Raw genomic sequence first — 288,358 nt, 5'->3', positions numbered from 1 at the left:
GGTGACTAACTCCAGAAGAGCAGGCCACCTGGGCACAGACAATTCTGTTAAGTCAGCAGCTCCTGGTACATGTTTAGATGCCTTCAGACTGTGAGGGCAGACTTCATGTCTCTAGAAAAGGCAAGTGTCCTCCAGAGCTGTTTGTGAGGCTCCAGAAGGTTACTTAGTTCTCCTGTCTTAGGATGAAGGCATGAACCTCTTCCCCTGCTGAATTTTGATGTATGTTTGAAACTGAAACAGTCCTTATTAGGGAAAGAAAGTTTCAAATAAATCCCATCCACGGTGCCATGCCTCAGAAATTAAAAAAAAAAAAAAAAAACAACCATATCAGCTGCTGTTGTCTGGTTGGGTTGATTCCTGTAACTGCTTGTCTCTGCCAAGCCAGGCTTTTGACAGAAGGTGAGGATGTTACACCAATTGCTGATAAATCGAGAAAGTATCTTGAAGTTGTGGACAAAAACCAGGGAGGTCAAAGAATTAAAAGTGATGGAGAAACTATAGTACTCCTGGAATTATAAAATAACTTTTTTTTTTTTTTCCTCACTGCGTGACAAGTTCTCAAAGCTTTTCTTCTAAATGTGTACTTAATGAGAGCTGTGTCTGTAATTCTTATGTGACGACTGCATTGAAAATCTACCTAGGAATACAAGCTACTTAGCTAGGGACAATAAGAAACAGTGATTATTACATTGTTTTACAGGCAGTTTCTGGATTTCAATTTGATATGAAAGAATATTAAAGTGATGCCTGCTACATCATTAGAGTTATGGTTCTGTAACCATTTCCACTAAAAAGCTTATTTTCAGGAAATTAGCTCAGACATAAATATTTATACTGGGCAAATTCTTGGCAGAAGGAATCCTGAAGGATGAGGAACAGGAATGGAAATAAAGTTATTCTTATGCAGGCGTACTGATGAGTTACAGCCTTTGTCTGACTATCTAAAGGATTAATAGTGCTTCAGTTCTGTCACACTGTATGAACTCATATAGACAATGTTCACCGTAGGACTGCTGAATTAATTGTGCTGACCTGGTTAGAAAATAAAGGGATTTTGGGGGGGCACCTAGAACTGGTGTGCTGATGTACTGGTGTTCTGGTGACCAGAATCACAGCTCAACATAAGGCCAATCAGACAAATCAATGGGGGCTGGAGAGGGACAGAGCACAGTGTCCATAATCCAGCAGTAATGCCACTAATGGTATTACCATGGCTCAGTCTAGTTTGGACCATATTGAACAGGAAGCTGCGTGACTGTAACTAATAAATTCTGTCCCTTCCCAAATTATGTGTCAGTGCCATCCTCCTGAGTCACAAGTCTTCTACCATTAAATCTGGAGCACTAAAGGCAGGCTTGCTCCCCAGAAAAGCAGGTGAATGATATTTGCAATACCTTTTCCAGCACAAATTACTGGCCATTTTTTTGCATTCAAGTTAAAAACACATTCATCTTCATTCCCCAGGCAGTTACTACTCAGGGCCATTTACTGAACTCAAGCAACAAGTGAACTGTTAATAGCATCCTTAAGGTAGTAGATCTTTTTCTAGCCTATGTACACCAGGTGGGCACATGGTGACAAAGAGTGGCTCACATGCCTTTGTCTCCAGAGATGCAGTAGGTTGAGGCCTGTCCAGCTCTAGAATTGTAGGCAGTGCATTGCTCCTGCCAGGACTCAAGCACTGCACCATATGGGCATATGAGCCTGTAGTTCAGCTCCAGTCAGAGCTACAGGCGTTGCTTTCTATTGCATAGCATTGGAATACCATAACTAACCATTTCTAAGGAGGCAACAGGTAGTCAGAACCTATGCTGATGTGTATGAGTAATTGAACATGTGTTATCAGCCTGTTGCCAGCATCACAAATCAATTAGACAGATGCTACCATATTGCAATGTCCACATGCACTTTCACAGTGTGGTGTGGGCCACAGTCAATCATCTGAGCTGCCAGACATATTCAAAGTAAATTCAGCAATGGGATATAGAAATAAGCTACGTCTCCAAGTCATCTGAATAAGATGAGCAACAGAGGAATCCAGCATTGTAAGTTTGACAGCTTTTCAGACTGCTGTGATCCATCGAAAAGCATCTTTTTGCCTGAGATGTTCACAAGTGATTCTCATTGAAGAAGAAAAAATAAACAAAATCTGTCTTCTTTCCGAGGGCAAAACTCAGCCCATGCACCCTTCTATTCTTCTCTGAGAAACAATGATTTTTCTCTGTGTTATGCCCTATGCCTCCAGACCAAGCCAACCAGCAATCATAATTGGTATCAGAACTGTCCATAAGGCACAGTGAAGGAGTATCTTGAAGGCACTACTCTAGGTAATGGGAATTTACTCTCTCTCCGGTGGGTTTATATTGGCAGGCAATATCCTTTCTTTTCATTTCTGGGTAGCCTTCCATCTCTAGGTAGCTACCAGGAACCTGCTCTTCTTCTTTTAATAATGGATTTTTTTTTTCTGTGTCAGGAGAAAAGGAGCCTTGGAATTTAGCAAAAGTGGTCACTCTCCTGGAAAAATGGAATCTGCATCCTCTTGACAGGTTAGAAAATGTCAATGTCTCTGAGCTAATTATTCACAAAAATGATGAGCTATAAGTGCTTTATTTCTGAATTGATCTCTCTGTATTTTGGCAATGGGTATTTTTTTCCTTGCATCTTAAACAGTAATTGTCCTATGAAGGATAATTATGCCATAAAAATCATATTCTGTTTTCTTCTTGTATCTCAAATCAAGTTCTTTATGTCCACCTCGATGCAATTAACCTTGAGTGGATATGTTCCTACTAGTGGGATGCTTGAACTGAAGTCAGTGCAATGTTTCCACTGACTTCAGCAGTGCTTGCACCAGGCCTTTATATTTGGGACTTAGTTTCTACAGATACCCCTTTGGCAAGCTTTTCAGTTCTGTCACTCAAGACTATTTCTTCTCATCCTCTCTCTCTCAAGAACAATTTTTTTACCATTCGTCTTGGGAGGAAGCTTGGATGTGAAGGGGGCAGAGCAAAAATGGCACCCTAAATGTTTTAAATCTTTAAAATCATTATCCTTGATTTTGGTTTTGACTGAACACATCAACTCTTAGCAAGGCCCTCTTGGTAAGCAATAGAAACCACTGCTCTCAGACTGCCACACAAAAGATGCCCAGCTGTGCCTCTAGTATTTGAATTTTATTGACTACCTAACCCCACCTAGGGATCTGGGAGGCACAAAAGGTGTGTATGTGTGTGCATATATGAGATGAATCTTGTGCTGGCTGTAAATAAATTTATGAAAATACAGATGCTTTTCTGCTGGTAGGAGAACTTTTTGTTAGATGTTTCTTTATCTATGACATTAAATCCACGGTACTGTTTGTACAGATCCTAGCATAACAAGGGACATGATACCGCTTTCTGTTGTTACCATACCAGATCAAACAAGTTGGACTGTATTTGTCTCTTTGTTCACTTTCTCTGACACAGCATTAATGTCAGCCACGGTAACTCAGACCATAAGCACAAGTTTATTGTCCCTGAGTTTACATTTGTGTTTATCTTTCCAGTATTCCCTGATGTTTTCTAGGCCTTTCAAATGCCTCTGAAATCAGGTGCATCGGATACGACTGGCCGTATGCTAAAAAAAGACAATAATTAGGTGAAATGTTTCATGTCAACTTTTTCCTGCACTCTCCTCTCCCAGCGGGTTGTGAAAAATGCTCTTTTCTCCTCTGAGAAATTGCTTCATCAGCATGTTTACCTTTTCTTCCCACTTTTATTGAAAATTAAAAAAAAATACATGTATAATATATGGATTTATTTTCTTGAATAAGTCTTCCAATCCTGACTGGGATTCTCTCAAGAAAGGAGAGGGTTATGAATTCATAAAGATTTAATTATAACTATCAGCATTTATTTAAAATCTAAACCTTCTCTAAGTTGCATGTGACAGGAGGAAATAACTCTTGCAGCTACAAGTGCAGTCTTAGACTCTTAAGTGGCCTAGTGCACATCTTTTATCAATGTTCAGTGATCAAATTTCACAGGACACTGGTAGATTTTAATTTGTTGCCTTTAATTATTTGTTCATTATCAGCTCTTCTGCTGCTGGCTCCAAATCCATATGAATGTGGAAAAGGCTAAATGTGAGAAAGCACTACCAGTTTTGTGGGTCTGCCAGGCTTGGGGGAGAGAAGGTAAAGACGGCTTTAATTCCAGGTCTGAAATCCCAAGACAGAGCCCAAATTTTGGCTCCTCTTCTCTTTCCAGAAAGGTTGCTAACATGAGTCTGATCTGAGGATCCCAGAGGAACATCTGTGATATAGTGCAGGCCCAGCATATTTGAAGTTTTCATGGCACATCACACTTCCTTGAGATGTGTCTTAATTCAATTTGTGCACGAGGACAGCAACTGCACAACACATGGGCCGTTCAACTGATACTCCCTAAAATCATGCAAGCTAGTAGCTGGGAAACATGAATGCTTGCTGGAGTTGTGATTCCTGGCACTAATTAGAGCAAAACCAGGTGGAAATCCTGCTAGGACTTCAGAAGTCAGTTACTCATTAACAGAGAGGGAAAGTAGCATTCAGTGGGCAGGTGCTGCCTGTTTCTGAGGTAGCTTGTCAGGCTTACTCAGAGTGCCTTAAAACAAAAGAAAAGCCCTGCCCTCAGGGGAATTCCTAGCATCCTGGTTTTGGGCAAACAATGTCTGTGACTCCTGTACTATTTTCTCCTCTTGAATGGCTTCCAGAGTAGTGTCTCCTTCAAGACTCTTTACAAGAAATGTATCCAGGATTAATTCCAGGTCAAGAAGGACGAAAGAAGGGTATCATTTGCAATCTTCTGCCAAAAGAACAGGTTGTGCACAGAAATGGGGTTGCTTGAGTGCATAGAATTAAGGCCTGGGTTGGGTGGGGAAGCCAGCCTTTCTGAATGCTGATTTGCTGACTAGAACAATTACTTTTTCTCCCAAGAAGCAGTTATGTTGCTAGTTCAGTCTTTGGATCTGTTACTGTGATGGGGAGTGTTTCTAGAGGATCAAGTAACTGCCACTGAGGCAAGACGCAGACACCTCTGGAAGGTAGATAAGAAGCAATGGTCACCTCAACCCAATGCAACAGTCAGCACAAACAGATGATCTGCTTAGCACTAGGTAGGACAGAAGAAATTATCTGTCTTTGAAATAGGTGCCATTTGTCTGAGAAAGATTGCTGGATGACAGGACATAGATGTACATATTTACTAGCTAAAGTGCTCTGCTTCTAGGCTTTGAGACCCTGTGTGTGTCCTGAGGGAACAGAACTTCATAGAAACAGAAGACTTTTACAGGCTTCATCAGATCTTGGTCTTTCCAGCTCGGGACCCCAACACAGCACTCCATTGTCCACGCTAGGGACTTCAGCTAAAACAGAAGAAGTTCAAGAGCCAGTCGTTATGGAAAGGTCTGTCAAATATTGAGTTTCAATGAAAGTGGGTAATGAATAAAAAGACTGTGACATGACACCTGTACCACTATGGAGCCTGCATAATTTTCTGGCCAGTTAACTTTGGGGGTTTTGCTACCAGGCTTGTATTTTGAAGGGCTTGTGTGAGATGAAATCCAGGGACACTTGTGCAGAAAGTTTCCACTTCTCATCTAGGAGTTTATCTTGTGGCACTGCTTCCAACTTCACTGATTCTGCTTCAGACCTGAGGAAGGGTATACATAACCGAAATCTGTCTGACTCCCACTCCTCCTCCAAAGCATATAATACAAACTGAACACAATTCTCCTCCTCCTTTTTTTTCAGCAGTGGCCATTTTTCTGAGAATGATCCAAGGTTTAGGGGAGTCTTCCACCACTGGAGAAGTAGGAAGGCTTTTCCATGATGGCTCAGGTACAAATTCTGATTGCTGATGGAATTGTCACCTTGGTAACTACACTGGTGTAATTTATCAATAGCCAAGTTCTTTTTCTCAAGCAGAGATCTTGGTTATCGGTGTGATCTCTAATACACCATTAATTTTGTTGTGTTGAGGCACTAAGAATAAAATTAATTTTCTATTTTTGCTGAAATTGGTTTGTGCCTGTGGCTGTGACTCTCTCTACATGAACTGTCTCCGCTGAACTCTGCAAAAATACTAATAAATAGCACTAATAGCAAAAGATACCTTTGTAGAGAGATAATTATATCACAGAAGAGATGCAAGGAACAGACGAAAACCTTCTCATCATCCAAAGGTTATGCCCATCTCTTGATAATCACATATGCTCTGAGGCTGGCTAATTGATATTACTGAAACCACAGCCTGCAGGACAAATTGTATTTATGATGTGTTAAATGAAAATGAAATTAGAAACTTAAAATGTTGAAAACCTGTTTCAGATCACGCACAATTTACTCTCACTCCTGTTTCAGCATATTCAGTAGCTAATCATAACATTCTCTTCCCTTCATCTAGACAGTTGGATAAGGTCAATGAATGCACATGGAAAGTCCTCATATTTAGCAAAGAAAGGCCTAGTCTTGGACAAGCAGGCAGCTGTCAACTGGAGTTTTCTTTTTTTTCCCTTAAAACTCAGCTTTGATTGTGATTAGTTCTTTTTACTTCTGAGATGAATAAAATAAGGCAGCAATATTGTGTAACAAATGGTACCCACATCTTTCATCAGTTGTATTTATTGCATTTCCATGTGAGACTTCTGCTTAAACACTTTATCACTTATCTGTTTTTTGAGGTCATAGTTCTTTCACTTGCTTTGTGTTTGATTTAGGGAGGGTTTTACCTGATCTATTCCACCACGTTTTCTTCCTCACACTAATGAATTTAGTCCTCCCCAAAAGATGAAGTGCTATTAAGCCCATCTGCAGGTGAGAACCACAGCTCAGAAAGATGAAGACCATCTTCTTCAACGCATTTAGAGGAAAGATATCCAAGTGGTCAGGTCCTGGCACCCAGAATTGCTTGAAGATTGCTTGAATGATGTGCAGACACATTGTGTACTCCAGAGAGCACGGTACACATGACAGCTGGCTTCCTGATTTGGAAGACACTGCGTAAGACATGTAGATCTTATAAGCTGTCCCCCAAAGTAGAGAAAGGGTCAGGTCTGTAATCTAGCAGCAATGAAAAGCTGGAAGCTGTTGATCCCCTCTCTTGCTGTAGGAGAAGAGAAAGCCCATATACTTATGATAAACACATTTAATATTGTAGATTTTGCAACTGAAATTGAAGGCACATTTCATTTAGTGCTTTTTTTCCCTTTCCCTTTTCTCCCTCATAGTGTCACTATAAGGCAGAGTTAAGGCTCTTTGAGTGCTTTAACTGCATTTACATATATTAAGATTTCATTTTAAGTGCAACACTAACTTCCCTGTGTTTCTGATGCTTATTTCTGGGGAATTACACCATCTGTGCAATTTAATTTACCAATATGTACTCTGCCCTTTAACTCCATCTTAATGCCACTCATGTGGGAATCCATAATGTACTCTAACACTACAAACCACCTGATGGCTTAAAGTTGAATTTTTTTTCTTCTGCTGCTTTCTAAATGAGCAATTAAGTTACTTAACAAATGTTCCCGGAGCTGACTTCCCTCCAAGTTTGCCTGCAAGGAGAATTTATTTGCTCTTAATTTCCGGAATAGTCCTTTCCTATGACTGCTTCTGGTCAGATTACCAATGCTCTGGAATAAGTTGGCAATGCTTTTAAACTGTCCTGGTACTACACTGTTAAATGTAGGCTGCCCTGACCTCGCTAACATCTGTGCACTCACCCACAACCTAAATGGGCTGCAAGGTTTTCTCTTAGGGTAGAATTTGACCTCTGGCATGGATAAACAAGTGCTTCCAGTAATGAAGGCAGTCTTAGGATGTTCTGACAAGAAAATATCAAGGACAAGAGAATATTTAATACTGTAGTAGCAGCTGGAGATATCAGTGAGCAGTATGTTCCTGTATTAATCCCTCTCTACTAATAGCATTAACTTGTGAATTCTTTCTCTATTGGTCTGAGATTTTAACAAGCTTGACTTCTGCTCATACAGACATAGCAACGTATATATTTATACATATTTTAAAAGACTGTGAGGAAAGTAAAATAAATAAATTTTTTCCTTGTTTATAATAAACAAAATTTATGTTTTAAAATTATTTGCACACTAGGAGGAAGACCTCTAACCTTTGTTGTTTGACACTTCTTAGAAAAGAAATACAGCTTTCTTGCTGGGGCAATCTTTTAACTATATAGTGGATTCTGATTCAAGATTTGAGAATGCCCTGGCTACCCCATGTTTTAGTAATCCCAGACAAAGGAGCCAGTAGAAAGTAAGCGTATGCAATCCTTAAAAATACTTCCTTGAATCTCTCTTTGCTCCATTCTCCTCAGCTAGCTATATTCTTTGAGATGTTCTTAACTGCAGCTTCCTTGGAACTTGGGCCGTTGAGATGATTTAGAGACGAAGGCCTCTCACTTTTCTCATCTCTAGACAAAATGCTTTAGAAAAAACATAGCTGTCTCTGTGTCTGTCTAGTTCTTTTCATGTTTCCCTGGCATTCCTCCCTTGACTGACTATGCAGAAGAGAGTCAGCAGAGTCATCTACAAACACTCTCTCCTGCCTTGCCTTGCCAGTCTGGAAGTGACAGATTGTGAAATTCTAGGACATGCTCTTCTGCTGCCAAGAATTTGCTCTCCCATGTTCCCACTGTGAGCTCATCTGCTCTCCTGCAGATGGACAGATGCATACACATGCAGCATCCACAGTTTTCCCCGCTCTAAGCCACCTGTTCCAAGAACAGATTCACCATATCAGGTGTTCCATAGTTTGAAAGCTGTTACTTGTAGGAAAATCTAAAGAAGTAGCACTTAGCAGTTTTAAACAACTCTGCCATCTTATTTGGACACCTCTCCATTGTCCAAATGGAGATCAGTAACAAGTGGTGTCCCTCAGGGGACTGTATTGGGGCTGGTACAGTTCAATATCTTTATTAATGACATAGACAATGGGACTGAGCGTATCTTCAGCAAGTTTGCAGATGACACCAAGCTGAGTGGTGCCACTGATTGACAGGCTTGCGGGAAGGGATGCCATCCAGAGGGACCTTGACAGGCTTGCAAAGTGGGCCCTTTTGAACCTCCTGAAGTTCAACAAGGCCAAGTGCAAGGTCCTGCACATGGGTTGGGGCAATCCCACATATCAATACAGACCGGAGGATGAATGGATTGAGAGCAGAAATTGAATTAGGGTTAAAAAAACAGAAGGATCATTCAAGAAGACATTAAGAGAAACTTTCTGATGGCAAATATACTCCAGTTCCATTAATGCAACTTGTTTTTAGAATTCTCCAGACAGTGCTCCCTCCCCCAAACTAAACTTGAGCAAACTCCTCATTTTCTGGATCCTGAATGAGGGCAGCATCTCCTTTCATCCTGATCTTCCAGACGAGCACTCAAACAATTGCATAAACCGAACAGTGTGATAGCAATCAGCTGTAAAAGAGGATAGAAAGCTATATTTATTCACTCCATGCTGTGCCTCAGCTTTGTGGGCTAATCAGGAGAATATTAAGAGTATATATTTCATGTTAATTATGATAGGGCAAGAGGACCATTTGATTACTGTTAGCAGCTTAGTCTTACCAAGTGATCTATTTATTTAGAAAATAAATTACCAGAACCTAATAGCCTTGGGGCAGCTTTAATTCACTCATGTAGAAAAATGGTTTAATCCTCCTTACGGGTAGTCAAAACAATAATCAGGTTACATACAATTCACAAATGTGCTGTCAAAGCAAACGTGATTGCAATTAAAGACTATCCTTTCAGGGAATTTTATTTTATGGCATCCCATGATAAACATAATTAAACTTCTTGGGAAGTTGGATAGTTAAGATGAGTTAGAATTAGCCTGTGAGACATCAAAAATGCTGCTGCTGAGGTATAAAAATGAACTTAGGATCTGTGATAACTGGAAACATGTGAGACTTCTATAAGCAACTCCTTTTCCCTGGCTGTCTTCCCATTCCCTCTTGCCAGACCAGAGCACAAAATATTCATTCTTCTGGGTGTTTTCCCATCAAGGGAACTATCTACAGTGGGGCAAAATCCAAGCACTGAGAGTTCGTGCTGGCTTACTACCAAAAAATTTGAGCTTCAACCAATTCACATCTTTACTGGAAAGGTTTTTCAACTGAAAATCTTTTTTGGCCTCATCTCTGTAAGACTTCCAGGTGTTGGAAAATGGACCTAAAAGGGACCATAAGAGATGGTGTGCATTTCTCAGCCTGAAGGAGAATCATATTGTCATTCCCTTGCCTCTTCTGAGAAGAAAACACAGCCAATATTTCAGAGTGACTACATTTCTCCTCTCTGCTGTCACAAAAGCTGGATAAATATTTCTTACTACAATACAGAAAAGGTTACCAGCCAGTTTCTGGTCCTTGCTGAACTGATACCAGAAATAAGCTGCTAGCTGCAAGTCCAGCTAAGACTAGCCTACCATCCCAAGAATGAAAGTGTTGTCAGAAAAAGCAAAAGAATGAATGGCTTCTCTGATGAGCAAGTATGAGCCACAGAAAAACAACAGCACTAGGTAAGTTTTTTTAAAGGCTTTAAAAGCCTGAATTTCAAGGTAGTTTTCTTTGTTTAGTTTCTTTTAATAAGCAGGATTGAGAAAATAATTCTTTAGAAGAAAAGAGCATTGCCTCTGCAGGAGAACAAGCCAATCCCCAAGGAGAGGCTTGCTGTCAGAGTTGTCTTGCTGTCTTAATAGTCACAACCCAGACCTATGGAAAGCTGGCTTTCCATTACAAACTGTCATACACATCTGCCACTCTCTCAAAGAACTGCCAGAGGTCCCCAAGCCAGTGTGCTTCCTGGGTTTCTCTTCTCAACCTTGCACAGACCATGAGCAAAAGTGAGTGATGGGAAAACTGAAGATAACCCTGTCCAAACCAGAACTTCTTTGGCTTGCCATTCCTCTGCAGTGGCTGACCAAGGCTGAAAATCCACAGCTCTCGTATTACAGACCTTTTGGGAGGTTGTGCTCTTGTTGCTCATATGCTGCTTTTCCAGCTCAAACCTAAATCAACTTCTCTTCATCTAGAAGAACTTGGAAAGTCATTGCTTGTGACTGAATATATATCTGAACCATGGTATTTAAGAGTGTCTGGTTTTTGTTGTGTTTCAATGGTGAGGGAACTTGGTGTCACACAGAGGAAGTGGTGGAAAAAATACATAGTTAGTATAAATTTCTGCTTTTGCTCTACAACAGTGTCTAATTATGCTGTAACCTGGTTTTCAATAGTCACAGTTACTAGTGGTTTCACACAACCAGAAGATCAACCACGTAATGTAGATCTATTTCTATGTCAATACAATATGGCTAATGGTCCTTACAAAAATATAGGCTAAGATTTACCTCTCCAGGCTCTTAAATGAAAACATTTTAAGCTCCAGTGAAAGTCCTAGTCACATGTATTGAGTATGAAAGCAAAGGGGCACTAGTCTTGCAAAGGTAATTAATATTCTGGTTTCAATTAATTAGTTGTACATTATCAAAAGAGCATATTCAGTGTAATGACACCGTAATTGGAGTTTGACTCCTTTGTAATCACATACTGCCATCCAATGCACAGTGCTGACTGGTCTTCAAGGCCCTTTTCAAATACATACCCTACAATAGACCTGGTGTGACTAGACGCCTGGCCCTCCCTCCCCTGTGTTTGTGTAGCAAAGCTACTGTCTGCTTTGCATTCTGTCTACCCTAGAAATCTCCAATACATAAAATGATTAGATGAAATTACCATGCTGGTTTGCCAGAGCCTCAGCCCAAATGAGGATCAGCTGTTGAAAGCTGTAGTCCCCTGGTGTAAGAGCTTTGGCACTGAGAGGGGATGAAGAAGGACACCTCTCTATTGGCACAGTCTTTACATGAACACTCATGGTGCAGATGGGGAGGAAAGCAAGCTGGGGTGAGCTCCTTCTCATACTAGCTCTGAGGAGAAATGACTTGCAGAGATCCTGGGAATGAGCAACCCAGATAGGACAACTGCTCTGTGCAGGAAAGGCTGAGGCCCATTGCTCCCAGATGGGAACCTACTTCTCCAAAAGGGCAACAAAGCAGTGGTCTGTGCAGTGCAGGGCTGTTTTTGAACAGGCTGCTGGCCTTCTCTTTAAAAGGAAATGGGAGTGCTACTAGTGGGAGACAAAGTGCCTGTGCCAGTTCCAGCTGCTCCTGCCAAGACCTGTTGAGCAGAGTGTCTGGTAATGAGACCAGGATTCAGTTTTTGTCATGGCTTCTGGGTAGTTTGGAAGAGCTGTAATTCTCAACAGTTCCCTTATTCACGACCCTGTAGAATGTGAATATACTGATATCGGGTTTGACTTTCTAAAGAAACTATTCAAAGGACCAGACTAATCACTTGAATCCACTCTTAAAACCACTTTCTAAGTCAGAGCATGTAAGTAGGAAAGGAAATCTTTTGAACATAGTTTTGTATTTCACATTTGAACCAAGTCCAGGCAGAATAGCGTACACAAATCAGGCAAGGGAGCCCTTGTAAAATGGGAGTTGGTTTTGGTGTTTGTTTCACACACTTAGTATCTTGGTCTTCTGCAAGCCATTCTCCAACCTGGAACATGCCCTGAAGTGTGGGTCTGTCTGCTTACAGTCCATCTCCCACACAGATTAACTTCTTTGGAGAGCCATTGAACATCTCTTGTCTATGGGAAACAATGCGATTGTTGGCTGGTGAATGATGCTACTTAAAACACTGTCTGTTCGTTCTGTGAGGGATGCTGGCCCACAGCCTCCATGCTGCAAATGCCTTCCAATCTATCCCATCTTCTTTAGACCTGAGTGGTTTTTTCCTATCATTGCCTAGCCTTCCTTCAGTTGTCATGGCTGTGTCCCGGGTAAGGATATGGTATCGTTGGTTACTGGTTTCAACAGCTGGAACATCTGACCAAAGCCCTGTGTGGGCTGGAGCACCTTAGCAACAGCAGGCCATTAAATATGCTGCTGCTACAGCTGGTTCTTGCTCACATCTCCAACTTAACACCTCTGTAATCCGCTTGACTGTCTCACCCCTGTTCACCATGAAGCATCTTCAGTATCCTTCAGAATCTATATTGCTTTCCTCTACTAAACTAGCCTTCTGACTCTGCCCTTTCTTCTGCTAATAGTATCATCTCTGGTTGCTGAATTATCTGTTTCTTCCATTCCCACATAACTTTCTTCTCTCATCTGTGAAAAGGAGGTTGTCAAGGTCTCCCAGCTGAAATGCACAAATCTTCTACCTTCTCCTCTTTATTGTTAACCTGTTGTCGTGGTTTAACCCCAGCCAGCAACTAAGCACCATGCAGCCGCTCGCTCACTCCCCACCAGTGGGATGGGGGAGAGAATCAGAAAGGCAAAAGGGAGAAAACTCGTGGGTTGAGATAAGAACAGTTTAATAACTGAAGTAAAATAAATTAGAACAGTTAAATAAGCAAAGCAAAAACCGTGCACGCAAGCAAAGCAAAGCAAGGAATTCATTCACTACTTCCCATCATCAGGCAGGTGTTCAGCCATCCCCAGGAAAGCAGGGTTCCATCAAGCATAATGGTTACTTGGGAAGACAAACGCCATCATGCCCAATGTCCCCCCCCCTTCCTTCTTCTTCCCCCGGCTTATATACTGAGCATGACGTCATATGGTATGGAATACCCCTTTGGCCAGTCTGGGTCAGCACTCCCCCCGGCTGTGCCCCCTCCCAGCTTCTTGTGCACCCCGCAGAGCAGGGGAAGCTGAAAAGTCCTTGACCAGTGTGAGCGCCACTTAGCACCTATTCAGCAACAGCTTAGCACTACTGAGCAAGAACCAAAGCATCAGTGTATCATCGACATTGTTCTCATCCTAAACCCAAAACACAGCCCCATACCGGCTACTAAGATGAAAATTAACTCTATCCCAGCTGAAACCAGGACACCCATACACCATGAGAGCAATTCTTTCTTAAAGTGCTTATGCAAGTTATGAGTTGTGATTACTGCTGACTGTTAGCTGAGAAATGAGTCTGACAGCCAACATGTGCCCAAACATCTAAGTGATGGTTAATCTCCTTCTGTGTGCTCACCTCAGCTCTCTGAATGAAGGTTGCTCTTACTGCCTTTGTCATGCTGTATTTGTCATGGATTGAATTCTCTGGTTCATCTGCAAGGGACCTATCAATATTAGGCTTCAACCACCAAGCTATTCAGGAGCTTCCCAGCATAGCCATATATCTTGAAAAATGTTGACTCATCAAAACTGGAACTCTTTCTGCAGATTTCTCCCATGCCCAACTACATTTTCTGGGTTCTCAGTTCTTAAAGGAATCCAGTTTTGAAACCAGGAGCATGGATGTGATAATCAGGAAATGACTAACAGCTCATGGGCCAGGTGGTAGGCAGTGACTGCTAGCTCTTTGGTTCACTAATGCTAGGAGTAAAACTTTGTCTTCAGCAGTGTCCTAGTAAGCAGACTATATATACCATGGGGTGAGTCTTGCTTTTTTCTGTAGCTCTTTCACCTGGTATTACTAGACTGTCCAAAAGAAGCCAATGTGAACACTGATGCTGTAACCTATTGCACTCACTGAAGATTGGGCAGAATGAAAGGTGAAGTCCCACCTGGACAGTCCACAAAGTGCACTGTAATTGTTCATGAAGAGGGGAAAAGGAGTGCTCCTTATTTAAGAGAGAATGTTTTGAGTATTATGTTTTGTCTTTGTGTGACAGGACAAAGACTGAAGTAGCAAACACTGCCGTGTCCAGCCCTGTCTATCCAATAACACAATAGAGGCATACACACAGACAAAACTGTCAGTGACAAAACATGGCTTTTAGGAGTATAGGGTTTCTGCAGAGTGTTGCATACTAAGAGGTGGTCTGTGGCAGGTTCCTTCTGATTGCAGTGGTGTTTACGGCACTGTAAATTGGTTTGCTGTGATTAACAGACGCCTACGTGGTAGGTGCTAAACTTGAAAGCTCCACTTGAACATGATTAGAGCCTCCTACAGTGCTTGGTGAGCTGGAGAGGAGTGGGGAAGCAGAATATTTTGTCATTGTCAGGAGAAGGGGACAAGGGCTGCAGGCTCTCTCCTTGCAGCTAGCTGTATAATGCAAGGTATCGGAGAGCATAAGAAGGGGAACTGGGGGAGTAGTGTGGATAATGGGAATGGATTAGGGAGCAAGTGGATCTCTTGACTTCCTTTCACACCTCTTAGGAGTGCAGATAATCCTCCACAGCTGCCTACTGTGTTCTACTCTCCATGGGACAGTGTCAGTAGCTGTTCCAGTGCAGTCCAGCTGTCTTCCTAGGTGTTCACTATGGCATGCCAGTCAGCAGTGAAAATTGACAAAGTCCATTTCTGTCCCAGAAACAAGCTGTTCCATTTCCTGATAAAACTCTGTGTTGTGGGTTAACCCTGGTGGGCAGCTATGCTCCACACAGCTGCTTGCTCACTCACTCTCCACACAGTAGGATGGGGAAGAGAGTCAGAAGGGTAAAAATGATAAAACTCATGGGCTGAGATAAAGACATTTTAATAGGCAAAGCACAAGCTGCATGAACAAACAAAGCAAAATAAGAAATTGTCCTGGTTTCAGCTGGGATAGAGTTAATTTTCTTCTTGGTAGCTGGTATGGGGCTGTGTTTTGGGTTTAGGATGAGAACAATGTCGAGGATACACTGACATTTTGCTCTTGCTAAGTAGTTGCTAAGTGGCGCTCACAGTGGTAAAGGACTTTTCAACTGCCCATGCTCTGCCGGGTGCACAAGAAGCTGGGAGGGGGCACAGCCAGGACAGCTGACCCAGACTGGCCAAGGGGCTATTCCATACCATGTGACGTCATGCTCAGTATATATAAACCGGGGGGCAACGATCGCTGCTTGGGGGACGGGCTGGCCATCGGTCAGAGGGTGGTGAGCAATTGTAGAGTGTATCGTTTGCTTTGTATTACTATTGTACTATTATTACTTGTTGTTATTATTATTATTATTATTATTATTACTACTGTTCTATTTTTATTTTACTTTAGTTATTAAACTGTTCTTATCTCAACCCACGAGTTTTCTGCCTTTTACCCTTCTGATTCTCTCCCCCATCCCACTGGTGGGGAGTGAGCGAGCGGCTGCGTGGTGCTTAGTTGCTGGCTGGGGTTAAACCACGACAGGAATTCATTCACTACTTCCCATCAGCAGGCATTCAACCATTTCCAGGAAAGCAGGTCTTCGTCATTCATAATGGTTAACTGGGAAGATGAACACTGTAACTCTGAATGCACCCCCTTCCTCCTTCTTTCCCTTAGGTGTTTTTTTTTTTTTTTTGCTGTGCATGACATCGTATGGTATGGGATATCCTTTTGGTCAGTTGGGGGTCAGCTGTCCCAGCTGTGTCCCCTCCCAACTTCTTGTGCACCCCCAGCCTGCTCACTGGTGGGCAGTGTGAGAAACAGAAAAGGCCTTGACACTGTGCAAGCACTGTTCAGCAATAATTAAACCACCCCTCTATTATCAACACTTTTCTGGTCACAAATCCAAAACATATGGGCTGCGAAGAATATTAACTCCATCCCAGCCAAATCCAGCACTCCCTACTTCCTTCCTTGCCCATCTCAGACGAGGCTACAGCTGGGTAGTACCACAACTCACAACAGTGAGAGTGGCTGTGACAAATGAAGGGGTTCAGTGATTGGGCTGCCTAGAAAGGAAGCTTGACTTTGTGTTTTCCTAATTAGCACTGATGGTAAATCTAACAAAGACAGAGTTTGCCAGGTCTGGTTTCATTTGGAAAACACTGTCAATACATACTTTCTTTTCCTGTGCTAACTTTTAGCTGGTTTTTTATGCTTTCAGACACGGATGTAAAAGTATATTCTGTCCTCTTTCTTGAAGATTGGTTTGTGGAACTGTTTATCCTGCTATATATGTTGCCAGGCCTTAAAAATAATGAAATTTGAAATTTTACTTGAAAACTAGTTATATGTGTGTGTGAGTTTCTGTGTGTATGTCTGTGTGCATAAGAGCACTTCCTTGTCCCTCAGTGATGTCTGCAGACTGTTCAGTTTCTTTGGCCTGTCATCCCTGTCCTGATGCAACATCTCTGGCACCATTCTCAAGGTCACATTTTCTGACTGTCTTGGGACTGTTTTCAGAGTACCTAGTTGATTCCTAATGGGTATGAAGCCGCCCCACATACACTCATCTCTTCCAGCATTTTACAGGGCATCCTCTGAAGCCACTGGAAGATTCACCCATGGGAATGCGACCCATTTCCAGCATTAAAATTGGAAGACAGTAATTCCCTGCCTGTGCAAAGATGAAATATGAGACAAACTCAGACAAAGTGCATGCTCGTGTAGAGAGTTTCTTTTGTTGAGTAGCTGGGGCTTTTACGAATACAACAAGCTTAGGATAAGAAGAAGTGGAACTCGTGGCCTGGCTCATAGAATCATAGAATCATAGAAATCTCAAATCAGAAGAGACCCATAAGGATCATCGAGTCCAACTCCCTGCTCCTGCTTGACTACCTCAAACTAAACGATGTGACTAAGAGCATTGTCCAGACACTCCTTGAACTCTGACAGACTTGGTGCTATGACGGCTTCCCTGGGGAGCCTATTCCAGTGACCGACCACCCTCTCAGTGAAGAACTCTTTCAGCAAGCTGCTTAGGTATTGCAGCCTTAAAAAGCTGTAGAGAGAACTCCCTTTTTGAATGTGAAGGGTAGAACCTGGTCCCATCCACCCAAAGGAACAAGTCTCTCCCACTACAAGCTCCATGGAGAGAGACAGAAGCTGTTAAAAGCCTTGCCTATGGCTTGTTTTATACTGACTGGCATAAACTGCGTTGTCTGAGCCACATTTCCACAGCCTCAAATGTTACTCCATCCACTTTGCCATTTAACTGAAGCAGAAACTGTACATGGTGGTGTCAGTATCCTTGAACAAGCCATCAGCTGCATTGTAATTATTAGCATTTGTTTATGAAATAGATGTGGACATGAATGGACAGTGTCTTGATTTATTCTGTTAACTCATGCACTCCTATGCTTTGAAAAGGCTGGCTCATTAGTAGGAGAGAACACAATTTGGCATAAGACTGTTTGCCCCAATGGATTTCAAGGCAGTGTTACAGAAAGGTAGGAATGATAATGCCCCACAATGCTAATTTGGCAGATTTGATGCTCCCAGGCAAGATGCAGGGTACTTACAGTATGATCATACTTCTAGGAATAGCAAAGGACTTTAACTTGTGTTCCTGAGACACAAATCTGACTCATTTATATGTCTTCACTTGCCATTCCATCTTTTTGGATATAGTATATTAAGTTACAGTTATGCTACATCTCCCCACCCTGTCCAGCCAGCAAACTGGAGCAGAATAGGTTGATGGCCTTGTATGCTATATTGAGATCCTTCATTAATATGCAGTTCTGACTCATTCTCTGCTCGTTACAAAAAGACAATGGTTTCCACAGGATTAATAATATCCAAGTTTTTTTTTTTTTTTTTTTTTTTTTTTTTGTGAAACATATCTATGAAGATATATTTTACTAACTTTTTTTTAGGAGAGCACACTTTTTTGAAGACCTCTGAAAGAAGGTGAGCTTCCTTCTGACTTTTGCTCTTTCTGAGACAAATAAATAACTTCTCCCAGGAAGGCAAATCAGACTGGAACCCCTATTTTATAAATATTTCTTGACATTGTTAAGAAGTGAGATAGGAAAAGAAGAAATTTCTTCAGAGATTTTTCTCCCTAAGAGGAAATAATTTCATCTTTAGTCCCCTCCCATTCTAACACTGCTATTTTCCACAAGGCAAGGGACTGAAGAAAAGAGAGTAAGTTCTGACTTTTCCTATGCTAGCTTGTTGTGAGAGGAAGAAAGTGTCAGAAATGTGTGTTGGGTTTACATGTCCAGCTTTTGGTAGGAAGGGGATGGGAGGGGCTGCAGGGGTGGCACCTCTGAGGAGAGGCTGAGGCTGCCCTGTGCTGGACTCATTGCAGAATAGAGCTGAGGCCCACAGCTGAGCCCCTTGCCAAGTCAGTGACACCTCTGGGACTGCAGTTAAGAAAGGGCAAAAAACGCTGCACAGCAGCTGTGAGAGTGAAAAATGAGAGAAACAGCTCTGTAGACACTAAAGTGAGAGAACGAAGAGGAATAGGAGGTGCTCCAGGCGCTGGAGCAGAGATTCCCCTGTAGCTGTGGAGGACCACAGATACCCACACTGCAGCCCATGGAGAACCCCACACTGCAGTAGGTAGAGATGCCCTGAAGGAAGCTGCAGCCTGTGAAGAGCCCACGCTGGAGCAGACTCTTGGCAGGAGCTGCAGCCCATGGAGAGGGGCCCACACAGGAACTATTCATAAAGGACTGTATTTTGTGGGGAGGCACCCCATACTGAAGCAGGGGAAAAGTTTAAGTGGGAAGGAGCAACAGAGAGGAACCGTTATGGACCGACCATAACCCCTGCCCGCCCTGTGCCATTTGCAAGGGAAGGAGGTTGAAGAGTTGAGAGTGAAGGAAAGAAGTTGAACATGAGAAGAAGGGGTGGGATAGGGGGACAGTGTTTTAGTTTTGTCTTTTTTTCTCACCATCCTACTCTATTTTTAATCAGCAATAAATTAAACTGAATTCTCCAAGTCGAGTCTGTTTTGCCCAGGATGGTAATTGGTAAGCGATCTCCCTGTCTTTATTTCAACGCAGGAGCTTTTTCATCTTATTTTCTTCCCCTGTCCTGTTAAGGAGGCAGAGTGAGAGAGTGGCTGGGTGGGGGTCTGGCAGCCAGCCAAGGCTACCCACCACAAAAGGGAATAAAAATTCTTGCTTTCCAGTATTTCTTTCTGTAGAGAACCGGTACCAAATGCGGTTTTGTCTCGACATTGCCGCTGTAGCGCCATCCAGCGTAGCGCTTCGAGAAGACCATCTTCTCCACAGCTTTGAGAAAAAGCAACCTCGTGCGCCTGCGCAGGGACTAAAGGCGCGAAAAGAGCTGAGGCAGGGACAAAAAGGCGCGAAAAGAGCAGAGGCGGGGGCAGCACGGCCGTGGCGAACTGCACGTACACATTTGTGATCTGCGCATGAGTGGGAGCCCCTATATAAGGAGCGCACGTGCCCCTCGGCAGCGGCGCGCGCGAGATTCCTCGTTCCGTTCCTGCACCCTCAAGGCTCACCCCCCACCCGCTTCGATCCCCGCCGGAACCTGAGGCCACCGAAGACCCTGCGGAAGATCACTGGACTCGAAGTGGTGGTGACAAACTCCTCCTTCTCCTTCTCTTTCTCTCTCTCTCTCCCCTATTCTTTTCCTCTCCTCCCTTGCCCTCCCTCCTCCCTCCGTTCTCTTCTCCCCTCCAATAAAAGTAAAAGGTTGTACGGCATTTGACCTCGTTTGCGTCTTAATCTCGTCCTTGGGATCGTATCGAAACCTCTCCCGACATTGGATCGGGACTTTTTAATTGGCGTCACGGACAGGATCCCTTGAGACGAGAGTGTCATACAACCTTACGGTGTGCTGAGCGAGTGTGTGTGAACGAGACGTACGAGCAAGTACGAAGCGAGTGCGGAGTTCCGATCCGCGGTTCTGCTCTCCCGCGAGGGAAGCAGCCGGAGACGAAGGAAGCGCAAGGACGGAGTGGATGTTCAGAGCTTTGTACTGAAACGCGCGTAGCAGTTTGTGATTTGAGCTCCTGAGGGCGTATAGGGGAGACTTGAATTTTGTAGCGTGACCCCCTCAGGAGGATATCCCCTTTGTAGGCTCTGCTCTGTCTTACAGTAGTTTATGGTCTGGCCTCCTGGGGGAGTATAGGGGAAGTTTGGATTGTACGGTGTGACCCCCTCAGGACGATATCCCCTTTGTAGGCTCGTATTTGTCTTGTAGTAGTGTGCGGATTGGCCTCCTGGGAGCGTATAGGGGAAACTTGGTTTTTTTTTAAGGTTTGACCCTCCCGGGACGAACTCCCCTTTGTAGGATATGGCCGCCCAAAAGGCAGGCGACTTTTGTGAAGAGACAGAGAAATTATATGAGTTTTTAGAAACGTACCGCTCTCGCCCCTCGCCCCCGGGACGAGATTGGGCACGGGACCACTGGTTCCAACTGCAAAGTGTTATGGACCGAATAGCGGTTTTGCATAAAGAAGCTAGAGCGAAGAAGGGAAAAGGGAAGGCTGTTGTTTGTGCTGTGTTAGGAGCGTGTCTGGCAGCGGCGGTGGAGGACAAGAAACGAGCGCCCTGCCAATCGGAGGCTGTGGCCGCTGCGTTGCAAGCGGCGATAGCGCCGCTGCGCGAGCAACTACTAGAGACCAAACGGGCGCTAGAGGAGGAGAAGCGCCAAAATATGATTTTGAAGGAGGAGCTGAGGGTTCAGCTCCTGAGGGAGGCAGACACCCTCGCTGAGGCGGAGGTAGTGTTGGAGGAGAAAGGCGTACGCCAAATCTACCCCCAGAAAGACCTAAAGCAATTAAGGGAGACGGTGGATAACCCCCCCCATATGTGCCCGCTGGTAAAAACGGAATATATATATGAGGACGATAGCGACAACCGTCCCCAAGTTGTAACTAAAGAAATCCCTTTTACTGCCACCGAACTGGCTAAACTCCGAAAGGATTTTGCTAGGACGGCAAGGGAGTCCGAAACCGAATATGTGTGGAGGATATCCCTGTCGGGGGGGGACGGGATCATGCTATCGGAAAAAGAAGCAGAGGGGTATTGGGGCCCCGGCGTCTTCCTCACCACGGGCGATCGCCGGGCCCCATGGTCTCTGACCCAGAGGGCAGCATATTGGGCGGGGGGGCTGAACCCCTTAGAAAGGGGGGATCCCCTAGCTGTAACTGGTTCGGTTGAGCAACTACTAGAAAACGTACAAAAGGCAGCATGCCTGCAAATGATGTATGACCGGGAACTTAAACCAAATTTAAGCTCTCCGATGTTGTTACCGGTAGACGCCGAGCGGCTGACACCGCTAATAAGAGGACTCCCCGACTCGTTAAAACCTATCGGGATCCAATTACAGGGGAGAATCCAAAATGTGCCTCACGAAGAGCGAATTGCATCTGCCCTGGAGGGAACAGTAACACCGCAACAGCGACAGCGGGGGAGGAAGGTGTGGACTTGGGGGGAGATAGCTCAGGAACTGATAAACTATGGAAGGAAATACGGGCCAGTAGGCAGAACTTACCACAAGGTGGAAACTAGGGCCGTGCGGGCAGTGGAGCCGGCAAATAAACCGCTGGCTTTTTCGGGGACAAGCCCCGGCCCAACAAAAAGGGAAAAACCCCTGCTCCGACAAGAATTGTGGCAGAAGGGACTGCAAAAGGGTGTGCCCCGAGACCTAATGGATGGGCTCCCCACCAAAAAATTAGAGCTCCTTGTGCGGAGGTGGTCCGGGCAAGGACCCTCTCCCAAACCAAACGCGCCCTCCGTGCCGGCACTAGATAAGAAGGAGGGGTTCAAGGGGGATGAAAGGGTGGCGGAAAACTAAGACCTCCGCCCCCTCAGGGTGAGGGGGGAGGCGGAGGGTGGATGTTTATTAGACAACTCACCTGCAACAATAAAGGGGACCTCCTCATTACCGTCGCAGTAGGGCCGAGAAAGAGGCCCATGACCTTTTTAATTGATACGGGGGCCCAAATCACAGCAATAAAACAAAGCGAGGCAGAACGGTGCGGCGTCTCAACTCCTTCTAAGCGCCTGATAGTATTAAACGCCCTAGGGAAAACCCAATCTGTGCCCATGACCCCGGTAACCTTACGGCTACCAGGAGATGAGAGTCCTGTGAACACCATGGCAGCCATAGGACCCTTTCAAATGAATCTCTTGGGCATAGACGTTTTAAAGGGCAGACAGTGGCGCGACACCCAGGGAAATTCGTGGTCTTTCGGCGTCCCGCAGATCAGGCGGCTGGCCGAAGCCCCCGGCGTGGGGGTGCGCCTGTTGCAAGCGGCGCCTGCCCTCCCCCCTTCCAAACTGACAAACGTGAAACCCTACCCGCTACCGATAGGAGCAAGAGATGGAATCGTGCCAGTGCTGGAGGACTTAAAGGGGAGGGGGATTATAGTTCCCACCCACTCCCCCTTTAACTCCCCGGTATGGCCTGTCCGAAAACCAAACGGCAAGTGGAGGTTGACAGTAGATTACCGGAGGCTGAATGCCAACACAGGCCCATTAACAGCTGCTGTACCGAACATTGCCGAGCTTATAGCCGCCATTCAAGAGCAATCACACCCTATTATGGCGACTATTGACGTTAAAGACACGTTCTTTATGGTCCCCCTGCAGCCGCAGGACCAGGACCGCTTTGCTTTTACCTGGGAGGGGCAACAGTACACCTTTACACGGCTCCCTCAGGGATACAAGCACTCCCCCACCTTAGCCCACCATGCTCTAGCACAGGAGCTGGAAGCAATTCCCATAAGGGCGGGGGTGAAAGTTTACCAATATATAGACGATGTACTCATAGGGGGAAATCAGGTGGAAGAGGTTGGGGAAGTCCAGAAGGACATCATCACCCATCTAGAGAGCATAGGATTGACAATCCCACCTGAGAAAATTCAGACCCCTTCAAGTGAGGTGAAATTTTTAGGAATTTGGTGGAAGGGAGGGATGACATGTATCCCACTAGACACCCTTTCCTCCCTCGACCAAATTAAGATACCAGAATCGAAAAAAGACTTACAGCATGCGTTAGGGCTGCTTGTGTTCTGGAGAAAGCATATCCCTGATTTCTCAATTATCGCGAGACCCCTATATGATTTACTACGGAAAAGGGCGCAATGGGAGTGGACCCCGGTCCACGATGAGGCGCTACGGCTGTTGGTGTTCGAGGCAAATGCATACCAAGCCCTGGGGCCTATCCACCCAACAGACCCGGTGCAGATCGAATGGGGGTTTGCCGCAACCGGGCTATCGATTCATTTGTGGCAACGGGGGCCGGCAGGGCCCATCCGGCCCATTGGCTTTTATTCTCGGAGTTTCAAGGATGCAGAAAAACGGTACACTACGTGGGAAAAGGGGCTGTTTGTAGTCAGCCTGGCTTTACGAGAAGCAGAGCGCACCATTCGCCAGCAACCAATAGTGCTCAGAGGTCCTTTCAAAGTGATTAAGCCAGTTTTAACTGGGACACCTCCCCCTGACGGGGTGGCACAAAGGGCTTCAGTGCGGAAATGGTACGCGCAAATAGAACATTATTGTGGTATTTTTGAAGTTTCTGAGGGCGCTGCCAAAAATTTAGTTATCCAAGAGGGAGTGGCCCCAGACCGGGAAGATGACGTGCCCCCTTCTGCTGTACAGGTAGCCCCCCCATTTTCAGAACAATTACAGAACGCTTGGTTCACTGATGCCTCTGCTAAACGAGAGGGCAGAACTTGGAAATACCGTGCAGTCGCCCTACGGATAAGGACCGACCAAAAAATAATTACCGAAGGAGAAGGCAGCGCTCAAGTAGGGGAATTAGTGGCCGTATGGAGTGTCTTTCAACATGAAGCCCAATCTGCCTCTCCAATCTATATCTACACTGACTCCTTTGCTGTCTTTAAGGGGTGTACAGAGTGGCTCCCCTTTTGGGAACAAAATGGGTGGGAGGTTAACAGAATACCTGTATGGCAAAAGGAAAAGTGGCAAGATATTTTAACCATTGCCAGACAGGGGAACTTTGCGGTAGGATGGGTAGCCTCCCCTCAGACGGGAGAAGATCCGTCCGGTCATTGGAACAATAGGGTTGATGAGCTGGCCCGCCTCGCCCCCTTGCAAAGTGATCCAGTAGCGGAGGATTGGGAGCGACTCCTGGAATGGTTGCACCTTAAGAGAGGGCACACTGGAGCCCAAGACCTCTACCGAGAGGCTCAGGCCAGAGGCTGGCCGGTTACCCGAGAAAATTGCAAAACTTGCATTTCGGCCTGTGAGCAATGTCGTATCCGCTTAGACAGGCACCCCCTGGAAGACAGTCCCCTACATTTGAGAGAGGGAAAAGGTTTGTGGGAGGCCTGGCAGGTTGATTACATTGGTCCGTTCCGTAAATCAGAAGGGAAGTGCTATGTATTAGTGGGTGTTGAAATAGTATCTGGCCTAGCACAGGCTAAAGCCTGCGCTAAGGCAACAGGGGAGAATACGGTGAAGGCCCTGAAAGAATGGTTTGGGACCTTCCCTAAACCGCAGTTGATACAATCTGACAATGGCACACACTTCACAGCCAAGGTGGTCCAGGAATGGGCGGCTCGGGAGGGGATTTCATGGGTATTCCGTACTACCCCCAAGCAAATGGGATTGTGGAGAGAACAAACGGCTTGCTGAAGCGCTTCCTGAAACCACATGAACCGGGGTGGGCTGAGCAGGTAGGAGAGGCGGTGACCAACGTCAATAATCGCTGGGGTGCAAACGGGTACCCGAAAATTGCAGCATTTTGTCCACAAGCCCCAACCATGGTACCCGTCTCTTGAAACCCCAACTCCCCCAGGACACCATGTTATTCTCCTGGTCAACAGGTTCTGGTTGAGCTTCCCACTGTGGGAGCTGTGCCTCTTGTACTAGATACCCCCCTAAATAAACACATGTGGAAAGCGAAAGATACTAGTGGGAGAACCCACAAAATACACACCAAATGGATTATTCCCTCCTTCTAACCCAAGGAGTGAGTTTTGTTCCTGTTTCTGTTTTTAAGGGCAGCGATATGACCACGACGCACCTGCTACTTTGGATCATTTTAACTCAGAGACACTAATCCATTAGAATATTCCACTGTGTATATCGGTTTTTATAATTGGTGGTACACATGTGTGCATACATGTTTGTACTTCATTGCAGCTCTATGAATAATTCGAGATTTAATATCTATGTCAAACAGGCTAAATGTTAGATGTTTCAGTGCACTACAGTCTTTAGGCAATAGTACAAAGACACCTAATTGTCTGGTGCATGTTTAAGCATATATATGTGTGTGTGTTTATTTAAGAAAAAATACCCAATAACTTTCCAATGATACCTATTTATGTTGGACATCTCAAGGATTTCAACCTATGATTTACCGTATATATAATTCTTTCTTTTTTTTGATCTTCCTCTATTTTCATCATTAAATAGTCCTGTATATGGGAAAACTTAATAGTCAAGTAACATGAAATGTTGTACTTGCTTAGAAAATGTAATTGTCTAGTTTTCTTTGCAAAAAGTAAATATTGAATGTTCAGTACTTATGGGGCTTGGTATTGTACCGGCTGAATAAGGGATGGGGCAACGACCTTTTTCAGCCCTCTGGGTGACAAAGACACAACTTATTTTCAATTTCCACCAGGGAAAGATGGGCCATTTTCTCAAGGAAATAAAGCCATAAAAGGGCATTATTGGATTTGTGGAAACACGGCATACAAATTCTTACCCGCGGGGTGGTCGGGAGTTTGTTATATAGGGATCGTAAGACCCCTATTCTTCCTCCTGCCAGAAACTGGTGGACCCCAATTAGGCGTAAAAGTGTATGATAACCTCGGAGATAGAAGTATTGCCTGTAAGATGCGATCTACCAAGGTAAATTTAGGTGGGACACAAAAATGGGGGAATGACGAATGGCCCCCTGAGCGAATAATTGAACATTATGGACCAGCAACCTGGAATCCGAACGAGCCCATTGCAGGGCCAAGAGAACCAATCTATAATCTAAACCGAATAATCAGACTACAAGCGGCCCTAGAAATTATCACCAACAAAACCGCTGACACCATAGACCTATTAACTCGGCAGTCTCAACAAATGCGCACGGCAATCCTTCAACACCGCATGGTTCTAGATTATTTACTGGCTGAGGAGGGAGGGGTGTGTGGAAAATTAAATATCTCTAACTGCTGCCTAGAAATAGATGATGTGGGAGAAGTGGTTCTCCAACTGACCCAAGATATCAGGAAAATAGCCCATGTCCCTGTTCAAACCTGGAGTGGTTAGAATGGCGATTTGTGGTCCTAGTTACCAGGGGCACCGTGGGTCAAACAATTAATATTGTATTTGCTATGTGCAACTGCCACCTTACTGTTCCTACCCTGTATAATTCCATGTTTTATTCAATTAATTCGACACGTTGTGTCAAAGATGCAATTTGTTCCTAACACCTCACCTGATGGTGTAACGAAAATCTGTACCATCCATCAGCCACAACCAACCTCAGTACCCATCATTTAAACCCATCCCCAATTACTTCTAAAGGAAGAAACCGCGTATTGCCAGTTATTGTCAACCCTATTTCTAATGTTTACCCTTCAAAGTTGAAGAATTGTTAAAGTCATTCAAGAATAAGCTTGCATTGAGCAATACCTCAGTTAATCTGTGTTAAGACATTCCTTCACCTGAAACAATGTTATTCCCGTTTCCCTTCCCACAACTTTCCTCCACCCTTATCTCCAACCCTTTCAACTCTGCATTTTCTTTCTTTCTCCTTTGTTTTCTCTTTCTCTCTCTGTCTTATACCACCAAGCTGCAATGTCGAGCCACGGGGTGGTGTAGAGAACCGGTACCAAATGCGGTTTTGTCTCGACATTGCCGCTGTAGCGCCATCCAGCGTAGCGCTTCGAGAAGACCATCTTCTCCACAGCTTTGAGAAAAAGCAACCTCGTGTGCCTGCGCAGGGACTAAAGGCGCGAAAAGAGCAGAGCCGGGGGCAGCACGGCCGTGGCGAACTGCACGTACACATTTGTGATCTGCGCATGCGTGGGAGCCCCTATATAAGGAGCGCACGTGCCCCTCGGCAGGGGCGGCAGCGGCGCGCGCGAGACTCCTCCTTCCGTTCCTGCACCCTCAAGGCTCACCCCCCACCCGCTTCGATCCCCGCCGGAACCTGAGGCCACCGAAGACCCTGCGGAAGATCACTGGACTCGAAGTGGTGGTGACAAACTCCTCCTTCTCCTTCTCTCTCTCCTATTCTTGTCCTCTCCTCCCTTGCCCTCCCTCCTCCCTCTGTTCTCTTCTCCCCTCCAATAAAAGTAAAAGGTTGTACGGCATTTGACCTCGTTTGCGTCTTAATCTCGTCCTTGGGATCGTATCGAAACCTCTCCCGACATTGGATCGGGACACTTTCCTTGATAAAAACCTCTTCCAAAGGTTTTTGGAATGCCTGTACTTCCTGATTATTATCAGCATGTGTTCATAAAATTCTCTATTGGTACTTCCAGTCAGATTTAGAAAAATCTGCAGCTGCCAGATGGAAAGCAGAGGAGGTAGCTTGACTTTCTGAAGAACTGCAGTTCTTACTATGGGATACTTTTGTCATTCTGATGCATATCTATGTCCACCTTGTAGACATCGTGACTTTCTGCCAGCTTGGACTCCCCATCTGTTTTGCAGTTCTCTGTCTCATGGAAGAGCAGGCCATAAAGACATGTGCTCGGTCTTCCTGTTGACTAGTTCAGCAGGAGCAACAGGAAGGTAGAGGAAAATTATGAAGAAACTAGGTAGTGAAAGGGCTTGTGAGTGAAAACAACTCAAAGACATCTCATGGAGTTGTGCAGTAACTGCAGCTTAGGAATGGACCTCCATAGAGTCACAACTGACTACTGTGAGCTGGCACAAAAGGAAAGGTGAATGGAGGACTGAACAGGGACATGGTGGGAGGGATTTTTCTCACACAGAAACACCTTTGTTTCAAACTTGGGCAGTAAATGTGTCTCTGTGAAGAGCCCTCCATAATGTATGTGAGAGATAGTAAGTTTGGCTTAGGAGGATTCTTGGGAAATATTTCTTTAGTATCCAGCAAACTGTGTTGGAAGTGGATATGGGACTTTGGGGCTTTCAGTCATTTACAGAATACAGATAATTCATTTTTTCTTTTTTGTATCTGTAGACAAAATGGTCTCTAAGTTTTAAGCAAGAGTAGACAATATTGCTAAGTTAAAATGACTCAATACCACACACTTTGGTCAGTATTTGAAATTAAATTCAAAATGTAGAGAAGCTCTCATTTATTTCCATATTTCACTTGGGATGAGCTCACCACCAAATCTTTAATAAATAAACATTTCTGGATAAAATATACTTGGATATTCCAAGTGGCTTGTCAACCAAAGGACAGAAACTTTACAAACAACGTATCATTAGCATTTGAGTTCATATGGTCACCACTCATGGCTCATCTAGGCTCATGATTTCTCCCTCATGTTCCAATAACTGCTGACAAGAATTGGCTCTGAGCAGGAGGAATGAGCTTTTGAGGAGTTTGTGAATTATTTGAATTCATGACAGATTTTAGACATATAGAAGCTGTGAGCTGTTTTTTGAGAAGGGACCAGAGCACCTCTGAATGGATATCTGGGATCTGTATTTTGTGCCCACCTTGATCTGGCTTTTCCTTGTGGAAGAATTTTGGAAGCTGAATAGTCATAAAATTAAAAATGTGGACATATGGGTCTGATTCTGTTCACACTTGCTCCCCTGGAGGCATTAAGCCTGTCAAAAACTGCATGATCTTGGCAGAAAGAGCAATACCTCAAGACCCCAGATCCCAGAAACAGCCCACGCTAAATTATTTTTTCCTTTCAATTCCCTCCAACACCAGAGGAACAACAGTGTTCCTCTGCTTTTGCAGAAAAAAGGAAAATATACCCTGTAAAGGTCGTGGAAAATATGGACTGTAAAAGTCATAGAAAATAAGTGCAATAAACTAGGGCCTTTGCAGGACTGCATCTAATGCAGTCACTGGCTGTATCGTAGGTGATGTGGGTGATGTTTTGCAGTGGTTGCCATCAAGAAATACTCGGGCACTAACAGCGAATGAAGACTTTTTTGCAACAGGTAAAGCTGTATCTCCTCCTGTCTCTGAAATGGAGCAGGGATGTAATTTATTGCTGCAGTACCTATCCCTGCTGTTCTAATTAAGACTTTGTCGGCTTTCCTATTATAAAGCCCATTTTTCAGATATTTAGCAAGAGCTGAACTCCAGTAAATACTTGATCCAGCAAATACTGTCTCAAGCCTCAGGAGGTACAGACTAGGCACAACTAGTTTCCCATGCATATGTGCTCATGACTGCCACAGATTTTATGATGCCCGCACATCTGGAATCCTCACACCCCACTTGGTTACCTCTCCTAATGCTTCCCAAGCTGAAAATGATGACTTCAGCTGCAGTTGAAGGCACTGGATTTCCAAAAAGTGTGTGTTGTCACCATTTAGCTGGAGAGCCATTTGACTTACAACGCAAAAGTATGTAGGTAAGTGTGGCTTAGAAGTGATGTTCTCACCTGCATTAAGCAAAATTGACTTGGCAAGCTTTTTGCACTTGCTGAGCCTTAGCTTGAAATTGTTCAAGTCTCCTTTCTCTCTGTTTCTTCTTCACACACAACCTATTCTCTGGAATTAAACTTTTTTTTTTTCAAAATTAAGATTAAAAAAGCGCATTTGGTTGCTTAGAATCTCCACATTTACAGCCATCCTGGAGACACTATTTTTAAGCCAGCTTTGCCAAAAGATCTGTTATCTTTGAAAATATGGAAAATTTTTATGATCCTGTTACTGCTTTGAAAGTGTAGTAGCTAATCTTTTGGCACAGTCAACGACTGTGGGCATTTAGGTATGGTGTAACCAATGTCTGATTCTTTTATGTTTTTTCCTCTCTCTTTTGTCCAAGCTTGGTTTGGCACAAATAACACTTCTGGTTCACTTGAATGCCTGATTACAGGGCAACTGAGTATGGAATTTGTCATTAAATTAGTCAAAATATTTTGACTGAATTTTTAAAGAAAAAGATAGGTTTGGATTTTGTTTCTCCTTTATCTGAACTTTTTATTGACCCTAATTTGAGTAGGAAAAATGAAAAACATCCGTCTTAGAAATGGTTAAAATGAAACTGTACTTCATTAGGTTTGCCTAAGGCTAAGGCTGTGTGATATTCTGTGGCATACAGATGTCTCCAGAGAACTAATATTATTTATGTGTGCTTTTTCTTCCTTTAATTTATGCTCCTGTATGATGAAGGAAAGAGAAATGAGATTGCTTGCTCTGGCTAGAATCTGAACCTACTTGTTCTTGAGTGTGTCATAGTCAATATTTAAGTTTGTCTTTTTCTTTCTTGTTCAATTTAAATTAATTTAGGCTGTCACCAATACTGATTTAAAGAAAGTAGATAGTACATATTTCATCTAAATATTTTAGGGATTTTCATTCTTTAATATCCTTAATAGGTGGGCAAGTACCTGCAAATCAACTTTCTTCCCAGCAGGCTGGCAGCTAGTTTATATGTGAAAATGGAAATCTTCAAAGACAAACTGATCATAAAGGCTTTTAAAGTGATCTGGCTGTACTGAGCAAGTCTTGCTCAAGTGTGAAAAATATAGATAGCATGTATGTGTACAAAAGGTGCAGTATTCTTTTATTCCTTATAGGATATGACACGTATATTTTGTACAGTATATTGTACTCTGTATATATATAAAATAGCTTTTTCTATATTATATACATAAAAATATACACATACAATATATAATACTTAATACAGATAGCATAAAATAACATATAGTATGAGGGCCATGAACCAGTCAGTGCTAACTGGTGTGCAAACACAAGATGTGTAATAGTTCTTCTGTGTCTGAGGTTATGTGCACTTTGCCTCAACCCATCAGGCTGTCCAAGAGCTCAGTACCGCCAGGGTTTCCAGCAACCTGAACAGTCTCCACCCAATATTTGGGGAGGATACTGAAGCCCAGTTTTCTGCCAAGAGTCATGACAATGTTTTTTTTTTTTTAAGATTTCAACACCTTTCTTTCTTTAAAAGAATATTTGGTAAAGGATATTTATGGACATTAGAATAACATTTTTTCTTCCATCAGCAGTTACTGCATTTGTCCAATCAAAAATGAAATTTGTGAAGATGAGGAAGGACTGTGTTTATTCTTGCTGATGTTCTTCTAGCAGGACTGCTGGGATTATTGCATCTTCTTTGGCTAGCTGGAACTAGTATCAGATTGCAAATGTGAGTTTTCAAAAATCCTTACAAAAAAGGTTCCAAACTCCCATCTGTAAAAAACTCCCATCTCCCATCCAGATTTAGCAATCTTAGGTAGTAAAACAGATAAAGCATTAACGAACAGCTGAGCTTTAAGAGTTTCTTCAGACTTGTAGAAAAGTCCACTGTTTAAAGAGGAATAATCTTTTCTGAGGTTTCTAGTGAAGTTTCTCCAGATTAAAATGTTTGGTTTTAAATATTTTATCTGATGTTTTTAAATGTCTTATTGGACGAAAATTATTTCATCAGATGAAAATATTTATTTTCATCAGGCACCCTGTAAGAATTTTTAAGAAACATAGCAAATTTCAGAGATGGTTCTCATCAGGTGTTTGTTATGCAACATTGGTGAAAATGGAAAAAAACCCCAAACCATTAAATTTGAGACCCGATGAAGGAGAGTTTCCTGAGGTGTTGCACATTGCAGTCCACAGAAAATCTGGAGTCCTTCCAGTGCTTGTATGGTCTCTGCTTCCAGCCACTGTGCAGTCCTTGCTCTCATCAGAGAATCACAGAAGCATTTAGGTTGGAAGGGATCGCTTGAAATCATCTGGATCCTCCTTCTTTCCCTTCTTGAAGGTGGGAGTGGCATTTGCTTTCTTCCAGTCCTCCCTTTCTCCATGACCTTTCCATGATTATCAAGAGTGGCCTTGCAGTGGCATCAGTTCAGCTCCCCCAGCACTTGTGGGTGCATCCTGTCAGGCCTCATGGACTTGCATATCCAGTTTAACTGCTCACTAATCTGGTTCTCCTCCACTGAGAGTAAGTCTTCCTTGCTCCAGACTTTCATTCTTGTCTCAAGGGCCTGGGGTTCCTGAATGCTGGTGTTATAAGTAACGACTAAGGCAAAGAAGGCATTGAATACCTCAGCTTTTTCCATATACTTTGGCACCATGGTCCCTGCTCCATTTAGTGGAGGAGCCACATTTTTCCTAGTCTTTCTTTTTCTGTTGATGTACTGGTAGAAGGCCTTCCTGTTGCCCTTCACATCACTTACAAGATTCAGTTCTATGTGGGTTTTGGCTTTCCTAGCCCCATCCCTACACAATCAGACAGCATCTCCATACTCCTCCCGGGTCACCCGCACCCACTTCCACCTCTTCTAGACTTCCTTTACTTTATGTCTGAGTTTAGTCATGGACTTCTTACTTATCCATGCAGGCCTCCTGCTGCTTTTGCTTGGTTTCCTACTTTTCAGGAGGGCTCTTAGAGTTTCAGGGTGGATCCTTGAATATCAACCAGCTGTCATGGGCCCGTCTTCTCTCCAGGGCTGTATCCTTTGAGATTCATCCAAGCAGATATCTGAAGAGGTTAAAGTCTGCCCTCCTCAAGTCCATGGCTGTGGGCCTACTTTTTGCCTTGCTCCCTCCTCTTAGAATCCTGAATTCCACCATCTCATGGTCACTCCAGCCAGGATTAACCCCAACTTCCACATCCACAACCAGCTCTTCCTTGTTTATAAGCACCATAAGCAACAACCACCTTTCTTGCTCGTTCCTCAAACACCTGTATTAGGAAGTTGTCATCAATGCACTGTAGCAATCTCCTAGGTTTGTGCTCTGCTGTGTCTCTTTCCAGCACATATTGGAGTGGTTACATTTTTCCCCATGAGGACCAGGGCCTGTGAATGAGAAGCTTCTTCCAGTTGTTTGCAGAAAGCTTTATTTACTTCTTCTTGATTAGGAGGTCTACAGCAGACATGCACTACAAATTCACCCATGTTATCCTGCTCACTAATCTAGAGCCATTAGCTCTTGACCTGACCCTGACCCATCCTCAGGCAGGACTCCATGCATTCTGGCTACTGTCTCACATAGAGGGCAACTTGTCCTCCTTGCTTTCCTGGCCTGTCCTTGGTGAACAGCCTGTATCCATCCATCACAGCACTCCAGTCATGTGAGTTATCACACAATATCCCCATAATCTCAATGAGGTCATAGCCCTGTAACTGCACACAGAATTCTAATTCCTCCTGTTTTTTCCCCGTGCTGCATGCATTAGTGTAGAGACATTTCAGAGAGACACCGAATCATGCTGATTCCCCAGAACATGCGTGAGAGCTTTCCCCATAAAGCTGTTCTGCAGGCATTTCCTTCTTCACATGCCTATGCTTGAAGTGCTTGCATTTCACCTCTATTTTGTTGATTACTATCTCCCTTCTGTTCCAGTCACCCTGAGCCCTTGGCTTTCCTACCTCATCCACAACTTTTTCACTTCTTATTTGAGGAATGTCTCTATGACACCATCATTCCTAGTTTAAACCTCTCCTTATCAGATTGGCAAGCATGTCAGCGAAGATCCTTTTGCCCCACCTTGTCAGGTGGATCCTGCCTCTTCCAAACAGCTGTTGACCTTCAAAGAGGGTCCCAAGGTCATAGACATTGAAATCCTGCTGCCAACACCACCTGAGCTATAAAGTGTTGATCTGTAGGATACATCCAGTCCTCCTCAGGCCCTTGTTCCTCACCAGCAGAATTGAGGAGAGCACCACCTGTTCCCCATTCCCTTGATCACTGTCCCTGGAGCCCTGTAGTCACTTCCCAGGTCACCCCGAGCAGTGCCTATGTAGAAGAGGAGCTGCAGGTAATAGCTGGAGAAGCTTTAGTAGCTTCCACACACAATTCTGAATTTGAGCCTCCAGCAAGCAGCAAGCCTCCCTTGATGGCAAATCAGGGTGGGGGCCTTCATCACCTGCAGTAGAGCCTCCTACCACTACCAGTCACCGCGTCCTTCTAGTAGTCCTGAGCATCTGAGACTCAGCTGCAAGAAAAGATCCACTTGGAAGCACTCCCAGCTCCTCATCAGCAATGAGGACAGTGAATGTATTCTGTAGCTGCAAGTCTTCCGGTGGGTCAGGACCTTCCTCCTAATGTGAGTAGTCACCAGCTTCCAGCCTTCGTCATGACAGGAGTTTTCACTTTTACTTCATAGGCACAATCTCTTCCTGTCCCTCTGCTACAGATGGAGGTTCAAGCTCTTGAACCTGCAATGTCTTAGACGTGATCCAGCTCATCTCTGTCTCATCCTTTCTGATGCTGTGCAGTACGGTGACCTTCTCCCACAGCTCTTTCACTAAGTTAGAGTTGAGCACTCAGATGTTTTTGTGTAGCTAAATGGAGTCCCATTGCCGCAAAGAAAGGAACACTGCAGATGCCAACATATGCACTCCCTTTTCTGGGAATAAGACTAGTGGGAAGTGTTTATTTTTTAATGATAAAATGCATTAACATCTTCATGGTGACACTTGGAAGGCTGGTTAACCAAGGTACTGAGCTGCAGTTGTAACTATTCTTACACATATGAAAATTATTTCTTCTCTTGTTGCTGTTACTATGTTTGTGTCCTTCAGGCTGTTGGATTTTTCAAAGTTAGTGATTATTTGTCTGTAAAGCTATGTCTGTCTGTTTGTGGGTAGTGTTGCAGGAAAGATATGGAACAGGGCTCAGTTGGGCAGTTCTCAGAAAGACAAGATTGCAAAACATGTCTGTGCTTTACCTGACTGGATTGATCTAACAAGGCCAGATGAAGCCCTGGAGCAATGCCAAAATTACAGGAGATAGTGCCTGCTCGCCTGAAAACATACAAAAAATCAATCCAAGGAAAGAGACTGCAGAATACATGGGAGCTATTGCAGTGCACATCTGCCATTAATGACATAATGGGAGTGGGGAGTGTCCAGTGAGGGTTCTGATGTGCAATTTTCAAACCCAGATGGGATTCTTTTAAGCACTGGCTGAAGATTAAGCCCATGCTGTCGTAAACAGAGCTAACTGCTTAATTTTCTCTAAGCATTTTGAAATATCTGTCATTTTTATTTAGATTTTTTGGGGGAGTTTAGGTTACAAACGAGACCATGGTCTTGTAACAAAAGCCAGCTAGACCTGGCTACATCCTTCAAGATAAATGAATTACTGCTTTCTTTTGTCCTCTGAATCACTTGCAAACAAATGCAATTTGTGTGCTAGTTTCCTTTCTCAGTGTATGGCATTTTTATCAGTTTTTTTCCTGGGTCTTGACTGAACCCATAGACCTGGTGTTAACTAATTCACATTGCTCATGCAACGGTGAATTAAAAATATCATGGAAATGTGAGTGCATTTCTGATGTGCATCACTCAAATTAAAATGCTCGTAGCTTGGGGAGATTCAGAGCTGTTTTCACTAATAAATGAACGAGTATCTCACTACTGGTGGGCAACAAGAAACACAACAAGGCTTAGAGAAGAAAATAACTTTCTGTACTGCTACAGTCAACACCAGAGTTAAACAACAGGGAACCAAGAAAAAAAGTCCTTCCTGTAGAACTCATCCTCTCTCTTCTCTTCCAAATGACTCCTGTTACTTCATGCAAGTGAATCTACTCTAGAACACTTCATTTTTATCCTCCTGATAGAGCTGGAGATATTCTTTAATGTTATTATCTTGTTAGTGGATAAGCGCAGTGTTTTTCCCAAGCTCACACAAATTTTGGCAAAGCAGGGCATGGAGCCCACGTTTGCAGAAGTATGAAAAAGACATAGTATGCTCAGAGGACTCTTTCCACACACCTTGATACAACAACCACCATATTTAGGAAACCAGAACATGAAATAGGAAAGAGACCAAGAGGATAGGCTGACATTCTGCTTTCCTGAAATCCATGAGTGAATTTTCACTATACTCTAAAGAGGACAGGTTCTTATTGACACTGGTGGCATACTGAATCTATTATCACTTTAATGGCTTGCTCCAACATCCAGTGGAGTCAATGGAAAAGCTTTCAGTGAGTCCTTCTGTTGGCCAAAGTAAGCATTCTGACCTAGGAGTATTAGTTCCTCTTCCTCTCTTGTACAGGGAAGGTGTCTGAGATGGGATTTCCCTGGCTGCCCAAGGGTAATTGAAATCTCTTAGCCTTCTATTTGCAAATCTCAGTCTCATTGTTATGGGGAATCATGTCTAAACAAATAATTGCAGTGATCCACTATATAAGAATCCTTTGCATTTCCATGAATTTCAGATAAAACTGTAGGTGAAGAGGGCTCCAGTATAGAGTTTGACACATTGCAACCAGGCAAGACAAAGAGGAACTAAAACTCACAAGTTAAAAGCAGGTGTGGTCATGGTCAGATTTACATTGAACACCCTGCAAGAACGGAATTCCGTGTTCGTAGAACACATCATTTATGCCACTGCAATACTCACAGCAGTTAATGCAGCAAGACAGAAATGCCTCTTCTTACATTGTCCTTTGAGAGGTGAAATTAGACATTTCAATTAGGTATTTCAACTGCTCACATTTGTGGTGAATGTCAATTTACATTAAATCATTCTGGTTTTTTAGCTGGAATGATCTGAATGTTGGTTGATATCTTTGGCCTCTTTTAGGATGTTTTCTGAGCTTGTCTCTTCCTTTTCAGGAAGTGGAAAATATTTGTGGAAAAAATATAAATATATAAGTGTATAAATATATAATGAATTATGAATACAAATATAAATATTAGTACACATGTATGGGGGATATTCATATAGACCTCTACAGGAGTTTTTGTGTAATTTGATTTTTAAGATTTCTACCCCAACTACTTATCCATTTTGTTGACTTCTAGAATTGGAAAATTTCCAACCTCTTATCTTGCTCCTGTCAGTCTCAGAAGAGAAACATCATTATTCTAGATTAATGTCAATTCCCCACACAAATGAGAACTGACTAATTGCAGCCCCTTTGGTGCGCAGCCTATATCTGATCATATCTGTTTTCATCACCAGCTGGAGGAAGAGATGAAGGTCAGCAAGTTCTGCAGCAGAATTGCTGTGCTTAGTCTGTCTCCTGCAACCTCATTTAGCACTGCCCAGAAAGCTTTCTTAATAAGGAGATTTCTGAGCTGGTAGCTAAACAACAATTAATTGAGCTTGTCTGCACTTTGCTGTCTCAGCACTACCCTTGGAAGAACTTCTGGAAGAAGCGGGGTTAGCAACATGCTGCTGGGTCAGAAAACTGCTGGTGACCAAGGATGGGCATGCTCCAGAGATTAATATTCTGACCAACAGGTAAATACAAAGGTAAATGCACCACAGCACCCAGTTTTTGCTGTATGGTGAACCCAGCTGTTCATTTTTTGGTTTGATAAAAATTAGGCTGATCTTTAAGTTCCCAAATGATTGTGATAGAGGCAGCTTCAAAAATGCAAGAAAGTGTTCAGAGCCCTTGCCAGCCTTGTCTCCAAGGTGTGAAGAGTCTCCTCTCCTTTGATGCCAAGCTTTATCTGACAATGTTAAATACATCAGCACATTTTAAGTCTGCAAAGCCTGGCTAAGCCTGTGTGACGCAACAAGATGTAAGCACATCCCCCTTCTAGTTTGGCTGGGTAAGTTGAAGAGTGTAGCTGACTGAGTCCAAGGTGAGCTCCTTCACCGATAAGAGCTCTTGTGAGGAAAACTAGAAGCAAGGGCCTGCCCCTCTTTTCCCTGGGGAACTACTTTTAAGCTGAAGCTTTACTGCAGTCCCCTGCCTGCCCTCTACATCACAACTGTGCAGCAGCCACATCTGTGTCTGGTCTCATACTTCCTCAGTCCTGAGCCTGACACAGACCCAACAGCTTGGCTTCCTGGTCTGAGCTCAGACCTGCCTCATCACTACAGAAGTGCTGGTTGATCAGTGGACTGTATCTGACCTTCACCAATGTCTCTGACCCTGATCCTGACCTGGACTTGCTGCTCTGCATTGTGGCTCCTGTTGGTGAGGCACCTGCTCATGCTTGCCTTGTTATTGTGCTCTGCTCTCAGCTTACTTTCCTTTGAAGAGCAGCCTCCTTGTTGCTTCCTGACAATGTTATATGTTTTCTTTTCTAGTGTTAAGGGATGTTAAGGATGATCCCTTTGACTACTCCAGATACTGAGGGATGGTATGAGTGGCTGCCTCTTCCAGCTGCTCTGGCCCAGGACCCTCCTGCTTGAAGCCTTGCTGGAGCCCAGCCTGATGCCAGGGGAACTGGGGTCTCTGCCCAGGTTGAGAGACATGGCTGCTGCTTACCTGTGTGCAGATTCAACCAGTAGTGAAGTTGAGCACATATACTACACATACAGACACACACACACACGTCCACACAGACACAGAGATGCACAGAGGACACTGACATGGCTGGTCACACACACTGTCACAGACAAGGCACTGGCTTTAACAACATCCACATACAGGACACACACAAACACAAAGACAGACAGCCAAGTCTTCTCCTCGTGGCCTGGCAGAGACAGAAGGTCACTAGTGCAGCACACACAACACTCTCTGGGTTCACAAGCACACCCACCTTTGTGGCTATCCTAAGTACCATCATGGCCCCTCTGCTCACCCAGTATCTCTGCCCCAATCCTGGACCCCTTTGCCTGTCCCACGGGTTCCCGACTTGCCAGCTGGTCCAGCTTGGTGCTCACTGCAGACACACAGCACTCACACGCTCAACCCACAGGCACCCCATGCTTGCAAGTCCTCCCAAATACCAGCAGGGACGCTCCACCCACCTGATACCCTAGCCCGGGCCTGAGGCTCCCTTGCTTGCCAGCTGGTCCAGCTTGAAGATTGCCAGCAAATACACACACCCTCCCCATGCACAGCACGTTTGGGGAAGATACAGATACTCGCCCCCTCCACAGCAGCCAGCTCCAGGCACGCAGGCTATGACCTACAGTGCCACTCCAGCCACTAATTCTGAGCCTCTCGCTCACTTAGATCCCCCCAGCAGCTGGTTTTCAGGATACAAACTGTTCCCACCCCAGTGGCTGGAGGTTAAAGACTCCCCTCGCTCCAGTCGCTGGCACTGAGACCCCCCACTCGCTCCAGTAGCCAACACCACAGCCCAGAGGTGCCCACACCCCCACTCTGACTCCAGCAGCTGGCACTCAATCCTCTTATGCTGGTCCCCCAGCAGCTGGCACTGAGTCCCCTGCAGCATTCACACACACATGGGACAGAGAGTGAGATTACACAGAGAGGCAGTTAAGAACAGACAGGACAGACTGCTGTGATCAGGTGCAAGCGCTCAGCCAGACAAGTGTACTGACCGGCCTCAGTTTACAGGCAACAGGCCCCTTTTGTACCTTTTGTCTGTCTACCCCACTTCTTTCCTCCCTGCCCTCCTGCCTCCTCGGTTGGCATAGCCCCACTGACCCCCTCCAACACCCTGGACCCTCAGGTTTGCATCCTTAGCCATTGCAAAGTTCCAAGTTTGCCTGCAGTTTCTTGACAGCCCATCAGCTGGTGTGACTGACCAGCTTTGTTTCTGGTTATTGTCTTCAGTAACACTAATTGCTCACATTTTATGACTCTGATTGTCTCTCTCCCCTTCCTTGTTTTCACAGCTGCAAAAATAAACATTCTCACACTCTACATATCCTTACTAATTAGTGTGACTGACCAGGTTTGGTCTTATCATGACATCCCTTATAATTTTTCAGTCAGGTTTCTGTCTCTGTATGTTCTTATTTATGGCTCTTTTGACAGATACCTTTAAAGGAGCAGACACTCTCCTTCCACATACCCTTATGGTATGTAGTTGAATGTCATGGGAATTTCCCCAGGGAGGTTTATTGAGATAAACTTGCAGAGAATACTGTTAACAACTAGCCTTAAAAAAAAAAAAAAAAAAAAAAAAGGTAAAAAGACTGTAAAGCAATTAGAGATGAGTCATGGGACAGCTCATTTCTACTGTGTTAAAACCTTACTTGTCATTTTTTTTGGCCAAGTGAGATGTCTTCACTTCTACAAGTAATTTAATTTTAATTAGCTTTTAAGTTCAAAGCTACCAAGACTTTAATATAGACTTTGGGAAACTCAAGTTGAGGGGAAAGGTCAGCTTTACAAAACCCTGAGTAATTTGGCAGTGATCAAAGCTTCATATATTCTTTGCTTGTTCCAGTTTTATAATAAATGGTTCTTTTTAGATTTAAAAAGCTTTTAAAGAGTGGAAAAATTCTCAAGAATTTTTTATTTTGTACAAGGTGAGACTTTCATTAAAAAAATCCTCTTTAACTGTAGTTAATTGGATACTAAAGTTTCCCAGTGGAATAACTCATACAGAAGTTCCTTGAAAGTGCAGTATTGAAAAATTAACAGGAACTGGCCTTTTGCTTTGCCTGTCCTCCAGATCCAATAAATACAAAATGAACTGACCAGAATATGCTCTCCTAGACATGGTCTTAGCTGACCCCATCTGGACAGCTGGGTAATGATCTTTGATATTTGTTTATCTGCATGAAGCTGGAAGAAAATATCTTTGTACAGTCCTTGAACGGGAAAATGTGTAATCTCAGTATTCTACCTGGTTCAAATTGTTTATCAGAAGGGAGTTGATGGGATCTATGAATGCAGAAGAGACAGTGTTGCAAGAAAGGGCAAATCAAATGGGATCTACTGAAGTTTTGAAAGGGTTAGAAACAAAGGGACTTTCAGCTCTGCTCCCATCACAAGTCTTTGCCCTAGTCAGGAACATTTTGTAAGCATACAGCCTCATTTCTCTTCAGCCTTGGTAAATCAAGGATGGGTCTCATGCTTCCCACTGCCATGTTAAGAGTAAAAGTGTGTAGAGACATCCCACCTCTCAGTCTTCTCAGTCACATTATGCCAGGAAGAGAGGCTTTGTGAAAGAAAGAGTAAGTTGGCAACACTGTCTCTTCCCCCAAAAACTCTTTTCAGAAATTTTGTCTAAACACAAGTGGTTGAAGTTTTGTGTGTCTGGAGGAGGGGCTACTATCAAAGATCTTAAATGAGTCAGTGTTTTTGGTTACTCCATGTTCTCTTGGTGTGTCAGAGTAACTGGCAATGTCTGACATGACTTTTGCATGGACGAGTACAGAAGCAATTAAACAGCAGCAGGAGATCTATGTTATCATGGCACATGGGGAGAAGCTTTTTTCAATGTAGTCATTAATCAGGACTTACTTGAGCACCTCTGCAAAACTAGCCCATTGTCCTGAACAGAGGATTCAACAGGAAAGACAAGAGGTACCAGCACAAGTTTAGTAACATCTCTGAGAGTTGTGTGCATAGCAAATGTCATCAGCCTGCATGTCTGTATCTCTGCATCTCAGCAAGGTCCTAGGTGGGTGTGTGCAAGGATGGGAATGTCCTGGCTTAGGACAACTCAGTTGTCCTGGTGACTGTGAAAAGGTTTCACTCCAAGTGTTCGCAAATATGTTACTGAGGCTGATACTATAACATCTTCAATACTGACGGGGACTAATGGGCTAAGTGAATCCTCAGCAAGTTTTCAGACAATACAAAACTGGGATGAGCGGCTGATACACCAGATGATTGTGCTGCTATTCAGAGGGATTTTGACTTCCATGGGTACTAACACAAGGGTGGCTTGTGCAGGCCCTGTGTGAGCAAAAGCAACTCTTCTAAGCAGCAAGCTGGCTGTTTTTATATAAAGGCAGAGGGGCAGAGCCTCATGCTGACATTGCTTGTTTTCATCAGTGTTGAAAAACTCAGAAGTGGATGGAGATCAACTCAGCAAGAGTGAGAAGACATTGCAGTATACGAGCTGCTATGAGGAAAATTTACTCCATCCTAACCAAAACCAGTACACCAGTACTGGCAGCTTGGAACTCACTCCAGGTATCAAGAGTCCAAGAACAGAGTTTTCTTGAAAGTACAGACAGGCTTTCGCCCTTTTAACATCACCCTCAGCATGTGTTTCCTTTTTTTCCTTTAACTGTGAAAATTTTAGCAGGTTTCTGCACATGCTTTAATGTATGCCTTGCAGCAATGTCTCCCAAGTTCAACAGGGAGCGTTTCCCCTGTGACAGATAAATGCACTGCTATTTCTTCCCTCTGGGTGCCTGGTGTGCTCTCGCCACAGAGTCAGGACTAACAGTCTAGCTGGAAAACCTACTAGTATATAGCTTTATCTGACAAATATTCAGAGTTGTGCCTGTGCCAGAAATAACCCCTCCTGAGAACATGCTGCCCACCACTTTTTGGATGGATGGCAGATTGAAAGGGGGTTCATTAAACAAGGCTCTTCTTGTAGCACGTATTGTTTGAATCTCTATTACCCTGTCTACTGGCATCATTTTTTTGGTGTTGTTCCTCCCTGACTGCTGCAGTTGTGAATCCTGGTTGAAATGCTGCTTGGCAAGGCAGATGGAGCAGTCCTGGATGTGGGAGACAGACAGTTTCCTGAGAATTACTACTACAGGTAACTTAATGTATTTCCAGTGCAGTAACATCAAAGGATTCAGCAATTCATTTCCTCCTTTCCCTGCTGGGGTTTCCTTTCCTGATAAGGGTCAGGATCTGGTCTTAAGATTGGATTCAACCAATGTGACAATGCAGAAATCTGTCCACCACAGCTAAAGTGTGCAATATCATATTTGGCCTTAATCATAACTTCCTCTTTAGTTTTCTTAGGCCAAATTCTTTCAAAACTATGTTCCAGCCTCCCTTCAAAGCCCCCAGAAGACAGACTCATCTCTACCTTTGAGAAATTGGGTACTTTTGCTTGGAAAAGGGGAAGAAAAAAAAAAAAAAAAAGATGCAATTTCTCATGGTAAATGTTCGGGGCTGAAGAACTGACTTACCTCTACCAACCTCTCCTGATATGAAACATTCATCTTTCTTGGATTCTTTTTTTCCTAAAAAAAAAAAAAAAAGGACAAAAGATACTAGCTCCTGAGGTATTGAAAACATTTTTTCAAGGGAAGAAGAAAAGTAGAATGGATCTTACAGGAAGTTGAGTGTCCATATGGGGATAACAATCTTTCACCAAAAAAGTCCCTGGAATTTCCTCATTTTAAATTAAAAAAATAGCACATTTTCAGTGGAGATTGTGATAAGGGAATCCTGTGTTTGGAGGTTTTGTGATAATTCATCTTTTATGCATTATTTCTTCCTATCTGGGTGCAGAAATGCACATGTGAAAATATCACTGCAAATTCCTGAGAGGAGGGGTGGTAATATGACAATCTGTAAGTGCTGTCATCCACTACCCATTCCTGACACACTGACAAGAATGTCAGATCTGTCTGATTTCAGCTGACAGCTGAGAGACATTATCTTTCACCTATGCTGCTTTATGCACCATAAAAGATCAGCTCAGAGAATCAATCCAGAGCAAATAATCAATGTGCTATTTCATACTTATCTTTCCTAAGAAGCATAAGGCTTAAAAATGAAAAGGGTAAAGAAAAAATCCACAACAACCAAAACCCACATGGGAAGACAGTTTGCTCACTGCAAGAGTTCAGTCCTCCAAGCTTCTGGTAGTGATTTTGTTTGAGCATAATGGCTTTGTGAACCAGGCAATCACATGGTGCAATAATCAAAACAGTAAATCAGTTCAAGTAGTGATGTACCTTATAATTAAGCAATGCAAGTAATCAGCCTAAAATGGGGCCCACATGAAACTGTAGTGTCATCAAGCAATAACTCAATCACAGCTCTGAGTACAATTTGGTAACTATGTGGAAAAGGTTGTTTAGTTATTAAGCCCCTCAATTTTGGTATTTTTAGTAAGACACAAGTAATGTCCTGTCAGAAGACAGAACTACTCTTCAGGTAAATCTCAGGCCCCCTCTTACTATTGAACTGGTAGAATACATTTTTGTCTCCCCTGAAGTCTGATGAGAATTAGGTTTCTGACAGGGTCCATGTCTTCACTCTGGAAGCCTTTATTTTAATAGGAAGAACACTGCGTTCCTACCCTTTTTTCATCTCTAAAAGCTAAACTAGTCTCAGAAGTTTACAAAAGGATCCTACCATTGTATTTTAGCAATCTTTCCTAGGAAAAAAATATCAAACTCTTACCTTTTGCTTCATGGAATCCCTTTATAAAACCAAAGGCGTTTTTGAATTCTTTGTGATCAAAGTAAACCCTTGCAAGAGTAAGAGACATATTTTTTGAAGAAAACTTTCTTTTGTGGTTTTTTTTTCTGCTAGAAACTGGAAGCAGACATAAGTAATAACTTTTTAAAACATTAGGTTTTGTTTATAACATTTTCTGCCAAAGTCTTTAGTTTTCAGGTGGTTTGATAGAAATGCATGAGGTTGAATTTTTTTTTTAATACAAAAAACATTTTTCAGAAATTAAATTATCACTATTTTTAATCAAAAACTTGTTTTGAAATACAGAAGTTGTGTTTGGGTTTTTTGCAATTTTTTTTTTAGTTTAACATTTCTTGAACTCTTTGAAAACATGAGCAAAAATAATTTGACTGAAAACTTGACAAAAAACAAAGGAAAAAAGCATGACCAAACTAAAGCAAGAAAGTCTTTGTGCAGAAACTCTCATGAAAAATACTATCATCCTGTGTGTTTTATTTCAATCCTGTTTTCTAGGGCTGAGGGTTAACACTTGTTCTCACAAGTTGCATTTGTTTTGTTTGGAGTTAAGTTCTCATTAGTGTTTGCTTGGTAAATGCTGCTTTATTGATTTCAGTTTCTACCCCCTGTGATATTTTAAGCTGCAGCCTCCATGAAGTCAGAAGAGCTCTTATCTCAGCTGCATCACAGGAGTGCCCTTTTAGCCAGCTAAATATATCACCATGACTTGAATTTTCATCTGGGATTTCTGAATTGAATGGATATGTTTCTCCATCCCCTCTGGACTGATGTACAACTGAGAAAGCTTGACCTTTACCTGCTGAATACTCATTTCTTTCTAGCCTGTAAGTAATTCGGTCCCAGAACTGTAACGCAGTTTCCCAAACTTGTTTGTCTGCTAACTACAAAGTTCTATCCTATGCAGGGAGCCAAGGGGGGAGCTCGTTGCCAATTAACCATGACATTTCTGCTGTTTTCCTGTCACAAAGTGACTTGATGTGTCACACTAATCTTCTCCTTGGGTCTTCAGGAAGTCTACACCATATTAGTCTGTACTTTTCCACTAATATGTACTGTAGGAGACAAATGTAACAAAAGTAAGTGCAAGACCTTGTGGAAGGGGGAGGGACTTTTATTTAAATAATCTCTGAATAGGTTAAAGTTATGCATTACACTTTCACATCCAGTCACCACCACCAAGATGAGTGCACCCGGCTGCTCTGACTAAGATCAGTTATGTGTGACACAGAGGACAATGGATGATCACTGCTGAGTTGTTGGTGCATCTCTTGGGTTTGTCTTGATAGGTTCTTGGACAGATTGGATTTTGGATAGGCCTTTAATACCTTTCAGGATTCATCAGCTGTTTTGCATTGAGACTTGCTTACTCCATCCTCCATGAATATTAAACAAGACAAGCCTGTTGCCCTTGTTTCCAGATTTCTAGATCATTTTAAGACTACAGTCTGTCTTCCTGTTGAGATAGGAGGAAGAGTACCAGCATATAGGATGTATTATAACTATAATCATGTTGTTGTCTTCCTGTTAAGAAAGGTGTCAGTGACAAGTTGTGGGCACTCACTTTACAAGGGCACTCACCTTCTAGGGTCAATGCAAAAAAACCCAGTTTGCCAGTGTTTAGCAGTTCGATTGTTGTCCCTTATGTCCTTGGTTACCAATACAGTCTGTTGTGGTAAAACTTACTCTGCTATTTCTTCTGGTGCTCTTAGGTGCATGCATACATGCACGCACATACACACAAATACACACCTTTTCATTAATTTGTCTTTCAGACCAATTGCTCTCTTTCTGTTAAAAATCTTTACAGAACAATCTCAAAACCTGATCATCCAGCAACAGCTGTACAGCTCAAGGCTGTGGTAGGTCACACTCTTATTTTGTTATTTCTGAGTACATTGATCCTGGACCCTCACTGCGAGCACCTCTGAGGGATGGAGAGTAATGGTTGTCTGATGCTGATATGTTATCTGATCAAGTGAACTCTGTTTATATGTCATACTATGTTTTTGCTGCTGCTGCAGGAGGCTGAAAAAGCAAGCTTCCTGCTCTGATTTTTACTTCCTTTTCTATCATCACTCATGTTGCCAGGAGCACCCTGGTTGGGTCACAGTAATCAGAAGATAAAAGCTCTTCATACTACAGCAAGAATCAGAGTTGCTAGGGGTCACACTGTGGTAATGGCCACCACACCAGGTGGTCACACACTCTGGGGAAGATGTGGCCCAGAAAGGGGAGAAAAAAGGCTTAAACTCTGTGTCCCATGCAGTGAGGGAAGGGGTGCCTTCATGCCTTCCTGTTGACCCCTTTGAGAAACAAGTCTCTCGAAAAATGTTCTGATTAATCTCTCCTAATGCTTTGGAAAATATTAGCTTACATCAGGACTTTTGAATGAGTGTTTTCTCCTTGTCTGAGCCACTGAGTAGTGTCACTTCTCCAGGGTTGCTGTCAGAGGTCATGGGCTGCTTTGGCAATTTTCAAAGGCCAGTATTAAAATAAAGAAAATTGAGAGTAATTAGAAGATGTTACATGAATCTGCTGATGAACTTCATGATGCTGAGACCATGCTAGAAATTTAATGCAATTTCTAACAAAAAAAAAATCTAAATCACTACAACGTGTCAGCTTTTCAGGCAAAATCTATACCGGAAATGCAGTGTTATGAAGTAACTGCTAACTCTGAAATCTTCCTCACTCATAAACAATAGCTATGGTGTCAGAGTGATGACTGTATAATGTCCTAGAATACTCAGAACAGCTAGATGCAGAAAAGCAGCATAGTGGTTGAAAAACAACTCAGCTGACATCGTCTCAAAAATTGTTCCAGCACGCCTGTGTAAAGGGCTTTGAGTGGAGCACATTCAGCTCAGATGCAGACCTGTCAGGTTGGGTGATGGTTGTGAACATGGTAACAAAAAAAGTGGTGGTGTAGTATTTTTTTCCACTTGAGGAAGAGCTGCTGAACAACAATGGGGTTGAGCAGTCATGCTAAAAATTATGTGTCTGGAAACGATCCATTTCAAATGCCCAACGGACAGTAAAGGATGGAATAGTGTCCATATGGAGAGAAGAAGGTCTTTCAGGATTTGTTTGGCAGAGCTAGGCAAGGAACCCAGACAGTCTCTGCTAGTCAATGATGCCATCTGCTCTTCATGCAGACTGGAAACCAGATACCTTGGTGTCTACAAAGCAAGACTGAAAGCAAAGGTTCTTTAGAGATTAAGGAATGATGGTGTCTTGACTTCTGAGCATGCTGGAAGGCTATGACTGTTTGATGTGATGGGAAGATGGTTTTGGGGGAAAGAGAAGAGGAATAAATCACCCTTATTCCTCTCGTTGAATCTACAATGATGGAGCATGGTCATTAATGTTGCAGTGAATCTCAAAGTGCCCCACAGACTGAAGCAGAGTCAGTTGGACTTCTGACTGACACACATGAAACATTTGACATTGATGCTCTAGAAAAAGTAAAGCTTCTTAAAGACACCGAACTTTTAAAGACTAGCCAAACAAAGCAACATATTTAATTGCATGGACTAGTGAGGAAATGGTGATGCACCTAAGAGCAAAGATTGGGGATTGTGGAAGAACAGCAGGTGTAGGTGCTGCACTGCGGTCATTGGTGTTAGGTTCTTCACAACAGACTGACTCAGTCCCTGTGGGCAAGATGTGCTCAAATGAAAAAAAGGTTATTCTGTTTCCCCAGGCTCCTTGGTTCTGTTGGTCAAATCACATATTTCTCTAGTACCCAAACTGTGGCCCAGCCCAGTGGCAGTTTAGCCACACGCATATTTTCACATGCAACAGTGGATGCAGTGGGCACCTCGGATTACTCTTTCTTCATTGATTGCACTCTGGGTGCCAACGTGACAGTGCAAGACTGCTACCTCCCCTTTGTTTTGCACCATTGGACTTTTCTTCCTCTGGTGCATAACTTACTCTGTTCAAAAATGGCTCCACTGGATCTACGTTCCCGTCAGAAAATCCTCTGGCAGCTCTCTGAGCAGGGCTTAAATGCAAAATGACAACAGTCAGCACATGCTGGCTCCAGGGATCCTGCAGAAAATATAGTCTTAAAGGTAGACTCTGCCATTTGGAGATGTGCCATTTGGAGATGAATAAGGGGCTAGTCACGGATGTGAAGGTCAGGGGCAGCCTTGGCTGCAGTGACCATGAGATGGTGAAAGATCCTTCAAAGAAGGAACAGGGTAAAAACCAGGACCACACACCTGGACTTCAGGAGATCACACTTTAATGTCTTCAAAGATCTGCTTGGAAGAATCCCAAAAGATACAGCCCTAGAGAAGAGGAGCCCATAACAGCTGGTTGATGACCTCAGCAGTCTGCAGAAGTGGGCAGAGAGAAACCTCATGAAGTTCAACAAAGAGAACCAGCTGGACCACAGCTCAGCAAAGAAGGATCCTGGTGTCTTGGTGGACCACAAGCTAACCATGAGCCAGCAATCTGCCCTTGCAGCAAAGAAGGTCAACAGCATCCTGAACCGTATTAGAAAGAGTGCTGCCAGCCTCTTGAAGAGGGTGATCCTTCCGCTCTGCTCAGTGCTGGTGAGACCGCATCTGGAGTGCTGGGTCCAGTGCTGGGCTCCCCCATACAAGAAAGTACATGGTCTTACTAGAGGAAACTCAGCAAAGGGCCATACAGATGACTAAAGGACTGGAGCATATGCAGAGCAGCTGAGAGAGCAGGGACTGTTTAGCCTCTTCAGAGAAAGCTCAGAGGGATCTTATCATTTTGTATAAATACCTGATGAGAGGGAACAAAGAAGAGGGAGCCAGATGGTTCTAGCGGTACCCAGTGACAGGACAAGAGGCAGTAGTCACAAATTATGTGATCATCATGAAATTCCATCTCAACACAAGAAAATACTTTTTTACCATGGGGATGGTTGAACAGTGGAACCAGTTGCCCAGAGAGTTTGTGGCGTCTCCATCTGTGCAGGTATTTAAAATCTCACTGCACATAGTCCTGGGTAACCTAGTCTATGTGATCCAGCTTGAGCAGGTGGCTTGGACTAGATGATGTCAAGAGGTCCCTTCCAATGTAAATGCTTCTGTGATTCTCTGATGAAAGCAAGGACTTCAGAGTGACTGAAGGAATGACCTTACAAGCACCAGAAGGAGTCAAAACTTTCTGTGGGCTGCACCGTGTAACACCTCAGGAAACCTTCCTTCATCAGCTCTCAAATTTAAAGGTTTTTTTTTTTTTTCATTTCCACCCTAGCGCCAATTATTTTTTATCCCTGACTCTGCTTTTCTTGTTCTGTTGGATGTGGAAGGGGTGTAGACCATCCATGTTCAAAGGGAACAACTATCAGTCATAATGAATGCACTGCCTGCTTGTCACAGAGCAAGGATGTGCTGCTGGGATTCCTGGTTGTAGCTGAGTTTTGTATCCCCTCCATCCTGGCACTGTTCCTACTGGAAAGTTTTTTTCTCCCTGGCACAAAAAAGCCTGCATCCATAACACCTCAGCTTGTGTTTCACAGAACATTCAATGGGCTCCCAATGATGTGCACGTGCACACACACATTAAACCACTCTGCTGCACAACAAGTCCCTGCTGAATACAGACTCACAAAAAGATTCCCGGAATTAGTAGAAAGCAACTTTTCCTAGTCAAGGAATTTTCTGAGAGTGAGAGCAGCTGCTTCTTTTCTGGCACTCAGACCAAGGCATTTTCACCAGGCCCATCAGACTCAGAGTCTCCCTCCTTTAGACCTTATGCAGATAACTTTCTCCCAAATCAGCATGCAAAGCAAATTAAGCCAGAAGACGAGCATGAAGGAACTAGCTATGTTTTTTCAGTATGGCTTCAGCTTCTCCAGTGGGAAGACCTTCTACAGAGAAGGGGGTCAGTTTCTGAGGAAATATGGACTCCCCCTGGATCAGTGCATAGTAGGGCGTGCAAACTGATCATAAAAACAGACCTAGCAAGACTGGAAATAGTCCTGTAGGGTAGTATTCCCTCTAAATATTTAGCTTTGTACCTGTTTGTTCCTTTTCCTCCCTTACTAGGCCTGCAGAGAGCTGCTAAAAGTAAGGTAGGGAAGTGACAGTAAAATCAGGCATTGGAGAGCACAGAATAGTTGGTCTGTGGTGGCACAATGCTGAGCATAAAGAGCACTGCACTTTTCAATACAGTTGACTGATCCCCACACCACTCCATTATAATGTCTCTGAGATCTCATTTGGGTCCACTGGCGTCAACTGACTTTGCACAGTGATTTCCAGTACTCCACCATTGAAGCCAGAATTTTTTTTCAGAAACTCAACCTTTTTCACCTCCACAAATAGAGGATGTTGGTAGAATCTCAGGAACAGAGGCCTGCACTCTTCAGGATGTGCTATGAGGTCAGATGTCAGGAGCTAGGCTACCTGATGTGGTATAATTTGACAGACAAGGATCAAAAGAATGTGGCAAGATTTACCCTGTATACCTGTATACCCTATATACAATCACTCATCATCATAGAAGAGTCATTTTCCATGAAAGCTCCCAAAACCTTTCTTCCCCTGAAGACTGTCTTACTGTCATTGGGATGCCTGTACACTTATAGCTTGATCTGTGGCCAAGGGAAGGAAGTAAATACCCAGCTGGGTAAAGAGAACATACCTACCTACCTACCTGTGGATTTTCCAACCTCCTCACTTTATAAGACATTGATAGCACAGAAAATAATTCTTTTTATTCTTTTAACTAGAAAAATTCTGAGCTTCTGTGAAGATGAATCTACCTGAGAAGGAACTAGTTCTTATCTGCAAATTAATCCCACCCCACCACTATTCACCTTAGCAAATATTGGCTCCCTCAGCATCCTGCTTTGCATGGTCCCAGGAAGTGTGATTATCTCCTTAGGGACCAGGGGTCTTCCCTGGGTACCCACACACTTTTGAGTTGACCACAAGACACATCTAGCCACATCATTGTGCTAGCCAATGAATGAATATGATTTAATCTAGACAAAGGTTCCCTTGGGACACAGGCCAAAATGCAGTGGCTGGTTCTGGTCTGGCCTTATACGGGCAGTAGAAACCCACTTGTTCCTTGATGTCTCTGTTCATGAAGAAGAATCCATCTATGCATGATTAGTAGTTTGGTATCTGCTCTGTATGAACAAACTCCTAAGCGGATCCTATGGGACTGCCACCTTGTCTACAGCTAGGATATTGAAAATCACACTCACTGTTTGGAATTGAAAGGGCACTTCCAGAGAAACCTGGTCTTGTGCTTGGAGGCCTGCCTTTGCTAGTGTTCCTGCCACTATCACTAAGGTGGTCTGAGATAGATTTTCCTCTGGATATGCTACCGTGGTTCTCATGGGTCAAACTTCCTTTCATGGCCTCCTTTAGCAACTATCACAACACTTCTTTCATTTGACTTTGCTGATGAACTTCAGGTATCCATATTTGTGGGATTGTGCAATGTTAATACTAGAGCTGTTGAGTCATATTAGGAGTAAAAGTTCATGCTACCTTCATTCCTGGAAACTTGTGTTCAAATTCTGCTCCTGCAGAAAGGTGATGCCTTTCTTGCTTTCCTTACCTTTTCTCTCCATGTAGCAAGGATAGCTTCATGGGCCACATATTTCTTTCACCCCTTATCAGCAGTGAAAGAAATACATGTTCAATGAATGTTCAATAAATGAGTGGGGCAATTTGAAATCCATGCAGATAACAGGCAGCAGACTTCTAGAGCCTCTCAAAGTGCAATTTCTAGTTTTTATTTAATTTTCTAGTGTCAGTGCAGTGTCATATGGAGTAGAGCAGAAGGCAAATCTCAGATCACACAAGTGTGCAGACATTCATTTAAAGTTAGCTTATAAAGTCATTTTGTGACAGAGGTAGCTCCAAGTAAAAAGTGGAGTGCAGCAAAGATGGATTCAGTTGAGTCCCTCACCATTTCAAATTGAAGGGGAAAACAAAACGAACACACCTCCAAACTAATATAATGTAAGTTCCTTGAATATTCTCCTGAGTAGATTCTATTGCCTAGTAGGAATTCTTACTACACTTTTGTCTTCATGAAAACTTAATGAATTTAACTCTCTCTTCTCTACCAAGCCAACAATTTCCATGAAATTAATGAAAACCCATAATCTGAAACATTTACTCCTGTGTTATGTGAGGTTGAAACTTGCTGATGGATTCAAAAATTATGGAGCAGATAGACAATACCAAATGAATGAACAGCTGGGTTGTATAAGTCCTATCTCCACCTTAAAAAACTTTGATTCCTTCTGACTCCTTTGGGGTCTGAACAAAGCCACAGCTGTTTTTCAGGCAGGTTGCTTAAGTGTGTGCTTAACCACTGAGCCCTAACCCACTATTTGGATGTTTATCACTATTCCACCATGATGCTGAAGCAGAAAACTCTCCAAAGTGAGGGAGTGGTTTAGTCCGAAGTGTAATTGTAGTACACACTGAGTGGGAGTGAAACAAACAAAAATTTGTAGAGGAAGCCCCAGCAGGGAATTTGCCACCATTCCCAGGGCAACTTGGAAACACGGATGAGAAATAACACAAATGGAATAGGAAAACAAAATTTTCTGCTTTGAACACACGTCTCTCAGCCCTGTATAGGCCAAGCATGAATGCAACAACAGGCCTCTTCAACTCAGCTCGCCCTGCCACTGCATGCTAGTTAGTTTCAGAAAGTGGGTAAATGACCTCACTCTGTTAAACTGTAACTGGCACAGCAAGGGGAAGCTTGCAGAGAAGCATTAATTTTTATCTGCAAGAATAATTATCTGCTTTGCTTGATATGCATCAGCTGGCTTTGTGTGTTTGATAAATGTTATCATTTGAAGATTAAATTTTACAAAAGGGGATTAGATGAGAAGCAGCACATAACTAATTAGTGGCAAGCAATGTGGAATTAAAAGGCAGACAAGCGTATGGAACAATGCTTGTATTTCACAGAGATTCAGGCATATTAATGATTAAGCATTTGAGTTATTGAATACTGAAATGCTTTGATTCCAAACACAGGACATTTTCCTCTTTATATCTGCATCTCTTGAAGATTCACTAAACATAGTGAATTTTCTCATTTACTCTGTAACTAATTTTAGCAAAGACTGATTATACCGGAAAGCCCTGTGCAAGAATTAAATTGACAGATCATGTTTCCAAATGACATCATTTGTATTCAGGGAAACTCATTGTTTGAAATGTTCAAGCCTAGAGGAGCCAATTTGGATTCAGCAGAGCACCTACACACATGGACTAATGGAAGTATCTGCTTAAGTCCAATTATTTCAGTGTAGCTTAAAGAGGTATTTTAAGTTAAACTCCTTCTCTAGTGCTTTATCTTAAATTGGAATTTGTGTTTTGGCCATTCTTGTCTAATACACATCTCATTTAGATTTAAGAACATTTTAATGGCTACTGAAGTCTCATTTCTGCTGGCCAGTAGTCAGCCATCCATTTTGTGACTGTTTAATACGGTCACAGCTGAAAGCCCACAGACACTAACACTGTATAGCATAGCTAACTTTTTCCTTTTGCATGCACTGGGCATGGGGAGGATGTGGAAATGGAAAGAATAGAAAGTTTAGATCTTTGTTAGATCAGTTTTAGCTATAAAAGTTTTTACAGGATCAGAATAAATCCCTGGGGTCTGAATTACTAGTTGCTATAAAACAAGAAGCCTTCGGCTGGGGCTGCACGGCTAGAAGGCGCGTCCCCTGGGTGGTGGATAGGGGATCCCTCTCTGGAGGGTGCACCGGATAAAATTGAAGAAGGTGCCGTGAACCAACGCAGCCTAAGGGAAGGCCACCCTGACAGAAAAACCACTGGCCCTCCAAGTCATGGGGGTTGGGCAGGAGGCCAACTACCTCCTCCCGGAAAAAAAAAAAAAAAAAAAGTTGCAGAAATGACGAGCATCAACTTTCAAAAAAAACCCAAAATGGCGGAGATGGAGAAAATCAGGAATGAAGTGAGGAGGAGGAGATGGAACTGGATCGGTCATGTCTTGAGGAAAAAAACAACAGAAGACTGCGCTGTGGCCCTTGGGACTCCAGAGCACGCGGCCGCAGACCGATCGAAGTGGAAGAATGATGTTCGCACCTTGTGTGCCTCCTGGCACTGAGAGAATTCAGATCAGATAAAACAAGAAGACAGTGAGATAATATTATAGGCCTAATAGAAGTGGTGTAAAAAACATGCTAGTAAGAGAAGAATCAAGAATAGATGCAACATTTTAGCTCCACTTGCATTGATATGCACATATGTGGATGCCTTCAGAGCAGGAGAGAAGAAATGCAAATTTACAGTATTATTAGGAGAGTATGGCATTTATTGAAGAGAAGAAGTCTTAAAAAATATCACAAGGAAAAAAAAACATTATAGGGACTATGACATATATGATCAACTGGCAAGGCAAGGATGAAGCAGGAAGAGGGATGGTAGTGGATATCTCAGTTCCACTGAGGGGAAAAAATGCTCATTCTAAGGTGAAATGTATGTCTATATTTTGTGGATTACATAGACTTGTTATTTCCAGGCACTGCTATTATTTCCCTCGTCCTGATTCAGCAAGTAGTCTCTACCTAGAAAATTACTTCATCACATGCTTAGGTTCCTTATCAAAGTGAGACGGTGTAGAGAAAGTTCAAGACTAAAATAGGAAGGTATGAGGATTCCTGAGCTGTTGGATTACATCTAACTATTATGGCCTCTTTGGAGACATCTGAGTGTAAACAGCATAATATTGTAACAGCTTAATTTGCTAGCATCACACATCACACACACTCTTACCTAAGAGTAATTGCTCTAGAAGTATCTGAAGTATCTAAAGAGATATGCACACATTCACTTCATGCCTAATGAAAAGCTAAAAATAATAAACAATTAAGCTGGTTGTTATGGCTGGGAAATTACGCCTACTGAGGTGAATAACTCCCTTCTAAGTTGAGTTCAGAACTTGGGACTACGCTTTTTAGGCATGAAAAGAACTACAGGCCACAGCACCTATTACCAAGTTAACATGTCAGCTGAGTATGCTGTTTCCCTCTGTTCCTTTTCTTTGCCAAGAAGTAGAGTAATAAAAGAAGGTGGGATACAGAACTAGCTGGGAAAATGGAAATTCTCTTTTAAAGTATATTTGACATTTTGAATCTTGCTTCCACTCTAAATTGCAACGGAGAGGAAAAATGAGACTTCTCCCCCTTCCCCCCATGACATGGAAAATCTGAAAAAATAGGTACTCTGATATGATTATGTGTTTAGTTTTGATACAGACGTATTGCTAGAGGAGTCAAGGGAAAATTATTTAGTTATTGCCAAAGTGCAGCATTTTTGCCACATTAAAGCAGAATGTCTCAACAGCATCAAATACAAGAAAGTAAAAATATTTTCTTTAGCTTGTTTGCTTTTAAACTTCCATATAAACTGACACATTTCCATAGAATGCACCCATTTGGATGAGTCTTATTTACTGATGGAAAAATTCCTGTCAAAAATAGTTGAAATAGCAATCTCACAACAAAAGCTTGATCTGATTTGGATAGAGACATCATGATTTGATCACCCAAGGGACAAAGATGTATTCTCAGCTTTGTGGACAACTTCTGTCTGCCAAAGAAGCCTTATAATGTAGTACAGTAAATCCTGGAGATAAGAGCTACAGGATCTTTACCCCATCATGCCTATCTGCAGGAATCAGAGCCCTGCTGAGATAGGACTCTTAATCTGTCTGGCAATGCAAGAGCTTGAAAGAAACAGAGAAAGGGATGGAGCTACAGGGACAAGGGGAGTAGAAAAGGGAGAGTACAAACAAGAAACCACCATCTTAGGAGGTAGAAGCTGTAAATGGCAGTGTACCAAGGGGTTTGTTCATAAACCAGGCTTGGACACCTGTGCTCACAACAAAGAAAATAGAATATGCATGCTTTTGTCTGCATGTCATGGAGACAGGGCAACAAATACATGTTTCTTTCAGGTTTTATAAGTGCAGGCAGCTAAAATTTGGTCTTGTGATAGCTGCAGCAAATGCTCACCTAGAAAGGTCATCCTCAAGAAATCTGAAGTGACTTTCTACAGAGCTAGCAGAAATGGTTGAAAAGTCCTTTCACAATTTTGACTTAAAGGAAACACCCACTTCTTTGAAACAATATGGGTTTTTTTTTCCAATTTGGCTGGAAAATAAAGACCTTACTCAAAGCCTGCTATAAGTTGAGTGGAACAACAATAAACAGGGCAGTACTTTTGAAGGGACAAAATTGCTTGAATTTTGAAATGTTTTGACAGCGAGAATTGACAGCTGAAGAGCAAGCAGAAACATGCAGTAGGTTTGTGTTTGGTGAACTAAACCGCAGGAGGGCCTGCAACTGCTGTCCACAAACTATGCTTAGCAAGTGTCAGACTCCTCTGTCTCAGTAGCTGTATTGATTAAAAGCTAATCATCTTGCTGCTGTCCAGGTCCTGCCTGCAGTACACTGAACAGTGCTGCAGTTACATCCATGTGAGGTTATCATAAGGTGGCAAAAAAAAAGGGTGGTGGGAGAAACAGAGCAGGATCATTTTGGGCAGCTGCTTAAGTATTTTCTGTAACCTTCATACTTGGTTTGTGAGCTTTCTTATTAGTATCTTTTTGACATGGCATTGATTTCAGTTTGGCAGTCAAACACCGTATGGAATTGAATAATCAAACATTGCATTTAAAGATATTGGAATGAAACATCTTGACTCTTTTTTTTTTTTTTTTTTTTTTTTTTTTTCCTGGAAACAAACCCTTTTCAGTCTTTTTGGAGACCCGAATATTCATTTTTCTATGGAAAATGTGACAAAAACTGATTAATGGCATATTCCACCTTCTTACACAGACATCAGTAAATGTACAGATTCCCAGCTGGTGGCCAAGGAGTCTGAGTTCCATGGACAAAGCTCCACGGAGGAGATCTTTGCTCTGAGTTTTCTGTACTCTTCATCTGCACCAAGCAAGGTCACAGAGTGGATACCTATTTTTCTGGTTCTGTAATGGAAGAACAAGCTTGTTCCCACAATCAGGAGCAGGTATATCTCAGTCACACAGTGCAAACCAGACCAAGAACTGGCTTTTGGTATTTTCGGAAGTTTTGGAGGTGTCAGCAGTAGCCTCGGGGTGTGTGGCAGTTCTCCTCTGTCCATGGTGCTGGGACAGATCCCACGTACAGATACCAATCTTTATCCCTTGCCCTGACCAGAAAACATTATTTCTCAGATTTGTTGCTGCCCAATAAATACACTATTAAAATGCATTACTGCCAGATTCATATTCATAAAGTATTCTGGACATAATCTATTGTTATATGTCATCAGAACAAAGATCCATGGGGCATTGCTCATGTCATTGCCATGGGTGGGCAAGCTGTTATTTCTCTTGTAGTCATGTATGTCAGGTAAATCACATAACAGATCCCCATGAGTCATCCATCCAGTTGGGTTTCTCTGCAAATTGAGGAAAGGTTGTGTCAGAACCTCTCTGTTCAATTTCTGAGGTAAAAGCCTTCTCCAGAAGCCTTTCTGAGACCAGAGACTTGCAGAGGCAATGAGCTCTGGCGCAAGCGTGTTCCACAGCGGAGTCGGGGATTGCAGCATACAGGGGAGTTCCCTGGGCCAGAAAAACCCCAGGGGCATGCAGAGACCCTCCAGGAGCTGACAGCTCTCACAAGAGCTGCTGACGAGGCATGGGCAGGGCCAGGAGTAATGGCAGCCACCCCTTGCTCCCACAAAAGGCAGCCGCAGGCAGCGCTGTGACGAGGAGTGCTGTGACCAGGGCGGGCAAACAGGACATGGTGTGTCAGCCAGGGTGTGGCGTGGCAGTTTGCATGGGAGGGTACACAGGGAGAGTGCCTTTTCAAAGGAGGGGCATTCCACTGGCCGAGTGGGAAACTTGAAGTACATATAACCCAGGAACCAGGCACTGTTCTGTGACTACCTGCACAGGTCAAGGGCACTCATCCTACCTGACCCTCAAGGCAGAAGGGTGGGCACTTGTCTGAGAGCAAAGGCTGCAGCTCCAGCTGGGGGGTCTGCACTAGCTACCCCAGCAGTGGGTGATGCCTCCACCCAGACAGAGCTGCTAAAGGGAGAGGCTGCAGTGCAGACCTCAGACTGCAGGAGGTGCCTAGACCTTTCTCCTAGGGCAGGGACAGGTGGCAGACCTGACTGCAAAAGGTGTGCCCAGTTGGAGGACCTCCTGCAGCAGGTAGCTGAACCGCAGAAGGTGGTGAGAAAGCTGCAGAACATCATGGAGGCTGAGAAGGAGTTAGATAGCTGTTTCCAAGCACAGTCTGCAGTGGACCTACAGCTCACGGCCAAACAGCCAAAAACTCCCCCACCAGCATGCACAGAAGGGAGAAGGACCAATAATGCAGAAGAATAGATGGTTGCGATGGCAAGGTCCAGCAGGAGGAAGAGGCTTCCCCCAGAGCCTGAGGTGCCCTTGCAGAACCACATCACTGCTTTGCAGACTGGAGAGGAAAGACCCATCACACCAGCAGAGATGCCGGAGCTGAGTAAGGCAGCCCTATCTGCTGCCCATATAACAACCAGTGCAACTAAGAAAAGGCGACAGGTGATAGTAGTAGGCAGCTCTCTTCTGAGAGGTATGGAGGCACCCATTTGTGGACCTGACGCACTCTCTAGAGAGGTGTGCTGCTTACCCAGGGCTCGTATCAGGGATGTCACCAAGAGACTACCAAGCCTCATACAGTCCACTGACTATTACCTACCGCTATTGTTTCATATGGGCACCAGTGATACAGCTAGGAGCAGTCTGAGGAGTATCAAGAAGGATTACAGAGCCCTGGGAGTGGCGGTAACAGACTCTGGAGTGCAGGTAGTTTTTTCATCAATCCTCCCAGTCAAAGGGAAGGGGTTTGAAAGGGCCACTCAAATCTGGCCAATCAACAAATGGTTACAGGACTGGTGCCACAGCCAGGGGTTCAGCTACTTAGACCAGGAACTCACTTTGAGAAACCTGATCTATTAGGGGCTGATGGGGTCCATCTGTCAGAGAAGAGGAAGAGCATCTTCAGTCTTAGGCTTGCCAAGCTGGTGAAGAGGGGTTTAAACTAAAGGGTCTTTTCCAACCTTAATGATTCTATGATTCTATGATCTACCTGGACTTGTACAAAGCATTTGACACCGTCCTGTAATGGAGAGACATGGATTCAATGGATGGACCACTCAGTGGACAAGGAACTGGCTGGATGGTTGCACTCAAAGATTTGCGGTCAGCAGCTCGTCCAAGTGGAGACGAGTGATGAGTGGCGTTCCTCAGGCGTCAGTATTGGCACTGGCGCTGTTTAACATTTTTGTTGGGGACATGGGCAGTGGGATTGAGGGCACCCTCAGCAAGATTGCCAACAACACCAAGCTGTGTGGTGCGGTTGACATACTGGAGGGAAGGGATGCCATCCAGAGGGACCTTGACAGGCTGGAGAGGTGGGCCCGTGCGAGCCTCATGAAGTTTAACAAGGCCAAGTGCAAGGTCCTGCACATGGGTCAGGGCAATCCCAAGCACAAATACAGGCTGGGTCGAGAACGGATTGAGAGCAGGCCTGAGGAGATGGACTTAAGGGTGTTGGTTGATGAGAATCTCAACATGGCCCGGCAATGTGCGCTTGCAGCCCAGAAAGCCAACTGTATCCTGGGCTGCATCAAAAGAAGTGTGACCAGCAGGTCAAGGGAGGTGATTCTGCCCCTCTACTCTGCTCTTGTGAGACCCCACCTGGAGTACTGTGCCCAGCTGCGTCCCCCAGTACAAGAAAGACATGGACTTGTTGGAGTGAGTCCAGAGGAGGGCCATGAAGATGATTAGAGGAATGGAGAACCCACCTCTGCTATGAGGACAGGCTGAGAGAGCTGGGGTTGTTCAGCCTGGAGAAGAGAAGGCTCCGGGGAGACCTTATAGCAGCATTGCAGTACCTGAAGGGCGTCTACAAGAAAGCTGGAGATGGACTTTTTACAAGGGCACATAGTGATAGGACAAGGGGTAACGGCTATAAACTGAAAGAGGGTAGATTTAGATTAGACATAAGGAAGAAGTTCTTCACTATGAGTGTGGTAAGGCACTGGAACAGGTTGCCCAGAGAAGTTGTGGATGCGCCATCCCTGAAAGTGTTCAAGGCCAGTTTGGATGGGGCTTTGAGCAACCTGATCTAGTGAAAGGTGTCCCTGCCCACGGTAGGCGTGTGGGAACTAGGTGATCCACCATCATTCTATGGTTCTATGATTCTATGATTATTAGACACAGATCTACAGACTACATCACCTCTTTTTGACCATGTCCTTTCTTGCCTCTGTGCTTGAACTCTGTATGGTGATATGGTGAGGAGCGTACTGGTGGGATCTTTCCTGACTGATAGGTCAGGGTACCACCTCAATAGGAGGTACCCAAGTCAGGCTTACTAGGTACATCCTGTGGGAGTTGCTTGGAAGCTGGCACTTCGGGTAGGGAAGAGGGGCTGAAGCTGGGACTAGGAGTATCTCAGCGGGGTTTGTGGTTTGGTGATTCTGTGCCTTGTTCTCCTGAAGAAGAGGGAGCTGTGAAGTAGTGGGTGTTGGGGTCATGTTTCACTCTCATGTGTCTTGATTTTCTGTGGCAGCCGTATAATCTGGAAAAAGTGGGAGCTGTTTGAGGACAGAACCATGGGTACATGACCTTTGGAGATTCAGCTGGTTCTGGGGACAGACCAGCAGCTCTAAATGGGCCAACAAGAAGCTCAAGGACCACTCAGGGTCTTCTCCTGGATGTGCCTATTGTTTTGTCTGGCTTGTGAAAGCCCCTGTGGATGACGTCACTTTATTTTCTGTACACAAGGGAGGACATTTACCATTGCAAAGCTTGTAAGGAGCCTACAGACAGGAAAGATGACATTTCTCAGCTACGCCACTTGGCTGTGCTAACCCTTGGCTGCTACAGGAGTTCCTTGATGTGGCATGCTCCAGGATCCCCAAAGCAAGGAGGAGAGACCTGGTTTTAGGCAATTAGATGTTTTAAATATTAGCCCACATTTCTCTGATCCTTGTGTTTGAGGGCGTTTGAATTGTTCTTTCCCAGGCTCCAGGATATAAGACCAAGGTGTGCACCTGGAGGTTTAGTAGTGTCAGGCAGACACACTGTCCTCCTCTCCAAGAGCACTCACATGATGAAGGAAAAATGTGAGGTGTTGTATGACAGCCCCAAATTTTAAGCCCTGCTCAAAGGCAGTGCTCATGGGCACTTGGGAAGGCAACACAGACCTGGAAATACTGTGTTAATTGCACAGGAAACCCGTGCACAAGTCCAACAGGCTCCCGGGTTCATTTCTCAGGCACAGCCATCCCCGCTGAGCCACTGCTATGGTATGTACGGAAAAGAGAGCATCAAAAAGGTACCAGTATGCCCTTTGGATTGGAAGTGCTTGGGGTGAGTTAAAGTGCATCAAAACAAGAGGGTTCCCCACCCCCTCTTGGTATTAATTTTTCCTTTCTGAAGTTTGTTAGTAAAAGTGCAGCACATCATACCTATCCAGGTGAGCTTCTTAGGCTGATACTTGTGTCTATTGGAAAACTGGCTTTCTGGGAGCTCTTTGAATAGAATAGAACAGAACAGAGTAGTTCAGTGGAAGGGAGCTACAATGATGATCTAGTCCAACTGCCTGACCAGTTCAGGCTGATCAAAAGTTAAAGCATGTTATTAAGGGCATTGCCCAATTGCCTCTTAAACATTGACAGGCAAGGGGCACTGAGGCAGACCCAGGTGGGTGGACACTGTCCTGAGCATAGAAGCATGCCCTCCTGCAACTGCAGCTGGCACCCGAGAGCTTTGTAGGCTGCAGAGCCCCGGTGGCCGGCATCGTTGCCCTGAGAGGGACTGGTTTGCCTGACGTGCTTGCATGCCTTTCCCCGCGGTGCCAGGTGCGGCCCCGGAGCCCTCCCTGACCTTCAGACGAGGTCGCCCAACAGGCCGGGCCAGCCTCTGCCTAGGATGCCGGCCCCGCTGCTCCCCCACCCCGAGGCTCCCACTTCTGCCAGCACCATTCCGTGCTCCCCCCGCCCCTCCTTCCCCCCCCCCCCTCCGCCTTTTAGCCCCATATCGGTTGATTTGGGGGCTGCTGTCCCACTTCTCCTGCTGGCGACATGAGGGCGGATTAGCAACCCCTCCCCACCCAGCCCCAAGACGGCCGCTGGCATCCCTAAAGGTGGGTGCCGGTGCCGTGAGGGGTATTGCTCTGCTTTGTCACGTAGCGTTCGCACCACACGCATCTCCTTCCTCCTCACCTTCAGATGCCGTCCCGAACCCAGGCTAGACAACGGATGGCTGCACTCGAGCCCTTCAGCCGGCAACCGCAGGGAGGGGACTGCCTCCCCGCCCCCGCCTCCTCCTGGGCTGCAGACACCGCTGGATAGCGAGAGAACGGAGCCGAGCAGCCGGCGATCCTTCTCCGGCCGCAGTAAAATCCGAGGCGAAGGAGGAGGGAGGAGAAAGCTCTGCTCACTCTCTATCTTCTTCCTTGCCCTTCCAACTCCTTCCAGGACCTATGGGATGAGAGAGGATCTCCGGAAAGGACCCAGATCTATGCGGATCGCCCTCCCACCCTCCCCCTTTTTCAGGAAGCCGTATTTGCAGAGATTTCCCCTGGCACACACACACTGACTCCCGAGGAGAGGCAAGGAGGCAATTGCAAAATGCAACAGCGGGCTCACAACCTTCCGCCCCGGCAAAGCGCAAGGACACCTGGCTGCTGCAGACAGCCGGGGATGGGGTGGGGGACAAGCATGCAAATACACGCACCCCTCCAAGGGGTTGGGGAGCGCTGGGGGCCTCCTCCCCAGCGAGCACCGAGGGGCGAGGGAGGTGCAGGGAAGGGGCGGGGGAGCCGGAGGCAGGGGGAGGGAGAGAGCCCAGCTCCCGCAACGAGGGGAGGAGGAAGGAGGGACCGTGTCGGTGGGATGGTCCGGAAATCCTGTGATAAAAAGAGGGGCACGGGGGGAAAAGTAGGGAGAAGCTCTGGGCTCATTCTTTCTCTCTCTCACACCCCGAGCCTGCAACTTCCCCGGCAGCCTTCAGGCACATGGGGGCTGGCCGGAGCCTCTAGGAGCCGAGCCGAGCCGAGCCGAGCCGAGCCGCCGCACCCACCTGCCACCAGCACCTCAGCTCAGCTCAGCACCGCGCCCGCCGCCGAGCGAGGTATCGGCGCCGGGGCGGGCGGACCGTGCCGTGCCGGCCAGCGTGCAGAAGGGCAGCAAGGAGAGGCGGGGTATGGGCACGCAGGAATGGGGGAAGCCCTGGTCCTCCCGGGTGCTGGCGGGCCGCGCAGCCCCATGGCACGGCTGTGATCCGGTACCGGAGCCGGTGCCAGGCGGGGGGCGGCAGCCTGGCCCGGAGTCGAGCCCGCCGCTCCCCGCGGCCGGGGCCAGGAGATGGAGGCAGCAGCCGGCGCGGCGGTGCTGCTGTTTTGCACCTGGGGCCGGCCGGTCTCAACCTTGAACTGTCCTGGCTCTTCCCTAGGAGGTGCAGCCCTTGCTGGCATTGCGCTGGGGGCTTTCTGGGTGAGGTTTCTGAGGGGTTAGGGTGGGGGAGCCTGCCCCGCTCTCCATCCCGCCGCCCGGGCTGCATCCGCACCCGAGTCGCCCAGCTTCCCCCGCTTGTCCTCCCAGGCACTTGCAGAGCGCTTCACCTTCAAATGCCCCCTCGGCTGTCCCCGGCGGAGCTGCCACTGCGGAGCTAGCCCTCCAAAAACCGAGAAGGCGAGAGGCAGGCGGAGAAACGAGAAAGTTCAAAGGTTTAACGCCTTCCTGCCCGTCTGCAGGAGACAAGCCGGGAGGAGAACCGCACTGCTTCTCCGGGCTCACTCCCGGCCACCTGCCCTGCATGGGGGAACCACCGTGTCCCCTTACGTCCTCCTCCTTGCCCCCGTTTGCCATCTGCCAGCATGCAGCTCTGCTCCCTAGGTGCCAGGGGCTGCCTTGTCCTGCAAAGCCAGGGTCTGCAGGGATTGGGGGTTGGAAACTTGCCTGCACTTAGACAAGGGGAGGAAAGCTGTGGGGAGAGACCTGAGAAAGACCAGGCATCAGCCTTTTCTCCTCCTAGAGACACCATTCCTCTTTTGATTGTGCCTCTTTGCAGGCTGCCCTCGAAGGATTCCTGGTCTCTGTGCATGTGAGGTGTGAAGGTGGGCAGCACCCCTAAGCCATCGCCATGGATTTTGTTATGAAACAAGCTCTAGGAGGTAAGTGCGGTTGGCACATGAGAGGCCTTGCATCCTTCCCCCTGCCCTCCCCTTTGCACCTGGTAAGAGAAAGGATGGACTGCTGTGATCCTCTGGTAAGGGTCTGCAGCTGGAAGAACTGTTTGAGGACCTGGAAGAGCATGCCTGTTGCTGATGCACGATCAGAGCCAAGTGTTTGAAGAATTCGAGCAGGAGGGGGCAGCAACAAGCAGACACAGAAGCCCCATGTTAGGGGAGGGACCTCCCACACAAGGTGTGCAGGCCTTGCTTGGGTCACGCCTAATCTGGCACCCTACCAGCTGGCTGCATATCCTGCTGTACAGTGCGCAGGTCTTGTTTTGCAGGTATTACAAAGGCTGCAGACAGGTTTAGCTAGAGTAAACCCAAAGAAAGAGTAGCATTTTGTCAATGTCTGTGCGACCCTTTTTCATCCTCCCTCCCAAACGCTGGCCAGACCATGACCAAAAAATGGCCAGTGCAGAAATTTTTGTACCTGGTATTTGGAGAGTTATTTTTAATAAGAATACTGCCACAATAAGCGGGGAAACAGTAATAAAGTATCTCCCCAACACCTGGATTTGAGGCCAACCTTTTATATGGTTTCAGTGTATTTCCTTCCATGTGTGATGAATTGTTTTAAGCTAATGGTGGAAAATAGAAAAGGCAGTGGTGCGGGGGACAGAAATTGAAAACAACACAGAAGTATTTGGCAATGAGATTCCTTTGTTCTGCCACAGTTATGCTGCCTTTCTGGGCTGCTTGTCCTGAACATTCAATCAAAACAAGGCTGTCGCTGAGATGGTGCTGAACGCTGGCTGCTGTTGGCAGCTGGAATAGTTGGCCTCAGAGGAAGTCGATGAGGTGGTTCTGATCATTCTCTTTTGTACTCTATCTCATGTGTGGATTTTCCATCCATTTTCCTTTGGAGAAACTGTAGAGTGGGAATGTCTCATGCACGGTGTTATTGATGTCATATGCAGTATCAACATTTACTGCAGGAGTCTCTCCCATGGCATAGAAACATGATTTTCATCTTTGAAAGCAAAGGAACTGGTTTGGTGGGTTTTGGGGTTTTTTTTGTTTGTTTTTTTTTTTTTTTTTTTCACCAAGGGAGCAAAATTCTCAGTTAAGAATAGAGCAAGCAACCCAAGTTTTAGTTGGGGTGTTTTGAATGGGAAGATCAAACTGGAGAAGAAAGGGTCTAATTTGATTGTACAAAATAGTAAGATATGAAGATATCTGTGAGAAGATAACAGTTTGTATGGTAGCAGTGTTACATTTCATTACTCTTCAGTGCCTGTTTTGAAGGAGAAATAGTTTTGAGAAGAGCATATTTTGCACTGTTTGCTACAGTGTGAATAAGGTTGCTTGCACAGAAATGAACAAGTGTACCTGCGAACTGGAGATTTAGCCACTGCAGCTGGAGATCTGTGAATCCACTAAAGGGAAATAACTGCTTAGAGACTGCAGTTAAAGTCAGGGGGAGGAGGGTTGCAGCAAAGGAGTAACAGCTGAGATGCATGCCTCTTCTTGCAGCTGAATGACTAACCTGAGTTGGAAGCAATGTCTGCCTATGCTTATCAGCATTTACTCTGGGCATTTACTCTTATTCATTCTAACATAATGTTGCATGCCAGGGTCAGGATTTGCGTTATAATAGGAGTTTCTGAGAAGGCAAATTCAAAAAACATCTTTTGGTGAAGCCTGAGTTTCTGATGTCTGTCAAGATGCTGCCCAGGGCACCAGCTCTTCTGCCAGATGACTTAATGTATTAGCAAAATGTGTCTGGAACTTGCCCACTTACTCAATAAAGGAGAAGTCTCTGCAGAGTGGTAAAATCCAGGAAATGTTAATTCATTAAGCAGAGACCTATTTGTGAATTGGAAATAGTTTCAAAGAGGAAAAACAAGATCTCTCTCCCAGGGCAAATATAACATGGAAGGTAAAGGTCGTTTTGGACACTTGTTTCTCCCTGGAGTTAAAGCCCAAGCTGAAGCAATCATGCAATCTGGCTGCACTGGCACAGCAAACCAAGGACTAAAGGTTACAGTTTGTTTCCTTAATTATGGGGCCAGAACCCTTTTTATCTTCCAGTTCTGACATCCAGAGGGAGGCGTCCAAACTGAGCAAAGCACCAAACATCTTGTGGGTGACAGGCTTGCTTTGGCTAGGATACATGGTGTGATCTGCTAGTGAGCTTTTTTATTATCCCCAGTTTCAGGGAGGTCTTCCTGTAGATTTCATGGCTCTTTGATTTTAGTTTAATGTGGGTTTTCCCAGAATACCTCTGAACTCTTTTTGCTGTCTGCTTGGGATCTTTTAATTGGTGCAAAAGTTCTTATCCCATCCTCAGAATCTCTTCTGGCACTCCTGGAAGAAAGAAAAAAAAAAATGCTATTTTGTCAGTAAGGTCCCCTCCAATTTACAGAGAATCAGACTTCCTATAAATATTTCTTACAGACCACCTACAGCTATGATAGCTTAACCCTTTCACTATCTCCGCCGAGGACAGTTCACAAAGGCCAGGAGCCAACTGGGTTTCCTTGTCTGAGCATTATGGGCATGGTATTTTCTTTTCCCAGCATCCAGCACCAAAATGGGGCTTAGACCAGAGCTTACAGTAGCTAAGAGCCTGGATCTGAGAACTGTTTGCAGGTGAGGTGCTTTTGCCCTTTTCCTGCTGGACAGGGCTGTGCAGGGCACATGAGGACTTTGGGACCAGGTTTCATCATACTGGAGTGTTCAGAGGAGGTACTCGAAGGAAAACATCATTGCTGTCCCACCTCCTCACTGACCTTCTTGAGGAAGAGGAGATCTCACACTCTGATTAATTAACTGTAAACAGTAGCCTTAGCAGAACACTCCTGTGGGGTTTTCCCATTGCTTTTGAAGCAATCTGTGAAGACATTTCCTTTGTCTCTAATGGCACAAGACAATCAATTAATCAGATTTGTTTTGCCTTGGAGTTTTGCCAGTCAGAGGGGAAGAAGGCAGGAAGGTGTTTTGAAAGGTAGGTAAGCTAAGTTAGCAAGCAAGGAAAGGCAGTTGTGCTGTAGAGTTGCTTTGTTTGGAAGTCTGTGTGATTATGGGATTTAGGTTTTGTGAAATCAGTTTGGCAAGTTATTGTATTGCTGAAGTAGAACGTGTTCTTTCCCTGACTTCTTGTTAAATGGGGTCTGCAGAAGCCTGCTGTTTCTGTGCAGTGGAAGGCCATCCTCTGCTGTGCTGCCAGCACTGGGATTTTGCTGCTAGTGTTGGCAGCAGAGTCTTTGCGTGGCAGTTGACAAGCTTGAAATGTGTCTTTGCAAATCCCTGGCCTCTTCAAGGTAAAATCCTTGACCCTTTCATTAGCAGTGGGGACTGTGGTCCAGGAAAAGCAGTACAAAATGTTAGCTTATTTGACCAATTTTCTTCTGTGGCTTTTTTTGTGCTCCTCAGACCTTTCAGCACCCTGTGTGAAAGTCACTCCATTTATTGTTTGACAGTGACAGATGCCATAGATGTGAAACGCAGTCATGGTGCTGATCAGCTGTGTAGGACAAGAAGAAGAAAATACCAAGAGGAAACCTAAAGGCTTAAAATTGCTGCTTCTTCTTCCACAGAAATAACAGAGACAGCAAAGGGATATTTTGTACCTCTGACTCTGCCACACCAGCAGACATTGACATTGGTGTGTAGCCAGGGTGATTGGTCACTTTGCTGTTCCTGTGACAGTTCACTAAATGAAGAAAACCAAAGTGATTACATGATTGCATTTTACATCAGGAGTGCTGTTTACCAGGCCAGGTCAGAGCTCTGGAGCACTGTCGTCATGACCAAGGTGTATGACTTCCCAGGAAAAAGCTGGAAATAGAGGACCTGAAATGGTCCCTGGAGGAATTTAGCCACAGTGGTTTTTCATTGGGCATCGTTTATTTCTTCATAGGTTTGTGTGAAAGCAAGAGATGCATTAACACCTGACTCCTATGTCATACTACACTCATTTCCTCTGTCTGACGGCTTGGATAAATAGGGAAACAGGACTGAAGTAGAAGAGACACTAAACTTCAGGAAGCTCTGATGGCTGTCATCCTGTTACTGGGAGACTTCAGGCCAAGGGCATTTTCATATGGAAAAAGAGAAGGGGAAAGGGGAAGGTGAGGAGGACTTGTCTGAGGTGGGATCATGATGTGGTTGAAGAGAGAGATTTCTTACAGCAGAAACTAGCATTATGCAGACCAGAAGGCTGTGAACATATGGATATACAGAACAGCCATGATAGCTCTAACTGTATTACATGGTATTGCATGGGGCCCTTTTAATGCGCTCCTTTTATTGCCACAGATAGGAGAAATATGTAGCTGGGATGCCTGCCTTAAACAGTGACTTTTCCTAATGTCAGCCTGTGGATTAATCATGTAACTCACTTCATATATAATGATGCATGTGAACGGTACTGTCTCAATTTCTTCATGCTGCCAGTACTGCTTGAATTCATTGTGCAATGCAAGCCCCGTCGGGAGGAAGGATACATTTGAGTTTCTGGATAGATATTCACTGGGCTATATTGCAAGCATGATTGCTGTTTTATTGGCAGCAGCTTAGAGAGCGGACTGCTGCTTGGTATTCACTTCTTTATCTGTCAAGATTCAGCAGACACTTGTTTTGGTTCATAACAATACTTAAAATACTGTAGGCAGAAGACAAATGCAACCAGATTGCCATCTGAAATACGTCAGCAGGGGGGAACTACCTACTTCATGTGTCTTACTGGCAGCTTTGGTTCAGCTAGGTATACCGCAGAACTCAGTCCAAAGGGAATCCCCTTGTTTTTGAAGGTAGGCAGAGATTTAAACCCCCCTGAATATAATGGGATTCAAGTCACTGTCCATAAGCTCTGAAAAAGCAGCCCCTGTGCTAAGCTTGCATTAGTGAAGATGTGTGTGTTTGAATGCTTGATTACCCTGAATGGAAACCGTACTAGGGTTTAACATCTTAGCAGCAGCCTTCTGTGTGGCTTATGAACTGCATATTTTGCTGCTGCATTTGTGTCACTTTACTTGCTTGTGGTTAGGGGATTAAGTTCTTGATTTTCCCTGGAGAAGTCAGTGAGATTGAGTGCGGTTAGAGGCAACACAGACCTGTCCAGGGTGGAACAGACAGTGAAATAAACATAGTGGTTTCTGCCTTTTCCTCCTCCAACTCAGCCTCTTGTTTCTCACGTTTGCAGTTCTCTGCTGAGCCTCTCTCCTGCTCTGGGACCTCAAGCATCAGCTAGACTGTGTGCCACTGCTTATGTTAATGTATAAAATCCTGGAGTAGGACAGAAACTGTAATGAAAAACTGCAAGTTGTAATGCCAACAAGTAGTGCTGGTATTTACTTCCGGGATCTCTTTTGCCCGTAATCCTTGAAACCTGTGACACATGAGGTCTTTCATTTTGCAGTCAGGTGCTTCCAAATCACAAAGTCTGGAGAATCTGAGATGAGGCAGGAGGTGTTCAGCCCATGGTAGCATGTGGTAGATGTTGGGGGCCCATCTACCTTTGTCTACTTCTGCCTATATTGTGTGTAATTCTGAGCCCCACAATTTAAAAAGTATGTTAAGGTACTTGAATGCGTCCAGAGGAGGGCAACAAAGCTGGTGAAAGGGCTGGTAGGCATGTCCTATGAGGAGCAGCTGAGGACTCTGGGTTTGTCTAGTTTGGAGAAAGGGAGACTGAGCGGCAACCTCATTGCTCTCTACAGCTGTCTGAGGAGGGGAAGTGGAGAGGGAGGTGCATCTCCCTGGTATCCAGTGACAAGATGCATGGGAATGGTTCAAAGCTGCGTCAGAGGAGGTTTAGACTTGATATTAGGAAACACTTCTTTATTGGGAATGTGGTCAAACACTGGAACAGGCTTCCTAGAGAGGTGGTTGATGCCCCAAGCCTGTCAGTGCTTAGAGGCATTTGGAAGATGCTCTTAATGACATGCTTTAACTTTTGGTCATCCTGGAGGTGGTCAAGCAGTTGGACTAGATGGTCGTTGTATGTCCCTTCCACTGAACTATACTATTCTATACTATAAATTCTTAAGTGAGTAAGAGTATAAGATGAATTCTGTAGCCTCGGTGTGTAGTATGGTTGTGGTGTTGATCTCTTACCTTCTGGATCCTTTTTTCTTTGCTGATGCTTTGACTATATGCATTTTAAAGACATTTTGAAGATGTAGTGTTGATATCTGACGGATACATTTTTCACAAGGAACGGTTTTATAGGACTCTTTTTTTTTTTTTTCTAATACGCACTGCTGGCGAAGAGATTTTCTTCAAGAAATTGGATTGAGTGCAATCATGATGTCTGTGCTGAGACGAGGATAGAAGAGAAAATCCCATGTAGGTGTCTCAGTGCTTCCAGAAAAACAAAACAAGCATAAGTTCTATAGCTGTTCAAGGCTGATTAATCCATACCAGCCTTGGATCTTCCTTGTTCATTTATTTTATGCCAGCTCCTCCAATAGTAACCTGTAGGGCTTAGTTTGTTCTTCAGGAATTCCTGCTTAAGCCAAGGAGCAAGATGTCTTCCAAGGAAGCAGGTCATTGACTGTGGAGATAATACCAGTGATGATACCAACTACAATGAGGGTCAGCTGATTTATTCCACCCATGATCCAAACCAGGAGGAGTAAAACTGGCCAGGTCCTTTCTTCCCATGCCTTTCTTGAGAAACCTTCCTCTTATATTTGCTTGCCTCTGTTGGGCCTGTTGCTGTTAGAATCGTACAAATGCTCTCACTTGTGTCTGCTGGGATCTTACAGAGCAGAGTGTGCTTATTTAGTACCCATAGAGGAAATGAGCAACCTTCAGCCTGCTGATTGTAGAGGTATGCCACAATGAGCTTAACTAATATTTCTCCTGCTGAGCATCTGCTTGCCAAGAGCCTGCTTGGAGTGGAGTGACATGGAGAAGCAGGAAGTTTTTTCTCTCAGAGGGGAGAGAGGGATGAATAAGGAAATTTCACATGTGTTAAGGAGTTTGTCTAGGATTCCTTCATGGCAGAACAGCAGATGCTTCTCTTTGATTCTCTGTCCACTTTGAAGGAAGTTCTGCATACTGTTTGTTTTAACATCTGTTGGTGTGCACCTGAATCTTTCTGGTTTTTCTTGTTTTGTATCTTTCATAATTGAAGTTAGTTCTTATGGGGAGAAAAGTGGTGATTTCTTGCCAGCTGCATACTTTTGGCACAAATAGTTTCAGTGCTGAATTTTTGGCCTGTGTTGCATAGGAAACACTATCTGCAGCACTGGATTTGGAGCTGGGCAGGAGTCTAGTGCATGATGCATTACAGTTATTCAGACCTTCCTGGTGAAATGGGACTCTGAAAATATAAGCTACTGATTTGCCTTTGTGTTGGTCTTTGGGGAGAGAAGTTCAGACTGTAGTTCAGCTGTTAGCTGTGGAGACCTATTCACTTGCTCATGTGCTGGCAAAAGGACAGCAATTAGAGAAGGCTGGTGTACATGAATGCTGATGTACATGAAGGCTTTGTGCTTTGATTAGAAGTGAAGGTAAAACTATGAAATCAAATCCATGAGGGCTACGTGGGTTTAGAAATCTTGCTGAGTTGAGAGTGTATGGACTGTTTGTGTTTGTTAGCGCTGCAGTAATGTACAGGGCTCCAAAAGGCCTAAGTAATCTCTGCACAGGCTCTCCATTCTTAAGAGAAGACAGGCACCTTGCCCTTCTGGAGAACAGGAATGTCTCTTTCATTCTGGAGCACCCCCAACGCCAACAGCACAAAATCCCATTCTAGCAGCAAGATGTTGTTGTGGGAAATTGCAGTATGAAATCTGTGGCAGCTGCATGGAGATGAGAAGTTCTCCAGCAGTTTTTGAAGGCCACCAAATTGTTGAGGAGGCCTGGAAAAGGAATGGCAGTAAGCAGGAAAGGCTGGCAGAAAGAGAGGGTCAGATCTCTGGTGTGTTGCCACTGGCTTGTCTCATGTCAGAAGGCTACATGCAAATGCATGCTCTTCTGTTTGAACATCATGGTCCCACTTTCAAACATTCCGTGATAGTGCTCAAGAGAGGAAACAGAGGCAATAGAGGCTGGTGCTGAGACTCCGATACAGATACCAGTTCTAGTGTTCTCTAGGATGGGAATCCACAGTTTTTCAGGCCCTTGGAGAGGGGATATGGTTCATAAAGTGGTGACTATGGGGCATTAGTCCCTCAAAGCTGTGGAATTTCTACTGCCAGTTTCAACAGCTACAGACACAGCATGCTGAGGCTATTCCAAGTTCTCCGACTCTCCTTTTTCAGTGGTGGGGCAGAGAGCATTCTGCCTTACCCTTGGATCCTCTGTGAGGCTGCAACTCTGCGCTGCCTTTGTATACTCATTCCATGTGCAAGCACAAATCAAGTGCTTGCGCAAAGCTACACAGAACCTTAAACACTTGTTAAGGTGTGGCTTTGAGAACTATGTTGGTTGCTGTCTTATTTTCTCACCTACAGCTTGATTGTGAGAGCTAGGATATAGTCAGTTCTGTTTCATGCAGGTTGTCTTTAGTGGCTGGATTACATGTCTCAAAGGATGTAGAGCCTTGCTGAGAAGGTTGAGAATTTCCAGAGGTTGCTGAACAGACGCTCATGTGGTTTGCTAAAGGGTAACAGCTGCAATTACAGACATGGCAAAGGTTACTAGTGATCTTCCTATCTCTGGTACAAATCATAGTGCATGTTAGAAACAAAATACTTTAAACAAATCGTGTTTCTATACTAGGCACAAATCAATGATCACACTGCACAATTTGAGAATTGATTGATCCCTGCAATTTTAAATGAGCTGACTTCAAATTGGGTGGATGCTTTCACTGCAGAAATGCATTAATACAAAAAATAAATTTAATGTGCTGACTTTGATGTGCATCTTTTTACAATTTGAATTTGTCATTACCTACAAGAATGAAGCTGCTTAGCAGCTGCTTATGGTTTTGCAGCACGATTTGTCTTGTGGCTTACTTGCAGTGATACTGACCTTGAAGGAATGTCAGACATGCAACATCAACAGAAATTTGGGATTCAAATGGCTATGAATTTTCTTTTGTGGAAAATAAGGAAAGAAACAAAGAAACCCAAGTGTGGAATGATGGAGCTGTTTTGATAACTCTTGTCTCCTGAGAGAATGGTAACAATGAAGGGGAAAGCAGACAACCATTAAAGGAAAAGGGATGGCAAAGAAATGTGTGTCAATGCTTACGTTGGCAGATAGCTGAACTGCCATGTCTCTGTGTCCCTGGATCCACCTCTTCTTTTTTGCTGGCTAGCACAGGCAAGGTTGACCAGCAGAAAAGAAGTTTGAACCTTGTGTTTAAGGTAAATGAGTGGGAGATGGTTTTCTCAACTGCTGGCCTCCTCTGTGGGAGAACCCTGGGTGTGCTTAGGAAGGTCATTTGCTCATTTGTTAGGTGGTGTCTCTTCCAGTTCCCTTGCATTGGAAGCAGTATGTGGCTTCATTACCCCAAGAGCAGGACAGAGTCAGGTGTGACTCACGGGCACCTGAACTCTGCCCTTCTCTTCATGGAAAGGCTTTTTTCCTTCTGTCACTCCTTCTTTTGCTTCTTGGTGCTTGGCAGAGCTGAACTTGCATACTTAATGCACTTGAAAGTTTGTCCTTGACTTGATATTGGCTGGGAAGCTTTCTTGTTCGTTCTGCCTCCCTCCCACCAAGTTATTGCATGTAGTGTGAGAATTTCTGCATGGCCCCCAAAGGGGCAGAAACTGTGTGGGACTGCTTGGTCTCTGTTCCAGTGCCTGTCCTAAGTGTACAGGTCCATTAAATTCCTTAAAAATGCATGTGTCAATTAAAATTTTCAATTTGCAAGGGAACTTTGGAAAGGTTCTACTAAAACATGTTTTTTTCATTAAAAGCTTTTAAATACACAGTTTGTATTTTCTCAGCAATCAAGAAAGGAAAGACTCATCACAAAACCTGAAAGACTGCATGAGAAAAAGACATCATATCCAAACAGATGTATTTTTAATCTGTGACAGCCATTTATTTTACGCTGGAGTTAAGTGTATGCATGCCACTCTTCCCTGAATCAATGTGTGGCTTTACTGAGTGAAATGTTTTGTTCTTCGTGAATGAAGCAATTTCTCTTTGTAGTTTCCATCAGATTTATTTTTTTTCCTTAAATAAAAAATTTTATCTTAAAAACCCAAACAAATAAAATACAAACAAACAAAAAAATTGAGGAGAAGGAGAAACTATTCAGAGGTTTTGGTAACTGCCAGCAAGTCAACATAGCCCAGTTCTAGCTGGGAATAAAACTGCTTGTGAGTGTGTTTAGAAAAATCCTAGTCTCCATTAGAACTAGACAAGTATTTTTAAATTTTTTTTTTTTGCATTCTGTATATTTAAAACACTTGTGACAATTGCAGCTTTCTCCTCTGTATTTTTCTTACTGCGCAGTTTAAATATCAGCAGTTCCTGTTCCATGTCAGCCAAGCTGCACAGTGACAGATTAAAAGGAGCACGAAAGAGGAAATTTATAATTACATGGAGATGCATTAAAATACCTAGGATAAAGGTTAAGAAGGGACACAAGAGCTCTCTCTAAATACATGAGAGAGGTAAACACTGCAGTGAAGGAAGATATACTTAAAGTGAAAGACAACATTGGTAAAAGAATAATGCGAATAAATTGGCCATGAATGTACTTGAGTCAGGAATTAGAGTGTTTCTGACTAGCAGAAGAGGAGAGAGGTGCTGGGGGAGTCTGCTGCTGGCGAAGTGGGGAGAAATGGAAGCTGGGTCTCAGGTGGGTTTCAAATAATGTATCAGTGTAGTTGTGCGTGAACAGAGAGATAGGGCCAGTGAGGCAGGAAATAATTTTCTATCCTGAGTACCTGTACAGAAAGCAGACAACATCTTTGACTCTTCACTTGTAAGACTGTCCATAATAACAAAATCATCTTTAGTTTAGTTTTTACACTAAATTTTGATGTTGTTACAATATGTGGCAGTCTCTGATGGGGTTCAGGAGTCTGGCCCAGCTCAGTGGGAATCAGCAGTGTGCCCCTCTGAGTGAGGTTGTCACAGAGCTGTGGTTAATTTTCTGTTTTCTGAAAACTTTTTAACCCTATTGTGTCCATATGAGAGGAGGAGAGGTCTCCCAGCTATATTATCTGACTGATCCAAGGATGATCTGAAATCAACTATCAGATTCAGATTGGAAGTGATTCTATTTCAAAGGACTTGGTGGATTTGCAAAGTCATTTCTAGAACACCTGGTCAGGTTGCTTTTGAGTAAAGCAAGCTCACAGCTACACTGGATATTTTTCCAACCTGGTGTTTCAGCCCAGGTGGAGATTTTTAATTTCATGTAACAAGCATAGCGTGAAATTCCCTCCATGGTAACTTCTACCTGCAGTTCACATGGAAGCAGCTGTTTTCAATACATTTGTTAATTTGTTTGTTTTATGCTACAGTTGAGAAATAAGTAATTTCAGAACTAGGTGTTTCCCTGGAATCTCCTCCCAGTTTTGAACAGTTGTCTGAGAACAAGCTATTCTGTCTTCCTCAGTACCAATATTTACTATTTTACTTGTGGTGGCAGATTGTTAGACTCAGTTTATGCTCCTCACTCTATGGTCCTGCTCTCTACCCTGGCAATATCCTAGACTCAGGCTTGCAGTCCGATATGACTTAATCTCTACCTAGGTAGGTGCTTTAGGAGGGTGCCTTATGCTGGCTTAGCACCCAGGAGAAGAGGCATGTTTTATATGCAGGACTGAATCCCTTGGGCTCAAATGTCTCCTGTAGCATCGTGAGGCTCTGCCCCATGGCTGATAACTTTCCACCCAACTCTCCTTAAAACTGCCTGATTACTTCAGGAGTGCCTACCCAAAGGAAACCTTCAGCAAGGGCACACAGGCAGATGGTAGGACACCAGATCACTGCCGTAGCAAGATGTTGGCTTCTGGAAGAGAAGAGAAATGTGCCATCCCTTTCTGCTGACTGTGCTGTATAGCCAGCAAGCGCTCTGCCAGGCAGAGATCCCAGTGCAATTCACATCTCTCTGAACACCATGTCAAGGTGCTCCCTTTTCTGGTTGTGTAGCTTGAGTTCTCCTGTCATGGGGACAATGACTTGCCTCCTGACTAAGGAGCTTGATTGAGATTTCTGGTTTTGCTTTTTAACTGTCATCTGGTAAAACTTTTAAGGTGGTACTACTTCCGCCTGGACCTCAGTTCCTCTCCTCCAAGACAGTATACATGGGTTCCTGCTATGCTGGCAGCTGTGCTAACAGTTGCTTAAAATAGATGGATGAAACACATCCTTTCAATCACCACCACAGACAAGAGTGTTCTGCTTCCACACTTTAAAGTGAAGACAAAGCTGCTGTGGTTTTAACTGTGCTTCACATCTTGAATTCTTTCCCCAGGTTAAATGTCAGCTTCAATGCTGTTTTAACTCCAGCCAACTATTGTGAATTGGTCCCCCTTAGTTAAGAACACCTATTATGTTTTCTCTCAGTTGTAGAGACGCTGTCTTCTTGCTGGTTCTTGCATAGTTATTTGTCTGATATTTATTTAGGGCTCACTTTAGTATGTATTTTGCTTTGTACTGCAGAAGGTCCTTTTTATGTGCTTAAAAAATTAGTCCTAATTAAAAAAACAGCTAATCTAGCCCAACAGAGAAAAGCTCTGGATGACTTGTGAAACTTAGGGCTTGATTCTGCACAGCAGGGCCCTGAGCCCTCATAGGCACTGCTCTGATACAGCATAATGTAATTTACAAATTTCAGCTGTTTTAAACATGTCTTTTTTGACAGAGATCTATCAGTCTGCAGCAGCTGAAGACCAGCATTTCTAGTAATTTCTTGCAGATGCAAGTGAAATAATCACAGGCTTTTTCTTCCCCTTCTCCCTAAAAACTCACAAAAATCCCCTTAGAATGTCATGGGTTGGAGTATGTCATGTTTCCACACAGTTTGAAAAGGATGAGTCAGATCTACCATTTCCACTGCTGGATGTGCATGGAAGAGGCATTTGTGGGACATGATTAGGGAGGGGTTGGCTAACTCAGAGATGGTGTTAGTTACATAAGATCTCAAACATACCCCAAGTGCAGCATGGATGCTTTGGAGTGAAGCAATTATCTATTTTGTTGTCTTAAGGACAGAGCGACCTAGATTCTCTCTTTCTTTTTCTCTTTTTATTTTTTTTTTTTTTTTTTTTGCCTTTTTTCTCACGGGGTGGCCCACTTAGTTGATTAAACTGCAACTCAATTATAACTGGTTGTGTTACACTTGGGAATAGAGCGGATGTAAAGAGGCTGGAGTTGATAAAGTAATTGATTTTTTTTTTTGCCTTGTTGGTTAGCTGGAAATTATGGTTGGGATTAAGTGACATGCATTAGTTTTAGTAGCTTTTGGGTGACAGACATCTCACAATAGCCTTGGCTGGCAGTAGGGAATGCAAGAGTGATTCAATGAAAAGTTCAATGGTAAGAAAAAAAAAGATAATGGTCTAATTTAGAAAAAATTCAAATAAGCTTCAAATCCAAAATAAGCCCAAAGTCAGCAAATGCAGTGACAGCGTGGTTCATATTTTGTTTGAAGTGAATACACAAAACACATTGACACTTGTGCATTATTTATAATTTTAAGGCACCTGCAAATTCTCTAGTAAAGCATCAGAGGCATCAGGAGGGCAAATAAGTCATCCAGGTAGAGTTTGCAAAGGAGGCGACTAAACTCCAGCTGAAAACAACCGATCCTACACACTCCTTGGTAACAGAATTATCCTTTAGGTTAAGGACATGACAGCCAGGTAACAGGTGGTCCATGCTAAAAAATACTGTATTTAATGGAAACTGACATTGGCTCAATGTTGTATTTGTTTCCTCATCTATTTTCTCCTCTTACTTAAAGCTCAGGGAACAGAAAAGAAGGAAATCTGTTCAGTGCAGGACAACCTGGAAGGTAAAATTCCTCTTCCTGTGAAGTTCAAGGAGGGAAAGGGTCCAACGAGAATTCTTAATCCCTGAAGACATGTAGAGTCAAATTGCACTCCTAGTTAGATATCTCTAGGAAGATATCTCTAGGTAGATATCTGCAGCAGGGACAAAGCTGTGGATGGAACCCACCACCAGATTTATGCATGGACTCCAAGTGGTGGGAGGAGTACCTTCTGTCTCTTTGGGCTAGATGTTTAGCGTGGCTTTGTGCTGTGTTATTGCATCACCTGCAGCTGAGCAGTGTGCCTTCATGCTGTTACAATGTGCACATTCAAGCATGACAACTTTGCCAGGTGAAGAAGCAGCTGGTATTCTGCTCTTATTTCTGTCTCTGACAGTGTGGAAAGCTGGTGCTGTAAATACATTTCCTGACGGCAGAACAAAGGAAGCCTACCCATTCCTCCTCTGAAAAGTCCCATTACCCAAGTTCAGCTGTAGTGTGCTGTCTTGCTGCTCACTTACTATTTCAGTCTCTGAAAGTGGTCTCAGAGCTGCAAAGTTGGTTCTATACACTGTGACATGGATGCTTTCCTTACCTACCTGGATTCCTATTTGGCTTCAGCAACACATGAAAGTATACACCTCTGCCAAAATCTGCTTTTGATACTTTGGGGCTTAAAGTTGTTCCTCAGGGATCAGAGAGCTCAAGGTAGAAGGGCCTGGAAAAACCCTCCTTCCTGTATTTGTGCTGAACTTCACAGTACCAGGGAGGAGTGGGCTGGTAAGGAAGCAGTATGCAAATAGTCTGGGAGACACTATACCAGGCTGATGGCTGAGTTCATTGGTTATGACAAGAGCCAGATCTGCTCCAAGTGCAGCTCACTTAGAGCAAAAGAGAAAGATCATGCTCTTCTATCTTCAAACAGTTTGTAAGAATGCTGTTCATCTTTATAGGCAAATTTTCCTCCACTGGGAAGGATTAATCAGAGATACCACAGAAGATAAAAGTCAGTCATGTAATTTGAGGGCCTTGAAGGCCTCAGAAGTCCTTGACTTAAAAGATGACTGACATCAAGGGGAAGGCCACACTTGATTTCAAATGGTCTGAGTGCCTTTTGAAATTTGAAAGCATCTGAGACGTACTTGCACATGATTTCAGATGCTTTTCTGCATCTCCTCCATGTTGTGCTTTTATATTGACTTTCATGGTTAATTTTCTGTCCTCTCTTAATAGCTATTGCACATGGACATGGACACTGGCCTATCTTACAATCTTCTCTTTTTCTTCATTTCATGAATGCTGCTGTCAGGATGTTATCTCTCTCTCTTTTGCTTTGGTGCTAAGATAGCACTAAATCCACTTAACAGGAGAGCTTAAGAACTGTTTCTTTAGATGTATCCACCAGGATCAGAATATCTGTGTGGTATTCCTTGTCTAATATGTGGTGCCTAGCAGAAGGATCTCATTGCCATCACTTGTCTCAGCTACTTCAGGACTGCTGCTATGCCCTGAAGAGGCACGGAGAGGATCTGTTTGTTTACTCACTCCCACAGGATCAGGAATGCTTTACATAGTCCTTCATGTGAGAAAGACAGGCAGGACTTAGCTCTGATAATGCTTTCTTGCGTGCCCTCCTTGTCACGCAAGCTCCTGTCTAGCTGCTTTCTGAAGGCACCTTGTGATTCATGGCCATGTTATCACCCTGCACAGAGCAGTAAATCACCCTTGTCTGCCTATGTGGCACTGTTGGGGGATCCCTTTCTCATGTAGTCCTTAGGCACAGACATTTTTTAATGGTGCAGCTGGTAGGGGGTAACAGTATGAATCTACTGACATTTTGCTAATGCTATTTAGTACTGTCTGAGCTGCAGTCTGTGTTTCATAGAAATGCTCAGGTGTGTTCTTCCTGGTGACCTCTTATCAGGATAATGATGGAGAGGAGGAAGTGAAACAACAAATTGTTCAAGGGCTCAGCCCTCCAGTTATCCACCAATAAACCTGTTGCCCTTATTTGGACTGCTGCAACTTCTTCTCTGCAACCATGTGCCTACATTCTGGTACTTGCTGTTATCTAGAGCCAGGTGCTTCTTGGGCCCAGCAGTGAGAATGAACACAAATAATACCCTGTGAATATACACAGCTCAGCAGTCCGGATTATAGGGCTAATATTCACATAGTGCTGCTGAAAGAGCTGGTGTGAACTGCTAGTGGAACATACATGTAGGGGTTAATGCTGTCAGAGACTTTCATCCAATGAGCTTTTGTTCTGTCTCTGCTCATGATGACATGGTAATTTTGTGATGAACTGGACTCACAGTGGAATTGTAGCAAATTACACAGGGGCAACATATGTGCAGCTCTCCCTGAGAATGACCTGTCCGTGGCTTTAATGAGAAAGCATGGTGACCTATGGCAGAAATGTGCATCCTGACGTAGGATGGGGAGAGAATGGGCTCCTTTATGCATGGGGCATGCTTCAGAGCTTCCAGCAGTAAGCCCAGGACCTTTTTCGTATGGTGGCAGGGTACCCTGTACTGCTGCTGGCTGTACTGCACCATGGACCACAGCTGATGGAGCCTGCTCACAACCTGAATTCCAGCAGATCTCTCCTCCCAGCAAGCCCATGGCACCCTTTGAAGAGCCATTCTGTGCTGAGAGGGCATTTCCGCTCCCTCCCCATCTGTTCGATGTGTTCATTGCCACACAAAAAAACCACCAGGCTGGCTTTGCTAAGCTGCTAGCCTTGCTGAGAAGGTGACCTCTCTGTGCTTCCCACTAGTGTGTGCACACGGTAACTGCACAGTACTGTTGTACAGGGCATTGAATATGAGCAAGAAGGAACAATTCGTTGACTGTATTGATTATATGGGAAGAGTAGGCTCAGAGGTAGGAGAGCAATCCCTGTTGTCCACCATTGCCCATGATTTTCATTCCATGTGCAAGTTTGTACCAGGGAATCAAAGAGACTTGCCATGATTATATCACTGACAGTCGCTGAGTAGTTAAATTCAGTTCAGGGCTCAGGCAGAGAGACCTGAGGTTCCTTATGTTCTGGCAAATGCTCACTGTTCATGTTTGTTAACCTTTTAATTAGAGAGCCAAATAGAGAAAGTGATAAGAGGTAACTGGCTTGAAATGTGGAACACTCAATAGAGCTTTCATTTTAACAAGGTCGCTATTCCCATTCTCTTTAACTACAAAGCCTTGATAAGGGAGCCAACTGATGAGTTGATCTTTATTAAGACATGTATTAAAACTGGCAATAACTGCTCTTTAAAAAATAAGAAATTAGTTGTGTTGGGCAGAGCAGGGTTTGTCTTTTTTTTTTTCCTCTTATTCGAATCCACTCCCATGCCCTCAAAAACAAACCAAGAAACACACACTGGGACAGTGAGAGGAGAGAGAAGCACTGGCATAATTTGTTGTCTCCTTGGAGAAGCTGGCCTACACTTGCAGCCTTTGTTGCTCAAGGACAGAGAGCACAACACATGTAATCAGCAACTCAGAGACCTGGCTGAATTCTGGCTTTCTGGTCATGAGCACATGCCAGTTCCGTAGATGAGGCAGAATTGCCTATCCAGGGAATTTTCTCCCTTTCTGGCCTGTTGGATTATGTAATTTTTCACAGGCAATATGGGAAGTCCTGTCTGTTTCACAGCAGATTCTGTGTTTCTGAGGGATATTGGGGAATAGAAGCTGTGAGCAGAGAGCTTTCTTCTCCCTGTCCACCGCCACCTTAGCCTGCTATCAGAAGCAGAGCTACTTCTCCTTTAGCTCTCATTCCTGGCATATCATTGACTTCTGGTCCAAAATGGCAGTTAATTGTTAGACATTTTCTCAACACTGTCCGTGTACTGTCAACAGGCATCTGGGTTTTAACAAGCTCAATCTGGCTTATACCTACACTGACCTTTATGTGTATCAATATGGTTATATTTAGTCATTTGATGAGTGCAGATTGTAGGCCTGAACCCAACATGCCTTTCTTCCAAGATTGTGGCTGTAGCCCCAAATGTGTGAGAGGAAGCCAATGGGACAGGCAGTGGCGCTGTTACTGCTTTTTAGGGCATGGCCTTTAGTTTTCCAGTGTGATGTCACGGCAGAAGTAGGTTGGACTTCAGCTGTGATGGTCTATCTGAAAAAACAATGGTGCTGCGGTTTCACTGCTGAGGGATCTATGTCAGACAGATAAGCACAAGCACAGACACATGGCTGTGTGTTACAAACCAGTCAGCCACCATGACATTGAAGGATGCAGAGAGTTGAACTGGTTTTGGTGGAAGAATATATTTGTAATAAAAAGCTGTTCATTGTTATCTAAACTTCAACTTAATTAACTTGTAACAGACTTGTCTGTGTAACTTTCCAGCTGAAGCATTGAAGTTTCTGATCAAGCTCATTACAGCACTCAGATGGATAGACCAGCTTGACAATGGAAAGTAACACAAATCATTTTAACTAGAGACTGTTTCATTATGTAACATTTTAAAAATGTGCTTTCCTCAAGCAGATCTCAGCACCTCTGGGGAACATTTACAACTTCTTCCTATGAGTAAGCATGTGTTCCTTCTCTGGCCCAAAAGGCGATAATGAAGTCTTTAACAGGATCTGTGGTAGTTCTTTCCTAGAGAAGGATGAAATACAGCATTGGCATATATTCTAGCCACCAATAAAAGGAACAGGGTGAAGATCATTTAAACATTTTCAGCAGAACACAATCACTCAGAACATCAGCGTGATTTGCTGCCCGATACACTCACACTATGTCAGGATGAGGGAGACCTGTGTTTAGTAGCTCTTCTCTTTAATCTGCAATGTGAGCTGTTTCCTGGTGCATTGCATTGATTTCCATCTCATCGTGATCTCGTAATAACTGTAGAGGCAGGACAAAACCTAACCTAGTCTCAGTTTTCTAATGTCTTCTATGCCTTAGCTGTGACAGTAGTTTAGATTTCTGTCGTCTCCTTTTCAGCAGAACTGCCAGTGAGTCCCCACTCCCTTGCAGGGAGGGTACTTGTACTTGTACACTTGAATATTCTTATTTAGGTAGACAACTTTGGTTTTGCACCCCATCTGTTTCATGCCATTATTTGAGAGCACTTGTAATGCTAATTTTGCCCTGTTGGCAGCCCCTTTTAGCTTGCCATCATCCAGATAAAGAACTGCAGAAAGGCTGGTGTGCTTGAAAGCTGCTCTATTTTCTCCCTGGTAATGTAAAGTATTTTGTCTCCTAACAAGCCATGTGTCTCTTCCTTCCTTACATTATCCGGTTTACACTTACACTACTGCAACAATGGGATAAGTGTCCATGTTGTCATTCAAGTGATTAATTAAAATGAGGGGTAGACCTTGCAGAACACTTTGCCTGCAGCACATCCTTCCAATCTGATAGCAAATCAATTGTGCATCAGCTTCCAGACTTAACAAAGCAATACAAGTGGTCTCCAGGAGCCTTTTTATTGTTGCTTCTGCAAACATACTGATGGATACAACTAACGCAGCTAACTGGCAGATTCTGAGGTCTCCTCAAAGAAGCAACATTAACTGATCTTCTAAGGGACCTCCCAGAGGCACTGGCTTCCCTTCAGGAGAATGGAGAGAGCACAGGCAATGTTCCTTTACTATACATGCTCGATGCCCATATTAGCTGAGGTGGATCCCACTAGGATTGTCTTCCTGGGAGAAGGCCCTAAATGGTCACAGCTACAGACCCAGTTTAGGTTGGCTTGAAATGTTTGCAAAAAGAAGGTCTGTTATTGCTTTCATGTCTGCTAACCAGCAGTCAGCTTTATAGCTTCGTTGCAACAGTTCACCCTTTTATTCCTTTGCTTGCCACTGTTAAAGCTTGGTGGATAAATAGAACAAGGAGGGGTGCTGTGAGACTAGAGAAGGTTTTGAGAGGAACAAGGAGGTATGCTGCCAGCAGAATTTGGAATCTGACTAGTCTTGTATTATTAGGTGCCTTGGAGCTGTGGGTATCCTGGAACTGAGACATGCTCCTACTGTTCTAAAATGTAGATAACGATGGTGGCAAAGCATCCATAAGGTTTGTGATTGGTGTTACACTCAAGCCAATAAACCAAGTTGTTATCTGTGTTATGTCTTCTAATGTATTACATCCTTTATACATGCAAGGAACAGGTTATTGCATGTTAGCACTGTTGCTATTACCTCTCTCTCTGTGTGCTCTTCAGTCTGGTTTGATAGATGTTGGTCCTCTTTTCTTGAGCAAACTAAAGCCTTCTATCAGTATGGAAGTCTTCTCAAAGAAGTAGTGTGTTCATAAAGTGTAGCATTTAAAGTAGGAGGCATCTGAGCCTTAATTCAGTATGCAAGAGGAAGCATGGATGTGGTCTCACATACTTCAGGGACATTGCTTTGTATTTTGATAGAAAGGAAGACATAACCAGCATGAGCCATTGCTATGTGCTGTGGCTCCCTTTAACTTTTTCAGTGCTGCATATGTATACCAGTCACCTGGAGAAATTACAGCAATAAGCACGAAAGGTCTTTTTCTGAAACAGTACAGGGAGTGTTTCTGTACTGGAGACATCTTAAGTTGAGGTACGTGAAGTGGGAGGAAAAGACCTCTCACATAGTTTTCAATTGCAAAGCTGGAAGGAAGTCTTCAGAATGTCAGCCAGATACCAGATAAATTCCCTCCAGACTCTCTTGTGGGAATTGTCTTCCACAGCCACACCTTTTGGGCTCATCAGTGATGAGCTGAAAGCACAGAGATGCAGCAGACTTTCTTCTCCATCGTGTGTCCAAGGGGCCCACACCGAAGTCAGAATTGGAGCTGTTAAACTGAAAGCAGTTCAAGGATATGTTTCCCACGAGTCTATTTATGTTTTCATTATCTCCACTGCCCTTTCTGGGTACTTACACCTTCCCATTGAGAGTGTGGCCACACAAGCAGACAGTGAAGCACAACTAGAAACTCCCCCCAGGGCAGGAATGAAAATGCGATGTTGTATGGTGGACTTCTTTTGGTTCTCTCAGCTGTGTGAATGCAAAGGCAAGTTATCTGACAAGGCAAGCAGAGGATGGACGTTCCTGTAGCTGGTTTGTGGAAGCAACCATGGTGATAGTCCTGTTTTTGCTTTGTCCTTCCCAACTGGATCATCAGTTGTGCTTCTGAGACAAATTCAGAACCCTTGTCAGAATCAACAAGGGGCTGATCTTATACAGGGGCAACATAATGAAGATGAGAGGTGAGGATATGGGGGAAAGTAGCTGAGATGCCATGTTCACAAGAAGAGAAGTATGGTTTACAGGAGCTGAAAAAAGAGTACAGTGGCTTGCACTGGGAGTAGGTCCCTTGAACAGTTGCCTGAAGCTGCTGTGAATAAGATATGCTGCCCCTCTTTTTGACTGTCCATCATAGTTGCACTTTCCATGAGCAGGGGTAACTGGCATAAACTTATGACTCATTCATTTTCGTTATGCCCACTAGTCTAACAGCACTTCAAGTTTCCAGCTGAAGGAGGCAGGCAGCTCTTCCTAATTTTGTATTCCATTCTGCAAAAGCATCTAAACCCATGGCAGTCTTCAGGTGTGTACTGACTTGGGACCACATTTGAGCTTTCTTCTAGCAGCTTTGGCATTTAATCTCTTTTTTTTTTCATGCCAGCTCTTAGGAAGAGATGTGATTTCCCAGAAGTTGTGGCCAATGTAGTGTCCCCGTGTGTGTAGGTTGCCTACATGGTGATGGGAGAAGAGTTCTTTCTGTACTAGAGAACAGTGCACTGAGTTCACAAAACAAGTAAACTTGTTCTTTTCTTTTAAAATTGGATAACCCGAAATTTGTTGTTGGTGTTCGCAAAGGAAAAAACGGAATGGAAGTGACTTAAGGATTAATCAGATTGTCATATTTGCAGTGGTAGTCATAATTGAAGCATGGCACTCAACAAAGTTTTACCTCAAGAGCATTCTAATTGTTTTCTATTACTGGTCTTCTCTCTTTTTTCATTGTGTTTGAAGCTGAGGCTTTGTTTCTGGCTCTAAGCAAAAATGACACTTCAAAGACCTATTCTGGTGCTTCTACCTGTTCCCCAGCTCCCCCCCATCTCTCCGTCTGTCTCTAAGTCACTGCCTGTCAGCCTTGCCACAGACTTAAAAGGGAGGAAAAAAGAATCAGCTGTTAGCAGTTGTGTTGGTTCTTGCCTTAACAGTGTAAGTTTTAACTCAATATTAACGCATTACTTTCTCTGCAAGCTGAATATTTGGGATGTTTAGCATAAGAGGATGAAGATCAATGGGATTCCTGTGATCCCAGCCGATGATTTGTGGCTTTAATCTGGAGATACTTTGAATTATGGTCCATCGGGATATTTCTAAGTCCCTAGCTGAAAGAAGCATTTCAAAAGTTCACCCTTGGCATCAGTAAGGTAAAAAGCGTGGGCTAAAATTTAAGCATATGTGTAGCTCCTTTGCTAGGTTGGGGGTCTATCATTTTCTGTACACAATGAGAAAGTTAAACTTGTTCAGCCTTTATAGCCACTCTTTCCTTGTTGCCTTGGCCTAGACTGAGATCTGTGCATGACAGAAATCCGAACATGAGTACAGAGCTATTGACATCTGGCAAGAACATCAGTGAGATCCATGATGTGTTGAGACTTGTGAGGAGACCCAGGCTACAGTTATCAGTTGCTACCTCCCTTTATAAGACAGTCTTTAAGCCTTGTTTCTTGCAGCCAGTGGCATTTATTCTTGGCAGCAGAAAGCCCTGTGCACCCCTCATTTTAAACATTTGGTGTTTGGCCCATTTGAAGAGTGTGCAGTCACAAATTTTTCCGCCCACTCTTCTAGGTCATGTCCTGTCTTTATTTGTGTCAGTTCTCAGTCTCCAATATTGCTTCAGATGCAGCTGTGGTTCTAGGTTCTTTTGCATAGCAGATTTAAAATTGTGATAAGCAGCTGCTAATTGGAATTTAGGCTTAGGGGCTCATTAGCTCACAGAGACACTTATATTTTTATTTGTATTTTAGGGGAGCTTATGATACCCTGTAATTACAATGTCTGAAGGCTCCCCATCCTCCTGGGGCTGAGTAGCCACTGTTTTTCTGCTTGTTTGATAAGTAGCAGCAAAATTAACCATTTGTTTAGAAAGCAGCTAGATTTCTTGTACCATTTACAGCTATAGACGTCGTACCCTCCCCATCCCTCCTGCATGCGCTGGGACACCTCTTCAATAATAACAATGGATCCTACTTCTTTAGAACTCACTAGACCACAAGGTATTTTCCAAAGGATGGGTAGGTCTTCACTGCTTTTCACAGAAGAGAGAGCTAAGGCTCAGAGGTAAAGCCCACTCACTGGGGTGTAAATAGGGTAAACTTGCCATCCTGACTAAGAACCAGCTGTGTCCCCAAAGCTCATCTGTCCTGTTGTATGTGTGGAGTGATAGAGGGCTGGCACAGGCTTGGAAGATGGTTTTCTTCAGCTTCTATCTTCAGCCCCAGGTATTAGCCTTTGAAATGGCAGTTAGTAGGCTGGCTGGCTTTGAAATGAACTCAGTCACCAAGGCACCTGGGATAGCATCCCTATGATACAAGAGGAGAGTCTGCAGCGAGCGAAAGGAGGGGGAAGGAAAAGGGAACATCATGTGAGGGAAGAAGACAAGAATGGAGATATTCTGAAGTTTCTCTGGCTAAAAACTAAAATTAAGCAAATATGCTGTAAGAGGATGCAGGTCTGAATTCAGACCTGCTTTTATCAGAGGTTGGACTAGAGAGCTCTCAAGGTCCCTTCCCACCCAAGTGCTTCTGTGATCCTGTGGTGCGTGAAGTCTGCTCAGTGGTGGTTCATGTCAGTCCTCCTGGAAAGAGCACTCAGTGAAGACAAACTAGAGACAAGAACTTGTCTCTTGTCTGACGTGCTGTTTTACAGTCTGAGTAGAAATCCAGCATGCCCTTCTGTTAATCTCAAAATCTTGTTACAGGCACAAAGGAAACCTTTGTTACATATGTAAAGCCAAGAATGTATTATTAGTATAATTGAAAACTGAACTGTCTAATCAAAGATGTATTATTAGTTCAGATTTAGTTCTTACGCAAAAAGAAAACCAGAAATGAATACTGCTATACAGAAAAATTATCAGTTGTAATAACAATAATACAGTTAAAATTGTCATACACACATTCTAGTATCTATCTTCCTAGCCCGTATTGTGATGGTATGCTTGCTGTTTCACTAGTCCTTGAGGTCCTAGGAGGATACCTTCAATCTGGTTGAGGGTGGGGTTGAGCCGTCAGTATTGGGAATCCTTCACAAGGAGAAACATGATGGTGATGTTAATGATTTCTTCTTCCTCACTCAAGGATCCACCTGGGGTCATTTTTATATGTTTTGTAGCACACTTTTACACCTTGTTCTTTCTTTTAGTCTATATTCAGATAAACTATGTATGATGCCATACATGCAACTGGTTTTGTCCATCTGCAGGTCTGCATTTCTTTAACTGACTGTCAGTGAGTTGCAGGATCTCCAGTCCTAACCTGTGCCATATCTTGTATCCCATGCTCCTGTAGCAGTCACAGACATGACCTACAAGGGTTTACCTGCCCTGCGGGTATGTAAGATTGTGACTGTGGGGTTCTCGGGATTCTGTAACACACAAGGACATGGAGGTCTGGGTTTCTGTGAATTTCTTTATTATAGATTACTACTAGTAAAGCAAGTATATATTACAGGTTACTACAAAAAGACCACTAGCAAAAATATATATATAAAAAATCAAGTTATTGGAATCATAGAATGTTTTGTATTTGAAGGGCACTTCAAAGATTATCTATTTCCAACCCCTCTGCCTTCTACTAGATCAGGTTGCTCAAAACCCCATCCAGCCTGACTTTGAACACTTCCAGTGATGGGGCATCCACAATTTCTGTGGGCAACCTGTTGTTATTACAGAATTAACCAAAAGAAAGTATATACTTACCATCATTCACCTTTATGCTCACCTATATATATTATGAGAGGTCTTACCAGTATAGCACTTACCAAATCGTTCCCAGGAATGTGACTAATCAATGATGCAAAAGTGTCTCTTCATAGGTAACCCACATCATAGAATTTGGAGTCAGCCAGGCATCCCCAGTGAGGGTCCAGTCTGGGAGATGTCATGCAGAGAAGTTTTCTCAGAGAAGTTCATGCAAAGAAGCTCCCACAGAGAAGCTCGTCTTGGGTGGATATCCAGTTAATTTTTATATGGTTTTGGTGTAGACACATAAGTGGTCATAGGACGTAGTTCCCAGCTTTTTTCATCATCGTGGTTTCTTTGTTCTGCCAGCTGTACCTTATCAAGTATGTTTCAGCTTCTGGAGAGCTTAGCAGGGATATACTGGGCTCTCACTGAGCTCATTGGGGATATCTTGGACACCTGCTGAGTTCACCAGAGCACTCAGCTCATCTGGAAGGCCTTGGGGTGGGGTAGGGGGGCCCTGGCTAATTAGATATCTGTCAGTATGTTTACTTGGTCACCTTTGTGGCTGCTCACATCAGCTCTTCTTTACAACATCCAGTGCCTCCACTTCTCAAGGCGCCTGCTATCTGTTTTCTCCTAAACTATGGCAAATTATACTAGAGTCATAGATACAACTAGACAGGATAACTGCCTGCTTCTATTGCCTTTTTTAAAATTATGATTTTACTGTAGAAAGAGAAGCAAAAGTAAGACAAATTAGCTATAGCCACCTAGTCATTAAAAAAACTGCTGTTAGAGCTAAACCAAGCATAACTGTAACTCCAAGAGGGTCAAAACCAGTTCACACAAAGAAGACCTGGCAAGCCTCAACGCTGAGGCCATGCAAACTCACTACACAGTTTGTGCTCTGGTACTCACACTGGCAGTATTGCAAACTGCCTCCGTCAGCCACAAGTCTTTAGCCAGGGTGAACTGGAACTCATGGTCTCTGGCTGTTGTGGCTGCCTACATGACTCTCACTTTCCACCTAGATGGCTTGGGCCTGTTTGTTTTCTCAGGTTTACTCTCTCTAACTGCACTTCGTACAGCATAATATACAATGCAGACATCCTGCTCTTGCAGTGACATTAACAGCTCTTTTTTCAGCTCTCTTGAGCGAAATTTTAGCTCTACCACAAATTTAATTTCATTTGCATTTTAGTGACTTGACCTCTCCATGCTGCCCTATCATTCACGCAGATGAGGGTTACACCCATATACCTGTGACCTAGGGCTCAGATTTTTTTTCTTTTTCTTGGACATGTTTTTTAATGCTTAGCAAAGCCACACTGGAAATGTTCCGTGACTGTCATAATGAACAGCAACTTGAATCTGCCAGTATTTGTTACCAAGATCTTGCTATGGAGACTTTCCAGGGGCAAGCACAATGCATTATATGGTGTAGTAAACACTTCACTGAGTTCTGTAGCATTTGCAGGATCCTGTGTTTGCCATATTAATCAAAATGTGTCCGTTGCATTCTTACTTTGCAATTTGTTTTCTTGTGAGATGCAGCAGAACCTCATGTCAGATGACCCATGGTAGGGACTCCTGCAACAGCTTGCTATGGATTTGAGAGGGGGGCCCAGCTCTCGTCTCACTTAGAGCACTGAAGAAGAAAACTTATGTATGCATGAGCAGGCAGCATCCAAAATCTAGTTGGAAAGGATTAAAAAGAAGAAAAAAAGTGGAGGGTAATAAAAAGGATACAAATATCTTTACTGATAATGAATGGCCAGCAAAGCTATTCCAGGAAGGATATACATATTCTCTTGATCAAACACTCATTATGTTACTAGTCAGCCAGAACCAGTCCAAAGTTTTATGCAACAAGGACACATGTCTGAAGACAAAGTTTCTTTCTGAGGATGAGCTACAGTTTTGACTTTCGTTGTACATGGAGGTTACCGATCCTGCACTTCATCTGACATGTACCAAAATAGATTGCAGGTCTCTAATCAGCAGGGCATATTCTCTGTTGATGTTGACTTCGTAGAATTGCAGGCTAGTTCACAGAATATAAGAGCTCCGCTTTTACCTGTAGCTCTCAGAAGCAGCAACTTCTGTGTCCCCCTTACACAAACTTACTGGTGATGCAAGCTGACTAATGTATCCGGGAGAAGATTAGTGCCGGACACACGTGATATCTGAAAATGATGAAAGGCTGCAAATTGTTTGAATCTGCTCTGTACTCTTGGTTAGAAATATAAAGACAATAAATTACACAGGGATGGAATTTCTGCCTTGCAGTGAGTGGGAGCAATTTTTGGTATTTGGCATAGCAGGCCTACAGGAAAGCATTTGTTATAAATAAACCCAGGATGAACACAGAGGGATTCTGATAGGAACTGAAAAAGTGCTGAGCAAGAAAGATACTGCCTTGTGGCTCTCAATGCTGCTCAGTATGCAGTGGGATTGGCCTGGATCATTGAAATGAACACAGTTGCAGTCATGTAAGCTGAAAATCCTCACTACAGATCCAGCTGGAATAAGCACTGGTCAGAAAAATCTTAATACAGCAAAGACTGTTTCTGTGCCGTAGTTCCTGTTAGTTCCTAGCAGCCGCTTTGTGCCTACCATCGCTGAAATTCCCTCAAGATTCAATTCCTATTGTACTTCCTCCTACTGTAAATTTAATCCTTCCTTTTGAACAGTGGACACACCAGAAATATGTGGAATCAGTTTCACTATTGTTTATACTCAGTTCAAAAGGATATTAGATGGCAGGACTCCAGCTGATCAAATGAAAGGACCATCTAGCCCAGTGTTGCCTCCAACAGTGGATGTTTTGGGAAGACAGCAACTGGGTAGGTATAGTGGGAATCTGCCCTGGAACACTGTCCAGCCTCCAGTAGCTGTGGCTTTCAGATCCAGACATGTTGCCCCTGTATGTATTTGATAAACATGAGGATTCTTTATTTGGGTGCAAGGGAGTGTTTATGTAAAAAATTAATTTGATATGGGATTTGAATAGAGGCCAAAATTCGTTATTCATATCTGCATTTTGTATTGAACTGGATTTGTCATTCAAAACAAACAAAGCTCTGCCCTTTTATAGGTTGTCCAAAGCAATAGGAGAGTTTAAAAGGCTGTGAAAGTCATTGTGGGGAGCACTCTGTCCCTTTTGCTTCTGTAGGTCCCAATCAAAGACTCAAAGCCATTGAATGGAAGGCCTGGGTGATGTATGATTTGAGGTGAATAAAGAATTATGACATATACTCTGTCTTGTTGTGATAATGATGGGTGAGGGCTATCAGCATGAAATTGCTATAAATCATGCTCATTGTAAAGATAAGGGGCCTGATTGCAGTCAGCACTGAAATCTCTAGCATATTTCCTGGAAATCACTCACTTCAAAGGTGGAATTAAAAGGTCTTGTGCTAGGCAGACTCTACTGGGGAATTTGCAACTCATTGGCTGTCCATTTGTGTAACTAGGATACCTAATATTTAGAAAATCTCACCAAAAAGCTGTTGCCTGCTGTCATTTAGATGCTAGCTTTGGCTGTCCTTTTCTGCAAAGAGGTAGGCAGATTGAGCCTACGTCCTGCACCACTGAAGTTAATGTGGTTTTTTTTTAAGTTCTGAAAAGGCTGAGCAAAAAAACACAGACCTTTCTGATCCTATGTGTGATGTGGGCAGCTCACACTGTTTCACCAGTGTCTCACATCATCTGCTCACAGTAGGGCCTTTTTACTGTTCTGGGATCCAATATGCCAGAAACGTGTAGGAGGACAGGTCTACACTGGATCAAATCAATGGTCTGCCTCTTTCAGTATCCTGTCTCCAGTACTGGCCAAAGGTAGATACTTTATGAAAGTGTAAGTACAGGGCAAAACAATAACTTCCCCTAATATTCTCTCATCAGTCTCGTTCCCTGTTTTTAGTCCAAGGGCTTCCTGGGCTATAACTAGTTTCTTTGTATTTAATGATCCTCAGTGGAATTATCCACCATGAACTTGTCCAGCCTATCCTTGAACCTGTGGCACCTTCTAGTGTCCACAGCATTTCATGCAGGTGTTCCACCAGCCTGCTACCTGTTGCATGAAGATCCAGTTCTTTCTGATGGCTTTGAATCTTGCTCCTCATACCTTCATTTCCTCTCTCAGCTGATTTTCTGGAACTTAAGTCTATGGGACAGGGGAAATGCATTGTGCTTTCCTGCAGTGAGGACGTCTGTTGTTTCCCATGACCGCACACCTAAAGAAATTCTCCTGAGATGCATGATTCCCAGTGCACATCTCAAGCATTGAAGAACTTGTTGCTGAAGACGGTTGCATAATCAAAAGTGGAAATCACATCCTCACTGACAAAATCCACATTGTCTTCTAGCAGTCTGATAAGACTTGTGAAAGGAACAGAGTAATCTTAGGAGGGATAGCACTGTTGTGCCATTGGAACAGAGTTGCAAAGACTCCTGAAAGTCTCTTGTAGTAAAGGGACTCTTGAAAACGTTAACTCTGATCCTGAGCAGTAAGTGAATTTGATCAATCAAGAGCACAACCTTTGTACAATTTTCTTGCTATACAAGAGCAAGCTCAGCCTTCATAAACAAATGGAATTGATATTTGTCTACCTGCCAGAAACCTTTCTATTTCTGCAAAGGTGTTTCTAAATATTCAATAGGTCAGTTAAGGAGTGATAGAAAATGCTGTGTGACCTAAGCACATAGTGACCTTTCAGACATGAGAAAGAAGCAGTAGCATAACTATGAATGAACAGTTCAGAAAGCTCCATCACTTGTCAATTCTCTGTCCGTGATCTGCTGGCAATGTGAAGAATTAACAGCAGCACCCCCAGAAACTAGAAAGAAGATTGAGTGATACTGCTAAGCTTGCAGCAAAATGGATGTATTGGGAATAACTAGATTAAGGCTCACTTGTTTATTCTTTCCCTGCCTTGCTCAGGTAGAATGACCTGATTTCATATAAGTCTAAGCCTGGCTTGAGAGAGGAACCCAGGTCACAGCCCCATCTGTGTGGTTAGAAAGAAGGTGCTTGAAGAAAAAGAAAAAAGAAGGTACATTAGCTACCTCTGTCTTTTTTGCCTTTGGATGAAAGGGACAGTTCCCGCTTGCTCATTTTAAGCTATTATTGCTGATGTTATTATTATTATTGTTGTTATTGTTACTTGCAGTTTTTAAGTTAGTCTGGGGAAATTAGCATCAATGAAAAAATGGAGAAAGAGGATCATCTCTTGTGCTGACAGCAGATGGGTAAATTAAATGATTGAGGCTGAGGAGGGAAAGTGTTTACAAAAGATCAGAAAATGGGCAGTTGCATCTTTCCTCTGCAGTGCTTTTGTATGAGAGCCACCTGGATGGTGCAAATTTCTTCTGTATGAAGGGGGCTTGTGCTTCACAGGGGTAGCATGGGTTGACTGAAATTCCTTTTGCTTTCCGATGCTATGCCCCAGTGCAGAGAAACTGTGTGTTAACATGCCTGAGAGCTTAAATTCTGGGCCGTTCATAGTTTTGCAGCTAAATGACTGTAATGCTAAAGGTAGTAGCTGAGAAATATCTGGACCTCTTGCTCTCAGAAAAAGGGGATGGTGTAACACAACCCCCCACCTTTGCCAGCACAGATTTATTCATAACCCCTTGCCTCAGTTGGTAAAACCAGACCCATGACAATGCACAAATATCAATATGGAATGTGGGTGGCTGTGACACCTAGCGAAGTTCCAAGAGACTCTCCAGTTGGTGAAATCGTAGCTTAAGCTACTGAACACTTCCATGGGCTGGGAATTCAGACGACTTCTCTTCTCCAACTCAATATAACAATTTTAGTGCAGGATATTTGTAAAGCATTCAATATGAGGATGGGGTTTGGGACATGCCAAGTCTTGGCTTTTTGCCTGAGCTAGCTGTAAGAATATTTCTGACATTAAAAATGGAAACTCTGTAAGTATAATGCACATGTGCTTTTTTTTTTTTTCTTTCTTTTTTTCCAGGAGTCTGTATTTTGTGCAGGTTATAGAACTGGCTTCTCTTGCCTTTCTCTAGCCAAGGTATATTAGAAAGGGTTTCCCAGGATGGTAGTACATCGTGCTATTTGGAACAGAAATATTTCAGTGTAAATGAATTTCATAGAGTTAAATTTGCCAGATGTGAGACGTGTTCCATGGAGATGTTGCAAGGTGAAATTTAGTTCATTAGAGGTGCTAGCATGCTTCTTTGGGGTAAGCACAGATGATGTTTGCCTATAAAACAGCCACAGTCTGTCACCCACACTTGTCCTTGTCAAACTGTTGGAGAGTCTCAGGGGGCACTGTGTTGGCTGTGTTTTTTGAATTGGTATTCTCCCCCTGAGAATGAGAAAATCCCACTAGTGACACACTATTCTGCAGGCCACAGTGTCCTGACTAAAGGCTTATTTTTGTGAGTATGCATGCCACAGCCAAAAGGTAATTTCTGTGGGGAATAATACTGATGTAGCTTCTGGTTCTTTTGAAGCAGAGAGGTTCCAGGTTTTGCCTTAGTATCTTGCCCATGCATATGAGTTCTGGCAGGTGATACTATTGGCAGTGCTCTTTTACCTATTTCCTTCATCTGAGTAGTTTTGGTGGAGAACTGAGTTTCTCTCTCCTGGCATGGTGCTATAGCACATTTGATAGGATGCCTTGATTGGATACAAAAATGTCAGTTTACAGTTCAATTACCAGGGTGCAAGGGAAAGAAAACGCAAGTTAGATTTGATGTTCAGCAGGAATGAGTGGGATCATGAAGAGGATAAGAGATTTGAAGAAACATAAGTATCCAACTTTTCATGTCTTCCTAGTACACTAAAAGTTATCCTGACCTGCAGCTTTTCATGTGTCATCCCTGAGGAAATTTTGTACATGCAGAAAATTAAAATCCCTTTCTCATATTTAGACAGTAAACCTGCTCATAATTCACTGTGGTGAGGGAAAAATTTCTTACAGGAAGGCAAGGGATAAATTAGTAATAGAAAAGAGAAATATTGCTTTTCCTCTGTTTTTTACTTTTTCTTGGTAATTAATCTGTCCTAAAGTGCTCCTGAAATCAGGAAAACAACTTGGAGAACAGATAGCTTGGAGGCTTTAGTTATTGCAGGCACACAGCAAACTGGCATTTATGAGACAACCAACAGTCCACAATTTCCTTAGCACTCAGGAAAAGGCTTTGTGAATCTTTTCTTGTTCTTCTGTGGCTCTTGTCTTGTCAGCTCTGAGCATAGTTGTCATCTGGGTCATGCGCTATGTTCATTTTGTGAGGTGGGGTGTCATAGCAATGACAGCACAGTCCCTTGCTGCACAAAGTGGACAGGTTGCCTTTTAGAGCTCAGTTTTTGCTCACATACCATCGCAATATCTTGTACTGAAGCAGATTCCAGGATGAGGTGTCTATGCATACATAGAGGCAGATCTGTCTGACAGAATTTATCATGAGCATCAGAGAATGAGAAGTAATGAAGTCTTCAGTTGCCTCTTTCCATCCCAGAAAAACACAATGCTATGTTTTGGATCAAACCTTTACCTGAAGGATAGTGCCTGCTGGTTTGGATCTTAATTCCTACACTTAGCGTGAGTGTTCTCAGAAGCACAGAACAGCTGAAATTGAAAGGGACCTCTTGAAATCTTCTACTCCAAATCCCCTGCTCAAGCAGGGTCAGCTTGAACTGCTTAGGACTGTACACAGTCACGTTTGTAATATCTCCGTATATACACTTGGAGGAAGAGAGAAACTGTTCTCCATGCATGTTGTGATGACAAAGTACTGGTTTATACTGACTTGAGGGCGAGGGGGAAAGTGGCCAGGGTCCAGACATCTGACAGAGAAAATCTAAATTCCTTCCTGGGGGTGGGTTGGGGTCAAGTTTCTTCCTCTGAAGGATTAGCAACAGGTGAGAAAACAATCTATGAGATAAAGTGATGCAGAAACAGCTTCCTAGTCATGATAGGAGGATGGAGTGTGTGATTTCTTTGGGATCTTTCCAGCCCTATTTCTGATGGTTGTTTTTCCCTGATGCAATTATACTGAATTATTGGTTTAATGAGGAGCAAAGATTTCTTATTTTAGGTTGTGATAAATTATTACAGGATTAATTAGAACTTGCATAGCCGATTTCATTTTTCAGAGGTTTTAAAAAATGTTAATTACTTTATTAGTAATAATTAACATGTTCTTTGGGAATTATAGTACTTCTTTTTTCCAGTTGTTTGTTTGCCAATTATTTTGTTCCTTCAGATGTGTTTCTTGTTCTCACTGTGCACTTTGGATGATGCATTTTCACCTGGTATGTTCAAGTTACATAGAATCATAGAATCATAGAATCGTTTAGGTGGGAAAAGACCCTTAAGATCATTGAGTCCAACTGTTAACCTGGCACTGCCAAGGCCACTACTAAACTGTGTGCCTAAGCACCACATCTACCAGTCTTTTAAATACCTCCAGGGATGGGGACTCAACCGCTTCCCTGGGCAGCCTGTTCTAATGCTTGACAACCCTTTTGGTGAAGAAATTTTTCCTAATATCCAATGTAAACCTTCCTTGGTGCCACTTGAGGCCATTTCTTCTTGTCCTATCACTTGCTACTTGGGAGAAGAGACCAACCCCCACTTTGCTAAAACCTCCTTTCAGGTAGTTGTAGAGAGCCATAAGGTCTCCCCTCAGCCTCCTCTTCTCCAGACTAAACAACCCCAGTTCCCTCAGCTGCTCCTCATAAGACTTGTTCTCTAGACCCTTCACCAGCCTCGTTGCCCTTCTTTGGACATGCTCCAGCCCCTCAATGTCTTTCTTGTAGTGAGGGGCCCAAAACTGAACACAGTACTCAAGGTGCGGCCTCACCAGTGCCGAGTACAGAGGAACAATCCCTTCCCTGGTCCTGCTGTTCACACTATTTCTGATACAAGCCAGGATGCCATTGGCCCTCTTGGCCACCTGGGAACACTGCCAACTCATATACTGTTGGCTGTCAACCAACATCCCCAGATCCCTTTCTGCCAGGCAGCTCTCCAGCCACTCTTCCCCAAGCCCCACAACAACATGGGGTTGTTGTGACCCAAGTGCAGGACCCAGCACTTAGCCTTGTTGAATCTCATGGAATTTGCCTCGACCCATCTATCCAGCCTGTCCAGATCCCTCTGCAGAGCCTTCCTACCCTCCAGCAGATCAACACTCCCGCCCAACTTGGCATCATCTGCAAACTGACTGAGGGTGCACTTGATCCCCTCATCCAGGTTGTTGATAAAGATATTAAACAGAACTGGCCCCAATACTGAGCCCTGGGGAACACCACTTGTGACTGGCCGCCAACTGGATTTAACTCCATTCACCACAACTCTATGGGCCCGGCTACCCAGCCAGTTTTTCACCTAGCAAAGAGTACACCCCTCCAAGCCACAAGCAGCCAGTTTCTCCACGAGAATGCTGTGGGAAATGGTGTCAAAGGCTTTGCTAAAGTCTAGGTAGACAACATCCACAACTTTTCCCTCATCCACTAAGCAGGTCACCTTGTCATAGAAGGAGATCAGGTTAGTCAAGCAGGATGTGCCTTTCATAAACCCATGCCGACTGGGCCTGATCACCTGGTTGTCCTGTACATGCCGCATGATGGTACTCAAGATGATCTGCTCCATAACCTTCCCCGGCACCACGGTCAGATTGACAGGCCTGTAGTTCCCTGGATCCTCCTTATGGCCCTTCCTGTAGATGGACATCACATTTGCTAACCTTCAGTCAACTGGGACCTCTCTGGTTAGCAGGCCTGCTGATAAATGATTGAAAGTGCCTTGGTGAGCACCTCCACCAGCTCCCTCAGTACCCTTAAGTGGATCCCATCCGGCCCCATAGACTTGTGTGTGTCTATGTAGTGTAGCACATTGCTAACCATTCCCCCTTGGATTATGGGGACTTCATTCTGCTCCCTGTCCCTGTCTTCCAGCTCAGGGGGCTGGGTACCCCAAGAACAACTGGTCTTGTCATTAAAGACTGAGGCAAAGAAGGCATTAAGTACCTCAGCCTTTTCCTCATCCTTTGTCACTATGTGTCCCCCCCCGCATCCAATAAAGGATGGAGAGTCTCCTTACCTCTCCTTCTGTTGCTAATGTGTTTGTAGAAACATTTTTTGTTACCTTTTACAGCATTAGCCAGATTAAGTTCTAGTTGGGCTTTTGCCCTTCTAATCCTCTCCCTGCATAACCTCACAACATCCTTGTAGTCCTCCTGAGTTGCCTGCCCCTTCTTCCAAAGGTCATAAATTCTCCTTTGTTTTCGTGAGTTCCAGCCAAAGCTCTCTGTTCAGCCAGGCCAGTCTTTTTCCCTGCTGGCTCATCTTTTGGCACATGGGGATGACCTGCTCCTGCGACTTGAAGATTTCCTTCTTGAAGAATGTCCAGCCTTTCTGGACTCCTTTGCCCTTCAGGACTGCCTCCCAAGGGACTCTGTCAACCAGGCTTCTGAACAGGCCAAAGTCTGCCCTCCAGAAGTCCGAGGTAGCAGTTCTGCTGACCCCCCTCCTTACTTCTCCAAGAATCAAACACTCTGTCATTTTGGGATGACTATGCCCAAGATGGCCTCCAACCGTCACTTCACCCACAAGTCCTTCTCTGTTCACAAACAACAGGTCCAGTGGGGCACCTTCCCTAGTTGGCTCACTCACCAGCTATGTGAGAAATACTCAGTTTCTTCCCCCTAGCCCTTTTGTTTCTGATAAGATGGGTCATGGGTACAAGAAGGAATCATAGAATCATAGAATCGTTTAGGTGGGAAAAGACCCTTAAGATCATTGAGTCCAACTGTTAACCTGGCACTGCCAAGGCCACTACTAAACTGTGTGCCTAAGCACCACATCTACCAGTCTTTTAAATACCTCCAGGGATGGGGACTCAACCGCTTCCCTGGGCAGCCTGTTCTAATGCTTGACAACCCTTTTGGTGAAGAAATTTTTCCTAATATCCAATGTAAACCTTCCTTGGTGCCACTTGAGGCCATTTCTTCTTGTCCTATCACTTGCTACTTGGGAGAAGAGACCAACCCCCACTTTGCTAAAACCTCCTTTCAGGTAGTTGTAGAGAGCCATAAGGTCTCCCCTCAGCCTCCTCTTCTCCAGACTAAACAACCCCAGTTCCCTCAGCTGCTCCTCATAAGACTTGTTCTCTAGACCCTTCACCAACTTCTTTACCTTTCTTTGGACATGCTCCAGCCCCTCAATGTCCTTATTGTCGTGAGGGGCCCAAAATTGAACACAGTACTCGAGGTGCAGCCTCACCAGTGACGAGTACAGGGGCACTATCACCTCCCTGGTCCTGCTGGCCACACTGTTCTTGATACAGGCCAGGATGCCATTGGCCCTCTTGGCCACCTGAGCACACTGCTGGCTCATGTTCAGGTGGCTGTCAACCAACACCCCCAGGTCCTTTTCCGCCAGGCAGCTCTCCAGCCACTCCTCCCCAAGCCTGTAGCGTTGCATGGGGTTGTTGTGACCCAAGTGCAGGACCCGGCACTTAGCCTTGTTGAATCTCATGCAGTTGGCCCCGGCCCATCGGTCCAGCCTGTCCAGGTCCCTCTGTAGGGCCTTCCTACCCTCCAGCAGATCGACACTTCCACCCAGCTTGGTGTCATCTGCAAACATACTGAGGGTGCACTCGATCCCCTCATCCAGATCATCAATGAAGATGTTGAACAGGACCGGCCCCGGTACTGAGCCCTGAGGAAAACCACTCGTGACCAGCCGCCAACTGGATTTGACTCCATTCACCACCACTCTCTGGGCTCGGCCATCCAGCCAGTTTTTAACCCAGTGTAGAGTGCACCCATCCAAGCCGTGTGCAGCCAGCTTCTCCAGGAGAATGCTGTGGGAGACAGTGTCAAAGGCCTTACTAAAGTCCAAGTAGACAACATCCACATCCTTCCCCTCATCCACTAAGCAAGTCACCTTGTCATAGAAGGAGACCAGGTTAGTGAAACAGGATCTCCCTTTCATAAACCCATGCTGGCTGGGCCTGATCCCTTGGTTGTCCCGCACTTGCTGCATAATGACACTCAAGATGATCTGCTCCATGACCTTCCCCGGCACAGAGGTCAGGCTGACAGGCCTGTAGTTCCCCGGATCCTACTTCCAACCCTTCTTGTAGAGGGGCGTCAGGAAGGAGTATGGATCTATGATGGACTGACTGTAAAAATGAGGAATGACTTTCAAATATTATTTTAAGAGCCCTGTGAATGGGAGACCTCTCACCCTGAGTGTAGAGTTAGCCTGAGTCCTGCCATATAATGCGCCTTGTGTCACATGTTTTTTGTTTCCTTTAAACATGTTTAAGCAGTGTTTTAGGGTTTTTGGGGTGGTGGTGGTATTTTTTCCCAGGTAGACTGCTATTCTGCTGGAATGGTTGCAGTGTTCTGTGAATTGATTTGGCGTGTCATCTCCGAGGCTCTTGAGTTCCCAGTATATAGATGCACGGCCAAGGTTATTCACAAGTTTGGTAAGTTGTCATGATGTGAAATTAGGAGTCCAGCTTGGCTTCTACCATAGTTGTTTCTGTGGCAGTGAGTGAAGTCAGCACCAGGTGCATAGCTCGGCTGGTTATGAGAAGAGTGGAAATATTTCCTGCTTCCATTACTGGATAGATTTCACATTGCCTTATTCCCAGACGGGAAGGTAATACCTAACACATAATTCCTTGACATTCTTAGGAAGTACTTGCTGATGAAGTAAAATTCTTCAAAACAAGGCCTCCACGTGTTATAGTAATACTGCTCAATTATGTCATTGTTGAATTTAAAAGATGTAATATGAGTTACCCCTCAGATCTTTGCTGTCTGAACCAATTGCAAGGGAGCACAAGCCAACAGTGAGCACTGGAGAAAACAATGGGTATGTAACTGTTTGCATCTTCAAGAATATTTCAGGTCCCTGCAGAGGCTTGTGAGGGAGTGAGTTGGGCTGCAAATGCTTTCTACTGGAAGCAGATTGTGGAGGGGTGTTGACTGGTAAATGACTCAGGGATTGTTCCTTCTTTTGAAAATATTGCTAGGGATGCACACTCTGAACTTCCCTTCTGCTGTAAATCTTTCCCTTGCACTTACAACTGTGGGTAGCAGGTCTGTGGCTTTCTATAGGAAGGTGAAGCTATAGTCAGGCCACAAAGACTGCCTGAGCCAGACTGCGTCCTGGCATTGGGCATAGTCTGACTTGCCTGGAACAACTTTCCTATCTGCTTTGGCTTCTTTTCAGGTTTATGTTATGCCCCAGCTCCTTGCTATAACAGGGGCTAAAAGATAACCAAAGTGGAGCTTACAGAGACAAGGGAATCTTGGTCACTTGTATTACCTCTTTGAAAAAAAAAGCTGAGCATGTAATCTATTTCAATAATCAAGCAATTTGCTTGCTGGAGTGAAAAAATAGCCCCAGTTAAGTCTGACATAAAGATGACTGAGGGAGAATAATCGACTTCAATTCATTTTCAGTGATTTTCATTTCCTTTCTTGCACTACAAGACGCTGAAGACTGGATATTGAAAAGACTTTACACTGGTGGACTGAGTCACGCCTATGCCAACAAGTTCTGCAAATGCTAGAAATTCCTTGTAGGTTTGTGGGGGCCTCTGACCACTTCAGGAAAACCAGTGGCACTCCCAAGACCTGTTGGTCATTCTGAAGGGATACAAAACTAATTAAACAATATGCAAAGTCCAGTGCCTTTTGAGTGCATGTGGTCATCAAAATAGCTTGGGTATCAGCAGAATAAAGCCTCACCTCCTGTGAACTCGTGTTTTTGTCTCTCATTTCATAGCTAACCTGTCTCTGCTTCCTTGCAATCCCCTCAGTTCACCACCTTGGGCACTAGCTTTCTAACAGTACTCCAGTTACCTCTCATATCCTCTTTGCTCCCACTCCACAGTTTTCTTTGCTCTTTCCTATACTGCCCATCTGTATGGCCAGTGTGCGGCTAAAGAAATGCTGACTGATCTGATCACTGCCTCTTGGGATAGGGAAGGCCATAATCTCTATCCCTCTGGGTGCTAATTTCAGTTCATCATTCTTTCCCTATCTTCTTTTTACGTAACATGTCTAGAGCTTTCAAGCTGGCATGTTTCATCTAATCTGTTTGCAACTGGAAAACAGGGCTGAAACTCTGCATGTCCCCCTGTCAGTGGGAGAGCAAAGAGAAGATTGGTGTGGCATATTTATATATCACTGTGTGGTGGCATATAAATAATCTTCCAAGGAAGCAAGCTTAAAAATCAGGAAAAAAACCCAAACCAAAAGATGCAGTAGGTAATATAATTGGTATTTTTCCGAGGAGATGAAGATGTCCTATCCAGCCCTGCCAAGGGAGGTCTTTCAGAGAAGTTTGACAATGTTCCAACTATTCCAGAGATTTTTACTGAATATATACTGGATTTTGAGTGCTTCTCAGGATTCCCCAAGAAAGTAATGCTGTTGTAGCAAGTAATCACTTGAAGATGTAGGAAAAAGCCTTTAGATGAATTAACCATCTGATTTGTGAATATCTTGTTAAGGAACACTGATTTAAATATTATTATTTTTTGCAGGGGGTTGCTGTATTTTGGTAACCATGGCCCTTGCCACAGTTCTTTGAACATCTGGATATACAGAAATATTTTATGATTAGATTGAAAAGTTTTCTTTATTAGTCTTGCTGCTCTCTTTCCAACTTTTTCTCATTTAAAGCAGGGAAAGGGAAATTGTCTCCGATAGTTTGAATGAAGTTCAGGTTTTTTCTGACCTGCTCAGATCTGATTTCCATAGTGAGACAGACTGAAATCAAAGTGGGAAGATAATCAGAAAAAGACTTCAGAGGCTCAGGGCCTAACCAGGAAATCAACTGAGCTTGCTCAAAACTTCAAGCTTGGTCAGTAGGTTCACTGAATGGCCTTCCTGCCATGGAGAAATTTAAGGACTCTGCCAGACTATAATTTCTTTCTTTCCAAAGTTCAAAGAGAGACTATGTTTCATGCAAAGCCCAGGTTCGCAGCCTGCATGATGAGGGAAATAAAGAATAATTTTAATTTCATAAAACTTGCAGAGTTCATCTTCTCAGTGGTTTGTTTTTTTGTCGCGAAAGTTAAGAGACAAATGACTGCTTAGGCAGGGCCCTCTCCACTGTGTGAACCCTGAGGGCTTCAAGACTTGCTTTTGCTGCTTTATTGCTGGTGGCCAAATTCAAGAGGCCAGAGTGCTGCATTGGCCATGTCCCTTGTCAGTATATCTTCTGTACTGCCAGATCTGAGATGCACCTTTGCATGGGTTATCCCTGGCTGCAAAGCAGTCTGTGCAGAAGACTTAATGCTGTAAGGATGGGAGGCGTGGTTAACGTGATGAACCCTTGCCCTCAAATTTTCTGGACAGCTCCTCATATGGAGCAGAAATCCTTATATTAAATGTGACTCTAGCTGTGTTGGAAATGGTTTGCTGACCTCCACGTTAGCTGGGCCTGGTCTGCAGCAGGAAGGAGACACGTGACAGGTGGAAGGCAGCAATTCTGCCTGCTACTGCTTCCCCAGCACTTTAAAAGCTTAGTCCTCTCCTAGATTCCTGAAGCTATAGAATAAGCTGTAACAGCAGCAGGGCAGGTGGTTCCTGACCTCTGGGACCAAGTCACTTCAGCAGGCAGTTTAGGATTGCAGAGGGCTGAGTCATATGGCTCAGCCTGTTGTGAGGGGAGTGTAGAAGTCATACTAAGGTCATTTTTGATTCACTGTGCTTACCAGTTACTGAGCCATTAAAGAGCTACTTGGAAGATCTTTTTCCCAGTACACAACTGAAAAAAAAAGTTCCATCTCCCATCACGTGACTGCAGAAATGCTTTAGAAATAGCATCAATATGATGGAAGACCTGCAGTGAGCTTGTAAGAGCTTCCCTCTTTATGACCAGTATGACGCAGTGTGGGGTTAACTGCTCGTTCAGACATTCTTTCTTGGAAACCATACAAGAAAACATAGTATATCCACCCACCAAGTCCCAGGGAAGGAGACTTTAGTGGTACATAGAATCACTCCTGTGTGGACCATGAAATAATGAGAGCTTTTGGAAGCTTGCCGAAGCACAGGACACATTTTCACCAAGTAAAACTTCAGCGAATTTCAGACAGAGCGACAAGAGTCTAACAGATTTCTGGGTTTTTAAGGGTTAGTTCTTCAGTGCCAGGTACAATTTTTGTTTCTAGAGCTCATGCCTGTATGCTATGACAGAAAAAAAACCCCAAACAACCTTGCTAGTTGCTGAGAAATTCTGTTTATTCAAACAGAATCAAGTCAAATAATCTTACTTTGTCCTTCCAGGGTACACTGGATCTTAAAATGGGAAGCAAATCTGACTGTTCTGTTAAACATGAAATTGGAGGTCATGTAGACTTTATGTTAGTGGACTAGCAGTACTTATGCAAGGATGAAAGGAAAAGCCTGCGAAGAAGACAGGATCCTGGAGAAGAAGTGGGAAGCTCTCTTGCAGGGCAGAGACTTTTTGTCAGTTCCCAAACAAATATTGCCCATGAGGCATTAAGTAGTTAAGTGACTCAGTGAGCTGAGTGCTGCTGGTGGTGTGCTGTTATTTGTTATGTTTCGGGGATGGCAGAATGCATATGCCAGCATCAAACCAGGTCTGACAGGAACAGGGGGGAAAGTTGAAAAGAAAGACCCCCATCCCTTTACTAGCTCTTCTCTTTGAAGTCCTTAATTTATGTACAAAGCATAAAGAAAAAAACCCAACAGCATCACAGGCAGGGTTGGGGTGCACATTGATAGTAGTTTCTTAAGTATAGTAGACAGCTGTATAGTGTAAAAGCAAGCTGGAGACAAGTAATTTCACCAAATTATGGGAGAGAGCACCAGCACAGTGCTCCATAGAAGGGTGAAGACCTGGAAATAAACCAAGATTAAGAGTCAGCCAGTCTATCATAAGTTCAAAACAGAGCTTCACACTGCTTCCCCAAAGGGAGTCAAAGATGTGCAAGGTTCCAGGGGATGTAATACAAAGCTGGCAGATCTGAGCATCTCAAAACATTATTGAGGATCTTGCCATGACTCTGTGTTTTGGTCATGGAAGTTAGGGCCCTTGATGCTGGAGAATACCAGACATCTGGATGAGGAAAAGGCCTTGCCCTCCAGTTATTTTGGGTGGATAAGCACCTGCTGAAATCTTTTACGATTCTTGCGCTTCTTCAGTTAGAAAATCACTCTAAATGTAGAGGTTGTGGTATCCCTCTGCTTGGAGATTTCCAAAATGTGAATGGAGAAGCTCCGAGCAGCCTGATTTAACTTTGTAATTAGCCTTGCTTAGAGAAAACAGCTTTGCTGAAGACCTCCAGAGATCCCTTCCAGCTTAAAGTGTTCTGTGATTTAGCCAGTTACGAGGGGTGTTGGTCAGAGCCATTGGAAGGTATTCTGGACTTTTTCCTGTCTCTTACTCCTAGATGCCATGTTTGGAAGCCCCTGGCTTTCTCATGGATATCTTTCTCAGTTTTTGACAAAGAATGAACCACTGGACTGCGCAGGAATGGGTTGTGAAGCTACCAAAGTGCAATAGGGGAATACTGAAGGGCAGTTCCTCTCACACCACAACTGAGCTGAAATATTCAACAAAGAGAAAAGAGGTGGGTTGTAGGGCACTGGGGTTCATTGTACAAACTATACCTTTATCTTCGGTGGAAAGCTGATGCTCTCAGGGTATGGGGTAGCAAGGTCCATGTTCAGAGATAATTACAAGACTAACACAGACTAGATTGTTAAGCACAGCAGTGATTTACTTGTGCTAAAAGACGGTTGTCAGAGAAACTTTGTGTTGAATCATTGCTTCTAATGATTTTAAATTACAGTGTTATCTCCTGCTTAATGAACTGGGCATAGAGGCTTCTAAAATGTAAAGCATTTTGGAGAGGGCAAAAGCTATCTATATTGTAAGGTGTGAATATTGCTCTATAGTTGAAAACATGAATGAGGAACATTTTTATTTTTAGTTTTAGTCTTAGGGTTTTTTATTTTTTTATTTTTATTTTTATGGAGACCTGATTTTGTTGGTCATTTAATCTTCTGACTGTAAACACTGGATAGATGCTACTTTATTCTGGTGGGTACACAGCCTTGAATTCAGCAGGAGCTGAGATCACTTTCAGGTGGTTTATTAGCCCCAAAAGCAAGAAACTGAGGCTTAAATTCTCCTTTGGAGGATATTTTTCAGCCCTGGAGTGTTGGCATGGTGACTTTGAATGCAGGATGGAGAGCACGTCTGTTTTTTTTATTTCATTTCAGATGTGGACCACAAGACTTAAAAATAGATGGCTTCCTTCTCTTGAATGAACAACTTTTAAAATGAACAACTTTTAAAAACACTACTTAAAATGTAATAAAAAACATTACAAATACCTTTCCCCTGCCTCTGTCCTTACGAGATGTGTCGTCTCTCAAGCCTGGGTTTCAGTCTAACTCAATTCTCTGCTGTATGTCTGAAAGTATAAACACTTTCCCCTCCTCCTTGGGAAAATCAGTTTCTATCACTGCAGAGCTTGGTTGCATGTGGTTGCATTTCCTCCTGCCTATATCATCCTACAAACTAGACACTACCTTCCTTTATTAGATGATCCTGAGGAGGATCCCAGGCACATGGTCTTGTGGATCCAGTGTGCAGAGCTAGGATGAGGCATGCAGGCACTTTCCTCCATGCTACCCAGAAATTCAAGATTATATGGATTGCCTAGAGTGCCTAGGCTACCCCAGACCAAACAAGTAAAACTGGATTGTCTGAGAAGAGAGGTCTACATTTAGTGAGCTGTCATCAACGTGTTACCAGGTAAGGAAGGCAGAGACATAGAACATGGATTTGGGTTTATGTTTTGAGGAAGATTCACTTCTCAAAAGGCATCGGAAAGTCAAGGGACTGCAGAGGTTTGTCAGTACCAAACTGAAAAACCTCGATGGTCTGATCTGTCAGAGGCTGGATGCTTGGACTTACAAACTGGAGGTATCAGTCTTTAATTGAGTTTCCAAAAGCCTCAATGCTGTTAAAAGGTTCTGGGACATGATGAGATTTTCTGCTAATGTCTTCTGTATTACCTTTTGCTGAGTACTGACTGTGAAATCAGCCTCTGTCTCTTCTTGAGATGTGTAAAAAAACACATCTCTGGTTGAGTTGGGATATAGATGAGAAATAGTGCAGTTAAAAGCAGTTCTGGGAGCCCATCTTTGCAGCCTGTGTGACTCTAGCCATGCATGCAGCATAATCCCCTCTAGAGCTCACAAATGTTCAGCACAACAGTCTGTACCTACACCCAAAAGATGCTAGACTAATGCCTTAGGTGCTTCAGACTTAATTCCCTGAGCTAGTGATCCAGACCTGAGCTTTACCAGCCCACCGTGTGCCCTGTGAGTATAACACAAAGGTAGGACAGATCAGAAATGAATCCTGAGCAGGCAGTGTCCATGGGAAAGGTGGTTCTGGAATTACTACCAAAGCCTTTGTCACCAAAATCCTACTTCAGTGCCAGATGTTTTCCAGTAGCCTGCTGCCCTTTTCCTCCTTGTCTGTCTATAGGGGAAAAGGAATGAAAGAGAAGGAAGATGAAAGGTGATAGACAAAATCATCTTCAAACAACAAGGTCTGGCACTGATTCAATCCACACTTTACATCCATCCCACAGGCTTCATTTCCATCTGTCCTTGCCATCCCTCCTCGCCCAGTCCCAAGTTTTGTTCTTCTGTTGGTCAGAGTATTGTGATGACCTTTGTCTGTGTCGTGGTTTAACCCCAGCCAGCAACTAAGCACCACGCAGCCGCTCGCTCACTCCCCCCCAGTGGGATGGGGGAGAGAATCAGAAGGGCAAAAGGGAGAAAACTCGTGGGTTGAGATAAGAACAGTTTAATAATTGAAGTAAAATAAATTAGAACACTTAAATAGGCAAAGCAAAAACCGTGCACGCAAACAAAACAGAACAAGGAATTCATTCACTACTTCCCATCGGCAGGCAGGTGTTCAGCCATCCCCAGGAAAGCAGGGCTCCATCACGCGTAATGGTTACTTGGGAAGACAAACGCCATCATGCCCGATGTCCCCCCTTCCTTCTTCTTCCCCCAGCTTATATATACTGAGCATGATGTCATATGGTATGGAATAGCCCTTGGGCCAGTCTGGGCCAGCACTCCCCCCGGCTGTGCCCCCTCCCAGCTTCTTGTGCACCCGGCAGAGCATGGGCAGTTGAAAAGTCCTTTACCACTGTGAGCGCCACTTAGCAACTACTTAGCAAGAACAAAACGTCAGTGTATCCTCGACATTGTTCTCATCCTAAACCCAAAACACAGCCCCATACCGGCTACCAAGAAGAAAATTAACTCTATCCCAGCTGAAACCAGGACAGTCTGCTTCTAAAAGATCACCCAGAAGACTTTCTGTTAATTTATTGTCAAGGGTGTCACAATAGGAGCAGGGACTGTAAAGGCCCCAGGATTTAATCTTTTGGGGGCAAGCTTTTAATTCTTGATTCAAATGTTCAGGTGGACATATGCCATCAACCTGTGATGAAGCATTTCTCTAGAATAGATTTGGCATAGCCTTGTATTTCCAGGTGATCATAGGCTTGCGTTTATAAGACTGGAAACCTACAAGTCCTTTTACCTTCCAGCTCCTGACATTGTTTAGAATTGTTGTGCTTTCACTTCTGGACATTTAGACCTGGGATTTGCAGCTCCATTGATATTTGCAGTAGGTGTTAGCATTCAGGTGACTCTGTCTTAAAGCAAGCTATACAAATTATCAAAAAGAAATACAATCAAAGGCATCTTCTCTTAAGATTTATCTGCATGTTCCTTTTTCGAGAACAGCTCATCTGGGAATATCTGCATGTCTGGACATGCCTGTTCCAGAATCATTTTGAATCCAGAGTAGCTTAATTCCCTTTTAAAGAGGTTGCACTTGAAATTTTCCATTTCTCTTAACCTTAAGGAAGTTGTGGGTGAAATATCCCACACAGCGAGTTACATTTTGTAGGACTGTTGACCATACTAGCACACATTTCTTACCAGCGGTTAAAGGAAGAACTGTTCCTGGCTGTCATCAGAATCAGCTGTTGAAAATGAAGGTAATAGATTTTGCCACTGTGGGTTTTTGGTTTTTCATTTTAATAGAACCTGTTAGTGATGGAAGTGTGATAATGCATGTGCATTTTAAAGTGGTCCCTGTGCAAAGAACTATCTAAATATTGATAAAACTGTAAAAACAGCCATGCAAAGCAGTTCAGCAAATATTTTGTCTTGGGAAACAAGTACTCCTCTTATTGTCAACTACACATTTCTAGCCTGATTACCATTCACCCTTAGTTTAAAAAATGGTATGTGTGTGCTTTAAGTATCCTTGAGCAAAAAGTTCCAATGAAGCAATATTTGTCTGGCAATAAATTAGGGTGAATTGTGTGGATGTAGGAGCAAAATGGAGCAAGCTGGCATGGAAAGGGAAACTGAACTCAGATGCCAAGGAAGGCATGAAGAATTAGCAAGTGGCCAAAGGCTTAGAGCTAGTTTCTTTAATGACAGCTGAGCTTTCAGTGTTCTGCACAAGAAGGGATGCATTCAATAAGTATTTCTACTGGGACAAATGGTATAGCCTCGATGTATAAAACTGGTGAAATCTTTCCATCCCAAGAGGATGAGAGCTTTTGTAAAATTTTAAAATTGCTGCCCAGGCAACTCTCTGAAAAAGTAAGATTGTGTTTTCCCAGTAAATTGTTTGAATACTACAGGAAGTCCAGAAAAAAACCTGATGTTACTTCAGCAGTTAAATGTTGAAAGGGAAAGGGGATGACCCGACTTCATCTGTATGTTGAAAAAAACAAGAAAATGTCTGACACAAGGAAGGTAAGTGCATACTTCAGTGTGCGTGATTTAATTGATGCCAGTCAATATACATTTTCTTAAAAGTGTATCATGTCACACTAAGCCAATTCTTTCTGGAAATGAAATGACATGCCAGACTGAGTTGCAGTATAGCTGATGTAATACCTTGGGTTCTGGACGACATGAAGGTAGGCACTGCATGCTGTCACTGAATACATTAGGATACCTACGTCAGGGTCAGTATGTCCTTTTAAACAGAAATCATGGGCTTACAGTGTGTGCTTACATAGCTGGCAAGGCAAGGGTTGGTGAGCCTATGCTGAACTGATGGGAAGTAGGTGCTGTGGTCCAGATCACCATGCTGCTAGGTGTCCAGGTGGCCCCATGACCCAGCAAAGTGCCACAGAGAACACAAGGAAATCTGCATTATTCTGATAGCACCTTGATGCCAGGTACTGAGTAACAGCTTTCAGAGCGAATTAAGGCTGCTTGTAGGTGGATTTGCCAAGCCCCTGCCCACGTTATGGACAATATCCTTTCCACATGCATGATGCCCAATTGCTTTTTAACCAGTGTTTTCAATGAGTGATTTAGCCAGGAAAGTTTGTGCAGATTTGCTGTTGTTTGTTTCTGTTGGAGGTGCAAAGGCTCACAACTTGGGAGTGGTGCATAGTGGAGTCCGTAACAGAAGGCTCAGATTCTGTGTCCATTTCCATGTGTTCATCTTGCTGTTGGTGGAGTGGACTGTTTGCCCAGCCTGGGAAAGAAAGGGGGACCTATACTGTACCTCCAAATGGCTGCTTTGAGATTTGGGAGAGGCAGCAAAATGATCACTCTCAGGAGTTCGGGATGGACTATGTACTTGATAATGACAGCTTAAACAGGCCTAGCATTCTTCCCAAGGGTAGAACTGTAGTCAAGGGGCTACCTGTGCTTTGTGGTGGAAACAACCGAATTCTGTACTCAGATTTAAGCCAAGAATTTCATGAACCTTCTCATTTAGAGTTAGACTGTACTGTCAGCATGTTCAGGATAGGATAGCAGATAAGCATTCCCCATCTTCTCTACCTCCTTGCTCTACCTCCTAATGTGCAACATTAGGATGAAACTATGTTCTTGACCAGTATCACAGTAAATATTAGCAGCTTCCTATGCTTTGGGCTAGCAGTAAGATGGGAGAGCCGATGCAAGTGTGTTCCTTGCTTATTGTGGATACTACATCACAGTCAATATTAAACTCGGACCAGCATTGTTAGCTGATATTTTTCAAGGTACTGGAAGGAGTATACAAGAAAGGCTAGAAATATTGGTGGAAGCTAGGGACTCTGTGAAAAAAAGTTGGGCCTTGGCACATTGTGAGCTGGTGCTAGATCAGGCTGCACCAGGCCACTGTAGTTCATTGATTGATGCCTTGAATGCAGCCTAAAACCCAGCAAGAGGATTATGTTTAGAACTATTGACAGTTAATTTTTAGTAATGAATGTTGACAAGTTCATTGCATGGATTTTTAAGCATAATATGTATCACAGCTTTAAAAGCTTCTGTACCAATAAATTAGTTATTAGCAACATCAGATTAATAGTCAGAGTAGATTTCTCTGATGACTGCATACAAGTCTTACCTACACTGTAAATAAAGCTACTGTCAAGTCACTTGTGCATGTTTTATATTATGCACAAGAAATATTCGAAGTCGTATGACAGAGGGAGAAAAACAAAGCTGACAATGCAGGGAGATCAGCAGAAAGCTAAATTAAATGATCCAGAAATTATCTTTATTTAGTAAAAAAAAGAGTTGGGGCATATCAGGGGCAATCCCTTCATTACACAGTTTGGGCAAGAACAAAGGTTGTGATTTTTGCTAATTTGGTAAGAACAAATAAATTTTGAGATGTGTCAAGGAATGACAAAAAGAGGCTGTATTTCAAGCCCAGAATATGTTCAAGGCTTTGTGTATTTTGGAAGCAGCAAACGGGATGAAACAGAAGAAAAGCAAAAGCCAGAACAGTACAAGGCATGCATGCCATGGTAACCTAGAAGCCAGTCCAAAGAAACTCTTTCTCCAAGTAAACCTCTGCATTACACATCTGTTTGAAGATTGTCTTGCCCTCTGGTGCGTAATTAGAGGTCTGGGAGACCTATCAAGGGACAGTATTCCCTAGACAGGAGACACTGAGGTGTCCAGAGGGTTAGAGGAAAAGTTCAATAGTGGCAGCTTCTGGACTGGAAAAATGATGTAGTCAAACCCAGAAATGCTGTCAGGAGAAGACATCAAATTAAAGTGCAGTGATCTAAATGGAGCAGAGGTATCAACAGGTGTTACTTCAGACTGCAGAGCCACCGGGGGTTGTGGCTGCACTTTTGTTTCCCCCCCAAGAATTCCTTTCTGTTAAGACATCAAAAGCGTCAGGGTTCCTGTGATTAGGAAGTCCATGCTTTTAATAGTGCTCACAGATGAAACCTGCTCCACTATGCACTGAAGTCAGTGAGTGTCTCTTTACTGTTTTCAGTACAATTTTTGTTTCAGCATGATTCAGAGTTTCACTAGCCTGAATTCCCACTCTGGCCTGCACAGGTTAACGAACTGCGTTGCTTCTTCTGAAGATTGTCCCAGTACATCACTAAAATCCTTGTCCTTCTGATGTCAGTTCCCCCAGTTTCCTTAAACAAAGGTCCTCTGTGCGAGACTATCTGTACAAACCCTACCATCATACTGACAGGTTTAAACATTGTGCTGTTAATATTTCCATGTTGGAGCAGATTACGTGTTTTCTCCTTGGTTGGCCTGGCAGGGATAAGGACACAGCTAGTTGTGAAAAATCTTTGCTTGATAGTCCTTAATGACCTAGGTGGAGCTGGGAAGAATATACTGCCAGTAATGGTCTGTGGTGGTACTGGCAACAGGACTGGATGCTCCATTGTGTATTACTGGAGCAGTCTTCTGGAATAATTTGGCATCCTTTTATGGCTGTTAATGCTGTTTGTGGTGCCTGGGGCAGCAGGAGGTGACTTTATCTAGTGACAGTAACCATTCTTGAGAATAGTCACCTAATACTAGGCTAGAGTCTCTTATTATTGTAGCCTGGGCTGTACAATAAAGGTAACTCAAAGTCTATTATTAGGCAACTGTATTTTGTGTAGTCCTAGTACTCTTGGCAGTGTGGTATCAAATAAAAATTGGTTGAGGGGTATGAGAGGATTCCAGTATAACTACCTAATTATATGTTTGCACAATTATGCTGGTATTCTCACTACACTGAAAGACACAATCAGTCTTTTCATAAAAGTGCTCTTTTAACCTGGCCTTTCCTGGCCTGGGAGTGAGTGACAGTGGATTGGAAACACCTTTATACTACTGTCTGTTTCATGGTGAGATTCCTGGGCAGCTGAATATATTGAAGGCTCAGAAAAGTGTTGTTCGGGCTGCTTCATTGACACTTGAGGCCTCCCAGACCAATCAAATTGGCCAGTTTGGTTTCACAAATTCACCTTGGATCATAGGACACGGCTGGAATTGAAGAGTTTAGGAAGGTAATTTCTGGTAGGAAAAAGAAGGGACAGGAATGAATGGCTGAATGTAGTGAGTCCTAGCATTGTGCATGTTGTCTGTACCCAGTGAAGGGGCTTGCTTTTTGAAAAGATACCAAGGGCTAATTGGCTGTGGGATTCTTGAGGCTTTTGAAAAATGGTCTGGTTTTATATTCAGCCTCACATGTTGTGAAGCAAATAGTGCAAGCTGTGGTTCCAGGAATGCTAGATGGTGGCAGTCCTGAACATAGCAATTCCTTCTGTCATAGGTTCCCATCCATTTTCAGAGAAGCCCTGCAAAGATTTCCACAGGGACATTTGGGGTTACAGTGTGAGGACGGAGTAAGAGCGATGAAGTGGGAGGGTGGAAACACTTAATCCAACTCTGTGAAAATGGATAGAACATGGGAATTAAGCAGATGCCTAAATAAAATAAAAAATTCCTGAGTATAGGTATTTCCCTTCTTCCCTCTACAAGGAAGAGTCCACTAGCTGTAAACATCTCTTTGAAGAGAATTTGTATTAGATAAACAGCTCCACAAAATTTGCAATTCAAATAAAAAGTACTTGTGTTAGTGTTTGACAAAGCGTGACCAGCGGGGTGCCCTGTAATTCTGTCACTGAGCAGATGGGGAGATGAAGGATTATTGCTTGCTGTATTTCATATAGACAGTACATCGCACATCATGGATGAACCCTCACAGCTGCTAATGGAAAAATACTGATGAAGTAAAATGTAGCCTATCAACACAGTAGGCTTACATTATGAGAATTTTTTTTTTAAATGGAACTGTTTTAAAACTCATGGACTTCTTGGGATTAAAGAGGATACATTTATGTTCTTGCAAAAGAATGAAGTTGTAATGAATAAGCAACTTATCTTTTTCCTGTTCAAGTATAAAGTCTCAATTTATACATAAAGAAAGTGTTTGATGATGGTTTTGGAAGGATCTCCTTGTCCTCCTGCAAAGTCTGATGGCATTTTTAATTTCTATTGTGACCTTCAGTTTTACATTGAAGTGCAGTGTTAGTCTGTGTACTGGACTCCAAAAGCCTGAAGCGTGCTTGGATATCTAGTTGATCTAATTATTTTGAAGCTCCTAGTTTGATAAAAGCACATTCCTCACGTAGCTGAGAAAGACAATGTGTTAATTCCCAAAGCAAAACAAAATTATGTGAACTTGTAAGATGGCTGTATTTAGCTTTGGGGATATTATCTCCCAAATGCCTTCCTTGAGTGAATATGTTGCTTGTACCCTTAAACTGCTAGCAGAAATAAATATCCAAATGCTTAATTTGAATGTCTGTAACCCAAGAGCTGACCTTGAGCAGTATACTGTATTTTGTTAAACTCATAAACCAATACTCAGACGTGCTCCACCTGTTTAAGGATGATATTCTTTTCAGTCTAGCTCTATTTTCTCTTTCACTAACAGCTATGTGACTATTACATGGTTTACAGCGTATTTCTCTACTTAGTCATCCACACATACTGTCCATTTGTGTGACAGAGAAAAAAGAAAGCTGGAAGATTATTCCTATCTTGCTGAAATGATGGAGGTCCACCTTAGCTAGGTAAAGTCAGGTTGTCAATACATCTTCCTCACCTTAGTGTTGGTTTACAGTTGCTTCCTGAACAGGAAGTACAAAATCATTCCATTAGAAGTGGGTGTATTTGGGGAGCAAGAAGAGCTGGTTCAATTTTTAGCAGGAGACTTTTGTCACACCACTCAGTTCATCTGTGAAAGTGACGTCAGCAGGAGCTCAGGCATCCTTCCCTTGGCAGAGTCCATTCCTGCAGCCTGAAGGAATTCTTCCCCAGCTAGGAAAGAAATGGAAGCAAGTGCAATAATTTAGTATGTTATATTGAATGATATCTCATTTTACTTACTAAAGGATCTTGCTGGTGGAACAGACTTGGTGTGTCTAAACCTTCTAATTGTAACAGCATTTTTTGAACTTCCACACACCAAAGAAATTATCCATACCATGTAGTAACATTCTAAAATACACACACAAATACCCACACGCTGCTTTCACTGTGGCGAATAAAAGGCAACAAAGGAGATCATGTCTTGATGGGACATCAGGGAAAATGATGTGCCTCAGCTTCCAGAAATTGTAATGGAATTTGTAAAGTCACATTTTGTTTTCTTTTTTTAAGGACTCTTGCACAAAGGCCTCCATTTCCATTCATTCCCCTGCCTAGTGCTGAAACCTAGTAATCTATGGGTATAAACTTTGATTTTACCTTAATCCTAATCTAGCTCAATATCACGCGCTGCTGCATTATCACAGCGGTCCAAGAGGATGAGAGCACAGGTCACTTGAGCCCCCCTCATGGCTATAAGAATAGAGGAAGTTTAGAATCACGTTTTGCCAAATATTTTCCCAGCTTCCAACAATGCTGGTTCAGGAGTTTCTTGAACAGAAAGTAATTTCTTTATATTTATCAGCCCCCTTTTTCTTCTTCGTCTTCTCTATTCTCCTCTCCACACCATGAAAATTTATAGGACTTGCAATATCTTGTGGTGAGGAGTTTCACAGTTCAGTTACTTGCTTTATGAATAACCACATTCTTCTGTTTCTCTGGAATTTTCCTGACACTAACTTCATTTGAAACTTGCTTCCTCATTAGTTCCTGCTTAGCTCTTATATGATAGTGAAGAGTCATTCCTTCTCCGGTCATTCCCAATTCTGCAGAGCTCCAGCAACGTGTCTTTTTCTCTGACTGGAAAGTTCCACACTATTAATAGTTTCTTGGATCGAAGCTGTCCCATACCTACCATCCTAGATGACCTACTTTCATGTCATCTGACTTACTTTGACAAGCTGCACAGACCTTTCCTGCACTGCAAATGGAGTTTAAATTACACATTTATGTGAAGCTACACCTATTCATGACAGATGCTGACTGCATACACACACCGCAAAATGCACTATGCTTCTCTCATGTTACCACTTCAGACTATTTCTGTTAGTGGACATTGATAAACTTTGTTTCACTGCTGGAAGATCTTTCTAACCTTTGATCAGCAAGTTTCTTTTGACTTAATTTAAAAGATGTTAAATTCCTATAGCTGAGAATATATTCTCTTTAAATCTTTTTTTTATCCTTTTTTTCCCATGCATAGAGTGAATGGTGAATGGTGATCTGTCAGCTTTTCACAGGAAAAAGTAGGCAGCTTCTTAGTATTGTAGCCCATCTGTCTGCAAAAATGAGACTGAATCCAGTTGCAGTTGAGGTTGCAGATGGATTGAAAATAACAGTCGCTCGTAGTAATTCTTCTGGAGTGCATTTGTTAAACATTTCAATGCTGAAACTGTCCTTTTGATGTCCTCCTTTATGCGTGCAGTTCTGGGTTGTAAATGAGGATCCTAAATATATTTAATTGGCTATTGAAGTGAACAGTATTTGTTTCTCTATGTAAAACTTTTAATTGTGCCTTTCCCTCCTTTCCCCTTCATATGGTCTCTGTCTACAACTACAGCATTACGGGTCAGGAAGAACAGGGCCAAGTATAGCAGGCCACACATTGGATTATATCTTTAACAGCAAGCGAGCTATAGCCTTGAAAAGATGCTGTTTGTACTGTGTCGTGGTTTAACCCCAGCCAGCAACTAAGCACCACGCAGCCGCTCGCTCACTCTCCACCAGTGGGATGGGGAGAGAATCGGAAGGGTAAAAGGGAGAAAACTCGTGGGTTGAGATAAGAACAGTTTAATAACTAAAGTAAAAATAAAAATAGAACAGTAGTAATAATAATAATAACAATAATAATAATAACAAGTAATAATAGTACAATAGTAATACAAAGCAAACGATACACTCTACAATTGCTCACCACCCTCCGACCGATGGCCAGCCCGTCTCCCAAGCAGCGATCGTTGCCCCCCTCCCCCGGCTAGCTCCCCCAGTTTATATATATACTGAGCATGACGTCACATGGTATGGAATAGCCCCTTGGCCAGTCTGGGTCAGCTGTCCTGGCTGTGCCCCCTCCCAGCTTCTTGTGCACCCGGCAGAGCATGGGCAGTTGAAAAGTCCTTTACCACTGTGAGCGCCACTTAGCAACTACTTAGCAAGAACAAAACGTCAGTGTATCCTCGACATTGTTCTCATCCTAAACCCAAAACACAGCCCCATACCAGCTACCAAGAAGAAAATTAACTCTATCCCAGCTGAAACCAGGACATACTGTCATGTCAGCCTTGCTCCAGTGACTGCTGATTCCAAAGCAAGTACTAAGAGTACAAAAGACTTAGCCTGAACTAGTTCCCCCATAGCAAATGATGTATGTACTTGTCAGCACTGGGTTGTACTGCGGAAACATGTCTTTACTGCATTGGTGACAGTGGAGTTAAAAACAGTCTCTTTCTCCAGCACTAGCTTATCCCAGCTGAAGCTTGAGCACTTGGGGTCTCCATGGTTTTCTTGTTTGGCACTGAAAACTTTATGTTTGGTCCCTGAGCTGCCTTGGGTCTCAAGGCTTGTGGGCATAGGGAATAGCAAACTGGTGTAATAGCAGTACTTCCTCCAGGGATAAAGGTTTTTTATGAGATACTAATTCCACATTCCATATAGAAAGTAGGTAGTAAAAAGCCAGTTATTTTCTCTCTTGGCCTGGGGTAGGAAAAGACAGCACTTTTAATGTAAACACTCTGGTTCTGCACCCTGATGACCTTTTGTAAATAACCACAGGTGTGTTGAGATGCTCTTAGGAATTCCCCTGCTCTCTCAGATGGCTTGGGTGGCCAGAGGGCTCCCAGCTGTCTGGGAACTGCCTGGGTTCAGCAACACTGCTAACATCCCCAGGAGCTTGGAAAGGAGTGTGGTGGAGGACCTGCCTTGGATGCCTCCCAGCTGGATTGATCCAGGTGCATCAGCTACTATTACGAGCACACATCCATGCAGGTACAGGAGCTCTGCTGCCACCAGAAATACTGGCCTGACATATGACAACAGTATTCTCTCTCCTCTTATTGCAAATACTGCAGCGCTCAGGTTCATGGCAAAAAGAGGTCAGTGTAGCTAATGAGCTGTGTGTGGATTCTACTTGGGTCTACAGGAGAGGAGACAGGAACACTGGGACCAAACTCAGAGCTGCAGAATTTTCCATTCAAAGTCACCTATTGCTGAAGTCTCATGTTATCTTCCAATTACTCCATTCTTAAGTCTGCATCATGCTATTTCTGGTTCCATTTTGGCAGTAGTGACATACTGAGGCATATTTGCATTCGGCATAGTCCATAGGGGATGAACTGGGAAAAAAAATTGAATAAGAGAATTTAATAGTCATCTTTCCTCTAGGTGAGAGACCTCACTGTGATGATTCCATGACAGGATTAAGCTACTTGAACAATCCATTGAATATTGCACACTTCTAATGTGAATCAATCTGTTTGATAATAATTCAGATGCAGATCTGTGAATACAAGGGTCCAATGAAAAGGCTGTGCCTGCATAGAATATCTATTTACCACAAGAAAAAAATGTAGATATTGAAATCTCAGATTATGAAGTAGTCATTTTATACACCAAGTGAGTATGGTGGTCCTTTCTTCATGGCTATAAGGGATACCTCTCCCCCCACCTTAAAATGCTTAAAAAAGAGCAGGATGCAATAATTCCAGTTGATTGTGCTGGATTTGTTGCTAGGTTATTTAGAACCATATGCTATACTCCCTGCCCAGGGCAAACCTGTACCATAGTGTAGTAATTTCGGCATGGATGTCCCCTCAGAGTCTCTTTCAAACCCTGACTTTTCTGTTGCTCAGATAAGGCAACAGATGTGGCTATGGGTCTTGAAGAAAGACTTGTGGAAGGATGCTTTGTACCCTCCTGCTGTACCCTCCATTCTGCAGGACAGTAAGAGAGTCAGAGTGTCTTTGGCGAACAGGCTTAGTAGCCCTATAACCACAGACAGCAGTTCCCAAAGGAAAAAATATGTTTGCATGAGGTATAGTTGGTGTCTGAGCAATCCTGTCCATTATTTGCAATACTTTCTCTAGAGCAAAAGAGAAGGTAGCATTCATGCAAGTAATGAATGCAGGGTGAGTGAAGCTGTGTTGCTTAAGCTGTAAAGCTTGTTCCCATGCAAATCCAGGTTAATTCGAGGAGTCAGAGCAAGTCTTAGATAATAGTTTCCTTGTCTTTTTCACTAGATAGGCATTTATAAAAATATGTTTTGTTTTAGGACTGCATTGTTGTCTCTTTCATTTATGTAATATTTCTGTGAGTTGAGGTTTATCTAGAGCTGTGAGCCACTAAAATCTTGCTTTCCTCATCTTTCATCCCCAAATGAGGATGTGAAATCTTAAATTGGGCAATGTTTAAAAATTTTCTATAGGAAAGTTTCCAAAAAACATTTTCCTCTGGCTCAAAAGTGTTCCATGCCCTTCAATTTTCTTTTGACTCTCCTGCAGTAAAAAGAAAGTACAGAAATGGCATCAATTATTTTTCTTGCCCAATTATCTCCTGATCCCTTGAGCTTTTCTGAGTAATTCTATAGATTGAGGTAACTCCATACCATGCTGAAAGATGCATGGATCAATAGCAGGCATGGCCTATATATTAAAAAGGGTGAGAGAAAGAGCTACTGATGGAAGACTGAAAATAGAACAAGCACAATTGTACAGTCAAGGCTGTAAGGTGACTTGCAAGAGGTCTTTGCTCCCTTGGTGTTTAACAGCACTACAGGGCTTTTGTGTCCTGAAGTAAATTACTATAAAATTCTGCAAGAAACTTTACCTTCCTTCTGTTAAGAACATTTGTGCTGAGATCTGCATGTATTAGAAGGGTTGTGTAGGTCTCACTATGATAGAGACTGAATGAGACACCAGGATGTGAAAGAGGCAGCAAGAGCAAAGCTACTTAGACTCTTCTCATCTGTTCTCAATGTGTGTGGGTTCTCATGAGTGATGCATGAAGAGTGCTGCTGAATCAGGATTTTATATGATTCAGGGTTATGCAGCCTGGCTATGTTATATGAGACAAGGTCATGTAGCCTAGTCTTGATGGAAGGCCCACAGAAGTTGATGGCAGGCTGGGGAGCCATTGTGGCATGTCATCCTGATGGCCTTACCTTGGGATATTTCAGTGAGTCCTTTGATGTTCTGCCTCACAGGAGGGAAATCCTGCCTTGTTCTTGCTTTCAGGTGACATAAATTTTAGATTAAATTATAAATGGAAGTTCTTTTGAATATCGTAATAGTGCTATTGTATTTCCCTTATCTTTCTTGTGCTGTTTGGACAGGAAAGGACTGGTTTTTGGTATTGGGTTAGTGTGGGGCCAAGCTCTGGGTTGTGCTTCACATGACCATATGGGTCTTTCTCACTCAAGCTACATTCATCACTTTTACTTTGAAAAAGGGAGACGGTTTCACCTTGGCATCTTCAGAACGACCTACGGTTCAAACTTCAGTAGTGTCAGATAGCTGGAGTGTCCTTAGATTTATCAGCAAATGATAAAACCTACCTTAGGAACTCACAAATCTGTTTCTGTCAATATAAAAAGAAGGAGCAGCCCTTGTTTTGAGAGTGTTACCCATTGGCGTCTGCAGGACCCAGAATCACAAATGTTCCTGCTTCACTAACCTGGTTTCCTTCTATGATAAGGTGACTTGCTTAGTGGATGAGGGGAAGGATGTGGATGTTGTCTACTTGGACTTTAGTAAGGCCTTTGACACTGTCTCCCACAGCATTCTCCTGGAGAAGCTGGCTGCACACGGCTTGGATGGGTGCACTCTACGCTGGGTTAAAAACTGGCTGGATGGCCGAGCCCAGAGAGTGGTGGTGAATGGAGTCAAATCCAGTTGGCGGCTGGTCGCGAGTGGTTTTCCTCAGGGCTCAGTACCGGGGCCGGTCCTGTTCAACATCTTCATTGATGATCTGGATGAGGGGATCGAGTGCACCCTCAGTATGTTTGCAGATGACACCAAGCTGGGTGGAAGTGTCGATCTGCTGGAGGGTAGGAAGGCCCTACAGAGGGACCTGGACAGGCTGGACCGATGGGCCGGGGCCAACTGCATGAGATTCAATAAGGCTAAGTGCCGGGTCCTGCACTTGGGTCACAACAACCCCATGCAACGCTACAGGCTTGGGGAGGAGTGGCTGGAGAGCTGCCTGGCGGAAAAGGACCTGGGGGTGTTGGTTGACAGCCGCCTGAACATGAGCCAGCAGTGTGCTCAGGTGGCCAAGAGGGCCAATGGCATCCTGGCCTGTATCAAGAACAGTGTGGCCAGCAGGACCAGGGAGGTGATAGTGCCCCTGTACTCGTCACTGGTGAGGCTGCACCTCGAGTACTGTGTTCAATTTTGGGCCCCTCACTACAAGAAGGACATTGAGGTGCTAGAGCATGTCCAAAGAAGGGCAATGAAGTTGGTGAAGGGTCTAGAGCACAAGTCTTATGAGGAGCAGCTGAGGGAACTGGGGTTGTTTAGTCTGGAGAAGAGGAGGCTGAGGGGAGACCTTATGGCTCTCTACAACTACCTGAAAGGTGGTTGTAGTGAGGTGGGAGTCGGTCTCTTCTCCCTAGTAACGAGTGATAGGATGAGAGGAAACGGCCTCCAGCTGCGCCAGGGCAGGTTTAGGTTGGATATTAGAAAAAACTTCTTCACTGAGAGGGTAGTCAGGCATTGGAACAGGCTGCCCAGGGAAGTGGTTGAGTCCCCATTCCTGTAGGTATTTAAAAGAAGGGTAGACGTGGTGCTCGAGGACATGGTTTAGTGGTGGACTTGGCAGTGATAGGTTAACGTTGGACTCGATGATCTTAAGGGTCTTTTCCAACCTTGACGATTTTATGATAAATGTTCGGGTGAAAGAAGGCCTACCTCCAGGGTAGAAACATGTGCAACAGAAATGCCACATTCATTGGTTTGGGAGTAGAAGATATTTCTTGTTCTTTCCAGATATTTGAAGGACATGGACTTACCTTGGGGTGTTCTGCATCCTGAGAGATGGTGTTCTGGATGTCAGAGTAGATTTACTACTCACAGTCTACCAGGAAAAAATGGCAAAGTTTTTTTATTGAAGTGTTCAAAGGCCTGAGTTGCAGACTGTGCGATGAAATTCTTGAAAAGCCTTTGCAGACAGTGACAAAAGTGTAAAGTCACCTTTAAGGGAAGATAGTGATGTGGAGTTCAAAATTGTGTTGATCAACACTAAAGGCTAAGCCAGAGTGTGGTGCATCTGAAAAGAGACAATAGCTAGGCCAAATGCAGGAGCTGTGTTTACTGAGTAAGGATGCATAGGGATCCAGATTCTGACACTCTCTAGCTACATGCTTGTGAAGGCAACTTCTTCCGGTCTCTCTTCTATGGATACAGACTTCAAAGGACTTGCAGATCAAACATTTCATACCGAATCTGTTTCTTGCCAAGACAAAGATTTTGAAGTTTCTGAGATACAGTCATCACAGAATAACCCAACAATGGCAGTTTTGAAAATAACCTCACACATCTTACCTAATTATCAGACTTGAAGCATGAACAACAGTTCAGCAAACTTTTCCTTTAAGTTAGACATTAAGAGAATAATTTCTCGTTTTATTTTTTTATTCTCTAGTTTTTTGAAATGTATTTTCAGCCTTCCATTTGCACTTCCAGTCTCTTAGAATGTGAAACAATGAAATATGTTAATAACTGCCTTGCCATTGTGATTTTTTTTTTTTTTATTACTTTTTTACAAATAAAGCCATATGTCTCGGGCTGAAAGAGACTTCAGTTCTTTGTTTCTCATGACAGAGTTTTGGCATCTCAGATCTCTTGAAAGCTTTGAACTCAGTAGGGTCCAACCGTTCCAGCTCTGCTTCCTCTCCACCTTTTGGGGATCTTTTTTGGTTTTGCAGCTTTCTGAAAATAGTCCATTTAGTGACCTGCATGGAATCCTTGAAAAAGTCAGGCAACCATCTTGCTAAGTTCCATAGTAGCAACCAGACCCACAGTCATTGGACAGGCAACAGTGTTTAGAAAACACTGGGCAAAATGTGCTAGTTCTTTCATGAATTGTTTCTGTCGACAGTTGCCAATAGCTCTAAATTATGGAGACATGTGGCCAGAAAAGCAAGTTTATCTATTGCATATCTCTTTCAGCAGCTTGGGATACTCAGTGCTACATTCTAAGCTTGCCTGCAGGTAGCTGCACATTGTCAACTTGTTTCAGGAAATCCTTGTCCTAAAGTTTCACTGTTGCCCCAGTGGAAAGGCTACAAGGTGTGTGTGTATGTGGAGGGAGAGAGGAGGCTGTTTGTGCTGCGTAACTTTTGTGTGAATCAAAGACAGTGGCACCAAGAGAAGCAGGAAGTGAGAATGGGCTGGGAGCATCTGCAGGGCTTCTTTGCCAGAACAGTAACCTAATGGTAGAATGGAGGTGGCTCCCTCAAGCCGCAGTGATGTGCAAGCCCAGGGATGAGTGGCAGGGAGGGGTCAGACTGGGCATGGCTGCTGGAGGGATGCAGGCAAGACTGCCTCGTCAAGTGACCCCAGAGGTGGGAATGGCCTAGGGCTCAGCAGCAGGTGACACAGAGACTCCTGGGTGAGAAGTCACTCAGTGCAGGTGCAGGGCTTTGAAGCACCTCTCATGTGAAGCCAAAATCACACTCCTCTGCCTCTGTTTCACCAAGGAAGTCCTTGCAGCCTGGGACTCCTCATTTGCACCTCCATGCAAAAGACTTTGCAAATTACATTGTTCCTATTCTGCAGGGAGATGTGTGTGTACCCCTTTGTTGACTCTGGGACAGCTTTGGCAGTGCTCTGCAACAATAGGGTTTCTGAAAAGTGCCACAGAATTCCCTTTGTCAAGGATACTTTTCAGGCATTAACAAAGAATCCTGTCACCTCAAATGATGTCAAATCTGTTAATAAGCCTGTTGGGGTTATGGCATGGATGATTTCAGGAGGAGTCACATCTCTGAAGTGATTTTTTTTCTTCTTTTTTTTTTTTTTTTTTTTAAATTGAGGGAAAGTAACAGCTTTTGATAGCTTCTGTTCTGAACGTCCTGGAGGCACACTTTGCCTTCTAGTGTCTGAATTTTTCCTTCCAGATAGATTTGTCTGTTTGGGGTTTTATTTGTGTTCCATCAGTGCTGCATCCTAGATGAACCTCCCACATAGAACTGAAATAGCCCAAGCTGCAGAGAGAAGAGAGAGCTAGTCTGGCTAGCAGATACAATGTTTGTGTGTGTGTGTGAGTGTGTATGTTATGTTTCTGTCTGTGGGTGTATGAAGAAACTGCTGAGAACAAACCAAATTTAAATAGTTTCTTTTTGGGCATGGTGTGTCTGCAATCACTGTTATTTCTTGACTATGGAAGTTCCACAGCTTCTCTTAAAAACTCTGTGTCCTCTACTCACAGCCTACCTACTGACCCTCAGGCTTGAGAAAACATGACAAATGACTGACAGAAGATACATTAACATCTCTGATCAAGCAGATCTTGATTGTATGCAATAAGCTGAAGTTTACAAGCACCTAATTTGAGTCATATCCCATTCCAAAGAACGTTTTTCTCTGTCTGGTATAGTACCACCCTACTAATATCACTGTAGCTGCTGAGAAGCATCACAGCACCAGTGTATTGCTATGCTGCTGCTACCAAGCATCCACATTTCTTGAAGTATATTTAGCAAATAAGAGAAGGTGCATTAATTATTTCTAAGGAGTTCCTACCTTTTCTGATAGGTAAGTAATTTCACCAGTTAGAGTGTATTACAGCTGTTTAAACATCTCTTGCTACTATGAAGAGGTTCACAATGATATCTCATCAGAACTCAACTGTGTGGAAAAGGGTCATAATGATTGCTGAAGATCTGACTGCAGTCCCTGTAAAACTTTGCTGTGGAAGGATGTTGTGTTTCAGTGATGGTTAAGCTCATTGCCAGTCCCAGTGCCCTTATGCAGTATCATTTCTTCCTGCCAATAGGCTCCTACAGGAGTCTCCTTCAAGGAGACATGCCTTCCTGGGAAATCTGCTGGGGCAGGGGGAGCAGTTTGCAATCTCCCACCCAGCCATTCAGGAAGCAACTGAGGTGGCCATAACATTTTGCTAAAATGTCTGGTCTTTTGGTTTGGTTTGGTTTGGTTTTTTTGAAGTAAAAAAAAAAAAATGGTTTTTGTTTTCTTGCTTTAATACTATTAAACAAATTCATCTGACTTTGGTGCTAGCATAATGTTTTGAAGCTAACTGATGTAATCTGAGTACCTTGGAACACAAAAGTCCACACAGGGAGCAGCAGTTAATGCCCCTCTGTGGCAGCAGAGATAGGTGACTTGCCTCCCATCAGAGGGAGAAGTCATGTTGTTCTGACTGCTTTGGTCTCACTGCTCTCTTTAGATGGGTTTGAGCCAATTGTGAAACTCTGTATGTATATGTATTAAACGTGTCACCAAAGTTACTGTTGTATGATGTTGCTCCAGTATCTGTTAGCTTTTCTTGAAAACAACAGGGAGATTCCAGTCAGCAGGATTGTCTGACAGACTGATGATGTCTGGGCTTCCTGGATAGGCTTATCACCCTTGTTGGTCAGAAACCATGCGGAAGACTGTAGTTTTCCAAGGCAACAAAGAAGGCCTGGAATCTGTCACCAGCACGAATTTAGGAAATCTATTAGAGCAGCAGAGGTCTGCACGCTTGGCAATGTTTTTTTGATTCCGCTATTCTTTCTGTGCCAAAGTGAATAATTTCTGTGAAGCAGAGAAATGGGACCAAAACAATCCCAGGCAAATAAATATTGTGGCTAGCAGATCTGATTTCAAGTTATTTTTTCTGTTGGAACCACAAGCTGCATATGACTAATGCCAGGATGCTGCGGTGCAGGTGAGCTCATGTGAACAGGGTGCCTAGGTCCTCTTCTCCATCAGTAGATATCCAGCCAGCAAGTCCAGAGGAGAATTCCTATCCTAAAGCAGATGCTTCCACTTGGCCAGAATAATCTCATCCCAAGCTCTGTGACTATCTGCACTAGGAAGGGAACCTGGGCAGCTGGCTTGTGACATCTGGGCTAGCAGAGATTAGTTATAGCTGCACCCTAGCTGGGTCACAGGGGTCAGGAGGACATTTGCCAGGGATTATTGATCAGAACAGGAACAGAAGCCACTGCATTTGTGGTATACAGGAAGTTGTCCCTGCTTTTTGACTGTGGGGTTCCATGGAGTGTCCCCCTGAGAATGGGACTGAACCCTTCCAGGTGTAGTTACAGACATCTGTCTCAAAAATTCCTGCCTCCAGAAAGTTTACAATGCAGACAGTGAAGATGAACAAAATTCCTGAGAAGCACAAATGGGGTTACTGTGAAGCTCCTTCCCACAGGTGCATACAGCAGCTCTGGAACAGAGGTGGCAACAGAATCTCCTGTTATCTTAATCTCTGTTAATTCTGTTAATCTTAACCTGTTTCTTAATCCCTTGCTCAGCCATAAAAGGCACCAACTTTTCTTTTAGGGAAAAGAGTTTTAATAGTTTAAAAGAACAGTTCACACAGTGAGTGGCTTGTTATTTTGATGTAATGCAGCTGAAACCATATTAATACAACATGCCTGAAAGCAAGGCAGAGTGTTTTTTAACTAGGATTGCACACACTTTGCAACATAAATAAAAGTCTGTGGTCTTCCAGGTATCATAGAGTAATAATGTCTCTCCAAAGGAGCAGTGAGATTTGCACTCTTCAGCTGGCGGCTCAATCTGGTACATTAGGATCACTCCTCATCATGTCTGCACCATTTTCATTTCTGTTCCTGTGCAAGCTGCCTGTACACAGCAGGGGTACAATGGCTGAATATCCTCTTAGTGCTGGGTGCTGGAGACTGATGATTGGTTTTGGTTCCAGCTCTTTGCTTTTTTCTCCTGCTGCCTTGCAGCAGGATTTAAGTGGCAGGAGTTAGGTAAAAGGAGGCTCAGGAACCTGCCTGCTCTGTGTGTTGGTCTCAGGAACAAAGATGCCTCTTCCTGGCCCCTCCTTGAACAGCTGCAGGACCTTGAAGGCTCACGACCTGGTGCTCTTCAGCAGTGGACACAGGCATCAGTGTGGGATGGGGAAGAGAGAATGCTCCTTCAAGATACCTCTTTGTGAAAATGTCTGTGTGAAGTATGTGGGAGTGAAAGCCTAACTTTTAACTTTGGAGGGATCTGGGCCAGTAAGGTGATGAGCTGGGTTAGCCTGATGGTGTGTCCCCAACCCAAGGCATCTTTTTGGGGCAGGCTGACCAGGACACATTGGCCCTGCTCACATTGAGCTTTGCATGTGCATCATCAGATGTTCCCTTGTATGACAAGGTTGGAGTTGCAGGTGTGGTACTTGAACACATATGCACACTGCAGTAAAGCCTTTTGTAACAACACTGGAATATAAATTATGTTTGAAATATTGCAGAAAACCTCTATTCTTTCATCCAGTTTTGTGGTCTAATCTTCAATGAGACCTGCTTAGGTGAGCTCACCACTTTTCCAGACAGTCTATTTACCATCAAGAGGAGTATTACTTTTACCAGTGACTGAAGTAATAGTCAGCCTTTCCTAAGGGCCTGTGTGTCTACAAAGACAATGGTAGAAGTGCTTAAGTGTTGCAGAATGATGCACTCAGATGAAAAGGAAACCAATCTAGTGCAGAACATAAGATGTGTGAATGTGTGAAACTGAGACTTTTTTAATGTTTCAAAACAAAAGTGCGGCAGACTGTATCAAGACACCTCTACTAGCCTTAGGTTTCATTCTGCTGCAAAACCTTACCCCCAGCTTAGGGATAGATGATAACCTTCCCACAGCTTCTGTCTTCCCACATTTGCGTTGTACGTTCGTCTCAGTCATCTCATCATGTACCACCATCTTGTAGCTCCTGACATGAAATGGTGTCATCTTATGATATTAATAGCTGTTTGGCATACAATACACTTATGCATCAGGAAATAATATTTCATGCTGCCTTGTAGGCTTCACGAGAGGTCACAGAGCAGAAAGAGAATGAATGAAAGTCCATCAGGGAATATACACTATTTCAACTAGGAAACGTGCTTATTTTTTACAGCAGAGGAGGTTTGCAAGCTAATGAATCAACTGGAGTGAACATTTCACTGCTCAGAGATATTAAGTATACTAAATTGAATGTGTATGGCAGAATGAGAGGTAAGAAGAACACTGATGCATACAAATGAGATACCACTGACCATCAACAGTGTTTGACAGATTTCACAAAATGATTATAAAATGCAGTACCTGCTTCAACCTGGAAAGAGCCTTATTGGGTCATTCTGAATAACAGATATGTATTAGCCCAGTGGCTGTTTCTCGTTTGTCATGAAATGGAAATTGTGGTGGACAATTGAAAAAAAACCAAACAAAACCAATAACAAACAACAAGGCTAAGTGCCATGTCCTGCACTTGGGTCACAACAACCCCATGCAACACTCAGGCATGGGGAAGAGTGGCTGGAAAGATGCCTGGCAGAAAAGGACCTGGGGGTGTTGGTCGACAGCCAACAGTGTATGAGCTGGCAGTATTCCCAGGTGGCCAAGAAGGCAAATAGTATCCTGGCTTGTATCAGGAATAGTGTGGCCAGCAGGACTAGGGAAGTGATTGTCCTTTGCAGCACTGGTGAGGCCGTAGCTCAAATACTGTGTTCAGTTTTGGGCCCCTCACTACAGGAAAGACATTGAGGTGCTGGAGCATGTCCAAAGAAGGGCAACGAGGCTGGTGAAGGGTCTAGAGAACAAGTCTTATGAGGAGCAGCTGAGGGAACTGGGGTTGTTTAGTCTGGAGAAGAGGAGGCTGAGGGGAGACCTTATGGCTCTCTACAACTACCTGAAAGGAGGTTTTAGCAAAGTGGGGGTTGGTCTCTTCTCCCAAGTAGCAAATGATAGGACAAGAGGAAATGGCCTCAAGTTGCACTAGGGAAGGTTTACATTGGATATTAGGAAAAATTTCTTCACCAAAAGGGTTGTCAAGCATTGGAACAGGCTGCCCAGGGAAGTGGTTAAGTCCCCATCCCTGGAGGTGTAGGCATGGCACTTAGGCACACAGTTTAGTTGTAGACTTGGCAGTGTTAGGTTTACAGTTGGACTCAATGATCTTAAAGGTCTTTTCCAATGTAAATGATTATATGATTTTATGATTCTATGAAAACAGGAGAAGCAAGAGCCCCATATGTCCAGGATAGTGTCACTGTGGGTCTGAGATCAGATCAGATGAATGTCACCTGAAAATGATTTATCCACACACGTTGCATAGGCAACTTTATTGTTGTAGTTAAAGCAGTATAAAAAGGACTTAGCACCAGTGCAAAGGAATAAATCATATACAAACTGAAGAATTCACTTAAATATATGAACTGGTACTGTAAGCTAGAAAGAGAAAATAGAAGAGGGACTTATAACATCCTTGTTAACATCCCTAAGCACAAATGCACAAGTACCATTGAGATTAAATGTTGGTTTGTGTGCAAGTACTGTACTGCTCTACACAGCTAGAGAGAAACTATCACTGTGCAGAGATGGAGACTTTGCAGAGGAAGAAACATAGAGACTAAGATTTCAGCCAAGGAAATGGTGCTGATGGGGCTGGCAATGTCTTGCTCTAAAAAGAATACTTTCTTTTGTCTGCCAAAGGAGACTCTCCAGCAGCTTTTAAAGTAGGAAGACCATTATGTTCTGTTAACATGGCTATCTACCTCATTCTATTTTGGGTTTCAATACCCATGTACAGAGTGAAACATTGCCCTTGCACATGGTAGAACCTACTACTATCTCACAAAATGCAGGGAAAATCATTCTTGGAAAGTTCTATGGGCCTCCACATGGATTTGTACCAAGTTTGAAAAAGGCCCTTCAACATCAGCCTTTAAAGTCTGCCTTGGTGTGTGTAAGGGAAATGAAACATTATCAAAACATTACTGTAGTGGTGGGAAGAGGCATTTGTCTCCAAATAGCCAGCATTCCAAATACTTCAAAATATCCTTAAATATTTCAAGTACCTTTACACTGAGTTTGCTCAAGTTACCAGTTTGTTTCCCAACAAGAAGACCTCTGAGCAGTGCAGTTTGTCTGGCTGGATACAGAGGGAGAGAGAGAAAGACTGAAGTAAAATACCAGAGACAGGGAAAGCTGAGTCTGGGCAGGGGGAATGGCTGAAGCAAAGGTCCCCAGGGACAGTAAAATAAAGGCTTCCCTGTCTAAATATGGACAGTCAGAGCAAATGGCTGCTTGTTCAGGACCCTTTTCTGAAGAAAGTGCAGGGAATGGCAAGGCTTGAGCTTTTTGGCGTTATACCATGAACACAGACCAAGGTGTGGTAAAAAATCCAGGATTCCTGGAAGAAGGAAAGCTGGACAGTAGATACTGTGCTGATGATCACGCTAATGTCTTGATCACCCAAATGATCACCTGGTTTCTTGTCACAGTGCTGATTCTGTGAATAACTTCTCACTATTAACTCTATCTGTCTTGGTGCGTGTTACATGGGATGGGTCTAGGTGAAGCCTCTGTTCTATGTGCTGGGTATCCTCAGACCATGTCTTCCCTGGTTATCTGATGGTAGGGAATATTTTAGATCCCAGCATGAGCACTCAGAGAACTGAAAGGACTGAGTCAGTAAATTCCACTAGGCGGAGGAATGGGAATTACTACAGATGCTGAGAAAATAACAAGCAGACCAACAACCTGGAAAATGGCGATGGAGGAAAAATGAAAGGACTGAAAGCAAACCAAGTCTATATTGGAGTGTGGTGAGCACTGCAGCGGCCAACTAGCTGTTGACCACAGGCTTATTCACTGTTTTGCCTTCAACTCTACAGTCCTTTGATAGCAGGTCAGACAAAGGGCTGGCAGGAGTAGCATAAGGCTGATCCTTGGGGCAAGGGATAGACCAGACTTTTGTCTTGCATTCTTATTTATTTGGAAGGTAATCTAATCACTTTGTGTGGGGGGAAAAGGCAAAAAAAAAAAAAAAAAAAAAAAAAATCTGTACCTTCCTGTGCAGCTTTTTCTCAATAGTGTTCATTGTCTTGGTTTAATCCTAGCCAGCAACTAAGCACCACACAGCCACTTGCTCCTCCTCCCCCTCCCAGTGCAATGGGGGAGAGAATTGGAAGGGCAAAAGTAAAAAAACTCGTGGTTGAGATAAGAACAGTTTAATAATATAATAGTAATAGTAATAGTAATAGTAATAATAAATTATAGTGAAAAGGAAAGCAACTACAACAAAGAGAGGAACAAAACCCAGGAAAAACAAGTGATTCAACCACTCACCTCCCACCGACCAATGCCAAGCCAGCCCCTGAGCAGTGATTGATGCCCCCCGGCCAAGTCCCCCCAGTTTGTATACTGGCTGTGATGTCATACAGTATGGAATAGCACTTTGCCCAGTCTGGGTCAGCTGTCTTAGCTATGACCTCTCCCAGCTTCTTGTGCATCTGGCAGAGCATGGGAAGCTGAAAAGCCATTGACTAGTACTCAGCAACAACTAAAACACAAGTATGTTATCAGCGTTATTCTCATACTAAATCCAAAACACAGCACTATATCAGCTACTACGAAGAAAGTTAACTCTATCCCAGCCGAAACCAGGACAGTATCCACCGTGTATTCCATACAATCTACATCATATCCAGGTCCTACTCTTTCCAATACATTCCAGTTAATCACTACCACGTTTCCTGTCTTTCGATATATACACACAGATATTATTCCCTTAGTCTATGGGTCATCCCTCTAAAATGTCTGTTGAGTTCATTCAGTCCATGACTTTGGGCTCCATCTGTCATAACAGTCTTTCAGACCAGGAGAGATAGTGTGTGGTGTTGGATTGTTGCATGCTGAAGCCAGTCCTAGTTCCATCACTGCTGCACTTTGCTCAGTTTCATCAAAGTTCATTCTTCATTAATCTGGATGATTCTTACTGTAATACCGTTGATATGGCATATAGCCACCATATAAGTGATGATATACAGTATTGTATAGCAATTAACATCATACAATTCAGTTCATTGGCTATTTTCAGCCAAAATCAAATCTCCTTGAGGTACACATTGGACTTCACTGTCCTTCCACATCACCCACAAATGGGTTTGCCTTTTCCCAAGGCAGGAGTAACCCACATTGTCTTCCCCAGTGTATTTTTTACATACACTACAGGGACTTTATCCCCCTCTACAATAAGTAAAACTTTTGACTGGGCAGGGCCAGCTCGATTGGCCGATCCCCCGGTATTGACTAACGATGTGGCCTTTGCTAAATGTGTATCCCAGTGTTTGAATGTCCCACCACCCATTGCTCTCAGTGTAGTCTTTAACTGTCCATCGTATTGTTCGATTTTCCCAGAGGCTAGTGCATGACAAGGGATGTGATATACCCACTCAATGCCATGCTTGTTGGCCCAGGTGTCTATGAAGTTATTTAGGAAATGAGTCCCGTTGTCTGACTCAATTCTTTCTGGGGTGCCATGTCACCATAAGACTTGCTTATCAAGGCCCAGGATAGTGTTCCAGGCGGTGGTATGGGGCACAGGATATGTTTCCAGCCATCCTGTGGTTGTTTCCACCGTTGTAAGCACACGGTGCTTGCCTTGGCAGATTTGTGGAAGTGTGATGTAATCAATCTGCCAGGCCTCTCCATATTTATATTTCAGCCATTGTCCTCCATACAAAGAGGCTTTAACCGCTTGGCTTGCTTGGTTGCAGCACATGTTTCACATTCATGGATAACCTGTGCAATAGTTGTCCATAGTCAAGTCCACCCCTCGATCATGAGCCCATCTATATGTTGCATCTCTTCCTTGATGGCCTGAGGTGTCATGGGCCCACTGAGCTAGAAATAATTCACCCTTATGTTGCCAGTCCAGATCCACCTGAGCCACTTCAATCTTAGCAGCCTGATCCACCTGCTCATTGTTTAGATGTTCTTCAGTGGCTCAACTCTTGGGTACGTGAGCATCTACGTAAGATACTTTTACAACCAGGTTCTCCACCCGGGCAGCAATATCTTGCCATAACACGGCAGCCCAGATGGGTTTACCTCTGGTCTGCCAGTTGCTTTGCTTTCATTGCTGCAACCACCCCCATAAGGCATTTGCCACCATCCATGAGTCAGTATAGAAACAGAGCACCAGCCACTTTTCTGTTCAGCAATATCTAGAGCCAGCTAGATGGCTTTCACCTCTGCAAACTGACTCGATTCAACTTCTCCTTCAGCAGTTTCTACAACTTGTTGTATAGGACTCCATAGAGCAGCTTTCTACCTCCAATGCTTTCCCACAAGACAACAGGACCCATCAGTGAACAGGGCATATTGCTTCTCATTTTCTGGCAGTGGGCCCTCCTCAGCACATGTCACCTCCTCTGGCGATATTCTGAAATCTTTGCCTTCTGGCCAGTCCACGATCACTTCCAAGATTCCTGGGCGACTGGGGTTTCCTATTCAAGCCCGTTGTGTGATCAGTGCAACCCACTTACTCCACGTAGCATCAGTTGCATGATGCGTAGAGGGGACCCTTCCTTTGAACATCCAGCCCAGCACCTGCAGCTGGGGAGCTAGGAGGAGCTATGCTTCAGTACCAACCACTTCCGAAGCAGCTCAAACCCCTTCATATGCTGTCAATATCTCTTTTTAAGTTGGAGTATAGTGAGCCTCAGATCCTCTGTATCCCTGACTCCAAAACCCTAAGGGCTGACCTTGAGTCTCCCCTGATGCTTTCTGCCAGAGGCTCCAGGTAGGGCCATTCTCCCTGGCTGCAGTATAGACCATATTTTTTACATCTTGCCCTTCCCAGACTGGCCCAAGGGTGATTGCATGAACTATCTCCTGTTTAATTTGTTCAAAGGCTTGTCATTGCTCAGGGCCCCATTTGAAATTGTTCTTCTTCCGGATCACTTGATAGAGAGGGCTTATGATCAGACTGCAATTTGGAATATGCATTCTTCAAAAACCCACAACACCTAAGAAAGCTTGTGTTTCCTTTTTGCTAGTTGTTGTGGACATAGCTGTTATTTTTCTGATCACATCCATTGGGATCTGATGACATCCATCTTGCCATTTTAACCCTAAAAACTGGATCTCCTGTGCAGGTCCCTTGACCTTACTTTGGTTTATGGCAAAACAGGCTTTCAGGAGGATTTGGACTATTTTCTTCCCTTTCTCAAGAACCTCTTCTGCTGTGTTGCCCCACACAATGATGTCATCAATGTATTGCAGGTGTTCTGGAGCCTCACCCTGTTCCAGTGCAGTCTGGAGCAGTCCATGGCAAATGGTGGGGCTGTGTTTCCACCCCTGGGGCAGTCAATTCCAGGTGTACTGGATCCCCCTCCAAGTGAAAGCAAACTGTGGCCTGCACTCTGCTGCCAAAGGGATTGAGAAAAACGCATTAGTGATATCAATTGTGGCATACCACTTGGCTGCCTTTGACTCCAGTTCATATTGAAGTTCTAGCATGTCCAGCACAGCAGCACTCAGCGGCGACGTGACATAATTCAGGCTGCAATAGTCTACTGTTAGTCTCCACTCTCCATTAGACTTTTGCACTGGCCATAAGGGACTGTTAACAAGTGAGCAAGTCTTGCTGATGACTCCTTGGCTCTCCAGTTGATGAATCAGCTTATGAATGGAAAACAGGGAGTCTCAGTTGCTGCCAGTGCACTGTTGTGGTGGCAATCAGCACCTGTTGTTCTTTGACCCTCAGCAACCCCACAACAGAAGGGTCCTCTGAAAGACCAGGCAAGGTGGACAGCTGTTTCATTTCCTCTGTCTCCAAGGCAGCTATACCAAAAGCCCACCAGTACCCTTTTGGGTCCTTGAAATACCCTCTCCTGAGGTATTCTATGCCAAGGATTCACGGGGCTTCTGGGCCAGTCGCAATGGGGTGCTTTTGCCTCCCATTCCTAGTTAGGCTCGCTTTGGCCTCCAATACAGTTAGCTGTTGGGATCCCCCTTTCATTCCAGAAATACAGATGGATTCTGCCCCTTTATAGTTTGATGGCATTAGGGTACATTGTGCACCGGTGTCTACTAAAGCCTTATAGTCCTGTGGGTCTGATGTGCCAGGCTATTGAATTCATGTGATCCAGTAAACCCAGTTGTCCCGTTTCTCTACTTTATAAGCAAAGTAAACTGAAGCTTTGAGTGCTCCTTTACTACTCCTTCCTCATGCCCATTTGTGTTGTGCCACTACATAACTCACACAGTACCCATGATCCATGGTTCACCATTTGATATATTCAGATGGACCTCACTGGGATCCTTCCAATATTATTTTTCTGTGATATCTCAGAAGACTTAATGCTGAAATGGATAGGCATCTCACTGAACTGGAAATAAGCCTAAAACCATGGATTGGCCCAGGGAACAGAAATACATATAAACACACCCCTTCTCAGTTGTGTAAGACACTTGTGCTGAGTGGATCTGGAAAAGTAAACAGAGTCCCATGTCTGCTTTGAGCTTTGAATTTCATTAAGAATTTCTTCATTTAATACAATGTTAATGATCCTTATCAGAGATCCCCATGGTACCAAAAAGACCAGAAAATGGCATTTTCAGAGATACTGTGATTTCTCAAGTGAGCTCCTCAAGTTAACTTGGCATCAGTTCTTTGTTTATGAAAGAGGAATCACAAATGCATTTCAGTAGGTATATTAGTTATAGTTAATTAATAAATTGTGATTGTTCCTTTGGAGCTATTCAGTACTGATGTATAAACATAGTATTCCATTCATGCAAGTACCACTTTGGAATATCATGCCATACCCTCCTGAAGGGCTGTTACATTTTTATTGAAACTTTAACAGGAGAAGGTCAGGCTTTTATTTCAGTGGAAAGGATTGGTGTGGCATTTACTTTTTTGACAGAAAACAGTAATCTGGTGGCTGATAAAACTGAAGAAGGAAAAGACCTTGCACCTTTATCTCCCTGATGAAGGAGTAGGAGACAGACAGCAGAGGCATCTTTGTTCTTATAACTGAAGAAATGTGCAAACATTTGCAGGAAAACAGCTTTCTACAACAAGCATGGAGCTGTACATTTTTGTTTCCAAAACATTCCTAAAAGCATTGTTTTGTTCTACTCCTAAATGAATGAAGAGCAGAGGTCAGACTACTTTTTGTACTTGCAAAGAGCAGCAGGTTAATGTGGACATAGGCAACAAAATCTTTCCTTGTTATTGTCTTATTGTCCTGATATGAGAAAGATTTTTGCTTCCATAACAAGTGTGGTGGCCTGGATCCCTATGTGCCAGGCCCCTCTCTGCCCTTCCCCTTTTTGTCAATAGGACAGAAAGACCAGGCAGACAACCAGGCTGCCCCAGTGGTGTGGAAAAGTCAAAGGCTTTATTCTGACCAGCTGACAGTATGTACTGGTTCTTTGTGCATGAGTTATTTTGATCTCATCCTTGACAAGAAAAATTTTGTCCATGCAATTAAGGGTTCTTGAACTGGCCCTAGTTTGAATACAGTGATTTTGGATTATGTAGTTGTAACCTCTTTTGCTCATGTCAACTCCAATAACTTTCCATTGTGTTGTACCAAACTCTGGTGGAAGCTGACTCAAAAAAAAGCAAGAAATCAGGAGCTGCCTTACATTGTGCACCTCTACAGAACACAAAGTCTTGGAGCAAGATTGGCATCTAGATTCATTGCTGCCTCACAGATGGGGAGACTGAAGAAAGGAGATGCAGCAGGTACATCTGAAAAGCTCGCAATATACAGACCATAAGTCTCAGAAGAGAGCCCAGAAGGGAGCACAGGAGATTTTACCGGGCACAGATCCTGAAGAGCTCAGTTCACCCATTTTTTCCCAGTCTAACTTTCAAAGAAGAGCGAGACAAAAAACTATGGGAAATTGTAAGTCATCAAAACCATTGTGTAATGTCAAGAATTCTCAGAGTGAAAGATAAAAATAAGGTTGTTCAGCCAATCCATCATCGGCTGCTCTTTATTCCTTCCTCCTCGGCCCATCTGGTTGTTAAAAGTTCCAAGGCCATTGTTTTGTTTTTACGCAGACCTAAGAGGGAAAATTTACATTTCTGCTGAGTTTAAACAAAGTTGCAGGACTCATTTCTGTACAAGATAATGAGCTATGAGTCGTAAGTTTGGGGCTCTTTCATTTTGAGGAGTCAGAAAACTTGTAGATGATTCAGTTGATTTTGCAAGGCATTGTGGAATGGAAGTGTGTTGCAGTAGCACCGAAAAAATCCAAACGATTTCTAAGACATTAGTGGGTTAGGTCTGGCTGTAGAATACATAGCCCTTACTTTCTGCTTTATTTAAGACTGAACTAGCTTCTTCGTAAAATGCTTTTTAGTGATCATTCATCTGTCACTTTGTCTTAGCTGCAGGGGAGGTTGGTGATATGCTGGAAACAACTATTTCTTCTTTAAGGGTGAAAGGAAGTGCATTAAAATGGGATTGCTGTCCAAACATAACATCTTGGGGAGCCTGCTGTTTCCTGTCTATATTTTATGCTAGGGAGAAGTTACACTCACCCCTCACCCCCCATTCTGCTCCTATAGACTGTAGTTTTGGGCTTTTACTCTGTCTCCAACTAAGATGTGTGTATAAATCTGGATCTCAGCATGCTGCTTAGCTGACTGTTTACTAGATCAGAATAGGTGGCAATGCATCCTGCTGTGTAAGACACATAGGCCAAGGAGTCTACATGAGCTATTGACATGACAAATAGGTATCTAAACTTATCAAAGGTGGGAGTGTACTTTACCTGAAGCTTGATGCAGCTTTGGACTCCATTTCCTGGGCTGTGATTCAGGCTCTTTAGGAAGGCAGAGGCAACTGAAGGTCACAGTGGGCTTCCATTTACTGTAATGGGAAGCGAGCACACATGGACACATCTCTAAGCAGAAACCTGAATCTAGCCATCCCTATTGGGAACCGGATTTCACCCTGGTGGTGAGAACTGCTCTCTCAGCCAGTCCAGTTCAATCAGCAGATGTAATGACTTTGCTGGAGGAAGGTAAACAGGTTGGAAATATAGCACCCTATTTTCAGGGCAGGGGGAACAGAGGTCCAGTTTGTATTTTGTCTAAAAGAATCTCACCTACTGGTGTGTATTTTGGCTGCAACAGAAAACCAAGTTTATGTCACAGCAGCCAGGGGGAATGATTTGAAAGCATCTCTGTAACATCTAAGGGATTTGGACAAAAACACTTGGACAAGATCTGATTTGTTTAGATATGATTCATATTGGCGAAAAATTTGCATATGAAATTCCTTTGTTTAGAGAAGTCTTCATATAAATTCCAGCCTAGCCGTTCCTGACAAAATAGTGATTAAATATCTTGACTTCTGGATAAAGTAAGGAGTCACATAATGATTGCTATAAGGCTTTTTTCTTAATGGCAAATTCGCCTTTGTCTGAGCTTTAAAATGGGGAAAGGATTTCTTGTATACTAGACATTAGCTTTGCATTATGGCCTTGATGAAAAAGGTCTCTCTCCAGTGATATCAATACAACGTTCTTAGTTCTGGTTCTGAAGTGATGCCGCAAAAATGAGTGACCCATTCCTGCCCCAGGATGGTACTCTGTGATTAGCTCCAGATATTCGGGTGATGTGATAAAAATCATGCTGTAATTTAGAAACTCCGGGACATCAGTTGTCCTGTCTGTTCGATCTAAATATGGCTCAGCCACAAATAGTATTACCAAAAAAAACACCTGCAAAATTTCCTCAGGGGATGCCTGTTTCAGGTAGAGCTCTCACTGCTTCTTCTGACAGTTGTGATTGGCCGGGGGGAACTTCTGCAACATCCTCTGAGATCTAAGCACACACATATGCAGCCCTCTTGAAAGACAGGTATGGGGTGTTATTTGTCTGCAATATGAAATGAGATTTTTGCAAAAGAAATTCTTCTGATTTCACTTAATTACCTTACCTGAAGCAATGGTGTGTGCAAATTTCTATCACCCTTTGCTTAATTAAGAATACCCAAGATGTTACTATTAATTTATTTCTCTGCAAGTCATCCTTAAAAATCCTAATCCTTGTTCCATATGGCTTTTGCAGCAGGTAACTTTGCATGTCAATATTTCGGGGAATTTTTTTTCTTTTTTTTTTTTTTTAACAAGTAACAGATTGAACAGCGCTCCTGCGAGTTGATTCTGTGAGTTTACGTTTTCTGTGTGAAAGCTGGATTGATGTCAATGAGCCATTGAAGTGTTAGGTCATAGGAGGTGGTGCTCCTGTGACAGAGGTCAGGCAGTTTAAGAATTTACTTTCCTTTAGTTCAGATGCACGATCTGTTTGGGTATGTGCTCTTCATCCTTTTCCTTGCAAAATTCACTTCAGTCACTTTCAGTTGCCATTTAAACCACTTACTTGTGAGGTCACACAGAGTCACAGAATATCTGAGGTTGGCAGGGATCCACAGGGGTTGTCTAGTCCAATCCCCTTCTCAAACAGGGTGACCTACAGCAGGTTTCTCAGGGCTGTGGCCTATGAATTTTGAATATGTCCACAGACAGAGACTTGACAGCCTCTTTCTGCAACCCCAACTTTTTTTTTCTTGTGTTTCAATAGGTTTCCCTGTATTTCAGTTTGTACACATTGTCTCTTTTCCTGTCTCACAGCACCACTGAGAAGAGCCTGGCTCCCTCTTCTTCATTGCCTTTCATCAAGTATTTACGCACACTACTGTGACCCCCCTGAACCTTCTCATCTCCGGGCTGAGCAGTCCCAGCTCTCTCAGCCTCTCCTGTATGAGACATCCTCGAGTGCCCTAATTGTCTTCATGGCCCTTTGCCGGCTCACTCCAGTAACTCCATCTCTCTCTTGTATCTGGGAGCCCAGAACTGGGCGCATCACTACAAATTTGGTCTCATCAGGGCTCAGTAGAAGGGAAGGATCACTTCCCTCAACCTGCTGGCAACACTCGTCCTCATGCAGCCCAGGAGGCTGTTGACCTTCTTTGCGGCAAGGACGCACTGCTGGCTCATGGTCGGCTTGTTGTCCACTAGGATCCCAAGGCCTTTACTGCAAAACTACATTCCAGACAGCTGACCTGCTTTCCGGCTGTTTCACTGGGGAATGTCTCCCACATGTTCCCCAACAACTGAATTACTGTTTTTCAGATGGCTGATGACAACTTAAACCAGCAAATTTCACATGAAAGCGTATCTGAGTGCACTCATAATACTTGGCTTAACACCTGATTGCCTAGTTCTTTAGCCCATATGGATCAAGGGAATGACTATTAGTTTGGAATGCTTGCCATGCCACTTGTCTTCTAAACAAACCACCTCTGAGATTCTTTCCCTCATGGAAGTTTTTTATTCTTTGGGGATATTTTTACAGCCAGAAAGGTGACAGTTTACACATGTTGTCCTGGAGCTTTAGCCATTTCTGTGTTCTTCCTGTCATCTTGTCTAGAGATGTTGGAAATAATGTTGATTGAAGCTCCTTACTTGTCAGTGATTACTTTGGCATTCTCTGTCTTCTCCTTATGTCAAGGTAGATGTTATGCTGGGATGTGAAAGAAGACAAAAAGACCCAGATTTATCATATGAACAGGTTCCGTAAGTGTGTTCTTCCCCTCTGTTTCCTTGGAAGCTTCAAAAGCAGGCTTGAGGACAGAACTTCGGCTCTTTCCTTCTGCTTGTGCCTGTAACTGCAGTATCTCAGTTGCATGCAGATGAATTCTCTGGAGCCTCCACTGCTGAACTGCTAAAAACAAAAGCTGTTATCCAGGGAATGTTAACAATAAAACCTAAAGTTTAGGATGAAGAACAAATGAGACAGAAAAAAAGTTTTTCTACACCAAAAGTAACACAAGAGATTGGAATTAAAATGTAGTGTAAAATTTTGCTTCTCATAATACATTTCCTTCCAATTAGTTAACAGTGATACCACAGTGCAGCATTCTGCATATTTAGAAGGTGACTTTGAAATCAGGCGTGAATTAAGAGAGTCTGTGAGGATCCTGAAACTACATTCTTGTTCTTGTAGGTGTCCTGTGTGCTGAATAGCTGCAAAAACAAATGCCTAAAGTATTCAAAATCTTGGTCTTGTCTAAGAGATAAAAGAAAAAGAAGTCTATGCAATTTCATTCCTTACATGATGAGCTGAGCTGACATTATAACTTAATGATAGCCTAGAAGTAGTGCTTAGAGGGAAAAAAATAATCTCTTTTCACTGCTGAATTCTGCTTCATAACTAACTAGTGTATTATACTGTCTGGGTAGCTCTAAGTGGAGAGAAGCTAAAAAGAGATAAATTTGATAGATTATTGAACCAGTTTGATCAGTTTGATGATCAGTGGAAATATTTGTTGAGGGGAATTCAGAAATTAAAGGTTTTACCAGGATTTGTCATCAATAATTTATGCACAGTAAAACTGCTTAGGGATGTCCCTGCAATAGGGATGTGTGACCCAACTAGTCTGCATTGCTTTTCCACTTGCTATCAAATTCTAGGTTGCTTGCAATTTCAGTTAGCCTTCCTTGCATCCCAGGAAAGAAATCACCAGTTGGAGTAAATTTGCCCTCAAAATGCAAGAGTTCCTGTACTACTCTGACCCTGCAGAGGAGGATGCAAAATGACCATAGAGGAAGGCTGACAGTAGCTAGGGACCATGAATATTCCAGCTGGGGTTTGTTCGGGGTCCCTGGGTGTCTTTCTCTTTTTATCCACAGGTTTCCCAACAGGATAGAAGTGTCAAGAGGCAAAAAAAGGTCTATAAAAAACAGATCTTGTCAGGCTTAAAATGATCAGTTTCCCCATGCTTCTCTATGGGAGATGTACAGCGGCCATTTCTCTGTCACATTTTGGGGGACTGGAGGGTTGCTTTTGATTCAGGGCTGCTTTCGATTTAGGGCTCTGGGAAAACATGTGACCTGGAAAAGAAATGTGGAGGGGAAAAGCCACAGGATCTGCTCACCTCTCAACAAATTCCTTGGTGGTTCTTAGAGGCAGTAGTTAATACAATAACTGTCATCTCTGGGGCAATTCAGGAGGAGTCATCCTGACAGGTTGCAGATGTTTCTCCCTGTAAGAACCAAGGTTCCACTGTTGCCATCCCAAGAACTGATGGGGAAAGCAGGAGCAAACACAGTCCTCTGGCACTGCTGACACACTGAATAGGTAATTTATAAGGGAGGGATAAGGGGTTGTGAAAACCTCTTCTCTTCACTTAGCCTCTAATAATGCCAACAAACAATTATTTAGAAGGACTTTGACAGTGTCTCCTTCCAGCCTAAGCCTTTGAAAAGGCCAGATAACTTTGCCTTATGCAAGGCAAGAGACATTAAATACGTATACATGTATGTGCATGTGAGTGTGTGCTACAACAAGGCTGTCTCAGATTAACTCAGTTAAGTCTCAGCCAGCAAGGAGCCAATCTGGAGCTGTCCTGACCCAGGAACTAAGGACAGTAACAAGCCATCTACAGTGTTCTTTCAGGGTGAAGGTACCTTTTTTAGTAAATGATGCAGGGTGTTTTCCTGCTGCAGGCAAAGTACAACACAGCTTCCAAAGGATATGTGTCTTCACTTCATCCATGTCACCAGGTTTGATACTGCTGCAGCCCTCCAGTGCCCTGATGATGAAGTACCACAGTAAATGCTCTCCCCCTTTCCCCTGCCCCGCCTTCCTCCCCAGCTGGATGATTGCCAGTCATTTGCCAATAAAAGTGCCTCTGAAATACAGGGTAAATGGCCTTTATGCAGCCTTGTGGAGAGAGAGGGACAGGCAAGAAGCCTCCCCATTTGCATGGCTGTACAAGGGATTTGCATAACAAAGAGCTGGCTCAGGAGCAAGGACTGAAAATTCGAGACCAATGTGCATGCAGGGGTAGAAAGAGGACTAGGCAGAGCCAGGATCCCACCTACATGCTAAGCATTAGAGGCAGTGATAGAGGAAAGGGGCTATCTATCCCAAGGCTAGATAAGAGACATGCAGAGATGCTGCTTCTTTCTGATCTATGGTAGGAGCCTAGAAATCATCAACAACTCCAAATGTTTCCTAATGCTGTGTGCTCCTGCCTGTCATGGGGTATGTAATTTCTGGCAACAATTAAGATTATGATTACTCATTCCTGCAACTGAGATTTCAAATTCCTTTCCTAGCCCTGGTATCATTTCTTTCTGAATGTACGACCTGCCTGTTACATTAAAGACCCTCCAAAATCAACCTTCAGTCACTTGACTGAGCTGATGGAGTGAAAACATTGTGTGGATGGCAGCTTTCCCTCTTTAGGACTGCAAAACAATTGTGTTGCCATCATGCAAGTCTACAGATGTAGTCTGTTCCTCTTGCTGCTGTGCTTTTCCTACCAGTGCCAGGTAACCCACCTGGTCAGTCTGGGTGCTTTGCCCACCTCCTGCCTCTGTGGGGAGTGTGCTTCCTCCTCAGTGGAAGGAGAAACCTTTCCAGATGCAGAGGGAGTGGAAGAAGGTTCTGAGTGTGGGGAAGGAGAGAGCTGGCATCATGGTTGTTTTCCCACATTCTTACAGGGCTGACTTTCTCTTGTGCTTTCTCTAGGAGCTACCAAAGACATGGGGAAAATGCTGGGTGGGGATGAGGAAAAAGACCCAGATGCTGCCAAGAAAGAAGAGGAACGACAGGAAGCCCTCAGGCAAGAAGAGGAAGAGAGGAAAGCCAAATATGCCAAGATGGAGGCTGAAAGAGAAGTTATGAGACAAGGGATTCGAGACAAGGTAGGGGATCCGTCTTTCAGGACACACTTGGCAACTCATAACGCCCAGTGGAGAACTACTGTTTTCAGCTGAATTGTGACCAGTTACCTGGATAGAGCCAGGTAATTACTTTGCCACACTGAAATTTCTAATCCTGTGCACTGTCCCTTGAGCTCTGTCCCTATTTAAACACACCTCCCACACTGAAAAGCCCTGCAAAGTTGAAATAGAGACTGAAGATGAGGGGAGAAAAATGTCTATTTTTCTCATCATCTGTTAAATGCTCACATTATTTTAAACGGTAGAGGCTTCTCTGGCCGTATGTGGGTGCTTTCCAAGCTTGCATTTGTGGTTTGTGAGAATGGTCATAATTCAGTTTGTTTCTAAGAGATACAGTCCAAGTATTTTCTGCATTGCTTCCAAGGCTTTCGTTGTGTTGACAGGTGAAATGGGGCAAATCTACTCTACTTTTCATATTTAGGTTTCCACTACTCACAGGGGATTCATCTAAAAGAAAGAGAGTTTCATTTATCTGAGGGACTTAACCATTGGGAAGCACTCTCTTATACTGTACAAAACAAACATTTACTATAGAAATGAGCTTAATTTAAGGTAGCTGAACCCATTGTTACCGTGCATTAGTTTTTAGGGATTGATGTGTGGAGGGAGAGCAGTTTTGCTGCTTCATCCTCAAGACGGGGTCAAAATTGGCTCCTTAGAGTAACTTAGTTTCATAGAAAGAGGTCCTGGAGCTCAGATAACTTGAAAAGAAATGTAGGTAATGGTTGGAGAAGAGGTTTCTGATGATGAAGGCCTATGTGTTCACTTACATCACATGCCAAAGAACAACAGAAAATACCTGTAGAAAGAATGAGGAAGTACTCTCAGTATAAGAGATGTTCCCTGTGCAGTGCCTACCTCTGCGCAGGTTACGGTGCCTTAAGAACATGTCTGGGAATAGGCTTCAAAGTCTCATCACAGAGTTGATAGTGGCTGTCCATAAACAAAACTATGTCCATACTGGGCTAAACTTCTGACCAATCGTTATGGTTTAGGAGGGAAGCGCAGATAAGGATGAATTGTTCTTCTGGCATAGTGCATCTGGTAAAGAGGTATCTCTTGAAGAATTGTTCTGCAAATAAAGACATTTGGGATTATGCTTCTAAGAAAAGAAAGTACTTAGAGGGAATTGTCTACCTGTGACACTGCCAGAGAAAGGTATTCATATCATCATTTAAAAGAGGGTATTAGTTACCAGACAGACAGATTCAGAATCCCTACCTGGTCAAGATTTGTTGGTTTTATAATGTATTTAATGAATATATATCTAGATAGTGTAATATATTAATATAAATGTATCAATGTGTACAGTATGTTTAATGTATGTTTATAGGTGGAACTCTTTCTAGGCAATGACAGAGGTCTGTGCTAGTCACAAAGGAAAAAAAAGTAATGAATTTCTGCATTCCCTGTTTTCACTGGTCACTGTCTCTTCTGCTAGACCACTGAAGTGTTCCCAGAGGTAGATGGTGGTTGCATTTTTCTTGCTGCTGTGCAAACTGCTCTAAAAGCCTTTAAAAAAATCTGAGATGCCCTCTGTTACAAATCCAAGGTGATCTAGACTAGAATTCACACGTTCATGAGTAGGATGCATACAGCCTGAACTTGGATGAAACATCCAGCCAATGGGGATTTCCCTCTGATACTGTCAGCTATCTGGGCTTTACTGAGTCAGGCTGAATACTGGGTGGTGAAGTCTCTTGGAAATGCATTGATTCCTGAGCAATATGGCAAAGGGTTTGCTCTGCAGAGGGAGTAAACAGGGATACTTGGAGGAATATTATCTGACCTCAGTCAAAGCTCTGGATTGCAGCTTTTCTAGTGATGTGGTGGGTTACCTTTGACATTAGCAACAGGAAGTCCTGCTTTAGGGAGTGCACCCAGCTTGTGAAAACACAGAAGCTCAGTTCCGTGTGCTTTTCTTTCTCCTGGGGATAATCCCAGGTGGCATGGATTTGAAAGATGAAGCTGTTTTCTGCAGAATCAGAAAAGATAGATAAAGCTGTAGAAAAGAGCTGTGGTGGTGTTTGTTTTTCTGTTTTTTTTTTTAAGTTTGACAGTTCCATGAAACGAGTAAAATTACTTCGTCCTGACAAAGAGATGGATTTGATAATATACAAGACTCTGTCTCCAAATATTGTGAGCTGGTGGCTGGAATTGTGAAACAAATATTGAGAGCATAGAAAAAAGGGCTGGATTATTTCCTCCATTACTTGCTTATTTAGAAATTAACTTCATTTCTTCACCAATTCCAGTAAAAGCAGATATACAGAGAAGGAGAAAACTGAAACAGAGATTCTGTCTGGTATGTATACATACACAAGTTGTTGTTAGCAGGTATGAATTAAATCCAAGAAGTTTTAAGTATTAGAGCTCTCCCTGATGATATTTGCATTTCTCACATTGTCCCGATCCAATGTCGGGAGAGGTTTCGATACGATCCCAAGGACGAGATTAAGACGCAAACGAGGTCAAATGCCGTACAACCTTTTACTTTTATTGGAGGGGAGAAGAGAACAGAGGGAGGAGGGAGGGCAAGGGAGGAGAGGAAAAGAATAGGGGAGAGAGAGAGAGAAAGAGAAGGAGAAGGAGGAGTTTGTCACCACCACTTCGAGTCCGGTGATCTTCCGCAGGGTCTTCGGTGGCCTCAGGTTCCGGCGGGGATCGAAGCGGGTGGGGGGTGAGCCTTGAGGGTGCAGGAACGGAAGGAGGAGTCTCGCGCGCGCCGCTGCCGCCCCCGCCGAAGGGCACGTGCGCTCCTTATATAGGGGCTCCCACGCATGCGCAGATCACGAGTGTGTACGTGCAGTTCGCCACGGCCGTGCTGCCCCCGGCTCTGCTCTTTTCGCGCCTTTTTTTCCCCGCCTCAGCTCTTTTCGCGCCTTTAGTCCCTGCGCAGGCGCACGAGGTTGTTTTTTCTCAAAGCTGTGGAGAAGATGGTCTTCTCGAAGCGCTGCGCTGGATGGCGCTACAGCGGCAATGTCGAGACAAAACCGCATTTGGTACCGGTTCTCTACACCACCCCGTGGCTCGACATTGCAGCTTGGTGGTATAAGACAGAGAGAGAAAGAGAAAACAAAGGAGAAAGAAAGAAAATGCAGAGATGAAAGGGTTGGAGATAAGGGTGGAGGAAAGTTGTGGGAAGGGAAACGGGAATAACATTGTTTCAGGTGAAGGAATGTCTTAACACAGATTAACTGAGGTATTGCTCAATGCAAGCTTATTCTTGAACGACTTTAACAATTCTTCAACTTTGAAGGGTAAACATTAGAAATAGGGTTGACATAACTGGCAATACGCGGTTTCTTCCTTTAGAAGTAATTGGGGATGGGTTTAAATGATGGGTACTGAGGTTGGTTGTGGCTGATGGATGGTACAGATTTTCGTTACACCATCAGGTGAGGTGTTAGGAACAAATTGCATCTTTGACACAACGTGTCGAATTAATTGAATAAAACATGGAATTATACAGGGTAGGAACAGTAAGGTGGCAGCTGCACATAGCAAATACAATATTGTTTGACCCACGGTGCCCCTGGTAACCAGGACCACAAATCGCCATTCCAACCACTCCAGGTTTGAACAGGGACATGGGCTATTTTCCTGATATCTTGGGTCAGTTGGAGAACCACTTCTCCCACATCATCTATTTCTAGGCAGCAGTTAGAGATATTTAATTTTCCACATACCCCTCCCTCCTCAGCCAGTAAATAATCTAGAACCATGCGGTGTTGAAGGATTGCCGCGCGCACCCATTGAGACTGTCGAGTTAATAGGTTAATAGGTATGGCATCAGCGGTTTTGTTGGTGATAATTTCTAGGGCCGCTTGTAGTCTGATTATTCGGTTTAGATTATAGATTGGTTCTCTTGGCCCTGCAATGGGCTCGTTCGGATTCCAGGTTGCTGGTCCATAATGTTCAATTATTCGCTCAGGGGGCCATTCGTCATTCCCCCATTTTTGTGTCCCACCTAAATTTACCTTGGTAGATCGCATCTTACAGGCAATACTTCTATCTCCGAGGTTATCATACACTTTTACGCCTAATTGGGGTCCACCAGTTTCTGGCAGGAGGAAGAATAGGGGTCTTATGATCCCTATATAACAAACTCCCGACCACCCCGCGGGTAAGAATTTGTATGCCGTGTTTCCACAAATCCAATAATGCCCTTTTATGGCTTTATTTCCTTGAGAAAATGGCCCATCTTTCCCTGGTGGAAATTGAAAATAAGTTGTGTCTTTGTCACCCAGAGGGCTGAAAAAGGTCATTGCCCCATCCCTTATTCAGCCGGTACAATACCAAGCCCCATAAGTACTGAACATTCAATATTTACTTTTTGCAAAGAAAACTAGACAATTACATTTTCTAAGCAAGTACAACATTTCATGTTACTTGACTATTAAGTTTTCCCATATACAGGACTATTTAATGATGAAAATAGAGGAAGATCAAAAAAAGAAAGAATTATATATACGGTAAATCATAGGTTGAAATCCTTGAGATGTCCAACATAAATAGGTATCATTGGAAAGTTATTGGGTATTTTTTCTTAAATAAGCACACACACATATACGTGCTTAGACACGCACCAGACAATTAGATGTCTTTGTACTATTGCCTAAAGACTGTAGTGCACTGAAACATCTAATATTTAGCCTGTTTGACATAGATATTAAATCTCGAATTATTCATAGAGCTGCAATGAAGTACAAACATGTATGCACACATGTGTACCACCAACTATAAAAACCGATATACACAGTGGAATATTCTAATGGATTAGGGTCTCTGAGTTAAAATGATCCAAAGTAGCAGGTGCGTCGTGGTCATATCGCTGCCCTTAAAAACAGAAACAGGAACAAAACTCACTCCTTGGGTTAGAAGGAGGGAATAATCCATTTGGTGTGTATTTTGTGGGTTCTCCCACTAGTATCTTTCGCTTTCCACATGTGTTTATTTAGGGAGGTATCTAGTACAAGAGGCACAGCTCCCACAGTGGGAAGCTCAACCAGAACCAGTTGACCAGGAGAATAACATGGTGTCCTGGGGGAGTTGGGGTTTCGAGAGACGGGTACCATGGTTGGGGCTTGTGGACAAAATGCTGCAATTTTCGGGTACCCGTTTGCACCCCAGCGATTATTGACGTTGGTCACCGCCTCTCCTACCTGCTCAGCCCACCCCGGTTCATGTGGTTTCAGGAAGCGCTTCAGCAAGCCGTTTGTTCTCTCCACAATCCCATTTGCTTGGGGGTAGTACGGAATACCCATGAAATCCCCTCCCGAGCCGCCCATTCCTGGACCACCTTGGCTGTGAAGTGTGTGCCATTGTCAGATTGTATCAACTGCGGTTTAGGGAAGGTCCCAAACCATTCTTTCAGGGCCTTCACCGTATTCTCCCCTGTTGCCTTAGCGCAGGCTTTAGCCTGTGCTAGGCCAGATACTATTTCAACACCCACTAATACATAGCACTTCCCTTCTGATTTACGGAACGGACCAATGTAATCAACCTGCCAGGCCTCCCACAAACCTTTTCCCTCTCTCAAATGTAGGGGACTGTCTTCCAGGGGGTGCCTGTCTAAGCGGATACGACATTGCTCACAGGCCGAAATGCAAGTTTTGCAATTTTCTCGGGTAACCGGCCAGCCTCTGGCCTGAGCCTCTCGGTAGAGGTCTTGGGCTCCAGTGTGCCCTCTCTTAAGGTGCAACCATTCCAGGAGTCGCTCCCAATCCTCCGCTACTGGATCACTTTGCAAGGGGGCGAGGCGGGCCAGCTCATCAACCCTATTGTTCCAATGACCGGACGGATCTTCTCCCGTCTGAGGGGAGGCTACCCATCCTACCGCAAAGTTCCCCTGTCTGGCAATGGTTAAAATATCTTGCCACTTTTCCTTTTGCCATACAGGTATTCTGTTAACCTCCCACCCATTTTGTTCCCAAAAGGGGAGCCACTCTGTACACCCCTTAAAGACAGCAAAGGAGTCAGTGTAGATATAGATTGGAGAGGCAGATTGGGCTTCATGTTGAAAGACACTCCATACGGCCACTAATTCCCCTACTTGAGCGCTGCCTTCTCCTTCGGTAATTATTTTTTGGTCGGTCCTTATCCGTAGGGCGACTGCACGGTATTTCCAAGTTCTGCCCTCTCGTTTAGCAGAGGCATCAGTGAACCAAGCGTTCTGTAATTGTTCTGAAAATGGGGGGGCTACCTGTACAGCAGAAGGGGGCACGTCATCTTCCCGGTCTGGGGCCACTCCCTCTTGGATAACTAAATTTTTGGCAGCGCCCTCAGAAACTTCAAAAATACCACAATAATGTTCTATTTGCGCGTACCATTTCCGCACTGAAGCCCTTTGTGCCACCCCGTCAGGGGGAGGTGTCCCAGTTAAAACTGGCTTAATCACTTTGAAAGGACCTCTGAGCACTATTGGTTGCTGGCGAATGGTGCGCTCTGCTTCTCGTAAAGCCAGGCTGACTACAAACAGCCCCTTTTCCCACGTAGTGTACCGTTTTTCTGCATCCTTGAAACTCCGAGAATAAAAGCCAATGGGCCGGATGGGCCCTGCCGGCCCCCGTTGCCACAAATGAATCGATAGCCCGGTTGCGGCAAACCCCCATTCGATCTGCACCGGGTCTGTTGGGTGGATAGGCCCCAGGGCTTGGTATGCATTTGCCTCGAACACCAACAGCCGTAGCGCCTCATCGTGGACCGGGGTCCACTCCCATTGCGCCCTTTTCCGTAGTAAATCATATAGGGGTCTCGCGATAATTGAGAAATCAGGGATATGCTTTCTCCAGAACACAAGCAGCCCTAACGCATGCTGTAAGTCTTTTTTCGATTCTGGTATCTTAATTTGGTCGAGGGAGGAAAGGGTGTCTAGTGGGATACATGTCATCCCTCCCTTCCACCAAATTCCTAAAAATTTCACCTCACTTGAAGGGGTCTGAATTTTCTCAGGTGGGATTGTCAATCCTATGCTCTCTAGATGGGTGATGATGTCCTTCTGGACTTCCCCAACCTCTTCCACCTGATTTCCCCCTATGAGTACATCGTCTATATATTGGTAAACTTTCACCCCCGCCCTTATGGGAATTGCTTCCAGCTCCTGTGCTAGAGCATGGTGGGCTAAGGTGGGGGAGTGCTTGTATCCCTGAGGGAGCCGTGTAAAGGTGTACTGTTGCCCCTCCCAGGTAAAAGCAAAGCGGTCCTGGTCCTGCGGCTGCAGGGGGACCATAAAGAACGTGTCTTTAACGTCAATAGTCGCCATAATAGGGTGTGATTGCTCTTGAATGGCGGCTATAAGCTCGGCAATGTTCGGTACAGCAGCTGTTAATGGGCCTGTGTTGGCATTCAGCCTCCGGTAATCTACTGTCAAAATCCTCCGTTTGGTTTTCGGACAGGCCATACCGGGGAGTTAAAGGGGGAGTGGGTGGGAACTATAATCCCCCTCCCCTTTAAGTCCTCCAGCACTGGCACGATTCCATCTCTTGCTCCTATCGGTAGCGGGTAGGGTTTCACGTTTGTCAGTTTGGAAGGGGGGAGGGCAGGCGCCGCTTGCAACAGGCGCACCCCCACGCCGGGGGCTTCGGCCAGCCGCCTGATCTGCGGGACGCCGAAAGACCACGAATTTCCCTGGGTGTCGCGCCACTGTCTGCCCTTTAAAACGTCTATGCCCAAGAGATTCATTTGAAAGGGTCCTATGGCTGCCATGGTGTTCACAGGACTCTCATCTCCTGGTAGCCGTAAGGTTACCGGGGTCATGGGCACAGATTGGGTTTTCCCTAGGGCGTTTAATACTATCAGGCGCTTAGAAGGAGTTGAGACGCCGCACCGTTCTGCCTCGCTTTGTTTTATTGCTGTGATTTGGGCCCCCGTATCAATTAAAAAGGTCATGGGCCTCTTTCTCGGCCCTACTGCGACGGTAATGAGGAGGTCCCCTTTATTGTTGCAGGTGAGTTGTCTAATAAACATCCACCCTCCGCCTCCCCCCTCACCCTGAGGGGGCGGAGGTCTTAGTTTTCCGCCACCCTTTCATCCCCCTTGAACCCCTCCTTCTTATCTAGTGCCGGCACGGAGGGCGCGTTTGGTTTGGGAGAGGGTCCTTGCCCGGACCACCTCCGCACAAGGAGCTCTAATTTTTTGGTGGGGAGCCCATCCATTAGGTCTCGGGGCACACCCTTTTGCAGTCCCTTCTGCCACAATTCTTGTCGGAGCAGGGGTTTTTCCCTTTTTGTTGGGCCGGGGCTTGTCCCCGAAAAAGCCAGCGGTTTATTTGCCGGCTCCACTGCCCGCACGGCCCTAGTTTCCACCTTGTGGTAAGTTCTGCCTACTGGCCCGTATTTCCTTCCATAGTTTATCAGTTCCTGAGCTATCTCCCCCCAAGTCCACACCTTCCTCCCCCGCTGTCGCTGTTGCGGTGTTACTGTTCCCTCCAGGGCAGATGCAATTCGCTCTTCGTGAGGCACATTTTGGATTCTCCCCTGTAATTGGATCCCGATAGGTTTTAACGAGTCGGGGAGTCCTCTTATTAGCGGTGTCAGCCGCTCGGCGTCTACCGGTAACAACATCGGAGAGCTTAAATTTGGTTTAAGTTCCCGGTCATACATCATTTGCAGGCATGCTGCCTTTTGTACGTTTTCTAGTAGTTGCTCAACCGAACCAGTTACAGCTAGGGGATCCCCCCTTTCTAAGGGGTTCAGCCCCCCCGCCCAATATGCTGCCCTCTGGGTCAGAGACCATGGGGCCCGGCGATCGCCCGTGGTGAGGAAGACGCCGGGGCCCCAATACCCCTCTGCTTCTTTTTCCGATAGCATGATCCCGTCCCCCCCCGACAGGGATATCCTCCACACATATTCGGTTTCGGACTCCCTTGCCGTCCTAGCAAAATCCTTTCGGAGTTTAGCCAGTTCGGTGGCAGTAAAAGGGATTTCTTTAGTTACAACTTGGGGACGGTTGTCGCTATCGTCCTCATATATATATTCCGTTTTTACCAGCGGGCACATATGGGGGGGGTTATCCACCGTCTCCCTTAATTGCTTTAGGTCTTTCTGGGGGTAGATTTGGCGTACGCCTTTCTCCTCCAACACTACCTCCGCCTCAGCGAGGGTGTCTGCCTCCCTCAGGAGCTGAACCCTCAGCTCCTCCTTCAAAATCATATTTTGGCGCTTCTCCTCCTCTAGCGCCCGTTTGGTCTCTAGTAGTTGCTCGCGCAGCGGCGCTATCGCCGCTTGCAACGCAGCGGCCACAGCCTCCGATTGGCAGGGCGCTCGTTTCTTGTCCTCCACCGCCGCTGCCAGACACGCTCCTAACACAGCACAAACAACAGCCTTCCCTTTTCCCTTCTTCACCCTAGCTTCTTTATGCAAAACCGCTATTCGGTCCATAACACTTTGCAGTTGGAACCAGTGGTCCCGTGCCCAATCTCGTCCCGGGGGCGAGGGGCGAGAGCGGTACGTTTCTAAAAACTCATATAATTTCTCTGTCTCTTCACAAAAATCGCCTGCCTTTTGGGCGGCCATATCCTACAAAGGGGAGTTCGTCCCGGGAGGGTTAAACCTTAAAAAAACCACGTTTCCCCTATACGCTCCCAGGAGGCCAATCCACACACTACTACAAGACAAATACGAGCCTACAAAGGGGATATCGTCCTGAGGGGGTCACACCGTACAATCCAAACTTCCCCTATACTCCCCCAGGAGGCCAGACCATAAACTACTGTAAGACAGAGCAGAGCCTACAAAGGGGATATCCTCCTGAGGGGGTCACACTATAAAATTCAAGTCTCCCCTATACGCCCTCAGGAGCTCAAATCACAAACTGCTACGCGCGTTTCAGTACAAAGCTCTCAACACCCACTCCTTCCTTGCGCTTCGTTCGTCTCCGGCTGCTTCCCTCGCGGGAGAGCAGAACCGCGGATCGGAACTCCGCACTCGCTTCGTACTTGCTCGTACGTCTCGTTCACACACACTCGCTCAGCACACCGTAAGGTTGTATGACACTCTCGTCTCAAGGGATCCTGTCCGTGACGCCAATTAAAAAGTCCCGATCCAATGTCGGGAGAGGTTTCGATACGATCCCAAGGACGAGATTAAGACGCAAACGAGGTCAAATGCCGTACAACCTTTTACTTTTATTGGAGGGGAGAAGAGAACGGAGGGAGGAGGGAGGGCAAGGGAGGAGAGGAAAAGAATAGGGGAGAGAGAGAGAGAAAGAGAAGGAGAAGGAGGAGTTTGTCACCACCACTTCGAGTCCGGTGATCTTCCGCAGGGTCTTCGGTGGCCTCAGGTTCCGGCGGGGATCGAAGCGGGTGGGGGGTGAGCCTTGAGGGTGCAGGAACGGAAGGAGGAGTCTCGCGCGCGCCGCTGCCGCCCCTGCCGAGGGGCACGTGCGCTCCTTATATAGGGGCTCCCACGCATGCGCAGATCACAAATGTGTACGTGCAGTTCGCCACGGCCGTGCTGCCCCCGGCTCTGCTCTTTTCGCGCCTTTAGTCCCTGCGCAGGCACACGAGGTTGCTTTTTCTCAAAGCTGTGGAGAGGATGGTCTTCTCGAAGCGCTACGCTGGATGGCGCTACAGCGGCAATGTCGAGACAAAACCGCATTTGGTACCGGTTCTCTACACACATAAAAGAGTGAGAAATGAGCATGTGAGTTGAGTGAGTGAGTAAAAACAAATTATTTATGCAGAATACAACTTTGAAAGTGTGTGTCCTGGGTCATGTACCCACGGTCACAAAGTTACTCCCTTTGTGAATCTGCTTGATGTCGGGAAATAAGCCAGGGAACCACAGCTTCATCAGTTAGTTAATATGGCTCTAGGTGAGGCCTACAGAAAGGACAGGCTCATCATGTTTGTTGTTTTGGACCTTCTGCCTTGGCTCTTCAACAAGTGTGATGAATACACTCTCTTGTTTAGGGCTTCAGGAAATGTGGGAGCTATGGCAGAGCTTGAAAGAAATGATGACAGATACCACAGATATGTTCCAGCATGTGCTAACTTCAGGTTTTAAATCCAATCTGTTAAATTGAGATACATATGCCCTCAGCCCAGCATGGCAGCTGGGCACAGAAATTACTTAGGGAAAGGGTAGAATGAATTATGCAGTAATCAAATATTTTTTCACAAAAAAATATGCAGCCTTTTCATTTGGAAATGGATTTTTAAGGATGGCATTTGGACATGACATTTTGAAATAACTGGACCACCAGTTGTCTGCCAGTTCCTACCCAGTGTTGAAGTCCAGCATCTGATACTGAAAATGGATTGAAAGAATGTAAGGAACATAACTGGGGTATACTCCAGCTTCCTTCTGCCTCAAGGTGCATGTATGCAGCTTGCTTTCTGATCTGATCTGGGCTTGTTCTCAACACTACTGCCTCACAGATCTTCTCAGCCCTACCACAGCTGTCTCTGGGGAGAGGTGCCACGCCTGACCAACTGCAAGATTGCCAAGAGGCCTTCAGTGCCCCTGTGCCTGGTAGGTCAGGGTCTGTTGCCAGTGCACCCGTGGTGAGGCTGTGGATAGCTAATATCTGTAATACCTTGCTAACACCACGTACTATCAGCTTGCCATGCTAGAGCAGCCATCTTGTTTCCAGTGCTCTTGGGTGGAACACTGCCTTCTATACACAGATAACCTTGTTTGTGTTATAGACCTGCATACCTCAGCAGTGAAAGCTAATTACTTTCTTCATGTAATGATCCATGATTTCTTATTTACATAATTAATTATTTCCACCACTGTGGTAGAACCCAGGCCTGAGAGAGCCCTAGTACATGCTCTGTAAGTAACCTGCCTTGTCTGCTTGTGAGACAATGACTGTAGTTTGGCTTCCTGCAAATCTTACATGTGCTTTAGAGGGTCAGCATTGCTGAGGCCATGCTGAAAATTAGCAAGAGCTCAAAGCTATCCTCACAATGGTAGGTTTCAACCAAAAAGGATGTAAACATGGTCCTCTGTCCAAATGGCTTGACTTCAAGAAAGAATTTAGGTTTGAATTTAGGCCATGCTTGAGTTGGAGCATGAACTGCTTCAGTAGCTATTGTATACTCAGCTCTCAGATAGGCCAGCTTGCCTTTGACCAGCCTTATGTGCTGTGGGGAATAAAGCAGAAGTTTAGTTATATTAATAAGGATTCCTGCCCTCCAAATTGAGCATGAAATCTGCTTGAGAGGTATAGAAAGGTGGCAAATAGAAAATTCAAATGCTGGAAGACTTAATGTTGTTTCTACAATTGTAGTTGACCCTGTTAGGTGCTGTGTAAAGATTGTGGCACCGTGCTTAATTGCATGGTTATCATAGTTGCCATCACTGAAACTTGGTGCGACAAATCCCATGACTGGAGTTCAGCTATCGAAGGCTACAAGCTCTTCAGAAGGGACAGGCGGGGTAGGAGGGGTGGAGGTGTTGCCCTCTTTGTCAAGAAATGGATAGAGTGTGAAGAAGTGTCCCTGAAGAATAGCCACGAGCAGGCTGAAAGCTTACGGGTAAGAATTAGAGACCGAGGCAACAAAGGGAACCTTGTGGTTGGGGTCTACTACAGGCCGCCTGATCAAGGGGAGCCTATTGACGAAGACTTTTTTCTTCAACTACAGGAAGCTTCAGGCTCACAGGCTATTATCCTGATGGGGGATTTCAACCACCCTGACATCTGCTGGGAAAGTAGCATGGCAGGCGGTAGGCAATCTAGGAGACTCCTGGAGTGCATAGATGACGATTTCCTAAGCCAGGTAATAGATAGCCCTACGAGAGGGAATGCAGTACTGGATCTGGTGGTCACCAATGTAAGTGAGCTCATTGGTGATGTCAGGATTGGAGGCAGCCTTGGCTGTAGTGATCACACACTGGTAGAGTTCACAGTCCGGAGAGGTAAGGATCGGGTGAAGAGTATAGTCAGGACCCTGAATAAGCAAACTTGCAGCTCTTCAAGGAGTTAATCAACAAGACTCCCTGGGAAATGGCCCTCGGGGACAAGGGAGCAGAACAGAGCTGGCAGGTCTTCAAGGATGCTTTCCATAGGGCACAAGAGCTCTCGATCCCCAGGTGCAGAAAATCAGGCAAGGAAGGGAAGAGGCTGGCATGGCTGAGCCATGATCTGTGGGTCAAACTAAAGGCCAAGAAGAAATTGCACAGGCAGTGGAAGAAAGGACTGGTATCTTGGGAAGAGTACAGGGACACTGCCTGGTTGTGTAAGGATGAGATCAGGAAGGCCAAGGCTCGGCTGGAGCTGAACCTGACGAGGGATGTGAAGAATAATAAGAAGGGCTTCTATAGGTACATTAACCAGAAACAGAAGGTTAAGGAAAGTGTACCCCCTCTGATGAGCAGAAGCGGCAAGCTGGTAACAACAGACGAGGAGAAGGCTGAGGTACTTAACAACTTTTTTGCCTCAGTCTTCACTGGCAACCTCTCTCCTCACACCTCCCAAGTCAATGGGCCATTTGATGGGGATCGGGGGGGCAGAGATCCTCCCACTGTAAGAGAAGATCAGGTTCATGACCACCTGAGGAACCTGAACGTACATAAGTCTATGGGTCCCGATGAGATGCATCCCAGAGTCCTGAGGGAACTGGCTGATGTAGTTGCCAAGCCACTCTCCGTGATATTTGAAAAGTCATGGCAGTCAGGTGAAGTCCCTGGGGACTGGAAAAAGGGAAATATTGCAGCCATTTTTTAAAAAGGGTAAAAAAGAGGACCCTGGGAACTACCAACCTGTCAGCCTCACCTCTGTGCCTGGGAAGATCATGGAACAGATCCTCCTAGAAGCTATGCTAAGGCACATGGAGGACAGGGAGGTGATTCGAGACAGCCAGCACGGCTTCACCAAGGTTAAATCCTGCCTGACGAACCTAGTGGCCTTCTATGATAGAGTAACTACATCAGTGGACGAGGGAAGAGCTACAGATGTCATCTATCTGGACTTCTGTAACGCCTTTGACACGATCCACCGCAATATCCTCCTCTCTAAATTGGAAGGATATGGATTTGATGGGCGGACTGTTCGATGGATAGCTAATTGGCTGGATGGTCGCATCCAGAGGGTAGTGGTCAATGGCTTGATGTCCAGATGGAGAACAGGGATGAGTGGTGTCCCTCAGGGGTCCGTTCTGGGGCCAGTGCTGTTCAATATCTTCATCAATGACATAGCGGGATCGAGTGCACCCTTGGCAAGTTTGCAGATGACACCAAGCTGAGTGGTGCAGTCAACACACCTGAGAGATGGGATGCCATCCAGAGGGACCTTGATAGGCTGGAGAGGTGGGCCTGTGTGAACCTCATGAGGTTCAACAAGGACAGGTGCAGGGTCCTGCACTTGGGTCGAGGCAGTGCCCGGTATCAATACAGGCTGGGGGATGAAGGGATTGAGAGCAGCCCTGAGGAGAATGAGTTGGGAATACTGATAGATGAAAAGCTGGACATGAGCCAGCAATGTGCTCTCACAGCCCAGAAAGCCAGCTGTATCCTGGGCTGCACCACCCACAGCATGGCCAGCAGGGCGAGGGAGGTGATTCTGCCCCTGTACTCTGCTCTGGTGAGACCTCACCTGGAGTACTGCGTCCAGCTCTGGGGTCCTCAGTACGAGAAGGACATGGACCTGTTGGAGCAGGTCCAGAGAAGGGCCACAAAAATGATCCGAGGGATGGAACACCTCTGCTATGAGGAAAGGCTGAAAGAGCTGGGGTTGTTCAGCCTGGAGAAGAGAAGGCTGTGGGGAGACCTTATGTGGCCTTTCAGTACTTAAAGGGGGCTTATAAGAAAGATGGGGACAGACTTTTTAGCAGGGCCAGTAGCAATAGGACAAGGGGTAATGGTTTTAAACTAAAAGAGGGTAGATTCAGACTAGATATAAGAATTTTTTTACAATAAGGGTAGTGAAACACTGGAACGGGTTGCCCAGAGAGGTGGTAGATGCCTCATCCTTGGAAACATTCACGGACAGGCTGGATGGGGCTCTGAGCAACCTGATCTAGTTGTAGATGTCCCTGCCAATTGCAGGGGGGGGTTGGACTAGAGGACCTTTAAATGTCCCTTCCATCCCAAAGCATTCTATGATTCTATGGTCATATGTTTATGCTTCTATGAACCTCAGCTCTCCCATTGCGCAAGACGAGATCAATTGTTTTCTTAATAAGCAGATGTTCAGTATGTCATCTCTGCCATGCCTTACAATGTGTGTTCTCAAGCTCATTTACTATGCAGTATCCAATTCTGATGGCAATATAATGAATTTCCTCATTTGAGGGTTTAATTCTTTGTTGTTATTATTATGCTTTCACTAACATAGTTGATGAGTTCACCCCAAGCATGGTTTCTTCTGAGATTTATCTGGATGGGAGACAAAGAGTTTTGTTAAGTTTTTTCTGTTTGTAAAGTACAAAAGCAGAAGGGACATTGTGTGGTTAAAGCCTTGGTGGCAGAAGAATGTTAACATCTTGTTGCATCAGTGAGTCTCTATGGCACAGTAAGAAATGCTCAGGACTTCATTGTCGCTTTGCTGACAACAGGGAAATGGTGATGTCTGGGGTTTGATGTTTGTTCCTGCAGGCAGCATATCACACAGCTGGAGAACGTGCAGTCCTTGTTCTGTTTAAGTGTGAGTCCTTCTGTCTCTGGATGAGTGCCATTCATTTTTCTCATTTTTCTTATTGGGCCATTAAATGCTCTCAGTGGTTAGACAGTAAGATTCTCTGCAGTATTTGGAATTGCCCACGTCCCAGGAAAACCATGAAAACTATTAAGTTCTTTGTAGATATGTAAGGCATGTAATTTCCAGGCATGTAATTCATATCTCAATGAACAGAAACATTCTGTCTGATCTCTTCCCTTTTAAATCATTGACATTAAACCACTGATGTTAATTTTTATTCGGCACTTGTGATCTAATGAAGCTGTGGCTACTGTTCAGTGTGTGGGCCTTAAAATAGATTTTCAGAGATGTATATGTGTTGTGCAGATGGAGAGGTATCATTAACTTGACTCTTCTGCTTTCACAGTGGCTTTTGATAATTCAGGATGAAAAACAAACAAAATAAAAAATTCCTTGCTTAGTTTAGTTCAGTGCAGATGCTCTTTGTGCTGTAGACCAAAGAGGGTTTACAACTGGGTCACAGGCACTCTGGCTGTGAGAAAGCAATAGGCCTGGCTATGACACTCCCAGTGTGATGCTTTACAAGACACAGAGTATATTGTGCCTTCCAAGAAGTGGGCTCTTGGGTGGGTGGGAAAGGTCATAATGCCAGTAATGATGACAACGGAGAAGAACTGCAGTCTGCAGCAATTAAATCATGGGCTGTTCTGGGTGAAGAAAGCTGCAAGGGCAATGTCCTGTGGTGTTTACTGTGTTCTAGAAACATTTGATTCATTGGTTACTGAGGACAGTGGAAGCTGGCGTAAGCCCAAGCAGAGTTGGAAGAAGGAAGGGACATTTGCAGGGTGATTGAAGAGCACCATAACCCTGCAGATCATTTTCATATTGGTATTTGGAGGCATCCAAGGGGATAAAGTGATTTGACCTGGACTAGACTTTTGACTTTCTGCCAGAACTTGTCCCACAACTAGTTCTATGCAAGGATGTCCTGACTGGCCTGTGTTGCCTCTGAGCCAGATTCTTGAGTTTCCGTATCAGTTTTCTCCATAGCTTAGAGCACAGATCTTTAGCATCAAACTTGTTTCCAGACTACAGCCCTTTGCAATTTTACTAAATCACCCACTTCTCTTAACACTTTCAAACTTTGGAAATTCCAGCCAGGTTTAATTTTCTGCTTTGCATCTTCAAAAAAGTCCTCTTGTCTGTGAGGCAGCAACTGTTTTTTGTGAAAAGGTAAACAAACTGGTCTCCTCTAGTAAGATGAAGCACAACTAGAAAGCCAACGGTTAACAAAGTTATCTGGGTATGCTTAAGTTCAGCAGTCTCTCTTGAAAGTTGAGCGAGGGAACAGTGCGTTCCCAGATGTACTTTTCAGCGCGGAACAGGGATTGATGTACCTGCTAAGGACCTCCAAGGCCATTATTAAACATAGTAATCTTCGGAGTGATTTTAGGGAATCTGCTCCTACCTAACCCCTGTAGTTTCATCTTTATAATTCCCTTGGAAGTCCCAGGATATGCAACGTGCCTTGGTCTTTGTGAATCCAGCCACCTACATGTATAGAATTCTCTAGGTGGTCTGATTGAAAGTGCGTGTGCCAGGTCTTATCTCTTGGCATTAAACTAACAGAGCTTCCCTGATGGGAAAAGCTGCATGGATTCCTTCTTGCGCTGTAGCTTCAGGCCATTTTTAAAATTCAGAAAAGGGAGGCAGCATTAGCAAACCATTGGAGCTCAGAAGCAAACTGACATCTTTTTCATCTGCTTCCATAATAATTAATGGTTCAATTATTTAGCAGAACTCAGCAGGTTCAGTTTCCAGCTGCCGGTTCCCCCACTAATACCTTTTGGGGCTCATTAGTCACCTTCTTTGTGAAGCTCTGCCTTGCTCTTACTTTGTTTCTACATTTCACGCTAATCCAATCTACACCAGTAGATGTCACTTTGGATACTTGCTAATGAGATCCCACTGGGTGATGCTTCTAGAGTTACTGAAATGTCTCTTGAAATGCAGCGTTTTTTACTGTTATGCACTGACTAGGGTGTCTTGTAGAGTAATTCAGCTGAAATCCTCACTTAACAACTTTTGTCTCACTGAGCTGGCTGGCAAAACCTATACATATTGCTGGCACGGGGCTGAGCAGATTCACCCACTCAGGACTAGGTGCAAAATAAACCCAAGCAGATGACATACAGTGATTAGTGCTCAAATTTAGCTAGGAAGGACATCTGAATGGTGTCTCAAGCCTTCCTGGCTGTGACTTATTGAAACTCCAACCATTTGTCTCACCTACTTGGAAAGACAAGAAATATGGACCCCAACAAATGTCCTTTTGCAAGTTCTCTTCCAGTACCAGTCCAACTGAGCATCTGTGTCTGAACAGCCAGACATTACTACTCTGCTGGAGGTGGTGTTCTGCAACTTTACAGTCCAATCTACAATTCTGGTCTTCATACAAGGGTGCCCCATTACCAGAAGATCTGTTTGGAAACTAATATCCAACAATTTTAATTGACAAATTCTTCTGTATTCATAAGAAGAAAATCTTCAGTACAGCCTTCCCTCACCCCATCAGTTATGGTGGTAAACCCAGAGGACAAGAAAGGTGGGAAGGCAGTAACTGTTTGTAATTTATTGTCTGATCACACAGTACAGCCTCCTTCTCTTTGCCTTGTGCTTTTTTTTTTCCTGGTTGAACTGCTGATTTAGGAGCTTTCTTTTTTCTCAGAGCCAGGACAGGCTGACTACATTGCAGAGCAAGAATGTATGATCTATGAAGCACTGCTTTATTTCTACAGAGCATCATTACTATAAGGAAACAGTATACACAGCCATTGTATACTACCAAGTTTGTATGCATGTACACAGAGAGAAATGTATATAGAGAGAGTTTGAACAGATTTTCTTTAGTCAGAAAGATTTTTTTCTTTGCATATAGGAAAAGATGAATGCAAAGGGAATGTCTGCATAGTGGACAAAGCCTTACTTCATTCCAGTTTCAGTGGCAGTTTGCATTCACTCTTCACCAGGTCTAGTCCACCGCTTAAGGAAGTCTGTGAGGGACCTGCCTTTCTTCAGGGGACTAGCAATGATTAACACCTGCATAAAGAGGCTATTGAGTTATAGCTTACTGGGTAGTAGCATTCACAGTCATCCCTACACTGACAGGTCAAATCCATTACCTACATGAATGCTGGATCCAGAGTTCTCTTTTTGCAAAGGCTGCAGACTTGTCTTAGCCTACTTCCCCAGCTGAGCGGGCACAGGACAGTGTCTGTGTGAGTTTTGGCTGGAGTCATTCATGCTGGCTGTACAGGACAGGAACTGCCCAAGTCTGTACAACTGGAACTAAGAACCTGCATGAAGAAAACGATGGCAGGTCTTTTCAGTGGATTTCTGCCTGGACTCCCTGTGAGAAACTTAAAGGTAACAGTATGCATTCACCTCTGAAATACCAGTTAGCTCTGTTTCTGCCTTTTTGATGCTTATTTGTGACTGTAAGTGTGGCCAAATTATGTTTCTTGTTCACGTCAGCCAGCATGACCAAGCTGCACAGAGGAAGGACTTTTTCCCAACAGATCACCAAAATCTAATTTTTTAGTTATTATTATTTAAGTTCACTGTATATATTATATATATTCTATATTAATTATATAACTTGTATAACATTATATAATATGTTATATATTAATTAAATAATTTAATTAATAATTTAATTATTATTACTTTTTAGTTAGCATTACTGCTTGTGATTTACAGGTGGAGAAATTGAGCGACTTGCCCAAAATCGTGCAGGGGTTGAATAGGGAATTGATTTCCTGAGCTGGAGGCCTAGGGATATTCTGACCCTTGTCTAAATGGGGTTTCTTCTCCTCCCAAAAACCTGGGCACCAACACGGGCAGCAGTCCAGGACAGAAGTTGAGGACTTAGAAGTGAAAACCATCCCAGAGCCTGTATGACACACATTTCCATTGCTACTGGTCTCTAGAAGTGGCTGCCATGACCACACCCTTCCACTTGGAATTTCTTTAGCCAGTAGAGCCAAGACCACATAGAATAATGTCTTGGCTAAATCCCAACAAGGGCATGAATGCATCCTTCTACATCGAGAGTCAGAACAGTTTATTTGCTGCTCTGCTGCTTTGCGGAATAAAATATTCTTTCCTCATTGGAAAAACCTCTTAGTCATGATGGTATAAAATTTGGCTAAGTGGCTGGAGGAGCTCTAAGTTTTTTCCAACACACCCTCCCAAATCTTTTGATTCATCTCATCTTTACAGGTAGACAGTTCTGTCCTGGATCATGCTGCTTGTGTCAGCCTCAAAATGCAGACAATGGCATGAGAGTAATTTGATCAGTACCATTGCCTGTAATAAGTACAGCTACACCATTTTTTTCATGTAACTTCTTTTTTTTTTTTGCCTAGCTTACAAATCAGATGCAAGGGGGAGGGCTTGTACAGATTTTGGTTCTTTTTTATGTCAAGATAATTCAAGGTCTGTGAATGTCACCAAACAGGATTTAAAAGTCTATTCCCTTTTTTCTGAAGCCAAAGAGCTCCCATTACTGCTTAAAATGAGGCATTATCCACATTATGTCTCTTATATTGGCAATTTGTTATCTGAGTCTTGAACGATCAGATGACTCACCAGGACTTAAGGAGACCAGTGGAGTTAAGGCCTGCTTGAGAATGCAGCCTGATGCCTTCACCGCCCAGCTAACGGTTGCATCATTGTTTTCTGTTAAAAGTCCTCAGAGCCAGGCTCAGCCTTTGAAATGCTGCTGCTTCCTTAGAGCAAGATGTGACTTTGTGCTGGCCTCACCACGAAGCTCTGCATCTGTTCTGACATTGCTTTCAGTTTCATCAGCCTGGGATTTAAGACTGTCAGGGAGAATTAGTCACCCCACATGCCTGAAAGAAGAAGGGCTGATACAAGGCCAGATCTGAGTTCATGCATGGGACAGGGTGATGAAGTTTAGAGCATGCTTTGCTTGTGGCAGCTGCATAGCATTTGTCTGCTGTGTATCTTCATTCCCCATGGATTCTTGTCACTTGTGGTTAAGCTGGGAAAAGAAGGGAGGGTTTGCATGCCCCATTCCGACTGAGTGCCAATTCATATGGCCTTCCCGAGGGTCTGAGACAGGCCTCAGGAGTTCTTGTCCCTTCCTCACTGGCCAGCTTTGAGGCAGTCATGAGTAGAGCTGACTTAATCTTACCAGACTTCAGAGTAAGGTGCCCTGTCTGGGATTCCAGGCCAGGGCAGCCCTCTTGCTGATGCAGGAGAAGGGCTGTGGCCTTCCTTTGACCATGTCAGAGTTTGGGGAAGACAGACTGGCTGCTGCTGGGGGAGAAGTAGGTTATCTGGGGAACCATTTGCCCTTTCATCATTTCCATTGGATGTGGTTTTCCAGGGTTCCCTCCTTTTCCTTTTAGCAAAATCTTGAGTCCTGTCTCTGCTGTAGGCCTCCTCCTTTGTCAAAACAGCATGTAAGTATGCCTACTCCTGCCGGGAAGCATGGACTCAGGTTATTCATTATTTGCTGAGAGGGAGACTTCATGGAAGAATTGCTTTTCTTCAGTTAGGAAGAAGTGGGGAAGAATGCAGCTGTCAGCTCCAGGCCACCACATTTGAATTCCCCAGTGTTTCCTGGAACTGGTGGCATGGTCTTCACAAGACCATCAGCCTAAACCAAGTACTGTGGAGCAGGTACAGTGCTTTTACATTCTTGATCCCAGCCAGACCTCCAAGCAGCCCATTAGAAATTTAGGGTCATAATAGGGCTGAGCTGACTTTTAAAACTGGCACCATATAGGTCTGTAGGATCTCACTTGTCATTTTACAGCTGCTGGATTATTTCTGTCATGCTCAGTAATAGGGATGTACATTCTGTCTGTCTCCTTGTTAAGTAGGCTGACCCTGCATTAGATGAAGGATTCTTCAGCCAGAGATCAAAACAGAAAGATAGTCCAAGCAAAGGCCTGATGTGGGAAAGGCAGCTGACAAATTGCCCCTTAAATAGAACTCTTCATCCACTCAAATGCAGAAAGCACAATGGGGTTTGTAGGTGGTTTTTATTTAGGACTTGTATGCCCTGGAAGTTTATTCCAGCTGCTGCCAAGGAGTTTTGGGGATGGAGAGATCCCAATGTACCTCTCTTGAAAATCTCTAGAATGTTTTGTCACGTTCTGGTATTTCTGATGAATCCCTGGTTGTTGACTAGTGGGTGGTGCTGAAAGCATTTCTTTCCTTTGTCTAATGAGTGGCTTGTTCCACTGAAGATGCTATAGGCAGAAGCTACCAATTTAAACTATAAACCTGTCCAGCAAAGGCAAAAGGGGCAAAACAGTATTGCAGAGAAGCAGAGGTTCAGCTTCATCATGTCTGTTTGCTTGGTCCAGCTGTGTATCTGGATAGACAATTCGCTCTTACTATCTTCACATTTCCTGTGCTCTGATGTTGTAATCACAGATTTCCATGCACTGTAGTTTGCAGTGGGTATTAGGCTTGTTAAGAAGGGAAGAAGCTAGTAAACTGCCTTCAGTGGTAAAGGACAGCACCTCCACTTGCTGCAATCAATCTCTAGTTGAATGACAAGGAAGACTTTTCTGCCCCTGCTCACGTTGAGTTAGTTTCATATAAAGTGAGGTTTTAGCTCAATGTGGAAATTCAAATCTGTGGCTTGAATTTAGCTGAATTTTGGTCTGGAATTGAAGCTGGGAGTTTTAGGAGAGCAAAGCTTCTGGGATATTCTCCATCCATACCTCATTGCTACTACTACAGCTCTGCTCTACAGTGTTTTTGCTCCTGGCCAGCTCTGATACGAGAGCTGAATGAGAAGATTTAAAGCAGAAACAGAGAAAGATGTTTTTGAGGCATGTTCTGATCTCCACAAAGCCTTGGACACGATACAGAGCTTTCTGGAAATCTGAGAGAACTGTTCTCTGACTTCACACAGGGCCTTGTCAGTCTGATGCTGTTTAACAGAAGCAGGCTTACTTTAGTTAACTCCAAAAAGTTTGACAGTGCTTTATAAGTCAGGAAGTACAACACCAATACCTTCTATCCATGTGCCAGCTGGTCTTCCAGCTTTTGCAAATCTGTCCTTTCTAATTTAGAGAGCCAGTTCTCACTCCTAACTGTGGTGTCCCCTTCAATAAAAGAGGCAATAACCTATATGTGCTCTTGAAACAGTCTCTCAGTCTTGATGTGTGCTTTCACTCTTTGTTTGCCTTTCTCCCATGTATTGAGAAAGGAGGCAGATTCCAGAGGAGGAGCTAAGAACCACAGATCAAGCTGAGAGCTGCAAGGGAGGCTTTGTGTTGAATTCTTGCTGGGGAAGTCTGACTTGGACAGTGAGAGGGCTGTGGACTCTTCCCTCTACAAGCATTTGAAAAGTGGTCATCCCATCCCAAAACCAATGGTTTTCAATGTAGGGGTAGGGTGAGGATATATGTTCTTACAGGTTGTTGCAAAGGAAAATAATGTGCTGCTGTTAAATTTCAATGCATGGTGAAAGAGTCCTGTCCTCCTCCAAGACATATGCTAGGGAAGGGTGATCTGCAAAGAGAAACAAATGGAAAAGCACTGGTCTGCTTTTGGATGAATGGCCACTCTTCTGTCATTCAGACTGAGTGTTTGGCACATCATCGTTTAAGCTGATTCTGTGCTGCCACATGCTTTAGGTGTGGATTTGGAGGGGGAAGGAAGTAGGGAGTGCTTCAGGGCTTTTGACATCTAATGGGAGAATCTCAAATGAGGAGCTGCCAAGCTATGCCCAGAGATAGGGATATCCCTGCTCCTGCAGAACATCTGACACTGTGAAGAAGCAGGTATCTAACTGGCTCGGAACTGCTCTGGAGGCTCTTTGCCTTGACAGGTGTGTGTGGTACCTTGTTTAAGCTTCCGTTTTCTCAGAGATTTAGCAGTCAACTTTGTTTGACAGGCTCAGTGAGTGCCAAGGAGAAAGGCCTGTCACTTACACTAGTCATAATCTGCCTCTCACTCTGATATGCCACGTTAGAGCCTGTGTAAAAGGCACTCTGCACCCTCCAGGCCTCTCCAGAGCCTGGAGTCAGAGGTCTGTTCACTGACATTTTGGGCAAGAATCTCTAAGTGAATTTCATTGGCAAAAGCAATCACAGTGATGGGGCAAAAACAATAACAGATAATGGGAGAACTCAACACACCAACTTTTGTATTGATTTTTCTCTTCCACCTGCTGGCTGTTCACTTGTGCTGTTTACATAAAATGGTCAATTCATGTTCCCAGCACTGCTTTTTATCTCTGCTTGCCTCACAAATGCAAAATCGGATTTTAAAACAAACAAACAAGACTGTGTTCTTCTCCTTCCACTGACTGGTTCTGAGTTTCCAAAAGGCATCTTCTCCCTGCAAAATACGGCTACTTCTCAAGAGCAAACTTGGGATTTCTGAATACTGAGAGCACTTACAGAGGCATCAGGCAAAGGAGAGAAGGCAGGGTGCTTTGCCTTATATTCAGCACTTCCACACCATGTCAGAACTAGGAACTGACGTGCCTGAAACCTTTCTGTCTCTTCTTTTCAATTTAATGATCCACATGAACACATGAATGTTAGAGGTACCACATGACAGGTAATGAGAGCAAATATCCAACAGTAACATAGAGTTTGAACCCATTAAAATAATTTAAATCTGGTTAACACAATTATGAAATCATACCCTTGAGAAAACTTCTTCGATGAAAGGCTCAGTGACATTATATTTTTTAAGAAGTCTCACCACTTGGACAGTTTTGAGACATCTTCATTTCTGGTCCCAATGATTTGGGCACCCCTTGTGTTTTTCCTGTATTGTTTGTGTATATTATTGAGACAGGCAGAGACACTATTTGACATCCTGGCAGGAGATGGTAGCTCAAAGCTCCTCCATGCCTATTTCTACAACATATGTCTTGGCAAGTGTCTTAACCACAGAGCAGTGTGAATAAGAGCACCGGCATAACCACAGTAGCTCTATGAAAGACTGTCTGTGATTTGGCATCTGCTTTTAGTAAGGATGCCCAGAAATGAAAACAGTATACTTCAAGCTTAGTGGAATGATTTATTTGACTGACATGGACTGTTTTCCTCTAGTGGCCTGAAGTAGTTTAGAAGGAAATATGAATTTTTTGTTCAAAAACTGAATGTCAAAATTCATCAGATTATCCTAAGTAAGTCAGATGCGAAATGGAGTTGAGGAACCAGCTATTGATTTACTGAGGGTAGGGATAATTCAGGTGTAGAGAGACCACTAAAGGTGCTTTGTCTGCCCTCATAACACCAAACAGCATGAAACCCATTCCCATATCTCACACATACACCTTACAAGCTTTTAACACAAAATATAACTCTGCTTTTTCAGGAAAATTTCTTGACATTTGCTCAATGATGACTCAGAAACAACGTGGTAAGCCCTGCACTGTTGTGCCCTTATAAGTTTGTATACGATTCTGACAAAGAAGCCTGAAATAAAAGGTTCAAAGCTTCAACACTAGGTAAGCACAGCTTTGAAGGAGTTTGGTAAGAACCCCACAGGACATAACCTTGGCTCTTCCTCATGCAGCTATCTGCAAAAGTTCCTGTTTCCCCAGCCTTTTGTAATCAGAGCTTCATGGTTGTGAAGTAAGGCAGTTGCTTAAAAGATACTAAAAATGTCACAGTTCCTCCAATTAAAATCAAACCTGAAAGCTCTGAAGTGTTGGCTAAGTGGAGTAATAGTTATTAAAGCACCTGGGTCTTGCTAGGAGATGCCAGGTCTCTCTGGCTTTACTGTACTCAAGGGCACACTGAACAACTTCACAATATGAATGAAAAATCAAACTGGAAGCTGCACAATGGGATGCCTGTGGAAACAAATTAATTTATAAGTTAGTGCAGAGCTAACAAAAGGCTACATTGGATTGATTTATCATGATTTTGGTTAATAAAACACAACACTGTCTTCACAAGTCTGATTAAATCGGATAATCTATGGACTTTCTAGTGATCACGCTCTTAAATGCAGCTCCCCTCCTATAAAAACCTCCAGTCTCTCATGCAATATAGTCCCGATGACAGTGTCTAAAACTTCTGATGGTTCCTGGTTTACAAAAGTAGAACTCAAAGGAAAGAACCTCATTTGTAGTTATGAGTAGTACTTGGGAAAATTCAGGAGTTGCAGTGGCTTTATAATCTGCAAAGTACAATAAGTACCACCCCAGTAAGCAGCCTCATGCTTTCTAAAACAGAAATTATGGCGGTGCTTTTGTGACAGGATGAAAGGTGAAGTAACACATAAGAATAGGGATAAATTCACCTCCAGTGCAGCCTGGAGAAGAGGATCTCTGTGTCAAGAAGCATCCTGGCTTCTGTTTCCAGCAATTGTCTGAGTTAGGGCTGTAAGATGGTTCATTTGGTCTCCACAGTCCCGCATGGGAAAGGCAGCATGCACTTTATGTCAGTTATCCCTGTCCTGAGGACACTGCTAGACAGATGTGACAAAGTGAGAGGAAAAGCAGACGCAGAGAGGGGTGTGGTGTGGGCTAGGTATATGACAGGGCCTGGGTAACATACCAGCGCATGGTTTCCTGTTTGAAAAATTGGTTTATGATACTGCAGGTCTTTGTCTGGCTCCTTTACTCAGCCAGTTGCCTTTAGCTGGGAGGCAGAACATTTTAGGAAGATGATACCACAGCTAAGAGAAAAATACCCTGTGGTGGAGAAGTGTTATTACTGATTCTGCTATAAATTGCTATCCTGTGATGACAGCAGAACTTAAATTTGTTGTGCGTCCTATCACTTGTGCTACGCTGTTCATTTAAGGAGCAATTCCACTGTGAAGACCATCACAGAGCATAGCAAGAACAGGTATAAGCTTCTTTTGAGTCTATGTCCCCTATCGAATTTGGATTCCACACCACCCTCTGCTTCCCACTGCCAGAGAAAAAAAAAAAAAAAAAACCAAAAACCAAAAAACCCAAAAAACCAAACCCAATTAATTCAAAGTCACAGTAGGTTGCTGATTACAAGCTTAAACAAGATAATACATGCAGGGATTTTTTTTTTTCCCCACTTAAAAAACCACCCAAAATACAAGCTACAAATTAAAGTAACTGACAATTTTATTTAGAACTCTTAAACTGCAGAGAAATGTTCTACAGTATTTAACTTGTTTAAATGCAAATTTACAGATTAATACAGGAACAATGATATTGTTATACTAATCACAACATATTTCATCTTTTCCACTAAAGGCTGATTTTCCCTTTCTTTTGCTTCTGTAAGAGCTGGTGTGCTCTGATTCTTTGTTCTGAACAAATGAAAGTAGTCTTCAGGAAAAATGCAGGGTTGTTTTGCCATGGATAGTGCACACACTGTAAAGAAGGAAGCTTTGCAATGCTTTCTGTGTGGATAGTTAAATTTGTTTTGACTGTGTATGTGTGCATTGGATGGTTGTTTATGGTTTATCTGACCCAAGATATCAGCCTTTCTGCTCCGTGACTGCTTTTCACACAGCCTGTAGGTGGTTTTTCTTTCTTGAAACAATATCACTAAATGTCAACTGATAAGAAAATGTCAGAACCTGATATTGTATGTAGTATCTTCTTACATGATTAGAAACTCACTATATACGAAATGGAGTTGACAATATTTTCTCTGTCCTTTGACTCTTTAAGTCATAACTTAAATTTTGCTTAACTTATGTCATTAACTGATGCAAGTTAAAGGAGCAAAATGCAAAAGTCAAGCCAAGATTTAAAGGCACCCCCTCCATAAAAAAGGAACTTAAATGTGTGGGCAAATAATGGTAGATCACTGCCACACAACAGAGGCTCTGGTGATACCTTTCAGCCTTACAATCCTGCGACATAAAGTATCCTATAATTGTAGTTCAGACCATGGGCATGACATCATGGTCTCCTTTACTCCATGTAAAGTTGAGCTGCTTCCGTGTCTCTGCAGTCTTCTGGCTGCTAGCAAGCTGTTCCTGGCTTGCCTTTGTGCTCTGTATAGAAACAGTAATAGTGCTTATAAACTAATGTAAAAACAGTGCTCTGCCAACCAGATTTGTGCCTAATTTACTAGAGTAATTTCCACCTTGCTTGGCTCCTGTCTGGGGCTCTGTATATACAGATGTCCACACTGCGCTGGTGGAAAGAAGCAACTTGGAAAACATGCCACCAACTTGCTGTGCGTATAGTGTAGACTGTCTAGGAACAGAAATGTTCTATACTAGCGGGTAGAGAGCCTGTAAGGTTAAACACTGGTCAGCCCTTCCAGGGCACCATGTGCTGAATTCCCCACCCTTCCTCTAACATGGCAAGTTGCCTGCGCTTTGTGAGGTAGCTCTGAGGCAAATGATCCCAAATACATCTGAACTGATACTCTCATGCTTCACATACAGGATGCGCTGTAAATTGGTGTGTGCTATGGCTAACTATGTTGCAACACAGAACTGCACAGCCAGCTCTTAAAGGATCTAAAATACTTACCTAGAAAGTATAGAAAAAAAGTCTTCTTTATCATGGGAGACTTCAACTGAAATGAAGTATGCTGCATAGCTGCTACTGCCAGTACTAAAAGCATCCTTGGAAATACTTTTCCTAGCTCAAGAGCTGTTGCTTTTACAAGAGAATTCTATACTAGACCTCATCTTGACAGATAAGTATGAATCAGTCTCAATACTTAAAGGTGAATGATTCTTAGATGCAACTGATCATGGCCTGAATATATTTGCAAAGCTATGTTTAAATAAGCAGATACAACTATTTGATATTCTAATGGATGGCTTTAGATAATTCAAAACAATAATGGGCTAAAGGAGCTAGAAGATCATTGTCATGGTTTAACCCCAGCTAGCAACTAAGCACCACGCAGCTGCTCGCTCACTCCCCCACCGGTGTGGTGGGGAAGAGAATTGGAAGGGCAAAAGGGGAAAACTCGTGAGTTGAGATAAGAACAGTTTAATAACTAAAATAAAATAAAAATAGAACAGTAGTAATAGTAATAATAACAATAATAACAAAACCAAGTAATGATAGTACAATAGTAATACAAAGCAAGCGGTACACTGTACAACTGCTTACCAGCTGCCGACTGATGCCCAGCACATCCCCCAAGCAGCGATCGTTGCCCCTCCCTCGGCCAAATCCCCCCGCTCATATACTGAGCATGATGTCATGTGGTATGGAATAACCCCTTGTCCAGTCTGGGTCAGCTGTCCTGGCTGTGCCCCCTCCCATCTTCTTGTGCACCCAGCAGAGCACGGGAAGCTGAAAAGTCCTTGACCAGTGTGAGCGCCACTTAGCAACTACTTAGCACTACTTCGCAAGAACCAAAACGTCAGTGTATCATTGACATTGTTCTCATCCTAAACCCAAAACACAGCCCCATACCGGCTACCAAGAAGAAAATTAACTCTATCCCAGCTGAAACCAGGACAATCATTTAACCAGGAGAACTTAATTAATAATTTGAAACTGTTGAAGAAATTTTATCGGGTGCATGCCCACATTACAGAAAAAATCCTGATAGCCTTGGAGGGAACAAAAGTCAGCATTAAAAATAGAAAACACACTAGAATGAAGAAATGTGGAAGAATAATACGGTCAAGATGGTAAAAAGTACCAGAATTTATAAAGGAAGAAAAAGAGCAGAAGCAGAACTTTAGAACTGGCAGAATTAAAGGCAATAAAATGATTTTTTTTTTAAATGCACCAAGAAAGAGTACTTCCAATAATATTGATCTACTATTAAATTAATTCTGCACAACTGTTAATAATGCTGAAATTTTTTTTCTGGGTACAGGAGACAAAAACTGTGTACAAGATGAAAATTTTAAAAAGTCATTCACAGCCAAAGATGATGCTAGATAACAGCTCTGACATGAAAAGAGCAAACTTAGATGACTTACACTGTAGATATTAGATATCTGGCCAGTTAGGTGGATACATCAGAAAAGGAAACACAGATAAGATAATACCAGTGAGCCTACATTTGACAATCTGAGATTGGAAGACAGAACTGATTCTTGTGTGCAGTTAGAAGTTTGGTTCATAATATCACAGGGTAAAGGTTTTGCAAACAGAATCCTTGTCAAATAGGTAGCTTCTAAGTCTTGTGAATTATTATTCCTTGGCCCTAGACCTAGTGAATGTTTTTATTAAGGAGATAAAGACAGTTGTGTATAGAAAGAACAGAAAATGTATTTCCTTTTCTGCAGGGCAGATGAAGAGCAAGAAATAACATCCCATTAAAAAACTCACATGAATCATTATGTGACAATAACAATGCTGTGGGCAGAGCTCATTTCAGCCATCAACCCTGTGGTTCGGTGATGGAAATAAAGGCAGATCGAATTCTTTCAAAAATTGTGGCTTTACTCAGAACCCTTATTGAACCTTATTAAAATAATAACTTTTTTTAAAAAAGAAAGGAAAGGGGAAAAAAGGCATTTGATGATAAAAATATGTTTCCTACAGTTGGAAATTTCTTTGTGTTCTCTCAGACAATTAAAGGAAAGAATGAAACACTTAATTGTGCTTTGGATGATGTTAGGGTAGGAGTACAGCTCTGCTTGCTAATGACTCCACTTCACTTATCTACCTCTAAAGCCATTGATGCTGCCAGAATTGAATCACCAAGTTATCTGAAATCTGAGATTTCAGGTTGCTTTCCTTCCCCTTTCCTGGCAGGAGTGAGGAGAGGGAGGGGAGTAAAAGCTTGCAACCTCCCTGGGCTAAATTTTTCCCCTCTCCCAGAGGAACAGACAGCTGCAGGATGAATTTCAGACAAATTTATGCCAACTGCGTAAACTGTATCTCTGGTTTGATCAATGGAGCATTATAAACCTGAAGCAAAATCATTTAAGGGAGAAGAATGTGTGCTGTGGGTAGCTCTGAAAGTCCCATCAACTGATTGTCAGAGAAGAAAACATTGCTGAAAACACTGATGTTGAAGACCTTTGAAGAAAATACATTAATTTGAAAGACATTTCAGCTAGTAACAGAAGAACTGAATGTTTCTGGCCTAATGAAACAGCCATATCTCAGGAAATATTTTTCTTTAATATTGAAATAGCTCTTAAAATGAGGACTCATTGTTGAGAGCGAGTAAAAAGACCAGTGTAAGTGGAATGTCTTAATTTTAGTAAAACAGATCAATTCAGCCTGTGTTTGGAACTCATTTTCATTTAGTACAGCTATTTTTTTTTAATAAAGAAAAATTTAAGTGAGAGAGGAAAAAATCAAACATGGAGGGTTTCTTCCAAAACAGCAGAAGTGTCATTCCGTTTGAGTTTTTGTTAATGCCAATAGCAAAACTACCATTGACTGTGGTGCAAGATGAGGTCTATATAGCTGGTCAAAAAGAGCTCAGGACAGCAGAGAAAAGACAAAGAACAAGGAGGCAAAATGGGTTAACCGACATCATCAAGATGACATGGCAATTTAGTGGCAAAGCGGAAAAAAATCCATGTTCCCTGAATTCCTGTATCTGCTTAACTGTATGGCTTTTCAGCATGAGAAGGTAATCCCACTGATTTCCGATACTGTAAGAAGAAATGAAATCTGATTGAGATTTCATGTGGTATGGAGAAAAGCAAAGTACTCATGTACTTTAGACCCTGGCAGACTAGGCAAAACAGACTCCGTTGTGCAAATGCTCTGAAGTGATTAGCAGAATAATATTGGTAAAATTTATTCAATTTAATAGAGATGAGGAGAAGAAATAAGACAGTCCCAAGCCTGATCCCCTGCTCAGAGAAATCAGTGAGAGACTTCCATTACTATTAATTGGGATGATTTGATCTTTTTAGGAGCATTAATTTAGCTTGAAATCACAGTTGAAAATGCAATCTTATATTAAGAAATGTAAGTTTGTATTACAATCAATCAGAGGACACAAACTAATAAATAAAATATAACCCCAGTGCCTTTAAGAATTATAAAATGTAAACTGATAAAGGGCATGGATGTGGTTAACTCAGAATGGGGCAAGCATAACAATTGGAAGTACATCTGGTACATTTAGAGAATGGAAAACTAGAAAGTCAGCTCTGACCTGTATCTTCAGACCAGTGTAAGTAAGCTCAGTAACATCTCATTATGACAACAACATTTAATTCAATCATAAAGACCAGCATGTAAAATATAGGATATATTTTATGTTTATCCATCTGGTATGTATTTAATGAAGTGTCAAGATCTTTTTTTTGTTCTCTAATTAAACACTTCCAAAACATAACAAAGACCTGACATATTTCTGAGCTTTTTGTTTGCCAGTTGTAAATTACCAGTAGTCATAACATGCACACACTGGAAAAGCATTCATAACACATCTCATTTTTGCCTAGAAAAGAGACACAGAAGCCAAACGAGGGATTGTAAAGAACTGATTTCACTAAATATTAAAGAGTCACTTGATTTTTTAAAAAGCCTTAGAAATTGAAAACACATGGAATGGGAAGACCATGCACAAAAGTGTTCCTCCAAGCATATGCTGTCCCAGCTCTACACTACAGCTTTGAACGAGAGAAGCCAATTAGCAGGCATGTCCTCCAGGACTTAAACTTCTTTGCTGAATCCGAATAAAGGTAGACCTCTGATTTCCATGTGGCTGTAGAGTTAGGTGCATGCATAAGTCTTTAAATATATATAATGAACAATTAGCAGAGTATCTAACTGTGCTACATTTTGTTGAATAGTAACTATTTTAGTGAACAAGTGCTCCTACAGACAAGAATTGTCACTTCTACCCACAGGACTCACTGTCTTCCATGCTCTCTGGAACTTAACACAGTAGTTCAGTCGCTAGCTGTAACTGAAAGAGCACCCAAGGTGTGATGCTGCAACATGGAAGCTCAGAAGAATGTACATTTGCATCCATCTCAACAAATTCTCACTGAGATGCCCAGTAAGGGTGGGATTTGGCAAGCCACCCTGGCAACTCATCAGAGAGGGAGGAGGATGTAGGGTTTTGCAGGTATTATGAAATCCTTGTCACAGTTTCAGGTGTGTTGCAGTGCTCTATGTGCAGGTTGCATCCATTTTCAAGCATCATGTCTGAAGTCTTTCAACAGAATTGGAAATGCAAAAATATAACAGGATTGAAAAAAGAAGAAACATTACCTCCATTCATGGACAAAAGCTAAATATGACAGCCCAAATGCAAGCTTGGTTTCATGATATCCCTAAACTGCTGATGATTGAAAGTAGTTGATGCCAAAGGCAGGATCACTTAATATTCCCTAATTCTTACAATCCTCAAAGCAGCAACTTCTGGCTGGCTAACTGGACCCTTGATCTAACACAATATTACCATTCTGCTGTGTACCATTGCATTCCTGCTACTTATTTTGCTCTGTGTTTTTTTTTTTTTTCTTTCTTTTCCTTATAAGCCCAGGCTGTGGCTTGTCTCAACTACATATAAAGAAGAGAGCAAGTTGGGACTGTTAGCACTGGTGACTGTGTCTATCCCCTCTCCTCTCCTCTCCTCTCCTCTCCTCTCCTCTCCTCTCCTCTCCTCTCCTTTCCTCTCCTCTCCTCCCTGATTAGTCCTGGATCATACTAAGCATGGCACATTCTTAGTCTGGGATGAGGACTCCTAGCATTTTTCATCATCCTCATTGTAAGTTTTGCCCAAAATCTGTTTGAGTTTGTTCAGGAACAAACTCAAAGACAAAAGCGGTTCTGCTTTTGGTGGGCACAGAAATGACTCTACCACAAATCCATATTTTCTACTTCAAAATTCATCCTGATTCACCCTGACTCTAGGTGATATGTCTGGGCCTTGTGTCATTCTGGAAGGCAGAAAGGAAAGAGCCTGAATAGGGTCCATTGTTCAAACCACAGCAAAACTATTCTACTCAAAGCCCAGCAGAAGACTATATTATGATTTTAATCTTCTGCACTGAAGGAAGCTGTTGCTAGAGGAGTGCCAGGGCTGGAAAGAATTTGGGACACTGGGATAGGGCTGTGGAAAGTTGAAGGTATTGACTGGAGGACAAAGTCATTGTGGTTTTCTAGATACGACATACTGGAAAAATACTATGGGGATGAGAGATTTACACATCATTGTGCTGTATCTTTCTGCACTTGACTCCACCGACTATGGACCTCTAGACACTCTGCCCAAGGCTTCTTTCTCTTCCAGTCTTGTCCCTGTACCTGCTATTTCCTCATCTCTGCTACAAGAAACATACGGTGTTCAATTTCACAGATTGTCCCAACACACAACTACTGACATCATATCTTCAGACTGTCATAAAGGGATACTCGATGAAACCTCATTCTTGTAGCAAAATCTTAATTCTCCCCAGAAAATGAAAATGTTCTCCAGAACTCTGACTGGCCAATGAGATTTAAGTACCCTGCAACCATTCAAAGCTTAAGATCCACTAGCTTCCTTCAAGGAGTCAGTCTGGGATGGCCTCAGACTGCAGGAGAGTAGAGGTGCCAGACCAGTACCCAAAGAAAAGAGCTGCTGGGAGATGACCCTATTGCCCTGTGGCTCAGGATGTGCAGAGAAAAACAGCCAAAGCTTGTTCCCTGAACTGTTCCCTGTAGGAACTGTCCAGCTTAGCAGCATAACTGAAAAAGGTCCACAGGTCACTGAGGGAAACACGGATAGTTAGTGTGGTGGGGCATCAGGCTTGACATCTCAAGAGCTCATCTATTCCTGCTGCATATTCCCCAACTGAAATGATCATTTTGTGCATAATCTCTCAATTGAGGGGTAGGTAGCAAGTATTAACAACCTGACTGGGAAGCTATTAACTCTGTAGAAAGTCTCTCATATTAGTCAAGGGAAACATATCTTCCTTTTCTCAAAGGCAAGAACAGGACCTAATGAATCTGATCTGTGGTTCCTCAAAAGGATAGGCCCTACATTTAAAAAGAGCTAAGATCTGGCATGCAACAAAAAGTCTTGTAAGGAAATGAGAATTGCAGGAAGACTATCCTGAAACTACATCTAAGTTGAATCCATGTGTGAGTAAGACAAGAAGTATATTCAATCAGCACTAAATGGCCTTTCATTTTAAAAGACTCTTTCTTTGTGCTAGCTGTTAGCTATGAAATGATAGTTTGTGACATAATATACATTGGAACTAGTTGGGACATGCTACGGTGAATCTCACAGCTATAGCTGTATTCCCAGGCCATTTCCATTTCTGCAGAAGCAATTGATTATGCCTAAGGGAAGGGAGGTTGAGAGAGAGAGAGAGAGGGAGAAAAAGGAAGAGGAACCTTGCTGCTTTCTAATTTTAGTGAATTGGTCAGAATGAGAATGCGTAATTAAGTATCTATTTTTAAAAAACTAAAGAACTTCACAGTGGGCACCTACAGAATTCAGAGTGAGAGGGAAATGAATTCAGCTGAGGAGGGAGCTCTAGGAATATTTTACTATCATTTTAGGGATAACCACATTCATGAAGTGTGTTTGCCTTTTCAACCTTTAGCTATCAAACTGTTCATTGTCTCCACCTGAGCTAGTGGTCAAGTCTTCCTCAGTACTCAATAGGGAGAAATGCATACCTCAAAGGATGATGTTCTAGGGGCCTACCTTGGGACAGGATGTATTGCTGTTCACAGTCTATGTCTCTCCCCAGCAACTAGAAAAGCCCAGGACAGATACTTAACTTGTAGCTATCAAACTATGTAAGTTGCCCATGGGGAGCTTCTTCTTCTACCAGACACATTGCAAAGCCTTTGTGGGGTGGAGTGCCCCAAATGGGAGAACATCTTGCTAAATAATTGGCTTAGTTCCTCTTAATCATGGCCTTAAACCAACTACCAGTTTGCAGTCCATGTTTCTCTCTGGAGCTGGAACTGGCTGTGTCTGGCACAGGGCAGCCCCTGGCCTCTTCTCACAGAAGCTGCCCCAGTAGACCCCTGCTGCCAGCACCTGGACAAGTAAACCCAACACAGTGTGGCTTCCCAGGCTTTGTCCTTTGTGCTGTAGAAATGCCCTGCATTTTTAAAGCATGGTGCAGAAGGGAATTGCTCTAGTGTCTGGAGGGGTTTGTTTTGTTTTATTTTCAATACACTTTCCAGAAAATATCCCAGCAGGAAAAGGCACAGGGCAAAGTGGGAAAAATATTGTTAATATCTTCTAATTAAATTCATTGAAACAAAGCAGCTTCCTGCTTCCTATGTTCTTCGTTGTCTGCAGCGTTGCGGTCCCTCCTCCAGCAAGAGCTGGCGCCTTCTTCTCTTGGGAGCCCCGCACCTGCTCTGATAAAGGCTGATGAAGTTAGCGCCCCAGAAAAGTCATTTTCCAAACACAAGCCTGAACAGCCAGGCAAGTAACATTTCCACACAGCATTACTGAATAATAACAGTGTCCTCAGACTTGCTGTGCTGTGCTGGGAAGCAGGTGTGTGATGGAATATTGATGGGTAATCTAGAGAGCAAGTGGGTGCTTTTAGAGCCAGCTATGATCATGTTGTCAGTGAGCTGTTCTGTCTTCAGACAATCAGAGACTGTGTGTCTCTAAGGCTCCTGACACGCCTGTGGGAGGCGCTGGTTTCTTTCTGGGGAGAGAACCAAGTCAAACGAGAGCAGGAACTGGGGCTGAGGAACCTGCCACACTGGGAAAGTGACAGGCAAACTGTTACCAGTAAGGATGCCCAGGATATATGAATATATAAATAAGATGGAAATTTTCTGTCAGCAAGAAAATGCACACCATGTTTCCCACTCTTCTTGAAAGAACTCCAGAATTAGAAGCTTGTGCCCAGCTTAAAAATCTGCACACAAGTTTTTTGCCAATGTGCAAACTGCCTATCCTCCCACACTCTACAAGCCCCTTTGGCAGAAATCCTGCAGATGGGGGATTTCCACCCTCAAAGCACATCAGGTCAAGAGCAACAAGTGCCAGAACTCAAACACACACCTCAGCATCTGCTAAGCAAGATCTGAAAGGTAGTCACAGGGTAATATACCTGCTTCACCTGTTGACATGGTGCCAGGAGCTGCCTATCAGTGGGCATGACACAACATCTTTCAGTCCTGCAACTCAGCCAGCTCAGATACAGCATTGTTTCTACTTGTCCTTTTTGCTTGTCCTGCCCTGGCTCCAGGTTGGGCTGAGTTGGTTGCTGGCTTATCTGTTTCTGGCACACAGAGAGCCCTTTCCTTCTAGTGCTTCTCAGAGGCAACAATATTCCTTCCACCAGTATCAGAATTTCTGTTTTCCTCACTGCATTTGTGCTAGGTTCTTCTCTGTGTACTTGCATGGTAGTAATTTTTTAAGTAGTCTTTACTACTTTACTTTACTACTATTAGTAAAAGAGACACTTCCACTAACACAGGACTTATTCTGTGGCAGCAAACACTGAGATTTGAAAGGGTTTTTCTCCCTGCTTCTCAGCAAAAGCTGTTACATGAAAAAATTCCAGGTTCTAGCAGCAATTTGGATAACTAAGGCTTTTACCCAAATATGCTGAGGCTTTGGCCAAAAAAAAAAAACCAAACCCAGCTGATCCAAAAAAGCTCATGTGAGTTTCAGTGAGGTGTATTCTTAGTTGTTCTTTTGAATTACTCTTTTTACGTTTGAAGAATAACTGTTCATTAATAGCCTGAGGAGATGGAAATTTCTGAAGTGATAGCATTCCCACTCGTTCGTGGCTCTGTTAGGCATGCACAGATATTTTATGAAGCAAAAATTATGGGAAGGTAGTAAACAGTGGTTGGGGGCATGGAACAGCATGATAAGCTGAGCATGCTTTTGATGCGCGTGGTCACAGGCATGTGCAGGTGCAATTACTGATGTGTTTCCTACTAATGCTCCCTGCCACTTCATGTCATCCAAGGCTCAATTTCTGTGTGATTATAAGGTCTCTCTCTCACCCTCCCCCCCTAGGAGTACCAGAAGTCTCATTAATGATGCCAAAGTCCTCAGACAATATAAAAAAGAGAGCCAGCCTTCATTTGCCTAGCGTGAGAAGAATAACACAAGCATGGCTGGTTATCACTTATCCCATAAGTGAATACTTAGAGCTGCTGCTTTTTGAAATGGACACAACAAAAAGCCAGCATGCCACTGCAAAACATCCCATTCATTGCTGTGTCAGAAAAAAACACCCAATCAGATTGAGAGAGAGAAAGAAAATGGGCTTGTCAGTCTTGTCCTGACTCACTGTCTGGAGGATGAATGCCTCCACCCAGCAAGAAGTTAACGTTTCAGCTGTTTCCTCCCATCTGAATTGCTATGAGGTCCTGCATACATGGAGAGGGCAAGAAAAACTGCAGGTCACAATCAAGAGCTCAAGAACCTTTGAAAATTATTAGAGTAACTGTTCTCCCTTGAAAAGGCTGCTTTTCTTACTTTAGTAAATAGGAGCTGATAGGAGTGAGATGAATTTTTTTTGTCTTGTTGCCATAAAACAAAGGCATGCCTATGAGAAATGTACAGTAGAGTCAGCAAGCTCTTCTATACAAAGTTTGTCTCTCCCTTTAGCTGTAGAGCTCTTAGCTTGATGTGGGTCATGAGCTTCATGGGATCTGCCCCTGCTCACATATCACTGACAGTGCTAAACATCTGTTCTCTGACCATGTCCAGTGAACAGAAACGATGAGAAAAGGTCAACAGCTGATTCCACCTGGAAGAAATGTGAAACATGCACCTCATCTCTAGTGTGGGTTTTGAGCTATCAGCCCAAGCTGATTGCAGGCTGTTGCAATGGTGGGAGCTTGTGGCTGTTCACAGGTGACAGCAGTTCTCCAAATTTGTAATAGCAACCCAACCTTGCAGCACTATAGAGCCTGAGTGAGTCCCTCTAGCACTGTAACACCATTAACACTATTCAGTTGGATTGTTAGATGCACCAGATATTCTCCCTTATCAACTTTCATTCACAACAAACATGACTTCCACAGCCTCTTGGGGAGCAAGAAAACTACCTTGAATTACAAAGGGAGAGGCTGGTGTGCCAGATCAAAAAGGGCTAGAGAAGGATAAGTGACTCGCCCTTCATTTTTCATGTCCCTGTGAAGGGCTACAGCATGTGAATAAACACTCCTACTTTCATACTTGCTCTTTTTGGCTGTCAAAAGCATTATTCCTACTTTTCGAGCATTTTGATGTCAGAGTTCTCCTCTCTCTTGCTGGCTAATGGGATTGAGAAGTACTTTTGGTACTTCAGAGGGAAGTGCATGTAAAGGTTTGAAACTAATTGATTAACTACCTTTCATTTTACTGAGTCTTGGCTCTGAGCTTGTGGCAATGCCTTGGTCTCCACAGATGTACTGTCAGGGTGGGTGTGCTAATTAGATCCTAGCCACAATAGGGTATGGCAGGATTTATTCCACACGGAAGAATCCCCAAGGAGTTTATGACAAAAATTAAATAGTCTCACAGCAAGGACTAAAGATAGTCACCTAACAAATCTTTTCCTGAGCTCTTAGTATTGCAGAATTGCATTGTGTTGTGCTGTCAGCAAAGTCAGCATTGAAAACATTGGTGTAGGTTACTGAAGGAAAAGAATTCTTAGTGAAAAGTTTGAGGGAGCTTGATTTCCTGTCAAACTCATCCTGTCAATCCAGGGGAGTTACTGAGGACAGAATAACCTTATAAGAATGGTGTGGAAGCAACTCGTTATATTTCAGTGTGGTATCATTATAACCAATGACTGTGTTTCAGGGCAGACTCTCACTGCAGCCCCTCTGGAAGGGTAAATCTTACTTAAGTTCTTTGTCCACCAAGAAAAAATGAATTCTTTCCCATACAGGTTACACAGAAAGCTGGAGAAAAAATGAAGATGCATATGTAAATGTCAGTCTAGGGGACTATTTTCCTTCCAGGTTAGTCCCCAGGATTCTCAGCAGTGGTGATATGAGTGCTCCTTTAATATCTGGGACTGTTAGTTGGCTCTGTTCTAATATTTTGGATTTTTTTTTTTTTTTTTTTGCTTGTGTAACAATTAAGCTATATTTATGATCTGTTATCTTTAGATAGAATTTCATCTTTTTCATTTCCCTCAAATTTGCTAATAAAAGAGTACAACTGAATGCATCTGTCCCTTATAGTGCTGAACTACAGTAGGGAACATAAATTTAGCTGGGGCATACTTTCAATCATATATCACTTCCAGAGTGCTTTCTAAGTTCATTCTTCATCTGCTGTGATGAGCTCTGTTACCTGCCACTTTTCTTTGCTGGTAACATACTAATTCAAGAGCACTTTCTACTGTGCTACAAAATGTTAAGAACAACCTAAAGTTCATAATAGCAAGGCCTGACAAGTGCACAGAGAAATGAATGCAACGTGCTAGAAACAAAACTGGCACTCAGAAACTTTTTTTTAAAAAACTACTTTTAGTGGCCTGCCAGAGATTTGCAAAGATATCAGATGCAGAGAGCTCATGTAGTTTATCTATCTACTGAGAGCTGAACTTGAAATGAATCAGCCGCTTAGGGTTCAGCCTCTGAATTTCAGCTAGCTTCAACCTCCAGTCTGGCAAAGTGCTTGTGATCAATAAGGCAATGAAATTATGAACCCTAGCAAGCACAAACCTAGCAATGCAGGATGATAACAATTTCTAAGCCTCATGAACAGTCAGTGAGTTCCCTATCCCCCTGGAGAGGACAAATAATATTTCCTTTGGCAGTTAACTGTGTCTTCACCATGCTTTGCACCGTAAGACAAAGCTGACTCCTCATCCTGCAGTGAACCCACTCCTGGAGCACTTGTGTTAGGTTCTTGTAGAAACACAAGCCCAGACCTACACTGACTAGACTAGAGCTTTCAAATTAAGATGAAATAATGCAAAAATAAAAATTAAAATAAACAAACAAAACAACAACAACAACAATAAACAAACAAAAAACCAACCAACCAACCAACCAAAGAGCTTTTCACATATGGTAAACAGAGGCTATGGAAACTATATAGGTATATCTGATATAAATTACTGCAGCATCCTGGGGAATTAATTCTACCAGCCTTGTACTAAAAGGAAGGCTTTCATTTGGCAAAGCAAAAAATTGCAGGAGGAAGGAAGGAGGAGGAGCAGCTTATATTCCATGTTCTGATCTTGCAAAGTGCACACATAAACACAGATATATCCTATGAATTTATTTATGCTGTCAGATACATAGCTGTAACATAAATTCTTCTAAACTTATACAAGTGACTGCATTTGTACATTTCCAGGGTCCCTGCCATTGGCTTCTGGGAAGTTTTTCTTGTAAAAAACCTAAATGCAGACATTGGAAACAGAAGAAATCATATCCCACTTTGGCTAGGAGCACACCTGCTTTGCATCACTGGAAAATGCCTCTGTTCTCATGGGAAACTTCTGAAGCTTGATCCCATCCTGGTGATCATGGAGCAAAACTAAATTTTCGCTGTAAGCTATAGGCAATTAAATTGTAATTGTTAGTGTGGAATATGTAACTTTTCTTTCTTTTTATCCTGTCTCAGCTGCTTTGAAGAATAGAATTGACCCAGATTTTCGTAATTGAAGCCACAAGTTGGGTTCTGGGGGAGAGATTTTCCAAAGGACCTAAAAGCTTAGGAGGACAATATGTACAGTACTTATCTTGGGCCCTGCGGTCATGAGTCAGTGTGGTGATTTCAGTCAACCCTCCAGGTACCTAAAATCAATATTTTGGAGCCTCTGATCCTATGCTCTTCTTCATGAGTCAGATATTCTCTGCTTACTTTGGAGATTTCTTCTCTGATTACAAGATGGAAGTCTCTGCTATTCAGCAGTAATTTAATTACCTTCACTCCTGAAACTTTCTAAACCTCATTCCCTTTCACTGAGGCTGATCGTTGTGCAGTAAGGCATTGTTTTAATATGGATGCTGCATACACAAAAGGAAGCAAATTAACATATTTGCAAACACAGAGAAAAGGAAAACATGTTTTCTGCTGAGTATTATGAAAAAATTATGATATGTGATACCTATGCCTGTTGTCTCTCATAGAGTCTTGCTTCCCAAAGAGGACTAAATTTGTTCACAAATTGTAGTTCACACCACCTGATTGTAGTAATGGGAAAGATGCATTTTGACTGTGACAACCTAGCACAGTCCAGGCAGTTCACCAGTGAGCAGAATGGCCAATTTGCTTCAGCATAGAATCAGCATCCATAGGAGATGAAGGCAAAACATATTTCCCATCCCTGTCTTTTAACAATATATGTCTGGTCCCATCTTCATTGAGACCAATGAAAAGAATCTCCTTGATCATTGCAGCAAATTCACAGTGTCCTCTGCAACCAGGAACCAGATGGAGCTATGCTTTTCACTTACAAACAGCAAACAGCAAGCATTGTACAGATGTGATGTTGCTTCCAGTCAAGGTAAAGTAGCAAGGGTTGTTGACTACACATAGATCTCCTTAGGATAGCAGTGCTTTCTCTTCTGTTGTGGAACAGCAGAAAAGAAACTTTCAAATCTATTGATTTGGGCAGCACTACTCTTGGATGCTGGGGGCAATGAGTATTCGCATAAGAATGTGTTGCAATCATGCAGCTAATCAGAATGGATAACAGTTGTGTGGTTCTCAGGCAGTGATGTTGCCATGGGGGAGAAGGAAGTGTCTGTCAGATTCCCCCAGTGTCACCAGAAGAATAGAATCATAGAATCATTAAGGTTGGAAAGGACCCCTGAGATCATCGAGTCCAACCATTAACCTAACTGCCTGGTCTACCTCTAAACCATGTCCCTAAGAACCACATCCACACGTTTTTTGAATACTTCCAGGGACTGTGATTGTACCACTTTCCTGGGCAGTCTGTTCCAATGCCTAACCACTCTCTCCCTGAAGAAATTTTTCCTAATATCTAATCTAAATCTCCCCTGGCACACCTTGAGGCCATTTCCTCTTGTCCTATCACTTGTTACTTGGGAGAAGAGACTGACCCCCCGCCTCACTACAACCTCCTTTCAGGTAGCTGTAGAGAGCAATAAGGTCTCCCCTCAGCCTCCTCTTCTCCAAACAACCCCAGCTCCCTCAGCCGCTCCTCATAAGACTTGTGCTCCAGACCCTTCACCAACTTCATTGCCCTTCTTTGGACATGCTCTAGCACCTCAATATCCTTCTTGTAGTGAGAGGCCCAAAACTGAACACAGTATTCAAGGTGTGGCCTCACCAGTGCCGAGTACAGGGGCACTATCACCTCCCTGGTCCTGCTGGCCACACTATTTCTGATGCAAGCCAGGATGCCATTGGCCCTCTTGGCCACCTGAGCACACTGCTGGCTCATGTTCAGGTGGCTGTCAACCAACACCCCCAGGTCCTTTTCTGCCAGGCAGCTCTCCAGCCACTCTTCCCCTAGCCTGTAGCGTTGCATGGGGTTGTTGTGACCCAAGTGCAGGACCCGGCACTTAGCCTTGTTGAACCTCATACAGTTGACCTTGGCCCATTGATCCAGCCTGTCCAGGTCCCTCTGTAGGGCCTTCCTACCCTCCAGCAGATCGACACTTCCACCCAGCTTGGTGTCATCTGCAAACTTACTGAGGGTGCACTCAATCCCCTCATCAAGATCGTCAATAAAGATATTAAACAGAACCAGCCCCCATACTGAGCCCTGGGGAAAACCACTCGTGACTAGCCGCCAACTGGATTTGACTCCATTCACCACCACTCTCTGGGCTCAGCCATTCAGCCAGTTTTTAACCCAGCGGAGAGTGCACTTATCCAAGCTGTGAGCAGCCAGCTTCTCCAGGAGAATGCTGTGGGAGACAGTGTCAAAGGCCTTGCTAAAGTCCAGATAGACAACATCCATAGCCTTCCCCTCATCCACTAAGCAGGTCACCATGTCATAGAAGGAGATGAGGTTAGTCAAGCAGGACCTGCCTTTCATAAACCCATGCTGACTGGCCCTGATCATCAGAAGACACTGATGGGAGGCAGATGAAGATCAGATGAGACCTTTGAGATCCATATCTGCATCTGATCTGTGCGTATGGTGCAAGCTGAAAACTGGAGGCCTCTGTGTACTTGCCATGGGAGCCCCCTGAGAGAAAGAGGGGATAAGACTGAAATGCATACTGGAAGATCTGAACCAAGAGAGGTGATGAATGAAGAGCTGCTGTGATTTTGACAGGGCTGAAAACCTGAGCTAGCAGAGAGGAGCAAGGCACATGCAGACACAGGGAACCTGTGGGGAGATGGAGCCTTGGGTGAGGACAGAAAAGCCTCAAAGGACAGAAGGCATGTCTACAAATTGTCTGCAGGCAAGCAGCTGAAAAACTCTGATGGCCCCTAAGGAGACAGCTTGGGAAGGTCTGTTCCAGGAGAGATGAGTCATGAAGCAGAAACTGCTCATATATCCATAGCTCTGCCTTTGCATATTAAATGCCTCCTTCCCAAAGTTTTATTGCTCTCGTTTCTCTGCCACCTCTCTCCTGAGTTGTGCTCCTGTTTGGATCACACACAATTGAACAATGTAATTTAGGACTGCAGTTTCTAGACTTCACCTTGTTCTTTTCCATTATTAATCAGCCCTCTTCCACTAACACAGCGACAGGATCCTGGCCAGCAGAGCTATGCAGCAGCCTGTGGTGACAAAAACACTCAGACACACACACCTCCCCCTGCCATGGAGTGGCAGTGACAGACACCCAGCACTCTCTCTCTTAACTTTCATCCTCTACCACAGCTGGAAAGTTGCACAGTTCCCCATGTGGCAGGCTGTGATTCTTTGTTTATTACTCCTCACAAGGCACAGAGATTATCCAGGGTCAGCATGGCTGAGCTGCCTGAGGCAGTCTGAGTAATTCTGACAGTGCACGGCAGAGCTTAGACTTAAATGGATAAATTGAGGGGCACAGAGAGTGTCCACCTTTCAAATGTGTTAAAAGTCTTCGTCGGAAGTTTTCTGGGGGCTAATCCTCTCCCCTTCTCCATAGCAACTCCTTGGACATCAAGCGAGGGATAAATGAACTGATCAGAAAGACAAGTAGACCAAGTAAAACAAACTAAAAAGAGCCAGAGTGCGCAAACAAATTAAATCAAGAGATCCCTAATTTGAGGTGGAAGAAGAGCCAGTGCACATTGCTGGGCCAGATCCACATCAAAGCAGGCTCTGTGTGCTGAGAACAGAGTACACAGGGCTCTGGGTTTCAGTACTGCCATGTCCTGTAGGAAAACCCTTCTCTCATTCTGCAACATCTCCAACTCAGGAGCTTGGAGGGAATGGACATAGGGGAAGAAAAATATGCTGTTTCCATTGCCACATAAAGACACCACAGCACTCTCACCACAGCATCAGTAAAAAGACAAAACCAGACCATAGACCATCACAATGCCACATACTTTCCTAAGCCTCTGACTGAAAACTGCCTCATCTTCACCTGAAAATTAAAGCCAAAGATATGCTTAGCAGCCTGTTCACTCACAGAGAGACCAAAGAAATCATGTAGAAAGACTTCAGGCTTGCATAAATGAAATACACATGGAGTAATCTTCTGTACCCATGACTCTCACAGTTGTGGAGCTAAAGGTCAGTGCTCTCAAATTGTTTCCGTCCTACATATAGTCCTGGCAGAAGGTTCCATGAGGTAATGATGGAAAGATCTTAATTGGGCTGGTGTTCTCTTTCGTAATGGAAGAGGAAAGAGGAAAAAAAAAAACTTAGCACACATGAAATGAAGCCCAAAAGGACAGATGAAAGATAAGGCTTTTTTCAATAGCTGTGTCTTTTCAGTTTTCCAGATTTCTTTTAAAAAGGCATTTCAGAAAGAATCAGGTTAGACATAAAGAGAAATATTTTAATTGTAAAGGGTAGTTAAGTTCCAGAGCAAGTGAGAGCTCTTCACCAGCTGAGGTCTCTAAGAAAAAGACTGGTTTAGGTCAAGTTAACCCTTGAGGTGGAAGGCTGGGCAAGTTGCTCTCTCAGTGTCTTCTCTAACTATATGCTTTCAAGTCTGGCTGATACTTTTATTCTTTTTTTATTGTGTTGTGGGTTGGAATGTGAACTAAGTTTAATAGACAGGGCTGTGTAAGAAGAGACAAGGTCTCCCCTAATTTGTACATGAAGCAAGATAAGGAACAGCCATTGAAATCTCTCATTAGCTTTTAAAACCTTAGCTGGTAAATAAAATAGTAATTCCAGAGTTGGCTGTATCTGCCAGATTGTTCAGACATAGATTCAGTACCACCTGCAGCTACACAAAAACACTGAGCAGAAAAATTCCCTGAAGAGAAATGTAACCAGTATCATTCATATGCCAACCTTTTCCTAGAAACTAAAACTCACTGTTAGCTGATGTGCAGTATTATTTCTTGGGATGCAGACTGAAGACCAATTTCAGGCTTTCAGAGCACCTTGGGAGGAAGTGGTGTTTCCTGAGCGAAAGAAGAGCAATGTTACCAATTGTCCACAGTGAAAACAACCAGTGATGAACAATTCCTAGCAGCATGGGTGGTGCTCAGCTGTGTTGTGGAGTACCTGTATGCCTACCTCCAGATGTCAGTCACCCAGATGCAGCCAGAGTGGAGGAGACTTGGTTGACAGCTGCTACCAGCCACTAAAAGTGCTGGCCAGACAGGTCCATCTAGGACATGCTGTTCCATTACAAAATTCCTGCTACCCAGACCTGCATGGGTTTATCTTAGCAAGACATTGCAACATTTACTTGCATCCCACTGCCTGCTGTAGGCTTCACACACACACCAGTCAGCTGAACCTTGTGTTAGTCGAACTTGTGAACATGTCAAGCTCACCAAGGGAACATCATTCCTTTCTCTGCTCCAAGGACTGAAAACATGCCTTTGTTTATCTTTTTTACATTCCCAGCAGTTGATGCTGCAAGTCTGGGCTGCAGGAGAGGTGTGTAGTACCAAGAGCACCAGTCCTCATTCCCTGCTTATCCATGTATTAGGAGGGAAGAAAAGTGTGCAGTGAAAATATCCAGTGATGAAAGAAGCTGTCACTATACAGAATATATACATAGTCATATTTAATAGTTTATAGAGACTAAAATATGATCGTTCAACCACAGCAATAGCAGATACGGTTATGTGAGCAACTATAATAATTTTAGCAAGTAACTAGAATAATCTTAGCAGCATACAATCATGGTAAATATTAGTAGCATGTTATGGTTATTGTGTTATGGTTAACCCAACCTGCTAAGGTCAGCAAGACCACTCTGTTGGTCTTTTGAATCCCCATGTAGAGTACAGGAGTCTCAGGGGCATCCTGCCTGGCATGTCAATGGGAAAGATGTTCATCTTGGCAGCAGTTTATTCCCAGACTCCAGTATCCTCTGCACTGATAATCTTCTGCTCGTCCCACCATGCAGTCTTTAAGTTGTCTTTGTATCCACCACAAAACTGCATTTCCTTAGCTTCTCCAGATAAATCACTTGTTCCTAAGGAGTCAGTTCCAAATCTGATTCAAAGATAACCACTCACTTGCACCTTGATTGCAGCTGTCTTCCTGGAGAGTCAGTTCCACAACTGACCCAGAGATAAGCAGTTACTTCTGCAAGTGACTTAACTATGATGTTACTGCTTCATTAATTCTGTGGCCTAGATATTTGCTACATAGATTTGTTCATTTTTAGTAAGCAATGGTAAGCTTGTAAAAAGAAATGGTAACTATATTTGTGGTGGGTTGACATTTTAGCTGCAGGCCCACCTTGGCTCAGTAGTCCCCCTATTCCTTGACACACATACTGCCATTAGAGTTAGATTGAATTTCCAGCATGTCTTTGGTTCATGCACTTACTTTGGCTTCCTGTGGAAAGCAGAAGGAACAGGGAAAGGAAAGAGATGGGGAAGAAGTTGATGGCAGCATTGCTAATCTGGCTTTTTGCTGACACGCAATCAGTGAGTGTGGGATAAATCAAGGGCCACGGTATTTTTTCCCTGCTCCACCTGATGACTGAGGACTCCAACCCACCAGTATTTCACCAACATATGACCCAGTGAAAATAATTCTCATGTGACTTAGAAGCAGCAAGGTGGTTCACATGCTTAAAATGTTTCAGTATCATCTTGCTCAGTTAGGTCCATAATTCTACATTATTAACTATATGGTGTCATGAGTGAAGGCCAAGCAGATAATGATACAAATAGAGGCTCTGATATTAAATTTTGTGGGGTAGGACCTAGAAAAAAAATGAAATTTTTCTCATCCTTCATTTTTTTTGAGATAATGCAATATTTCCCATTCTCAGGAAAGCCAGAGCACCAAAAAGATTCATTATTTTTAGTTACATTTTTTTAAATTATTTGCGGACTTCACCTAAAAGTGAAAAGTTTACACCTTTCATGTAAAGACACTAAGATGCTTTTTAAAAATTTTGCTCATATTAAGACTTTCCTTTCTATAATTTTATTTCCTCTGAAACAATTTCAAACCTGAAAAATGCCATTTTATTCACCTACATTTTGATTAATGTAAAGCATTACAAAATGCCACCGAGTTTAAATGATAACACTGAATACTCAAAACTGATCCTTTCTTATGAAAATTGCTTTTGATGCAATGTCATCTTTCTTCAAGAGAATACTTTTGTCCCAAATGAATTTGTATTTGGGTGTTACATATGTACTAGGGGGAAATGGCTTGTTCCACATGTTGTAGCATCACTACGGGTAGGAACCTAGAAAAGTGAATTTTTGTACTTGGCATTTGTGCCAGTAAGCTGGAAGAATAGAATCTGGTTTTCCTTAGTGCCCTTTCACAGTGAAAAAATCTCTTTCCAGGCCATGTATTGCCCCATTCTGCAGCTGCCCCATAAGACTGGCCATATATTGTAAGAGCTAAGGTCCATCTAGCACTGTGCAATTCTTTGAAGGTAATCAGTAGAGGCTTCCTAAGGAAATGTGTCAGCACAGGCTGACTAGTACAGTGCTAATTCCTTCATATAATCTTTGAACTTACCTCTATTCTAGCACGGAATAGTGCTTGAATGGTTGTTTTTGTTCCACAGTTTCCTGTGGCCTGGATGTTTGTTCAACAAGTTCATGAGCTAGAGGATCAAGCTGCCATGAGCTGATACTTGTTTTGAGATGGAGGATTTGAAAGCATGAAGGGGACCTGTGTGTTACAATGATTTGTGTTGTCTCCACTACCGCTCTTCTCCTCTAGCTGGCAAAGGAAGATAAAGTCTGTGGATAAATTACACTGGGAATCACCTAGAGACATCTACCTGTGACTTGAAAGGGAGAGTGAGTATCAGCCAGACATACAGACTTAGCACAGCCTAGCAGTGTATGTCATTCCCCCTGCAGCGTTTGCTGGTCCTATGTTGGGTCTTTGGTGTTCAGCCCTGTAGCTACAAGTTGATCAATTGCTGCCTTTGCCTCAGATGTGAATGGAGACATCATTTGTCTTGAACATCTCTCCTGTGAAATCTGGTGTGACTGGCATCCACTAGGTACAAAAATCATCAGACAAATGTCCTTAATGAACATTTTTGGCTTGGAAGAATTGATTTAGAGAACTAAAAGTTTTTGAAGTTACTGGTTTCAACCTTACAGGCTGTCATCCTACATCTTAATGATGATGGAGAAAGGAAGCAAAAATATTGCCTTTGCTCAGAAATGTTTAGGAGTTTCTTGTCAAACCCAAGAGCCCTTTGGAATCAGAAAGTCATGACAGCAGCAAAACATTTTTTGCTTTACTGGTAAACAATTTGGTCTATTCTTAATGGAAAAAATAAAAAGAGGGAATCATGAAAAGAGCATCTACTTCATTTCTATTCAGCAGTACCATACTATTGGTACTAGAAAATACTGAGTATGTTGTCCCAAAATACTGAGTATGTTGTCCCATTCTTCGATGTTTTTGAAATCATATCTGATTTTCTTTTCAAAGTTCTTTTCAGGCTTATTCATGCAAAATGTTTTGCTGACCTTTGCATGGGTTTAGGTTAGTTACTTCATGGTTCTGATGAATTAAGAGCAATCTTAATTCCATTTGGTACTTTAATTAAAATTTAGGCATAAATAAAGGAATGGCTTTTATGGAGCAGTAATTTTGAAGCTGATACCTGCTGCAGAAACCTGAATGCCTTTCCTCTTCCTCACAAAGGTCAAATGCCTCCCTAATGTAGCTGAAGTGAAATTATTGTAAGTAATAAAGAGGGTAGGTTGCAGGTATCCTTCTTGCTGTAGATTTGCATGTGACAGTTTGACTTGATTTTTTTTTATCGTGTATCATGTATATATGTATGTGTATATATTTTTATCATGTATCATCATAATCTCCAAAATTTCTGTGGAAACACTTATGGAAATAGCAGCAAAACCTGACAATTACTGAGATGTATGAAGGCTGAGGAGTGATGAGGGTTGGTGGTGCAGAAATTGTTTTCCTTGGACATCCTTTCAAACTAGCAGTTGGAAAGAAAGTCCTAGTCACTGTGGGAGCTGAGATACTACAGCACTTCTCTCCCTGTTCACTGATAGGGAGAATATCTGATTCACTCAGGCATATCTTTACTCCTCTATTAAATCTAGCATTTTGAACACAAAATCATAAAATGAGATTCTGGTTACTCATGTAAAGTCTTAATTCTTTGTGGGAGTAGCAAATTTCAGATATCCACTCTACTCACAGGCTTAGGGATGTTTATCTTCAGATAGCATGAGTCAGCTTTACCCCCGAAAGTGCAGAGTTCAGTGTGCAAATACAGACAGAGTTTCTCATGAAGGTTTATTTTCCCTAAGAAGTCTTTCTGTCCCACTTATACCAAAACAGGGATGAAGTTGTGTAGGGTATCTCCCACACAAGAGTATCTAAAACTGTGTCATTTTCACTGCAGTCTGCCTGTCTGTCCTGTCCTGTTTGCCTTTTTTTGTTGATAATTATTTTTTTCCTGAAGTTCTGCCACATCCATAAACCTTTACTATAAAATGCTGCAGACAGAATTTCAAAATCATTGCAGATGATGGACTTGAGCATCAGACTTGTTAACAGAAAAGAGGAGGATCAACACCAGTAGAATAGCACCCCAAAACTTTACTAACACAGAGCTGGTATTGTCTTTTCTAGGCCCACAGCTGTATAGTCCCAGATTCTCTCCTGTGCTTGTTTCTGAGTCATCTGATCATCTGACCATCTTGTCTTCTGAGAGCTGTCCATCCACTGGGCTGTACTCCGGGCAAGTTGTTAGGATTGATAATTTAGGTGTCTCTGTAAAAGAGCAAAAGCAGAATATTAACAGTGATGTTCATATTGTAGAATGTTAGGCACCATGTGTGATGGCTGGGTTCATCAGTCATCGTGTTCAGTGGGTGGCTGACAATGTGTTATCTCTCCCCTACAGTATGGGATAAAGAAGAAGGAAGAAAAGGAAGCAGAAGCCCAGGCTGCACTGGAAGCTAATGCTGAAGGGAGTCTGACACGCCCAAAGAAGGCAATCCCTCCTGGCTGTGGGGATGAAGAGGAGGAGGAAGAAGAGAGCATTCTAGACACAGTCATCAAATACCTACCAGGGCCCCTGCAGGACATGTTCAAGAAGTAACAGCTGCAGACTGTTAGATGGGCATAAACAGTACTGCAAAGGATTTCTCTTTTGCCCAATGGGGATTTACAATCTTGCCATCCATCATGCAGCCCTCCCCACCTTTGCCCTCTACTGCTCACTAGGAGTCCCTTCGCTTCCTATTCCCTTCTGACTGCCTCTTTCCCTTCCCTCCACCCCAAGACTCATCCATTCTTTTTTTGTACATAGTCACATCCAGTAGATGCCTCTGAATGGATGTAAAGATTAAAAAGCTGCAGACTACACAACTTTTATTATAAGCCATAGTACTATGTATGTTAAATAAGGCAACTGTACATTAAGCATAGAAAAGGAACAACCTCACATGCATTTCCATCCAAAGCAGGAAGAAGTGTTCACTAAGTGTGAACAGTAGCCTCTTTAATTTTCTTCAGTTCTCTTTTTATTATTATTTATAATAATTATTAGTCATCGTTATTAATGTTCTTGTTGATTGGCTCACACTCGCCATTTGTTGTTGAGCACATCTGTCCTTTTAAGAGATATCTCAGTTCTCCCATGGAAGCAGAGCTTTTCTGTTTTAATTCCATCACTGGCATAAATAAGAGATCATTTGGAAGGTAAATCACGCATGACTTACACAGCTGACATCACTCAGAACTGTGGAAGAAGTGAGTCATCTGCCCTCAGATGCTGATAGAAGTTAAATGCCTCAGAATCTAAGCAAGAGTCATGTTACTTTGGGAATTAGCCATACACTTAACTTGAAAGAGCAGACTTTGGTCAGACAGTTGCCATACAGAGAGCTGAAGCCACAGGAGAGTGCATGGTGCTCTGGTAGAGGACCTCCTCAACCCCTTTGAAGCCAATGACCAAGTACATAGGCCACTGATTAACTAACATTCCTCTTTCTGCCCAGTGCCATGTTCAACTGTCTCATTCCCAGCAGTGCTTGCAGGATGGACATTTGGTTTCCAGCATATTGTTGTGGCTGTGTCCTGCCACCCCTTCCTGCAGTGTGTGGGAGAGTGTGGTAGCCTGAATGTTAGCCATGGCCCTGGAGATCCAGAAATCCTGAGTATGCCTGCTATGTCTTATGCTAAATTACTGTGGGGCCTTGGGGAGGTCACTTATTTTTCTGTCCCCCCAAGCCTCTCCAGAGGTAAAAGGTAGGTTTCAGCTTCTACCTACTGTAAAGGGATTAAGTGAGGATGCTTCTCCAGTGCTGTGCAGGAGCTAATTAATATTATAACAGTGTGTGGCATCCCTTGATGCTAGTAGGGTGGGAGGAAATCTCTCTCACCATTATCTTTGTTGCCTTTCCCGGAAACAGATACAGAGGCCTTCTCAATACAGCACTGTAGGCATTAAGTAACTGCATAAGCCAAATTCTACTTGGAGATGTTGACTTGCTAGTACACCCACAGACTCACAGACGTAGATTTATTCTGAACACAGACCCTCATGATCAAGTATGTGGCTTGTCACCTAAAGAGCTGATCCTGGAGTTTTTGCATTTGGCTAGGTCTCTGTAGTATCTCCTGTAGAGCATCATGCCATCTCAGTCTCCCAATCTTGTAAGAGAATCAGGGTTTGCCTGGCAGAACAAGCATTGCTTGTCCTTGTCACGGGAACAACAAAGGTTTCCTAAGTACATGGAAGAGATACGGAAGCAAATACATGCTTTCTACTGACAGCAAAAAGGAAAGCAATCTGAGACACTTCATTATGTACCTAAATTAAGCATGTTACTTCAATGAAACTGCTTTAATGCACTTGTTCAGTGGAGCTGAGTTTAGGCAAATGTTCCAGTACTTTCCTGAATAAGGAATTTTAAAATATTTTTATCATCTTTTCATGTAAGCAGCAGAAATCTGCACCATGGTTAAGGCAGTGGGATTGCGAACTCTGTGCCTGTTAGCAGCATCTCTTATAATAGGGAAGAAAATATGGAACAGAAGAAATATATTTATTTTGCCCTCCTCACCCAGTTCTTATTCAGGTATGCTAGTCACTGCTTCTTCACAAATAACTTCAACCATAAGTTTCTACCAAATCCAAGGTGGAGACTGAGGAATTTTGACTGATCTACAAGTCAGAACCAGCTGATAAAGATGCAACTTATTTCAGGCTGGATCTACAAACAAGATATGTTCATTCAAGTACAAGCTGCTAAGGGATTCCCCAAGGAAAGAAAAGGCAGATTTTATTCTTTCAGATAATGTCAGTGGGTTTTTGCCCTAACTTTCATTTAAAGCGAGTGTCTCCCTGCTAATATTTTAATGACCCAGAGCAGTCTTTATCTCTGAATCAATGCTTGGGTATAGCACAGCAGTGTAGAGCAATTTATCATTTTCTAGGGAGAGTGTCCTACTCACCCCATGCAAATTCAGCAACTAGTAATTTGAGCCTATTTAAGTAAATCTCAAAGATTTGAAAACTCTCCTTTTGTCACAAAGGCAGCAGCTTGTTTTTGATGCTCTGCCACAGAAGGAACTAAATCCAACACCCCTGAAAGCTAAAAGGCAGAGGCTGGCTCTTTGCTTCAGCCACTCATTGGTAGTGAAATCTTCTAGCCCAGGTCACACTGACACACCAACATCAATACTTTTGAAATGCTCTGACTAATCTCTGTGGCCTGCATCCTCTAATACATAAGTAGAACCAGCAGAAATTCACCACTGCTGAAAGGAACACATCCATTCATATTTTCCCCTGGCCCTGTGCTGGAGAACTCTGCAAACAAGCAAACAAATAAAGAGGATGAGCTCATTCTGCTTTGCTTTGGCCTTTCTCTACCACTTGCTTGCTGACCTTTCCCTAGCCCGCAACATGGACTCACTTTCTCAGCCAGCCAAATACTGTTCCTGACATAGAATCAGAATTTTCTGCCTGGTGTCCTCCTTGCAGAATGGTACTACCGAATGTTTGTTTGTTTGTTTTCACAGTCTCCGTGGCAGCTTGATGTGCATGGGTGTGCGCATGTGTGTGCACATATATGTGGAAGATGAGGAAAATGGAGAAGAAAGGCAGAAGAGAGAGAAGGGAAGAATGTTTGGTATTATTTTTTCTAACTGTGCCTCGGCATCTGTGGCAGAATGACAGGTCTAAATCAGGATCTCGTGTGGCCTGTGCTCAAATTTCATAAGTATGTAGTGCTGTCCCTGGGGTCAGAGCATTAAAAATACTCCTTTTGTGAGCTGAGCTCCTGAGCTGTGTGAACATCTGGATCTGAACCCTGATGAGATTCATAAGAACTCTGTGCCAGGCTCACAGAGCAGGAGGGAAAGAGAAGGTGGTTTATTAAATAATGTTTGACAAGTCTTTTTCATTGTGGGAGCTTCCCAGCCCAGCCATGTCATCACTTCTGTACCTTGGTTCTCCACACCCACCCAGCCCATCCTCCCTGGACAGCAGAAAGTTCAGCCAGGTATGAGCTTGTAGTTCCCATTTTAATTTTCCTTTTCCTTCAATAAAAAAACATGACAGAAGACTGACCACAGATACCAGACAGGTTTTGCCTGGTTTTGCCTCACATAACTTTTAGCACATTGCATGAGTTCTGGACCTCTCCTCAAGTCATTCCACTGTCCCTGAAGTGCCTAAGCCATGCTGAACAGACTCGAGAGCAGGCACTCTCCCCTCCCTTCTGCCCATTCGTTTCCCTTCCCACTCTGAACTGGCAACATGGGACACAGACACCTTTGGCTCCTGTATGGATGGGAGAAGCATTGTCTCAGACAATCCCCCTCAGCACTCAAGCAGGTGTTGAAGCACTTAAACAAGACCAAAGAGAAGCATGGTTCATTGTTTGGATTCTGAATATCTCTTTGTCTTTCCATGCTGTTATTTTATTTGCATCACTGGTCTGTTCAATCTCAGGTAAATGAGGTCTTTTGGTTTTTTAACTAGTTTTAATTTACACGGAAAGGTTGGTGGCTAGACACTGCAGCCATTTTCCTTCACAGCTCCAAGACCTTACTTGTTAGTACAAAAAAAAAAGTCAAAGGGCCTCCATATTTGGAGGGTAAATGATTTAGTTTGCTATTGACCTTGTGAACTCACATTTATCTTTAGAGAAAGCCATATGAAATCAGACTGCAATATTAATTATGAATGCTACTCTTGTGTTTAAAATAAATAAAACAAAGTATAAGATCATTTGCTAAATCACTTTGGAGTTCCTCTGTCTATGTTTCTAGTACCATACGTTGGCTTAGGTCCCTCCCAGCCCCTCTTCTTCGTCAAGAAACACCATATGAATGCTGCTGAATACATCTTTTTGGCAAGCTTACTTTGCTAGAATAAGCATTGTTAGAAATTAGCTGTTGTGACCTCAATGTAACGTCTTAAGTATCTGAAAGTTGTCTGTATCTGTTCTGAATATGTTATCAAGATAACTGTTTCTTCATGCGCTGAGTTAGTAAAATATTTCAGTACTGTCTTTAAAAAATGGCTTGTTTTCTCTCTTTCTCTCTTTCACATGCACAAAGCAAAATTCGACTTAGCCATGCATTTTCTAGTAGAAATGCTCCCCAGCTTTCTTTTGGATGCATGCAGTACTCTCCAAGCAGCTAGAAAGAAGATGATTTAAAGTAGAGACTTTGTGAATGTGAATTTCATTTGTTATCTGCCTGCTACTTTTTCCTGCATGATGTGGGTAAATGGTATGATGTTCTTTTAAAATGGAATCACAGCCAATAAAAAAAACAGTGATTTCATACATTTTTTGCAATGCTTTCCTGTGAAATTCCTACCAGGCTACACTTGGAAATCAAAGTATGGATGCTGATATACAAATAGAATGGTTATAGAATCAATGAGAGATATGGATATTATTTGAATGGATATGTTAATTTTTTCATTTGTCAAGAACACTAATGAGGTTTGACATCTACAGGTGATTATCAAATTTTAAATAAGTTTTGCTATCAGGAATTAGTTTTCCTTAGGAAGAGCAGAACAACATTCATTTGAAAGAAACACAGGCATCTAACTATGGTTTAGTGAGAATGTGTTTGAATCTTAAAAGCAAAATGGTGAAAAGCTGATTTGCAATGACATCAAATATATCTCTGGATCCAGAATTTGTGATATATACAAAACTCTTTGGGTGGCAAGTTGCACACAGCTAAGCCTTGTTTTGCTTGCTCAGGAACAAGTCAGTAGTTGTTATGTTTTAAGCATAACAGCATTGCATCATGTTAGAAAAAGAAAGAGAAATAACCATACATCTTATAGGAAACGCTGATACCCTTTCCCCTAGGAAAGCTCTCCCTTAGGACCATTGCATAACAATGTGGGTTTTTTTAACTAGCAGAAGCAGCCACAGGACTGTCACAGAGAATCAACTCATATTATTTACATCCCATAATACCTACTCAGACTTTGAGCCCAGTGTTGCTAAGACCAGCACATGCTAATGTTACTGCAGCCTGTGAGTTCCAGGGCAGGCTCTTAATTTACTCCAAGTTTCAGGTGAGGTTTATGTTTGAGGAAGATAACAGGGCAAGAAAGTGTTTTTCATTGGTTCCCCTAAGAAACAGCCAGTTCAACGGAACCAGAGTAATTGTATCAGACCAGTGTGGTCAGGGGAGAGGGTTCAGATACCAAAGAAGGAAAGCAGGTCAACAGGCTTTATTTTGCAATGGAGGTAAATTATTCTTTGGAACCAGCTTCTGCCTTCTTACTAAAAAGATACAGAAGGACAATTCCAGTGATTAAGCTGGTTCAATCTACATTTTCCCGCTTCAAAAGCACACTTTGTCATGTAAAGCATTCTACAGCAAGAACAAGACAAAAAGAATTCAGCAGGCACATCGTGAGTGGTTCTGGTGAAAAATCACTCCAGTTACAGAGGTGCATTAGTGATCTACTCAGACACTGGTCCTGGGATGCAGTGATCAGCCCTACTGCAAGCTCTCCACCTTCACTGACAGCAATGGAGGCACAGACTACATGCCTGGGGCAGATATTAAACTTCTAAATGAAAAGCTGGGTGCAATGATACTCACCATTGGTTGTCCAGAGTAAGTCCATTTTAATGGCTTCTTTTCATTTTCTTCCTGAAGTACCATGGACGATCTATGCCTTATGGAGCTCTCTTTGAAAATGAGACTTGAATGAAGGCTACTGGACAATGCTGGCACAATGCTGTCCTGTGTATTGGCATCCTAGGAGGTTTGTGGCAAAGATTTTTAATTCTCCCTCTCCAACTGTCTCTCCTCTCTTCAGGAAAAACAAGGTTATGACTGCAATGGGATATTCCTTGTTGAAGATAGCTCTGTTACAGCCTGTCATCTCTGGTGATTACACAGATGGTTTGAGATATGTGCTGAAAGCACAACTGAGAAAGACAAATGGCTGGAGCATGTGGTGTCAAACACCTATGCCTTCTTGAGCCTTCAGTATTTAGAGGGAAGCAGAATTCTGCTAGTGCTGTGGGATGGAAACAATTTTTTCATCTATTTGCTTTCCTCCAAAACCCTATTTTTATAGTAGAGGGTCATATGTAGCAGTGTATTTGGCAAGCTCAAGCTGCAGCAGCTGAGGGTGTTTTGAGTCAGAAAAGGGCTTCTTTAAAACTTACGTGAATATTTCATCTGGGCTATGAGAGGTTTAGAGCATGGAAAGCAACAACTGCCTGACTGAAAATGTAGTTCAGTTCTATTTAATTTTAAAAAAAAATTGTTTTAAAATTTACACAGAATGGAACATCATCTTTCCAATTTGTCAGCTGCTGGTCAAAGAAGTCAAACCCAAGCAAAGGCCAGTCTGCATGAGAAGGAAAAATTGGAACTGAAATGGTATTAAGGTATTAAGGCTTTATATTCTGTTTCAATTTTCACTTTATTGGTGCTTAAAATAGCCAAAGTACAATCACTTCGAATTTGGTTATGTAAGCCATCATCCTGACGCCCATGCATGGTTGAGATAGGACTCTCTACTATTGCAGTTTCATAGCCTGATAAGCCGTGAATTTTCTGCAAACATGAACCCAATATCTAGCAGCTGGCTTTTAAACTGTTGAAAATGAGACACCTTTCCAAGTTTCCCTATCTTATCAACAGCTGCACAGATTGCTCATCATATATTCACTCCTCAGCCACAAAGAATCCCCTTTTTTGTGAAGACTGACCGTGGCAAATCTCAGACCAAATGTGAACATTTTAAGGTGAATGTATTTACAAATAAATAGATTAATAGAGATTGACTGTCTGAAAAAATAGCTCGGTACTGAAAATCATCTGGGAGACTTGGGGATGAAACCCACAACTATTATTTCTTTCTAAGTAATATTTGAAGAAATTCCAGCACATCTATTTCCACCTGTTAGCAGGCAATCAGGTTACAGATTGAAAGCCCTTCTTGTGTAGATGATTAAATAAAGAATTGGGTTTCACAGTACTAAATGGGGATGAGATGCAAGGCATTTGGAGGTTTTTCACATCATGTTACATTAGGAAGCTCCTAATGATTTCTTGGTTTTACCTAAAAAAAAGCTCCTTCATCCTCCTCCATCCATTTTTAGTGTGGACATGAGCCAGACTAGCTTAACAGGCTATGACAAAGAGAGGAAAAATAAAATGCCCACTACTCAGTTAAAATCATGGGCTGGCAGATAGCTCATGTTTTTTTTAGGTCAGCTCAACACAGCTCTGCACTACATTCAGGGGGAGAAAAGTGAGAATAGTGGAAATTTCCTAGGCAGTCTACACAAGTTCTCTTATTCACTGAGGCTGTGAGGGATAGTTCAGCAGGAACACTACAGTCATGCACAAGAACAGTCTGTGGAGAGCCATCGCCGTGCAAAGCACAAGGGAGAACACTGCCCAGTTATTAAAGTCTACTTCACTTGCCTGAGAAGAAGCTAGAGCTACAGAGCTCCTTGTTTTCCTCCACTGGTGAAGGGAGCATGATGATACTGACCCTGCTTTGAGCTGTCCCAATGAGAATCATAGAATCATAGAATCATAGAAACATAGAATGGTTTGGGTTGGAAGGGACTTTAGATATCACCTAGTTCCAGCCTCCCTGCCATGGGCAGAGACACCTTTCAGTAGACCAGGTTGCTCAAAGCCCCATCCAACCTGGCACACTGTCCTTTACATATGTATCCTTCTCAAAGGACTCTCAACTCAGATGTCAATATCCAAGGAATGTAAGTCAGAAAGACTCTTGGGAATGATGAGATGAAACAAATGAAAAAGATGTGACTTACCAAATGTTACTGTAGGCTATGACACCAACTAAAATTAGTTAGAGCAGCTTAAGTGATAGTCAGATATTTAAATGTATTTATTTTTCAGATGGAAATTCATTTACCTGCTGAAGTCTACTACATACTTATATAAGTGGAGCACATGCCCCCTTAAAAAAACTAACTGTGCTTCATAACCAGTGTAGCAAATGGGACATAGTCACTTTACTACAACTAAATGTTCATTGAGGAAAAAACTTACCTGGTATTGAGGTTTTTTTTCCCTGAACAAACTGATCTAAGCCTCTTTAAAGCTGACCCCAGAGTGGCCATTCTTCACTTAATGTTATTTTTTGTTTCTCAGAGACTGCAAGTGTTTTTCACTCCAAAAATTCCTTTCTGCCCTCATTTCCTTTCTCAAATGCTGATACCAGACAGTCCTGTCTCACTTGAGGCATTCAGCAGATGTTGCATGGGTGTTAAATTAATGCTCAGCAGAAGTGGAATGTCAAGCATCTCACCATGAGTTTTTCTTCCAAGTCAGGAAGTTCTCTGAACTAAGAGTATTTACTCTAGTATTTTACTCACTTGTGATTATCATAGTCTCCCCAGACCAAGGATCCTCCAGGAAAAGCAATGAAGACAAAATTCTTGGCTTGTTTAAAAAAAACAGATAAAGAATAAAACTTCTTAAGAATTTACCTACTAATAAGTAATATGTAAGAGATTAATGAAGAGCAAAAAATTGTTCAAGTCCTCTTCCTGTCTCTCTCCTACTAGTAGCTCTGAGTGAGGGCTCAGGAGAGGTTGTAGTCAGTATGGAAAGCAATGCTTAGGGCTGAACAGATGCAGACTTCATTGTCAATGATGATCTCCTGTAGTCCCGTGGATGGTGGTAGTCGCTGTTAGTCAGGTGACTGGAGCTCTCCAAATAAGACCAGATTCCCCATGGAAGCAGGCTGGCTACATCCAGGGTCTCAGATATGGTACCTGCTTCCCAGCAGATCTCCTGTGCCAGAACACTATTGTCTGGTTAAGAGACCAGAAAGGAGAGAGTGAACATTGCACTGAGAAAGTGAGTTACTCTGCTAAAACACACTTCGTCGCTGATGACTGCAAAGGGCTTCTTCAACCTTGTCTGTCCTGGCTTGTAAATCCCTGGCTTAGTTATATCCAAAGAGAGTACCTAGATTTTATGACTAAAATTAAAAAAAAAAAAAAGGTGTGAGAAAGAGCACAAACACACACTAATAGTGGTGCGGCACATGATGGGACAGGGAATGGCTGCTCAGCAAGCCTGAGGAATCCTTGAGGTGCTCTGGAGAGGCAAGGCTGGGGTAATGAAATATTCATCCCTCTTTCTACAGTTTGTGAGTCCCTCTGCACAGTCACTCTTGACAGTGCTCCACTTTGCTGAGCAGTGAATGACTTGCAGTCACCAGGGGAAGTGTTTCAAAAGCCTGGGAAGCTCAGGGCTTGACTATGGGCATATTGGAAGTGCTGACCAGAGCTGAAGCATTATGTGTTCATTTCTCCTGTTGTTGTAGCTTAACCACAGCCAGCAACTATGCACCACACAGCTGCTCGCTCACTCCCCCCTGGTGGGATGGGGGAGAGAATTGGAAGAGTAAAAGTGAGAAAACTCATGGGTTGAGATAAAGACAGTTTAATAGGTAAAGCAAATGCTGCGTGCACAAGCAGAGTAAAACAAGGAATTAATTCACTACTTCCCATCGGCAGGCAGGTGTTCAGCCATCCCCAGGAAAGCAGGGCTCCATCATGCGTAACGGTTACTTGGGAAGACAAACGCCATCATGCCCAATGTCCTCCCCTTCCTTCTTCTTCCCGCAGCTTATATACTGAGCATGATGTCATATGGTATGGAATAGCCCTTTGGCCAGTCTGGGTCAGCTGTCCTAGCTATTGTCCCTCCCAGCTTCTTATGCACCTGGCAGAGCACAAGAAGCTGGAAAGTCCTTGACTAGTGTAAACTCGGCTCAACAAGAACCAAAACATCAGTGTGTTATCAACATTATTCTCATCCTAAATCCAAAACACAGCACTCTACCAGCTACTAAGAAGAAAATTAACTCTATCCCAGCTGAAACCAGGACACCTGTCAACTAAACTCTGCCAGAAAACCTATTTGTTTTCCTTGCCCAGCACAGGCGGCCTGTTCCCAGCTCTGCCTAGTGACCGCAAAGCAACACATGGCCTTCTCTAAAGCACAGGTGCCTAAAAGCCCACATATTTCCCCTTTCAAACCTCTCTCCTTTTTACCTGGAAAGTGAAAGGATGAGACATTTCTAGGTGAAAACATTTTTGACCAGCTCCACCCTTGCATTAAATAGCTCTTATATCTCCATCGCTACATTATTTCTAGGGTTCATTCTTTCTGTGCCTCTCTGCTGATGTAAAGCAGCGACCCCTACCCTCACCGTGACCAGTTCATAAGATCAGCTTCTTTGTTCCCTTGTCCCTTATGCCAGCCATCTCAGCCATGTCGAGAAGCTTTTCCCAGGCAGAAAAGAAGCTGGTGAGGAATGAGTTTCAGGCAGTGGAGCAGACAGCTCTGCTTGGCCTTCGTGGGCAGCTTTGTAAGCTGATGTCCAAATTTGTTCTGAGACACCACCCCAGAAACTGGATACTGCACCAGCAGGTTCCCCAAATGTCACTGGAACACAGAAGGTCAGTGACAGCATGCAGGACCTTCATACTCTGCTTCCTCCTTTCATACCTCCTTCCTCACTACCACTTCCACACCTCCTTCAATGGTCTGCCTAACAGCATTCTGACTCTTTGGTTACCAACATGTTTGGTGAGAACCCGGGACCTTCTCCAACTTCTGGGAATCAGAGGGCCAGGAAGCAAGGTTTGAAATCCTTACTCACAGATACGACACCTGAGCTCTCACTGAGCTTCCATGCTGTTGAGCAAAAGTAGCCCTTGTGCCAAGGGACCTAAAACTTCTCCTGAGTGCTAGGCTTAAGAAACATATTTGCCAACCAGGTTGACTTCAGTTCTTTCCCAAGAGTGATCACCTCTCACAGGCTCATGCAGCATTTTTATGTGCAGTGACCACAGAGTGTTCAGGTAAGAAAAATAACAGCAACATCTGTCAGCTTGTATTTGGAGATAAGGCACAACAACTTTTCCCCAGTGTTGCTGTTTGCCAGAGAACGTCTGGCTCTGGTCTACCCTAAGCTTCTGCAGGCATTTAACACCACTCTGGTTCATTAATTAGTGGAGACTTAAGCTTACAACTTTCACAGACTGCCTTGCTATTGCCAATAGACTTTGGCAGGTGATGACAGTGAAGAAACTATTCATGCTTCTCTGAGGAAGACCTCTGTGATGTAAGGAGGGAAAAAAAGCACCAACTCTTTTCTTCAAGAGAATTACTTATACCTAAGCTTTCTATGCTATTGGGATGGTGTTATGTGATGAAAAATGACAGATCAACCAGAAATTTACCCATACTAATGAGCCTGAAGTTGGCTTGGCTGTTGGGAAATTAGTTTTAATTGATTCATCAAAGAATGGTCTCTCCCTACCATTTCCCAGTGGGTTCAGAAAGATACTGATCTAACAAAACCCTCCAATGCCTAGAACTTTGATTTATCTTAACAAAAAATGCGCTACATCCAAAGCCAGGTCTTTAAGTTCAAAGCAGCTCTGAGCAGCATTGGGGTCATGTGAGCAGGCATCATCTCAACATTACTATGTTACTCTCTCACCTTCTCAGATAAGCCTTCCTTCAGCAGGGTTTAATTAAAAAGTGTCACGTGTTCCCTTAAGACCTTCCCTACTATGGTCTCAGTGGAGGTCAGATAGTCGCCCTGTACTCAGCACTGGTGAGGCCGCACCTCAACTACTGTGTTCAGTTTTGGGCCCCTCACTACAAGAAAGACATTGACGTGCTGGAGCGTGTCCAAAGAAGGGCAATGAAGATGGTGAAGGGTCTACAGAACAAGTCTTATGGGGAGCAGCTGAAGGAACTGGGGTTGTTTAGTCTGGAGAAAATAAGGCTCAGGGGAGACCTTATGGCTCTCCACAACTATGTGAAAGGAGGTTGTAGTGAGATGGGGGTTGGTCTCTTTTCCCAAGTAGCAAGTGATAGGACAAGAAGAAATGGCCTCAAATTGTGCCAGGGAAGGTTTAGGTGGGATATTAGGAAAAATTTCTTCACCAAAAGGGCTGTCAAGTATTGGACCAGGCTGCCCAGGGAAGTGGTTGAGTCCCCATCCCTGGAGGTATTTAAAAGACTGGTAAGTGTGGTGCTTAGGGACATGGTTTAGTGGTGGACTTGTCAGTGCCAGGTTAACAGTTGGACTCGATGATCTTAAGGGTCTTTTCCAACCTAAACGATTCTATGATTCTATGATTCTGTGTCCTTATTGCTGATCATTGGAGAAAAACTCCCTCTCACCATGCCTTGCAATGGCAGCTTTCAGACTACCCTGCCCAATTTCTGCAGGAGCACCTTTTGTTACTGTCCGAGCAACTGGGATGCCATCTCAGGGACACTATAGCAGTATTGTTAGGTGTCAATGTAAGACATAATACCTTTGGCTGACAAATAGCTCGGTGTAAGACACTCCTGGAAAATCTCTCTTTACCTTCTCTGGGATTAACAGTCTCTGCTGGGTGTTTAACGTAACTCCAAACTGCATGCACAACAGTTCCCCTCTAAGTGGTAGCCATCACACCAGATGAACAGAACAGAAGTACTCGGGTAAGGATCAGCCTGATTCTCAAAAGCTTCGCACCTTCACTGACTCCTTGTATTTGTGGAGAAACTCATTCCTGCAGGATCACGGGTGCTATGTGACTGTAGCATACCCTTATGCCAAATGGAAGCTGTAATCCAACCAAGGCCTGTGGCTGAACACCTGCCATCCTATGGCAGGAGATGCATGGGGCAGAATGTGGTACAAATGACAGTCTGACTAGACAAGAAAAGGGAGGACCAGACAACACTGGGAGACTACTAGCTTTTGCAGGCTGACTACTAAGGACAAATTGCCTTCCAAGGACATGTTGCCAGTGAACGTAGTCCAGCTGTGTCACATCAATGTGCAGCAGGATGAGCTTGTGTGAAAGGTTAAGGCAAAAGATGAATGGTTATGGTAATAACATTGAGACTTGACTCCACACAGTAGGGATTCCCTCCATAGCTCTGTGCTCTTAATCTCCCCTTGTCGACAGTCTTGCTGTGGAAATGTCTTTTTAGGAAGGGAATACACATGTCTCTGTGCATCACCAGATGCAGCCTTGGTCTTTTCTGGCACCAAACCTCCTCATTTGGAGTCACAAATGTTTTCCAAGGGAATATGAGATGGGATAGAGCAGAGAATGAGGACATTCAAAAGAACAAGGTTACTTCTGTCCTTAAAGTCCTGCACATTTTCTGTGAACACATCCTCTAAAGCTAAGAAGAAGTGACAAACTCAAGCCCCAGTTAGCAATGCCACCTCTCCAAGACCAGATCTATCAATCTACTTAGCCATTACTACCATTTCTCTTAAATTCAGGCTTAACTAAACGCACAGGCTGCTTTCTAATAACATTACATGTAAAAATTGAATTAATAGCCTTTTTTTTTAAACTCTGCCTTAGATCTCTCCACATACAAACGCCACAGTAAAAAGCCAATGTTTGCTCACAGTGAGAGTGTTGGGTAATAAACAATAACCAAACTGTGCCCATTCTACTTTAAAATAACTTGCAAATGCAATAGCCACTACCAAGCACTGATATTTTAATAGGAATCACCACAGAAAAGAGTCCATTGGGGTCACAACTTTTGAGGTAGGCATTACTTTGAAGTGCGGCATTACAGCTCATCAGGATTTTTGAAAAAAAAAAAAACACAAAACAAAAAGCTGTTACTTCTGAGGCTGGGCAAAAGTTTAGCTGTTCAAGAAAAAAAAGAAAAGGCAGCACAGACCAACAAACCAGGTCTGGTGTTAATCATAATCACAGCTTTGTAGGTGAAAACCTGCAGGCAAGCATGGTTTTGTCACTGTCAAATGACTGCATGAAACACAATTACAGCTGATGGGAGCAGTGGAGGAACTAATCCCACAGCAATAAACATAGCCTTCAAAACCTCCCTCCCTTACTGAGGACAAGACTGCCTGAATGCTGGAGGACTAACAGGAAGCTACAGATGAGAGCAATTGTCAGAGCTGGCTATGAGTGAGTTTGACCTATAAAAATTGCCCAGCAAGTCCACAAGGCATATGGACTTCCTGGGAGAAAAGACTGCTATAGTATGTGCAAGCAGTTAAACACACACACACCAATGCCAGACACACTATCGCAGCCCACAAAAACTCCATAAAGTTGCATCACAAATACTGTGTTCTTGGCTTGCAAAAGTCTCCTTTCACAATAGCAAACTTGAGATGTGTGCTTGTTTTTCCACTAACGTTTTCTTGGCTTTGAGACTTGGCTGGCAAAAGGTATGATTAGAATAAGGCAAAGATTCATCATTTGCTGTGTCATCCGGCTCTCAAAATACTGTATGGCTAAGACCAAAACAAACTGAACTAGCACAGGAGTGAAAGAGGAACAATGCTCTCTTCTTCATGCCCTGGGGGAAAACTGGGTTGTTCCAGTGGTGGTAAACTGGATCCCAGAGGAAGGATGCTGGAGTGTCACCGACTTGGAGCAGAAACAAGTGGATTGGGAGCTAGGTCACCAGACTAGGATTTAGGGTGGCTTTTTTCTGCCTCTTCTTTTTGCTACTTTCCACTTGGAAGCTAGAAATTTCACATTGATGTTTTGTTCAAGTGCTGGGTCCCACTGTGGCTTCAAATTCCTGAGACCCTGAGATACTCCCAGAATATAAATCATGATATAGACGTATTTATAAGAATATAAATCATGACATAGATGTATATTTACATTGAAGAACTACCAAGGCAGAGCTGAACTTGATTTAAAAACAAACCAAATGAAAATCTGTAGAAATTAGGTGTTTAAATCCTATGGCATGGGTTAATTATTAGATTCTTCTTGCAAGAAAAAAACAACCATCTGAGACTCCAAGGAGTTTTCCTTCCGTGAGAACTATCAGAAAGAGACTATTTATAGATTTCAGTCTTAAATATGAAATTTGCATGATTTATAAATGCAAAAATAAATTAGGATTTCAAACTCCTAGAGCTAGCAAAATGTTCAAGGGAATGCTTCCAGATCTAGAGATATGTTGTTCTCTCATCTTTATGTTACATACTGGAAGACAGGATTTGTACAAAAGATTAAGAACACGAAATTTACATCTTTAATCAATAACACTAAGAATATTTTTAAAAAAAGAGAGTCACAGTCAGTAAAAAAATTTGCTGCTAAAACTTAAGCAATACTGAGTTTTAATCACATGCTTATTGTGCATTACAATGTGATGCATATTGAGAAATGACAGTGCTATTTTAATTTGGTGACAATACCAGAATAAAGAGTTACACAGCTGAAGTGCAGCAGAACAAAGACAGGATCATGAGTTAACAAGCTATAGAGTATGGGATGGGGAAACAGAGATAGAAAAGCTCTTGCATTTGTAATGGTTCAGATAGTAACTTATTGAAGTTTTTCTCTTACTAATCCATTTCTATTTAATTTTTGTGTTAAATATTAATTCCAAGGATGTAAAATAATTTACAAAGTTATGCGTATGGTACTAAGGTAAAATGATATAAAATTGAAACCATCTCCAAACTTTGTAATCCTTGGATAAGTTCACTTCTACAGCTTTTCTAAACTTGACCTATGGTATGAACAGATTCCATGGAGGAGTTTAGTAGAAGAGTCTTTTTCCATATCCCTCTCCAAGCATTAACTGAATTAAAAATATGAACAAGTTTATAGGGGTTAAGAATACTATTACTGTCTGCTGCTGGTAAGTGCTTGCTGTAAGCTTCTAATCAATTAAGGAATTATAATAATTCATTCCTTTTCAGAGTTTCCTTTCTGCAAGAAAATTTGGTGGAGGTTCACCAAGCTTACATGCCTTATCTTGGCTGCAGCGCTCTAAGCTGTCAGTCCCAGCACTTCCAGCGGAAAACTGGGCATCCCATCTCCTGCCTCAACAGCTCTCACCCTGCTGCCCTCAGGTCCAATATGTGCTCTTTCTGAACCCCTTTTCAGGCCTGCTTCCTCATGGAATAAAGCCTGATGCCTTACCAAAACTCCAGTTTCTCTCATTTGCTGGTCTTCCCCTCCTGCAATCCTAGTTTGCTGGGGGTTTAACATTGCTTTGGGATCATACTGAACTATCTAGTGGAGACTAAGCCAATTCTGTCTCAAACAGTACCTGTTCTTAGTTGTTATCCCACAACAGAAGGAAGGGGAAGCTCTTGTAAAGCAAACCAACACAGCATGCTGCCAAGGTCTGGCCAGCACCATGGCCAAGCTAATCTCACCTATCTGAGACAACATTATGAGGATATAATGAATCACTACATTCTAAGCATGTGAAAAGTAACTCAGGCTGGGGCATTTACCTCTTATCAAGCTGAATCGGTTGCTGCAGTTGCAGTCCCACAAAGAGGCAGCATCAATCCTCTGGTACTCTAAAAACTAAATCTTTAAATTGGAGTTTAAAGGAATCATAGAATACCAGGTTGGAAGGGACCTCAAGGATCCTGTTTCAGCACAGATGAGAACATTTTCTGCAGGTTCTGAGCTATCTTTGGAGGGGCCTTTTTTCTTATTGTACTCCTCAAGAAAATGGTTAGCAAAAGCTGACATCATTTAATTGTATAATGGCTGAAAGTCACTTCATATCATTTAGGAAAGACATTGGTTTAATCTCTTTTTTTCTTTTTTTAATTAAATTTGTCATAGTGATGTATTTGAATTATTAAATCATCTTGAATTTGCAAGGAGATTTTAAAAACAATGTATTTTTAGCATGACTCATTTTCAATCAATCATCTGAATGGCCCTGCCGGGAGAAAGCAGGCTGCAGAAGGCACAGCAGGCACAGCATTCTCCCAGGAGAGGGATGCAGGCTTATATGGTTTTCTGCAGTGTGCACTGCATTAATCTTCCACCTGAGCTATAGTAAGTCCAAAAGTTAAAGGTAAAAAGCAACTTACAGTGTCTTAACACCGTCAAAGGGAAGGATATTTTCATTGTCTGATGGCAGTAGTTTTTTTTATTTAAGAAAAGCATAGTGAAGGCTTTGATTAGCACTGACAAGAAGCCTATGCCCAGAACAGGTGAACATGATCTGCTCTAGCTTAAGCTTATAACCTGCACCCAGCTATGGACAAACCCTATGCTTGGAAAAATCAGCCCTGAAACTGTGTCCTGTGCTTTGGAATGGAGACAAACACGACTGAGTTTAGAAGATCCTTGCTTTGTTCACTGCTTGATAAAGTCCCCACTCTGGGCTTATCTATCCTGCCTCTCCCAGTGCTCTCCTGATAGTTTTACAGAAGCAAAAACAATGCTTAAGAAAAACCTGGCTTCATAGTTGTGCTCCAAATTCCACTGAATCTACATAATTCTGAGAACAACAGGCAGATCCCTTTGCTTTCCAGGGTCTTGGTCTCAGACTTTTGCAGCCAGAAAGTGAAAAGGACTCCAATATGAGTTCTGGAAGGAGTTCAGCAGCCAATACTGAGTGGCTTACCTAGCAACTCTGAAAAACTGTTCCCCATGGTTAGTCACTTGTCTTCTGAAAAGTGGGGACCACTGCAAACCTCTTAACTCATCCTCCACGGACTGCATGTAAAAAAGCTGGTCAAGCTACTATGTTGTGAAAAATATTTTTCTTACCTTGAATTTCCTTGTTTTACATGCTTTCCATAACCAGAAGAAATTTGTATTTGTCCTCTCACACTTTCACATGGCAAGCACTCTACTTCCTACTTACAGATGTGGAGAAAGAGTGACAAACCACCTCTATCTTACAGTGGTGTTCAGCTTCATTTTCACCTTGCTTCACACCTTTTCTCTGAATGACAGCACTGAGATTTTGAATGAAGCTTAACAGATTTTTCAGGCAAAGTAATCAGGAAAAAAGCTTCAGCATTTCTTAGATCGCTTTGAAAATTACAGTTTTGAAATGCCATTCCAAATGAGCTTTCCTGCCTCCATGTATTTTTATAGATAGTAACATGAAGTTACCATTTCACATTAGTGCTTTCTTTATAATTTGTAGGTATCTGTGGCCTTTGTAGGTAAGGTGAAACAATGAGTAACGTATTTTTAACAGAATGAGTGCATTTTCCTTGAAGACATGAAGTATTCAAAGGACCAGTGAGTTTTGCAGGAGAGAAGAAAACTCAGCTTTGACAAAATCACCTTGTATAATAAACCCACTGTCCATCACAGTCCTCATTTGAGGACCGTTGTACTCTCGCTGAATTAAAGCCTCGATTGTAGAATTCTGTGATCCTTTCCCTTGTTGACTCCTTTTCAGTACCTCCAGGCAACAGATAACCTTGCAAATGGATACGAAAGGATAGCTGAATCTGATGATTTTTCACAGAGAGATTTCGCAGTGACAGAAACACCAATGGCCCCTATACCAAATACTCTTCTACTCATCAAATGCTACAGCCATTTGCACTGTTTAACAGCACTCTAAATTATAGGAAAAGTTCCCAGAAGGCACAGTACATTAACGAAGCTAATGCTGGAATCTAGTCCTAGATTTTATGTACTCTAGCTTCAGTAAATTTCAAATTCAGAAAGCAGTAAGACCAGCATCAGGAAAATGTTTTGTACTCTTTGTGATCTAGTATTAGCAATGATGCTACCATTGTACACTTGTGGTTAAAGATACGTTCACTTCTGTGCTTCAGGAAGGGAATTTCTGTGGGTTTTATTGTATAGAGGGAAAAAAAATCCTTGCTATATTTTCAGCCCATTATCTGTGAATAAAACTTGAATTGTCCAAGGAGTTTCAAGAAAAATCAGTTAATTGCTTTTCACGGGTTGACCAATTAAAATCTGCTACCCGGAAATATTCCTATACTGAGCTTTGTGTTGCTTAAAAACATCCACTGCAAAAAATCATGTCCTGTGAGAAGTTAGCTGAAATGTCAGGGTGAAAATGTCTTCATTCATTAACAAAAAAAAAAACCAACAAAGTATGACTTTGCTTTCTGTGGCTTATGTCATAGTCTGCCAGCACAGTCACAGTGAGTCAAGAGTTTGAAGGTTAATTATCCCCAGGCTCTCTAGTAAAACACTAGCTGATCCTCTGTTAGATTTCAGCTGTATGATACAGGGCAGTGAGTTCAGGAGTGTTCCTCACCCAGCTGGTTCCAGACAAAGCAAATTCTGCCTTCAGAAAGTCCAGGAATGATTTGAGATGGATCAACTGGCTCAATGGTTATTGATCATATTTCTGAACCAGACAGCTTATGCCCCTCCCACCTTCTTTCACTTTGTCTTCCACCCCAGCCATTTCCCACCTCCTGCTGCTCCCTTTGGCACAGATTAGGTGTTCTGGTGTGGGTGCTCACTCGTGCTCTATCTGTGAGTCAGTGCCAATCAGTGGAGCTGACTCCTGCCACCTTCAAGCTGCTGTGATAATCATTTTGTTTGGTATTCTCACAGCTGATACTTTTTCCACCACCTTGGAACACCAGCTGTGTTAATGGAAATTGCATTCCTGCAACACAAGGAACTCTTGGCACTCAAAGGACAAGTGCATTCAAGAGGAGGTTACAAACAAGTAATAATTTTAAGGATTCAGGACCACTTTGTGCTGTTTCCCATTCTTTTGGCCTGTTCACAGGTCTTCAGCTTTTTCCTGAGCTCTGCTGCCCCTCACAAGGCTTAGGCATAAAAGATACTTGTTCCTTGAGGAATAAAGGTGGGGTTTGCCTCATTGCATGCTGCCTAATTTTTTGAGCATCTTTCTTTTTCTTCCTCAGGGAAGTGTTCAGTCATCTTTCAGAAAGGTCAGAGCGAACAGATTCAGGTGGTTCTGAACTCCACTCCTGAGCAGCAGAACAGAGAATCAAGTAAGGAACTGTTGCCTACTGCACAAGATGATTGACTAATGTGGTTTAACCCCAGTAGGCAGATACGCACCACACAGCCGCTCACTCACTCCTTGATCAGCGGGATGGGGGAGAGAATTCAGAAAAAGAAGTCCGCAAGCAAGGCTAGACAATCCTGCATGCAAATGGTTTGGACTCGGAACATAGAGAATGAGCCTTGCTCCTATCTGACAACTGCAGCACCTCTAGACACCAGGGAGCCCGAAGTTAATGATCACATTTGCGTCACAACAGGCTCTTCAGTAGTCCTGAACTTTTAGGCTTTGAAACTTGCTATGGTCAAATAAGAAATCAGATAGTAAGGTCTGGCCTGAACCCATGTCTTTTCAAGCACAGACACTGACAATCTTTTTTAGCACTGAAATCTGTTTTCAAGCAGACCATGAAAAGCTTCCAAGGAGAAAATTCTGCTGAAGGAAACCATTCTGTAGTGGCAGATGTTGAGACATAGACAGTGTGATCTTCCCAAGACGGGAAGAAGCTCTGGCAAGCTTCTGACAAGGGACAAGCCTTCTGTGAGTACTGGACATGGCATGCCCACCTTTTGGGACAGCCAAAGTGATGACCACAGTGCATTTCTCTGTTGGCTATGAATTGTCTCTCTTCTTGCTGATGTGGATGCTCGTATTTCTGCGAGACTGGGAGCTTCTTAGAAGAGACAGATGTTTTGACCCATCTACAGCTTAAGAAGTGAAACCTCAAACAGGCAGGCTGCAAGAAGGTTGTGACCAAAAGCTGACTGTATTGCACAGAGACTGAAGGTGAACTCTCTTCACTGGTAACTGCAGCCACAGAGACTACAGGAAAAAAAAAGACACATAATCCCTAGGCCAGCATGCTGGGTGGAAATATTATCTATGGTAAAATGGTAAAATCATAAAACTTTTGGCCATGTGATGCAGGTCTAGAAAAACACACGGGTCCTTGTGATGTGGCCTGAAAATCAGGGCATTCCTTCTGATTTATATGAGCTTTGCCAAATTCCTCCTGGCACCATTTTGAAAGCACATCTTCTCATAGTACAGCTGCTAATCAAGGGATATCTTGGATCTTCCCCACCCCCGCCCCCTCACCCGCTCATCTTCTTCATAATGAACAATACACCTAGCTATGGAAGCGATGGGCATGCCAGGCTGACCACGGTGACAAGGTCACCCCAGATTTGAGCAGCAAATTAGAAGCAATTGTGACTGGTGACAGATTCCATAACCACAAAGTGGGAGTGAGGACCCTGGTCTGCATACAAGCAGGGCACAGCCCATTACAAGATTGCTGCTGTCTGAGAAGAAGCACTCAGTATCTTCTTTGATACCAGGGCAAAGCCCTTTGGATATTTTGAAATTGCAGCTGTCAAAAGTGAACCAGTTTGGTTTTCCATTTTCATGCAAAACTGGAGCTTTCACAAACAGTTTCCCTGAAGAACTCCAGTGAAGGATGTCAATATTGATTGTTCTAGATGTGTGTAGGCCTCTCCTGAGTCATGATACCACACTCAGAAGCAAAACCTGAATGAGAACAAAGTATTCTTTTATAAGATAAAGAGACTGGGGTCACACATCCCCTGGTGAGAAACTTAAGATAATTTGAACAAGCAGTCTTTTCCCTGAATGGGAAACTGCATATCCAATATACCACAACTTGTTTATTTAACCTGTGTTTGGAGAACTTTGGGAGATTCTGAAAACTTTCATGTCAAGTTGCTGGACTGATAAATCATTGTTGCACCATGAGGACAGAAAAAGCTACTTTATTTTGAGTGAACGTACTGAATGGAAAGAAGGAAGGGAAGAGAAATATAAGGAATAGTTGCTGTTGAAAAAAGGTTGTGAATGATGCACCAGAAAGTTGGGAAGAAAATCATGAGGAATTTTCTTGGGAGACAGGAAGGCAAGGGCAGGTGCTACAGATGTAATGGAGAAATCTGAAGTGTGTTCAGATCTTGCAGGGAGGTTGATGGTTCACAGCACAGATGGGAAGAAATCATAGATGAAAACAAAACTTCAGGAATAAAAACCAGACAGGGAAAATAGCTACATGTACACAGATTACATGCTGGAGCCCTGGGGCTCACAGAGCATGGAGAGGGACAGCTCAGCCTCTCTGCACCTCCTCAGTCCGCCTTTTACTCTTCAGGGCAGGGTTACTCCATTGCTGTAACCACTACCAGGGCTGTAGCGAATGGATGAGACATCAGAGTTGGGCCAACTCCATGTGGGCCAACACAGGGATTGCCACAAATCACCCTTTTGCTTCACGTCATATATTTTTCCCCAGCTAATTTTCTGCAGTATAGTGATTCAACCCACGCAGAATAATGCTATGGGCAGGATTACAGGGTATGGACCTTCCCAGGTGATAGCTAGGGAAAACAGTTTCCTAAATCTTAGTTTAGCACTGGCTACTAACCAGGCAAGCTTCTTCAGGGAGCTGAAGTTTCTTCCTTTTCCTGCAGAGGTCTCTGGTCCTGGTGCTGCCATTCTCTATTCTCATTCATTAATTTGGTCTCTTTTTGACTAACAAGGATGAACAACATCACAACCAAATCCTGATGCTAGAGTGCAGTTTTTGCACATGATTTTAATAGTGGTACAGAGCAGGCAGATTAATCACTGCACAGGAAATAAAATTGCAGAAATGTTTTTAAAATAACAGCTTTTATAATAATTGGTACTTAGAAAACACTCATGGGAAATCCATTGCTTAGTTCATCTTGTACAGTATACAATTAATCCTTTGACCCTTACAGCATTACATGTAGCAGGGACAGATCCAGCAGAAGCACTGAAGTGTAAGTCTATGCTCAGTAGTGACATGCTGACAGCATTTTTTCACATCAATATCATTGTGGCTTATGCTCATCTTTCAGTACAGGGAAGTAGAGATGCAGCAGAAGGCAGATGCCTTCCCTGAGCAAACATTCACTACTTTGTTCTCTGGAAACATTAAGGTGGAGTCCTTGATAAATTAAGGAAAACAGACTGTTTTCCAAAACAAAAAACAGTTGGTATAAGGCATTGTTGAGTTTGTCTGCTCAAAAGGGGAGCTTGAGAGGAGCTTGTCCAGATATTGTTTGTTTGTGGTGACCGGTTAGCCCAACCTGTCAAGCTAACTGAAAGTCCTCACTGACACAGAAAAGTCTTTGGTCTGAAATTGGTTTAGGCCCTTGTGAACTGAGCAAGGGACTGTAGCTATGATTTATTTGGGAGCACAGTCCCACAGCAGAAGTACTAGGAAAATGTTTTGAGTACTGACAGTCCCCCAGCTCCTTTCCACAGTGCCTGCTGAAGCACACACCTCCTCAAGCTGTGTAGGAAGGACGTTCAGCACAAACAGCTTCTAGTCAACTTCTCATCAGTCTTTCAGGAGCAGGGAACACATCTGGTCATGTTGCTGCTGGCACCCACACTGGCTTGCTCCCAGCACTGGGCTGAGAGCAGAGTGTGAATGCAGTGCCAAACATTTTGGATTCTGGAGTCAGTGCTCTGACAGGCTTTAGGGCTTTAATAATTTCCATGTCAGCCTGGGAAGTCTGACACCTTCCTGTTTGCAATACTGTTGTTTCCAAGGATATGTACAGGTATCAGTCTGTCACCATCCACCAAGGTTGTGACAATAACCTAAATAGGTACTTTTTTCTTTAAACCCAAGTATTTTCTTAAATTTCCATTTCTGAGCTGGAACTGCTCAGGTGTGAGGCTTCTGAAAGCACTCAGCAGGTTAAGCTTGCCATATATTTCTTACAATTAATAGACAAAAAGAAACAACCCACTACATCAAAGTAATGTTAAACAAATAATAAAGTAATCAAACAAATGTTAAACAAAAATATTCAGCTGAAGGTAAGAAATTGCTGTCCCTCCCTGTTCTTGCTAGGTTCCCCAGAGACTCACCATCACAGAATTTCACAGGAAAGAGCTCTCCAAGACATTGGTCTCAGAGGGCCTGTGTCAGGCTTAATAGGGAACCAAATGAATTAATCACATTAGCTCACACAAAAAGACTCCATCAGGTATTCATTCTTGTAAATCCCAGCTGCACTGGATAATGAACCATCTCAGGGAAGTCACAATGCTCAACAGGACCACTGCAAGCCAAGTTGGATGTCTCCCAAATTCAAAGTTATGCCACATCTCCCGCTGCTTCAGTGGGAGAAGCTTGCTCTGCAAGCTCTTCCTGCTTGCAGAGGCTTCTGCTTAAAGCAGATCTGTGAGCAAGGACAGGTGCACTCCTGGGCAGCATATTTTCATTTTCCAGTTCTAGAGTGGAAGAAGATGGATTTGGTGAGCCTATGTTGAATGACACCACTCTAGACAGTAATTTTCAAGCAAGCAAGAAGAAGCAATAGGGAATTATCCCCGAATCCCTGCATGGGATAATCCTGGACCTTATAAACCTGAAACATCAAAGGCATCTGGATAGGCCATCTCCCATACTCCAGTATAAGGTCATGTGCTATGTGCAGTACCAAGTACAAGAAGTAAGGCCTTGGAGGATTCTCTCCAGATATAGAAGCACTGTACAACCACATGTGCCTTCCTAAGTGAAGCTTGAACTTGGGGACAAGAGAAGTCACCTTGTGGCAAAGGCATATTGCTCTAAATGCCTTTCAAGTCTCCTTCAACCATCTTCTATGAGGTTGCAGCAAGTCAAAGAACTACATGATGAGCTGCAAGTGCCCAGAGATTATTTCCTGAACTCTCCTGTGGCATCTAGAGGTATAGTCATCTTTTCAAAAGATGGATAGTCTCTTCAACTTATTCTGCTCAAATAAACTGAGGCCTGGACTCTTTCAAAAAATCAGATGCAAGACTGTTGCATACTCGCATTATTGGTTGGTTTAACACCACATGTAGTTTGGTTTAGCTCAACAAAGTAAACCCAGTGCAGATCCTTTCACTTTGGCAGATTTATCCCAGAAGGAACAATATCTTTGGAATGCTCTGAAGTCATTAAAAATGCTGACTTTAGAATGAAAGAATCTTCTGGATTTTAGAGTAAGTAGAAAGAGGCTTACCAGAAGCAGTGAAAATTCTTTCACAATCCTTTGCATTCCCTTCTGAGTTTTCTGACAAGATGAAAGAATATGAAAGGGAATGTTCTTGTTGCAGTATTTCAGTAACAGCATCAAACATGTTTTTGTTCTTTTGGTAAATATTTCAGCTTTATTTTGTAAATATTTCATGCCATTTGAAGGTTTTCTGTGTCCTTTTTAGTGAGGAAACTTGCCAGTGAGAAGTTTCTTTTCCCATAAGCTGAAGGAAAATGAAACTCCCATCTGAAACTGAAATACTAATTTCATCAAGACATTGTTAAGAAGCAACCCAGTATTTATTTCTTTACTGTTGAGAAGAATATACTCTTCTTCTTCCAGGCAGCCCCATTAACAGGGAAAGTTAACAGCAGAACTCCATAACACCAAACCCAAAACACAAATGGCCCTAACAATATCTCATAAGGCAAATGATCCAAAGGCCCGAGCCTACCTTCTCCCATGTGGGAAAAGACACCAGTAGTGATATGAGAGAAAGAAAAACAATTTGTCATTGTTTGCAAAGCTTTCCAGCTGTTCTGATACACAATACACCAACCGGTACAGTGTTTACAGAGGGGTCAGCGTTTACACATTTTACATGGGGTCAGCCTTCTCCAAGTTCATTTACATACCTTTTGTTTCACTCACTTCCAGAAAATAAGATGCTAGCTGCAGAGCTGCAATCAGTTATTTCCTACTCTTGCCACCAGCATCTAGCTTAAAAGTGGTAATTTATGGCTGTTTAATTGATGCAATGTTTATCCATTATTATCAAAATCCGATAGCAAGACTCAACTGCATATTCAGTATATCCCAACCTCTTCATATAACCTGGATCGTGCGTTGTTCCCTGATTAAAGGTATGTCAACTCTTCACTCTCTTGGACCAACTCTTCTGGCTGGAAAACAGGCCTCTTTGCTATGTCTTGATGTGATGATGCTAAAACCCTGCCTGGCTGACCTCTCATTTTCACTGTTTCTGCACCTTCAGGCACCATGGGAATCCTGGTTATTTATGCTGTCAGCAGGAGGAGCACAATGTTCAAAAGACACAGATACATGAATAACATTTTAACTTAATATTATGCAAGAAAAGAAGAAATCAGTCTCACTATTTTTTAACTATGCCTCATCAGGAATTTTTCGATTACGTGTTTCTTGCACAAGCAAAGGCAGAGAAAAATTCTGAAGTTTGAAGAAAATGTTTGCGATAAAAAACCCCTGTTTTTCATTCAAAACCAATTTTCATTAGGAAATATAACTGCTGCTGCAAAACTGAATTCCTAAAATATCTGAGGTTTTCAAATTCTTTCATCTCAAAAATGCTGGATCTTCATCCCATTTCATGGCAACGATGTGAAGCTTTTTTTCTTTTTCCTATGTGTTAGCTGAAGCACAGCATTGAGTTAGAGGTGTTTTAATTACCTTCTTGTTAATGTCTTCCTAAGGATATCCCCAAACTCCCTTTTAATTTTACTTATTTATGAATGCATTTCATTAGTGCTAATAAATGAACAACCATAAAATTAATGACATTTTCATGACTAGGTCAACACATTCCCTAGGAAATGCTGATTCTTCTAGCCTTGTCCTCTTCAGAACTTGGTATTTCAAGCCCTTCCTCAGCTCTTTATCCCTGTGACTTCCTTCATTACCTTCCAAAGCTGTCCCCAGGGTCCTGCCATTTCACCTTCTTTCCCAGAAAACATCTGCAACATCGTGTTCTTTACTCACCGTGCATTAGTATCACTCCCAAACTGCATCAGTGCTCTGAAGTGTCTTCCTAATGCTAAACCTAAGTATCCCAGTATAATCTGAACTCTGTGCCAAAATGTGTGAAAAGAGGCAACCTGTTTGTTGTGAAAGGTAAAGCATAAACAAGATGGAAGTGCTGGATGTCTGCATATGTTGGTGTAATGCACTCAGTCAGACATGTGCAAACCTCCCTTTTCATTGTATTGTTTCAGTTGCAGAAGCAAATAGAGTAGAACTGCAGGACTGTTCCACTCCCCTTAATTTTTCTACCCCTTATGGCAAAAGATGGCTGGGGTTTTGATGTGTGGGGTGCCTGACAAAGAAAAAACAGCTTTAATGCTTTGTTTTATTTGCAAACATTTGACATTAGAGTCAAACTTCAAAAAAACCCCAAAGCTTAAAAATACTGTTTCAAGATTTATACCCTTTCCCTTTTTTTTTTTTTTTTCCTAAACAATTATATTTGTCAATTAAGCACAAATTCATGAAGATATTTTTCTTCCTTGGAAACTGCACTTTTCTTCCAATAGGACTTATTGTTCACCAGTAATAACAACACCTCACCTCTAGTTTGATGCTAAAGACATTCTAATAGTTCCATATGGACCTAATCTGCAAGGCAGGACTCTGTAATTCTGCAATTCACTTCTCAATTTCTTCTCTTCCTGTTGAAGTATACTTGGTAAATTATCACTGGGTAACCTGGAATGAAGATTGGCTTCACAGATATTATGAAGAAACACAATGAACATTTCCAGAATAACTTCTTTTTTCTTCCTTTTTCTTCTTCTTGGAGTGAATGGGACTGTGGTTCCTCTGCATAAATTCTGGGTGATAACTAAGGTCTTGATGGAAGAAAAGACGAGGAACAGAAAAAAAAGAAAGGAGAAGTAAAGAAGGAAGAAAATGAACCCTTCAAGGCTGTAGACTGGAGGAAGAGGAGAGTCATGCTGAGAGCAAGCACGAAAAAAATATCTTAGTCTTGCTTCACTTTGTCCTTGGTCTCGCCCTGAACAACTGCAGAAAAATCAATACTGCTCAGACTCAGGACCAGAGACTCAGGTTGCTTGTTTCTTTGCCAGAAGGGACAAAAGAAGGTGCCTATCCACTCAGCAGGAAGAGCCAGAAGTTACAGGTAATTCTTCATTGTACCTTCCAGACTAAAACCAGATAGTCTGGAACTTGTTGGAAGCAGATGCACCAGTTGTCAGGGGTGAGACATGCTGGAGAAAACAGAGGCATTTCCCAGGACTGCAGACTGCCTGTTCCAATGGATAGGAACTTCTAGGAGAGGAGACACGAAGATTTATATAGAAACCTGAGGCAAGGCTGAATGGTTTTCCATCTTGCCTCTAGCTCAATATTCCTATGCACACAATCCAGATCCCATTAAACAAGCAGAAGTTGGCTTCATGTCCAAAACAATGTTGTAAAATGGGGACAGGTCTCTTTTACTTGATACTTAAGAGTATTTTTAACAAGCAAACATGCTGTATATGCCTAACAAATTGCAATGGCAACAAAAGATATCCTACGCATAATATTACTTCACAGCAACGAGCGTTGTAGGAGAACGTAAAATTTAATGATCTTTATAGTAATGGAGATCAGTTACACTTACTTCTGAACTGACTCCTGACTGTTACTGGAGTGTTAGTTATGACTAGTTTCTCATCTTGTCTACAAAGAAATTAATTCTTCAAAGAACTAGTTTCTTACAATAATAACAAATAATACCTCCAAAGATGCTTAAACCAACTAAACCGCACCACAACAGGCAGCTAAATATATACACACATCTGCTGCCTATTGCCAACTCCACACAGATGTCTGATGCCCATAATCTCAATAAAAGTCTGCAAGGGAGCCATCTGGACTAATCCCCATACTTACCACCAAGAAATGAAATGGTCAGTTTATCAGCTCTGCAGACAAGCAGACATGACACTCCTGATTATGACCACAACTGTATCTGTATTCTTATTCACATGAGCAGAAACTGAGCTAATTGAAGAAGCTTTCCCACATGCAATCATTCCCGCTCAACACTGCTGTATGTGCCGAGCAGGGCCAGTAAGTCAGCATTCCCAAACAGGGAAGCACATGGCAAGGGAAGCTGTGCTAGTCATCTGCACTAAGAAAAAAATAGTTTTCTAGTGTTTGATGGACCTGTAGCATCTGCAGACCTGATGACACCTGGGAAATGCAATTAGCACTGTCAAGGTCAAGCAGTAACACTCACACCTCTGCCTACTGGGTACCAAGCTAATGGAAGTCTATTCCACATCCAGTAAGATGTGTAATGAGTAACCATGCAGCAAGAAACCCCTGCTGAACAGTAGGCATCTTAGACTGTTTCTCCAGCTCAGCCTTGCAATTAATGCCAGTACTCTTATACAAGACATGCAAGCTACCTGCTCTTTCACTGTGTGGGTGTTTACTTTTTAACATCGGACCACCAACAAGATTGGTCTTTCATTTGCTTAAATTCATCCCACAAAGTGCAGATATTACTTCTCCATCGATGTCACAGTGTTAAACTACTTCCAGTTACATTGCTTAATAATTTAGGCTTGAAGTTTCGTGGTCTGCAATATGTATTAGCCTCAAACATCATCATTCAGAAAGACATATAAAATGCTTACGCCATCAAGCTATTTAAAATATTCAGCTGTCTTTAGAGAGCAAGAACATATGATTATTCCTAGCGAACTGGCTGGACTTGAGTTTGTAGCCTAGAAATAAGATGCTGGAAGAGGAACAACATCAGAAAAATAAATGTCCTGTCCAAATTTCCCAAGTTCTCTTAGTTTCCCATCTACTCCCTGATTATACTAGCCCACATCCTAATCAGGGGGAAGTAAGTAATACAGCAACATGAAGTGAATGCAAAATGGTGAGGGTGTGTTCTAGTCTTTCTTACTTCTCAGAGATCAGTCCTCTTAGTCTATACAACACTCCATTCTGACCTTACCAACCATACTTAACCTTTACCCCATTGGTTGTTCACATTTTGGCATCACATCTGCATTTTTATTAGTATCCCATCTTCAGGAGTACTGTAATTTTCATAGAATTTCCTTTGCACAGGTGGAAATCCTCACACCTGTGGAGAAAAGTGTAAACATGTACTCCTTGGAGGCTCAAAATCTACAATACCAGGATATAAAAAGGGAGGAATAGGTATGAAACACCTGAAAAAGCAATGAGAAAATATTCTTCAGGTACAACAGAACAGTTCAAAGCACAGTATAGGTCAACAGACCAATAGTAGCAACTATGTTACTACCCTAGTAACAACTTCATGGGAAAAGAGAGCAAACAATGGATAATACAAATACTCTACTTTTTTTTTCGGTAATCTTCACAAAACTGTCACCACACGATGTTACAGGCAAGAAAAACACTGGCTAGAGAAAGGAAAAGAACAGGATAAAAATACTGGGAAAGTTGGCCAAGTCTGAAGAAACTCACGCTTGAGTGCTGAAGGAAACAGCCAAAGTAATCTTAAAGATTACCATTTCTGAGAACTAGTAGAGGAAAAGTGAAGACCCATGAAAGTGCAGGACAAGCATACAGCCACTATTGTAAAAGGTAAAAAGAGATCCTGGAGAGCTCTGAGGTAATCACTCTAATTTCAGCCCCAGGAACCACAGAATTTGGGACTAAACAAAGCTCACTATGAAGGAAAAGAAGACAGGGACAGGTAGCAGGCATCTGTCAAGAATCAAGTAGCTGGCTTCACTCATAAGGGTACTCACTGGGTGCAGTATGTATCAGTTTCAGCAAACCTGCATATAACTTCCTTGGTAGCAAACAATGAACCTATGGGTCTGATGAGCTGTCTGGGGAAGAGACAGCTGGCGGGTGGTCTGTTTGTTTTTTAGAAGACAGTCAAAATAATTATTGTTTGTTCATTGTCATTTGTGGAAAGAAATGCAAATTGGTTCCCATGGGGGTTTGTCCTGTGCCTTGTGTTATTCAACTGTTTCATTAATGACCAAGAAGATGGAGAGTAAGCTTACAGCATTTGCAGATGACACAGAACTTAAAAGGACACTCAGGAGGGCTGGATCAGAATTCAAAAATGTTCTTTAGAAATTGGAAAGATGGCCTGAGGTCAACAACATGCAATACCATGGAGATGAGTGATACATTTTGAGGGCAGAAGGGGAAAAAAAAAAAAGTGTCATTACAAAAAGGTAGTCAGATGCTTAGTACAGTGCTAAGTGTTTTGAGGGTGAAACTAGCTCACAAATAGAAGCAGGATGCTACTGCACCTCTTTCAGGATGTATTAGTAGGAATATTAAATATACACTCTGGGGGGACAGGAAAAGGTTTCCGCTGCAGTAGTGTGTTCAGCCTGGAGCACTATAGTCTGAGAAAAATGAATTATTCTCTGGATTATTTCCTGTCTCCGAACGATTTAAGAGAAGGGAGAAGACATTGTGGCCCCCATTTGCCTTCAGCTTAAGTCATGTAGCAATCCAGTGGCAGAAGACTTGGCAAGATACAAGACTTCTGCTTCCCTAGATTGTACCTCTTTGGACACGTTTTTACTATCATAGGTTATTATAGTCTTGCAGCTAACATAAGGGTGACTTTAGATTCCAAGTAACAAGAAATTTTTCCAGACCCCAGAACATGTAGGCCTACCTTCTTCCTTCTTCCCTCAGAGTATTGCCTTGTCCTATGAAGACTGGTGCAAACCACTACTCCTTGCTTGCGATATGACCAGCAATATGCATTTTCTGTCCACCTAAGACAAATATATCTTCTGCTTCAAACAAACTCAGGTGGCTAAGCCCTTCTTCCCTCCACGTGCATGCAGAAATATCTCTTGAGCGAAGGCTACTGTTATGCTTTTTGTGACTTCCTTTTTAAAAACAATTCCACTGCTTCACTTTCCTTTATTTCATTTCCAGTATAGGATTGCCTTCTTTGTGGAAGCAAGAATATCAATGGCAGCCCAAAGCCACTCCACCTGTTGGTGAAGGACACTACCATCCTTTGTCCTTTCTAGATAAAGAGAGTTGTCATTTCTTTCTGCGATTATTTTTCCCCTTAATAGCACATCATAATTTTGTTTCATTGTTGTTTCCCAGGAGTTCAGCATGCTCACAGACATTTCCCTGGGGAAGAAGAACTGGATTCTCAGCAAGTGTCTACCTTTTTTTGGTTTGTTTGTGGTTTTTCTTTTTTTTTATTTTTGTCCCCCACCCCATGCCAAATCAAAGAAAGCAAAAATCTTATATTCCCAACAAGAACGGTGTTTGAGTTTTTAGAACAGCTTTGGAGATTTTACCAGAAAGTCCAGAGTAAGACAATATTTGTTACACAGATCGGCTGCACGTTGGATAGAGTTCAGCATTTGTGCACCTGTTTTGTACTTTATTTTAAGAAATCTAATTAATCTGAAACATCATCATGCAGAAGATATGCAGCTACAGTTAATGCTAGAGACACATTCAAGTACCAAATGTCACCACTGAACTATAGTCTTCTCCTATGCTGAGAAAAAGCATAGGAAAAGACTCCAAGCAGCCAAGTCTCTGTTCAAGTTTTCAGAACTGTAGGCATTACTGGTAGTGCAGCACCTTCCTACACTTCAGCTATTAGATCAAGCCTGCACATTTTCACATGTCCCTTCCTTCTTTCTCTTTCATTAACACAAAAGACTTTAGTCCTAGTGATTTTTCTGTCTGAGACAAACTTTGTCCCATTCTATTCATAACCATACATTCTACTTGCTTATTGATGACTTGGCAAAAAGTCCAATAATGGCTGGAATTCAGATGCATGTGTATTATAATTTCTTGCTGTCATTATTTCTAGCTAGGTTTTCATAATACTCATAATAAAACACTTCACATATTAGGCTCAATTTTGTTCTTATGATGTGATGTATGCTGCAGAAAACCATGGCATAATTACTGCTATTATAGTATCCTGCATACCAGATACATCTCTAGCTAACATTTGGATAAAGGCAGTAAAATAGACCATTTGGTGCAAAGAAAGTACAAAAGTCACAGTGGCAAATTTTACCTACTCCCAGCTTCAAAGGAGTTTCAGGACTTGCCAGCAGTAATATTGCCTCTTCAAAAAGTTTGATTGGCCACCCATCCTTGGGCTACTAAGGGTTAGGAGAATGCCATGGTACTGGCATAATTGCTTATCATGAAACTTAACCTGGTCCATGGTGCTAGGCTGAGCCAGTAGTGCTACAAGAAGGGTGACAAGTGCTAGATACAGCCTCATTCATACTCATCAACATGGAAGAGGGTTGTGCCTCTCAACTCCCAGGACTTGTCCCAGGACAAGTAAAGTCTACAACTATTTTAGGCATTGATCTTCTGTAAGCAATTATTTTAGGCATTGGACATCTGTAAGCAATTATTCCATTGACTGAGCAATTACCACTAGGGAATGGGGATATAAGCTGTATTATTCTGTGACAACACCATTGCAAAGTACAGAGGCTTTAGATTAAAGTCAGTGTTCAACCTATTCCATGAATCAGAAAGAGATACTGATGCTCTTTGCACAGTAGCTGGCTATAGATCCCCTAAGGTAAAGATTCTATTGGTTCAAATGCAGCTGGCTGAAAGGCAGGTGTCTGCTCCAAATTACCCATTTAAGCTTCATTTGTAGACAGACAGAATCTCAAAACAGGAGTCTGAGAGAGGTACAATCAAATCACCTCTGGATATATGTGGGCAAGCACATATACATAGGACATTCACATCACTGGTAGCGAGTTGGAACCAAGCTCTTTCAAGGGATGCTGACGTTGCAAGGAAGGCTTTAAACGTCTCACTGAAGGGCCTGCTGGACCACAGTGGTAATCACCTTCTGCAAAGAGGAGATGAACCTGCTTTGCCACAACGGGAGAAGTTGTGAATACCTTTAACAGGAGGATGGAAACGATCTGCCTGATAACATTCTTTCCAGGCTATTCACAGCCCTGTGACTTGAGGGATTCATACTAATAATTGCAAGCCAAGTTACTGCAAGTAGACATTGGACTGCCCTAGCCTCTTTCTATATCAAACAAGCCACTTCTATGAAGACTGTTAGCAGACTGTGTTGTCACCTACAAGGCTGTACACAGGTATCCCCTTCCAGACCAAGGTCTGCCAGTGAAGCCGGTACCATGCCCAGAAACTTGGTTTTGCATCTCCCACAGAACCATGCCATCATGACTGATGTGGATTACCAAGGATTCAGGCAAGCAGCTCTCCTGAGAATTGTGGGAGGGGGAGGGAGCAAGACAACTGCTGCTTGTAAGTCATCCCTCCCCACACAGTCACTCTAGCACCTGGTTTTCTAGGAACACCCATGTCTGTTGAGAACCATGCTGGAGAGATGGAAAGCCAGCATTTTCATTCAGATCAGTTTTCTGTGAGACATTACATTTGCAAGTGTTTGTTAGGAATTAACTTTCTGAGACATGCCTAGAACCGAAGGGAATATAATGGCATTACGATTATTTGTAAAAAAAGTAGACATAATTCTTTGCTGTAACTTCTGTTTGGGACTGCTCAGCCCTAGACACAGTAGGCTCTTTTGTCATTTTCAGTCTTTTTTCTGCCTAGACATGAATTTCTATAGTTCTCCTTTCATGCTTTTCATCCCCAGACATTCCCTCTGATACTGAAAAGCCATTCTTTCTACCTCCTTTGTTTTACCACAACATATTAACTCTCTGGGATGCCTTTACAGTGACCAGAAAAAATTTTAATTTCCAAATGTAAATGCCTACAGTAAGATTTCTAAAACAGTGTGATTGTTTGAATATCTGTAATCCACAGTGTGATGAGGAAGCCAAAAAGTCTTCATTTAAAAAAAAAAAAAAACAAACAAACAACCAAAAAAAGAAGAAGAGTTATAGGCTATTTACTGACAGGTACGGACCTGGTTCTAACAGATAAAAACAGTATTTTGATGACATCTGTTAAAGGAAAGTAAAAAAGTTTAATTGTTTTTTTCTGTAATATGTAAAAATAATAGAGAAAAGACAAATTCCTGCAGCATGAGTTGTATTAAAAGGATAATTATAAACCAAATACCTGGTTTATATTATAATATATTATTATTATTATATTATTATATATATTCAGTGAAATACCTCCTTGTGGTAAGAAGCACAGGAATCCGAAATATGCATAAACTCATGACATTAGAAATTACATGGGCACTGTGCTTAAGGTTGCAAGGATTTCACTTGTTTTCCGTGTTGCATGATATGAAGCCCTTGTCCCAGGGTGCAAGGTGAGAACCACCCATCTGATGAAGGCATGGAAGACTGATGCTCCCACATAGACTGGCTCCCCATACCATTTCAGAGTATCCATTTTCTGGCCCACCTCTTCCTGAAATCCAGTCTCAGCCCACGTAAAGACCTGCCCCAGCCCACACAGCCAAGAGGGTCCCTAGCACTGTTCACCAGAAACTGACACCTCCAGTCCTTTGCTCAGTGCAATTTTCTAGCTTTCTCCTCCCTTGAGAAGTGATCACTGACTGGAGTCTCCCCAACAGCTTTACTCCCACCTTTCAGAGCTTGAGAGGCTTGTGCTTTACCCAGCTCATCTCACAACACTGCCTTCCTTCTGTGGAGGGTCCTCTGGCTGGAGAACTACTTCACTACAAGTAGGAAGGGAGGTACTTTGTCCCTCAGCCCCACTGGACTCAGCACAAGTGCATGAAACCAGCTCAGTGCTCTCCATCAATTTCACTCTGCTGCAGTACCTCAAGAATGGCTTACTAGCTACTGCAAATATGAGAAAACTGAGGGGAAAAGCACACTGCATAGCGTAGACATGGGAAAGCACCTTCGTGTGAGTAATGAATACTTTGTGAATCTGCACATGCCAGCAGAAAGATACCACTGCATACGAGAAATGGATACAGGACAGAATGTAACTAGAACTAGGCAAACCATAAGGAATGAACAGAGAATGTGATTAGAAAAAAAAAGGACAAAAAGCAAGTCAATATTAACACATGCTTTTGTCAAAAATAAAGAACTTTTTTTAATCTATCAAAATATCTCTGCTGCTGTTTTCTAAGTTATATTTTGTTTTTGGTCAATAAAAATGTTCTTCTGTTTTTTGGGGTTTTTTTGTGCAGGTAGAAGACACCCTTCATTTATAAATGCATTTTTGACCTATCTTGAATTAATAGGAGAAATAGTATTTTAGAGAAAGGCTTACATAATTCATATTTTTTTTGTGAAACATCAACAATCTATAAAACAGGCTGAAGTTAAATGGATCTGAGTTCCCATTTAGGAAATGAAACATCTGTTTAATTACTCATTCTGGATTTTTCCGCCACTTTTTTTGAATCAGCCACAGAACCATAAATCTGTTATTTTTTCCCCAGGTGAGCTGGCTAACCTTTAGAGAAAAATGCTAAAAAGAATCCCAAAGGAGTAAAAAAACCAAAAGTTCATCTCATCAGGGAGAAATAGAGCAATAAAAGCCAATTGAAGAAAAGATTGTCGTTTACATAAAGGAAATCCCTAAGGAAACTCTAGCTGCTCACAAACATAGGGCACAATGACTCCAGGTCCTGTTATTTTCATTAGTCCATTAAAATGAAAGGCAGAACAAATTGGAATGTCTAGAGAAAGAATAAACCTTAAAAACAAAACTAAATGTCATTAAAAAGGCAGAAATCTAAAATGATGAGTTGTTCTGGGTAAGTTGACAGAAGATGTTCTGGAAACTCCAGCACCAGAGAGATTCTGCACAAGACCAAGTGGCATGATTTGGGAATCTAAATACACTTCTCTGTATCAGTTGTGTTTTAATAAAATCAGTTCAAAAGCTGATTGAATTGATCTACTGTTAAGCCAACTACTGGAGATCATAATGATGTCCACATCATGTGGCACAATGATAGTGCTCCATAGGTCAGTGGCTGGAGGCAAAAAAAAGCAGATCGATTTGGAAGGTCTAAAATATGATTTGAATGAAAAGCACAGGAAGAAAAATAGTGCTACATGTAAACGGGAGGGACAGAGAGAGAATATGAATGGGGACAACCTGAAGAGTGTCAGGTGTGCGGAAGACCTGTTATGTGGTGTGCTGTACAAAGATTCCCATCTGTTACTGCTCCTTCTGTACTGAAAGCCCTATGAAAAATGTAAACAATTTCTTTAGTGAAGAATTTCAGAAATTTCCTTTATATTTTGATCTGGGGCTTTGAGCAGAAGTGGCATTTTTCTTTTTCAGGAATTTTATTGCTGCTTTCTTCAGTTTTCATTCTGCTATTCAAAAGAGAAGAAAAATGAAAAAAATAAAGGAAAAGCTCAGAGAAAAAAACATTTGGGAAAGGAAGAAGCCATTTTTTGATTGGTGAAATGCTGTCCAGATCCATTCTGAAGGCCTGCACTGTTTTGGGATAAAAAAAGGGGAGACAAATGAGAATGCAGAGACAAAGACACAACACTTTTATTACACTGGTCATTGTAGCTATGCCTGAGGAAAACAAATCAAGATAAAATTATCATTCAGAAAACAGATGCCTGTGGTGAAGAAAAGTCTCTGCTGACATCTATTTTTAAAGTCTGTGTTTTCCACAAGCTATGTATTAAACTGTGAGGGCTGGAAAGAAGCAGTTTGTCTCCACTGGGGGGGGTAACACTTAGCCCCTGAATGTTTAGAAGCTGACTTCTGCCCTAAGGCTTTCATTGATTCAAAGTGTTTGGGTACAGAGTCCCTGTGACTTTCCAAATCAAAGCGTTGTCATTTGAGTCCTCATTACACTCTGTGGCTGCACATGGCAACTGTGCACAATGAATGACCACATTCCCACCCTTGCTCCTGGGAGAAGCCAGGTTTTATACTTCACCTCTGTATACAGAGATCAGATTGGCAGAGGGGTCACATGAGGCATGCTAAATATTGTCCCAAAATACCTTGAAGAAATGCAGCATAAAGACTTAGGTACTATATTCAAATCTTCATCCTGCCTGGGTAACCCTGTCACTCTAGTTGCATAGTAGCCAGTAGTAAAGGCCACAGTGGTGTTCTGTTCAATCCTGCCTCTCAGGGAAGAGGGTGAGAGGAGGGTGGCACTGATAATGCTGGTCAGTTACTTCCCTCAGAGCTGGTGTTGACAATAGGGGTTTGGTTCTACAATCACGGGACACTATCCACAGATCAGCATCTGCCTGGGAGATGGGATCTGCCCCTAAGCAGGGCAAAGGTTTCTTTACCAGAAGGATGGTTGACTGGGCAAGGAGGGCTTTAAACTAGGAATGACAGGGGAGGGAGCAAGTAATCAGCAGCACTGTGAAGGCGTGATGCACAGTTGACAAGGAAAAGGCATGAGGTAATGTGACAGGAAGGGATCACAAAATCAACAAGATGAGGCTTAAGCAAGGTCACATTTCCATGTAAGCAAGGTAGTACCTACAGGGCACCGTTATGGGGAAATCCCCTGACGCTTCTAGGAAGTCAGCATGGATTCACTAACGGGAAGTCATGCTTGACCAACATGATAAGTTTCTATGCTGAAAGTCTGGCTTGGTAGATGAAGGGAGAGCATTGGATATTGTTTCCTTTGACTTTTGACCTTAAGGCTTTTGACACTGTCTCCCATGAGATAGATGCTCATAGAGAAGATGACGAAGAGTAGGCTAAATGTGCAAACAATGAGGTGGACTGAAAACTGGCTGAATGGACAGGCCTAGCGGGTGGTGATCAGTGGAATAAGGTCTAGTTGGAGGCTAGCACTGTACCCTAGGTGTCAATATGGGGTCCAATCCTATTTAAAATCTTCATTAATGTTTGGGATGATGGGGCAGAGTATACCTTCAGCAAGCTTGCTGATGACACAAAACTGTGAGGAGTGATTGATACATCAGAGGGTTGTGCTGGCATCCAGAGGGAAATCAACAGTATGGAGAAATGCGCTGACAGGAACTTCATGCAGTACAAAAAGGAGAAGTGCAAAGTCCTGCAGGAAGGGAAGGAACAACCCTATGTACCAGTCAATGCTGGGGGCTGCCCAGGTGGAAAGCAGCTTGGCACAGAAGGACCTGGGTGTCCTGGTGGACACCAAGTTGAACATGAGCCAGAAATGTGCACTTGCTACAAAGAAGGCTAACAGTGTCGTGGGCTGCATTAGGGGAGTGCTGCCTGCAGGTTGAGGGAGGGGAATCCTTCCCCTTTCTTCAGCATTCGTGAAGCCACACCTGGAGTGCTGCGTTCAGTTTTGGGCTCCCCAGTACAAGGGACATATGGACATACTGGAGAGAGTCCAGTGAAGAGCCACGGAGATGACTGAAGGACTGGCAAACCTTGCATATGAAGAAAGGCTGAGAGAGCTTGGACTGGTCAGCCTGGAGAAGAGAAGACACAGGGTGGATCTCATCAATGTCAATCAATCTCATCATGATTGATGTCACCAATCAAAAGACCAGGAGGGAGATTGCAAAGAAGGCTCTTTTCATTGGTGCCCAGTGATGGGACGAGAGGCAAAGGCAACAAGTCTGAAACACAGGAGGTTCCTCCTGAGCATCAGGAAACTCTTTTTTACTATGAGGGTGACCAAGCACTGGCACAGGTTGCCCAGAGAGGTGGTGGAGTCTTCCTCCTTGGAGATCTTCAGAAGCTGCCTGGACATAGTCCTGGGCAACAGGCTTTAGGTGGCCCTGCTTGAACAGGGGGCTGGACCAGTTGACCTCCAGAGTTCACTTCCAACTCAGCCAGTCTGTGATTCTGTGATTTGTCACAGAAAAAACATTTTCTAAGGACAATGAGTGAACCTCTGTTACTGTTGTTATGAGACCCAACACTGGACACAAGAGCATCAGGAATTTAAAAAGTGTCTTCATGTGTCTTTTATGAAGGCCTGTCATTGTCATCAGAGTTCCTTTAACAAGGATTATTCACACAAAAATTAGAAATCCTGTTTCTACCAGAGACTGTCCAGTGGGTGTCCGTATAAAAGCTGCAGGAAGACTGCAGTTACACAGTGAAGATGGGACGTTGAAGTGGGGAAAGGGAAAAATATGAATTGAGTGGCTACTAATTAACCAAATTCCATGCAAGTTATGGAACACCCACAGCAAAGAAGTAGTCTTTGCCACAGAGATGTTGAAGCATTGCTTAAGTCATTCAGAACTTTCTATAAACAGAAAGACTAGAAGGCCCCTGACTATTTCTTCTGCTAAAAAGATCATTCCCACTTTTCACAATGAGTTTGTGATCATTAGTTTGATAGGTAACACCAAAGAATACAGAATGGATCATTATTTTTCCTGTGCTTAATATTTTACTGCATTAAAAGCATCATGATATTTAATAATTAAATGTTTTTCGTTTAATTCAGCTCAATTTATTAAGGTACTCAGAATCCTAATGACTCCTTCAGCCATCGGTCACCCAGGTGTGACAATAAAAATCTCCTTTTTCTATCTTTGATTGCTATTTTCCTGCATATTTTTCATCTGCATATTTTCAGTGAGGTTACACAGAAAAGTCTTGAGTTTTCTGATAGCTGTGAGATTTTGTCTGTGATGCATATAATTTTTGTGAGAACTACTGTCTTCTGATGTGCAGTTCAGAGATGTGCTTTTCAAAGAAAATCCCCAAATTGCCCTCTTTTGCACAGCTTCTATTGTTATTTTGCTCGCAGTCACTTTTTTTTTTCAGTAAAATACCTCCTCAAACTGAGGAATGACTTTATGGAAAATGAAAAATTTAACTCCTTGCTCATTCCAAATTGTGGTTCAATTCAATTTTTTTCAGGTCACATCATATGTTATAGTCAAAATCTTTTTACGAGTTCCTGTCTGATCTCTTCGGTTTTCTTGATATATTGTTTTAAACAATTCTGAGGAGAAACTACTGAATATTTCTTCATAAAGTCAAACCACAGAAAGACATATTATAATGAATCAGGGTTCATCTGCCCAATTTTGGTGTAATGTTTTTACTGGGTTACCCAGCAAAACCCTCTGCTCATTTTATACAAATATCTTATTTTCTACAACTGTATTATTTATTAACTTAAATCAGCTGCTTAGCAAGCTTTATGAAGCTTTATCATGCACCAAAAGCTTCCAAAATGAAAAACAAAACAAAACAAAAAAGTAATTCATTCCTTAATACATGCCTCTACATAGTGCAGTTACCATTTTTCAGGTGTCTGTGAAGGAGATCAAGACCAAGGGATTGATAGCAAATGGACTTTTCATGCTCTGGAAAAATACTAAGTTTTAAAATATCAGTTTATTCCATCCTGAACTGGAATGAAAATATAGGTAAGCTCTGTCATTGCTGTGGGATTGAATTTGTTTATTAATTTCATTTGTGGGAAAAAAATATATAGTGGATTTTTTTTTAAAAAAAGTCTTTCCATTACTATTTCTGTCAATACAGGTCAATCTAGATGAGAAGTCGGGTAGTTGGAAAGACTGGAATTCTGGGAGCTGAGCAAGCTAAGCAGCAATTTAACCTACCTGGCAGGCCAGCTATATAACTGAAATACCTACCTTTGAATTTTTCCATTCATCTGACAACTTTTTTGGAGGCAACTGCTACCCAACGCTGAAAGAATCTATGAAGTGTGAGAACTTTTATTCCTTGAAATAACATTTCTAACATTTTGCAAAACTGGGATGACAGGAAAGGGAAGAGAACAAACTGTTACAGACAGAAATCCTGATTGATTGGTGTTAACAAAGACAATGACCTGAAAGAAACCTTCTCAGTTGCACTAATTGATAAGGAAAGAAGTGGAGCTGAGAACATTTATATTAGCAAGACATCTGATTGATGACTTCTAATTGGGACGATAAGGAAAAGGGAGACAATAAGCAAACATACTGGGGCATAGATCTGAAAATGAACCCAAACAATAAGAAATTGACAAGAAACGAACCTTGCCAGGTTCACTAATTGATGGGACATCTAGCAGTTACAAGCGCCATGCCTACGATGAGAATCTCGATCTTTGCAACTGATAAGCTTGTGAATCTGCGGGGAGACGCCAGACACCTGAAGTGAAGGGAGGTGTGGGACCCAATAGAGTCGTACAGACAAATAACAGGGGAAAGGGTAGGGAGGATCAAAGCGGGGCGGGGGGGGGGAGGGATAGAGAGGAAAAGTTATAAACGAGACAGTCATGTTTTGATATGTGGAGTGTGAGAATATTTATTTTCGCAGCTGTGAAAATAGGGAAAGGGAGACAATCAGAGTTATAAAATCTGAGCAATTAACGTTACCAAAGACAATAACCAGAAACAAACCTGGTCAGTCACACCAGCTGATGGGCTATCAAGAAACTACAGGCAAACTTGGAACTTTGCAATGGCTAAGGATGCAAACCTGAGGGTCCAGGGTGTTGGAGGGGGTCAGTGCGGCTATGCCAACCGAGGAGGCAGGGGGGCAGGGAGGAAAGAAGAAGTGGGGTAGACAGACAAAAGGTACAAAAGGGGCCTGTTGCCTGTAAACTGAGGCCGGTCAGTACACTTGTCTGGCTGAGCGCTTGCACCTGATCACAGCAGTCTGTCCTGTCTGTTCTTAACTGCCTCTCTGTGTAATCTCACTCTCTGTCCCATGTGTGTGTGAATGCTGCAGGGGACTCAGTGCCAGCTGCTGGGGGACCAGCATAAGAGGATTGAGTGCCAGCTGCTGGAGTCAGAGTGGGGGTGTGGGCACCCCTGGGCTGTGGTGTTGGCTACTGGAGCGAGTAGGGGGTCTCAGTGCCAGCGAGACTTTAACCTTGTGTCTTCAATCTCCAGCCACTGGGGTGGGAACAGTTTGTATCCTGAAAACAAGCTGCTGGGGGGATCTAAGTGAGTGAGACGCTCAGAATCAGTGGCTGGAGCGGGACCGTGGGTCACAGCCCGCGTGCCTGGTGCTGGCTGCTGGAGGGGGCGAGTGTCTGTTCCTTCCCCAAACATGCTGTGCATGGGGACGGTGAACAAATCCTTTCATTGCCACAGGTTTGACTTGCGTTGCTGGCACTTGGGATAAGAGTATGATGTAGCTGTGCATGAGGCACAGTGGCTTCACATGAAGGGCTATCCTCTTCAAATATGCCAGAATGTGTACCAAGATCTCTCCACCCCAGATCACAATATGACCCCCTCGGTACCACCACCCACCCATCCTGACATACATATATTTTACCAGTTGTCTCAGTGATTTAATCTGGGTGACTAAATCTTGTCCAGATGTTGTCCCAAAAACCAGGGTCTGATACGCGGTGTGCAGTGACGAGTTTGCACACTGAGTCGAGATATTTGTTTATTATCCATTTTGCACAAAAGGGGATGCTAGAGGGTAAGTCCACAAAGCTAGCACACCTCAGTGTTGTCCATATTTATACACTTCCCATTTATGCAGCAACCTAAGGCTTATCAGTGATTTTTCTTTTCATCCCTTTTTAAGATTCTCCCACCAATTTTATCTTAGTACTTTTTATTTAGAATAACGACTCTCATCAGTGTGTAAGGACCCTTGATTCTTACCAGGCTATAATGAATCTTATCAGTTAGTAAAAGTTTTCGAGTATTTGTAAGATAAGCAATAGTTAGTGATCAATTCCCCCCTTTGAGACTATATGAGAAAGCTTTACGCTTTCCTCCAAGTTAGTCTCACCTCCTTGTACAACTCAATATACGTTTTATAATGGTGTATAGGCATACAAACAACAATAGACTGGCAATTATCATACTTACTAATTTCTCCAACCATAAGCTTAAGTCAGGTATCCAAGAGGTCAGCTAGCTCCATGCCTCCTCATCCTTTTGTATCTTGTTATCACCAAAATCGGGATAAACCTCTTAACACCAATTAAGAAGCAGGCATTCTCTTTATTGCAGCACTGGATGCACAGGGGATTGTTCCACCTAACATGCATGCCGTGTGTTGCATCAGTCAAAGCTTATATCCCCCGTTACACACATATGCATTGGATTTCCCGGAATTACTGTTCTTATTCATTCTATTTCCTGGAACTAATTATCACATTTGCATAGCCTTTACACATGAAGCCTCAGTCTCCAGGGACTTCCATGGGGAGTCTTCAGTGGTCCCTAGTGGTTATTGAAGAGTGTTAGTGTTCTCTTAGTGTTCTCATCCCTTTGTTTGTAGAGTTATCTTGGTTTCAATGGGTTTATCTGCACTCCCCCAGTATATGCCAGTCACAGTTGTAAAGTCACGTTCTTGGGTGCATTCTTGTTTGAGGCCCCTGACAGCAATGTAAGTAAGACCTTACTTTGTTCCCAAATCTAATTCAGGTAGGTGCTTATTCTTCCACTTTGGTCCACATATACCGTAAGTTCTGGTATTCAGAACTGTACACTACACACACCTCCTTTTGATGCCAAGAGCATGTTCAATGCCATTCTATTTTGTGGTAATTCAAGATAATTGGATTACTTCTTTTTGTTATGCTGAAATTGCATGGGCAATCTCATTGCCAATTCTCTCTATGGCTGCTTCTATATTTACTATTGCTTTTTACAGCTCACTGACTCCCAACTATGGTATAAACCAATGAGCAAACCAAGGGAAAGCAGTGGGTCTTTCAATTAGCGGATTACTTCTTTTGTGTCTTCTCATGTATGGTCGTACCCACCCAGAGTCTCCTCCCTCAATTATAGTGACATCTGGGACTATAGCTCCTAAGGTACAGATTCCTGACCACTTCGCTGGTAACAACACCTTTCTTGCCTTTTTCCCGCATATCCAATACCAACCTTTTCCTTCCAGCACAGGCCAAGGGGCCAATACTAGCTTATTGTTTTTTCTGATGATTGGGGCAAGTACATTTATAGTTCGATTACAATTACGGTAATTACCCACAAAGGTTGTATCCAATCTGCAGTCTATTTTGTCCATTCCCCTGGGAGGATTGCATCTTTGTATGCAAGTACAGTACTTCTCAGGTTGGGCTGGTGTTTCCACATCCCATTCCTGGTCCTCTAGTGTTTCTTTTGTGTTAAACGAGGTGTTAATCCACAGGTTAGTCCAGACCACATTGATAAGTATGGGGACTCTAATTAAAGGTAGCTGATCTGAATCTGAATTCTCTCAGTGCCAGGAGGCACACAAGGCTCGAACATCGTTCTTCCACTTCGATCGGTCTGCGGCCGCGTGCTCTGGAGTCCCAAGGGCCACAGCGCAGTCTTCTGTTGGTTTTTTCCTCAAGACATGACCGATCCAGTTCCATCTCCTCCTCCTCACTTCATTCCTGATTTTCTCCATCTCCGCCATTTTGGGGTTTTTTTGAAAGTTGATTCTCGTCATTTCTGCAACTTTTTTTTTTTTTTTTTCCGGGAGGAGGTAGTTGGCCTCCTGCCCAACCCCCATGACTTGGAGGGCCAGTGGTTTTTCTGTCAGGGTGGCCTTCCCTTAGGCTGCGTTGGTTCACGGCACCTTCTTCAATTTTATCCGGTGCACCCTCCAGAGAGGGATCCCCTATCCACCACCCAGGGGACGCGCCTTCTAGCCATGCAGCCCCAGCCGAAGGAATTAAAGGTATCCCCCTTTGCAAATTCTCAGGGAAACTTGTATAGACCCAGCAGTTGGGTTTTTTTTTAGCCAGATTCATCGTTTTTTCTACCAGCTCAAAGTGTATATTTTCTTTCCAGGGAGTTTCTGGCTGTCAGACTCTTGATTTCTGACTACATATGCTCAGTGTTAAGCAGAGGATAACAATTTTCCTATCATTTTTCTTAGTATTAATATTCCACAACAAACAACAGTATATACTCTAATTCAGTAGTCCCACGTGCAAGTCATTTAAGTTTAGAAAGTTTTAACTTAAGAGTTCCTGTCTGTTCAGCGGTCCACTGTTCTGTCTGCAGAGCTTTCTTCAGCTGGGTGTAGTGGATCGAGCAGCCAATTCCTTCCACATTGACTGCCATATATGTTGTCAGGAGAACCTTTCGGGGTCCTTTCCATATTTCTTTTAATTGTTCGAAATCATGCATTGGTGAGTCCAAAGGTAGAGGGGCTCACTGATTAAGATACCTGTGTAAACACAACAAAACTCCTGCAAGAGATAACAAATAGGTCTTTAAAATTCCCTCCCCTTTTATATGCATTTGTTCACCCCAGTAGTGATAATATTTGTTGAATAAGGCTTGCCGTATAAGATCTCGAAGGGACTCACTCCCTCTTTCACCTTGGGAGTTATTCTGATCCTCATTAGGGCTATGGGCAGGATATCCACCCATTTGAGCTGTGTCTCCTGGCATAATTTTGCAATTTGTCTCTTGAGACTCTGGTTCATCCTTTCTACTTTTCCACTAGACTGTGGTCTCCAAGGGGTATGTAAGTCCCACTTAAACCAGAGAAATTTAGATACTCCCTGTACTGTTTCTGCAATAAAATGGGGTCCATTGTCAGAGGACAATCCTTCAGAGATTCCTAATCTAGGGATTATTTCCCTCAATAAAACCCCAATATCCTCTTTATCCTGATTAGTGTGGCAAGGGAACGCCTCCGGCCAACCAGAGAATGTATCTACCAAAACAAGGCGGTATCTATTCTTTTTACACTGTGATAAGTCAAAGAAGTCCATTTGCCAGTGTTCCCCAGGAGTGATTCCTCTCTTTTCATCTCTGGCAGGTGGTTTTCTTTGTATTTTTGGATTATTGACAAAATAGACTTGACATCTTTTTGTTATAATATCTGCAAAGGCTTGCATTTTAGGTCCTACAGCACATCTCTTGACACTGTTTATCATGACATCTGCCGCTGTAGGTGTTTCCTCACGTTGTTTCTTAAGGAGTACCTCCATCATTTTTTTTCAGTGGTAAGGACTTGCTGGTTTGGAATTACCCACCACCTTTCTTTAGTCTTTAAACGTTTTAATATTTCTGCCAACCAATCCTCCTTTTCTGTATAATTAGGCAGTTTCAGGTCTATTTCTTTACTGGCATTAGGGCTCCAATTATCTATCCTTGCAAGGCAGCCCTTTTTGCTGCTGTGTCTCCCTTCCTTTTCCCCTGGGCAATTTCCCATTGTCCCTTTTGGTGAGCAATGCATTACTGCTACTTCTTTTGGTTCTAACACAGCCTGGAGTAACTCCTTGATCTCTTGTCCGTATTTAATAGGATTTCCTTGGGAACTCAGCAGGCCTCGTTCTTTCCAGATGGCACCGTGGGCATGTACTACGCCAAAGGCATATTTTGAATCAGTATAAACATTGATTCTCTGTGCTCTTCCAATCTCAAGGGCTCGAGTTAAGGACATTATCTCAGCCTTCTGTGCAGAGGTATTCTGTGGCAACGGGAGGGCTTCTATCTCCTTCTGGTGAGTTACTGCTGCATACCCGGCCCTCCTTTGTCCACTCAGCTGCTGCCATCTGTAAAAAGTTCCAAGTCAGCGTTCTTTAAAGGTTCATCTCTCAGGTCTGGTCTGCTTGCATAGACCTGCTCCATGGTAGCACAGCAATGATGTTGCAAAGGCTCCAGTTCTGCAGCAGGCATTAGGGTAGCTGGATTTAACAATGACACTACTTGAAGAGTGATGTCATCTTATTCTAGAAGGGTGGCCTGGTATTTAACCAGTCTGCTCAGGGATATCCAGTGGTGTCCCTTTTGATCTAGGATGGTAGCAACTGCTTGCGGGACAAAGACAGTGATAGGCTGTCCCAGCTTCAGCTTACAATCTTCTTTAATCAACTGAGCAGTGGCCGCCATAGCACACAGAGAGGCAGGCCATCCTTTACTTAAGTCGTCAACTTGCCTTGAGAAGTAAGCAACCAGCCTTTTCCAACTGCCAAGGCTCTACATTAGGACTCTCAGTGCCACCTGCTGCCTCTCATTTACATAGAGCTGAAAGGGCATGGCCATATCAGGTAGGCCCAGGGCAGGGGATCCCATTAGTGCCTTTTTACTGTCATTGAAACCCTTCTGGCATTCAGGGGTCCATTCTAGCAGTTCTCCTGGATCTGTAAGAGCAGCATATAAAGGTTTGGCCATAAGTCCAAAATTAGGTATCCATATTCGGCACCACCCAGCCATTCCTAGGAACCCCCTTAGTTCTCTGTTGGATTTAGGGACTTCTGATTTGGCCTATTGTCTCCTTCTGTTTTGCTCCCAACTCCCATTGTCCTCTGGAAATTTCAAAACCGAAGTACTGAAGCTTTTCTTTAGCAATTTGGGCCTTCTGTTTGGAGATTTTATATCCTGCCAGTCCCAAAAAATTCAACAGATCAATAGTGGCTTTCAAACAGTCCTCTTCTATCTGCACCAATCAGTATATCATCAACATATTGCAGCATTATATTTTGATTGTTACCTTGCCACATTTCCAATTCTTTTGGCAACACATTAACAAACAGGGTAGGGCTGTTCTTAAATCCTTGCGGAAGTACAGTTCAGCACAGCTCTGTTTTCCTCGCTGGGCTCTCCCATTCAAATACGAAGAGTGTTTGACTCTGTTCATCCATTGGGATACAAAAGAAGGCATCCTTTAGATCTAATACAGTAAAATGAACAGAAAGTCTCTGGTATGGAGGTGAGCAGAGTTTGGCACCACGGGATGTACATCTACCTTAATACGGTTTACTTCTCTCAGATCCTGACCCAGTCTATATTCCTGTGAGCTGGGTTTCTTTACAGGTAATATAGGAATGTTAAATCCTGATTGACATTCTCTTAATAGTCGCTGCGTTAGAAAGGTGTTGCTTAAGGATTCCAAACCTTTTTGTGCCTCCAATTTAATCAGGTACTGTCTTTTTTTCTTACCAGCTGGTCTTCAGCCTTGAGTTCTATATTTATAGGAGTAACATTCTTTGCCCTGCCAGGCTCTCCTGAGGCATCCCATAGCACAGGTTACTGCACCCAGTACTTCAGTTGAAACATTGTCAAATTCCTCCATTGCTGCTTCTTGTTCCGTCAGTAGGCAAATTTGAGCCTTCCATACCACTTCCTGAGGAATATGTAACTGGACAGAATTTTAGAGAAGGTAACTTGCATAAGAGGTCTCTCCCCAGTAACGGTACGGGATATTCTGGCATATAGAGCAATTCATGTGTTAATTTGGTATTTCCAATGGTACACTCCATTGGCTTTGGAAGTGGTTTTAAAGTGCATTTTCCCATTGCCCCAATAATCACTATGTAAGTTTTACTCAATGGCCATTTACAACTAGTAACTACTACTACTGTAATTCCACTAGCCACTAAAAAATCTGTAGTTTCGCTCCCCCAGCCTGACTGGAACCAGGGGATTGGCTGAGGAAATTTCTAAATTAGTATTATCGTCCCCCGGTCCTCTTCAGTCTTCATCCAAGTTTCCCAAGAGGATTCGATCAGCTTCCTTCGTGTTCCTTGATCCACTTACTTCATTTGGATTAGGGCATTCATTCTTCCAGTGTCCTTCCTGTCTACATATTGCACATTGATTTGGTCTCAGTGGAGACAGTCCTGGCAGGACACTTCACCCCTCCATATCACTCCATCTGCCCCTCCCTCTCATGCTGTTCCCATTTATTGCCACAGCTAATAGAGATGCCTGCATTTTCATTCTGCCCTGACTTTCCTTCTTCTCTTTCTCCTCCCTATTGTTGTAAATCTTCTGTGCTATCTGTATTAATTGTGAAACCAGCATAGCTCCTGCACTATCTACTTTCTGCAAGTTTTTTCCTTATATCTTGAGCCGACTGTCCTATAAACAGCATATTAAACAGTCTCTGATTTATTTCGTCATCGAGGTACAAATCTGTGCATTTCCTAGCTACTTCACACAATCTCATAAAAAGCCAAAGGACTTTCCTCTGATCCCTGCTGTACATCATATAACTTGGACATGTTTTTCAGTTTTGGCACTCTGTGCTGCACTCAAACAATTAATACATTTTTGGTATCGTTGGTTTAACTGAGCCCTGGATCCGTTTTAGGCATATAGTTCTTGGGATCTCCCCCTGTCCCTCCTTCCCCCCTTGTCCCTAGCTTTGTCCATAACCATCCTTTTCTCTTCAGCCCTAAAAAGTGCATTTAGAAGAGCCTGCATATCTCCTCAGTTTGGATTATGAGTCAGAAAAATAGTTTCCAAAAGCTGGTGCATCCTTCAGGGTTCTCCAGGTACAAGTCAACAGATTGTTTCCAATTTAACAAGTCCGATGTGGTGAATGGGACATGCACAAAAATGGGCTGGCTTTCCACTCCCACCACCTGTCTCAGTGGAGCTTGTACCATGGGTCATTGTCCCTGTGTTCTACTAGATATTAGGCTAAAATTTTCATCCTTGTCCCCGTCAGTTGCTCTTTCAAATTTTTGTCCTGCATGGGTGGCACCAGCAGTTGTACATTATCTGCCTTATCTCATTGGAAATCTCATTGGAAGTAGTCATTAAAAATCTTAACCTTCGTCCAGACCACTCTGAATCAGAAATCCTCAGACAGTATGGAAATCTTGCTGTTACCTAATCCATCATCTTGTTGACATTTCAGGAGCTGTTTTTGCTTCCCTCCCCCAACTGGTGTGTGTCTCTACTTGGGTTGATTACACCAAGCTTCAACTACCTGTGTGGGCAAAAGGATCTTTGGTGAAGTGGTCAAAGAGAGAAAAGCTGAACCATTATTGCTAGAAGTTATCTCAGCTCCAAGCCTCAGGCAGCATGCAGGGGAGACCCAGATCTTCTCAGTCCTACAGCTGTCTTCTTCCAGTAAGCCAATTTACCAGAGATCAAACAAGACACTAGGCAGAACTAAGTCAAAATAGTGAATAGACATCAGCTTACCTCTTGTCTCATCTTACAGTATACCACAGACCATATTAAGTAGTTTCCAGCCAGTAAGTAGTTTCCGGCCTGTGGATCCTTTTCCATCAGTTTTTTTCCTCTCACAAAAGTGTGCTTTTCTTAGCACTTTTAACTTATGCTGCCCTGAATGGCAAGTCAGGGCATTCTAAGAAGAGGAAGATCCTACTCATTTGGCTAGTTCAATACATTTGGCCATAACCCAGGACACTGGCCAACAGACGCATCTTTGGAAGAACAGATTTCTGTGTGGCACGCAGAAAACCTATCTCTACAGCATAAGGAGAAGGGACACAGTGAAGTGTTCTTTCTCTTACTTCTCACTTAGCCATGTTTTTAACTTTCTGTGAAGCTTTTTGTGGTGGGAAAACAACTTCACAGGCTTTTCACATCAAGCTCAAATTTCCAAGGGAAAAGAACGGCAGTCTTGAGATTCTGGCCTCCATGTTCTGTCTGTGCTCAGGGAGCAGACAGTGCTTTCCCAGAAAGGCTATTAAAAGTATCGACACGTCTCTTCGCATCATCTATAGCAGAAGAAAAAGCATTGAGTGCTCTTGGTTGTCTCCCCTATACAGATAGGGGGAGAGCCCCCAGCATGCATATACTAACATGTTTCATGTCCAGCTATGAAGTTACTTTGATACAGGTCCTTGTCAAGGAAGACACATGCCCTCCCCACAGATGTGGTTTCTCTCTCAGCCTGTCAGCAAAGCCAGCTAAATGACAGGTTAAAGAGCCTTGGTCTGAGGCAGTCATGGGCTTAGGATTAGAGATCTCTCCCAGCAAGCTGTACTAGCCAACAAACTGTTTGCTCTTCTGGGTGTTTAATAAGTCTCTAGAAGTCGGAGGCAATTTTCTGCTCTGTAACAGGTTTGACTTCAGATTTGTGAGTTTTTAATTGCATCTAGTAAGTCCTCTTGTATTGTGCTGTACCATGCTGAAGAGCACTTCAGGAACTATGGAAAACTGAATTTCACAAGGAGAGACAACACAGCAGAAAACACATATGAATGCAAATATTGACTAGTGCTATTAAACACCTCCCAGCTATACTCCTCCTGTTTACCATAGACTATTAGACTTTAATTTGGGGGAGTTAGCAAGCTAAATCTGCAAAGAAACATCAAGATAGTTGAAAAATTTGGGGATGCATTATGAGAAAATAGCACAGACAGGAAACCGGTATCAAAATCATCATTAACAGACAAGACTCTACTCCAATAAACAAAAATTCACAGAAGGTCTCATGATCTGTAGTATCTGCCAAATGTTGACTGTTGCCATGAATCTTTCTTTAATTAATGCATCCTTGGTAGAATTTTTAACTATATTGACCTGGCTAGCTTGAAGCAGGAATGATTGCCACCAGCTGTGTGATCAGTATAGTGGGGAAAAATAACTCCTCCATTTATATGTGACATTTAAGACATTCATGAGCCCGCATGCATATATAGAGAGCTAAAAATACACTTGACGTAGATAACAGAAGTAAAAGATTTTTACGGACAACTGTGTGTTTAAGGAAAAAAAGAAAAATATGTAAGAGCTGTGAAAAAGCACACCACATTTGTTGTCCCAAAAAACTTGGGTCCGTTACCCAGTGTGCATCGCCCAATTCGCACACAGAGTCGAGGTATTTTCCTTTATTATGTAAATGCGCCAATATGGGTGCATGGTAAAAGAGCACACCATTGATGTAAACTAACAATTATTTATACAATCATCTAATGCATATTAATTGTCCTTTATTAAATGATTGGTTAAAATTCTTTGCCTGCTATGTAAATTACTATGCATGCTCACTACGATTCTCGAGACCTTTTCTTCCTTAATATTTTGGGTCAGTGGGTTTCTTGAATGCGTGTTCCTTGAGTCGGTGATCGTGACCTCCCCCTGCCGGAATTACTTTTCCCCTAAGTTCACTTAACTTTGGCAACACTAAGCAGTCCTTTATGGACCGTTGGTGAAGCAAACTACCATTTCCTTTAGAGCTCTTTTTTATAAGACATATACCCTGTTTCATGAGGCCATAGTATTGTTAGAGTAAAAAAGAGCAAAGTTAATCTTTACCAACATCACATTCAAAGCATGAGCGTCACTCTGAGAATGCATTAAAGTCTACAGCTTTTGAGAGCCATTCCCTGACTACCTGAATAAGCCTCTACCAGCATAACAGTGGTCTAAACCAAACCCTTTCCTGAGTAAAGTGGAAATGGAAAGAGACGAGTGAATGGATACACAGCCAGAGTCTCTCCTCTCATAGGCTATCACATAATGAGGTGGCTCCTTTGAGAACGACTCAGTGGTCCTAAGGCTCTGGTTCTACCCCAGGCTCACTGTCTGCCAGGAGAGCTCCCTCCTGACAGGCATCTTACGATCAGCCGTAATAAATCCTCTGCCTCAGTAACAGGTCTGACATGAATGAAATATAGACCACTAATCCATTCCTTAGGGAATGGGGCTCACTATTTTATAAGATACATTCCAGTAAAGCTGAAAGCCCCTCTCAGAGTTTTATTTTGTTTATAGAGAAGTAAACTGGGGCCCGGGGAGAGAAAGTGACCTGATTTGAACCAGTAGCAGACTGAGGAACACCTCCTGTATTATTATTGCTGTCTGACTTAAAAAATCATTTCTCCCAGCACTCTTGCATGCAGTAGAGAATGCTGTCTTGAGTTGTCTGACTCCTAGAACACTCACAGAGATATCATGGATATACCCACCTGCAGAAGAAAGTTGTTCCTTCAGAGCCTTTTCTCCCTGAAGAAGCTATGCAGCATTTTGGCTTTTACTGGTCTAGGTCCTGTTGACTCCCTGGGACTGCCAGAGACCAAACTTCCAGAATGCCAGATATGGCTGCTGCTTCCCTTTGCCACAAAAACCCTGTGCTAGGCAGGCTGCTAATCTCTAACAAGGCGAAAAATGCTTTTGTTTCTCAGTTGCAATCAGAGGAAGGTAGCTTGCACTCAAATGCAAAGTACATACAGCAAGTCATTTTCCATCCTTGACCCATTGTATGCCCCACAATTAGGCAGGCTGCTGTATATTCATAAGCACACTTCATTTCCTTCCAAACTCATAATATAAGTTTACACAGAAGAAACTCAATCCTATATCTCCTCTGTGAAACAACAACAAAAAAATCATATTAAGGATTACAAAGACGAGTGGTGCAGAAATTTAAGTTGCTCTCAGAAGCTTCATTTGGCCCCTGTTGCATAAATAGCTGCCTGCTTATATTTTCCATAGCAATAAAAAACCAGGTCAGCCTGTTCCATAAAATTCTTTGTGAGGATCAACAAAAGCTAGAGGCAGGATGGCTGGGCCAAAGCTGCATTAGTTTAAGGGAACGGCACTAAACGCTTTCTTGTGGGTGTTGCTACAATGGCATGAACTGGAATGTTAACTGAGCAGAACAGCTGTGAGGAGAAGCTGATGTGAGAATATAGTATGTTTGTGGGCTGACAAATGGATGAAGAGATCTCCAGTCCACCTGAACGCTGTTTGCTTAGAGGTCACTTAGTCCAGCCTGGGAGCGAAATCGACAACCTGAAAGAGGCTGTTATAGAGCTTCCCTCTAATCTTTGGAAGCCCAGAATCTAATAACATGTCCACAAGCCCTAGCTCCAGCTCAGCAGTGCTCAGAGGTTTCACCACACACAGAGAAAAACCGGAGACAGTGGTCTTTTACACATATTTTCAAAGTCACCACGAGGTGACAAAACAGAGCCTTCACTCACATATAAATAGGAAATGCTTCTGCAAGCAGCTTGTCCCTACTTCCATTCCTTCCTGCTCAGTCTTCTCCACACCTCCAGGCCCCCAGCAAGAAGAAATCAGATGATGATTGCCATTACTCAATAGGGTTATGTGAGGGATCCTTAGATTTCCAGTGCTATCACCTGCTGCTTATGGCACATTGTCTCCTTTAACCTCTGATTTGTAACGGTTTGTTTTAGCCATGGTAATTTTATGTTTTCTATCCCCGCTTTAAGGCTGTGATCTGAAGGCAAGTTAAAAGCAACGTTTCAGGAGAAGGCAGTGCAGTCTGATCGCCTGCTTTGAGGAGTAGTGATCACATGAAAAGGCTCTGCGCCTCCATCACCAAAACTGCATATTAAAGTCAGAACCACAGGCAGAGCCCCAGTTATCTTTGCTGTCTTCCTACACTTTTGTGTGCATGTCTGAAGGAAAACAGATGACTCACAACAGCAGCTCCAGATATCTAAACAGACTTTTTCTTCTTGCCCTCTCTCTTTAATATTATCTATAGGATTGCTAGGCACTGCTTTTCCATATAAAAGGCTTTCAGCAGCTAAATAGAAAGGCACAAGGGACAATGTTGAATGAAAGCCACGTGCTATAATGCACATTGCAAAAAGTTTATCTTGGTTCTTCTTCTTAGGACAAAAGCTAAAAGATTTAATGCTGGGATTTTCCTCCACACTCCTTCTGACAGAGGCTAGCAAAAATAATAGCACAGAACAGACTGGGCTGACATGTCAGCTCCATATCTAATGTTGGATCAGTAATCACGGCCCTCACTAACACCCATATCCCCAGTCTACATAATTTGACAGCTGCTTTTCTTCGATAGCTTTTCTATGTAGCTGTGCATGACCTCCTAGTCCATGGTCACAGAGCCCCCTCTTCATGGTACTTGACAGATTCTCCTTTCTCCACTCCCACCACCCCCTATAGAGAGACAAACCTTTATCATCCCTTCATGCCCATCCAAGTATTTAGGCATGATAAGAGAAAACCAAGGGACCTTCTCCACTGTAGGCTGGGTTTGGGCCTGTGCTGCACCACTGAGAAGGTGAGGGCAAGCAGGAAGGAGAAAAGATGGCACAGGACTCTTTCTGGGTCTCAGTAGGAAACGTCTAAAAAAAATGGCTTAATAAAATAGCTGCTTTAATAAGAGAGAATAAAAAGAGGAATATAGATAGCAGTTAAATCTTATGTCACTTCAGGTGCTGGTGTTGTGCAGCATCAAAAGGATCTTGGATCGATTTTCAAATGGCATGCTGTGCTGATCCCATCTGTGGAGAAAGATTCCTCCATTTTGATCACAGGAAAACATCTCTATTCACCATTTATACTGCCAAACAGAAAGGATGTTCTCATGAAAAGTTCTTGCTGCTCTGTTAGATAAAGGCAAGCCATGCAGGTGTACTAATCACTGGTGCCAAGTGGGAGCTGACAATGAGTTGGTTGAGTTTGTGCTGCAGCACAATGCAAGCATGAAAGCTATGCTGTATTTACGGCACAGCACAGGCCTGGGCATGCTCAGTTTAACTGTATTGTGAATCACTAACTCCTCAACTTACAACGATCTCCTTATCACAATCACATCACGGTCCCTCCAGAAGGACACTTTCTAACCACCATGCTGGTAAGTACTGTATGCTCTTCTCCTTCCACATTTTCCACCCTAAGGTTTTATCTTATATTTGGTTCACAAGTTTCTGCAGCAAGAAATACCTTCTTTGGAAGGTCATTATGTGCCAAAACAGATTCATTGCTTTTGACATGGGATCCTTTGCCCCTGGTGTAAGATATCGCCTAGGCAGCATCACTGTGAAAATCTAGTTTCACAACTATCCGTCACTAATTTGATGCCATTAGATCAGTGCTGAATCTCAAGAAGGCACTAGATTAGGCTTGGGTTTTTTGTGTACATTTAAAATGCTTTGGACTAGTAGGAACAGCAATTGAGGTAGCTGGCAAAACAAGAGCTGGTGCATGTAGAAAGAAGCCTCTGTAAGTGCTCTCTGCCCTGGGAGGGAAATCCCATTGTTCTGAAGGTATTTTATTCATTTACTGTAGTAAGTCTGTTTGTGACGAGCTGGTACCCTAATTTTATTCATTTTTACTTTGTTCTCTAGAAATAACATCTAGCACACAAACAAACTGCTTGGATTGTTTTTGATAAAAAAACAAGTTATTGCTTTAAGAAGCACCTGGTAAATATGAGGGGTTTGTAATTAAAATATCATTAGCAGTTTTATTTTCCCCATAATTTTCAGTAGAAGGTTATTTCATGCCATGGAAGCTCTTCCTTTCAAAAGGGTTGTTGTTGCACTGGAATCATATTGATCACAATAAATTAAAAAAAAAATCTGCAGACCAAAAATAAGAACAAAACACAGTAGAATTTTTAACTCTGCTTTCTGCTGACTGTATAAGTACGTATATATGTACATATATATGTACAGACTTGCATAGCTCTTCTGTAATTTCTCCACTCTGGCCTTGCACACCCTGGATACCTGAGGCATGTAGCCATGGCTCACTGCTGAAGGCCTCACAGAAAGTTGCTAAAAGATATTGGGTCTTGTTTCTCAAAAGAGCAGCTGGATGAAGCTTTGATGTGGAGTCACATTAGGCATTCAGCAGACATAGTAAAGATTACCACAAAAATTTTCCTGCTTTTCGAATATGAAATCAGAAGTACTGTAGAAAGCTCAGGAGCTAAGCTTGGTAGAGCCTGAAAAAGTAACGGCCTAACCAGCAACCCAGGTCCTGCTTGTTTTCTAGTATATATTTGCACCAAAAAAACCCCAGTGAATCCACAGAGCACAACTGTGATTTCACTGAAGCAGTCTAAAAAAAGATGCTGGCAGGCTGACTATATTTTCTTTTCCCAGACAAATATTTTCATAGATCCCATTTGCGACCACCTGAGGAACCTGAATGTACATAAGTCTATGGGTCCCGATGAGATGCAGCCCAGAGTCCTGAGGGAATTGGCTGATGTAGTTGCCAAGCCACTCTCCGTGATATTTGAAAAGTCATGGCAGTCAGGTGAAGTCCCTGGGGACTGGAAAAAGGGAAGCATTGCACCCATTTTTAAAAAGGCTAAAAAGGAGGACCCTGGGAACTACCAACCTGTCAGCCTCACCTCTGTGCCTGGGAAGATCATGGAACAGATCCTCCTAGAAGCTATGCTAAGGCACATGGAGGACAGGGAGGTGATTCGAGACAGCCAGCACGGCTTCACCAAGGTTAAATCCTGCCTGACAAACCTAGTGGCCTTCTATGATAGAGTGACTGCATCAGTGGACAAGGGAAGAGCTATGGATGTCATCTATCTGGACTTCTGTAAGGCCTTTGACACAGTCCCCCACAATATCTTCCTCTCTAAATTGGAAGGATATGGATTTGATGGGCAGACTGTTTGGTGGATAGCAAACTGGCTGGATGGTTGCATCCAGAGAGTAGTGGTCAATGGCTCGATGTCCAGATGGAGATCAGTAGACAAGTGGTGTCCCTCAGGGGTCTGTTCTGGGGCCAGTGCTGTTCAATATCTTCATCAATGACATAGACAGCGGGATCGAGTGCACCCTCAGCAAGTTTGCAGATGACACCAAGCTGAGTGGTGCAGTCGACACGCCTGAGGGACGGGATGCTATCCAGAGGGACCTGGACAAGCTTGAGGAGTGGGCCTGTGTGAACCTCATGAGATTCAACAACGCCAAGTGCAAGGTCCTGCACATGGGTCGGGGCAATCCCAAACATGGATACAGGCTGGGGGGTGAAGGGATTGAGAACAGCCCTGAGGAGAAGGACTTGGGGGTACCAATAGATGAAAAGCTGGACATGAGCCAGCAATGTGCTCTCACAGCCCAGAAAGCCAACCGTATCCTGGGCTGCATCCAAAGAAGCGTGGCCAGCAGGTCGAGGGAGGTGATTCTGCCCCTGTACTCTGCTCTGGTGAGACCTCACCTGGAGTACTGTGTCCAGCTCTGGGGTCCTCAGTACAAGAAGGACATAGACCTGTTGGAAGGTAGATGTACACTAAACACAAGGAAAAAAAATTTCATTATGAGATTGGTGAAACACTGGAACTGGTTGCCCAGAGAGGTGGTAGATGCCCCATCCTTGGAAACATTCAAGGACAGGCTGGATGGGGCTCTGAGCAACCCGATCTAGTTGTAGATGTTCCTGCCAATTGCAGGGGGGATGGACTAGATGTCTTTTAAAGGTCGTTTCCATTCCAAAGCATTATATGACTTTATGAGTCTATGTGTGGAAAGGAGACTCAAGGAGAGGTGAGGAGCAGACAGACAAGAACGGAGGGAAGCTGCAGGCACTGCAAATTCCTGTAATCCAGACAGAGTCTATTGCTAGAGGTGTGACGAGGAAGAAACTGGGGTACTGCTAAACATCTTGAAATGACAACACCACCTTCATTACAGCTTGATTGCTTTAACTTCTTTTTTGGGTTTTCCTTGCACCTTAGGAAAAGCAATTTGTTCAAACTCATTCCTGGGACATTTTGCTATATGCTTAAACAAGCAAATCAGATGTCTGAAAGTGAGTGGCATTCACATGCAAGCAAAGTTCTGAAACTATTAATTCAAAAGGAATCCTTAAATTTCACCTCCACACAGAAATGCCGCTACATGGGGCACTCTTTAGCTTGCCAGTAGCTAGTAATGTGTACACATTAAGCATGAAATAGAAGTCTGTAAAATCTTGATGACTGTAATATTTAGAAGCAAGGGACCCATCACCACAAATCATAGAGCAGTGGGGACACTCATTTTTGAAGAAGTTCTGCTCCCTGCTTAGCTTCCAAAGCTGAACTTTTAAGATGAGAGTAGACAGGTAAACTAACAAAAGCCAGCGTCTCCCAGGAAAGAATCCAAATGCACTGTGGCTCTTTGGTCATAAGCACTGGGCTTTTGGAAATTTCTGTGTAAGTTTTCAACATTTACTGGTAGCCAGATCCTTCTATAGTTCTTATTGAAACTGCAGAGAGCGAGCCTAGGAGTAACAGGTACATCAGCATCCTGAAAAAACCTGAAATCTCCAAAGCCCTTCTCCTTTCAGTAATAACTGTTACATAGTGGTATTGCCAAGGACACTCACAGTTCTGTCACACTGGGTGATCTGGAGCTATCTAAGCATAGTCTTTTCTCTGCTGCAACACAGATCCTTTGGGGGTAAGGCTCATAATCTCTTTTTACTGCACCACAAGCTGTATCCCATTATGCCTTTCAGTGTAAGACGTTGGATCCATACTGACTGAATGAGCCAATTCCACTGCAGATTGGCAGCTTACTTCATACATGAGTGGTAGGGGAGGAAGCAGTGAAGAACAATTTGATTTAAGTGCAGCTTCACTGAATCCAGTGAAGACCATTTCCATTACCTCATGTTACTCAAAAGTTCTCAACACGCCCCCCCCCAAACAAAATCATCAGGTGAGCTGGCACTCCCAGGGCTGTTCATCTGTAGTGATAGCATCTCTGTTTGGTCAGATCAGTGGTCCATTCAGACCTATCTTGTGTCCAAAAAAGTAATTGATGGCTAGTGATGAGAACAATAGGGCACAAAGCAAGAACACAGAGACATCCTCTCTTTTTCATCTCCCACCCTTCAGCAGCTTCGCTATTTATCCCAGAGCACCATGATCCCTTCAGATGGCTTTCCTGATCTATCAAAACAGCCAGTTCTGACTCAAAGGAAAAAGATTTAGACTAGGAAGGTAAAGAAATAATGATAAGAGATACAGAGAAATACCTCATGTCTCATTTGCTGCCTGGGATGGGAACCTGCAATGAACAGATTCGCTGCCTCTTTTGGTTGCCTTTTTGGATGGAAGCCCACTGGCATTTCTTGTTCTCATGTAGCAGAACCCTGGCCTGCCTCTAGTCATAGTTTTACTGTTGCCTGGCAGCCCTGCACAAGGATCCAACAGAACCTTCTGACAATCAGGGCACAAACTATGGATTTCTATGTTATGCGTTTCTTGGGATGTTTTGAAGATTCCACCAACTACGTATGTTGTGACTCAGATATCAGAGATGGTGCGGGCAAAATTTACCATTAATTTAATGTTACCATTTAATTTTACATGTGCAATTTTTGGCGATTACAAATATGTGTGTTTTCCAGGTGAAAGGTCATCATTCATCTCCTCGTTTGTGAGCTGTATGGGGAGAAGCGGAGCAGAATATAATTTTTGACAGAGCAGATATTCAGCTATGTACAGCAGGCTTTGATCTGCATGCCACTTGCTTTTCCAAGATGCCACATTTTATGTATAGGTCAGATTAGGAGATGAATTTTACAGTGGTTTTTTTTTTTTTATCCATATAGTCAGAGGACAGAAATAATGCAAGTGCTTGTTTAACATTTGGCCAAGGCCAGGTACCTGGTTAAGGTAAATTACAGTCCCCTCACAGCATGTTGTGGACTCAGTACTACTCCTCCTGGGAAAGCACTCCACGCAAATCCTCTAATGTTGATCCACATCAGTTCTTTTCCAATGTGACAAAGGTGCTCCCAGACTAGCGGCAAGGGACTCTCAATTTTTGTTTCCAGAGGATGTTTTATATCTCTATCACACTTCTCCAGCAGCAGGGCAAGAGCCCTCCGGTTAACTGGATCTCTCCACACACACATTAAGCAGCATTAATACACTGGCAGTGGTTGTTTCCTCCCACAATTAAATCAGAGATTGTGTCACCATCAAAGCAGCAATACAGCTGCTGCAAGAATCACAGCAGAGCTGGAAAAAACTTCCAGGTCCTTAGTGAAGAGCATAGGAAAAGAAAAGTAGAAAAAATTGTCTTTCAGGCTTGGGATCTGGGAGGCAAGACAGCTTTCCAACATTTCCAGAACCAAGGACGTGAAATCCCGGTAAAGACTGCCCGAGACTGTAGGGAAAAGTAGGCACCTCGGGGCACAGCCAGTTACCAGGCTTGATATCTGCTCTGCGGGCACACAGTGCAGCAGGAAACAATATTGATATACAAACTACTAATATTGAATTGCCATGAGCTGGCTGCATGATCCTGCCTTCTCTTTGGCCTCTAGACTTTCTGAAAGTGCCTCCACAAGGCTACTCCCATAGTCCTTGTTTTCCCACAAGATGGAGGTTAGCTTACAGCAGTATAAAACACATTTTGACAAATATCTAATGTCCATCTGTACTTCATGGAACCCGACAGAAGTCTTCCTGTATACCCACATGGTACAGCAGGCAGGAAGTATACTCCACGGAGTCTGATCTGAATTCTCTCAGTGCCAGGAGGCACACAAGGCTCGAACATCGTTCTTCCACTTCGATCGGTCTGCGGCCGCGTGCTCTGGAGTCCCAAGGGCCACAGCGCAGTCTTCTGTTGGTTTTTTCCTCAAGACATGACCGATCCAGTTCCATCTCCTCCTCCTCACTTCATTCCTGATTTTCTCCATCTCTGCCATTTTGGGTTTTTTTTGAAAGTTGATGCTCGTCATTTCTGCAACTTTTTTTTTTTTTTTTTTTCCGGGAGGAGGTAGTTGGCCTCCTGCCCAACCCCCATGACTTGGAGGGCCAGTGGTTTTTCTGTCAGGGTGGCCTTCCCTTAGGCTGCGTTGGTTCACGGCACCTTCTTCAATTTTATCCGGTGCACCCTCCAGAGAGGGATCCCCTATCCACCACCCAGGGGACGCGCCTTCTAGCCATGCAGCCCCAGCCGAAGGTACTCCACGGAGTGCTGCAGGGCATATTACAGCTTAATATCCTCATATTTTCAAATGTTGAATATACCCTCTAAGGACTGCCTTAAGTATGTTTTCACCTGGGCAATTTACTGTCCAGAGTGAGAAGTTTCCCTGATGTACTTCTGAAGGAAATTTATCTCACATCAAGTGTTTTATTTTGATTAGAACTATTATTGTCCTCCAGAAATGCTGCAAGCAGATAACATGTTGGTGGTAGACTTTTAGATTCAAATAGCTGTAATGTAAGTATAAACAATAACTATGTCAATAGTTTAACTATTGACTAGTTTAACTATGTCCTGTGATACCTTCGGCAAATTATGAAATATTCAACATAAGAGACAGTCAGCCAGAAATAACATGTTTTTTAGTATTACAACTGTCATCTTGATGAACTTGACGAAATTCAAACAGACACATAACAAAAAACTGTGCTGCTGTCTCCTTGGTTTCAATGCCTCCTTCAACACGCCACCTTTGAACTTGACAGGGGCGGGGGGTATATCTGCCTTACTAGGGAAAGATTATCCCAGTGACAAAAAGCTCCTACGCCTGGGCCACATGTGACATCTGTCAGCTTCCCAGCACTAACTGTCCTGTAACTAAGTCCCTGGTCTGCTACCCTCTTCCTGTGAGTGAACATCCATCCCTGGATGCATTCACAATGGATTGTTTCCTTTGATTCACATATCTAACTGGACTGATTCCTTTGATTCACATATCTAACTTTCACATCTTCCCTGCCAGATTTTTGTAGCCTGTAAGTTCCTTCAGCCAGGGGCTGTCTCTCTGACACACTTCTCAAAGGGAAACACACAGGCTGGGTCCTTGACAAAGGCTCCTGTTTGCCATGGGAACATAAATAATAAACATAACAATAAGAACAAAGCACTCTGGCAGTGATGAAGCATAAAGCAGCCCAAAACAGGGACATGATAAATCACCTGAGAACCAAGAGTATTAGTTTTTATTGTTACTGCCCATGTGCTCTCCTTTCATATCAAAAATACATACATTTATGTATCTATATGGAAGCATCAAACAAGAACAGGAAGACTGTTTTCATATTTCAGTGCAGCTTTTCTGTGTGGTGATCGATCTGTCACAGAAAGTTTATTGCAAGTTTTCAAAGGAATTTTGACTTTTGTGTGATCAGAAAAAAACTTTAAGAATATACAAAACTGACTACTCCAGCAAACGTTCTGAAAGGTCGGGATATCAACAAAAGCTCTAATGAGATTCAGTCCCTTTCAGAACAGTAAAAATGTTTTCTCAGCATAACTATCAAGTCAGGCTTTAAAAGAAGAAAATTCTGTTATATTTTTTTCAGTCACCAGTCAGCTTACCAAAGGTTAGGATATTTGGAGAGATATGAGCCAGGTGTCTGCGTCAGCTTTCCACTGGCTACTCCTGGAGTTCATCTTCTTGTGGTCTTATATGATGCAGATCCTCAGCATGTGGCATATTTGATCTTTTCTAAATCCTAACTACTGTGGCTAAATTGAGCCTCCTTGTCTGACTCCAAGCTTTGTAATTCTTGTTCATTTCAGATGGCTCCTAAACCCAAAGTCACAGACAAACAAAGATGGTCGCAGTAACATAGAGTGCATTTCATCAACTTGCTTGATATCCAAGTCTCAGCCCAGATTTTTTCATTCTATTAATGACCAAACAGGCATTTAAGAAGAAAATCCAGGTGATGGTCCTTCCTCCAAGAAGACACCAAGATGGTGCTGGTTAGAGCTGGACCTTGGTCTCTTCTCCCACAGCTTGCTGTTTTCACTTGGGATATAATGCTGGAGATCAGTTTTGTTGTTTCTGCCCATAGCCACAGATGAGGAGCTGTATCCAAGTGCTCTTTGGATTTCCATGCTGTGGAGTGTCCCACAGCAGTCTCGCTCCGGAGCCAACCTGACAAACATGAATGATCAGTAGCCTAGCACTCCATATTTAGTCCTCTGTTTCTCTCAGCAGGGTAAGGAAAGCCTATGTTACCTCAGCAGAGGCTTCACAGAGGGCAAGAGAGACAGACCCTAATTTTGTAAGGTGCACATGTACCAACTTTGACTGTAAGTACAGTGTTAACTGACAGCAGCCATTACGTTTGTATAGCAGCTGGCTGAGGATGTCATGTCTGTCACTGCTGAAATGCTTAATAAGACAAGAGCACTGAGTTCCCAAACAACTGTGGAAAGCAGTATGAGAGAGGAATTAACACTGATCACCCTTTAAATCAAACTCTGACTTTTAGGCAGGCCTCTAGAGTAGAAATTAAGAGCTATAGGGTGAATGTCATTAGAAGGACATTATATACAAGTCAACCCAGCAGAAAAGTCTCTAAACAATTGTAATGTGGTTTAAGTTATTTTAGTTCAGTGCAGCAAATCAATAATCATCTGTGAAGAGGACTGCTGAAAGAGGAAGGACTTGAACTGTGACAGCTTATCAGTGCAGAGCCTGTAATGGCAGATATTTGAATAAAAAAGAAAACATTGACAATTCCTTCTGTGGTTCAGTAGTATACGCAAGTTTATCTCCAGTGAAAAGGCAACATTAATGTAATCAAAATGTCATGAAGTCAAAAGAGGAAAGAGCTCCAGGTCTTGCAATAGACTTTGTTTTGGTAAATGAAATGGTCTCAAGGAAAATGTAGAGAAAGAAGATGCCCGTATAACAGGTCTTATTGTCAAACTAAAGGCTCCATAACATTCCTCATGCAAAACAACAGCACAAGAAAAGTTTAAAGCCATTTTGAAGTGAGACTTACTGAATACCTGTACTTTGAGATGATACCTACAATTGGAAATATAGCAGAAATGTCAAGATTTGGCAACACCAGAAGAAAAGCCAAACCCTGAGCAATCAACATGAACTTTCAACAGTTCCAGTAGATGAAATGCGTTTGGTGTATTCCCATTTCAATGAACTACTAAGCAGAAGTTATTTTATACATAAAATAGAAGAGATATGCAGCTTTGACCTTAATCCCCAAATTAAGTCTGCAGTAGTCATTATCTAAGATACTTCCTCTTCATAAAAAATGACCATTCTCCTCTTAAACAAAAGAGGAGCAATGGGATTTTATTTATTTATTATCTATTTCTTTCTATACAAAATGGCAAGGATAACATTTGTATAAGTGGAAAGCTGGATTTGCAGGGAAAGCTATTTTTATGTCTCCCAGCAGTGGTTTCTAACAGTCAGTCTAGCTCTCACGAAATGTCCTCAGTTTCCTTTCTGACCCGTCCTCTCTGTCACTTGAGTGTCTAGCTTCACTTACTGTGAGAAATATCTGTGGAAGCCAGCTGTCAAAGAGGATGGTGACTGACGAGAGAATTTCCTGTAACAGAGCTAGGACTCGTACTGAAGGTCTTTCTAAGACGTGCCCCATGTCTTCTACCATTTTCAGGACTGATGCAAGAGCTATAAGGTGAGTATTTCTGCTGTGTTACACAGAAAGTCAAGTTAGGAAATCACAGAGGATCCCTCCTGCTGTATCCTCTGTAAATTTCATCACAGAACTTTGAAAATCAGGGTTGTGGCAGATAGCTGGAACCTGCTGAATTGAGTGCCAGCACAGAGAGCAGAATTATGTGATCTGAGATTGCTTTTTCAAAACAATTGGGTACAAACAGCCTGACAAAACCAGAAGCACCTAATGAAATGGGTTCTCTACTACAACCAGTGGGACCATCTACCACCCCAGATCCACCTGTGGAAAGAAGTTATCAATCTTGCAAGAGTGACAAACAAAATAGTGCATACTTAGACTTTTCTCCTTTCTGTTCATCTTTTGAAAAAAGAATAAAATATTTTCCTGGAGACCGAATGACATATCAGTTCTACCCTTTGAAAAACGTTCTAGTTGCATCTTGGCAATTAATTCAGACCATGAGCCGCTTTCTACTCAGAATAATGCACATCTTTTCTTTCTTTTTGCAGACACAAGACTAAGGCCTATGTTTAAAGAAATGGACAGGGATACAAAAATGAAACATAAAGAATACTATATCTACTGTTTATGGCCATTGAGATAAAAAACATTGTTTGGAACCTTAGAAATATGGAATCAGAGAAATATTTCTGGCTAGTGCTTTAACAGCACATAAGTAAAAAAAATTGCACCAGATACGCATTACTGAAGTGATGCAGGAAGTATCTTCTGGAAAAGATGTATTTGCTTACAGCATGTGTGAAAGCTCTCACTCTTAATTCATCAGAAACTGTATGCAAATGCTTGAAGAATACTAATATACATGGTTCAGTCAGAACATCAGTGAGGAACAACTCTTTAGTTGAGAGCTCTGTTCCTTTTTTGAGTGGTTGCTCTTTTGTGAAAATTAACTCTAAAGCTCTGTGATCCTAATAGAAAGGGATTATTGTCTCATCCTTCTCAAAAATTCAATTGTCCCTTCTCAGTCCAAAGATCAACTTTGGGACAGCCTGTCACCAGCTACAGTGGTATAGTGCCTTTCGTTACTGGGAACAGATGATCTTCCTTGCAAATGCTACCTCAGACAATTCAAAACATGAACAAATGGAGGACAACTAAATACATATTCTGTAGCAGGCTTGCCACACAGATGCCACGTATGACTGAATACACCCTCAGGCTGTCTACATTGTGCCCACATGTGTGCTTAAATACACAGTACTGACTCTACAGCGTTAACGCTATTAGATTTTGGCTCATACACAGAGAAGTCAAAAAAAGAAAGTCATACATAGAGTGAGCAGAAGTAGGGAAGACACTTATTTACTTTGAATCCAGTATGAGTGTTTCCAGCACCCACAAAACAGAACCTAACACAGGTGAAGTCCACAGCCTGTGTGCTAGAAGCATAAAACAGAGGAAACAATTTTAGTCAGACACTGTCCAACAGTCCTGAAAGTTGCATCAGTCCCCTGCATTGTGTAAATTGTTTGTGCTGTCAGTGGCACTGCATCTCTCCTGCTCCCACTGGGAAGCAGCTCAGCCTGATCTGTAACGATCAGAAAAAAGAGGAGTGCTACTGTGCAGCATCTGATGCAAGTCCTGTTTTTCAAGTGCTTGGGCTCCTGAGGCTCTGTTGGCAAGTAAAGCATCTCCACTCCACTGCTGTGCAGTGTTGAAGGCTCCCCCTCAACACCTGATAACATTCAGATATTCATGCCACAAGGCCAGGAAGGATGGGGTCTTGACTGCTGAGCAGGATGGGAAAGTGTGGCCCACTGCAACATCTGCCAAAGGCTGCAAACAAGGAAGAGGTAAGCCCATAAAACCATAGCACAGGCAATTTCACTGGACCATAGATCCCTGTTGCAATGCTTTTCTCAGTCATTCTGATACAAAAAAACCCAGAGATCACATGGCACACCTTACAGGAGATAAGTGAAAGAATGGAAGACCATGCTCCTTGTCAGAGAGAAGATGATCTTAATACTATCAATAAAGAACACAAAAATTATCAGACATTATCTTCCACATCTACATGACTGGAGTGTAGATTTTCTGCATTGATTCATATACACAGACATAACTGATCACCTGTGTCTCGTCCCTTAAATTGTGAAAAAAATCTCCTCTGGTTATGTTTGGCACACAAAACTTAACTGATGACTATTGAATTTGATTAATTGAATCATTTTATTGAATTGATGGTAGATGCACCGTTGATTTATGGGCTGCATATAGCTCCAGAAATTCTTCACATGCCTCATGGTACCAATTTCTAAGTCATATAATCATGGATAAATCATGAGATTGAAGTAAAAGGCATTACCGATTTGAGAAGTCATGTGGTGAATCTATAGCAATGTGTTGTGTTGCTATGGGGGGGACGGGGGGGTGGTGTAGCATCAGAATTTTCTGTTACAGTCATTACAGAGATCTCTAATTCTTTAAGGAAAAAGTTACTGTGGGATGGAAATGGCTGACACATCATGAGTTTTGTGCATGAGCTGGTAATCGTATGTTTCTGCTAGAATATCGAATATATGGCCTGGTAACATGAAATAGATCTCTCACTAGGCCTCACATATCTTTGTTTTGATTGTTGAAGCAATGAAAGGAGATTCATGTGCCCTGAGTGATTTACTTAGAGGTGCAAAACTGAATTAGTTACTCGAGACTGTCTTCATACATAAAGGGAAAGAACAGGACCACCAGAGACATTTAGCTCATGAGACAAGAATTCAAGAGAGGTTTGGGCATGCTTTTTAACATCCAAAAAGAGAAGCTAGCTCAGATACAGATGTTGAACTCTGGGTCTTTAAAAATAATTGAGAGGCCTCTCATTTGCTGCATAGTTTTAAAAAAAAAAATCTATGTAATTATATATATACATACACCTACCTAAAAAATACAAAAACTTGTTAAAATGAAAGAGAATTTTCAAAATCAAGCAGCACGAAGTAGAAAACACCTGAAATAAGACCACTTTCTGACAGCCATCATATCACAAAGGTCAAAAAACCACCACACATACTTTGAGTTTCCTGGTGCAACTGCAAATAATTACTCAGTTGGACACTGCGCCTTAAGAATGAACAGTCCAGCTTCACTTAGAAAAGCTTGATGGCGCATCTCTGAGTTTCCACTCTGGTCACCCACCTCTGCTCAGCGACTTTATTCATTGTAGTAAGAAACACACAGTCCAATGTCATGCAGAAAATGAACTCATTTAGCAGATTCTTAATTGATTTGCTATTTTTAAAAGAGAACCTCAGTCAATGACTTACCCAGCTTTCAGTTCTAGCTGGCCACAAGGCAGAACAGGATTGTACTTCTTCCTTCAATTGAACATCAAGCCCTCTTTCAGGCATGGGAAAGAAATAATGATGTCAAATGTAACAAAACTTGTTTTTTTGATTGATATTATTTTACACTTTTGTCTCAGTTGAAAGGTCAAAATACAGATTTTTTCCTTCATCACCACCTAGGAACACTACAACACTTACCGCGGATTAATAACAAGAAATTACTTGAGAAACTGCTCATGGCCAACCACTAATAATTTGGCTAGAGGGTGAGAAAGGACATGAAAAATACCAGATTCTTGAATAAAAAACATGTAGAAAAATTAAATTATTAATTCTCCCCCAGAATAATATTTTGAGGAAAAGAAGGAACTATCTCAGGATAAGTCAAATACCATGCCATCATCACACTGTTGCAGTCCAATATGAACTGTTTGTGTTTTTGCAAAGAGCTGCATAAACAACACACTCATGGAGGCCTGCTACATCATTCTCAGTTTGAAAGATCAATTCATTCTGTAGGTAATAACTGTACCAGGAGAAAAATCTCCTTCTTGAGTCTTATCTTTTCAGATTGAGATTGCTTTACTAATGAAACAATAGAGCTATCCTGGATTTACATCCTCCAATACAGAATTAAGAAATGTTAAAAAGATTTTTCTTTAATTCTTTCCTTCCTCACTACCTGCCTTCTCAGAGACAGGCCAGGAAGAGGGCTGGAACAGAAAAGAGCCCATGGGATGCAATAGAGTTTTCAAAATGTTGAGCAAAATCTTTCACAGTCCCAGCTCTGAGAAGGCTCACTTATATTCATGATATTGTGTGTAATGCATCTTTGGAGTCTGTCCTAGGCATCCAATTTGTTTTAATTCCATAAAACCCAAGAAGACCCCATGTATCTTCCCTCTCAGAAAAAAAAACACTGATGGGCTACGGATTTCAGATAGAGTAACCATTTATTTTCCTACTGTGCTGTCCCAGAAATCTATGCAGATGTTCTTCAGGATAAGGGGACTCTCCAGCTTTAGGCAGCAATCAGTCTTGACTAGAATTCTGCAGTTAGTGAGAGCCTCTAGCTCATTGCCTACAAAACAGGTACCTTTTCCTCTTCGCTTGAAAGGCAATCAAAGTTTCATTGGGGCTTACCAGGGAAGGGAGAGAAATTTATAATGATTCTTGAAATAGAGCAAAATAAACATTGGATTTTCACTCTTCCAGTCACATTTTACAGAGTTCTATGAACAGGCCTATGAATTGGACACAGCAATACTTTTTAAAATATCAGACTCTTTTCTCACTAACTGAAGATTCCAGAATTAACATGGAAAATTTCAGTCATGTTTCTCCCATTTGTCAGTCAGCTCTGAAAGTGCTTTTTTTTTGGTTTGGTTTGGTTTTTTTTCAGTTTTGCAGTTGACATGACTGAGCCATCCTCTGTCCAGCTTCTGTTTTTTTTTTAACGCAAACCCTTTTCTTACACTAATACCACTTCAGGTCCAACAACGGCATTTGAAAAACTCGGTTGATATAAAACTTACCTTATCCCCCAAACCAAAGGAATCAGTATTTCTCTTTATGTAGATTACTTAGTATTAGGCAGACTACTTACATTATTTAGTATTAGGCAGATTACTTAGTATTAGGCAGACTGTTCTCATAAGAGGGTTTATTTGATGAAAGGACATGCTTGTAATTCTTCTGAGGCAAACCTCTGTTTTCAGCCATAGAAAGTAGGTCTTTCTGCCGGGTAAATGATTTACTGCTGTACTGGGTTCTCTCTGAGACGAAGTTGTAAAGTTTACTTTATTCATAGCAACACATATAGTGCCGTGCTTTGTATTTGTGACTAAAAGAATGTTGATAACATATCAGTGTTTTAGTTATTGCTGAACACTGCTTGCGCAGTATGAAGACCTTCTCTGTTTCTCACTTGTCCCCACAGTGAGCAGGCTGGGGGTGGGCAAGAACTTGGGAAGGGAAACAACTGGGACAGCTGTCCCCCTGCAACGGACTGAAGGGATACCCAATACTATATGACCTTGTGCTAAGCAATATAAGCTGGAGGAAAGGAGGAGGAAGGTGCTGATACATGTGGTGAGGCCCTGCTTTCTTGGAAAACCCTGGACATACTGCTAGATAGTGCAGTAATATTTTTGTTACCATGTGAAGGGACAAGAGGTAGACTTTTATTGCATGTGTAACCTTATCCATCTTGGTTGCTTTTGTGATGACGTTACTTTGATGTTCAGCTGGGGAACTTTTTTTGTTGATATTTGTAAAATTTGTGAAGAGTGTGTGAAGAATGCATAATTTAACAACAAATCAGTTTCACAGAGGCAAGGGCTGGAAAATATTAGATATAGGTGTCCAGGTTTTGACAGTAGGGGGGTCTGCAGAAGTGTCCTCTGTGAGAAGCAGCCAGGGGCTATGCTGTGCTGGACATAGATGGTTCCAGCTGACTCCAACAGGGCCAAACAGAACACAGCTGAGCCCCTCAGCCATGCTCATGGCACTTCTGGGAGCATGTATTTAAGAAAGAGCACAATGCTGTGAAGAGTGAGGCACCAAAAAAATGCAAGAAATGACCCTAGAAACACCAATGTCAGAGAAGGAAGAAGGGGAGGAGGTGCTTCAGGCACTGGAGCAGAGATTCCAGTGCAGCCCGTGAAGAGGACCACACCAGTGCAGATATCCACACTGAAGCTCATGGAGGATCTCATGCCAGAGGAGGCAGATATTTTCTGACAGGAACTGTGGGCTGCGGAGACCTCCTTTTCCCAAAAATCATACATATCCTAGCGGGGCTATATCACACTTTGAGAAGCCTGTTTCTCCACCAAATACAGAGGGAGTCTAAATTATGACTGTAACTACAGTGAACTGTTGTAGTTAGTGGACATAATGGATTGCTTGTGTCATTTAAATCTGAAACCTCTCTTGTTCTGGAATAACTTTGCCTTGCAGATAGGACATGATGGACTCAGTTTCGGCACTTCTCTTTCTGCCTTGCTGGTGCTTGGCTTCTGCCTCCATTAAAGACTCCAGGCCCACCAAGCCAACAGAACAGAAGCTTGAAGGAGGAGAATACCTGATTCTTTCTCTTCTTCTCTTTCTCTAAAGTTTGCTATTACTGAGGGTAGCTTCTGGAACTATGGTTGATTTAAATATAATCTAGAGCTTCAGGGTGAAAGCATAATGAGGTAGGAGGAAAGTGGTGAATTTAGCCACTCTGCAGAAGACTAAAATCTTCTTCACCAATGTACTCACTTAATTCTTTGTAAACTTTTTTTATTTACCAAAAAGGCAGTAATAAATCCTACAGTTGCAAAAGCATGGAAAACACTCGCAGAGGTATGCCTGTATCAATGTGCAGAAAAAATTAAGGGATATGAATATCACGAAGGGAATTTTTTGAAACAATTTCAAGGTCACCTGAAATACAGCAATATGGAGCTCATGCTCCACCCATCCACTTCTGCGCCTATGTTTCAAAGGACCTTGAATTTGTAATTTTTGAGTCTGGCCCCCCAACTGAGCAGTGAGAATTTTATACAGAAATCCCTTTGTGGCAATAATTTCCTAAAACTATTCAGTGCAGTGCTTTGTTTAGCACTGTAGTTTTCCTCACTGAAAGAAAATGGGAAGTAAACTATTGAAGGCTGGGTTCTACCTCTCCATGTCTAGTTTGTTCTTATCAGATGGAAGGTGCGGTGGTTTGTTTTGTTGTTGTTTTTTTTTTGCAGTAGCCCATAGACAATAGAATACCATTCTATACACTTCCACAGAAGGGGGAAGAACAAAATCACTGTGTCCTGGTCTATTTGTTGTAGTCCATTCCTAAAAGCACGTCCCTTCTTTCTCTTACCAACAGCTGTGAACTCTCCTGCTGGTCTTCTCTTGACAGTTCCAGACTCCTGAATTGGCTACCTTTCTCCATGGATGAAAGCCAAAAAGCTCTTTTCTGGCCAACTCGTCCCTTCACAGCCCTGTAGAAGTAGAATGACAGGTGTTTCTTGCCACTGAGTCATTATTTAGAGGCTTTTAGATGCTAATGCCACTGTATATACAAAAGGGTATCTCGTCATATGCCTCTGAAATAATTTTCTTACTTGCACATCATTGAAGATCTAGAGAGTTTGCTGCAAGAAGACAGGATAACCTTTCAGAAGAATGCTCTTCTCACATCAGTGCAGGAGAGAAAGATTATGCCTCAAATGAAGATTGTAAACAATTTTTTCCTTTGGGGAAGAATAAAGGAGGTAAAAAATTTACAAGCAGTATTACTAATACAGCAAATCACAACACATACAGATTACAATAAGTGAAAGCCCATACTTTGTCTGCTTAGAAAAAACATCAGAGCAAACAATGGTAATTTACTCTATCGTAAATATGGAAAAAAATACCTAGTGCACTCATTTCTTTGCATTATTGTTAAGACATTATGTTTCCCCTTGGTGAATCTGCAGAGATCACAAAAGGTTTGCTTTGTTTCTTTCAGCAGGGTAGGCTGAGAAGCTGCCTAGGGAAGTAGCGGAATCCCCATCCCTGGAGGTATTTAAAAGACGTGTAGATTTAGTGCTTAGGTACATGGTTTAGGGATGGACTTGACAGCGCTAAGTTAACGGTTCGACTTGACAATATTAAAGATCTTTTCCAACGTAAACGATTCTATGATTCTATGATTAATGTTTAACAGTGATTGCATTGTAGAAGCAAACAGAAGAGGGGACAAGCAAAATGAGCTGTCCTGTCCTGCCATAGGCCTCCTCAACATCCTTGCGCAACTCATCCTTGCGCAACTCATCCTTGCACAACTCATGTCAGACAAAATAACACGGCAGCAATAAGAGATACAGAGGGAAATCTATGCACTTAATTTTAGCAGTCTGATAGTAAGGCACCTATATGCAAGTTGAGTCTTCTTCTGCAGAGAGCCGTTAGAGCCTGGCACATCTCAGCTGAAATTCATTCCACCATCATCCACCAGCCTGTTCTCAGGTCCCCAGCATCAAAAACTCTTACCATCCCTCAGGACCTCATCATTTTCTTGTCCAGAAACACTCCCTTTTTGAGGGGGCTGAGCAATTCGTAGCTTAGCCTGACTGGAGATCCCCAAAACAAGTGTTCCTGCTGCGTCTCTAAGGGAGCTTCATAAGGAAGGGTACCAAAGTCCTAGGTGGCTAGCACAGGCCACAGTAATAACCTCCACATGAAGGTGAGGAAAGCCTCAGACAGAGCACATGGCTAAGGTCTTAGGGGTCTACTCTTTTATTACAGATTCTGCTACTGGTCTTCTGAGTAAGGACTGGCCAATATGCTATATGTCTATAAAACTGCAGTTGCAGCACCTCAGCAACATGGCGTGAAGTTACAGAGAGAGAGCTATGCCATTGCGGTGGCCTGTATGAATGTACCTCGTTTGCCTTTGAATCAGTTTGGCTGTCTTGCTGCCATCAAACACCATCTCTGAGCAGTACGAAACACAAGGAGGAGGGTACAGCATCACTGCAGGTAATAAAGCTAGCCAATCCTTTTTGTAATGAGCTCACTGGAGCAACAGGCAATCAGGGCTAGCCTTAAGAAAAAGAGGGCTTCCCTGCCTGTGCTGCATAATCAGTTTTGGGGACTCAGTGCTATGGAACTGTGTAGAAACAAAGACGTTGCAGCATGGATTTCTGCTGAGGATCACTTATCCAAGGGAGGACTAGGGAAGGAAAGGAGAGAAAGAATCCCATAAACTTAAGGGGTTTTAAGAAAACTCGATTCTTTCATAGACTGAATTCTAGTTAAAGGAAAGGAAGCTTAATTGTCATTTTTCTGAATGGAATATATTCAGTAATCATATCCCTGAGGTTTTAGTTATTATCCTCATCAGAGATGATCTGAAGGAACTGAACAGTGAAATCTCCAATCCTGCTGATCATAGTCTCTCAAGTAGTCAAATGCCACAGTTAGTTAATGATGACTGAGTCCAGAAGAACCTCTCAAAAATGATTTAGTAGGCAAAGGAATGGCTGATGACATCCAGCATAAATAAAAAAAAGACAATGTGTCTACAGGAAAATAAACCTAAGTCATGTCAATGTGGCACTGAGAGCAGAACAAGCAATTATAGCTCAGGACAGAGCTCTCAGAGTCACTGCAGACAGGTCTCTGCAATTATTGGTTCAGCAAAAAATAATACTGAGTTGAACAAAGCCCAGAAGAATACTAAGCACCACTAGGGAAGGATCGAAAACTGGCTAGGGGATTCATTCTGCTGCACATTAAAACAGGGCACACCTATCTCATAACCGCTCTGTGCAATTCTGTTCTCTACCTCCCTAAGCAGGTGGTGGTGAGAATCAGATAGATAAAGGCAATTAGGTGGTAGACTTCTGGAGAAAGAGTCTAAAATCACCACTACTCTTCTGTTTGGAAAGGAGAAATCTGAGAGGACTATATGGGAGTTTACTACATGATGAAATTGGAGGACAAGGTAAATGCAGAACTGTTCCGCAGACTTGAAGTGCAAGGAGGCATTCAATGACATTTGTATAAAATTGATTTAAAGCAATAAAAGAACACTATGGGGAATGAACTTGTAGAATCTGCTGTCAGAGGAGGATGGGGAGGCAGACTGTGTCAAAAGTAATGGACAACAAGCCCGTAAAAATGTAGCTTAATGTTAGCTTCTCAGAGTAGGAGAGCTGCAGAAAGCAACCAGGTTGCTATGATGTCCTTAAATGCCTAAATAAGATTTTTTTTTTCCATCAAGGTTCACCTCTGTCAGCTCTCACAGCTGTGCTCTCTGACATTCTCCAGCAGCAGAGAGCAAGCAGGGAACCACACTGAAATGAGATTGGACAGGCGCTCCATGGTGGTTGTGGGATTTTGTAGAGGTAAAACAGAATGATTCCTGTTGATACCACGTCTCCTGACAGCCTGGGAATGTGCAGGTGGCCTGACCCATCATATGGCAGAAAAAGTGGCACTGTCTAGAGGTAAAGCTAGCCACAAAAAATGACTAGATCAATCTCCCTGGTGGTGGTTACATAAAAGAAAAAACAAATGAAAAAACAGATCTACTGGAAGAACAGAGGTAGATGCAAGCTCAGGGAACAATCTGGTGTGGAAAACAAATAAACAGAACAAGGTATCAGGAAATGTTCACAAGAGAGTCCTGGACTAACTGCACAAAAAGCCTTCTTAATTTTCTTTTTTGCACTTTTTTCTCAGAAATTGAGATTTTTCTCACTTAGGAAGCATTTTGACCCAGGACAATCAATTTAGGTACTTAACAACAGGCATTTGAATAGGGAAGGGGAGGACAGCAACAGTAGCAGAGTACTACCAATCCAAAGAGAACAAGCGGTGTTTTCCTGGTGCTCCAGGGAGGTACAGTTACTCAGCTTCAACAGCATGGAGATACTGGCGCTGGAGACATTATTTCCATTTTGCTAAACAGTGCCAATACATGAAGAGAAAGAGAAGGTAGACCCAAATAATAATAGCTGCTGCTGCAAGCAGCATCCCCTGGTGCGGAGACTACACTCGGGCCTGGCTGGTGTGAATGGGCCTCTGCAGGCTTTGAACCTTGCAGTATGTTGGACTAGGTGGCAGTAGGTAGTAGCTTGCACATGCTCTGCTTCCTAAATGCAGCCCCTGCAGTCAGATGGAAAACAGATCCATGTTTGCCCAAATGTTGCAAACAAAAGATGGCATGATCATTTAAAGAGGCTCAGCGTCTCAAAGGATAGCGCTGTTCTCACAGATCCTGCTCATGACTTCAGAAAAGATGCTGACACTGGCTGCAAGGGCAGAGTGCTGGGTAGGGAATGGCCCTTAACTTCAGAAGTTCTTCAGCCCCTTTCTGCTCTCCACTTTTGAGGCATAAAAATTGCTCAGGGATCCCTTCTCCTTTTTGACAAATGACACTTCTATTTATTTGTCTAATTAGAGCCGATTTCTATTATTTGGTGTCTGTTGATTTTACCTCTCTGTGTGTTGCTCTATCCCTAGAATCTCTTAGATGGTGCTTTTTTTATAGATTTAATTGAATCCACAGTGCACGGATTCCCTCCTTTGTTCAGATTTGTTAGCCCGGATTCATCTGTGTTGCTATTCCACAGCTTATCTACATGCCATATGACAGCAGTGACCGCTTCCTCTCCATTCCATGCAGGACCACAGTGAAGCTTTGTGCAACCTGGGTGAACCAAGGTGGTAGATATTTTCAGGCATTTGTTGCTTGTTCATCCAAATACAAGAGTCTGCTGACTCTATACAGAGACCAGTATAAGTCTAAATAACCTCTCAGACACATGCTAGGTTACTATTGAATAGTGTGGGTTGTAAATGTGTTCTAGGTGAACAGTCCTTTTCGCAGTTTGCTTGTAGAACTGATCAGTATGGAACAATCTAATGCCCAGTTGGATCAAATGTATATTATGCTATTCATTGCCTGCAAAATACGTTACTAGATGGGGAGTCATGCTGCCAGTGAGTACACAAAAAGAACGTATTCAATCTTTAAAGAGTATGGAATTTAAAGCAGGAAAGCTGAGTGCTTGAATACCAGAAAAATAAAGATAAGTTTCTGACCATCTCAGTCGGATCACAACATCTGCCTTTTATGAGAATTATTTCAAGTCCAGAAATTAGACTTTGCCTTTCTTCCCTTTCATCTTCGAATAGAGTCATCTTTTCTAAAAGCATAATGAGGAATGTATCTTGTTGATAAATACAGCATAATGGAATTTTGCAGTTCTGGAAGAGAGAGGAAAAAAACCAACCATCTTTTTTATAATTATTATTTTTTAAATAAACTTTTCCATTCACAGAAAATCAGTAGAATGCTCAAATGTTACAACCCTGAAGCTGTTAAACAGCTCTCCTGAGAATTTTTAGTCTGACAGACTTGTCACGATTTATCACACTGATTGCTGTGTCACCTTGCATCTTGAACTAGCTGTTCTTGGCAAGAAGAAGTTAAACTTTCCTCCCAGGCTTTGCCAATCCCCTTCCCTTGCAACTGGAGCAGATGCCATTTATCTGCTCCTTCAGCAAATGAGGAATGCCTTTACCTTTCTTTCACACTGGAAACTCAGAAAACAGTGTCAGTGTTTAGTTAAGCAGCAAAGATATAGGCTACAACTGGGGTTTTGTAGTCTCTGCCATATCATAAATTCATTTCTAGAAGGCATTTGTAAAGTGACACATGTTCCTTCATGCCACACTGCTATCTGTCCTTAATCTAGGAGGCAGAGATCTGGCACATCGGGCTGAAGAGCCAGAGATGAACTAGGGTGATGGGCTAGATATGTTTGCTCTGCATGAGACAGAAATGGGGATTAACAGATGGAGAGGCAAGGCAATGCATAAGACGTCTCATAGTCATGCTGAGGAAGGGAAAACCAGTGAGGCAACCATGATCAGTGCTGTGCTTTTTGGTTAATAATGTGCCTTCACAACTAACTTGTTTTTTCCTCACTAATCTGCTAACAAATTAACCCCCCCTTAGTCTTTAGAGGAGTAAAAATAAATTATCCCTTTTTTTGCACATTTAGAAAAATTGAAGTACTGTAGGGAAAGCAGTTCTGCCATTCATTGCCCCATATGCCAGTCAAATAAAACCCATCAGTATTTGAACAACTACACAGTACATGAGGAAAACATAGAGATCTACTTGATTATTCTTGTAAATGCTTTAAGATTACAAGACAAGAAGAATAAGCAGGAAATGTTGTTTGGATTTTAGCAGCATGGATCAAATCAATAAAAATTTCAATGTAAATTGCTCATCTGAAGGCTAAAAGGCTAAAGCATTGCACTAAGACACAGAACAGTGGCAGAGGATGGAAAATAACTTGCCTGATTAGTTTAGAAAACTGAGGAAGATCATGACAGTTTCTGGATGATTCATATATGCAATTTTTCTTCTAGTCTAGTCACTACAGAATTTAAAAATGAACTCCGTGGGAATTTTCCTTTATGCTCTGAAATTGGTGAATTTTTTTTATACCGGTTTCAGCTGTTAAAGCATTCTCAGATACATTGACCTGGAAAAATCTTCTGCCTTATGGGAAAAAATGTCTGAGACTGATTGCTGTTGCTGATACAGCTATTAGTCACAGCAGAAGAGTTGGGGTGAGCAAGCAATCCTGGTAGCTAGAACCTGTGGGCCCCAGTTACACACGTAGCTTCTCTCCAGCTTATGCAGGTGGCCTGGCCTTCAGACAAAACTCATACATTTTCTCACCAGAGACTCCCTCTCTTCATGCCAGTTGGCCTGTTTCTTTCCAATATCAGGCAGTATATTCTTTCCAGTATCAATGCCAGTGAAGCTTTACCAAGTCTAATTCACAACAACAGCTGAACAGGTTTAGCCAATTCTTTCAGATAGTTTTCAGCTACAGTCACACACATGACATGGAAAAGTCTTAACCCAGATGCTGAGTGTATAGCAAAATGCTAATCATATCAGGTGGGTTGTCATGGAAAGAATCAGCCACAGAGCACACTAGCTGCTCTCCCAACAGTGCCAGGACCAGTGGTTGTCCTTCTCTCCAGACTGACTCTATCTCTCTTTCTCTGAAGAGCATAAGTTAGCAAGTGGCATAGCTAATGACTAAACAGTCAGTATTTTTCAAGATATATGCCTCACTAAGGTGTCCAGAAAAGGCTTTGCTTCAAGAAATTGTACTGAAGCCTGTACCAGCATCCAGATGAGAAGCGTGAGATTAACCAGGTGCAGTCTGGATCTTAGTCAGAAATTCATTATTACTAAGTTTGTGTGTATTTGCAGCAATGTGGAAGAGGTTCAGTCAGATGGATCAGGCACATTTTGGGGTGAGAGATGTAAATGCCATAGTGAAGTTTGTCTCTGATTTGCTGATCAATCCTAGCTGCCTTCTCCAAACGATGGCACTTAGGGAGGAGGGAAGAAACAAGATGTATCCTGTGAGATTCATAATGCAGCCATAGCAGTGCTAATAATCTTGAAGACCTGGAGGACATATGTTCTCCCTGTCTTTCCTTTGTAATTTCTGCTGCCTTTCCCATCTCAGGCCCCTGGGATCAGCTCCAGGTGCTGCCAGAATATTCCTCTCTCTTATGTACACAGGAAACACTGCCCTGTGCATGGTATTGAATTCTATGCAGCAGAAGGGAACTGCGCAGCTGATTATCAAGAACTGATGGCAAATAAAGTTAAAATAAAAAGCTCTGTGTGCACCTGAAAGCCTCAGCAACTTAGTACATCACCATCTGCCTATCTGAATGTCCTAGCCTGCTGTGCTGCAGATGAGATTTGTTGTATAGTAACTCTCAAAACACTGCTTGATCAGCTTGAACAGAGCAGGAGAAATAGCCTGCAAAAACCTCCACAAACTGAAGCTGAAAGGTAAACAAGCAAGTGGGAAGAGCAGTTCAAAGTGCTGGTATCATTGTGACTCCTGAAACACTTAAAAAACATTTTATTACTGGGATATGCTATTAGGACCCAAATTACATAAAACCTGATAGCAAGTCTCAGAAAGATGACAATTCACGTTCTTTGCACCAGCTATGTCTGGGACTCAGCAGCTCAGGTTATAAGCAAAGAGCAGCAGATCTGCCTCACTGAAAGTTGTTCTTTGCAGCATCATTGGCCTTTGAAGTGTCTGATAAAGGTGGCAAAAGCAGAGGTGACCTAGTGGGCCCACTGCTGGAGCAAAACTCAGCTACAGATCTCTGCCAGAAACTTGTTTCCTTTGCAGGAAAAACTAATAAATCCTTTGATTTGTCTGTTCTAATTAATTTCTGCCCTGTGTGTTCAACACTTTGCATGGTGAAGCTCTGTTCTCACAAATGCTGTCCACACAGCACTGCAATACAAGCACCAAATCAGAACTATGTATTTATTTCCATTATTTAATTGGAACAATCTTTCAATATAACGAAGCATGACAGTTCAAACATAGATATGCTGTAGGTGCAGGGGAAGGAATTAGGTATACTTTTTGCACATATTTATGCTTATCAATGATAAAAATTAAGCTAAAAGTGTATCTTCTTCAAGATTTAAATAAGCTGTCCAGAACTGGATCAAATGCATCCACAGAATAATTCTTTGCAAATTTATTTAGAAGTAGATGCCAGTTATGTAAATTGCATCTTAAGCTTTCTGGCTTTTATAATCATCTGTTTCTGGCATGTAGGCCATTCAGGCTTTCAGGAAGGTCATCGTTTTCTACTTTAATCTGGATTTCCTGCTGCACAAAGAATGTCCACTGCAGTCACAGGGACTAATTCTCCATATCTAAGGATGAAAGTCTCCATCAACATCCATGCAAAATAACATCTTTGGAAGGTACTACTCATTTCCACCTTCCATGTTAAACAAAGAGAGTTCACCATTATGGTGACGGTTAGCAGAGCAAAACAGTCCCTAGGGTCTCATCTCCCTTTCCTCTGCATGTTCACAGAGGAAAACCAGGCTGCTGCTTTCTGCTTAACTGCCATTTCCCTACATATGATTTTTTTTAAATTTCTTTTTATGATTTTTGCTGGAGGACAGAGGCCATACTGTACCTCCCAAAAAACAGATAAACTCCCATCTGCATTTAGTCCTAGAGTTAGAGATATGGGGAGAGCACTGAAAGGAAAAAAGTTCTTTCTCAATTTAAAATGTGATGTGTCAGCTGGGCCCCTCCACAAAGACAAAGGCACAGCCAATATTAGCAGAGTTTCAGATGTCAAATTATATAACAAGTGTGTGAGATAAGTAAAAAAATTTGGTACTGTAGTTGGCTTTTTAATATTTTCAGTGCCTGTGTCTCTACAAACACAGTAAAAACATGTCTGTAATTGTATTATGCATGTCATGGGAGAGTTCATGCATCTAATAATTGGTGATCAGGATCTAACAAAGTCATTTAGTGCTTTTCTTTGCCTGTCTACTCTCCACCAGCTTATTGATTGATACAAGGGGTTTTTTTCACGACAATACTGTTTCTGCTTGACTAATTGCAGCAAGAAGCAATTCAGTGCGAACAATATTCACTGCTCATCTGTTCCCAAAGACAGTAAACTTCCTTAAAAAAAATGATATTCATTTCTTTTGCTGACTGAAGCTTCCTAAGTGTCACAGATGCTCCAGTGGCAGCATGAGTTTAGCTCCTACTACGTGACATACATTATGTGCTTTGCACAAAAAGTGATTACGGTTGATTACTGGGTGAGGAGGGACATGCATACTCTCAGCAGTGCATTCCCAATGCTCTTGGAGCAGCATGAAGGCTTATAGTTGCCATCAGTTAGTTCCTAACACAGAGACAGGGACAATGTAACATAGGAGGGTTTGGACATCTGTACATGTTGGTCTCTGATTTTATGACATCATTGTCTGTAGGACACGCCAAATCCTCTTCAAAGAAAGGTATTCCCAACACAGGCTCTGAGGATTTCTTACTAGAAAAACAGGCGTACTCAACCCTGTCAGGGGAAAGGCTTTTCTTCTGTGAGGGGTTGCCCAGGGAGCTACCCATCTGGTTTTAATGCCCATCACTAATACTAGATACCAATGCTATTCAGCCTTGATGGGATCTGGCCATGGTGCCCTGTGGAGATCTGTACCACTGTAGTGATCCTCTCAGATTGGTTCATCCTGTTTTAAATCTGTCTGTAAGGGCTTTTGGGAGATACTCGAGCTACTCTTGTAAGAAAACCAAACTACGCCAGCAGCAAGGTACTATGGGCATGTAGGGGCAAAGCCATTGGGTGGGGTGCAAGATACACTTCTTGATATAACCTCACTGTTCCATGTCACTGCACAGTAGAACTGTATTTGCTTGGCTTGAGGAGTACATAACTATTCAGCTCTGGCTTCTTGCACTCCAGGAGAACTTGATATCCAAACGACAAACTAGTCTGCCCTCTCGGTGGTTATCCTCTTTAATGGGCAGTCAACCAGAGACACCAGTTACCTATGGCTTCCGCATCTAACAAAAGCCTTCGTTAGGCTACAAGGGCTGGATATTCAACTGCACCCTGTTCTCTGCATACAAACAACACAAGTCTCTCAGCTGGAGTAGCCAAGAAAAGAAGTAGAGGACATAAAACAACAATATCTTGTTCGTGCATTCAATGCCTCCTTAAAGCTCCTTTGATAAGGCTGAGCAGCATAAGTGAGAAAGTACCTCACTAGTGTGTCATACATACAAATGTGCGCTGCATATCCTAACCACTATCAATTCATTAAGAGAACTGATAAATGGAGTTCTAAGAGCAAAGGCGATTCTTTCACACTGCAAAATAGGATGTTGGGTGAAAGGATAAAATGTAGTTAAAATACACAAAGAAAGATCCTGAATTCATGAAAAAGTTTTAATCCCTGAAGACAGCAATAGAACAATTGGAAAATTAAAACAGAAACATCAAAAGGCATGACAAGGGAAGAAAAGCTGAGTTTCACAAAACAGAGACTTATTTAAAGACACATTAATTAACCAAGAAAAAAGAAAATCAACCAGTATTTCAAAGGAGGTCTATAACTATTTGCAAGAGCAAAGAAAACATGAACTACTAATCTCCTAAACTAGGCAGATTCTCTGGCCAGCCTTCTCTAAAAGAAAGGCAGAACAGAGAAACATTATAGACTGCCTAAACAGTATAGATGCAGCCCTTCTCCCAGCTGTCCCCAGTCATTATTTATGTCAGTTTGTATATGCCTGGAAGGTGTTCAGGTATCAGGATAAGGAGGACATCTCTCCAGCTGAGTAGATTTTGAAGAGGAGATGGAACAATTGTTATGTTTTTATTAAGCAAACAACAATCACATAGTCACAATTAGCAGCATGGTAAGAAAAAACAAACTATTGTACCATATTCCTTTGCCACAAATAATATCCAGCTTCTGGAATTTGAGGATAGCTGCAACACCATAGAAATCTTAGGGATCGGCTTTTCCAACACTCTGCACACAATCTTATCTTTTAACATAAAAATTGCCATTTTTGGTCTAACCCAAAGGATCATTTAGCGCAGCTTGTCTGTAACACTAGAAAACAGCAGACACATTGGAGACAGCAGGACAGGGCAGGCATGCAGCAACGCTATATATAAAATTTTCCTAATTACCAGCACTTTGGAGTTCAAGGGCTTCCCCAGACAAAGATGTTTTTATATTTCAGCGACCCCCAATGAATTTCTCAGGTTGCTTTCTGAACCTGCGTGAACTTTTGAGTCATAGTCTCCTGTGGCAAGAAGCTATACCGATCAATGGTAACGTATAAAGAACCAATCCTACTGTTTTGGAACTCCTTCCTTCTAATTTCATTTGTTGCGCCTTAATTTTTTCGTTGTGAAGAGACAGTGGATTGTGAAACTCCATTGACCTTCTCCACACCAGACAAGAATTTATAGATATCTGTCATATCCCTTCTCAGTTTTGTCTTTTCTAAAAATTAAGTGTATTTATTATTTTTCATAATAGTAGCTGCATGTTTACTCATTCGCAAAGCATCACAAATGTCTGATCATTCCACTTCTCTATACTGTTTTCCAAATAAATACTATGCAAAGCAGTTACGAATGGCTGTTGTTCTGCATGTGCATGCAGAGTTCTTACAGAGTAAACCTTACAGTCCTTACAGGGTAATCATGAGTCTTAAGTAGGCAGGAGTGACAAAACATTCAGGACCTCTGCCCATTCCGCAGGACAGCGAACACTTATCTGAACCTGGACTAAGTGAAATCTTTCCAAGTAGCAAGAAGAGACTCCAATGATCCACAGACAGGAGAGAGACAGGCCCCTGGAAGTTAAACCGATATTTCAAAGGGACAGAATTGTCCTTTTCAGAGCTGTACCAGACATTTGGTTCTCCTTGCAGGTTGGTTTCCTATTAATGCAGAAACAGGGCAAGTAGGATCTGAGTATTTTTCTCAGTGCAGTTAAGGAAAATCAGTACTGGAACAGATGCAATCGTAAACAACACACAGATAACCGCATTTCTAGAAATACCCATGTGCTGACTCTCACTTTAAACAGTTGAGGTGAAAACATTTAAAATATATTTTACTCCTTGTTTCAAGCTTTTTCTTTTTTGACCTATTAGGACCAAGTTTTATTAGGCTAATTCTCAGGTAAGTCTGACACTCCTTGCAAACTGAACACTGCAAGGGGAATTTGAACACTACTGACAGTTCTGTGAGTATTGATGGGTTTTCTTAAAGCTGCTGGTGTTCTGTTACTACAAAAAAAAAATTTCCATTCACACATAGAGTATTCTCTAGTCCTCAGCACAGAGCCAGATAACATGGCTCAGCAATGTAGCAAGAACTCTAAAACCATAAGACAAATAAAATAAGCCCCATATCTGCTAACGTTGCATAGCATAAAACAATCGTGATTTCATGGAGCATGTTTTGATTTTGTATATTTCAGCTCAGCTGTGCTTCCAGCCCCGTTCCAAAGCCATGGACAAAAACTTCCCAGAATCATAGCAGAGAAAAGCATAATCACTGTGACTAAGAGTATGAAAGAAGAGGCTTAGAAATGTAAAAAGATTTTTCAGAAGAGAACTGTCAGAGCCTGCAAGTGATAGCGCAACTCCAAACCCATCTTTTCTAAGACAAAATGAAGTCTGTGAGTTAATAGATCTCTGACAGCCGGAATACTGAAATGAAAAGGAACAGCTGTTTTAAAAGAGGAAGTGCAAACTTATCTCATTCATGAGCTGAGCTGCATCATGTTTGCAGCCTCTCTATGAACACCACTTACAATATGGAAATGTTAGTTCTTTCCAGAGGTATGAGCCACAATACCAAACAGCAGTGTACAGGCCCATGTTGCTTTTCTTAAAAGAGATGTCCTCAAAGGTATTACTGTGCTTTCTAATAATCACTTAGGACTCCAGTCTCACAGATACATGTCTACCTGGACAACTGGCTGCTACTGAAGACAAACCAAAGGAACCTGGGTTGCACACTTGGCAGAGCCCCTCAGAGCAGTGCTGACAGTTGAAGCACACTGTGCTGTATACAGGTGGATCATTCAAAATTGAGAGTATTCTGGGAAATGCCTTAATCCTGCTGGGATTTCAGAACTGTCCAGCTGGAATTTCATATGTCTACTTCAGCACCTGAGGAGCAGGGCTGAATTTCAGATGCTCAAGCCTCTGAGGGAATCAGTTGTTTCCTGGTTTTATACTGTTTATGCTCCCTACAGATTTTCAAAGCTTCCAGGATAAACAAGCAATGATGTCATGCAGCAATCAGGCGACAAGGTCTTAGTGCCTAACTTTTGGCAGTTCTCACTGGGCCTGATTTTCCCTGATGGATATCCTGGCCTTTTCCTTTCACCTGCACAACTATTCTTCCCTTCTGTTCCCTTAACTTTTGGTTTTCTTTCCAAAAGAGCTTCCATTTTTTTCTCAACTTCTTTGTCTTGTTATCCTTTTTCCGCTTCCAGCTTTTCTGCCATTAGTAAGTCTACCACAGTTAGAACATTCTTGTCCTCTCCCAGACTCCTGGGAAAAGGCTCTACTTCTCAGTCTGTACATGTCACCAGAGTGCTACTGGGTGAGTAATTTTTTTTAAGCCAATGAGTCATCCACAACTGTTTCAGGAAGGGATTTTTTTTTCTAAGGAAAGCTTGCAGTTATTGCATTTGCAAGGATGTTATAGTGTGAATTTTGCAAGATAAATGGTAAGGCCGGTGAGAGCTGGGGAAAGTCAACAGGTCAGACTAGCCACATTTTTAATTGAAATATTTTTGGTGAGAAAGTATTTATTTTGGAGGGAACAGTTTTTGTGTAATAAGTGACATTTCTCCTTTTCTTTCAAAATTTTATTTTCTTCAACATTCAAAAAATATCACTCAGCTTTTTTAGGGGCTGTTGCCATTAATTGGAAAACTGTGTAATGATGTATTAAAAGTCATTAATCATTAGCAAGAGGGCAGTATATCTATTTGCTGCACACTCTGGCCTGTTATGCTCACTAGCGTAAATCTATTTCTGTCAGTTCCAAAGACTCACAAGAGCCTATATTTGTCTACAATGTTGGATTTTTAGTTTAGAGGTCACTTTTCTAACTGTAAGCATCATAGATCTGCTGGGTTATGAAGCTGATATAGTCTAACTCCCCCAAAATTCACTCGTACATTTCTGGAGGAAATTGAAGCCATTTCAGCAAATTTGAAAGTAGCATACAAATCATTAAGCAAGCTGCTTGTGTGCATATATTTCCATCTAAGCATACAGTTGTATGCAGCTTTTGTCCTTGAAGACCTCTCAGTTCAGTTAGACAGAGGAAATTGTATCCTACAGTTCTTTATCAGATTACTTTCCCTAATTGAAAGGCATTCCAGAGACAGGGTGCTAGACCAGTGAGCAGACTTCTGAGGCTCACTAGTTCTTTTTTCCCATTGTGACTTGGACCTAAAGCAAGAGATGCAGTTTCTCAGTTATAACTGAATTCTTCCCAGGGAACAACATGTGTCGCTTGTATCTGTGTATAGGCTGCCTGCAAAGAATTCTTGAGTAGAATTGCTCTGTCTGCCAGAAATTGTTACTACTATCTTTTCCACGCTGACTTCTGCATATTGTCTTTTACATGAAGTGCAGGCTATTTCTGTTTTCAGAGTCAGCTTTAGACTCTGCCAGTACCCTGCTGAAAAGGAAGAGAGAAGAATAAGCAGTACACACTACATCAACTACATTTCTCACAATGATGTGCTACTCCCATAGCTCTAAGTGGAAGGGTATCACGTTTGAAATATGTGCCACAATGATGAATGAAAACATTTGCTCACTCTTGCATGACCAATTGGAACATGCGTATGAGCTGTTAGTTTTGTCTAAGATGATAAAGAATAAGTAAAACAGGCATGCAATTCCCTTTTGCTGAGAATGTTGGGAGACAGCTTGCTCTATCTTCTCAGCACTACGCTAACCTGGATGTGTGCAGGGAACGGGGGGAATTAAAATGGGAACGGGCAGAAGACGGGACACACAGGTGTTATGGAAGTGATTTTGCAGCACATCTGCCCTGATGGAACTCTGTGTCTCTGTACCAAAGACACACAGCCACATAGGAGGGAGGAGACCTGAGCTCTCCTGCTGGGAGAAAAAAAATATTAAACTCTTGACTGCAGCCAAGGAAGACATGAATCATGGCCATTTGACACATCTTCTTTTGGAGGAAAACTAGAAAACTGCCACTGTCCACAGATGCAGCAAAAAAATACAATCACTGGTGTTAGGGCTTCTACCCTAGCAAAACAAAGCTGCTCTTTGACATCACCATTTGCTATGTCTGGGTCTTCTCTCTAACATCTCTGTTTAGTTCTCAGTTCTTATGCCTTATTAGGGTCTCTTGATATGAGTGATATCTTGAGCCACCATCACTTTTGATCTTATACGTTAGTGGGCTCAACTGAAAAAAAAAAAAATCATACTCAAGTGCTTTGCTTAATTTGAACTCTAATTCCCACTCTCAGTACAGAAAAGAACTTGTCATTTTTATTTTCTTATTTCCAGAGATGGCACATAATTTTGTTATTGCTTCATGTAAGTGATTCTTGTCTAGTGATCTTTGGTCTCTTTATGCACAAAGCAACAACAGACCACATTCTGTCAAAAATATTTAGTAAGACCATGAGATTGAAAGTTTGCTTCCCTGCATACTTTCATTTCATAAAGATGTTTCCGCAATAGAATGTAGAAAAATAAAATACTTCTAGTTTGGAAACATCCTGTTGTTTCAGGGCATGTATTTCCTCCTCAAACCATGAACTGCTTCCAAAAAGAGACACTCTGCTCTACGCCCTGCCTATTGACAAATAGTAGAGGCTTTTAATTCAACAAAAGAGTAACATTCCTCAACATTCTGCTCAAAAAAAAAAAAGAAAATGCCTCCTGGAAAACATTCTTCAACTGCACAATTTTAAGTAATATCAAGCATTAGTTAAAAGATAAGGATCATGCCATGAATTTCCTTAGAATACACAGCATGTGATAGGACTGGGGAATGTTAAAAGAATGAGTACCTAGCTTCCCCATTTCACTCTTAAAAATGCTATGAAACTCACTTTTGGTTACAGGCTTGAACTTCTGCCTTAAGCTATCGATGAAAGTGTCACCCTGTATCCTCCTGCCCCCCACTTGACCTTTTCACATAAACCTGCTCAAGCGATAATCACCAGTGGCAGTTGTGACAGATGCATCCAGTTCAAAGTGGATACAGGGGAGACAGATAACAACACAACAGCTAAGGGCTTATTTTTGGCAATGCGTCCACCTAACTACACTGCTGGTTAATGTCCAACTCAAGCCAAAATTGGAAGAAACTAACATCTGCAGTAGGTACGTAAATATGGCCATGAGTCAATCATCTTACCCACATAGGTGATGAGCAGCCCAAAAGCCCTTTGAGCTCTCCTGCACGGCAGCGGGTTGCATGCCAGGATCTCCCCTTGAGTAAAGACATCTCTCAATATTATTCCTCGAGGTTGAGAATTTTCTTGCCACAACAGATCTCCGATGAGTAACAGCATGCTTAGCTAAGGGATATAAAGGGTTGTGCATATATAATCCCTCAGACATAAACAACCAAGTCTGGGACTAGGATTGGATCCAGCCACATCTAGACTCCTCTCTGAGGAGTTTAGAAAGCAAGAGGGGGGGGTCCTCTCTGAAAATCATGACTCAGCGGGAGGGTATCCCTGACAGTCTTGTCCGACCCTGTCCTCTACGCAGTAAATAATCAAGTAGTTTCCCAGGGGTTGGTTGTTTCATCTTACATAGTGCTACATACCTAGAGAGTAGGTGATTCTGCGTGAATTAGACTCACTTTACGATCAACCTAAAGTCATAGGCAGTAGCCAAGTAGGTCAAACGAGACAGTGAGAGGTTAACTGGTTGAAGAACAAGGTAGGACAATTGAATGAAATGACAATTCTTAGCCAAGAATCCCCAGCCCCGCCCCCTGCAGGCAGTCACATCTCCACATACTCTGACGTCCCTTCTCTCTTCCAGTCATGGAGTCTGTTTGCTCCACCTCTTTTTGCCCCGAGGGTCACAATTTTGTAAAACATCCCAGCCCAAGTGCTCACAGGCTGCGCTGTGAATGGCTGGCAGCACCAGATGTCTCTTCCTGTCTGCCCTAAGGAATAAGGACTTCAGAGCAGGAAAACACCACCCACTAAATATGCAAGGGTCCACCTTTTTCCATCACAATGTCATGGCATGTAGCCACCATTTTGTTAACTGTCATGGCCCTTATGTTTTCATATGAGTCAACTGATTGTGAGTTATTGCATTTCTTACATGGGTGTAGTAGCAGCAGGCCACTAGACGTGCCTGCATTGCTACTTCTGTTAAAAGACATGTACCGGGGAAGGTGGGAAACTTGGGAGACATAAACTGCTACTCTGAACAGAAGGCAAGTGGCAACCTGGCTTTCAAACCAGGACACTTAAAAATTTACACAAGGTAGCAAAAAAGACTGTAAAAGACCAGGTGATTGTGGCAGAGGTGTCAGGCACAGTTTCATACAGACTTCATCTGTGGTTTTCCACATATAACAACGGTGTTAGATAAATCTTAATGGTGACAGACATGACAACAATGACAAAGATGAGAAATGCAAGAGGATAATTCCTCTCTCAATATCAAGGCAGGCACCCCATCAGTCAAACAAATATGGTTCAAAGAACAGCTTAGAGCATTAAAGCTGATTGTTAGCATGGATAATGGTCAATTGCCCACCTTCAAAAAAGTTATCAGACAGTACCTGTATATCATAAAAAAATACAAATCACCTTTAACAATTCTGAAAAAATATATTTTCACCATACACACTTTGCGTTTGAATAATATTGTGAAGTTGATGACATGCTGAAGTGAAGACTTGCTTCAATACTTAAGTGTGGGGAAAAAAAAGGAGCAAGAGCTAACAAAGGCGACCCAGACTATTTTGAAATAAGGTGCAAATTATTTGGAAATTTGGAAAAATCTATTTGAATGAGAAATAACAGGGAGGCAGAGGAGAGGAAAAAAATGCTAGCCTGTAAGCTTGCATCCAGTCCTATCTGTGGATGAGTTTCTGGACGCATAAAGTCATTAACGACCTGGCTTTTTTTTTTTTGTTCTGTACTTCATTTCATTTTATTTCACATAGCAACTTCCGTATAATTGAGAGTAAATTTCTATTCTGTTTTCCTAGCCTGTGGGATCAGCTTTCCATTGCTTGCCTACTTGTATCAGCAGAGAAAGAGACAAAGCGGCTTGTGAGTGACCAGAAATGAGTTAGAGATTCGTAGGATAATTTACATTGGAAAAGACCTTTAAGATCTTCAAGTCCAACTATGAAGAGAGGTTAAAACTGGTAAGTACCATTCTGAAAGCGTTGTGATGCAAAGTCTTTAGCTGTGCACAAATGGAGATGGCACAGCTATGGCTTGCAATCATTTGCCGTCTTCTTATTTAGTCCGTTCACCTTTGTCATTGCA

General features: G+C 43.0%; 1 protein-coding gene across 1 annotated transcript; it reads left to right on the top strand.

The window, feature by feature from the left end:
- Positions 1-64,959: 64,959 nt before the first annotated feature.
- On the top strand, positions 64,960-196,902 carry CPLX1 (complexin 1; the record flags this gene model as incomplete). The annotated part of the gene is made up of 3 exons (XM_082335579.1): positions 64,960-64,990; positions 145,666-145,841; positions 196,705-196,902. The coding sequence occupies 3 exons, from the start codon at positions 64,960-64,962 to the stop codon at positions 196,900-196,902; spliced, it is 405 nt and encodes a 134-aa protein (XP_082191705.1).
- Positions 196,903-288,358: the final 91,456 nt, after the last annotated feature.

This window comes from Platalea leucorodia (genome assembly GCF_965183815.1).
Source record: "Platalea leucorodia genome assembly, chromosome: Z".
Lineage (NCBI taxonomy): Eukaryota > Metazoa > Chordata > Aves > Pelecaniformes > Threskiornithidae > Platalea > Platalea leucorodia.
Note: the sequence above shows the minus strand (reverse complement) of the source record. Positions and strands in the feature narration are given on the sequence as shown.